We start from the raw sequence: 205751 nt of genomic DNA on the forward strand, positions 1-205751 counted from the left end.
GCCAAAGTTTCCCTTGTCATCAGTGTTTTGGAACCACTAACAGAGGGAATCAAGGTCCAACATTTTCACGGGGCTTTAAAGAACCCATTCCATCTTATTTGGGACTTTGAAAATAACTGTCAAACAGTGACACAAGTTCTACTTCCTCCCAGAAAAAAAAAATGTTTTTACAGTTAACAGCTTGGACAGCTTGTGTCCAGTAGAAGGAAATTAAATGTTCTCAATAAGCTTCATATCTTATTTTTCAAGGAAAGTAGAAACCTATCTTCCTATCTAGCTTGAATTTTATCTTCATGTCAAATCCACTAAATGTTTTCAGATCTATAAGTCTTTCAGATCTTTTGTGATGGGAAGACCATTCAAAAGTAGCTGTACTTCATACTCACTTTTTCCCTGCATATGAATAAATAAAGATTGTGTTAACGTCAGAACACATGAATTCAGATATAAAATGGAAAAGATGCAAATCAAGCTCTATGAGGCATTTCAGCACAGACTTCTGCTGAGTAAACTGTTTTCTTGAATTTGATTACAGGATTCTACTGGGATTAATATTAAACTGAGGCACATTGGGAACTGATGTCAGATTCATGGTAACACTTTGTACATCTTTAAAATTGCACTTCATTCAAAAGATCTCAAAATGCCTTGTAAATACCCATAGTTAAATCCTAACCATCTGAAAAAAAAAAAAAAAAAAAAAAGGAATTTTCTCTTTTTTCCCCTAAGGAATAATATTGTTATAAAAGCATATGTAATATAACACAAATAATTTTTAAACTAAAGGCTTGTAAGTTGTGTTGATTTGCTTTTCAATGTCATGTTTCCTCATCATACAGCATTATGTGGGGAAAAAAGACACAATAGTCTCACCCTATAAAAAGGAGGGAGGGAGGGAGGGAGGGAGGGAGGGAGGGAGGAAGGAAGGAAGGAAGGAAGGAAGGAAGGAAGGAAGGAAGGAAGGAAAAATTAAGTTTGTAAGAGACAGGGCCTTGCTTTACCCCAGAGTAAAATGGGAGTAATACTATTGAGAGCAATACAATTATACCTGTACTCACCTGGAAGGAGATGTGAATGAGGTTCATAAGCTTTGTTTACTTCATCAGAATATGTAGGTTTCACCTAAAGTAGAATCTCTATGCTGTCCATATACAGGGGGAAGATTTAAAAATATATATATTATATATATGTAATTGCATTTACACAGGTTTTTGTTTGTTTGTTTTTCCTTTTCTAATTTTTACACCAACTGTTTCTTAGACAAGGCCAAACAAGACTGCTCCATGAAAGGGTCCCACTTGTTTCCCACAGAAAACTATTACTGACAAAAGACATCCATAGTACCAAAAAGACTTGCTTGTGATTTTGGCAAATGATAGAGGGCACCCACAGTGTCAGGTTTGGATCCAGGAACACTAAATGTGAGGTTTCCCACTGAATTCAAGTGGTCCTGTGAAAACTTCTTCATTACTATTCTAACAAAAATATCAATGACGGGGAGAGTCTGATTCTGCTTCTATTGGGACTTGTATTCCCAGGTTCCGTCATGAGACCAAAGTTACTGTTTGGAGGATTTAATCATTCTTTTTCACACAGATGATAGAACTGCAGATGATAAAAGTATATTTCCTTGCCATATTTAAGGAGCTACAGTTTAACATCCAGAGAACTGACATTTTCTTCATAGTACTTAGGACAGGATTCGTGATGCAAAGGAAGTCCCTTGCCAGTGAAACAATCAGATACAAAGCAGTCACACTCATGGTGTGTCAGGCATTGGCTGTGTGCATAGAAAGTCACAAACCATATGTCTTCTGTCTACAAGCAGCCTGAACAGGTGAGACAAAGCAAAGGGAAGTCTCCAGCATGATAGACACTTCTCTTGTTGTTTTCTATTGCTCATAGCAATAGCTAAACAAAAAGCTATACATGCCACTTTGAAAGAGAAGGGTTCCCTGTGACAGGCACATGAATCGCCAAGCTTTACTTCCTCTCCTGCTTCTTCCTTTCCTCTTCCCCTTCCCTGTTAAGCGGGAGAATAAGACATCTGAAAGATCTGCACTGCAGGATGCTCCAGCTACACTGTCACCAGGAATTCCTGCTGTGGAAGTGCTGCACCAGGATCTGATTTCACCCACAGATCTCTTCTTTGCTAGCTGCTGGGGAGGGACTGCAGTATCAAGCAGTCCATTTGTGGACCCATCTCTGCCTGTCCATGTGTGAGAACGAGCACAGCAGTGGATTCCTGGAGAGCCACAGGCAGGGGTTATCTCTCCTCCCCAACTGAAGGATGAGATTTCAAGGGGTAAAAGTGTCAACTGACTAAAGCTCCTCCTTGGAAGAGTCTGAAGTAACATTGCCCAGAGCCTCAAAAGTGCCATTACTTCCAGCCTGCTCAGAGTCTAAATAATATTTGAGTATTTCAGAATTAGATTAGACCAAGATGATGTTAAGCATTCTCCTGGGAGAAGGCCTGGTATTTCACTAGGGATTTATTGCCTTGGTTTTGTTTAGATCATGACTTTTGTAGTACCTTCTTTTAGGCAGAGAAAGCACATCAATGATTTGGTCTGAAATAAAAGAATTATTTAGTATGAACTCTTCAACAGGATCCATTTCTTCAGTATATAGTTTTCTTGGACTAATGCTGGGTGACTTGAACTGCCCTTCACATAGCTTTGACAGAAGACAGAGTACTCATTCCATCCACAATATGGCAATGTAACAAAACAAACAACAACAAAAGAAAAATTAAAGGTATTCCATAATCGAAGGTGTAATTCAGAAGGCTGAAAGTTAGCTTTGATTTGCATAGCCAAAGGAGGGCACAAAATGAAATTATTACTGTAGTGTGAGAACTACTCCTTCAACACACAGTAGTCCTAGATTATCCTCTATTCATTCCAAATACCCTTTGCCTCCTTAGCACTGATGCCTTGAGCATCAGGGTAATCTTTTGCAGTGATTCTCAAACTGGGAGGATGAGAGGGGAAGGAGAGAACACACCATACCTAGGGATGCAGGATTTGAAAAGGCTGAGGATAATTCCTTGCCCACTCAGCTTCTGGAACACTGCAGAAGCTGATGGGGCCATCAGACATGTGGCCCCATTTATCCGATCCACTTTCCACCTCGAAGAATTGAGCTCACTACAGGGTGTGGTTCCAGCTCCTTGCTTGTCCATTCCACAAAGCAGAAATATCTGGATTTGACTCTGCCAGATGCTCTGTAAAGACCTAGTTCCTAGTTCCCTCCTGCATATATGACCCCCACTGCCAAGGAGGCCCCTGTAAGGAACAAGGAAGAAGGCAGGACTATGGACATTCGCTGTATGGCCCACATCACTCACCTCACCCTGTGTGTCTGGGGACATGCTGTGTTTAAGCAAGAGGAGACTAAAGAGGAGACTTTCAGATCAGACCAAGTGTGTGCAAAGTATGCAATGACCATATGAAAAAAAAAAAAAAAAAAGAACCACACATCTGCTAGAATTGCCTCTTTTTCAGATGCTCTTTTTATGTACCATATGGGAGTAAATGGTTATATGTTGCTTGGTTTCTGCACCTTATAATGCTTGCAGCAATGAGAGGAACAAAGAGAAATCTAATGAATATTCTGGGACACGACTCCAAATATTTACATCTCAAATACTAGATAATATAGCTAGCAAGGACAAAACAATGAATGGGCATATACTTTGCCTGTTTGGGTGAAAGGTACTAATGTAAAAAATTCTCTGAAGCCTTTGTAGAATTGGAACAATGTGAGCTTTGGAGTCTGACACTGCCACCTTCTTCTCAGAGCAAGAATTTGGGGATAAGGACTGCTGATCTCTTCCATCTCAAATTGAGAGAAATGATTTCTGTGGATGATGGGGAAATCAAGTTATACTATCTTAACAGGACATTCCAAAGCTTCGTATGCATAAAATCTGGAGAATCTTTTATTCAATACAGCTCAGACCAGCAAGTGCTTATGTGCAACACTGACAGGCTTTGTTGCAGAAAGGGAGGTGACTTGGAGTCTTCAGCAAAGATCTTCCATTGCTGTGCCCTGAAGCAGAAGGCTCTTTGGGAGTTTTCTCCTCTCCCCCTCCCACTCTCCTGCTCTGCTTCCTCTCAGATGCTTGATGTGTAGCCAAGATGATAGTTCTGGCGTAATGACCATGTAGGGCACGTGGATCACCAACACCCACAGTGAGCCACCACAGCTGCTGCCAAAGATCAGCAAGTCTGAGATTCTAGTGAGGGCCACCAGGTGTGTCCTTCCATATCTCCCAGAAAAAGTGAGTGCCCAGTCCAACCACTGAGGCTAAGTACTAGGCTCCGGTTTGTTCTGATAGAGGTGACCACTGGATAGGAGTCTATCAAGAATGCATTTACTTACACTGGGGATTTCTGAAGGCTTTGAAACCTGGTAATTGGGAGTAAATGTGTACAGAGACAGTCCAAGAGGGTGAAAAATGGGCCATAGAGACCAAACAATCTTAGTGAACAGGAACCAGGGAGAAGCCGGTTCTGAAAGGGGTTTTCAGGTCAGTACGTTTTGGCTGATTAAAACAAAACCACACCCAAGAGCAAGTGGATCACCAACACCCGCAAACAGATACCAGTGCTGCTGTCTCTAGCTGTGGAGAGAGCCTGATCATGACAGGAGATAGTGGAGGCAGACCAGTGATGCTGTGACACGTTGGGCAGGACGTGGTCATTGCTACTGTTCGTACACAAAGGTTTTTAATCTATACAAAACTCTGGAGACGGGCAGGGCTTTTTCTGTTTAGTTCATGGGTGACAAAGGAAGAGCTCTAAGAGCTCTATGATCAGGAAGGAAAGAAGCCTTGTGAAATATATTCGTCCTTTATCCTGTATCTCCAGTGGAATCAACAGAATTATATGAGGGATGAATTTGACCAACTGAGAATAATGAAGTGACAGCAAATTATTTTTTCAGCTGTTGCTAAACTTATTAGAAATATTAGAGTTCTTTGCACAAGTGCCAGTACCTTGCCAGCCTTAGTTCAGGGGAATGCTTACGAGGTATAGACAGTGACTGATAGTCTTTGTTGATCTTTCATTAGACGCTCAGCAAATCCTGTGACAAGATGTCAATGATCTTTGTAGCCCTAACTGATTCATCTCTTGTCAGCCAGAGAGCATGTCACAGATACTTCTTCATCCTTTACCCAACCACTCTATATAATGAAATTTATTTAAAAAAAAAAAAAAGTGTTAAACTTCAAATTTGTCATCATCAGTTGAGGTATATCAAAGAGGCAGTATTTACTGAAGTATTTAATTTCCCCACACACATCCTGCCCTCTCCAGCTCTTCATTTCCCAGGCTTTATCTTCTGGGTGATCATTCAAACAGTATTCTTGCACTGCCGTGTTTGCAGCCCTCAGACATCACAACACGAGCTCAATCTTACAGAGCTGTACTGCTTGCCACCACATCAGGACCAGCTCTTCACCATGTGGCTATCAATTTCTTAACTTTTGCAAGGGCTTGAGGAAATCCTGTATTCATTTCCCCTTTAGTGATGGGTGAAACAATGAGCTGTCATTTATGTTGGTTACAAGGGCTGTAAACTTAGATTTAGTGAAACCATTGGAAAGACAAACTTCTCACATTTCTGTTCACCTTTTATAAATTATTTTTCTTGCCTGTCCCCTCTTCACAGATGCACATACACACACACACATTTTCTTTTACAGAATTGAGTTTAAACTGGATCTAACTTTAACACCAGCCAGGAACATGATACATAGAGATGAGCAAATCACCAAGTGACTTCCTCAGAAAAGGCTACTGGAGGAGTTAAAACGGATCTAACTGAACACAAGAGCACATTCGATGCTGGTGCAGGGAAAGAAAAATCTACTGACTCAGCATGGTTCATATTCTCACTTTCACTGTCTTCACATTAGAGTGATTATTAAAACTTACTTGCAATTGACTTTGAAGTATGGAGACTGCTACCAATCAGTTAGGTAGCAAAGCAGCTACGCTGAAATGGCAGTAAAATGGATTCTGTCTTGAGGCTGATGTCTATTCCAAAGAACATGTTATGAAAGAAGAAGCAAGTTAAACAATTCATTCCTAACCCTCATTTTTTTTTTCCCAGTCAAATAAAATTCTGGATTCTGGCATTCTCCTAAACCTCATTAAAGGTTTCCCTAAGCGTTGTACCAACATCCATTAAAGTGTCTTAAAAAGCATATGAAGGAGAATCTGTAGAAAGTAAAGGAGGAAAGGATGGGTGGACGATGAAATTAAGATCCTGTTTTATGGGGATAGAAAAGAGTGAAGAGGAAAATGAGAGTTCTGCAGGGATGGCAATAACAAATGTCATTTCTTCAGAAATCCTGACACTGCCACAAACACAGGACCTGCCTATACTGTTCAAACACCAAGGTTTCTTTTTTCACACAAAAATGACAAATTTGCCTCTCCCTGAGTAAAGTAAAAGTATCTGAGGTACTTAAAATTCACACCCCCCAGTCTAAGAAAAATGGGGTTTTTGAAGTATTGTCCTATGAATTAGAGACAGAGACTAGAAGATAACTCTCCTCAGTCCTACGAGCTATGCCAGTGGCTACTGGATGATTTCTTGCTCTTTTTTATTAGCCCAGCTATGAAACTAATATAATAATATTGGTTATCTTAGAGGGGCAGACAAAATTGTCTTCAGGTTTTGGTCAATAGTGCAGATGCTGTACTTTGCGTTAATTATTTTTTAATAAATGTTTGTACATTATGTCTAAATTATGAATTTAAAATAATTAGTTCCTGAATATTTTTGAAAATAATTATTTCTCCAGAATCATCTATCATAAGTAGAAGTTATCTGCCCTGAAGCAGTAGCCAGTAAATAAGCTACGTGCTGACCCCCAGGCGGCCCTGCCTCTGAAGCTGTTGGTGGTTTGGGCTGTTGTGCATTCAGCTGCAGGCCAATGTGGTATTCAGGCTGTGACTGAGCTGGATTAAGAAGTTTCCACCCCTCCTATCATCACTACATATAACTTTCTTGGAAATTACCAGTTCCTCAGGCAACAAGACTGTGTTGGTAAACTGCATCTGCACTAGCCTTTTAGTTCAGATCAGGAGTTTGTTTTTGAAGTGAATTTCCTATTCACTGCACTTTGTTTCCCATCATGGTGTAGTCTCAAACCTGGTGAACTGAATTCCATTTGAATGAAAATAAGCCAGAAGATGCTCTTCAAGAGTACACCTAATGTATTCCAGCTATTGGAAAGCATTTGGTTAACAGAACCAGAATAGAGCAAGTTCAAAATAAGCTCCCTCTAAAACACATTTCATGTGAATGTTCAATATTCAGCAGCAGCTGTTTTGTTTTCCAGATCTGCTCCTATTATACCACACTACTTGTTAATGTTGACACAATGACCTGTCAAAATGATCCCTGCTTGCTTGTGGGTCTATTGAACCTGTTCAAGCATTTTTAGCTGGCAGAACTAAGCTAGGGAGCAAGGAGACATGTAGATTTACTGGCACCTCTGTGGGGACAGTAACCTCCAAGGTAGCCAGTCTCAAATGGAGACAGAATAGCACCTTCAGTCTCAGGCCAGCTGAGGCATAGCTGGGCACCAGGCTAGCCCATGGCGCACTGATCGCCAAACTGAAGGTGGCACCTAAATTCTCCTTCCCTCTACAGAATGGCACAGGCTCACCTATGGACTCAGGCTTCGCTAACTGAAGTCAAACTCCTGGAACATCAGTGTGCACTTTCCCAGAGGTCTTACCCTTCAGTTAGCCCTAGCTCCCTCTCATTTGACCTTTTTCTCTTGCCTGCTATTGTGATTTGAAAGCCTTCTCTCCCTCATTCACAGAGTAGCTGCTTGTAATCCAACTTCCCTCTGCTTCTCCAGGGCTCCACATTAACGCAGTGCTCCAGGCATTCCAGCTCACACAGCACAGGAGCAGAGCAGGAAGGAACTCTCAGTCTCTCCACTAACATTAAGTCAATTCTCCCCACTGTACTGGAACTTTGTCAAGTGAATCGATGCACTGGAACATAGGTCTTAGCCATAATGAGGAGAAAGAAAACTGGCCCATGTTTCCAGGTAGTGGCGTATAATGTGGACGATGATCTCAGCACTGTTTCAGGCAAACCACCCCTTACTAGTTCTTTCCATCCAAGTCTTGGCTCCATTCATTTTGCCTGAGATTTAGATCTATTTTTGGAAGCCATAAAAATATACAGGGAGTTGCCAGCCATTTTTATTCTAGTGCAGGAACATTATATACCGAAGACAGTAGTCTTGGCTCCTGCTTGAATTACATTTTTTTTTTCAGGTGAGCACCAAACCCTGACACATAACAATGTTGTTTAGTTAAGTGTAGGTAAGCTGTTTCTATGCTAGGACATGGAGTAGACTCAAAACCAACACCAAACGAACAAAAAACAACCACAAAATCCAGAGCACTATTTTGTAGGAGATGCCAAGGTCTGAAGTATAATCTGGGAATGTTCATGTTACCTCTCCCACCCAGCTGATTCACTCACAAGTGAAGGGAACTCCCTCCCACCCTGTTAACGCTAAGAGGTGTGATCTACAGTCAGGGTTGCATGGCTGTGAGAAGCATGCAGCCCGGGGCAACACTAACTCCCCCCCACATTCTGCAGCCAGTTCTTCCCTTTCCCGCAGTTGGACACAATGACGCACCACATAGCACACACACGGACATGACAGATGGCATAATTTATTTTTCCTAGGTTTTTACTAAATACTCCCTTGCCATTGCATCTCTGATCCTAAAATGCAGAGAATTAAGGCATTTGGGATATTTGTTCCAGAAGAGTGAATAGGTAATAAAAAAGAGGAATGGATAGGATGGGTAGATAGAAAGATAGGTGAATAGCAGATGGATAGGTAGGTAGATGCATAAATACATACGTATGTACATGAACTGTTCTTAGCTATTCTCTGTTCCAGAAGTAGCTGCCATTCAGTAACAGACATAAGGAGAATAGTCCTGATTTGACTGTTCTCTTTCACGGTAATTCTTCTCTCTTCATAAGGAGCACAGACTTATCTTTTTAAAATGCAGCCATAACATTTTTTCTTTGTGTTGCAATTTTTGTCTCTCATTCAACCCACTTCTGATTTGGAGGTTTCTGTTTGTTTCCTTGCTTGCTTGATTTTAAGAAAATAAAATCCCCTGAGTTAAAATGACAAGGAAAAAAGCCCCCAGAGTCAAAACTAGTCTCCCAAGCCCAAACACATATTTTGAGATGATCCCCAAGCCCAAGGTAGTCTTTTCCCACCCCCACCAGAAACCTTCACCCTCAGCAGTCCTGGAGGTAGGGAGGAATAGCTGGTGTTTGTACAGTGCTTTGAAAACACATAAATCCTCTGGATAATTCTCTTTTAGAAACCACACAGCCATCAGGATACCAAAGTTCCTCCCAGTGAAAGGCTAGTGCACAGCTAATCATTAAGCAAAATGGATGGCTCCTCAAGAGCACATGAAGTATCAGAAGTCCCTCACTGCTGCCAAGGAGCTAGATGGTCTGTTAGAGGTCTGAGTCACAACGTATCAAATTCGTGTTTGTGCATAGGTCTTCTGACTTTCTGTGATGATCTCAGAGAGAAGCAGCAGGGGCTGGGTCAGGCTACCTCTTCCTGAATCACAGCACAAGGCTCCACTAACAGGTCAGCAAACTCTCCCTGGGCTCAAAGTGCAGCATCCTTTCAGAGGGATGGCAGGGAAAACAGAGCATGCAGCTGCTTCCTACAGCACCAGTTACTGGCCATATCATTGCAGGGTGCTAAAATCTCTGTCTGTCTGCAGGGAGAAGCAACCTGCCTCACACAGAGCTCTGAAGAAGACCACTCGAGAACACTTGCTGTCCTCTGCTGTAAGCTGCCAGGCGCCATGTGGGAGATGGGCACCTAACCAGAATCAGTCAGTAGGCACCTGGTTTACTGGAAGGAGCTTAATGTGATGCTTGCTTATATTCCCTCGTTTCTCATCATGTCACTCATTGCAGGCCGTCCAAAATCAGGAAACTGACCTACGTGTTTGGAAGAACATTGACAACTAGAGGAATTTGAGATTCTTTGTTTCCTAGCTGCACCCAAATCACTGTTTTCATGTCTAATGAAAAAGTTTTCATGATTTTTATTACAGAAGAATCAGGAAAGGAAAGGAAAGGAAAGGAAAGGAAAGGAAAGGAAAGGAAAGGAAAGGAAAGGAAAGGAAAGGAAAGGAAAGGAAAGGAAAGGAAAGGAAAGGAAAGGAAAGGAAAGGAAAGGAAAGGAAAGGAAAGGAAAGGAAAGGAAAGGAAAGGAAAGGAAAGGAAAGGAAAGGAAAGGAAAGGAAAGGAAAGGAAGAAAGGAAAGGAAAGGAGAAGGAAAGGAAAGGAAAGAAAGAGGAAAGGAAAGGAAAGGAAGGAAAGGAAAGGAAAGGAAGGAAGGAAAGGAAAGGAAAGGAAAGGAAAGAGGAAAGGAGAAGGAAAGGAAAGGAAAGGAAAAGGAAAGGAAGGAAAGGAAAGGAAAGGAAGGAAAGGAAAGGAAAGGAAAGGAGAGGAGGGGAAAGGAAAGGAGGGGAAAGGAAAAGGAGGGGAAAGGAAAGGAGGGGAAAGGAAAAGGAGGGGAAAGGAAGGAGGGGAAAAGGAAAGGAGGGGAAAGGAAAGGAGGGGGGAAAGGAAAGGAGGGGAAAGGAAAGGGGGAAAGGAAAGGGGGAAAGGAAAGGAGGGGAAAGGAAAGGAGGGGAAAGGAAAGGAGGGGAAAGGAAAGGAGGGAAAGGAAAGGAGGGGAAAGGAAAGGAGGGGAAAGGAAAGGAGGGGAAAGGAAAGGAGGGGAAAGGAAAGGAGGGAAAGGAAAGGGGGGAAAGGAAAGGAGGGAAAGGAAAGGAGGGGAAAGGAAAGGAGGGGAAAGGAAGGAGGGGAGGGGAAAGGAAAGGAGGGAAAGGAAAGGAGGGGAAAGGAAAGGAGGGGAAAGGAAAGGAGGGGAAAGGAAAGGAGGGGAAGGAAAGGAGAGGAAAGGAAAGGAGGGGAAAGGAAAGGAGGGGAAAGGAAAGGAGGGGAAAGGAAAGGAGGGGAAAGGAAAGGAGGGGAAAGGAAAGGAGGGGAAAGGAAAGGAGGGGAAAGGAAAGGAGGGGAAAGGAAAGGAGGGGAAAGGAAAGGAGGGGAAAGGAAAGGAGGGGAAAGGAAAGGAGGGGAAAGGAAAGGAGGGGAAAGGAAAGGAGGGGAAAGGAAAGGAGGGGAAAGGAAAGGAGGGGAAAGGAAAGGAGGGGAAAGGAAAGGAGGGGAAAGGAAAGGAGGGGAAAGGAAAGGAGGGGAAAGGAAAGGAGGGGAAAGGAAAGGAGGGGAAAGGAAAGGAGGGGAAAGGAAAGGAGGGAAAGGAAAGGAGGGGAAAGGAAAGGAGGGGAAAGGAAAGGAGGGGAAAGGAAAGGAGGGGAAAGGAAAGGAGGGGAAAGGAAAGGAGGGGAAAGGAAAGGAGGGGAAAGGAAAGGAGGGGAAAGGAAAGGAGGGGAAAGGAAAGGAGGGGAAAGGAAAGGAGGGGAAAGGAAAGGAGGGGAAAGGAAAGGAGGGGAAAGGAAAGGAGGGAAAGGAAAGGAGGGGAAAGGAAAGGAGGGGAAAGGAAAGGAGGGGAAAGGAAAGGAGGGGAAAGGAAAGGAGGGGAAAGGAAAGGAGGGGAAAGGAAAGGAGGGGAAAGGAAAGGAGGGGAAAGGAAAGGAGGGGAAAGGAAAGGAGGGGAAAGGAAAGGAGGGGAAAGGAAAGGAGGGGAAAGGAAAGGAGGGGAAAGGAAAGGAGGGGGAAAGGAAAGGAGGGGAAAGGAAAGGAGGGGAAAGGAAAGGAGGGGAAAGGAAAGGAGGGGAAAGGAAAGGAGGGGAAAGGAAAGGAGGGGAAAGGAAAGGAGGGGAAAGGAAAGGAGGGGAAAGGAAAGGAGGGAAAGGAAAGGAGGGGAAAGGAAAGGAGGGGAAAGGAAAAGGAAAGGAAAGGAAAGGAAGGAAAGGAAAGGAAAGGAAAGGAAAGGAAAGGAAAGGAAAGGAAAGGAAAGGAAAGGAAAGGAAAGGAAAGGAAAGGAAAGGAAAGGAAAGGAAAGGAAAGGAAAGGAAAGGAAAGGAAAGGAAAGGAAAGGAAAGGAAAGGAAAGGAAAGGAAAGGAAAGGAAAGGAAAGGAAAGGAAAGGAAAGGAAAGGAAAGGAAAGAAGAATATGATATCCACAAGTAACCAGTTCCAGGAGCTCAGGTTCATAAAAAATGCTGAGGATATTAAAAACTCAAGATTAAATCCTGAAAACTGGCAATATTTCTTCACTTTAACCTAATGAATACCAAATTCTTTACTGGTACAGTCCCAGAGTTAAAATAACAGAAATTTTGGCTCCATATCCCTGAAAGTGTTTAAACTACCATTAAACTCTAAAAGAAGCTTTAGTTCTAAACTTTATGCTATATTGGATATTCTCACTGAAGCACTGGTCCTCACTACTGACGGTATTCAGTACTTTAAAACTACAAGCCAGTCTCTAGTAAACAATTAAGTATTTCATAAATCATGAGGTTTGGCTTTTTAAATAATTTTGTCATTTACTAGTTATTTTTTCTCCCTTGTATGTGATATATATCAACATTATAAAGAAAAAACATATTTTTTCAGAAGCGAAGCTGAAGTTCTAATCTGGTCATAGGAGTCCAACGGGTAGATTTCTATTTCAAGTAAAGATTTTTATTTCAGATAAAAGCAGCAGAAAAAATGAGCAATTTGTCTCCAGCTCTCCAAGTTACTAATCAGAAGTTTTTTATTGTGTTCACTAGGAGTTGAGGAATGATGTAGCAGTAGCTTGTTGGGTTGATACTCCGCCACCGTGACATTTATTTAAAATGGTGGACTTAGCAGTGCTAGGTTAAAGGCTGGACCAGATGATCTTAGAGGTCTTTTCTAACCTAAATGATTCTATGATCCTATAAGTCCACCTTCTGCTAAAGCTGATACCCGAAGAGCTAATAAACTTTCATAGGCCTTGTTTGCCTTTGGCAGCAATGAAACCCTAATGCAGCTGTAATTATAGGGTTTCCCTCAGTTCTCACCCATGCTGCCTGTTTCCTCAGGGGATTCACACCAGCAAGGTTAAAACTGTACAGCTGAAATATATGAGAACCATTTCTTTTCTCTTTTTGTTTATGAAAAATCAACAATAAGGAGAGCAGAAACCACGGTCCGTTAGCTCTTTCTTTGCTTACTGGCATTCACCCACATGGTTGTGTTTGCCTCAGATTATTCTGCAATGGGAGCTGCTGACAATACAGGTGGAAGCACAATGGGCTACCCCACAACACTCCTGAGGTGAAAAGAAAAACAGAGGGTTGCCTGTGGTCCCAGTGAAGGTTTATAAAGTTACCTGCTTTGATCACTGATGCATGGAAGATCTGTTTATTATGGAAGTAAATAATTTTCTTTCACCTCCATACCTGCAGGAAGTAGCTTTCTTGTTTGCACTTGCAGTCATGTGAAGAGAAAGTAGGATTGTGAGAGGCCTCAAAATACCATCCAGCAGTACCTGATCCTTGTTTTGTGGACCACTGGTGGGCTGCAGAACATCAGACATGCACACGTTGCTTCACACAAAAGCAGACAAATTAGAAGTAATAAAGGAATGTTCACAGTTGAGCCAAACTGGTACTTTGCTTTTGAATGAAAATAATAATAATAATAATAATTTAAAAATAAATAAATAATGGCAGCACAGCAAGAAAGGATATAGGATTCTTTTACCCTTTGATGAAAACAATTGAGACAAACTGATCAAATCCAGTTCTGTGCACTATGGCGGGATTAACTACCTACCCAAATCGTTGAGAAATGTAGTACTGACCCAAGGCTTCACAGAAGTGTTGCCAAAACAGATTATTCCAGCCTTAAGGAGTAGTTTTGCCTACATCCTGTGAAAGGCAACATGATATAGAGAGGGGCTGTGGGGAGGAAGAGAGAAGGTTAAAGATGGTGAGGAGGTCATAGATGTAATTACTGGAGACTGAGGAGGCTGAGCTTCAAAAGCCTTTCAGGGGAACTTGAGGTGGAAGACTGAAAAGTGTGAGTTATCAGATGGCCTCATAGGGATCGTTCCTTTCTTCATTCCTAGGACTGCCGCCTCTTTTCTTTCCTTCATTCCTTTTTCCTGCACTTGTCACCCTTTATGGAGCCTTATAGACCCCTCATACTGTGCCCCTAAAAGCTGTTGTCCTATAGGCAACAGAAGCAGTTCTGCATAGGATCTGCATCTTTCAGAAATCTGAGGATTCAGGAAGGTTATAAAGGAATTTAGGTTTGAATATTTTCAGTTCAAGGAAAGAAAAAAGAAGTATAGTGAGAAAGTCCATTCCACACTTAAGGGCAGGCTGGTCAATGAGGAGGTGCTAGAGGGCTACAGGTTTGGCCATAGGCACAGTTTCTCTTTCTCTTTCTCTGTCTGAATGTCAGCATATTTCCACATGCATTGTTTTGTGAAGAAAGATGATGTAGTGAGAGGAGAGGGCATTCCCTGCACTTCCCTGAAGGTAAAGCCTCTGCACATTGTGTGAACACAACTGATTTGCTCCAGATAGTTTTTCAGTTCTATATTGAAACTGGGGCATGCCCCATTCCCAGACTTGGCATGCAGATCCTGGCACTGCCACCAAAGGGAGGGGAGGACTGTGTTAAAAACTGAACTCACTTTGCCAAAGAGCTCCTAAGGCTTCCACTGAGCACTGCAGGGCCTTGCTATTTCATTGCCCGCAACGTGGTCAGCACTGTCAGAAAGATTGAAGTAGGATAGTTGAGCTTGCCTTACAGGTAGGAATATGTAGTAGGTAGCTTTCTGAGAGTCCATTCACGTTTTTTATTTTTCCTGTTACTTGATGCATTTGTAGTAGTTGAATGCCTTTCAGAAGTATAAGAAGTATAGGACTAGGATAGCACAGGGTAGAACAGAATAGCTTGGAACAGCACAGAAATAAGCCTGCTCTTATCAGTGGTCATCACGTCCTCATGCATTCATATTTGCAATGTCAACATAGCAATGATTTCAGGCAATGTCATTTCAGTAGGGATTTGATTTCAGCAACACAAACATACTATTAGAGCCATTCCCACAACAACCAACACAGGATCTGAGGGTACCAGCATAGCTTGCCTAGGTAATTTGAGCTTTCTTGGAACAAAAATATAAACCCTGCATTGCCCCACTACAACATGCAAAAACAGCAAAATGCATCACTGCATCACTCTGTGTTTCATTAACCTACTCCTGAACTGATGCCTTCCCTCTGAAGACAACAGATTGCTTTGAAAGAGTGCTTCATTAATTAGGATTACTGCAATTCTTCCTGCCTTGCTTCAGTTTCCCAATTAATGCTTAATTACTGGGATGCTAACAGTCCTAATTAGCAATTGCAATACACTCTGAGGGCCAAGAGTGGGAAAAAAAAAAAAAAAAATGATGGCTTTATTCAGCTTCCCAGGATTAATTTGTTATTGTGAGTATTCTGGGGGATTGACAGGGAGCAACAACTGCATTTCCTTATACAGACCTAGTTTATATCTTATTAGTCAAACCACTGGTCCCTGGGGAATCCTCTGAGCATGTGGGAATCTTATGTGGGAGAGCATTAAAAGCACTGTTAGAAATACTGCTAAGGACTTATAGTAATCACAAAAGGTTTAACACTCAGATTTCTGCCCAAGATCCTGGATGCAGGGTGTTGATCCACTCCCTTTGTCCCAGCACTGCTGCTTGTGGTAAATAAACAGGGAATATAAAGCCTAGTTTCTCTGGACAAATAAAAATCAACAAGAAGAAAACAGGTACTGATTACAAGTGACTGGCTGACAAACACTAAGTAGCTGACAAACACTTTGTATTTCAGAACAAAGATGGCAAAGGTGTATGCTACTTTAACTGCACATTTCTGCACAGGTGATGCTCAGTCCATATGTCTGATGGCTGGTGTCAATATTGTGCAACAGACAAGGAGATTTCAAAATGATGATATGCTCATCATGTGTGAAATTAATCCCATCTGGAGACTTTTGAGCCTGAGTTTTGGGACCTTTTATTTTTGGACAGAAGAGGCTGTTCCTTAGATATATAGAAAACATGCCAAAAAACAGTGCCTTCCTACTTTTCTGGAGTGCTGAACAGCTGATGTCTCAAGACATTCCTTGGTCTTGGAAAACCCGACCCATTTCTCCCCTAGATATAAACATAGATACTGACTTACACAAAGGTTCTTGGCTTCTGACACCCACTTCAAACAGAATAAAATTAAGAAGCTGCTTTGGCCACCACACATGACCACAGAAAACTCTTTCTTTCCCATTTTTTCCCTCCTTTCCGTGAAGACGCACATAATTTTGTATTTGTATAATCTTATATTTGTATAACTTGCACTGCTACAGCTTGATAGGCATAGGCCAGAAGGCAAATACTTTGGGATATCATCAGAGGAGGAGGTGGTCCATGCTGAAGAAGCCCCACTGTACAATAAGCTACCAGAAAATGAGAAGAAATATGCCCTGTTCGCTGATGGGTCCTGTCATATTGTGGGAAAGCATCGGAGATGGAAAGCTGCTGTATGGAGTCCTACACGACGAGTTGCAGAAGCTGCTGAGGGAGAAGGCGAATCGAGTCAGTTTGCAGAAGTGAAAGCCATTCAGCTGGCTTTAGATATTGCTGAATTAGAAAAGTGGCCAGTTCTCTATCTCTATACTGATTCATGGATGGTAGCAAATGCCCTGTGCGGGTGGTTACAGCAATGGAAGCAGAACAACTGGGAGCGCAGGGGCAAACCCATCTGGGCTGCGGCATTGTGGCAAGATATTGCTGCCCGGGTAGAGAACCTGGTTGTAAAGGTACGCCATGTAGATGCTCATGTGCCCAAGAATCAGGCTACTGAAGAACATCAAAACAAGCAGCAGGTGGATCAGGCTACTAAGATTGACGTGGCTCAGGTGGACCTGGACTGGCAACTTAAAGGTGAATTATTTATAGCCCGATGGGCCCATGACACCTCAGGCTATCAAGGTAGAGATGCAACATACAGATGGGCTCGTGATCGAGGGGTGGACCTGACCATGGACACTATAGCACAGGTTATTCATGATTGTGAAACATGTGCTGCAATCAAGCAAGCCAAACGGTCAAAGCCTCTTTGGTATGGAGGACGATGGCTGAAATATAAATATGGAGAGGCCTGGCAGATTGATTACATCACACTCCCTCAAACCCGCAACGGCAAGCGCCACGTACTTACAATGGTGGAAGCAACCACCGGATGGCTGGAAACATATCCTGTGCCCCATGCCACCGCCCGGAACACTATCCTGGGCCTTGAAAAGCAAGTCCTATGGCAACATGGCACCCCAGAAAGAATTGAGTCAGACAATGGGACTCATTTCCGAAACAACCTTATAGACACCTGGGCCAAAGAACATGGTATTGAGTGGGTGTATCACATCCCCTATCATGCACCAGCCTCCGGGAAAGTTGAACGATACAATGGACTGTTAAAGACTACACTGAAAGCAATGGGTGCTGGGACATTCAAAAATTGGGATACACATTTTGCAAAGGCCACCTGGTTAGTCAATACTAGGGGATCTGCCAACCGAGCTGGACCTGCCCAATCAAACCTATTACATACTGTAGAAGGGGATAACGTTCCTGTAGTGCACGTAAGAAACATGCTGGGTAAAACAGTCTGGGCTACTCCTGCCTCAGGAAAAGGCAAACCCATTCGTGGAATTGCTTTTGCTCAGGGACCTGGATGCACTTGGTGGGTACGGCAAGAGAATGGGGAGGTCTGGTGTGTACCTCAAGGGGATTTAATACTGGGTGAGAATAGCCCATGAGTTGAATTGTAGTATGTTAATTATTATATAATACTGTATGTCATCACTACCATGATTGCTATATACCATAAATGAAAATGGTGACTAATTAGAATGTATTGGAAAGAGTGTAACCTGAGCATGACATAAATGGTATGGAATAAGGGGTGGATATATGTCCTGGTTTCAGTTAGGACAGAGTTAATTTTCCTCCTAGTAGCTGGTAGGGTGCTATGTTTTGGATTAGGATGAGAAGAGCGCTGATAACATGCTGATGTTTTAATTGTTGCAGAGCAGTGCTTACACCAAGCCAAGTACTTTTCGGCTTCTCGCTCTGTCCTGCCAGCGAGCAGGCTAGGGGTGCAGCAGGAGCTGGGAGGGGACAGACCCAGGACAGCTGACCCAAACTGGCCAAAGGGGTATTCCATACCATCTGACGTCATGCTAAACAATATATAGGGGTGGCTAGCTGGGGTGGGGAGGCCGGCTGCTTGGGGATAGGCTGGGCATCGGTCAGCGGGTGGTGAGCAATTGCATTGTGCATCACTTGTTTTGTACACATTATTATTATTATTATTATTATTATTATTATTTTCCTGTCTTAATAAACTGTCTTTATCTCAACTCACAGGCTTCGCTTTCCCGTTTCTCTCCCCCATCCCAGAGAGGGAGGGGGGAGGGTGAGCGAACGGCTGTGTGGTGTTTAGCTGCCAGCCGGGTTAAACCACAACAGCCTCAGGCAGCGTTCAGAGTTTTCTGTGCCACATGATACAATATATATCCTGGCTTGTCAACTTGAAAATGTTACAGATAACCCCTTCCAGCCCCCAAGACCCAAACCTGCATGGTCTAAAGTAATTTATTAGTCCTACAACCATACCCTGCCATACTTGTTCACTCTCTTCCCCAGGCCTCTGCAAGCCTGCAGCAGATCAAAACACAAATACACCCGTAAACTACAAAGACTGAAAAGCCAACACCTTCCCTGGTTTTGTCTCAGATTACTTCATGAGATCCATTTCTTGGACATAGACATTAATTTTATACCTACCCACTTGTCAAGTGAATCTTGTCCATAGACTTCGGGACACCTAAAAGACCATCTGTGATAACTGAATCTATGTTCAAATTACCTGAATCTTCTTCCAAGCCCCATGAAAAGGGCCTTAATCAGGCACATCAATCTTCTGTTATCTCTCTGCTTGAATTTTGCTACTCACTTGTGTTCACATACCTAGACTCAGAGTGTCCTTGGGATTCAGGGAGTCACAGTTACTTAACATGCTTATTCAGAGAAAGACACTGATCTGTACAGCCACACCATCCAAACAGAGTCCAATGGCTCTCTTCTTAGGTAACAAGTGACTTTCTTTTCCCTTGTCTGTGATACCATTCAATGACATTCACCATTTTGGATGCTAAGAACAAAATACAGAGAAGGTGTCCTGCTTCCTGCTAAGAAATGTGAAAGCCAGAGACACAAAAATCCAGCTTAGTGGACTCTTTTAGTGAATATACAATGCAGAGGTATAAAATCTTAAAATAGGCTCCTTTGGCAATATTTTCTTCTTCTTCTAAGTTAGCAGGTAGATGATGAAACTGCTTGAGAATGTTTTGCAGTTCCCTATTGTGACCTTTAATAATGTCAAACCAGCATTTACAACATTGTCTGGAGAAGTTCAACCCAAGAAATCTTGGCTAGCTTCTTCAACACAGCCTAAACCCTCTGGTTTGTGTGACATTCATTCAAGTGGATTTTTAGTCATCTTTTTCAGAGTCTTATTTCCTTTCTTCATTGATAGCTATGGGGTTGTCCCTGGATGGTGGTATACTTGAGGTGGTGGTATTGATCCCAAATCCACCCTAATGTGAAGAATTCATATGTCTTTTTCATGTCTCAGTGACTACATCATCAACACTGGGGCAATGGTTTTCACCGTGAGTCTTAGGGTTTCAGGAAAAAATGTACATTGAATGTTGAACAATGCCCAGACAAGCTGTGGGTGCCCCATCCCTGAAGGTGTTCAAGGCCAGGCTGGATGGGGCCTTGAGCAACCTGGTCTAGTGGGAAGTGTCCCTGCCCATGGCAGTGGGTTGGAACTAGATGATCTTTAAGGTCCCTTCCAACCCAAATCATACTATGATTCTATTCTCTAGTACTTTCTGGTTTGCCAAACCATACATGTAAAGTGTGTCAGTTTCTCTCTGTTGCATTTTCTTGCAGTTTCTACTTTACAGTATTTAGAGGAAGTAGACTAACAAAATATATAAGGCATATATTTCTTTTTAGAGGACTTCCTTGAACACAGGCTATGTTTCTGTGAACACTAATACCAGATCCACACAGTTATGGATCACTGACAGTAAACCTTTCATCTGGAGCAGGCAAAGATATGTCTGTCTGATTAGCCAGGTCATTTTGAGCTTTGCTGACTTCATGCTTTTATGCTAGCACTCTTCAGCAGAGATTATCTGGCGTAAATCTACAGGTGGACAGGTGATGTTTGATCCATTTCCCTGGGACAATCAAATTCAGCAATGTTTTGTTGTTGTTGTTTTAAATAAATTTGAACCAGAGGAAAGACCTTCCTCTTGTCTATCTCTTTGTATCACCAGGCTGAGATGTTTCCAGTCAGATATTACAGCCTTAAAACTGGATTTCCTGCACTGATGAATGACTGCTCTTCCAGATTCTCTTCCACTTTGTTTTTGCCTGGCTTTCCACAATACAGGGAGTCAAACTTTCCAGGATGATTCACCGTGGATATGAGCAGACATTATCCTGTACAAATCATTGGGAATCAAGCATATGTTGCTGTTCTCCCACCCTGGTCCTCATAGTACAAACTACTATCACTCCTACTTTGTCATTGCTACTAATCTGCTCTCTACACTACTTTTTATTTGTCAGAAAGGATCAAGTATTTTCATAAAGTCACCATGATATTATAGCACAGTACTCTGCCATTTTTATCTTTGTCATACCCAGGAAACATGGCATTGTGCCATAAAGCTGAAACAGGAAGTATTTATCATCAAAGGCTAGCTGTGTCAAAAACCTTGTGACACTAACTTGCCCTGCAGGGAATGTAAGTAGCCTGCAGTGAACACACGCAAAGTGAAGACCAATGTTGTGTAAAGCAAGTCATTCATGTGCTGTGGGAATAAAATGAGAGAGAACCAGCCTGAATCTTTTCCTGCATGAAAAGAGATCGATATCCTAGAAACACACAACATGACATCTTAGATGAACATTCACACCACACCAAACTCAGCAGCTACCCACATACTGCAATCATCTGTCTATCATCAGGTACGCATCCCTGCTTCTTGTTCCTCTGCCATATAGCAGGTTGCATGTTTTCATATGACTCAGCAAAAATCCCCGAGCCAGAACTACTGCACGCTAGATCTGGTAAATTCAATGCTTAGAAGAAGCATCCTCTCCTCCCCTGCACTGCCAAGCCAACATGACAACCTCAGCTCTCAGATAAGATACAGAATAATAGAAGTAAATTCCGGGCTTCAGTGCTCCACAGCTATCACAGTGGTATCAGAACAATTTGCTCTCCTGCTGCCATGCTTCTGGGTTCCTAGCTCTTGGTTTCAGTGGACATGGGGTCCTGTCATAGCTGTGCATAAACTTAAGTTCACTTAAGTTCCCAGTGCTGCACCCTGCGGCATTGGCAATGAATAGTAAACTACCTAATGAGTGATAGTCATCTTGTATATATAGCTTTGAAGGGAGCTCAGCATGGTAAAGAATTGAATGGCTTGGTTCTCCTATCCAAAAACAGCGCATGTGGGACAACCCACTTTTTTATTACAGTAGGTCCAAGCTAGAGTAATAACAGCAGAATATATACATGATTTTTATATTTATCCAGTAAACTGCAAGATCATTCTGTTTCTTTTTAATGTCAGTCCCAAGCATGCTTTATTTACTAGACTTGTTTTTATCATTCTTCTCTTGGCTGACTTTCTCCAGATTTTTAAAATCTACTTCATGGTAAAACAAATATAATTTGCTGATCATATCTGGCAGTATGGAATTAGTATAAAACCACAATAAGAGAAAACATTCTATTCTGTAAGGTAGTGTTTCATTTAATCTCAGTGCCTCCATTTGTTTACATATAAAGTGAAAATAGTCATTTCTCCTGTTTCAAGAACAAATGTTACACTATAATTATTGATGTTTGCAAAGCACTTGGCAGATATGCAAGGGAGGGTATGAGTCTAAATGATTACAGTTATAGTACTGTGATTCTGAATTTTATTACCCTGCTTATGAAAATACAAATTTTGCAGATATCTCACTGTAGTCTTCCTGAAAGGCTGGCCACAGAGATTGTGGCTGAAAGATGTGGTATGGAATCAGCCAAATTATTATCCCTCTCAGAAAAGCTGTGAGAACCCATCACTGTGAATCTGATCTGTTCTTCCTTACAGTGGTGCAGACTGAGAACAGCGATTCAGGATTAACTGTAACTGAGACAAAAATCTGCCCCTTTGAGTCAAATTCCAGGATAGTTCATGTATCCGGGCTCAGAATAGCTTGGCTCTTCATTTTTCAGACAAATGCCTCCTGATGTAATGCACAGGAAAGGAGGAAGAACATTTCACTGGCAATCTCTGCTATATTCAGGGTTAGCTTCATCTTTCAAAGTGATCAAATTAATTCTGTATTGGTCTGTTTCATATAATCCACAGCTTTTGACCTAACTATCCTCTTTGTAGAGTGGAAATAGAGGTTGGTAGTATAAAAAGTGGATGTCCAGAACAATGAGCTGGCATGACTGTGGTGAGGGTGTCTGTGGAGGGGGGGTTTACCTCTGCTTGTCCTCAGCAGAAAGCATTTATTATATTTCAGCTCTGCTTCTCAAGCAGAGCCAGTTCCAGGCATCAATATGTCATGAGGCATAAACAGTTCCCCTGTAGGAAAAGTAAAAGCAGTTTTTCCTGTTTGTGAAATCCCCACATTGCCAAGAACAAGAAAGCTTTCGAAACTCTATCTTTGCTGCTCACAGAGCTTCACTGCCTTATAGGGTCTGAATTCCCTGGATTCACGCTGGGGGCGGGCTGGGAATGCTGGCTTTTCCTCCTTCTGGGTGATTCTGGGAGGCCCACAAATGATGTCATGGTACATTTTAGGCTACAATAACAGGAAATCATCAAGTGTTTATACTGGCAGACTGGGCTGTGATGTGATTTTCCTCCTGTTCCCCCCTCCTCGCATTGCCCCCACCATTGACTTCCTTGGTATATCTGTTTCCTCTGATTAAAATACTACAAGGTGACAACACTGAAGAGGAACAGGAAAGTGGGGGAGGGAAATGGGGGAGGGAGGTGGGAAGGCATATATTGAAAGGATGGTTCCCCCAGTATCACTTACACACGGAGCATTCCCCCCCCCCCCCCCCCCCCCGCACACACTGTGTTAGTACAGCAGTCCCTCCACAAGTCAGAAACAGCCCGCTGAGGCACTAGAGGATACACCTATTCCAAGCTGCAGACACAAAACTCTCCCTTCCCTAGCACAGATGAGTCACTGAAGAGATCTCCTTGGCAAAATTTTGGTTCTGCTTTTCTCTGTGGCTAGGGAAACTGTGCCACACAGACACAACTGAAAGTATATAGCACAGGCTGATGGACTCCAAGGAGGAGGAGGCTATACTTTCAGGGCGTGAGTCAGAGGAAGGATGCAAATGACCAGAGGCCATACCAGAGCATGAGGCCCACATCAGTTTTTGGTCCAAGGTGCTTGAAGGTGATGGTTTCAGGCTGGATTTCAGGCACTGCTTGGGCCAGGGGTGCACAGCAAAAATGTTACATGTCCTTTTCTTCCCAGCTTGCTAAGACGGAGAGAAGAATTAGGAAGATAAAAGGAAATTCCAAAAGACTAGGGATCCCTGTAAGGAAAAAGAGGATCACTTCTAGCACTGGCTTTGGGGCAGTTCAATTTTCCCCAAAGGATATGACATGAATATATCCTTCCAAATCATTTTTACTGCAGTGGACTAGCAGAGCTCATACAAACAGCTCTGAGCTGGTGGAGTAGGTAAGGGTGGCTGCCTCTAGAGCATATATCAGGATGGCTGGAGCTGAAGGAGGATCTATGAAGAGACAGGTCATTTACAGCAATGTGAAAGAAAGTCTGAGGTGAGAAAGATGGAAAATATAAAGAAGTTTCCTGTAAAGGAAGGTGTGTACAAGAAGCATATCTCAAGATAAGACTGTATGCAAACTTACCCTGCTGCAAGGAAATACTATAGACACACAGGAGCCTTGCTTGAGCTCTCCTGTCCCTTGGTTTTCCATGACACGGGAATTTCATAGCTCACAATCATATGAAGATCCTAGTGTGAGTCTTACATCTAGCCACCCTTGTGGCTAAAGGTCTTTTCTGACACCTTCAGCAACTGTCATAGATTTGCACAGGGTTTGCTTTCTGTTCTAAAATCCTCATTTTCTGTGTATTTTTTTTTATTATTATTATTATTTTGGTGTGTGTTTTCCATGAGCTTGCATGACTACAGCCAAGGAAGCAGAAAAGGCATTCCCTGAAACCATGTGAGTGTCCTCTCCATGAAACCCTCTGCTAGAGCCTAACTATGTACTTCCTAGAAACAGGCCCAAGTAAGTTGGGGGACATGAAAGTGGGACTTTTGCTTCCTTTGCAAGTAGAAAATTGCCTCCTGATTAAGGAGTGCATGACATCCATCTCTTAGCTTCTGTCCTGTGGTAGGGTTTGCTATCTTAACTCTGGTATGAATTATACTCATCCCAGACAGTATTTTTTTGAGCTTGCTTGATCATGAAGTGGCACATCTGTTTATCCTTGCTGAGACTCTAAGTGGTTAACCAGGCCACAGGCACAGCTGATAAAAATTAAGACAGAAAATGAACAGCCTATCTGAGGCCACACTTGTCCCAGCTGATGGAGGTCATGAAATCTTTGTTGATGCAATTGTGTTCTTCCCTTTTCTTCTGCATTTCCCACTCCTTTCTTGTCTCATTCTGCAAGGTCTAGACATGAATAGGGCAGAAAGGGAGAGGGTATCAAATTAAACAATTTCATTTCTATTGTTTCTTTCTCTCCATTCATGCAACATCAGCAACACTGGAAGCTTTAAATCAGGCCAAGAAGTCTCCCAGATGGAAAAGCAAAAAGGCTGAGACAGTCACTTGGCAAAACTAGCCTAGGCTGCAGGGTCTGTCTTAGAGAACCATGGCTCTGTTTAGAGCACTAAGAAAGCGTAGATCTTCAGTTCACAAAACTCAAGAGCAGAAAGACAGTAATATCTTTCAGAAAAAAAAAAAAATATATATATATATATATGTAGTCCTTGTCACTGACACTGCATGTATGCTGCAAGTGTAAGTGTGGTTGACAGCAGTTAGTGGAAGGAACAGGCACCATGAAGATGTGACTTCACTGTTTTAAGTTATTCAGATACTTAACTGCAGTCAGTGGTGGGATGATACAGCCAGCAGTAAAGCCCCTGGTGCTGTATCCTCATTAATGTTATTACCTGAGGCAGCTAATTGGAGCTGTGAGGGAAAGACCATCCCAGCAATGCTCACACATTCGTTATCCTCCAGCATGGTCCTATCCTGATCCGTAATAAATACGAAGTTTTTGCCCCAAGCAGACAGCTGGGATCTCAAGCCCACTTAAACATTTACTTCAGTCCCAAAAATGCTTAAAATTAAGCATGACTTCAAATGCTTTGTTGGTGAGGGATCAAGTCTTTCCTCTTTAGCTATCCCAAAGACAAATTGCAGTGGTTTACCACTGGCAAGTTGTATGGACTAATTAGCTTAACTTTAGGAAATGCTTTAAAGATGACACCAAGCTGAGTGTTGCAGTTAATACCAAAGAAGGAAGAGATGCCATTCAAAGGGACCTGGACAGGCTGGAGAAATGGGCCCATGTGAACCGCATGAGGTTCAACAAGTCCAAGTGCAAGGTGCTGCACCTGAGCCAGGGCAATCCCAGACAGGAGTACAGACTCGGAGAAGAACTCATTGAGAGCAGCCCTGCAGAGAACGGCTTGGGGGTTCTGGTGGACAAAAAGCTTGACGTGAGCCAGCAGAGTGCGCTTGCAGCCCAGAAGGCCAACTGCATCCTGGGCTGCATCACCAGAGGAGTGGCCAGCGGGAGAGGTAGGGGATTGTCCCCTTCTACTCTGCCCTTGTGGGGCCCACCTGGAGTGCTGCGTCCAGGTCTGGGGCCCCCAGCACAAGAAAGATGTGGAGCTGTTAGAGTGGGTCCAGAGGAGGGCTACAAAGATGATGGGGAGCTGGAGCACCTCTCCTATGAAGAAAGGCTGAGAAAGCTGGGCATGTTCAGCCTGGAGAAGAGAAGGCTCCGGGGTGAACTCATTGCGGCCTTTCAATACTTAAAGGGGTCTTATAAAAAGGATGGAGAGCAACTCTTTACTTGCGTAGATAATGATAGGACATGGCGGAATAGTCTTAAACTAAAAGACCATTTAAAATCTTAAATTTGCACAATAAACTTTCACCAGTGATGCTGCTGGCAATATTCAGGGTAGCTGAGAACATGACTTGTTTCTCTGAAAGTGTTCTGAGCTGTCTGAGGCCCCTTTCATCCATTTCATAGGTACAGTAAGTCTGATGGCTTATCCCTCTTGTGAACTGCATCCTACTCTATAATAGCCTTTTAATGGCCTTTGCAGAGGAAGAGAGAGAAGGAGATGGGGTTTCGGCCTTCCTGTCATGAAGCACTTGACTCAGAAATGTCTTGCAAGGGACTTGTGACTACTTTGTAAGCCTTGGGGCAGTTTGGGTCCAATAACTACATCATGTTCTAAGCACAGAGTTGCTACATCCCCAGAACGTTCAGCAGCTTGGAGTATTTGGGGATGCTATGAAGTTAACATGGCTAAAACCACCAGAAATTCTGCCCATGAGGTGCAGACAATATTCAAAAACAGCTTATGGGATTAGGAGACTAAGAAAAGAGGGACAGGAACATCAAGCTTTTAACTGCTTTCTGGCTGTCAGAGTCCGGGATGAAGGTAGGAGTTAGTATCATATGATAGTGTTGAATGGCCACTGTGTAGCAAGAGGTCCTCTGAAGTTTGGATCCCATTCATCTCACAACCTCTGCAACTGTCTCAGAAGACATAAGATCAAATTGCATCAGCTAACTTGCTGCCACTCTGTGGTGAAAGGGGTGGGGAGGTGTAGCATGAAACCATCTGGAAACTGATGTAAGAAAAGGGTGTGGGACATAGCGTGCTTGCCTGCCTTGGTCAGGCTACCAGCTGCAGCTTCAGCAGAGCCTCACTTTGTTGTTACCTCTCAAAGTCTGACTTGAGCAAGAAAACTGGTAACCAGGATGGCTCATTTAGCCTTGGTGCAGAAGGCTTTATTCTTCTTTTCTCTGTTGCTCCTGATGAGTGGACAACACTAAGCTCGAAGTGCTTGGCTGGGACATGAAGCAGCCACAAAACACAAACTGTTATAAAGCCAGTTTAAAAACCTCACGGTTTTATAAAACCTCATTACACTTTTCTTATTTGGAATATCACGTCTTTATTAATATATTATTGTATTTGTATGTCAACAACACGTGAGCATTTCCTCTTGTTTTGCCTTTATTGCAATCAAGTGGCTTTACCTAATCAAAACGAGACAAATAGGTATTATCAAACTGAAATGTTTTATGATTTATATATTAGTAATATATAGAAAGCTGCTTTTTCAAATTATCTTCTGCTGATTGGACAAACCTCAAAAGAGACAACTCCAGCTTGTAGCCAAGATGATGATTTCTGTCTTTGTCACTTTGTAAATTGGCTGGATGATTATTTTCTGAAATTAACTACATAATTCATTGCACTGTTCTCTAAGTTAATCATGTTTTTAAGTCATTGTTTTTCTTATATACATAGCGCTTCAACTCTCAGCAAATGAGACACTTTCCTCAAGGACACCATAATACCTACATTACTAAGATCATGAACAAGGCACTGAAATCTAACTAAAACTTGGCAACTCTTAATAAATGACAATTTTCTGTATGCTGCTCTTTAACTGAAGAACAAATATTGATCAAGCAACTCTGCTTGCCACCAACACCATGCAGTTTTTTTGAGCTAGTCTTAAAGTACATATTCTTCCTCAGTTAAACCAGTGCTAAATTCTTAGCAGGGATAGATCCAGGGGAACTACAGTGATCTCTGTGTAGCTATCACATTGACTTTGACTTAACATTGCTGCTGTAAATTCCTGGTTTTATGACAAATAGGAGTAGACACTAACTGATGTGACAGGAAAGTACATTAGAACCTAAGCGGAGTTGTGTTACAGAGTGGTGAAATGCTCCATTCCGATGTTCCCATTGTGTTTCCTGTGCAGAAATGGGTCTGCAGTACATGTTTTGAGAGCACCCTCTCCTGGGGGCAGCGGTGAAAGCTGCTCTTCTCAATTGCAGAAAATCTCTCGTAAAGCATCTATTAAAAGATGGATGTACACCAGAGGAGCAGGACAAATGGAGATCAGCACTGCACAATAAATAAATAAATAAATAAAAAATAATCGCAGCACTCTGAACCACCTCCTAAATTTGCACCCAGTACTGTGTAATTGTCCCAGTGGATTTGACTTGGATTCTTAAAATGGGGTCATTGCCTATGTTTATACCATGGATCATTTCCTAGACTGCAGAGAGCTCAAGAACAGGCTTGGCAAACCTTTGCTAAACTTTCGCTATTAATGTGAATTTCTAAGAAGACAATATATGTCCATAGAAAACAGAACACCACTTTGATCCAATTAAGAACAATTCCTATGCAGCCGCATGTATGGCTTTGCCCTGTTGGCCCTCTCTAGTGGGTGCACAGCAGAGGTGGGTGGAGAACACCTAGACCTTCCTTCCATTTCCAGGGTGTTTTCAGCTTCTCACGTGTTTCATGTTTAAATGTTTGCAGTGTTTTTTCCTTTTCTTTACAAGAAAACTAACTCATTTTAATTGGATTGGAACAGGGGGAAGTCACCTAGCGTTTCAATTAAAAAAAAAAAATATCTTTAAAGTGTTATCCTGAACAGAAAAATCATACTGTCAGAAAAAAACTTAATATTGCAATTAAAATACAGTCTAAATGAAATTTACATACAAAACTTGTTGTACATAGCAGTTTTTACTTACCAAACAAAATAATCTTAACACTTCATCCTACTGTATAAACAATGAGATGTGGGTTCTTTTCCATACCTCAACAATATTTGTTATTTCAAAATAAAACACAGGTAACACTATTCAGTTAAAAGATAAATATTAATAATTTATAGCTATGCCTTTATAAGGTAAATGACATTAAAACTGTACTGAGTAATGCGGATTATGTTCTTCTTCTTGAACAGGAAAAAATAATTTTTATATAGCCACAGATATTTTGGTTAATAGCTCAGAGATTTTGTCACATAAAAATCAAGTACTGAAATGAGTTGATCCACTGGAAATGGCCAATGAAATTTTGATCTCACTAAGGCCAAGAAAATGTTGCTATTGAGTTCAGCTGAGCCAAAAAGTTCTGCTGTTGGAGGGCTCCCTTGCTGCTACCCGAATGCCACAGCATTTCCTGTGAGCATGCAAAGCACATTATCGAACAGTGCTGGCTCTCAGGACCACAGACAGTCAGTTCAGCCTACTCCCTTTTTTACAATGGTGTGTGAGCACAGGCAAATCAGATGTACTGGCTTCTTTACTAAAAGGTAAAATGAGGAAACAGAGCACTTAAAAAAAAAAATCCCCCTACCTCCTCCTCACTGTTAGAGCAGGACCCTTTACAGATCTTTTCAGCATGCAAAATGAGATTATGGCCTGTCAGGCAATGGAGAATATAGGTAGCATCAAGGGTTACGTGCCAGCTGAGAGACTATGCTGTGGCCCCACGTCATGGGACTGGGCTGTGTGATGCACATTCAAGCTGTAATGCAGCATCACAGCTTCTCTCCTCACAGCTAGATGAGAGAGTGCAACTGTGGCATATAAAAGAGCATGTGATGCAGTACTGTATGGGAAAGACACATGGGATTCAACAGGTCTGACCACCTGTGCATCATGTACTACAAAGTGAGGCCTCACCATTGGTTTGAAATATGCTAAGGCAGCAACTAAGTGCACTAAGAACTATATGCTCTCCCTTCCTACCAAAGGGAATAAGCCATGCTGAATCTTTATTGCTCCACAGCAAAGGGGAACAGAGGTTCTGATGTCAATGGTGTTGATGCTTCTTGATCCTTTTCAGGTTCCATTTGAAGATAGCAATGTCGTAATAGTTTTTAAACTTCACCAGGAAAATGGGGATTGAATGATGATAGTTAACATGACAAATACTGCAGCTAAGGCTGCTGTCACTTGGCCAGCTGTGGTGAGAGGGATGACATCTCCATAGTCCACTGTAGTGAGTGTGATCAGTGCCCACCAGAAGCAAAGAAGAATGTTAGTGAAGTGTAGCTTCTTTTTGTAGGAAGGATGACTACCCAGCAACTCCCCATAGAAAAAGAGAGAGACAAAGAAGAGTGTCTGAAAGGTCAAAATCATCAGCAGGATTCAAAACTCTCTGAGAATAGACTTGAGGGTGTAGCACTGAACTCTGAAGATCAGTGTTGTTTCTATCAGGTTTGGTATCTTCAGGAGTTTGAAGAAATGGACAATGCAAGTAAAGCCCAATCAAAACACCAGGCTTGTCATTCTCTGAATTTGCCCATCCACAAAGAGTTCAATATAAACGGGGAAGAGGGAGAGGAAGTCAACCACATTCAAGAGATTTTGGAAGAACTTCTTGTCTGGACAGAAACAAAATTGCACAGAGAACTCAAAAGTAAACCAGAGGACACAGAAAAGCTCCAGATGAACCAAGTAGGCAGCCTGGTGGTAATAGGGTTCATAGTAGTTGTGGGAGACCTCAGCACTGCTAACAAAGGTGAAGTTAGCAGTAAAGAACTCAAATTGTGCCTTGGTCTCCTCACAGAATATGAGAATTCCAAAGATGAACAGCAGAGAAACAAAAGCCAGGCACTGCAGAGGGAGGAAAGGGCATACGTGCAATTAGTCCAACAAACAGGTATCGCATAACTTCACAGCCCCACCACAACCCTATGATCCTCTCTACAGGCACAGTACAATTCCAGACAATCTTTTTCAAATCACCTGCTCAGCACTGTTTTGCACACATGACATGTATTTTCTCCTTTCAAATTTGAAAAACCACAGAGAGGATTGGGTTCAAAGAAAAAATATACTTAACTCCTGTATCTGAATTTGTAAGGAAGGAAAAATATCTGACATGCTGGACTAATGCAGACAGACTTACTCTAAGAGCCTCTCCAGGACAAAATATTGGCTCAGGATATGCTAGCAGTGCAGAAAAGCATCTTCTGTTGTCTCAGACTTGCATTTGTTGCTCGGCATACCTGAGGTTTGAAAGAGGCACAGGGCATGCATTCTTTTACAGAGAACAGGGACAAGAGGTGAGAAAAATGAGTTGTCTGCTAATGAGAAGAGAGAGGTTTGTTGGTTTGTTTTAATCCGGTACTCCAAATATGGTTATCAAAGCCCCAAACTCATTAGTATTTTTCATGGACCCATTCCAGTAATCCCAAAGGGCACAGGCTGTGTGCATCTCCACATATAAAATTACTTTAGCACTGAAAGAGGAAAAGTTTTTTTCAAAGACAGACCAAATCTTTGGCTGCCACCTGCTTCTCCAGCTCTCTCTTCTTTCTGTCTGGACTATAGGGCACTGGTTATCAGTCTGTTCATTTTTACCCCAAATGTCCAACTCCTCTAAGTGCACTTCTTTGTTATTCAGCTTCAGCCAGCAGCAGGATGCTAATTGTGCCTCCTTTATCTCCCCAAAAGCCAGCTCTTCTTCTAAGACTGACCTACAGGTATCTATGGGGCAGTGGAAATGTTTGGTCCTACAATAATTCAATATGAGCCTGAAGATCTCAGCACTCCTATCAAAAAAGAACACTTTAATGGTGGGATCATAGTCATAAATGCCTGGGGCATGGTACTCCATGAGGCTGCACAGCTTAGTCCCTGGAAAGATGCGAAGGGTGCTGCTCTATGTCTCATATATGACTCCCCCAATATTCAGGATGATTTTTTCCTTGGAGTCATCTTTCTGTGAGGGAGCCATATGTTGCCTCAAGCTTTTGTTTATCTTCAGTGAAAAAGAGAACACAAATTAAAAGTAAAGTAGTAAAGTTCTGGGGCAGGAAGGTTTTCCAGGGTACCTCATTCCAGTGCTTTTAAAGCACATTTTGTACAGGAAACCTGTATCTCCTATGAGGAGGAAAACCTCTGCCATTCCCCATCATATTCAGTGCCTGTTCCTACACTCTGCTCCATGGTTGTTTTGTCTAAGCACTTTTCAGGAAATGCAAGAAAGAAAGTGACAAACATATGGCTTGTACTGCTCCCCCTCTCAGCCTCTCCCTAGGGGGAGAGAGAGCACAGAGTCCAGAGCTATGTCACCTCTCCCTCTGCAGGAAGCTGCTCCCTACCTGGAGCATTTATGCAGGACTCCTAGACAAGATAAAAATGATAAAAATGTAGAATAACATGCTTTCTCCTCCTTCAGGGCTGTCTCACATGTCTGAAGAGCATCAGAACCTACTGCCAAGCCTCTGGCATCAGAAAGCATGTTCAGTTGCTTATTTCCTGTAATACATCCCTTGACAAGCATCACACATGTGAGGCTTGACCCAGCATCCCCTGCATTCAGTGTAGAACTTCTGCTGACTTCACTGAATGCAGGATTAAGCATAAGGACTACAAGGGTGCAGACATTGCTTTGTACTTGCTGCACAGGTATCCACACATAATGATTCTAAGCAGGTTAGAGTAATTACTCATTCAGAAAATCTGAGCTACATTGGCCTCCGTTGCGTAGCTGTGTAAAGAACACAGTGTTATTTGAGATCCCTGCTAAACTTGTCTTTATCTGTTTAGAATTTCAGATACCTCTCACTTAGCATACTAATCCCCGAGTAAGAAATGAGCCAAGAAGTAGCATTTCATATTCTTACCTTTGCAACTCTGCAAACAGAGGAAAGGAGAAGAGACTGGGAAGGACAGAGACAAATTCAGTGCAAACATAATGTTCGGTGGCTAGTGTCCAAAGCTCAAGTCTCAGATGCCAGAAAACAAAACCAGCCAATAGCACAGAAGAGGTGCAGAGGCCCCAATCTCTCGTTCTCTGACCTACCAGCAGTCACTCTCCATGCTCTAGGGAATAACACACAAAAAAGAAGGCAACAGCTGCCAGTACAGATGCACTCCTGACTGCTCTGCCACCCACTGCTCTCCTAACAACCTCAAAGGGCCAGGGTGTTTGGTGAATACGTGGAGCTCAAATGTCTTACAACCAATTAGAGATTAAATTGTCAAGCCATAGAAAGGCAGATAGAGCATCGTTCTTTCTTAGCTGTGCCTTATTCAATTTAAAAAATAACATAAAAAACAACAGAAGCAAACAACCAACAACAACAACAAAGACTCAACTCACATCTTCTTGACACACTCCCTCCTTTTCAATTGGTTTAAAGGGCTTTTACTTCATTTCTGGGTACCCCAAAGCTTAAACTTTTGCACCCCCTCATTTTAAGTGCATTTATTGGTCATTGATTACTCCGGGAAGAAGTCTGGCACACAGTTGTTGATCCCAGTCAAAAAAAAAAAAAAAGAAAATGAAAGAAAGCATGTTGCACTGCACATTAAATTTCCTTTCTGTTGATATTCCAAGACTGTTTCTAGGTATCACCTCTGCTTATTTCAATCCCTCTGGAAAGAAATCAGGAAAAGGAATTTCCCTCTTCCCAGCCAGAGCAAGATTATTCAGAAAGGCTCTGGAGGCTTCTTTTTCAGTTATACAAGAGAAAAGCAGTTTCAGGTCCTTTTAGAGAAAGTATTATCACAGTTTACCTCCTGGATTTTCTTTATTTTAATCCACTACCTACATTACCCTGATACATTGAAATCTCTTTCCAAAGAGGTTTTCTGTCTAGGCCTTTTTAGCTAAACAGCAGTCTGGTTCTTTGTTCCTCACCGGCACTTCACCTGTAGGTACAAGTAACCACATTTGCCCTAACCATTCAGATTCCCAAAGTACTACAGGGACACCACAGACAATCTTGTCCTCTTCTCTCAGCTGATACCACATTAAGGATGCAGAAACTGGTATAGCAAATTGCTGCCAACCTTGGGTGGGTCATTCAGGACAACAAGCCATCTTTGCCCACCACCTCCCAGTTTTGCACAGAGCAACCTCATGGCCAGACATCACAAACAAAGCAATAGCACAAGCATAATTCCCCTTTGATCCAGACTCTGAAAGCACATGAAGCATGTGAAATCTGTGCTAGTTCAGCCCTTGCTTCCATTTCCCTCTATTACAGACATCAAATTCTTCACATCTTTCTTGCTCTCCAGAGAGAGTAAGAATGAAAAATACTCCTTTAAATTTAATCTCTGATACGTCTCTGAGGATACGGAAGCAGGAACAGGTAGTCTGATCAAGTCTGATGCATCCTATCTGTTCCACATCATTGCAGTATTTGGCTTTTACAGACTTTGCATTGCAGTTGACTTCTGAAACCCTGAAAGAATTTGGAAAGCAAAATGACACGATGTTCCTGTACTCTGAATAAGACCCCTTGATTGCAGTAAACAGCTTGTGATTTCAGAACATTTTTAAAGCAGATGAAAAGTGCTATTCCATTTCCAGAGAACAGGGCCCTGCTCCAATTTTTGTCCCTGTCTCATACCTTCTGAGAATTCACTTTCAGTGCATGAGACACCGCAGGAGTTTGGCAACAAATGTCAAATCTGTTCCCTCAGCCTTGCAGTTCTTCTGAGTAATGAAACTTTTGTTTCGTTTTGACCTACCAAAGAACACAGCAGACTTTTGGGGGTGTGGGCATGAGGCTGAACTGATATATTATTCAAAGATGGCATTTTAACAGAACTCATTCAGCTTTGCTGGACACTGAACTGCTTCAAATGCTGATGACTAAATCCATATACTAATGAGTTCTGAGCAACCTTCTGATTTTCCAGTCCCAGAATTTCTGTAGCATTTCTGTCCCATAATCTTCTGTATTTAACAAATATTTTGTAATGGGCAGAATTTCTAGATTTTTTTTTCTATTGACTCACGTTGAGAAGCACATGTTCTGAACTATGCAATCAGGTATACTCATGTTAGTCCAAAGTAGTGTAGGCTTCATTAACTGCACTTGTGCTAGAATATAAAAGGAATTTTAGCTTTCCAGTATAAGCAGAGAATGCTCATAAAAACCTGTTGAGGATGATTAACAGTTCTGCAAACAAAATCTTGCTTCTGAATATTGAATAAAAAGCTTAAGCTACCCTAAAATCCAGACAGTCTTGGGGAAAGACAGAACCAATCTACAGAAGGGCCTGTAGCTACTCAGAACAATCCTCAGTACTGTTGAAAACAAGGGTCTGAAAGACATCTCATCTGGAAGAAAAGTCCTTTTGAGTATTTGGAACAAGCATATCCACCCAGTTTCTTTGGCCTCAGACATTCATTAAGCAAAACCGTTGATGGAAATTGTCTGTTCTCTTTCTCTTTCAACTTACTAACAGGTATTTAAACTCAAGAGGGTCACTGTTATTCAATATTTTCCTAGATATGGACTCCGTACACTAAAGAACAATGGAGCAAGTAATCCTGGAAATCACTTCCATGCACATGAAGGACGACAAAGTCATCTGATGTTTTTGCTTCTCCTTCTGATTGACAAAAACCAGACAGACTTCACACCTCCTCAGCCTTCAAGCTAGGTAGCTGATTCCTGCAGAGAAAGACAGACTGTTCTTCTGATTTGTGGGATATTTTCTTGTAAAGAAATAAGATATCCAAAAGTCTGACCTGTATGGTTAAGCAGCTTCAACAAGTTTTGGCATTACCTGCTGGTATTCTATAGGTTATATAGGAAATGGGTGAATAGGCTAAAATCAGGATAACATATTACACTTACCTTTTCTGAACGTCAGGCTAGGTAAAAGCGTCCTTTTGTACATTGCTGTATGTTCTTCCTCAATAAGATAATATGCAAGAAGCTGAGGCACTAACTACAACATCAATTTGCTCAGGATCATAAGGCCAGATACCTCCTGTTACATCCAGCAACAAAGTCTGTCTACCCTTTCATCAGATCACAAAAGGTAAATATTTACATTCAGATAGAATGTTGTATTGTCACCCTTCACAAACATTTTTTTTACCTCCATATAGGCAGAAAATAGTTCTTTCAATTTTCTGCACAACTTGGTTTTATGTCAATGGGTAACATAAATATACAATAAAGCAAGTATTTTCTTAGTATTTTTCAATTTCTATGCTGGTAAAAATTACAGATTCAGCTATTCCCCAACTTAATCTCTCAAGTATGTTTAGAGAAGAGAAACAACGCAGCAGACAACGAAAAATTACCTACAAACTGTTTTTCAAAGAAAATGGAACACTACAGAATTTCATATGGGTGCAGCCATAAAATCAAAGCTTTTACTAAAGAAGGGGGAGGTGAGTGGTCGTCCCCTTATTTTGGAAAATCCATGCATTTGTAACCCATCCATACAATGATGATTTCGACCTCCTGATGTACTCAGCTTAAGAAAGGGAAGTAAATCCGACTGGAAAAAAAACAGGTGGATACATTAATCTAGGTTACATTACATAAATCATGACCTTTGATCAAACCCCAGAACACATCTAAAACTTGTATTTATAACACACACAATACAATTCATTATGGACCAATGCAGGAAAGCAGCTGTACTGCAATTAGAATTTTACTGTATCAGCACATGCCTTTGTGTATTACTGTGTCTAAGGAGTTCCCTATCTGCTTGTTTGGATGCAGGTCCCTATTCCCCAGGCATGCAAAATGATTTTCCAAAGTGCCAATTTTTGCAAGTTACAGCTGCATGAAGAGGGCAAGGTGGCGCTCTCAGGAAGGTACTATCTGAAAGAAAATATTAACAGAAATACTTTTTCTGTGATCTCATTTACAAAACTTATTTACCACAGTAGTAGAAGGATTGGATTTTGGTCGATTTCTGCTGTGGCTCAACTTTATTTTTATCCACTGCTTTTGCTTAGGGTCTTTATTCTCCTTAGTAACAGAAAATCAATCAATCAAACAAACAAAAAAGTTCCATTTTTTATTATGATTATTAATTTTAAAAATGTTAAATTTAAATGTCATCTAATGTGATTTGACTCAGATCACACACCAAGCTCCTGGTATGGCTGAAAACCCCCACATCTTGTGTATAATACTCTGTATTTTCCAGCAGGTCTTCCTAAGTAACCAGAACCCAAGGCTTAGCTTTGCTGCTGGCAATGTCACTGCGAGCAGCTCCCATGGGCTTCCAGCTCCAGCACGTTTTTCCCATCCCACCTTGCAGTTCTGTCTTCCCCTGGCCTCTAACATAAGCATATTCCTGGGCTCGCACAAACTGCCTGACGAGAATCATAGAATCACAGAATCACAGAATAACCTGAGTCGGAAGGGACCCACAAGGATCATCGAGCCCCACTCCCGGCACCACACAAGTCGGCCCAAAATTTCAGACCATGTGACTAAGCGCACAGTCCAAACGCTTCTTAAACTGCGACAGGCTTGGTGCAGTGACTGCTTCCCTGGGGAGCCTGTTCCGGTGGGCGACCACCCTCTCGGTGAAGAGCCTCTTCCTGATGTGTAGCCTAAACCTCCCCTGCCTCAGCTTGACACCATTCCCGCGGGTCCTATCACTGGTGACTAAGGAGAACAGATCGGCGTCACTGGTGACTAGAGAGGATAGATCGGCGAGAGAACAGGCGATTAAAACAAACAAACAAACAAAAAACAAACAAAAAACCACACCACAATCCCCGCAACCCAGCGCCCTCCCGCCGCCCCTGGGCAGCCGGAAGCGGCGCGCCCCGCCCCGGGCCGGGGCGGCGGAAGCCGGGCGGGGGGCGCGGGGCGGGCGGCGGCATGGCGGGCGGGCGGCAGTGGCTGTCCGGGACCCGCAGGTGGCTGAAGCCGCTGCGGACGGTGGTGGCGTGGAGGGGCAGGGCGGAGTGGGACCAGGTGATGGTGGGGCTGTACTGCGGGGACGGCCGGCTGCAGCAGGAGGCGTTGGATCGGGTCTCGGCCTGGAAGAGCCGGTACGGGCCGCGCGCCGGCGTGGAGCGGGAGCGGGGAGCGGCCCTGCGGGGCCGTCGCTGCCTCCCGGGCCGCCCCCTGCGGTCCCTGAAGCGGCCGTGCCGGCTGCGCGCCCCGGGCTGCTCCGGCACGGCCTGTCGGGGCCGCAGGGCCGGCCGCAGCGGCGTGCGCAGCCGCGGGCGCCTCGTCCTGCGGGGCCCCGTCTCTGGGCAGTCGCCTTCGGACACGCGGATGGCGCCGGTAATAGCGCGGCGCCTCGGGCGCGGGGGGAGGAAGAAGCCCTGCGTGTCCGCAGCTTCCCGGACTCGTTCCGCTCAGGACAGTGCGGCGCTCTGAGCGCGTCCGGGGTCCCCACGTCGCTTTACTTTGTGTTGCCTCTGCTGCACCGTAAAGGAATCCGGTCCAGTTATAGCGACTCGTGCTGTATGAGTGACATGAGTGCTGACGTTTGGCATGTCAGTAGGTACTCATTTAACCTGCCTAGGAGCAGCCGTGTAATCACTGTTCCAATTAAAAGTCTTCTGGAAGAAGCCTTACTGTCTGCATACCTGTTCTCAGGCTGCTTAGTACCACAAAGCACAAAAAGTATTGTGAAGGCTACCCTTTTTGTAGGGGGAGTGTATTCTTGTGAGGCTGCTCATCATTTCTTTAATTTCTAGGTATGGCCCCAAAATGCCTCTTGCAGTGGATTGTACTGCCGAACTGATTCGTTGCAAGGTTCTGGATTCATCTGGCAGACTGAGGTCACACGAGCTCATCCTGTCCTATGGTCTGGCCCTTGTAAGGTAGGACTCTGAAGGCCTCTGTCCTGCAAGGAAAAGAGAGATCTGGACAGAGAGCATTATTCAGCTGTCTTATTTCACTTTAGGTCTCTGAGACCCCAGTGTTGTATGGTTTGTGGGGGATTTGTCTCTGGGGTTCCAAGTTTCTTTGCAGCTTTTGATAAAGTTATTTATCTTTTCTGTAACCTGCATGCAGATTTGTCAACTTGATCACAGAAAGGAAACAGAAAATGGTCAGCATTCCGCTGAGACAATTAGCCATAGAGGTAAATATTTAATAAAAGTTAACCAATAACTTATATATATACAGAGAGCACGTACATTGACTATTAATAACATTAGGAGGAGTTGTCAGGGTCATTCTTTCGTAAGCAAAATAATGGATACGGATGCCTGTACTCTCCAACTGCAAAGCTTTGAAGACGCTTGATGTTCTTTAAAGTCAAATTAGGAGTAACAACGGCTGATGATGTTCACTAAAACATTTTGAATCCTGTGTGATTGAATCTTTAGATGCAAATAGTCCCACTTGACATATATGCCACCTGTTTTTATTACTGAGAGATGGAAAAAGAGCTAAGTCTATAGTTTATAAATTCAATTCTTTGAGAACCAAGATAATGCATTAATAGCACTTAGTTATATTTGCAGGTATTTTCATCTTGTCATTCTCAGTTGTTTAAGGTGAGCTTCTGTTTGGAGGATGGAACATTCAAGGTGTAGTAGTAACTTGAGTCCTTTTATTGCCAGCTGCACTGAGCATCGTTTCTGGGTTTGAACAGCAAATTTTGACAGGGATGAGCAGATAGTATTTGAGACTCCTAGATATGCAGCCTTGTCCAATGACTCTATATGGGGATGGAGAATTGTTTTCTGTTTGTTTTTTAAGAAAACTGCTGCTACTCACTTTTTAACACTGATCAAACTTGCAAATAGAGACCTTTAATAATTAAAGTCAGTTATCCGTGGGAAAAATGCAAATACAACTTACAGTATATATGATTTGAGTATTTTGTATGATATGATCATATCTTCATTACAAACTGTCATCCAGAATGTTTCATCAGTTTAAATACAGTTTAACTGGTTGATACATCATTAAGTTACACATAGTGCCTCTGACTGAAAAGACAGCTGTTGTTGCAAGAAAAGTTGAAAAACTTAAACTGCAAAATCCGGCGTTTGTATGGATGCTAGGCCCCAGGAGGACCGGGGTCAGAGAGGAGGGGTCTCAGCCCACCCTTGAAAGGGGAAGCTAGAGTAGTTGTTCCCACTCGGGAAGAGGTTGTCTGCAGCCTTGCAGAGCTGCGTACGGTTGGACCCGATGCCGTGGGAGTTTTGTGGTGATGCCTGTAGCTGCTATTGCAGGTGGATATCCCCATCTGGGTCGTGGATCTCCGCCATGAGCTGACCCACGGGAAGCTGCCCCGCCTGGCTCTGTGCCGCAAGGGTGAGTGCCACTGTCGGATGGTGTGGGAGGGCCTTGCCTGCAGTGCACTCGGGCAGCGGTGTCCCCTTAGGCCGCATCACAACAGGTACAGAGCCCTGAGGGGAGCAGCCCTCCCTGCTGGGGCCCTGCTGAGCGGGCTGGGGGCTCATCCTCATGGGGAGAGTTGTGGTGTGAAATGCCTGTGACAGTGTGCCGCAGCCTTGTGGGGATAGCTGAAGCGTGCCCGTTGAGGAGCATGCAGAAAAGGAGGGGAAACCAAGGCTGTGGAGGGGATGTTGCTCTTCACTCTCCCCTGCCTTGTGTTGTTGGGAGAGGTGGGGCAGAATCCCAGTTTTTGGGAAGGGGAAAGTGCAACTGGATGTAGCCAACGTTAGGCTTTCAAAAAGGACTGGAGGTTCTCTAACTGTGGGAAGGAATGACCTTCCATTTATTTGATGGGGCAGGTGTTCAGACACTTTCTCCTTCCCCTGAAAAAAAAATACTGGAAACAGTAGTTCAGCCCTATTGTTTCTTTACAGCACATAAAGTTCATGTCAGGGAAGGAGGTGAATGCTTTTCCTGATGGTTTAGATGTACCCAAGACTGTTAAAAAAATCAGTTTAGGGGGAGATGCAGTAGGTCACACAACCCTGAATAAATGACCAGCTCATAGCCTATGAAGGAATTCCTGGGAATTTGGGGTTAAACACTGAGGAGCCAGAGACATAACCTTCGGCAGGGTCCTAAATTGAACTTGGTAGCAAAATAGTGATGGGATAAAAGGGTTTCTCTTTCCATTCTATCTAAGGTATGCCTACTGTAGTCTGCACCAAAAAAAAAATATTTTTGCTTTAGACATTGTGTTGATAATAGGGCTATAAAATAATTGACTTGTTTTCTCATCAGAATGCCACTGCTGGGACTTAGTTTCCGCTTAAATGTGGTGTAGCTTGAGTAAGGAGTGTCCAATCTGTTTTGTTGCCAAAAAGGCAGTGGGTAGGTGTTACCAGGGCTGCAATACTGTATTGTGTGGGTTTTTGTTTTGTTTTGTTTTTCTAAACTCACTCACCTTTTCATTAATAGAATTGTATGTGATTTCAGGGTTTGTTAATGGTGTTTCTTTTCACAATGCAAGTTAGCAATATGCCACCTGCATTTTTTGTTAAATAGGAAAGTAAACCTCACTGAGAAGAGAGTGTTTTATGTTCTCCGTTAGGTTGTGATGTTGTGCTGGACTGGCTACGAAAGACATATTGGAGCCGTCAGTTGGGCAATAATTTGTGTGAAGAAAGTGAGGAGGAGGAGGAGGAGGAGGAAGAGGAGCAGGAAGCGATGGAAGCAAACACAGAATTGGACAATGACACATGGGAGGTTCAAACCCCACAGCATGAGGCCTGTCAGAAGCACAAGGAATTCCATGGTAGGTGTCCCTGGAACAATAGCAGATAAAAAGAATTAGATCTGTCCCGTCCTAGCAAAACAGTATTATCTTTGATCCCTGACAATGGATAAAGGTATACCTTCAGTTCACATTTTGGGATTGCTTTTTGGATCTTGATGGATTCTGTGGTAACTGACTTTTCTGACCTAAGTTCACTGAATTAGTCACATAAAATCTTTTACTTGTATTGAATATGCAGTATCGTAATCAGTAACAGCAGTGACACGGGGATGGTTTAAGACCAAGCATTGTGAAAGTTAATTCTAGTGTTCTGACGGCCATAACTTTGGGTTTGAGATGGCTACTGAAAAAGTAGACTATGTTCCTTTTACAGCCCTCAAAACATTGTCAGTTCATAACTTGAGCAGGAGCAGAATAAAGGCAGTTCAGCTAGTTTCTATGTACTTAGCATGTAGACAGGAAATCACTAGCTGCCAGTAGTATGTTAAAAAAAACAACACATACACACAAAAAACACAGGTGACTCAACCAGAACATAAGCTGGTAAGACATAAAGTGCAAAAACAATGGCAGAAGTTTGGTAAACTGTTCCAGTGGTTGCTTTTTCATCACCAGAAGTCTCTGAACCCTATAATCAGAAGCTTTACTCAATAGATTTGATTGACTTACTGGAGGAAGCCTTCTAGTCTGTTTCAAGTGAGATTTTAGAGTAGCTTCTCTCAGGCTGAGAAAGTTGGGGTTGTTCAGCCTGGAGAAGAGAAATCTCGAGGGAGACCTTATAGTGGCCAATTTATGGTTTTTTTTTGAGCTGTCTGCATTTATCCAACTTGTGTTTGTCCACTGCTAGTGATAAAATACTGAACCCCTAGTTCAACACCACTTGATAAGATTTACATTGCCAGAAAAGTCTGGAAGTTGCAGGAGTCTTCAGAGTATTGCCTAAGACAGAACTGCAGCTCACAGCTGTAGAACTGCAGAACTAAACAGCTTGCCTATATACAAGAAAACATTGTATAGTTGATCCATTCCCTGTTTAAACTATATATTTATGCTTATTTCTAGAAAAAGTCAGAGATGTGCTGATATCCTACAAAGATGAGCAATTTCGGGTAAGTATAGTCTGACCTGCTTTTCCCTTTGCTCAGATAGAATTCTGTTTTACAGGTGCTATTTCATAGAATCATAGAATATCCTGAGTTGAAAGGGACCCCATTAAGATCACTGAGTCCAACTTCTGGATTATGTCCAAATTATGTCCAATGTTCATCACTTAAAATTGCGTTTAGAAGAATTTACAATGTTGGTAGGTAGGTTGTTGACAGAATACAAACATCAGCAAAAAAAAAAAAGTGTTAATTCCTCTAAAGGATAAATGTAAGGCCTGAAGTCACTGGAGAAATAACTTTAGCTTTCAATTCATTTCTCACCTACTCTTTGAATACTTGAGTGTAGGATGCCGATGGGATCCTAGTGGTAGCATTATTCAGCTACCCCACCACCACCACCACCACCAGTTGTTTTGTCTTTAAAGCTTTTCAAATATTCCATCTTCACACTGTCAAGTCAGAATGGAGAGAGTTATATTTGCTTGCAGTTTGAGTGTGCTTTAAAGCAACTGTTCATAGCCAAACACCTGTTAGATGTACAATTCTTTTCCTTGCCTTCTGAAAAAATGTGGGGAGCTATGAGGGAATTCTTTTAAATCTGTATAGCTCTTTGGTTTGGAGAGCTTGTCTTTTCATTCATGCTTTCTTATTGCAAAGAGATTTAATAAAGTATAATTATAATATAACATAGTTCAACAGCAAAATGACTAGGCATGTATTGGGCCTCTCCTGTCATCTTAGAGGAAAAAGTGAGAATTTCATTACTGTTCCTGAGTAGAAAAACTAATTACTATTTCCATAAATTCAAGGGTGTTTTTTATTTTGGAGTTGTATTTTTTGGTCATTTTCCCAGGATTACTTTGTTTTGAGGGTAATGCAAAGTAGGGGAGTAGGAAGAAAGATTGTGTAGAAGGAGAAAACCTGGGCTTTGCGTTATTCTTAAAACTGCAAATGATAAAAGTTCCTGCATTCTTCCCATACTAGCTTTTTTTTCTTCATTCTTTCCGCAGTTCTGGGTAGGTTAAGACATTTATAGGAAAAACACAATTGTAATCAGAATTAAATCTGTTTTCATCCCCTGGCAATCATAGGAGCATTTAATGACTAAGGCTTAATGAAGTAATTCTGTCTGCAGTCTAGGGGTTTATATATGCCAGTCTCTCTATCCCATTAACAGCTGTTAATGAAAGCACAATACCCTAAGACAAACTCAGTTTGAACCAAGTAATCTTGATTTCTAGGCCCCTGCTTTATTCTCTAATCCATATTCATTTATTAGATTCAGCCAGATAGCCTTCCTTTTATACTGCTACTGCATTATATTCAAGGATGTAATATGTTGCTTATTTTTAGAGACTCCTTGGTGCTACCACCTTTTTAGTGCAGTTTTTTTTCTGAGTATGACATGACTTATATTAATTTTTAATATACCCCTAGGAAAGGGAACTTTGTGAGTCTTTTTCAAGTGCTCTTTATGAAGTACATATCACATGGGCATCTGGTTTTCATAGCAGTGCCTTTCTGTTGACCATTGGAGTATATTTTCTGTTAACACTTGGATTTTTCCTTCACTCAGGTTATGCAGACAGTCCAGTCTGTTTCGAAGTCTCGAGAATTGTGGTCTAATTCTTCTTCAGAGGTGGACTGGATTTTGGCTCAGATCAAAGACTTGATGCAAGAGAACAGGTACATCTCTGATAAGGAACTGAGGTGAAAGGTACAGTGCAGAGCTGAGCCTGTACACCTGTTGCACTACCTTTTCACTGTGTGTTGTTTAGCTGATCCTGGAAAAGGCAATTGGTTGATTTCCTCAACATCTTTGAGCACTGAGTTGTTAATCTCTGTTAATGAATAATGTTTCTCATGCCAGATGGTCTCCCAAGTGTTGGGTGCTGTCTCTGTTTTTACTGTGCTGGCCCTCAGGCATGTCAACATCTTCAGTGTCTTCAAAAGCTCTCCCAAGAACCTTGGATAGACTTTGATTTCACAGTAATCTTTAGAGTTTTTCAAAATTGTAGGGCAATAGTTGGCCTCTTCTGTATTTTATATCCTTCTACTGCTAGAGGGCCTATTGGACCCAGCGTGCTGACACTTTATTATTGCTGTATAAATTTGCATGAAGACCCTGTCCCACTCCGACAAATGTAATCAGTGTAACTCTAGAGGGGAGAGACAATCAAATTATAAACTTGAGCCATATCTTGTGATGTTTTGAATATATATATATATATATATATATATATATGTCATGCAAGCTGCCGATTAGCTTAAGAGGTTATCAGATCTTGTGCCAAAACAAAACACTGAGAAAGAGACTTGCACCTTGCCCATCAGTGGCGGAGCATGGACAAATGAGCAAGAAGGCATGAAGTTTCTGTATCAAGAAGCATAACTTATTAAACATGGGAGTTCTATAACACTTAAACTGTTGCTAGAAGGTTGGAAGGTATTGGTGGAAGCAAGCAATTGCACCTATTTCTGATTCTGATACCCTTTCTCTAAGCATCCTCTCTGTTGGCCACTCTCAGGACACTGATGGACTAAAGTCTGGCCCAGTGGAGCTGCTTTTATATATAAAAAGATATTTGAACCTGGCATCAGTTACATGATAGAGAGGAAAAAGATTGCCACAGTACAAAACAAGAATTGTGAAAGGTCTGAGTGAGAACAAGAGACTTCAATCTTACATGAAATGGGTTTGGTGGGGTATGTTCAAGCAAGGGGTGTAATGTCTTGGTAACAGTTAAAAGATCTTAGAAAGACCCTTTTCATATAATGAAACTGAAGTAGTAAAGATCTTAAGGTAGTCATGTAGTTGGGGTCTTTCCACTGTTGCCTTGCTGGCATGTTCTCCTATTAGTTTATGTCTGCAAGACTTAATTGTCATGACAGTACTGTCCTATAAGTATGTGATCAAGACAAGTAGTTAATTTGGTAAATGCCATGCTTTTGATTCACTTGCTGTGCACTGATTCTCAAAAACATGCTTTTGGTATCCTGTGAAAGCGCGTTGAATCACATCCTAGCAGTTCTGGTCATTAACTTTGTATGAACCACTTGTTGCACCAGCTCTTGCTATTTGTCCCATGCAGCTGCACAAGCTGTATTCAGCCCTGATTGTGTGGATTTCCAAAAGAATCAAGAATGTGCTTCAACTATCAAATTAAATCTTCCCCCAGAATACTCAGAATCTAGATGCTTTTGATTCCATTTGTGGCCTTTGAGGCACATGTGCTTCCAAGTAGTCCTAATTTAGCTGTGAAATACCACGTGCTAGGAGATGAGAGGAGTTGTGGTAGCTTCGTTTTTGAAACCCTTGGAACTGATGTGATATGTGAGGCTACAAGCACTTGGAATACCCAGCCAGTTTCCAGGGCTCTCCAATACTTGTTCTTTACTACCTGCACAGCCAAACCGTGCTAACATTTTTCCCTTTAAGTAATTTCAAGTTTCTGTGTCAAGTACCTCACACGCTACATCTTGCTGTGAAATTCACAGGTGATTCTCAGAACTCTTTAGGCTGAATTCACCATCTCGTCTGTTCTTAAACTGTTAGAATGGACAGCTAGCGAATGGGATGGGATTCTGAGGCAGGGCTATTGATTAAAACTTCACTAGTGGCTGGGCACTATCAGGAGGGTGAGGATGTGGGGAAGCTGCTTTTGAGTTTGTTCAGTGAAAGGATAATGGCATATGTGAGTATTATGACATGAGATCCTAATATGGAGATACATTTACCCCAAATGTGTAGTAAAAAGAGGAATTTCCCTTTGGAAAGACTGAGTATTTCTCTTTGGAAATACTAACTTTAATAAAAAACACCACCAATGACAACAAGCTAATATCAATAGCCAATTTTCTTCTTTGCAGTAGACTGAGTATCTCTAGAGCGTTTTCTAACTCTTAAGATACTGGTAGCAGTCTGACTGGAGGTGGTGCTTGTGTACAGCATCAACAGTTACCACAGCTTGTGGTAAGTAGCTTATCTGCTGATAAGGTTGGTTGTACTTTCCCCTCACTTCTGAAGGGTGCTCTCAAGCAAATAGCAAATACTCTGAGAGCAGTATGGCAGGAGGATCCCATGTTAGCCTGCTTGTACAAGAGTTTGTTTTCCTGCCATTAGCGTGGCACCTCTGAAACAATTTAACAGGCTTGAATTCAAGTGCTGCTTTAAGCTGTTTGAATCTACTTCGGTGGACTTCTGTTCTATTTAGGGTGATGTAACCAGAATATATACATAGCAGCCTTTTTTGCATGATTGTACAAAATACTCTGGTCTGGCAGATGTAGAGGAGACTTGAAAAGTAATCATCCCAACCCCAGCTGCACCTCTAGCTTGGATGGAATATGTGCGTTGTCATGTGCTGATGAGCAGCTTCTGTTTATATGCTCCAAAAGTGCATGCACATAGATCTGTTCTTCTGGAAAGCTGTTACTCTGGCTGACTAGTTAAGATCCTTCAGTGTTGCTGTTGTGATGGGTAGGCCTGTGTCTTTCCATGTTGGTAGGTCAAACGGAAGGGTTAGATTTTTCATCTTTAAAAAAGACCTACTTGTGGAAATATTTGGGATAGCTGTAAATTATAAACAAAACATTTAATTACTATACAAGGTGTTGTGAATTTCACTGCTTTGCATTAATTTCTTTAGAAGTTAAAGTGACAGTAGGATTGAATTGTTTTTACATCCTTCTTGCTTCAGGTGCATGTGATAGCATGGATTACAGGGCAGCAGTAAATTGTTGTGCTTAGGAGAAGATGCGTCCAAAATTAAAGCAGTTAGAAAGTTTGTCGTCTGCTTGTGAAAGTCTTAGAATTAAGTTGTTGAGGCATAGCTATTTTCCACTGACTGTTCTTGTACCAAAGACTTACTTTATCCATTCTCAGTCTCTGTTTTTGCTTCAGGTAGGCCTGGTGCTGCCATGCTTCACCTTATTTAAGCCTTTTTTATGCGTACTTCTCCCATTTTAATTTTACAAGATGAAAATTATTTGCATGAATTTATTATTTTTTTCCCCACAACGGGGATGTGCACCTGTTATATAGCAAAGGCTGAATCTTGTGATGCAGTGAGATCACTACGTCAATTATGCTTTTAAAAATACCTGTAAATGGGCTGTGCGTCAAAGCCGAGCTTGCATGGGAGAGTGGAGGGTGAATCCTGCTAACTGCTTGTCTCTTGCCATCTTGGCAGCCTGCTGTTGGAACTATGATGACTTATTCAGGAAGTTTTGGAGTTTCTTCCATGCAGCCGGGTCCTTGTCTCAAAAACACAGCTTGCAGCGTTCTCCTGTCTGGATGCTTAAGGGAGAATCTTTATATGATATGACTGTTTGTTTTGCAACATGCATGTGCTTTAATAAAGAAGCCAGTGCCAGGCCGTATGCTGGTTCACATTAGAAAGTTGCTTGAATTATATGCTTTCACTTGAGAGGGAAATTGGTTTTTCGATTAATCTGTATTTTCTAATGAAGATCTCACCTGTTGGAAGAGTTGCACTGTGCTGGGTGTTTCAGAGTAGTAACATTTCAAAGGCCACATTGCATCTGAAAAACATTTATATGCTACACTAGCTTACATAAAGAAGATGTCATTACCAACAAGTGCTAAATCCCAGTAAGAACAAGTTGAGCTTGTTGAACATGACATACAATCAACCAAATCGCAAGTACGTTCCTCGTATGGAGGGCGAGACAGAGGCTGATTGGAAGCCTCAGAATGGTAGAGCAAACTCTAGGATTTGTCACTCACTCCCCTACTTCATCCCTGAGCACCTACTTCATCTCATGCTATTTTATTCTAGCATCCAGCTGCAACTTTTAAACACAAGCTGTTATAGTTAATGGAAGGCTGTGCCTATATCCATTGTTTTAACCACCTACACATTTTCTTTAAGAGCCTGGAATGATTAAAAGTAGTTCCCAGAAAGGATTCATACATGTGCCTTCTGCTTGTTAATCATAGCATGTTAACTGTATTGAAAATGAGACCCTATCACACTGGTTTCCATCGACCTTCATATTGCAACATAAATAGAATATTATGTCATGGGGTTTCTCTTAAGTGCAGATTCATCTTACTCTAGAGGAAATTCTCCATTAAATGTTCATATGGGAATGGTCACAGATTCACTTAGTCCTTCTGAAGCTGAATAAAAGCTCTGCTTCTGTAGAGCCCTTTGCTACCAGCCTGTTCTTCATTTTTTGCCACATGACACTTTTGTTTGAGAAGATGAATAGCGTTACGCTACCAAAGCAACGAGTGGGCAAGTCCTTATAATCAAGTCGCTTTTTACTTAATAAAAAAGAAACTCCACAAGCTCTCAGCATGTGTTTCTGTGTATATTTTTATATAAATGAGCACAGTGGTTTTTAGAAGTTATTTATGAATACTGTTGTGGTAATTGCATCTGCTTTGCTTCAACTCTGCACTGAAATGCTGCAGCTGTCTTATTTATTCTGTCACACAGAATCTGTCATGTGTAACGAATGCAGCTGGGTTTGTGGTTCCTCAGTGGCCTCTGTGAAGATTTCTGAAGAGTTTTCTGGAGAACTGACTGATGGTGATTTCCTTCTCAGCTGAAGATGGAGTTGTTCCAGCAGTCTCTTGTATTTCTGAAGATGTTTAAATTAAAGACCCTGAGAGCTTTTTGCTTTCATTTAAGAGAGATTTTTTTTTCTTTTGATCTTTCACTCATGGGAAATAGACTAGCTGGGGAGGGAGGAAAGCTGATGTGGAATGTATTGACGATTTTGTGACTTCATTAGGTTTGGAGACTTGGATTATGGACTCGGGGATAACAGAGTTTATGAGTTCTCTTGAATATGTCAAGCGACCTACGAAAGTAGTTTTCTAATTTAGAATACCTGTGCATTTGTGGATAAAACCTTTTGTTTCCACTATCAACATATCCTGTAATTTGTACTGTTCAGAGGGCAGAAGATTCCTTTAACACTAAAGCACCATGAGCTAACTGCAAAGAATCCTCTGCTGTCTGCTTCAGAGAACTTACCCAGTGGACCTTTCTTAGTCGCGTTCTTCTACTTAGATGGCTCTCTACTGAAGCTACTGTCTGCATGGATATAGCCTTAAATAGTTGGTGATGAGCCGTCATTGCATGTAGGAATAATGATAATTATCCTGGAACAGTTTCTAGAAAAGAGAAGGATTAATTCTTGATTTTGTTCTCAGAAACAAATTACATTCTGCTGCCTGCCTTCTGATCTCCCAGCACATTATCTACTAGTGACAAAGTGGCATGGTGTGTGTGTGTTTTCTTCTGCACTCAGAGCTCTTCAGCTTCTGTTTGTACCTATAAAAACATACATCGGATCTAAGTCATACCTGCATGTTTAGATTTGGAAATCATCGCTTTTGGAGGAGACAAATCTTCTCACCCATTCTATACCAAAATATGCCATGTTTGATACGGGTACTGCCATTCCAAATCCAATGATGCTAATGGCTTCAGCAGTTGTTTCTGTGGAATTAGTTCAGTGCCTGAAAATGGCTGTGTTGATTTTTATTCTGAGAAGTGTTTACTTTAGCACTGTATCTTTGCTTGGATAGAAAAGCTCATGGATAGAAGATGGAAACATGAATGGAATAACTGAAGCATATGGTTGTATATGGAGGCAGTGGGAATTTTGCTTTTGTCCATTTTGTTGTGTTTTACTTTCAAGCATCAGTTCAGCTTACCTGGGTGGGTGTCCTCAGTTTCCCTCTTGTATTAAGCCAGCCTAGTAGCAGATGGGTCCTTTAGCTGGAGAATTCAATGTTGTCAGACTAACTGTAGTTCAAAGAATAGCTGTAACGGCAGGAGACATTCAAAAAAGAGCTGTAGTTGCCATAGGTAAGAATAATTGTGACCCTACTGCAGTGAATCTGCTGAACAACTGTGTGAATAGGGTGTTAAGAAGTGCCCTGCCAGCAAGCCAGCAGGGTTGGGTTTTCCACTTAAATTTAATCTAGCTCTTTGGTCCTTGGTCCTCGGATCTTGGCTGATCTGCTGGCAGGCAACTTGAATCATGCTTAAAATCATAGGTATTTCAGTATGATAAATGGTTCATGACAAACATTCCTGTACTATTTTTAAAATACCAATGGCAGATATTTCCCTCTGCACATCAAGCAGAAGTGTTTTCTTCAGGGTTCTGGTTCTGCTCCACTTGGTGTAGTTGCATATTCACTCCAAGTCTAATTGGGATGTATGCAGCCCAAAACTGGTGTAAGGTTTTAGTGCCTTGCAACAAGCTACATCACCTCCACACAGCTTTAGTTGGCTCACAAACATGTTTCAGAACTAGTGTAAGTGGTGTTTTGATATGTATGGGACTAAGTGGTATTAATAAGATTCTGTGATTGCTCTAGGGAGACAGTGGCTGAAGTTCTTCTCAGTGATGGTTTTCTCATCCCAACAGTCGATTGTCTGAAGATGTTAAATATCAAGTATGAAGGTTAGTGTTTTGGGTACCACATAGCTTACATAAAAAGTGCGTAGCCAATGTTATGTCCAGTTTAGTTCTTTTTTCCTCATTATATTGCAATCTCTAATTCTCTGCATAATTTCTTTTATTTGTCTGGGTCCTTAAACATTCTGCTGCTCCGTAGACCCCGTTATGGACATACTTAGTTATTGCTTTTGTATAAATCTCTTACCATGGAAGGACAGCTCTTCCGCACTGAATGCTACTTGGCCAAAATGTCTTTCAAAGCTTGCATCTCTGCCCGTATCCGTAATTGTTACTGAGGTAATAAACTCTCTCTAGTTTCTTTTCCACAATGAAGATATCAAACAAATATAAGTGGTGGCTTTCTGAGCCTTAGTCACTAGTTGCATCTTAATTCCATGCTGCTGATCACTTGTGCATGGATTTTCTGCAAGAGAATTAGTTAGGTAGAGACAATGAAAAGTAACTGTTAGTTTATCTACCTGAGAGCATTTAGGAAAAATAGCTAAACAACTTTCCAAGAGTGATCCTCAAATTTCTGTGGATATATTACAGTTGTAAAGTTTTAGAAGCTTTTTAATTCTATGTTGCTTTGCTCAATGTGCTTTCTCTTTGCAAGAGAAAAGTACAGAATAGCTCTTCGTTATGTGTGAAATAAACTAAAACTGCATGGAATTAGTAAAGCAGAGTGAGGTTTTCCTGTGGTTTACTATGTGATTAGATGTAGGCATTGTATTTTTTGCTTTCGTTGGACTATTGTATTTATTGTTGATTTGCTGCTTATCTTAATTTCCTAACATAAGAAAATAATAACTCCACATTCAAGGGTGATCACAGAAAAAAACAGAACCAGTGATCACAGTACAAACTACTGAGAACAAGCAGCACACCAGTGGTTCACAAAAATTACGTAACAGTGATTTTTGACTTCTCTTTTTCCTAATTATTGCAGCAAATAAAGAGGTATGGCAATTCAGAATTCCTCAGACGTTTTACTGCTTCTGGCAGCCCTTGCTGACAGGCCTCCTTTCCCGAAGTTTTACACAGACCCTAATAGACAAAATGTTTATGAAGTTAAAGGAATGTTCTGACTCTTCAGAACTCCGTCCTCAGTTCCTGATCAACTGGATTTCTGAGATGCTGACTAGCATTGCCAGAGTTAACAGTGGTGAGTGTGTAATTACTGTGTGGAAAAAAAAAAAGTAGGAGTCTTTTCTGTACCGTTGCAGGAATGGGGGGCATGGTGGGTACTTTAGATTTTAAGTGCAATAACATGATTAGTACATTTTGTCGTGTTAACTTAGAGCTTTCATCGTTGCGTTTCTTACACTTTTTAGCCTGCAGCTTATGTACGTTATGCATTTCTTAGCAACATTTTGAAATTACTATTTCTTTGGCAACTTGCTGTGGCTTCCTCAAAATACAAAAAGCTAATCTCTCCCATGAAAGATCAGTCCAGTACTTTCAGGAAATAACAGTAACAAAAAACAAATAAACATGTTATGTGCAAATTGTTATGAGTTCCTTGTTCCCAGTTCTTTCCTCACTTAACATAAGCCTAGCTTTACAATATATTTATGTAGTCTTTCTGTCCTCCTTCAGTCCCATCCCTGGATTTGTCACACCTTCTAAACTTACACAAAAGTAAAATCAATCTTTTGTTTTCTGTGCCTAACTGCTTAGAACTGTTTAAATTGGTAAACTGTATGTTTAACTCCAGAGAGTGGCACAGAAGAGCTTTGATTATTTGAAGTGTGTCATAGGAATTCTGTTAACAGGACTTTTATACTGTGATGTAGTATATACCTGAAGGGGATTTCCAGATGGCTAATTTTGCTACCTTCTCTGCTGGTCTGGCTAGATTTTGCCATTATCTGTGGTAATTGGAGGTCCATGTTAGATGCTTTCAGTCAACACTGAGCATGTCTGTTACGTACCAAGATCCCTGAACATTAGCAGTCCCCAGCTGTTAATTCTACTTACTGCAGAGCTATCTGGGACGATCTCAGATCCCAGAAACAGTATACTGCATTTACTAGAGACAATACTGTACAAACACAGCCCTGTGGCTTTCCTGTATGGGATGCACAGAACAAGCTTGGGAGACTCTGCATCTCACTGTTGTCATATCTTGTGAAGCTAATTTAGTTGTTAGTGCATTGGCAAGTCCCTTTTAATGAGCTCAACGTATTTAGTCAGTATATCTGGTCTTGGACTTGGTTTGGAATGCCAGCTTGTATAAGGATAAGAGCTCCAGTAAAATGCAAAGGGATGAAGTGTGTATTTTTATGAGTTTTTAGCACCTTGTTTTTGTTATCTTCTTTGAAGGGAAGAAAAGACGCCGCGGTAACAAACGGGTGTATGTGAAGGAGCTGTTCCTTCAAAAAGTTCCTTTGCAGTGGATAAGACTAACTGAAAATTGCTTGGAAGCTCCCTGCTGGGCAACCCCACACCTTCTTCAGCTGTAAGTTTGATCCTGTGATCTAGAAAAAGGACAGTAAACAATGTTCTCTAACAGCTTTGGCAGCTTCCCTGTGATATGCTGAGTTATGGCTATGTTCCTTTCCCTTCCTTTGCATCTAGTAGAAATTATGGCAGGTGTGTACTTGTATGTACTTGGAATACTGCATCCAGGTTTGGGGCCCCCAGCACAAGAAGGATGTGGATCTGTTAGAACGGGTCCAGAGGAGGACCACAAAGATGATCAAGGGGCTGGAGCACCTCTCCTACGAAGAAAGGCCGAGAGAGCTGGGGATGTTCAGCCTGAAGAAGAGAAGGCTCTGGGGTGACCTCACTGCAGCTTTTAAATACTTAAAGGGGGCTTATAAAAAAGATGGAGAGTGACTCTCAATCAGATAATGACAGGGCAAGCTTGGGGGGGGGGGTGTATTTAGATTAGATGTTAGGAAGAAATTATTCATTCAAAGGGTGGTGAGGCACTGGAACAGGTTGCCCAGAGCTTGTGGATGCCCTATCCCTGGAATTGTTCAAGACCAGGTTAGATGAGGCCCTGGCCAACCTGATCTAGTGGGTGGCAGCCCTGCCCATGGCAGGGGGGTTGGACCTAGGTGATCTTTAAGGTCTCTTCCAACCTGAGCCATTCTGTGACTCTATGTGTGTATAAAACCCTGCTTGTTGCTGCTCATCTCCCTATTGATTCTACAAGGAGAAGGAGGAGAACTTAAAAGAATTGTGCCTTTGGAATGAAATTGGAAATTATCTGTGGATTTATTAAGAAAGCAACTTAGAAGAAAAGTGATTTAGTAGCAGAGATGTAATTGCTCATGCAGGTGGTATGGGTTTAGCACAGGTGGCACCTTTTTCAAATAAAAACAGCAAAGCACAAATTCAGTTAGAAGTATCCCATGTCCTTAATTTTAATCACAAAGAAGGAGTATTCCAGCAGCCACTATTTAGGAATAATCAAACTTGCCTTTTAGTGGAGATACATGAGGAAGCTCACACTTAAAAGGCTGCTCAGCTTGATAAACCTTCATTTAGAATTTCTTTTTGCTTTTAAAACTTTTACATTGCCCTTTTCCTTTCTAGGATCCTCACAAGCATGAGACCTCGTTTGCCACGTTCTTCACGGAAGAACCTTCTCTATCTCACATCCATTTACACAGAAGGAGGTGGTCCATTGTCCAGCCCAGGCCTCTTGTCAAACTACAGTGAACAGCCAATTTACACTATAGAGAGCTTACAGTGGAGGGCGAGGCAAGAAAATCAGGTTAAAAATGAAGGGCAGGCTGCAGAGAATCAAGAAGATGTGCTGGAGAAAGATGATGGTTTAGAGGAAGTAGAGGAGGAGGAGGAAGAGATGGTAACTGAAACAAATCATTTGGAAGGACTTGCTCATTCTGATAACGTGGTGGCTATTGCTGAGAAAAAGGCAGCACTGCAAGGGTCAGCATGGCAGATCACTGGAGGTAAAAAGAGTTTTTGTAAGATTTAATGTTTACAATTGGTTAAGATGGTCTAAGTGAAATGCAAAGGCGTGCCAGCCCTCTGGGCCGGACCAGAACTGAAGTGTGCTTCAAAATAATTTAAATGCCAAAATTGACTGACAATGCCAGTCTTCTGTTTATGTGCAAGTGTCATCTCTCCCTAAAAGCTCTTAAAATACTGTGTTTTTTTTCCGAGAGCACCTTGTTACTTCTTCATTAACTTTTTTATCAGGCTTCTCCAAACTCAGTGTTTAAAACTTCATTGTATCCAGTTGATGGGACAGTGTATATGCCAGCTGTGAATGGTAAAGAAAACAAAGATACTTCTTAACCTTTGTTTGTCAGAATTAGAGATATTTGAAAGCACCAGTCAGGTTCTCAGAAGTTCCAAGCTCCAGGTAAATTGCAATCATGACATGGTAGCAAGCAAGAGTTGGAAGCAAGGCAAGAACTTTTTAGAGTGAATAACGATTTATCCAGTGTTCTCTTAGCTTCTAAACGGTAGCTATGCTTTCATTGGGATGGAGAATTCAACAGCTAAGAAAATTTTTGGATGAGTGTTTCTGGATGGACTTAAAAGACAGGAAAAGGAGGTGGTGTAGAGGAGTTAGAGGCAAAGTGGTGTTTAAAGAAAGAAGAAAAATGCCACTGGAAGACAATGAACTCTTGTACCCCACTCACAGGGAAGATTTCCCAAGTTAAAAAAAAAAAAAAAAAAAGACAAGGGTAGGATGTGCCTAAACAGTTCAGCTTAGTTATGCTGATGTGAACAGCTTGTTAGAGATGGATGTTTTGAGAACAGAAGCAAAATTGACCTCTACATCAGTGACTTTGGTTCTGAGCAAGCAGATCTTTTGCCAAAGGAACACACATTGTGTCTTGAACCACAAGGTTTTCATGAAGATTGCATTTATGTAGTTGGTTGTGGGTAAATTTAATTTCTGTTTGAATAACATCGAGGATGTGTAGTTACCGCCCTTAAACAAATTGAAAACTAAAACCACTGTAATGACATGTGATACATCAGCTATTTACTAGGTTGCTCTCCGAAGAGAAGGCTCAGCATGTTCATTGTATATAATTTGCCTTACAGTTGAGTTGGATGTTATCAAATACTATTTCTGCACTTTTTAAATTGTGAAATTATAACATTTAGAAACCACCATTATATGTCAGGAGGTTTAGTTCTATTAAATGCCCAGGAAAGACATAAAAGAAAAAAATGAATAAATCTGCTGGTACTTTAAGGCAAAGTCTGGGTTTCTGGACAGATGTCAGTTAACCAAAACAAATCATTTTCAGTCAGAGAGAAGGGTTCAAGTTTTATATTATTACCAGGGGTCTCAAATAGTCTGTGTAATTACCGCTGGCTCTCTGGAATGTCTTATCTTTTGAAGTCTTCTGTCAGCTGGTCTTCATTGTGCAGCTAGTAAGCATTCCAGAGATAAGCGTTCTGGTATAAAGAAAGCAAGTAGGTGTAAGAAATCTTTTTGTCAAAACAGTGATACATAATTTGTATCTTTAATTTAGTTAGATGTGAAATCAGAATGAAATTTAAAAGGGAATTTCCCTGTTGGGAACTGCCTATGAAAGTTTGGCATCATGATGTAAAGTATAAGGGAATGGAGTCACTGATGTTACCAGTTGTGATGGATGATTTCCCATTGTACAGTTTCTGGACCTCATTGGAAACCAAATTTAAAAAATGTGAAGTCATGGAGAGGAAACAGCAGTAGGTGTCTGTAAAAAACAAACAGCAGAATTTCCAAGACATTGTCATATTGTTTTCCTTTGCCATCTCATCACAGCCTACCTGCCTGCCCAGAATTGCTTTATTAGTTAATTCGGCTTCCCTAGCTTTCTACCCTTCTGCTTTTGTGGCTTCAGGTCCTCTTTAGTCAATACTGCTGCTGTGTAGCTGCTAATCTCAGTGAGTCCTAAAGAAGCTGATGTTCAGTTTCACTGGAGGAATGATGCAAAGGTGCTGTTTTGTATCTTCATGTGTGTGAAAATTGCCTTTTCCATTTACAGGAGTATGCAGAGTGAATATTTTTGTAAACCTTTTCAAAGTGAATTTTAAATTAGCGTATAGTAATCAATATGTCAGTTTCAAACAAAAGTATACTTTAATGACAGAGGTAAGTATAAAGGGTTGCTCTAGAATAGTGGGAGGTTTCTTTCAATGGACATTGCCTCACAGTGGTTTGGATAAGCTGTACTGTGTAGATAGCCTGATCATGCCTGACTCCAGATGTGTTCCTATTGTCTCACAAGGTATAAAGACTTTCTTTGAAAGAGCTAATAAGGTTAGAAAGAGAATTAATTAAAACTATAGCTCAATCTTATTTTTGCTGAGTACCTGAGATTGCTCGTGTGTGCTGAGTTGCATGAGATAGTATTTTTGGATCTGGGGGGAGTCTTTGCTTTTTGAAAGTCTCTGGTGAGCTCAGACTTCTTGTTTATGTACTGTGTTTTTACCCAGATGAAATACAATGGAAAGACTTTCCTCTTGGGAAACTCCCAGGTCAGACAGATGACCCTGATGGTCTCATGTTGGATAATTATTCCATGATGTCTCTGCTTGATCAGCCAGTGAGAGATGAGTGGAAGTCTCCCAATACAAAGTGAGTAGTGTTATGGGCAAGACTTTGTCCCTGAACTATGAAATTTATTTATTTCTCTGTGCCTTGTGCTATGATGTGAAAAATTCAGGACTAGTTTTCAAACTGTTACTTCTGTGATACTTTGACCAAAATATCTACCAATATTTGTAATATCTACTAACTGCTCTTCTCTCATGCATTTTTCAAGTAATGTGTGTGTTTGGAAGAACCTTTGTAGTGCTGATGTAATAACATAATAGTCTACTCTTCAAACTGTTCCAACTTTCACTGTTGTCTGATACTGTTAGTAAGGTACAGTATGCTGATCCTCAAGAGTTACTAACCTGCACGTACAGAGTTTTTAAAACAAGCTACTAAGAGCTGGTGCAGAGTCTGCCTGGTGATACACTGGGATGAATAGGTTTAATGGGAAGAACTGTGGCCTTGCAATTAAAGCATTCATGTCTAGAAGCCAGGAGATGCAGCTAAGAGTGTTAGCTCCCCAGCATTCTTACAGCCTGACCTTGGAGAAGTCATGTAGCCTTCCCCAGTGTCAGTCTTCCCAGACTAGCTAATCTTGTACAGGAAGGGGGAGTCATTTTAAAATGTACAGTGGTCTGATGAAGCACTTCGAGGTGCAGTAGTGGGAAAGCTTGTCTGTGAGGAGAGAAGGTTCAACAAGTCTTAAGTGCAAGCTGCTGCATCTGGGTCGGAGCAATCCCAAACAGGAGTACAGACTGGGAGAACTCATTGAGAGCAGCCCTGCTGAGAAGGAGTTGGGGGTTCTGGTGGACAAACAGCTTGACGTGAGCCAGGAGAGCGCGCTTGCAGCCCAGAAAGCCAACTGCATCCTGGGCTGCATCAAGAGAGGTCTGACCAGCAGGTCAAGGGAGGAGAGTGTCCCACTCTGCTGTGAGGCCCCACTTGGAATACCATGTCCAGGTCTGGGGCCCCCAGCACAAGAAGGATGTGGATCTGTTAGAACGGGTCCAGAGGAGGACCACAAAGATGATCAAGGGGCTGGAGCACCTCTCCTACGAAGAAAGGCCGAGAGAGCTGGGGATGTTCAGCCTGAAGAAGAGAAGGCTCCGGGGTGACCTCACTGCAGCTTTTAAATACTTAAAGGGGGCTTATAAAAAAGATGGAGAGTGACTCTCAATCAGATGACAGGGCAAGCTTGGGGGGGGGGGGGGTGTTTAGATTAGATGTTAGGAAGAAATTATTCATTCAAAGGGTGGTGAAGGCACTGGAACAGGTTGCTCAGAGAGGTTGTGGATGCCCCATCCCTTGGACAACCTGATCTAGTGGGTGGCATCCCTGCCCATGGCATGGATGGGTTGGAATTACGTGATCTTTACAGTCTTTTCCAACCCAAGCCATTCTATGATTCTGTGAAGGTACCCTCAGGAAGTGGTTGACAGCAGATTACTTTTGTAACACCCGAGGAAAGAATCGGCTGTACGTTCTTTGGGTAGTGAATGTGCTTAGAGTTTGGCATCAGTGAATGCAAACCTGTCCCTCTTACGTGCTTGAAGTGAATACTGTAGTCCACTGTCCTGACTAAAGTTTATGTCACTGCAGTCCCAGTTATTCATTGTGGTTAACCCAACGTGAAACAAACTCTCTTCTCCTCACCCTCCTCCACTGAAGAAACTTTTTTGCTTGTTTGTGCTGTGTTAGCCTGACACTGGGCTTGTATTGTTGATCGACACAGTGAGACTGAAGTAGCTACTGTGACAACTCACCAGTGTGGTAGGAAGTTACTTCATGAAGGTGTAACAGTCATCCTTCTGACCTGAGGGAATATACACGGCACAGGCCTCTGTGTTCATCTCCTTCATTTTTTACTCTCTTCAAATCTGAGAGCTGTTCATTACAATTACTGCTGTTATCTTTCTCTTCTGGGAATGTACTTTTGTTCTGCAGTCCTGGGGCCTCTTGCACTAACTGAAAGTGAAATACAAGTGACATCAGTGGCAATCAAAAGGTGATTTCCATCTTATCTTTTGAGGAAGCCAGCTTATGTTATCTTCTTTCCTGCTCCTGCTCTTTCTACAAGAAACCATTGCTAGGATTATGAGATACTGCTGCTTAGCAGTTTGGAGGTTATTAACACAGCCTCAGCAGGCTTCAAAACTCTGTTTCTGTTAATGGGGACTCAGATCCTCAACCACAGTATGTTGCCATTGCCCACTGACCTTTTCAGAGCTCCAGCCAGTAATTTAAGTTGCAGATCTGACCTCACTGAAGAAAGCCAGGTTGCCATGGAAATAATGGTAGCATTCTATAAGGCTTTCATTAGATCATCTCTGTTACTAAGTGACACATGTCCAGTTAAACAGTTCCATTGAAGATGTTTTCACAGGGTCATTATTTCACTCTTAGAAATCAAAGGATCTTGAATGTTGTTAGCTTTCAAATAAATTTCATCACATACCCTGTAGGGGATTGGCTGTACATGTATTTTAATTTTAAACCAAGGAATGCTTCAGAATATAAATGGATAGCAGTTATTTTCATAAGCACTTGATAGCTTAACTTCTTAATCAGTGATTCTTTCCCTGTAGTAGATGGGCCCAGTCTACCAGCTTCCAAAACAAATGAGAATAACAATCACAGTTACACAGTTTTCCCACTGCAAGGTTTTGCAGTGGGAAAAGCTACTGAATGTATTCATGTTTTCACATATTCTGAGTTGTCTTCAGATTAGTTTCCAGTTCTGAAGAGCAAGGTTTCCATTCTGTCTCCATTCTCTTCATCATCTTCCCCAGAACTAGTCTACTGTTTTGTCAGCTAAGGCCTGAAGTGTAGGGGTAGGCTGCTGAGAGGGTATTGTTTGTATTTGATGGATCCAATCAAAATGTAAAATTAAAATCTTGTAGATTGCTACATAATAAAAAAAGATATAATCCTTTTCCAGTGCTCCTCTTTCTGACAGTCCAAATAGTTCATGAACTACTTGGTTCTAACACCTCTACAAAAGACAGCACTGAATCTGTCTTTCTGCATATCAAGAGGTTAAATGAGCCATCCTTTTTGAGTCCTTTCATCCTTGAGTGTTCATCACTGACCCATACTTTGAGCACTGGATGAATTTCCTGTCAGGCTTTAAAGAGAGTAGGTAACCATTTATCTCCTGATAGTTTATCATCCCCCAAAGAAGAGTAAATCTATAGTAGTTGCAAAAAGAAAAAAAATAAACAAAACAAACTTTTGATTCAGCAGAACCCTTTGATGTCAGTCAGCCATGAGTCATGTTGCTTGCAACGTGTTCCATATTGGGAATAAGACAAATTCCTGGAACTTGCAGATCTGCTTCTAGTCTGCAGAGCCCTGGCACTCTCACTGTAGGCAGAAATGACAAAGTACTTGATCTCAGAGACTTTAAACATAAAGCCATTTGGCTTAATGTTTAGGTAGTTGAGATCACTGATTAGAATACAGAGCTGCAGCAGAATTCGATTGACTGCAGTAATTGGCACCATTCGGCATCCAGCCAGCAGGTTCTGACAGGAGATGGGGTTTCTGTATTTGTTCCTCATTGGCTCAGTTGATTTTGCTATGCGCAATAGATGGAATCATCATTACGGAGGCTGTAATGAAGTGCATATGGAGTAGTATGATTCACTATTCTTGTTTGTAAGCTGCTACTTGAATCCAGCTGTAGCATGTTCCCTTTCTGACTTGGGTGTTGTAGGAGTCAAGTGTTTGTAATCCCACTATATTTCTTGGAGTGGTCCCTAGAGTAATAGAAATAAAAAAAACACCTAATGATTCCAGGTGCTGCTCTACAAGCAAAGGAATTCTTGCAGATGTAATCTTTGTATCATACCACTGGTTTAGACGTAGATGCTAGAACTTAGCCATGCTGCTGTCTGAAAATCCACAGCACGTATTAGTCAGTTCATTTGTTAATAAAAATTCACTGAAATTACAAATACGTGGGTTTTTTTTCCATCCTGCATTGGACGTGAAGTAAATCCTTGCTAGAGTCAGTTCCTAACAACTGGAAAGCAGAATGATGAAGCAAGAACCATGAACCTAAGTGCACCTGGTCATGCTGAAGTTTCAGTATTAGGTTCCTTTCTCCTTCTAGTTAGTCTTTGATGCTTGCAGCTACTTTTGTGATGCTCAGTTGTTGTAGTGAATCATATGAAGCAGTTCAAGCGTTGATAGTTTTACAGTTCTGGCAAGCAGTATTTCAGTGTTATGATTAAATGGTGACTAGGTAAAGTTTTCAGTCTGTCCTTGACATAGGCTGATGAAACATCACAAGTGACTTTAGAATAAATGTAATGTAATTATCTGGATTTGGAGGGCATATAATGGTAGTAGGAAAAAGAAGTTAGAGGGTAAAGCTTGTTAGGATTTTTGCAAATCCATTAAATGTGCAAAATTGGAAAGATGTTACTGATTTTTTAAAACTTGCTTTCCTTGATATGCTTGAAGAGCAAAGCATTGCAGAGTCATTAACATGGAAGCTGGAAATGCAGTGCTGGGGGTTAAAATGTTTGTAAAGATGCTTTGAGATCCTTGCCTGAGCTGTCTGCAAAGATACATATTTAAAGAATCTAAAAAACAACAACAACAACAACAAAAAAAACCAAACACAACACACACCCACATGTCAGCAAACGTATCTCAACACTTCGCCTCAGCAAGTTTCTGATTCACAAACTACTGGGAGGTAGGAGAATAATAGGGGGAAGACTGTTCTTCTGTGCTCATATGCTTACTTATGCATTTGCTTTTGAACACAGTTGGAGACTGGCAATTCAGACCTTTAATCTCAACTAGTCCAAACACTTGTGTGTGCTAGAACTGAAGTGCAGTTAAATCTGTGAACCTGACAGCTTGAGGCGCTCTCTGGAATATCTCATAGGGATGCATTCAATCTCCCTTCGTTGTGAATGTTAGTAGTCTGGGAAATATGCATGGCTGTTATTTAAAAAGGCCTCTTCCTCATAATCAACTTGTCAGGGATGTTCTCTTGGCTTCATAGTGTAAAAAGCATTGGAAGATCAGATTTGTACTTGATGATAAATAGCCTGCAACATGCAGGCTTAAAAAAATGCATAGCTATAGAGTTGCTCTAGTTTTAAGGATGAGAAAAATACTCATACTGCTAATCAGATGCTGAAATGGATTTTCATACTTAAATATAAAGAAAATGGTTAATTTGTAAGCTGTTCTTTGAAATGTACTATTCAGTGATTTTTCACAGTAGATGAAACACCACTTACCCATATTTCAGGTAATATTCTCTAGGTTTTACTTCCCAGGACTTACGATTCCATTGCTTGCAACAAATTAGAAGGGGTCCTTCCTTCCTGGGTGATAAAAGGAAGCGGCGAGTCACACAGAACAGCCACGGTTACAGGGAAATGCTCAGTCTACCTGTCTGTACACAGAAGAGCAAATTATGTTGCAGTAGGATAGAAAAAACGTCAGCCAGCTGAAAATTTTCAAAGGTTCCTGACCTCAAGGCTTAGCTGAAGTATATAGATTTCAACTTGACTTTGGACCCTTCCTCGACTTGGAGAATGCTCTGCCTGTAACCAGAACAGAAATGCTTGTCAGGGCACACAGCTCTTCTGTTCCTGGAATAGACAAACCTAAATTGTGTTATAAATTCTTGCTCACATATGCCAAAACATTCCTCTTGGGATCTGCAAATGGACAACTGGAAGGACCTGTTTTTTTGTTTATTCATTTTTTCATTTTCTTGGTGTTTATTTCGTGGGTAATGCTTAATTGGTGAATATATGAAAAAAAAACAGGTGGTGACATTAAGGGATTTGTGACAGAGTGGTTGGTGTAGTTTGATTGTTCATAGTTTTATGGTTAGGAGATCACTGCCGTTTCATTTTATAGTGCAAAGTAGTAGGTTGCCCCAGAGAGAATGAGACCTGCCTGTCCTGCAAACAAGGGTGGAGCTACTGTGGTGTTGCTTTGCAAATAGGCTTTTGCTGATGTCATGGAACTAGCCCTTAGTGAAACCAATTACACAACTGTCTTATAAACCTTGCTTAAAAAAAAAAAAAGCCTGAACCACAAGTAAATATCTTGCATTTAAGGGTGAGGATGTCATTCAGTTTTTACCTTCAGTATTCTGTTCTCTGCGCATTCCATGGTAATAAAACAGGAAGAGGGGAAGTGATATACAGGATGCAGCAGACTTCATGAAGAAATCACAGCAGAGGTGATTTCTGCTGCACTGCAGTACCCTGTGATTATGTTACAGAAGTAGAATGATGTACTACATCTGGCTGGGATGGAGTTAACTTTCCCTGCAGCAGCACATAAAGTGCTGTGCTCTGCGCTTGTAGCTAGAACAGCATTGTTTTGTCTGTTGCTGAGCAGTGCTGGCTAGAAAAGCCTGGGGCAAATTTGGATTATAGAAAGAGTCCTCTAAGAGGAGGAGAGAGCATACACAGGTGACATTTCTTGTCCTTGAGAAAAAGGGCATGCTAGGCATAGTTGCCATCAAATTTTTTGAGCAGGGTCGCTCTGAATTGTAAGGGTAGTTAAAGCTGAAGTAATTTGCCTAGAGAGGTTGGAGACATTCAAAACTCACTTGGATGCGATCCCGCACAACCTGTTCTAGAGGACCCAACCAGAGGGATTGGCGTAGACAATCCTGAGAGATTCCTTCCAACCTCTGTGATTCTCTGAAAAGATCTATTGTCTTTTCTCTTCCTGCTTTATCAATTAAAAAAAAAAGGTAATCGTAATAAACTGCTGAAGTAGATTCAGTAATAAACTAAGAACTGAGAAAAATCCTCTGCATTTAACCATTTTTGTCCAAAAAGAAAACTAGTTTGAGGTATTTGTAAGAACAGTAACACGATCTTGTGAAATTTGGTTAGTACTGCTTTTCAGTAGTATATTTGAGGACATATACAATAACCACAAAGAACCTGGGATTGGGAAAAAGCAATTTTGTAATACATATATTTTATTGTTTTTACCAAGTTTATGCTGTCTTCTGGAGCACCTAGTTCTGGCTACTTGGAGAGCAAACATGGGAATGTTTAAGTTGTGGGTTTCATTTCTTTGTGCAACTTCTTTTAACCTGACTGTATTTGGAGCTTTATAGCCTGCAAAAGAAACAGATATGTCTTTTATTTATTTTTAAAGGATGGGCGTTTCTTTATTAACTTCAGAATTGAAGATCTCTTGATCTGTGAAGCTAAGATTCACTGGAAAAAATAAATCTTTAAATATTTTTTTATTTTCATTAAGTGATAGAGTTAACATGATTAGCAAGTATTATGATGTCCTTTCTTCTATGTGGTTGAGATTTCTTTCTATACCTGCCAGTAAACCATTTCAGCAAGTGTATCGAAAGCATCAAATGCTCTGACAAAAAAGAAGTCTGTCTCTGATGTTGGCTTATCAAATTCTGCAACTGTCTAGATCAAACTGATAGATTAATTAATGTTTCCTTCCCTTATCAGTCGCACTAGATCTCTTTGGGGGATGATGCCTGGACTGCCTTTTGAAGTATGATTTAGTCATGGTGAGAATCCAGTGTATATTGATTGCAAACCAAAGTGTTACAAGTTAGGTATGTACATCTCAGTGCTACGTTATACAGACTCAGATAAGCCAGCAGGCGTTACTTTCCCCTGTGCCATCGATAATTGCTTTCCTTGTCACCTAAGATGCTGAGAGGAGCAATTGCAAAAGCTTTTTCTATACTCAGACAAGAAGGTGGTTTTCTTTTCCTCCTCGTATGCAGCTTCTGTTTGGCTGCTTTTTGAACTAGTGGTGAGTGTATACTGTCATGCAGCTTATATGATTAGAAAATACCCATGTAGAAAACGAAAATGCACATATCAGATCAAAAATAGCAAGTGTTTCTCCATCCGTCTGTGTAGGTGAAAAGGAGCATAGAGTTTCTGGTACTCAGATCACAACCTGGCAGGAAAGGAAAAAGCTCAGAAAGATGAGGAAAAACTGATGTAATTCTGTAGCTGGGCCTGGAACTAATCTTAAGTTTTACCAGGAGTGCTATAACATTAACTTGCTCGTTCCTCTTATTTCTCTTCCACTGTAGCTTCTCCTTTTGCCAAAATCATCTGGAAGGTTTTCTTGACTTTGCCCAGAGGCAGAGGGGGAGCAGAGTTTCTTCATTACTTCTCATGTATTCTTCTATTCGGAAACTTCACTGCCTTGCAGCTACATGAGTTTTCAGCTTCCCCTTCAAATGGGTGGTATATATGGCACATTTGCAGAAGGGGTGTTTTCTATTTACTAATTCTTGGTAGTGTTCTCCAACTTCCCTGTCTGCAGAGAGCTGTTCTGACAAGCTTAGTGTTGTCATCATACCCACAGTATGGTATGAGAGACTGTGAAAATGTGATGGTGTACTTTGGAAATATCTATAAGATGCTTGGATAAAAGCGTCTGCAACATAGGCAATGGGACACAGTCTTTGTAAAAGCTAGGGCCATCTTTAACTTTCTCTTTGGCTCCCCAGACTTATGGCAAATCAAAGTAATGAACTGCATTAAGGGTTTCCTGAAGAATTTGGAAAAAGGACTTTGGACAAGTCACGTAGTAGAAGCACAACCTTTTGCTGCAGCCCTAATTCACCAGGTCAGCAGATGAGAACGGAGCAGTACATTTAAGGCAGCAAATTATGTCAGTGTCTGTCCCCAGAGTCTCTGTCCTGGGAATGACGAGTGAAGTCATGAGTAATGAGCAGTGTGCATCACAAAGGAGGAAGAATTATCTCGTTAGCAGGCTGAATTCTGGGTAGTTTCCAACAGCCAGAGAAAGAACATCAGGTCATTACTGCTGGGTGTGATATCTATGATGTTTCTGTGTTGACTTTTTTACAAGGTCCCTGGCAGTGTTTCGTCTGCGCAGGGAGTGTCTAGGAGGTGTTTCGACACTAAAGGAAAAATTGTGTCCCCCTGAGGAGCTCTGAGCAGCAGCCTCTGCTATATTCCAGTTATTCCAGTACCGATCATTTGAAAAGGCATTGAGTTTTTCAGTATATAGCTTTTAAGCTGCTGTATAAATAAAACTTTCCAAACATCTCAATCTTGTTTACAGAAATGGTTCTGGTTTAACATGAGACGTAAGTTCCTGTGATGCTTAGATGCTTTGGAAAATCTTGTAGAAAATCTTTCCTCCCTGGTCCCAAAAGATAGTGTTCTTTTGTGGGTTTTCTGGTGTGTGCTTTGCTCTTATCAAAGTTTGTCCTTAGGGTTTGCTGCAGCAACCTCAGAAGCTTTGAATAGCTGCTGTCATCCTCAGGCAGATGTTTTGTTTTTGTGGTAAGCATATGTGCCTTTTGTTTACTCCCAGTGTCAGTTTTATGTGACAGCAGGGACAAAGCAGCAGTTGGCAATGACAGAGAGTTTCCTGAGAGTAGAGTTGCAGACCTGCAATTGCTTTAGGGATTGTATCGAGATTTTCACTGACATTTCAGAAATGGCATTCATCATTCAATGGTCATGGATAATGGCTGGATTTTTTGTCCTAAGAATGAGATGCATAAGCAGGTGGGTGAGAGAGGGAAATAATGTGCTGAAGGGTAAAGACCTTAAAGTGGACAGGTAATATATTCATATCCTGGGGGATGCTAGGTTGTAGCTGGGACTGCATGAACTCTCCTTGAGCATACATGAAAAACATGCAGATGCCGACCAGGTTTTCCCTTTTTCTTCTTCACAGTGTCAGATAGCAGGTTTCAACTGGCTCATTTATAAACATCTTATTTTTAAAATACAGCTTTTAACTTCCTATTCTCATAAAATTGAATAAAAATGTTAAACCCTAGTCTGACCTACCTAACAACACAGTAGTTTTTTAAGTTTCTTCACATAGTAAAGCTTTGGGTAGGGAATGGTTTACCTGTGTTCTTCAACTTCTCTTTGAACCTTGAGCTTAAGGGTGCCTTATGTCTGAGAACACTGGAAAAAAAAAAAAGTATTTGTTCCTTTGTGTGTTGTGGTCGTGAGTCATGGGGGACTCAGCCCTAACCAGGTAACTTCTGCAAGGAAAAGGTATTTTACGCCTGTTTGAGAATCAGCCAACTTCTGCAGTTAGAAATGACTTAGCATGCGGTCAGTGACACCAAACAATAACTTCCTTTAAACTTTTTGTAAATGCTCTAGATTCTGTGACTTCTGGGTCAAGCCATAGGAAGGGCTAGTTTCTGTGTGCAGACTTACAAGCTTTGTAACATTTATAACAGATTGTTTTTATGTTGGCTTCTTGCTGCGTTAAAGTTTCACGTGATTACCTTGTATTGCTAGCTGCAAAGGACAGATGAGACAAGAACTGTTGTGTGGTTGTTTCTGGAGTCATGTCTCCCTTGCCATTGTTAGCAGCTGGTAATCTTTCCATTGGTTTGTGTTTTGGTACCTTTGGTCCTCAGACTGTTCTCTCTCATGAACAAACGGGTTAAAAATTAAGGGCATTCCATCAGTTAAATGATCAGAGCTAGAAATGAGAAATAACATTTTGGTTTGGAGGTAAAACTTCTTAAAAGTTTAACATGCTAAGAAATTTACTTTTGTGATGTGAGTTTCTAAATCAGCTCAGTGCTTATGTGGTTTATTTCTCTTCCTCTCGCAGCTCTGCAGAATTGAATATTCCTGTGACAGGAGGATTGCTATGGACCCAGAATGACTTCCATAAAATAAAAAGTGGCCTTCAGCTTTTCTAAGACAGCAAAGTGCTCTGCAGCTTTCAGCATTGCACAAGATAAGTGACACAGAGGAACTAGTAATGGTGGTATGGAAATAGCCACTCCAGGATTATTTTTTTTTTTCATGAGGACTTAGTACTTTTTACCATGTAAAATCAGTATTTTATCAAAGTGTTGTAAGTTCCATGTATAGTAGCTATTGTCTGCTTAACCACTGTCATGAACTTCTAGCTCTAGTTGATGTTTATGAAATACAGTTAGTATACTTTGGAATCCCTCAGTATTGCTTAAATTTTTTTTTGTGGTTAATAAATGTCACCAACTGAAGGCAAACCTTTCTTTTTCTCCTTTTTTTCTTCCTCCTTTTCTGTCTGTCCTTATTGGCCAGACTATTAAACCCTTTCACTTTCAGTGACACTAATATTGTCATGTATGAGTTAGAATTATTTCGCCAGGATAAGACTGTGTTGCACTTTTAATCTAGCAAGGATTTCACATGAAGCTCCAGGAATCAGGTGAGTTACAGCATGGCTGAATGCACTTCAGTGCATAAACATCTTCAGCTTTTTTCTTCTCATAAGTTGTTTCAAGTGGTACTCTTGAGGTCATGATTTTGCTGAGGTTGATAAATAATACTGTGGCCCTTGCTGGAAGCTAGCATGATTACTGTAGAAATGGATTTGATTGTCATGCTAGAAAGTTGGTGAGAGCAAGGACAGCTATTTTTCTAAATTAAGCTTTCTTTACTTGTATTAAAGGTTCTTGGAACTTAGAAGCTTCTGCAATTACCTGTCAACATATTAAGAGTTAAAGCATTTTTATTTCAAGACTTCTCGGTAATAATCTGTTGGATTATATCTGCTAAAGGGTAAAAAGAGCCTTTCTCTGAGTCAGTCTAGTAATTGGCAGTATTTAAAAAAATAAACAGAAGTAGGAAAATGTCAGTGCAATGTCGTGAAATGGCATCGTTTTAGTTCCTTGGCATTACTGTTCTCATTATATGCTAATAATCCATTTAAAGAGACACAAAAAGGGACATACAACTTTAGCAGTATATTGGACAAGATAGAACTACAAGTTTAGAACAGCAAATACGTGGATGCCTTGGGCTGGCTATCAAGTAAAGGCTTACCTAAGTGTCCATAATGTATTTTTTCTTTTCTAATTTTTTGTCATCCTGTCCTACTCCAGTTAGTCTTTTACCAGACAGCCAACAATTATTTAGAATGGCAGATGTGTTCTACATTTCCTTCTCTAAAAACAAGCAGTAGGACGGGTTTTACACAAAGCAAAAGAAAGCAAACTTCTTTTTCTGTTATGGGGGATTTCTCCTGTAAGCCCTTCCTCTTTTTAGTATTTTAAGTTACTTCTTTTACTCACTAGTTCCTCAAGCTTATTTAGGAAATATTCAGTGAAAAGGATTTGTGCTTTTATTACTGTACAAAGTAGAGTATTAAATTTCTTAAAGTACTGTGTTTGGTACTTCTGAGACCTGTCAGTGCAAGCGTAACAGTTCAAAAAGGAAAGTACAGTGCTGGCAAATACTGTGCTGCACGTGACCTTTTTCCCCTTTGGTAAAGGTTTACTCAGTAAAGTCACGTCCTATTATAGTTTCTTCGTCAGCTGTAGTTACTGCCTTTTCTATCTGCCATCACCCCCACATAATGAATTACAGAATAAAGGTCCTGGGTTTGATCTAATTGCAGAGTCAAACAAAATAGCTAAATCCAGTGCCGTGAATATCCGTAGAAAAGAACAAAACTGCCAGCTGCTTTTTTTTTTTTTTTAAAAATAATATATATATATATGTATATCAAGACTTAAGGAGAAGCTGTAGTAATGGCATGAATTTTAAACAGTGTTACTGATGGGAAAGGTGGGGGAGCAGGCATAAAACAATGGAAAAAAATGAAGTTGTGAATGGCTGGAGAAAAGAAACGTAACTGTTTCAACTTCTATAAAGAAACAATAGTGTAAAACATAAATAATTAAATGACAAAATTAGTATTAATAGCATATAATAAAAAGCACAGATAATCTTTAACATTTAAAGCTGACTGGTTCAAATGACATAAAAAGCAAGTAAGTTAACAGTTAGTGTATTTGGTACTTCTGAAGTCAATGCAAACAACAGTATGAAAAGGGAAGTATGATGCTGGCAAATACTGTGCCATATGTCACTTTTTCCCCCCTTTGATAAAGGTTCTAAGTAAAATTTCTTTTTCAGCCTGCTGATTATTTTCTTTACTAGAAACGTGTTCTGAATGGGGACAAGAAAGGCGGTGTTGATGTATTCCTGAAGTACTTTATTTTTCCCTTTGCATTGGGCAGGACTGCTTGAGACTGCCTGCTCCCTGTAAATTAATCTTTCCAGACAGGTTTTTATTGTCTGGTGAAAAACAAAAACAAAACAAACAAAAAAACCTAACACCAACCAAACAAACAAACGAAAAACCTCCAAAGGGAAGCTACAGAAGGGACTGGAGATAAAGTTCCAGCTCCTATGGAAGACTACTAGGATAAACCAGGGAAATAGGAATTGCTGAAGGAGGAAGTTAGGGCCTTGGGACTACCACATTCACAGCTTGTGATCCCTCTTGTCCCTTGCCACCTTTTGAATTTGTTTTCAATGTAAGTAATTGGATGGAATAGTGGAAACATTAGGATAATTTATTCCTGGCTCTTCAAGTCTTTAATATTTTGTTTTGTGAATCCTAAAGGCAGCCACTCTCCAATTGACTTCACTGGTACAAAGGGTTACAGCTAGCTGGCCATTGTGGGAACAAACATGGTGAGATGTTCAAGCAAACCCAGATACAGATAAAGATCATTTTACATCATTTTCCTTCTACTTCCTTTAATTTTTTCACCAAACAATTTAAAGCATTTTTGAGTGAAAGCAGTTGCACATTGTATCACCTGTCACACAGTAAGGGAAAGTATTAGGTGTTTAAATGGCCAAAGAAAATTTGTTTAATACAGAAATTGACAAGAGAGTGGAATCTAAGTATTATGGAGAGGACTCTCCTCTGCTTTTTAAAGTAAAACAGAGACCCTTATTCTTGTCCTTTTCCTACACAGATTTAAATGTAGACAGAAAAGCTAAGCATTATGTATGATTTCAGAATCTGGGTATTTTTCCTGTAAATCATCTGAAAAAAAGAGAAACTGTGACAGTTGTTTTGGGCAAAACAGTTCTTCAGGGCTCTCTCCTAAAAAGGGTTGAAAATAAAAAGCTAGAAACAAATAAACCAGTGGCTCTCAGTTTTATTAAATAAGCAGGTTTATATATATATATAAAGTATAACATATTTCATATATATTAAATAGTTGTGCAAACCTTTTACACAGAGCAGGGAGTTACAGGTAACAGCCTATATTTCTTTTGGATTCCTCTCAATAATTTCAGTATGTTTACATAAATACCAAAGACCAAAATCATAGATATTGTATAAGGGCTCTTCAAAGACTAAGCAAACACTGGCACGAGAGTAAGTAATTTAAGTAACAGTGCACTTGTATTTTTCTAGTTGAAATATTGCAAGAAATACAATTAATAGGGCTCTGTCAAACAGACTGCTGTGGGGTACATAAGAAGGGTATTAAAGCTGAACACTTACCGTAGTAATAATAATGAGATTTGACTATTCAAGTCTCACAATCTGACTAATATGAGTCCAATAGTAGTAGTGTTTTGGGTAAAACCTTTGGCAAGTCAAGAAATAGTAGTATTTCTGTGGAGCAAAGTGTCACAGAAATTATGTCTGTCCCTTCTTCTTTTTTTTTAGAACGGAATTTTTTAAAATTACTGTAGTCAAAATATATCCCCTGAAATGTTCCCGATTCTAGTTTGGTATAAGTCACATGTATACATGTATGCCACCAACCAAGTATTTTTTTTAAACAGACTTACTTCAATGGATTCATTGTTTGCATTTTCTGGCTTTATCATTAAGAATTCCAAAATGCCGTAATTCAGAGTCTGAGGCAAATTGGCGTTAAAACTATGTATGGAGGACTTGTCTAAATAGATGCTTTTGTGTTTTGTTACTTTTTTATGGAGAATTTTTCTGCTTGTTCTAAGCAACCATATGCCCACTATTTTTAAGTGTTCAAAATTTAAAACATTTTTACAAAAAGCTGAACATAAACAGACTCATGCTAGTGAATGAAATACATGCAGCTGCAGCTAGAGCATTGCACACTTACTACAGTGTTTTAGAAATACCACATACTGGTTTAACACCCATTTTTCACTCATTTTGTCATTGAGACTTACATTATATTTGGGTCATCCAAAACAACCCAAAGAGATTTATAAAATTTTACAACAATTAAACCATAATGTTTAATTCTACAGATGAATAAAGCCCACTACTGTAGCTCAATAAGACGACAACAGGACTAATGTTAGTCAAATATACTGTATGTACAACTGAATATATCACTAACATGTAATTCTTACAAAAACACATAAAATAACTTAGGCTGACATCTCATAAAGCATTTGGTTTTTGAATCATGAATTTAACATTGTGAACTTAAGTGATAAATTATGTGAAAGTAATATAGCTAAAGATTAAAGATCAGTAATTCAGAACTCCTGAAGTACACCCTGGCCCTGCTAAAGTCTACTGCTTAACTCTTGCCGATTGCAACAGGCCAGGATTTCACCTTTCTACTTTTTTTTTTTCCCAGTTTCTCACCTAGAATTTTGTTAATTCTATGGATTTTATTAAAACACAGTTTCTAGAACTGTTCTCTTACAGTTTTAAAAACATTTAAATACCATGCTCTCAAAAAGAGCATTTATACAAAGTCTTATATTTACAATATAGACAGTTATGGTCATGTATTAATAAGATCAACTCTTCCGTGTAAGAAGAAATCTAAGCTTATGCACTGAAGGTTAATTAATGTGTCAGTGTTATGAATTGGCTTGTAAACATATCTGAGAACAGATGTGGATGGCAAAATTATCACTTAAACTAGTTGATTAGGAAAGACTACATCACATATAAAAGTTTCATTACCTCTGAGGAGGACTAAACAAGCACAAGATTTGCAAATTATTTCCACAAGGCTACGCTGCCCAGTCTATAACTCTATGCAGGATGGATGCAAATACCTTCTTAGAAAAAGACAATTTTGCCTTCGAAGTGCCTTTGGGAAATGATATGCTGGGTTTGCAGTAGCATAGCATTCCTGTTGTTCAGGATAATTCCTTTTTATCAGTAAGACCAAAGTTAGTGAAAATTAAAATAACTAGACAAGTCCTACAAAAATGAGTTTCTCCATAAACCACCCACAATTTCATACAGTAACTTCTGCTCAGGCTTCCACATCTGAAAGCATCAAAAACACCTACCAAACCCTCTTAAGATAGCTTATCTTTATAATTGGAGAAAAAGGGAACAAACATTCTTCTACATACAAGTATTTAATTCCATGCAAGATGGAAAACATGAGTGCACAATAAACTTCATTTTAAACCTAAATAATTTATAAATGAATCTGTTAAGAATAAAGCAGTGTCTACAGCAATTATATTGTTACATTTTAAACACATGCAGATGAGCTAACAGCAAGATTTTTACATAAAGTTTAGTGCAAGAATGTATCTGCTTAATAGACTAAAGATAACCATGTAATGCTTTGAGGTGTACACACAGTTTCTGTGCACATAATAAACTGGTTCTGAAAAGTTGTCCTTGTTTGTCTATAAACTACAAGTGCCCATTTTAAATAAAAAAGATTCATAATTACTCATGGGCTACTTCCCTGTGACACACAGTGTCACAAACATTGTGGTGAATATGTAATACTGAAGTTAGTCTAGAGGTTTATGGGTTGTGGGTTTTTTTTGGTGTGTTTTTTTTTTTTTAAACAGTTTTTATACAATCAAGAAAAAGAGATACAATTTGTATCAACAAACAAAAGGTCATTTCTGGTTATTTGAGGCACTGCTCTCAGCTGCTTATACCATGCAAGAGAAGAGAATAAGAATTAATTGCAAATTAAAAATGGAAAATGCTGGTTCCTAAGAGAAACATATTTGAATATTGGTCAAGAATTTTCTGTTTTCTCCAACTATTATAAGTGTCCGAAGTCTTATTTTTCCCATTAACCAACTAATTAAAACTTACTTATTTTTAAACATCAACTGTAAATACAAAAATCACCTTCAAGTTAATTCAATTTAAATACATAATGACATAGTCATTATGTATGTTACCTGTTCCAATGGAAGAATATTTATCATGTGTGAAATGGTACGGTTATCAATTATCTGTATGTTAATTGTCATTGCACCTGTTAATTGTTTTCTTTGCTGTTGGTTTGATTGTTTTTTTTGACCTGACAGGAACACATTTTGCACATGATAAATAGCCTGCAAGATATCGTGAATCAAACCAACTATTATTACAGTAACACAAATGGAAGAAATAATGTTTTGTTCCTCAGACAAACAGAGAACTAGAAAGCAGCATGCAAGCCATTATCAAAACACCAGAAACAACCCTGACTGCAGCCTCACGTTCCGTGTGTTTCACAGTAAGAAACATTTAGGCAGTGTCACACCTTCTCATGAAGAAACAAAAGGCCATAAAACCAGGCCTTCTCAACTTTCATGAAAAAAACTACAGTAGAAGTCAACAAGTCCTAGCTCGAGACATATCGAGTTAGTAATGGTTCAAAATGTTGAAATATACAATGGATTCAAAAAAGGGCGTTCAGTCAGTGCAGCTTAAAAAACAATAAACGCCTCTTTTGGAGACATTTAGCTACAAAGGTTCCCACCCTGAGCAAAATACCAGTTGCGCAAACAATGCCACACAAAATTATCTTACCTGTTGAAACAGGACTCTAGAAACCATCATGAGGCAAATGCACACCTTTGCGTGGAGCTGAAGAGCAAAACGAGGCCAACCTTGCTACAAGCCCAAACTGTAGCATCTCTTTTCAAGAAACAGCCTCTCACACTCCCTTCTCAAGATCTTGCATGTTAGTTTCACCCAAATACCATCCTTGCCTCCAGAAGGGCTTAGTTACTGATGAGCTTCCACATTAACATTCAGTTCCCGTTGCTTGAGTCTGAGTAATCCAATTTACATAAAACTGACAATTTTCTTTTGTCTTCTCTAATCATCTGGAACAGCAGCTGTTCACTGCACAGTTGACAGGCAATTCTGAAGAGGGAAGCTACAGTTAAACATCTTTCAGTTTACTGAATGGTGCTCACGCCTTCATACTCCTGAATGTTTTGGTCCTAATTTAATAAAGTATTTGGCTTCTGTTGGGTTGAACTGACATACTGGACAATAAACTCTTGGGGAACAGTTTTGAAATTTAAGTACCAACAATACTGACATTCAAAAGCTGAAAGAGATTCAACCAGTTTATCCTTCTACAAATTGAGTAATTTTTGTCAAGTTTATTTTTTCGCTATTTGATGTACCAATAGGCAGTGTCAAATGGCAAAGCTGAAACCCTAAAAGTCATCTGGGACTGTATAGAGCATGCTTTGAAAGGCCAGTTAGGTATTTATAATCAAATTGAAAGTGTACACTAATACATGCAATATAATTGCTAACAATAATTTTGTATTAAAAGCTTTGAGACACTGAACTTGACATTGTAGTTCTTAATGAGCTATCCATGCAGCAAGGTATGCATTTCCTGTAAAATACTATTAAAAAAATCCCTATATTTAAAATCTTAAAATTTACAATATAATCAACTCTTATATAGTGCCTCTATCTATCTCTCTCTCTCTCTATATATATATGATTGCTACTGTGTACAGGACTTTATACTAACTTATTACAAAATATTTACAGTAGACTGGCCCACTCCCTTCTTCATTTTAATTCCAGTTCCTATGCGCTGTATAGTTTCATTTATCCAAAAGAGGCTATAGTAATTTAACGCCCTGTTCTTAATTTGGCAACAATCATAGCTGCCAGCTGTTGTGCATCTGTCATGTGGGGATTCTTTTCCATCACAGAAAGGACAATACTTGGTGGAAAGATATTGCAGAGGTTCTTGTATGTTTGATACTGATGTTCTGGAATGATATGTGGTTCCCGTGGCTCACCACATACCCCAATCCATGGATTCCGCCAGAGTTGCTCCATCTTCTCAGGCATGCTTCTTACCATTACAGGTTCATAACATGGCTGCATGAGGTTGTTACTCAATGGATACGAGTGGTAAGTGTAAGAGTCTGATGCACATGGTAACGGATCCCAACTAGCATGCTGTTCCCGACAGAGAGGTGGTCTTCTCTGCCGTGCAGGATTACTTTCATAAAGCCGTGAGTCAGAAATACTGTCCATTCTTGTCATGACCAAGGCACGGCTTGGTTGTGCAGTTGATGGATGAATATTTTGAGGCACAGGGTATTCTCCTGGACAACTGGACCGTGCTCCAACAACTGGATGCTGGGCATGCAGGCCTAAGTGGGAAACTGACTGTTTGCGAAGGGATTGCTTAGGCTCTTCAGTTCCGTAACTCTGAACTCTATTTAAGGCTTCATGGTAACCATGGGAAAAAGGCTGAAGACGATTTTGCGATGGCAGTCTGTGGATCTTCACATTGTCTTCTGGACTGGCATCTGCTACACCCAGATACAAGTCATTGTAAGAGGAATACGAATCATTACTTGTATGGCTTAAGCAATTGTCAGGACAGGGGCTTGAGTTTCTAGAATACATCCCCTGGTCCGTATCAGCCCCGTAATAATCTGTGTTATGCATACTACTTACGCTCAAGTTGGAGAAATCACTGAGTAAGGAATAATAGCCATGGTCCCCTAACGATTCGTATTTGGGATACTGGTCAGTATAACTAACTGAGGTGCCATGGCTATTGGTGACTAGTATAGGAGGATACTGCACACTGGACATGTGTTCCAGTGAGGATTTCTGATGCGTGAACTGTGAGGAACCTGGCACCGGACTGCTTGCAGAACGAGTATTTAATGCACCAGCTGCATGGCTTTTTGGTGGAGGGAGCGTTGGTACACTTAATGCAGAAACCAGAGACGGGACAGAGCTGGCCTCGGACTTGCGGGCTACTGTTAACTTTTCCTCAGGCTCCACAGCTACTGATCTAATGCTTGGATCTGACTGGCGTTTTGGGGCAATGCGTTTCACTTCAGAACTGATCTCTCCTTTGGAGCTGGATGGCCCTGTGCCACATTTGGCCAAGGCTCCCTCACTCATAGTTTTCACAGCAGATAATTTGGCACTTATCCGAAGCTCATCCGCTACTGACCTTTGAGGCTGGTTTGCCCGTTCTGGGTGGTAATATTTACATTTGTGCCCATAGGTGCACTTTTTACCTGTAAGAAAAGTATTTGCAAGATAAATAAACCAAAGGTTAATTGATACTACTATCTTTTATCTTTCTCTTTCACTGTTTCTTAATTGTAATGTTTCTTTACTATAACTGTAAGGAATAATTATATAAACAAGCAGTCAAACTCTGTTATTACCTATATCCACATCAGTTTTCTTCCTACTGCTCATGATTTCAATACTGACACCATAATCAATTCTATACAAAACAAATCATCTCTCTCTAACACAGTCTGTATGGTTATGAATCTCCTTCCTTGAATAAAAAACAGAAAAAAAAATAGCAAAAAGCTGTGATATACACAAGGTATATCTGGTTAGCCTTAACTTTCTGCTATATTGTTTTTATTAATATTGGCATGACGGGTATAAAAATAAATACAGTGCTTGGATGGCAACAAGAAAAATTAGTTGTTTTTTTTTTTAAAGTAACGAGATGATGTTAATTAATTGCTTGCCTCACCTACCTTCAAATACAGCATATCAATCTGACTTAGGCACTTACCATAAGGACACGGTTGTTTTTTATGTTCAGGAATAACTGGCCTTTTCCTTAAGAAATTTTCAAGGCTTGGACCATGGCGTCCTAAAGGATCATCAGGAGGCATAAATCTAATGCAAAATAAGTGAAATGTGAAATTCAGCTTTTAACGAGGATTCTGAATTGGCAAATCTGCCTAACTTATGAAGAAAAAAACATACTTGTCATTCACAAAAGAATACATTAGCAGTCGCTCCTCTATGAACTTCTTCCATTCTGGTTTTTCGTTTTGAAGATCCCTATAGTTGTCATTTGATACAATGATGCCATCTGAGTCAAAAGCAAGTTTTACTATGAATCGGTCGTCATAGCAAACTACTCTTCTTCCTTGAACTCTTCGAGATGGGGTGAAAACAAGAATTTTTTCTTTCTCCAATTTACGTAAGATTTCTTGATCTGTAAAATAAGTTTAGTCGAGAAGCTTCTTTAAAAGTCCTTTTTTTTAAAAAAAAGAAATGCAGCTTTTGAAATATGAAATTTCTCTTCCTCTTTTCTGAAGTGGTATTTTGTAACTATGTGCATAATATGGTCCTCATTATCATTAAAAAAAAAAGGAGAATGCCACTTTATTTCTGAGCTTTCAAAGCAATAGGTAAATATTTAACATTTAAGCTTCGTAACTGCTCTGCTCCTCTGTAAACAACTATGTTCAGAAAGGGTGAGAAAACGTACATCTCAAGAACTCAGTTGTTACTGTCTTAAAATAACTTTCTTGTTAGCCTAGAGCAAAATATAAGTACTGTCTGTAGGTCAAAGCACATTCTGCTTCTTCAGTGTTCAAGATAACACTATTAAATTAGTCCCTGGCCTTATACAGCTTGTTTTTATGCTAGCCCAGCAACTAAGAATCATTTCCTGTATACTAAACAATGTTTGCTAGTGGAAAAATTAGGAATACTTCACTCAACAGCATTGACATGATCCATAAATACCTACCATTTTTTGCAGATGCAAATACCTAATATGTGTTCTTCACCAGTGAAATTGTCATATTTTCAAACAAACAATTGAGTTGGTGGGGCTCAACCCAGTTGAGTGTTGTCCACAACCCAGTATGTAGTACCCATTAGAAAGATGATGCAGTTCTGTTTTACTACAACACATTTATTTATTTAAACCAAGGGGTCAAAGAAAATCTTGATCCATTACCTGTAATTGGTGCATCAGGTCGAGACTGTTCTTTTCTCCATGCAGGTACAAACACAGTGATATCTTTATGTCCTTTTTCCAGAAACCAATCAACAGCTAGTTGAATTCCCCGACAGGAAAATCCTTCTTTATTTCCATGGCTGAAAAAAATGCAGAAGTCTTAGAAACAGCAAAGACAAAAGTTACATTTGACTTTGGGTTTTGTTGTTCTTTTCCTTTCAAAGCTGCTGTGGTCTAGGGATATAAAGGAAGCAGAGTTTGTAAAGACAAGTAAATCTTTTTATTAAACCAGCTTATATAGCTGGAAACGACAGTTGTCCAGAGCTATTTAATCATTAGATTACAACACTGATACTTAGGCATTAGAAATGGTGAAATTTGACTGCTTTTTCTGCTGGTGAAATTTCTGCTTTTTCATTTTATTAGATGATCAGATGAAAAATTATTACCTCCCCCAACAAATTAAGCTTACCTTAAGTAGCACCATAAAAAGATAGTTATAATAAAAAAGAAATAAACTAATGATGCTGGCTGTCATGGGTAATATAGTTGCTTTTAAACATCTAGATTAAAAAAAGAAAAAAGTTTACAAAAGTTTAATAAACATCCTGCTTTTTTCATTACTTTATATATTGGTTTATTTCTCTCTCTTAGACAGAAATATTTACGTTGTTGGAGCTCCTTCCTCTCTTCCCACCAAAATAAACAATTTGTTTTCTGAAACAAACTGGAGTCTCTGAAACTGCACGTAAATGAGAAAAGGGGAGGGGTTAAAGTAGCTTTACATCACTTCATTCTGCAAAGTATATTTAGAGGTTTGATAGAATCTAGTTAAAATTTTATGTACGAATCTCATTCAGTCTACCTTACAGGTGCTCCTGTCTTGATTTGCTAAACATAAAACCTGATTCTTCAGTTCACTGTAAATCCTCTCAGGAAATAGTTCACGAACACCTGAATAATACATGAGTACATATATTAAGAATAACATCCTTAGTATTTGGCCCCCCAGGAGGGCCAACCACATCCTGGGGTGCATCAAGTAGAGCACTGCTAGCCAGTCGAAGGAAGCGATTGTCCCGCCCTACTCTGTGCTGGTGCAGTGTCACCTCAAGTACCGTGTGCAGGTTTGGGCACCACAATATAAAGGACACAAAACTAATAGAGATTGTCCAAAGGATGGCAACAAAGGTAGGGAAGGCTCTAGAGAGCAAGACGCATGAGGAGCAGTTGAGGAGGTCCTTTGGTTTGTTCAGCCCAGAGCAGAGCAGGCTGAGGGGAGGCCTCATGGCGGCCTGCAGCTCCCTCATGAGGGGAGAGGGGAGCGGAGGGGAAGGCGCTGAGCTCTGCTCCCTGGGGACAGCGACAGGACCCAAGGGAACGTCATGGAGCTGAGACGGGAACAGGGGAGGGTCAGGCTGGATGTTAGGAACAGGTTCTGCAGCAAGGGTGGTCGGGCACTGGAACGGGCTCCCCAGGGCAGTGGTCACAGCACCAAGCCTGACAGAGTTCAAAAAGCACTTGGACAACACTCTCAGACACATGGTCTGATTTTTGGGTGGTCCTTTTGGGGACCCAGGGTTTGGATTCGATGGTCCTTGTGAGTTCCTTCTAACTCAGGATATTTTATGATTCTACTTATTCTACACAGGTAAGAAAGACATACAGATTGCATTATGTCTGGATTTCATATTTACAATCAAGCCTGTTTTCTTTGCCCAAAAAGTGTAGTGCAGATATTGTCACTACATCATAAAATTGATGGATAAAAAACACTTGAGGAAAAAAAAAATAAATATAAAAACTGAGTTTTACCAAAAAAAAAAAAACCAACACCCCACAATCTTTTTTGTTATACTTTAGTTTGGTTAGCAAAATCAACTACTTCCAAATTTGCATTTGAAAAGGATAGACTAGTAAGCCAATGCTATGCTCCTGGCTATACTTCTCAAAAGGTATTCTTTCAATATTTTTCTTCCCCAACACAGCTGCAGTTTTTCATCCACTATGATTGCAGAGAAGCTGCCCAGTTTGGCACCATTCATTATTTTCACAGAGGCTTCCGTATTAATTTGTAAAGAAAATTACTTAATTTCTTCCTATCTTTCCATTCATTGCAAAAGGTGCTAACTTGATCACATCAGTGATGCTGTATTGAGGAGCATACTCACCCCTAAAAAGTGGCTGCATGGCCTGGTCCAGGAGGCTTCCAGAACACTGGAAGGGCCATGTGCAGTGATGACACCCCTCACCAGAAATAACCAGAGGCCTAGCTAGCAGTGCAAAATACAGGAGACGACTCCTCTACAGCAGCCCCACAGCATGTGGGTAGTCCAAGCAGTTGGCTGTAATTAAGGAGGCTCTGTGGCTCTATACAATGCCACGAATGCCTCCCACTACTTAAAGCAGTTGGCACTGGCTGTACACGAAGTGACATCCAGTTGCTGTACGACCCTGTTCTAAGCTGTCAGTTCTGTGTAGCATCCCCAAAACTGGGCAAGCAAATTTCTATACTGAAAATGGAAATGGTTCTTTCTAGACACCTTTCAGATAAAACATATAATTTACCTCCAAGGCAAGGCTGCCATTTACATCACCAATGACTGCAATATTTTTCAACATAAGAAATATATTACCTTTTTCAGGTATTCTCAGCCTGTACAGCAATGTTGCATAATTAAGAGATTTGCATCTTATTGAAATTGTCTTTAGTATTATTCTATAGATTATCATTCAAATTTTACTTCAATAATCTCATTATTATTATTGGAAAAAAATCACAGATTACCAGAGTGTAGCAAGATGTGTGCTCTTCTTGAGCTCAAAATGTCATACAAAGCAACACTGAAATAGACTAAAGGCAGACAGGTGTCTAATACCAATGGTATAACTAAGGCCTATGGTTCACCAGCATTTTCCAAATCCTTGCAACTTAAATTAATAATTTGTACAAAAGCAACAATGTTACTAAAACAATTTTCTTTAGATTTTGTACATTTCAGATTTTACAAAATTTAATATTCTTGTAAATTTTCAGGTGCATATGCATTTTGTTTCAGAAACAGAGTATCAGTTCTAAGCTATGCAATCAGAGTATGCGCACACACTTTTCTCCAGCTGCTGTCACACAACATTCAGAAGTAATTCAAGCAGTACAGAGCCTGAAAATAAAACAAATCGGAAAAAAATAATAATAAATAATAAATTTTAAAAAGTTAAGAAAACCAATATTGGTGATGTTGCTTTACAGAGACATCTTTTGGATGGTGTTCTAGTTTAATACTGATAGGCAGCTAAGTACCACATAGCTGCTCTCTCACTCCCCCTCCTTAGCAGGACAGAGAAAATGAGATGGAGGAAATAAAAACCTTGCAGGTTTGATAGGAGACGTTTAATGAAAGAAAAGCAAAGGACGCATAGAAGCAAAACAAAGAAAAAAAAAATATTTTCTACTTCGCATCAGCAAGTGATGTTCAGCCACTTCTTAGGAAGCAGGGCCTCAATACATGCCACAGTTGCTCAGGAAGACAAACGCATATGTAATGAGAGACACAGAATCACAGAGCAGCTTGGGCTGGAAGGGACCTTAAAGATCATACAGTACCACCCCCCTATCACGGGCAGGGACACCTCCCACTACACCAGGTTTCCCAAAGCCCCATCCAGCCTGGCCTTGAGCACTTCCAGGGATGGGGCATCCACAGCTTCTCTGGGCAGCCTGTGCCAGTGCTTCAGCACCCTCCAAGTAAAGAATTTCTGCCTTGTATTTCATCTACACTCTTTCAGTTTAAAACTCCTACACCATTAAAACTCAATACACCTATAAAAATTTGAATTTTCTTAATACATAGAAAACGAATCTTAACACAAATTCTTTTAGAGCAAAAAGCTGATACTATAGGACATCTTCATAAAAAAGAACCTCAAAAGTCTTAATACCACTGATCACCAGACAGTTTAAACAACTCCCTTATAGAAAATCATACTTTCCTCAATGAAAAGCAAAAGCATTGTCTAGCTAACCTTGTGTTCTACAGACATGTTCCTAAGTGGCATGGGACAGAACTCTCCTGAGCTAGTGTTTACCCAAACAGCCATGTGCATGTGTGCACACGTGTCTGAATTTACAAGCACCATAGCTGTGTGAGTCAGCATGTTCAGCTCATGCACAGCCCTGTACTGACACTGCTAAATTGCTCTGAATTCCGAGCAAGCTTGATCAGCAATAGTTCAACTTCCCTGAAGTCCACTGCATATCATCAGCATATACTGCATGTCATTTTTGAAAGAACAGGGTCTTCCTCTCCTATTCGGTTACCTCTGGGTAATAAAGAGGAATAATTTTCAACATCGTTCAAGGACTTAAAAAGGAATTAAACCCATCAACTCAAAAGCACAGCACAGTTAAATTGCTAGAACAACAGATTTGAGGGGAGAAGTTGGTTTAAAGAGGGGGTAGGGGGAACAGGGATTGCATATAAAGGAGTGACATCATATTTAAAAGCCTGGAGTAAAGACTCCATAAGGAAGATTCGCTATCAGTGTAAATATACAATACAACTTAAAATGACTTTACAATCAATAACAATTCCGCTCAAAAATATTTTTGTGATTTATTCTTTTCAAATGTTGTGACAGGTAGACCCACCTCATAGCCACATTGCTTCCATCAATGACGATTGGCCTCAAGTTATCACTGTTATCCACAACTTCATCTTCAAGTGACAATTCAGGGCTTGCTATTTCCTTTGGACAAGGGCCTCTTGGCACCAGAGTGCTAGTGGTACTGCTGGCACTGTTCTGTCCCTCTGATTCATTTTTGTTGCCAAGTCTCACAAGTTCGGCCAGAACATCATTGATGAGCGCATCTGCTCCCAATTTATTCAGTACAGCCTGGATTTGATCTCCTGCATACCCAAGTTTTAAAGCAAAATCCATTTTAGCTTGGTATTCCTTGTCCAAACTTGTTTTGCATTCATCTAGCTTCAGGTCTTGTGTGATACTGCTCTGTGAAAAACTTGGGCGATCCAAACAAGGGGAGCGACAGAGTGGCCGATGTGGTTTAGTGGAAACCTCCTTTTCTCTCCACTGAATATTGCTACAGCTTCTTCTGAAGTATGGTTGCTCAGGTTCACTTTCTGAACTCGTCCATTCCTCGGATTCAGCACTGCATTCCCCAGCATCTTGTTCCACGTTTCTGTCTTCTCTGGAGTGCCTCTTCTCCATTTTCAGCTTCCCTACCATAGACCAGGCCGTCATCACGTTCAGCTTCCAGCCAGAGAGCTCAGAACTTCTCTTTCATTTCCAGAGCAACCTGGAATTCATACTCGATTGCGTCCGTGTTGGCTAGATAAAAGTTTACACAAGTCTGGAGCTATGTCTTGCTTACTATGTTCTGGCATAAACAACGCCAACATGAAGTTCCTTTAAAAAATAAAAAGATAAAAATTAGCTTTTGTCGAATTCTGCAAAATAGTTTACTATGATAACTTCGTTTACAAGTCAATAGAGGTCCTTAGTCATTCAGATTTCCACATAAACATTGATCATAATAAAGCATATAATTCTGTTGTCTCTTTACACATGAAAAATTTACTTTCCGCAGTATTAATTACAGCTGTAATTACTGGAGTATCTTATTAATACTTACAGAGAAAAAGAATGAAAAGGGTGACCCATGACTTTCACTACAAAGCTGTCTTTACAGCCTTCTACTGCAGAAACAGTCTGTACACTTCAGCACCCACTGTGTGGAGTTCCAGTACGTGTAAGTTCTACCACAAGCCACTTCAGTCTCTTTCCGTAAGGTTTTACAATCAGAGGTGACAAGCCAAACTTTCTTAAGTTTAGTGTAAACTGGCTGCTAGACATGCAAAGGTAAATACAAACATGCAAAAAGGTTCTACGCAACAATCATCTTGCGTTTTTTGTTTACTGTACCTACTACACTGAAAATTCCAAAATCAAGGATGGATACTACAGTTTGTCAGAAAGTCAGGATACACGCTTATAATTCTTGTCTTATACCAGAAGAGAAAATGTTCAAGGAATCCTGTTGAGAGGTCTGCCAAAGCAGAAGATCAAAGTGACTTATGAAGGGCTGAACTGACGTCATGGAGACTTTGACAAATATTTTTTAAAAAGAATAGCAGAACATGTTTTAGAGAAAATGGTCATCTCAGACCTATAGATAAATACAGGTAACTGGAGAAAACTAATGGAGAAACATGGAGTAATAAAAGGAATTTGTAAATTAGCACTAAAGGCATAAAAGGGATTTCAGCTTCGACCAGCAAAATTGACAAGCTGACGAAAGTAATTAACAAGACGCCTTCTTTCAGACAGTTGCAAGCCCCACTTCCCTTTGTAAAACAGCAGACTGAGAAAACAGAATTCAGTATGAGTAATGAAAAATAATGATTTAATGGTCATGATGAAGCCATTTATTTTAAATCCAGTTCCTCATTTTAAAAAATTTTGCTTCTGTTAAAGTAATCTCCTTAGGTAGCTACAGACAAAAATATGAAAGAGTGAAAGAGAAAATGAAAAGGTACCCAAGTCTCAAAAGAGCATAACTGTTTTAAAGCTACATCTACAGTAGAGACTTCTGTCAGCAACTATGTAGTCTGAAGAAGCATGAGGAACACGATCCTGCATTTAAACACCAGTCACAAATGAAGCCATAGTACTGACCTCAGTTTTCAAATATAATCCTGCCTGTTACATTTGTGTTCTGAAGAATTCTGTAAATGTAAGCTGTGGACACATTAAAAGCTCTTTCCCAGGATTGCTATGATAATGGTTGTGACACAAAATAAGCATGACTTTGGCACTGGAACATAGATTAGCCAAAGATGTCCTCCTCTAATAATGCCCCTCACTGATGTGACTAAGAATAAATTTACATCTCTGTCATGCACTTTTTTCATTTCCTCTCACATCTCTTCCACTCCTTCAGGATTCAGGCAAGCGTTAAAAGACAACGAAGCTTTCCTCCAAAAAGTACTCAAACAAGCATGTGAATCATTTACATACAAGACGTTACCAAATACACTTGTATTCAAAAGCTTTTTTAAAATCTCATTCCTATCTTTCCAAGAGACCAAAGTGGCTCTTACTTAGTTACTGCAGTCTACCAAAACAGAAAGCAACAGGAAAAATACTCTGCTAATGTACGTCAAATGAGTTACTGTGCTGTACAGCATTGCTAAACCTAGGGTATGAAAACAACTACTGGAGTCTCCATTGGAAGGGAAAAGGTGCATCTAGCATGGCTAAAATAAAACCTCTGACACTATTCATTTTATTATTTATTTGATTTTCTTCCTAAAAACAGAATCTTAAATTGTTCCACAGAGCAAAAATCATTAGACATTTAAATCAAGAGACTAATAACGGAAATACTGACATGCGTTAATATTTTAATTTGCTGAGATAGATATATATCTATATAAAAAAAAAACTTGCACACAAGGTATTTTTAAATGAAAAAATGGTTTCTACTTTTTGCTGAAAAACGAGGACAGTTTACAAAGCATTATAAGACACAGAGAAAATGAAAGAACCAGCAGTGTGCACATAAGTCAAAGATTATTCATCCTTAGTTTCATATCCTTTCACTTTTAGGTAATAAGATGCTGAAAGTCATAGCCCCCTAATATACCACTTGTCTCAAAAGGCTTTCCTCTTTGGCTATTTCTCTACACTAAATGGTGTTTTTCTGTTGCTTATGAGAAAATTTCAGAGAAAAACAATTTTAGAAGAGTGATACAATTGATGATTAAACCCACTAAAATGTCAAAGCATTTCCAAGACAGATCCTTATTGGCTTTAAATTGTTTCAAGGTGAAACAAAGAGTATTTGTCTATGGAATGTTTACGCGGTAATTTTTAATTACCGTAAACAGGCCAAACAGTAAAAATCTACAAGACTGCACTCTAATTTACGCCCTTCAGTTATACATTTCACTTAGTTGTGGTAAATTTACGCGCTGGTAGAGATGGGAGATACTTACCCAGAATACAATGAGCTTCAACCAACATTTCCAGTGACACCACCTAAAGTCTCAAAACACTTATCTACCTACAGACATTCTAGTTGTGATTTTAGACATGAAAGGTAGGAGGTATTAAAGAAAATCTGTGTTTACTAATGAGCAATTATAGGCAAGTATCTTAGATTAAAATTTTATGATTGTGTGCTTTGTTTGCTTTGAGGAAAAAGTCTTTCATATTCTATTCAATTCACTTGTGACCTTGTAAAGTGGTTAAGAGGGAATTACTCCAACCATCAACCGTGAAATGAAAATAAAGGTTAAGAAGAAAAAAAAATAGCATCTTCTAAAAATATAGTCCTAGTTCTCATATCATGCAGAGATCAGTCAGAACGAAGATTTCCTTGGATGAACATGAACAGTAAGACTTTCAGCTATAACTGGGTGGTTCTTAGGTAACCAACGAAAATAGGTGGCAAAGGTGGCTAGCTTGACTGATGACCATTATCAGTCTCAAAATTACTCCAAACAGTGACAAATGTAATGACTCTCACTCATTCATGCCCTTTTTGTGATGCACATACACATACAATAATCCACTTAAACTAATTTTTACAGGACCAAATTTACGTTTTCTTACAATTGGTTAGATAACTCTTTAAGCTGCAAGCGAAATGTTCCCACCCAACTGGAAGTGAAATCAACTGAATCCACTTAAAAAGAGAGAGTGATTTTTTTACAGTCAAAAAATAATCTGCTTAGGACTGTCACTATCGCTTATCACTATTTATTCCGCATTTAGATTTTTCAACTTTTTTTTTTTAAGGCAACTGTAAATGATTTGCTTTTTTTTTTTCCTCTTTCTTAGCTGGAAAACAGTATCTCTTATCTGCACATATCACCATTTTGTTGCATTGTCCCACTTAGATATACATATCTTTAATTTTCTGTTATTTAACACCATATAAGCACCTTATCAAAAATTTTATTTTTACTTCCCTAAAAGTAAGCTCCTATTTTAACAAGAAGTCAACAGTTAGATCATAGTTAGACCTAAGTAATCCTGAATTCAAAAATGATTTAAAATATAAACACGCAGGAAAAAAAAAAGTATGTAGGCATCGTAGCCTCAGGAAAAGCAAAAAGGTTTTCTCGTTTTCTTTAAACAACCAGCAGGCAAAGCTGTTTTCTCAACATGCAATTTTTGTCAAATAGTTTAGATAACCTGTTCTAGCATCAACTGCCATGTTACCAGAAAATGAGGGAAGCCGTCTCCAGAGCCCATGTTTACGAACCTATGCACTTTTGTACAGAGAGCTCCTACGAAACCAGTCAGCTGGTACAGCAGTCTCTCTACCCTTATCCAGTCACTTTGTCTGTGCAACTTAACTGTTTCCCTGCATCCACAGACTTGCACGTGGTAGAATTTGTTCCCAAATACATTACATCAAGATTCTCACACAATGAGGCACCTCATCGTCAGGTCAGGGGTACCAAAACTAAAAATAAATAAATAAACGAGTTACTGCACAGGACCAAGCCCTCACACTTTCCCACTGACCACCGGGAGAGGGCACCTGGGAAGGAAGAAGCATTGTGTTGCTCCCAAGCCAGCAAACGTAGCAGCAAGAGGAACTGAACAAAGAGAAAGCAGCATCAGCATTAACTACCACTACTTTAGCACAGCCTTCTTCCTCACACCATCCAGATTAGAAGTCAGGCGTGTAAACCATCACTCAGCTACACAGAAGGCACCATGGTGTCTCCCTCATTTCTTCGCAGTCCTGAACAGTCTAACGTACACCCTGTCATGGCCCCTGGAACTCTCTATAGCCCACGGTTATTGGTATAGATTTACTGTGTTTTCACTAACTATGATCCAGACCACCCTCCCCAAACAAGCCCATTCTCAAGCTGAGACAAGGCACACAAAGTGACGATTACTTGTCCTCAAGTTGCAGAAGTTTTTTGTTTGGTTGGTTGTTGTTTTTGTTTTTTAAATAAATCTGTCATCTTATTCTGGAGCCCAGGATCACTTCAGTACAGACAGTATCTCTGCAGATGATGTTGGCTTTGCAGTAAATTAGTATTTTGATCCAACAAGCACATCAGTCACTGTCATTGTCAATGTCAATGATCGAGGTTTAATCAGTACCACTATTCTGAAAAGCCTCGGATGCCCTATTCTTGGAAAACTGAGGTCTCAGCACTGTACCACCATATGTCTGAAACCATATTTGGTCCCAGTTTAGTTCTGACATCCAGTTAAGTACCTCTATTCACCATCATTACCTCTCCACCTACAGCATGGCAAGCATTGAGTATATTATCCCTTCTTATTGGACCACATGCTTCTCCTTTAAATACAGGAGTCATCTATTATGTTGGCCCATCAGGGAAATGATTTTCTCTTTTCTCAGTACCTTCAAAACACTTAAGCGCAGGGTGTCTTGAATTCACCACTTATGTCCACTGTACAACTGCTTCCTTTGCAACAGCCAAACTAAAGAAATTTCTGATTAAAAACAGTAAGTAGGAACTTAAAAAACTGCTTTAAAAGAAGCTTGATGCTGAGAGGAAATAGAATCATAGGATCACTGAGGTTGGAAAGTACTCCTAAGAGCATCAGGTCCACCCATCACCTAACACTACAAGTCCACCGCTAAGCCTTGTAGCTAGCCGCCACATCCACGTGTCTCTTAAATACCTCCAGGGATGGCAACTCCACCACTTCCCTGGGCAGGCTGTTCCAATGCCCAGCCACCCTTCCCGTGCAGAAATTCTACCTGACATCTAAACTAATCCTCCTGTAGTGCAAATTGAAGCTGTTGCCTTGTGTCCTAATAAATAAATAAAGTGGTAACATTTTCAATCCCACTACCTCAAGTCCAAGAACCCAGAGAAGAGTTGTGGCCACCGCTGTTTATACCTTCTCACAGGAAAGGTGAAATGCTGTTAAGCAAACAGAAGATTAACATTTTATCTTGACATTAAGTCAAGTCTAAGTCCTCCACTTTTTTTTTACTGCTCTTACAATTTGTTTTGGATATTTTCATAATTAGCTTGTCTTGCCTCCCCCTCACTACCTCTTCAACTGAGATCCTTGTTTCACCATGTTTGCATTTATTGCCATTGAAGCCTAACTTAATAATTTTAAGGCATTTTTATAGTTGCTAATGTTGTTTCTTGCTTCTCATGCTGCTTACAGGCTCCTAAATATCACTTGTCAAATACACACTATATACTGTACCAAGTAACCATGGTTTCTGTTCAGAAAACACTGAGCAGCTCCACAGCCCCAGCTACAACCAATAGCAAGGCTGATCATGTAATCCCAGTAGGCGAAGAGAGCAGGGCGCAGATCTGCACAGGCAGGAACACGCAGCACTCTCACAAACAGCACCAAGGGCTTCACATCTTGTTGCCCTCCCCGTCTGATGCCAATTAAGGTTCATTAAAGGGAAATGCATACAAACATACAGTGCGGATCCCTTCAGTAGCTGGGTTTATCCAAGAGTTGGCCCTGAATCGCCAACATCCTAAATTAGGCTGCAGTCCCACTCATTTCTGGTACAGACCCACAAAATCACACAAAAAAATGGTTGAGGTTGGAAGAGACCTCTGGATGTTATCTTATCCCAATTCTTCTGCTAGATGAAGTTGCCCAAGAACTTGCTCCAAGGATGGCGATACTCGCTCATAGATGCGTATACCATTTTTCCTTCTCCCTACCCCTAGCACTATGGATGTTCCAGCAGCCGGGTCTTGTAAACATAGTCACACGCACCGAAAGGTCAGCACCCAGGCCTTACATTCTCTCCAACAGCTGGCCTGGACCTCTTGGTCCTTTTGGCTGCCAATTCTTCCTGTTGTCTCACCCCAAAGATACATGCATACAACTTGCTCTCAAGCCACTTAACCTACTTGTTAACTAGGGTGGCCTGATATTTGCTAGCGATCATCCATCAACAGGCATATACTCCACTTGATTGCACCATGGACACAATGGACACACAGGTCCCTACAGAGACGCCCTGCCCTCTCACCCCTCCCCACACCAGTTAGAAATGTAGTTTAACGAGAAGACAGGACAGAGCGTGCCGACCAGTTCCAGGACACAGACAGACAAGCATACTGATCAACAAACCCTTTACAGGCAACCTGTCCCTTTTAACCCCTTTCTATTCTCCCATGGTTACTCCTTCGCAAATTGTCTTGAAATCTCCGTTTCCCCCCTTCTCCACGCCACCCATGAAACACCTTTGGTTTCTCCCATAGACTGCCCAAGTCTTGTGCAATCACAAAATGTTCTTTCCTTGCACCCTGTAGTGTGTCCAATACCCCAAAGACAGTAAGCCCCCAGTCTGTGAGATGCTCCAGAGAACCTCTGGAGCATGGGGCCGACAGCTCTCCTGTGACAGCCAGGAGACAGCAGGGCTGGGGCTCCATTTCTCTGCATGTGTTACTGGGATTCCCCTGCCTGCCACTGTGACCTTATGCTCCTTGTGGTTGTGTAGACAAGCTTTTTATCACAAATGGTAAGTTTATTAAAAAAAAAAAAAAGCAAGAATAATTTATTATTACGTCTATATAGATACCTACATTTTTTGCTACTTAAGATTTCTAAGTATTATGAAGTATTTTTTAGAATGTTTTCCATAGAGCTGAATGAATTGTGACTGAGATGATAATCACATGATACTCTAGCAAAATAAACAAAAGATTAGAAAAGTTCAAATAGCAAAAGGTAGATCTACTACTAAACCCAACTCCTAATATACACAATACCATTTACATTGGAATGTTTAAATATTAAGTCAAATATTATTTGAATATTATACATTTCACTAAAATTAAATGTTGCATCCAAAAATAATAATTGTGCCTTAAAATTCTTTTTAAAAATGACTTAATACAGTACCAAAAAATATATAAAATAAATAAACAATTCAAAGAATGTAACATTTTAATATACCTTTGTTACTGAATTATGAACCTGTCTTTGTTAATAGTAACGGTACAAAGCACACATCTGTTGTGGTGCTCTTAAACCTTCCAACTTCCATTTTTTGTAAAAGCAATGGCTAAGCCAATATACATTCAGCTTCTTTTTTAATAATGGCATCGGGTCTCACATGATAATTGTTTGCATCATCCAAGCCACCAGTTAATTTTTCTAGAATAAAAGAAATTGAGTAAGGACAATATCTGAGGTTTAAAATGTATGTCTACTGTATGTCTGTATGTAATATACATAATCTGTATACAGTCTAAAATAAAGTATTTTTAAAATATATGTATTTAAATACATATAAAAGATCATTTGCTAGTTCACATTTTCCACATCCATAAAAAAAACAACTCCTGGCTATTAATCTTCCTGCTTCTTGCTTTAAATGACCAAGTTCAGCAATTTTTGATACATGTGGCACTGAATGTAGTTGTTTTTACATCTCTGAGAGAGCTTCCAGTCAGCAGCAATGTATGTATGCAACCAACTTACTGGCATTTAGACTAAAAACTGAATGCTGTAATAATATATATAATTTCTTTTTTTTCCTACACTGCACTTTTCAGTAATTCAAACACGTAATCTTATAGTGGAATACTGACAATATTATTTTATTTCTGATTCATTTTTTCTATCGGGGATAGTACAGATGTATCTGGGGACCTCAATCAGTTCCTATTCTATTCTAACCATGTAGTCCCTGCTCAGATAAAATATAATCTAGAATTATGATGACAAATTACGAATGAATTAAACAAGCGATAATTTGAACAGAAGAAAAACTACAAGGACCATTTTGGTATTGTTGTGGGTCGCTGTTTTTCCAGGCAGCTTTAGAAGTAGTACTGTGTGCACTTCTGGGCACCACAGTACAAAAAGGAAATGAAACTGTTGGAGAGTGTCCAGAGAAGGGCTACAAAGATGGTGAAGGGCCTAGAGGGGAAGACGTACGAGGAGTGGCTGAGGTCACTGGGCCTGTTCAGCCTGAAAAAGAGTAGGCTGAGGGGAGACCTCATCGCCGTCCACAACTTCCTCACGAGGGGGAGTGGAGGGGCAGGTGCCGATCTGTTCTCTTTAGTCACCAGTGATAGGACCCGAGGGAATGGTGTCAAGCTGCAACAGCGGAGGTTCAGACTGGATATCAGGAAGAGGTTCTCCAGTGAGAGGGTTGTCGCGTGCTGGAACAGGCTCCCCAAGGACATAGTCACGACACCAAGCCTGTCGGAGTTTAAGAAGTGTTTGGACTGTGTGCTTAGTCACATGGTCTCAATTTTTGGGCAGACCTGTGTGGTGCCAGGAGTTGGAATCGATGATCCTTGTGGGTCCCTTCCAACTTGGGATATTCTGTGATTCTGTGACTTTGCACGGACACCAAAGGAGTCTAAAGGAAGGTTCTAAAGGGGCAAGTGAAAAGAAAGCATGTTTCTAACACACTTGTTTGCAGATACACACACGCACATTAAAACAAGCAGCTTAGGGCAAAATGTCAATATGAATTCAGAGCCTGGATAAACAATTCGGTGGATTAACAGAAATGGAGGACTCAATCTCAGCCATCTCCCTGACCGTAACACTGGGAAATCTTAGAAGTGGTCTGGCTGCGTGGGTCTAAGATAGACTAAGAAGTCTAAGAGGACTCCTAGATTTCAAGCCCACATATCTAGGAGAAATGAAAGCATTATTTCAGCCAATTTCAATTTAAGTTAGCGGCTGAACATTTATGAAGATTATCAAATTCTCCTCAAGCCACAAGTTTGAGAAAAAGGAGAGATCTATAGAAGAGAAATCTATAAATCAAAGAAACAGTTCAAACCATTTGAATTAACTCCCCAGTAACAGGGTACAGAATAAAAACTGAAAGCAAACTGTGGTGAGACTCTGTGGGACCCTCTACAAAACTAAGAAGGATGGGAGGAGGAGGAAGAAAGTGAAGAGATAAAGTGGTATCATCTCAGTGCTGTACATAAAGCCTGCAAACACGATACATCTCTATCAGGACAGTATCAGACTGTGAACAGTAAAAGAGCGAATTGTCAATTACAATTAATCTAGCGTAAACAATTCATGCATCAAGTAGAATAAAATGGCAGCTTTCAGGCAAAGTCTTTGGCCAAGCATATTTAAGCTGTGCTCTGTTTCTGGTAGCAATAGGTGCTTTGCTGAGAGTTCTCTGCTATCTTACTGCCTTTATGCTCACTTTGTCCTTACCCGCATAGAAAAAAAGTTACTGGAAAAAAACAGTCTTCTGCCTGTGAAGCTCACCTTGCAGTTAATTTTCTACTTTTTTGTTTTGTTATGGCTTATACTGTAAACTTACCACTGTTAGAGTAAACTGCAAAGTTAGCACAGATGTATTAAGGAGTTATCACACGAGGTAAAATTAAAAATAAATATTCTACTTACAAGTTAAGACAGAACAAATATTACCCAAATAATTTCAACAGCACTTGATTTTGCTGATAATTACTAAATTGAGAAAAGCCTGTGTGCCTCAAAATTTTCTCAAAGATAGAATAAAAGCTCATATGGATCATAAACAAGAACATTAAACAAACTGAAATTTGAGTGGTTATTTAGTACAAGTTACATTCTCTCCAAGACAGCAAAATAAGAACAAACATTTAAGGAGAGAAACAAAAGATACTACAAATTTCTCATCAGAACAGATTTTAACTATATATTAGAAAAGTATATACTGCAGCTTTAAAAATCTGAGTCTCTTGATGGTCATTGCTAAGCAACCAAGTTTTCTTACCTAAACACTTCTTTCAGCACAGTCACGACCAACTAGTAGAAGTGGTAATGTGATTCAGAGGACCGGTCAGGCAAAAGCATCTCCATATTTTGTTCACAAAGCACCAAAATGTAAGTATCCATTTAATTTTGATGGTAATAAAACATAAGGAAAACGTCTGCTAGGTAATGAAGTACTGAAATGTTTATGAAAAACATTTGAGAATTACTTAACAATTACTATTCAAATGACAATGACTATGAAAGATCTTGTGCTAGAAGTAGCTCTACTCAAAGCCTGCTGATTTCAGCAGAACCAAAAGAAACAGAGAATACGGGGTGAAATAATGAACTGATTTTTTTTTTCCATCCCTTAGGAAACTGTATCTTTCTATCACCTCTGTGCTCTGAACCACAACCTTCAAAAACAAAGGGACAATTACATGATGCACACATCTACTATGAGGAACAACTTTTAAATGAAAAAAAAAATCTATTTCATTAACTCATTTAATCAACTTTAAAGCAGGTTTGCCTACTTTCTGTCATTGCAGATACTAAAAAGCAGGGTTACAAAAACACAACCTGAGTATTTTCTCAAATTCTCTCACATGGGAAAAAAAGTACAGATTACAATGATTCTGTAATGTTTATTTTAAGAAGGGAGAGCAATGTGTGTTTTTTTCTTGTATATTTTGAAATATATGCCGTTAATAAATTATTTTTTATAGTACTTTGTGAAGAAAAAAAGAAGTAACCAAATAGTAACCATGTAAAATAGTAACATCTAGGGAAGTTCTATATGCACAGCGAGGAATAAATATTGCAAATTTCTCCTTTTATATTTCTTAAACTGTCAAATAAACATCTTCACAAGAAAAAAATATAAATCATTAAAAATGAAGCTATTCCCTCCATTGCTTCATGATGAATTCTAATGTCTTAGTTTCTCACTTCATTCTTCATCTCATTCTGCTATTGTTAGCGTGCTACTCTGTGCAGATTCGTCACTGTAACACAGGCCTACAGGGAAAAGGCATCCTTCTGGAAGTCAGCCATTCTAAACAACGGCCAAGTCTTCAATTACTGTGATTATTTCCAGATTATCAGAAAGTGACTGAACTACACAAAGACATAAATCCAAACTGAACATAACAACATGGACTTCAAAAGACAGTATAAACCTAGCACGATCGCAGGTTATTTATTCTACAGTGAATGACTGAAAACCCTCCTACAGTCTTCACAACTAAACGACAGGTAAGGGCAGGCATACTATCCATTTACTGCAACTACACCTTGTGATTACAGTATAGATGTCGCATAAGCCTGCTAACACAAAAACTTCCTGGTTACACACATACCAACTCCGGTAAAGTAAGAGACTAAAACCATGGAAACAATACGAGTAGAGGTAAAAAGAAAGAGAAGTGTTTAATTACGATTCAGTGTTCAGAGACACTAAATCCAACACGCTCTTCAATGCTGCAGCATGCTACAGCACGGACTAGCGGTTAGTAGAAAGAAACGCTGCCAGAGCACACTTTGGTCATTTTCTTTAACACTTGACTAATTGCCGTTCTGAAGACACTACAATCTGGGTCTGAAACACAAAACAAACAAAACAAATATAAACACTGGAACCAAAACACTGGCACAGGTTGCCCAGAGAGGCTGTGAATGCCCCATTCCTGGAGGTGTCCAAGGACAGGTTAGATGAGGTCCTGGGCAGCCTCATCTAGTGGGTGGCAGCCCTGCCCATGGCAGGGCGGTTGGAGCTAGATGATGTTTAATGGCCCTTCCAACCCGAGCCATTCTAGGATTCTATGAAATGCATTAAACAACAGTCTTCAAGAGTATGACAGAACAATACTTATACAGTAGTGATTGTCAGAGGACATCTGAACTTGGAATTAGCTCTGTATTTTGAAAAATGCATTTCTACAATGCTCATGAAATAGTGACAAAACTCAACATTGGTGTTTTCGCAACAGTGAAGAAACAACCTCCTTGTAATCTTATTTCAGCAGTGTAAAAATATTACTCATTACTTTTTGTTGCTTTTAATATTTTTGGAGGTAGTAGATTATTGTATCTACTGATACAGACTTCACTGTCAGCTTTAAGCCACAAATAAAAATAAGAGCTTTTTCTCATTCTGGGTATATACTTTTACTCATCTGCTGAGAAAGATTCACAACTGAACAAGATCTTAGAATATTCTAAAATTAAAGTTTTGGTATTTCAGAATGTATTTAAAAAATGTAAAGAGTTGCACTGTGTGTACTGTGTGCACTTTTGGGTGCCACAACATAAGGGCATAAAACTATCAGAGAGCATCCAAAAGAGCGCTACAAAGACGGTGAAGGAAGCGTCTAGAGGGAAGATGTATGAGGGGCGGCTGAGGTCCCTGGGTTTGTTCAGCCCAGAGCAGAGCAGGCTGAGGGGAGGCCTCCTGGTGGCCTGAAGCTCTCTCATGGGGGGAGCCAGGGGCAGGCTCTGAGCTCTGCTCTCTGGGGACAGCGACAGGACCCGAGGGAACAGCATGGAGCTGGGACAGGGGAGGGTCAGGCTGGGGGCTAGGGAAAGGTTCTGCACCCAGAGGTAGTCAGGCACTGGAACGGTCTCCCAAGGGACATGGTCACAACACCGAGTTTGGACAATGCTCACAGACATAGGGTCTGATTTTTGGGTGGTCCTGTGTGGAGCCAGGAGTTGGGACTCTAATCTTGTGAGTCCCTTCCAACTCGGGATATTCTGTGATTCTATATTATGTGGAATTATTTTGTCCCTGCTAAAATGAAAAAGGTGGGATGATCTGTAGTGTTTTGTTTGTGTGTTTATACACCTTGACCTTACTAGATTTCCATACTCATCCTTATTTTAAACAGAGATGATAAGGATATATGACAGTTTACACATGCATGCATACCGTAATGTATATGCTGTAATTCAGCAGGAATTAATCATTTTCACCCATTCATTTTTTGAATATTAGTAGTGAATTATTTTCAGCCTGAAACAAACATGGTAGGTTTAACATAGTTAATTTTCATCCACTGTGCCAAGTGTTGCAAGACTGTAGAAAAACAGGACAAAATAGATTTTGTACAAAAACTACAAAATTATGTTGGCCATTTTGAAATTAAAGTGACTACAAAATGCGATGCTTTTGCAAAAATGGAGTCTTTGTTAATTTATAGTACAGTTTGAAGTGTAGCTCTAGGTAACGTCAACAAGATCACATGAATAAGCACTCTGAATGTATCTAGCAGGATTCTGCTTTTTTATTCTTTTTAAAAAACTGTGTTTTACACATTTTTATTGAGACTGTCTTTAGAGGTTCAGGTGTGCAGACAGGACCATCCATTTCACCATGGCTGAATGCAAGAGACTGGTGTTTTGAGCAAGGCATTGGAGTGACAATTTCATTCAGCACTGGCCAGACACTCAGATGAACATCCGAGAGCCACTATTTACTTCCGAATCTGTGAAAGATAATGAGCACAACCCTGAGTCCTTATTGGTCTTTTTATTTTGTCCAAAATTAGATGAAATGCCACTATTCTAGTGACCAAGCCTAAAAACAAAGAATTTTCCACACCTATTACTGAGTTTCAGCGGGTTCAAAGATTCAGATCTTTTTTAGCTGACCTTGATGAAAATTTCCTTGTCCAGCTTTGAGGAAATGGTAACGAGTTACAATTCTGCTCAACCACTCCATAGCAAGCAAGACACTAAACAGAACAGCACAATGCTCCTCCTCTGCATCAGAAATACGATCTCATAGAAGATGCTCAGAAATTCATTTTTCTGCCTTTGATTACGTATCTGCCTAGCAAGTTTTTCTGAAAATTTTAAAGTATATGAATGAACATCTGTGGCTCTTTTCCATAGCTAAGCTTTCATAAAAGATTCAGAAATTAACCTAGAGGCAATGCCAGTAAAAGGAAAACATTACCCAGTTAACAGACAACAGGGAAATGAGTAAAACCATTTTGATTAGCTAGAATTTTGAGAACCAATGGCCACTTCTGAAAATCCAGACTAAAACCTCTTTAACAGGTCATGGCAGATTTGGAACACTAAATAAAACAAGGTATTCTTTGCAGCACAGATATGCAATGAATCCCAAGGCCCCAAAGATGTTATTTTGCTTCGGTGAAGATTACAGGATTTAATTCAAAACACAGGACAGAAACAACGCAGTAGAAAAGAAAACCTGTGTTAGAAGTTTATCCCTCTTCACATCATTCTTAGCATATTGTCTAGTTTTGTTAAACTGAAAAACTGTAATATCACTATAAACTGTCTCATCTCAATGTCTGAGATATTTCAAATTTATTTCAGTAAGTACTTCAAATAATCACTGATCCCAGTATTAGAGTATACATAAAAGCAAGCTGCGTGTAGCACATCGCATAAAAAGAGGATTTGAAATTGCTTAAGAAGAAGGAATACACCACAAATCAAGTGTGAACTAAGAGACACAAAGTCAGCGTAGAATTTAAGCATCATACCTCAGACTTCATTCATTTTGTGACACTCCTAAATATGAATTCAAAGGGGTAGGATGGACATAGTTGGAATTATAAATACAGGAAGTGGCTTTTTTTAATCTGTTTCTTAAGATACATGATTTGTGCACGGAGTCAACCAACTTTTTGACCTAGGTAGTGCTGAGCACAAGACAAATATCAAGTACAGGCCTGACTTCTGGAGGGAAGGAAAGGGAGCATTTCTTTTGCACCAGGTATTGCACTTGACTTCTTAAGACAAAGAAAAAAAGACAGAAAAAAAAATACCACACCCTAGACAGTAAGCATGCATTCAAAAAAAGGGTGTCAGAACGATACGTGGTACCTCTTTCCACCAATCTTCTCTTTCCAATAATCTTAAGTAATTATGGCTAGCATATTTGCTACTGAAAAAGTCTGTTGTCCCTACCAAGGCAACATTTACGCTTCAGTTGACATCCTCACGTAAAATATGAGAGCAGAATTATAACCCCTTGAAAGAGTAGTTGTTAGCAGTTCCTTATGAACTGAAATCATGGACTGAAATCTAAAACCAAAGCAATACTATGCTCATTTTCCTAATCCACATTCAGATAGGAGGCTGCTACCCTGCAGATCCATATGACTCATTAATGCTCTAGGAAGGAAAAGAAAACATAAAATTGTAAGTGCAGCGAAGTCAAAGACACATCAAACATGTGATGCATTCTATCATTTTAACTTATACTGACTGTAATTTTGTAATTGAATATTTAGAACTCTACTTTGGTAGACTAAACCAAATCCTCCTTTAACCAAAAATCTCATTTAGTAACAAAGTAATCTTTGAGAAACCTGCAAAACAAAGTGTATTCGGTTTCTAAAGGCCTCAATATACTAAGTGGACCCCTACCTGCTATGCCATCCCACAGGAAGCAGGACGAACTCAGCAGCTAGCATATATGCTTCCTGATACACAACCAGCCTCTTCAGAAGCTACTAAAAAAAAACATCAGAATCAGACAGAGACACCTCATTGAGTTAGCATCAAACAGTACCTTTATGGAAAGCAGTAAGAAGGGTTTAAAAGTGTCTTGTGGCTAGAGATTTTCAGACTTGCTATGCTGCTTTTGCAAAAACAGGGTCAGTCACTAATTAGGTCTGCTTTAAGCAGAGTGTTGGACTAGATTACCTCCAGAAGTCCATTCCAACCTAAATTATTCTTTTATTCTAAGACTTATTCATTCCTAATATGACAACGCTGTTCATTTCCAAGGCAAAGAAGCCTGAAAATCATTTTCAAGAAGACTACAGGAAAAGCCTACTGTTTTGCTTTCAAAAATGAAAACAGCAGATCCCTATGCTCTGGCAACTGTATCTTACTCTTTAAAGAGAGATGATCTACATGTGGACTAGGCCTGAGAGAGAGGAAGATTCCCCCCCAGTCAGGACAACCTACAAATCAGAAAAAAAAAAAAAAAAAAAAGACTTGGCAAAGAGTCTAAAATTACTATTTGAACTTAAGAAAAAAGAAAGAAAAGAGGGAAGAGAGAGGGGTGATCTCATGGTTTTTAGTTTAAAATTCTGACCTACTTTTGACTTTGTATGATTTGGCTGAGGTGTCTGTGGGCTCATTAAAGGAGCAAATATATCAAATTTCTTGTGGATGCCCTTACTAAAAATAATTTTAGTTTGATTCTTTGGCTTTAGCCTAAGGTTTAATATTCTGACTGTATTATAGCATTGCTCCCTAGAAAAATGAACAAGTAGACTCGACTAATCAGAACTGATATTAATCTTGATGAGGGGACTCTCTCCAGATGAACTGAATGTGGAAAATGAGCTCTTATATTTCAGCTAGGTAACCAACAAGTACCTTGGCATAAGCTAGGATTTGTAAAAGGCTTAAGTATAGTGTACTGTTATAGCCTAATGAAATTCCAGAGGAAGCCCACAACAAACGATGTAAAGTCTAGATTTTATTTTGACGTGGTGATTCACCCCGGTTTGCTAGCAAGCAAAGTCAAAAATAACTCAAGTAAGAATATGAAATACAACAGCTTCCTTTAAAACTGAAAGATACTTAGCTAAAGTACTATTTAAATATAGAAACAATATATATATTTGAGTTGAGACGGACAGCTAATGAAGAGTTTCTCTTATTATGGCCAATTTCATGAACAAATTGCTCACCTCAGAGCAATAAAGTTACATCTTAGGGGATCCTATACTGATTAGCTCTGCACTTCCACACGTGTTTCCTAAATCTGAAACATATCAAACAATACTGCATGTAATGGAATCAGTAAGCCTAGATTTCCAAAGCTGGCCATGGTATTCTTACTTCCAGATTAATTTTCTATGTTACCATAAAATACATGACATCAAAGATAGCTTATAAAAAGAAAAAAAAAAAAGAAAAAAGTAGGCAAAAATAAGAAAAAAACAGTAACAGATGGAAAGATTTTTTAAAAAAATCCAGTATTATTACTCAAACATGCTTCTCATTTATAATGCCTTGAAAAAACAGTCTTTTAAGTTAACCCTACAAAAAATATGTGTATATCCACACATACGCACACCTGTCCAGCCATGTACACATGGTTCCTCAAAGCCCTTTATGTCTAACAGATTCCATAATCAAAATAGGTGAGTAAGAAGAGCTCCAGTGCTTCTGCCCTTGATGTAAATAGTAACAGAGAGCAAGTGACAAAAGCAATTTGTTTTATTTCTATTATTTGCGGATCTATAATAGAACTATAAATGTTTAACAAAATGACATCTCAGTTGCATACTGTAAAGCGGTTAGGAAAGCCAGAAACAGTAGATGACTACAATGGAATAATTTGCATTGGAAAAGGCATCCCAAAAGATCAAAGAACTGAAAGCTAGAACTTACTCACCGCAGTTGACGGTAAGAATTGACTTTCCTACTAGTTCATCCGCACATAAAGTGTCACTGATATCCATTCACCCTCTTAACATCTTTTGTTTCCATTCTTTTTGATTAGTGACTTTGGGTGCTGTTAGATTTTTTAAATACATCTTTAAGGGATTATTCACATGAAATGTAATAGCTTTACAGAAGCTTTAAAGAGGACTTCTGTTAAAACTCAGTAACCATTAGAACATTTTAGAAGACAGGTCCAGAAAATATCAGCAGCTACAGGACCGATATATGGGTAATGTGACAGTGAAGAAAAAAATAACATGTTCCAACCGCAGTTGAATTGTTCTAAATGTGAAAATGACCTTGACATCCCCACTAACCCACTTTTCCAGCTAGACACGAAGATCATTTTGTAAGCAATGTTAGCTACACTTGTAAAATGTACCTTTCAGTTCTACATACCATAGTCCATTTACAGAATCTGGCAAGTAAAATACACATTTCTTTAACAAAGGGTGCTTCCTGTACAAAAGCGACTACTTCACAGACAACCATTTAAATGAACAAACGCACTGAACATATGAAATCAGACGGATCCGGACTGCTGCACACTCCCAGACACACCGAACTACTGATATGCTCAGCAGAAGTTCATAAACAAGCAATACTTTCATTTTCCTTCTATTCCTCCTTCCAATTTATGACAGTACCCGCCTATCACTACAATACAAGGCTTAAAAAAAAAAAAAAAAGACAGTATATCACATGGAGGTCATTAAGTGACCAGAATATGCACATTTGTCAACTTAAGAAGACACAGTATAGCTTTTGCATTCCATCTGACTGCTTTGTTACTTGGGAAGGAAATATACAGGTCTTGTGAAATACAGTCTCAAAACAGAAAAGCAGAGAGCTATGAAAACCAACATTTTTACATGAGCACGTTAGAAAGCTGCCTTAAACCTCACCTATCCTGCCGTAAGTCACCATCTCTCACTGACACTTGCGCTACAAAGAGAAACGGAAGGCTGTGAGCAGCGACCACCAGGCACCCTCTACAAAAGTAATTTCCTCATTGGATCACCTTGCTTTTATAACGCACGTTTCTCGCTCCCCGCCTCATGCCCGGGCGCAGAGCACATCCCCGAGCAGCGCACTGCCGCAGCCTTGCACTTGGCATCGCTAAACGGCACCGGGCGCGTTTCCCGGTCCCGCAGCCCCCGCCCAGGCCCCTTCCGCCGCCAGGCCACGGCGGGCTCCCGGGTCCCGGCCGCACTCCCGCGGCGTGCGGGGGCCGGCGGAGCACCAGCGCCCGCTCCAGGCCCCGCGCGCCCCGCCCGGGCACGCACCCGGCTCGGGCCGCGAGTGCGGACAGAGGAGGAGGAGGAAGGAGGAGGAGGAGGCCGCGCTCGGCCGCGGCCCGGCCCGGAGAGCGCCCGTCGGGCGGCAGGGGGCGTCCCGCCGGCCTCGCGGGTCACGCAGAGCGGAGCATCCCTCCCCCCCCCGCCGCCGCCGGGGAGCCGTGCCCGGCGCCTGCTGCCGCCCCGCGCCCACCCCCGCCCGCAGCCGGGGCCTCACCCGCTGTTGTCGCTGCAGACACCGCCCGCGGCTCCCTGCGGCGGCTGGCGGCGGAGAGTCGAGGGGCGGCGGGGCTCGGCGCGGCCGCGGCACGGGCCCCACTCCGGCCGCTCCCGCCGCATGGAGGGGGGAGGGCAGGCTGGAGCGAGGGGAGAGGAGGGGGGGGAGCGGGCAGCGAGGCCCGGGCGGGACGGGGCGGGAGCGGGCTCAGCGGCGGCGGGAGCGCGGGGGCCGCTGCCTCCGCCTCATCCCTGCCCGCGCCTCCGCCGGGCCAACGCCGCTGCCCGGGCGCCGTCGCCTAGCAACCGCGCCCAGCCCCCGCCGCTGCGGGCGCCCGGCTCCTCGCGGCGCCGCGCGCGCTCCCGGTGGCAGCGCACGCGCCGTCGACACGCGGCCGCGCGCACCGGCCTTCCGCTCCCGCCCGGCGCCAGGGTGCTGCCGGCGCATGCCCGGGCCCGGGCCCCGCCCGCGGCGCAGGAGCAGAGCCGGGACGCGCGGGGAGCGAACGCCTCGAGGGCTGACAAAGACGGGGTGCTCTTAGGAGCCGAGGGCTGCGGTGTGGCTGCCGCCTGCCAGCGGTACTGATGAACGCCTCCGGCTTCCCCGGAACCCCAGCAGCCTTCCCTAAAAGTATTCCCCCACTAGCTGTAGGGAGGATTCCTTCAAATGTGACTCGAGTATGTTTTGAAGGCTCAGAAACCAGGTGGGATACAGAAGGAATTTCTATTTTAAAAGTTCGGGAATTTGAGGTGAATTCCGTACCTCAGGGTGCGCCATTTTGACTCTTCTGTTTACTGAGGCTTGGCAGCGCCGCTCCCCGTGGTGCCCGCGGTAACGCCCCCAGCCCCGCGGCACGGCGGCCCGCGGTCGGGCCTGCTCTGTGTGTTAGCGGGGGGGCTTCTCCAGTCTTCCAGCCTGGTGTACCAGGCTTTCTGCAAGCGTAACTGCAATTTCTGTGCATGCTATTTCTTTCACAAAACGTGTTGCACACGTTTCTTTAATGTCCGTCCGCACAAGTTTTCACCTGCCTTCACATCTCCAAGTTTCCCCTGGCAGCTGGACGACCTTATAAACTACTAAATGTCTGAGTTCTATCTTTTGAAAAAAAAATGCTACAGCTTGGCTGCTTTAACTCACTGATATTTGACTAGAAAGATATTTCAGATGCTCAGATGAAGATAAAAGCTGACAAAATGTACAATATTACTGTATATGTCACTTGTTACGTAACTAAATCTGTCACAGTGGCTCATTTTATAGAACTTCAGATAAAAGTTTATCAGGGCATTCTTTATAACGTGAAAACTTCTGTAATAATGAGCAATGTACACAGAATTTAATGGTATTTTTTAAATAGTTAAAAATAGTTTAAAAAGAAAATATATATATACATACGTTAATGTGTTAAATCCAGCACATGCTGAGAAAAGAAAAAAAGAAAAAAAATATATCTTTATGTCCAGCCGTGTAGAATTGATTGTTCTAGGGGGGATGATTGCCTGGGGGGGGGAAAGTCATTCTTGCAGTTGGAACTGTTCTGTATCAGACTTCTTGTCACAGTGGTATCAGTGTATGGAATGAATTTATACTAAATGGAAGTGTCTAATTTTTTTAAATGCAACAAAATTCAAACTGGTGCTCAGTGTGTAGGGTAGTACTTTGGCACTGAGTTCAGTCTGCATAATACTAAAACGTGTTTTGAAATGTATCTGCCTATTAGCTCTTGGTTTAAAAAGGATCAAATAGGAACAAGGATGAATTTTTCAGGAACAGATGACTGGGAGGTTTTTTTCAATGGCAGTTTGCTTTAGTCCCACATCACCCATTGAAAAAATCTTACCTGTGTGCTGGGAGAAAACTTATCGTTATTTATATCCCACACATCAAAGTTTATAAATAGCAAGAGAATACACATGAAACATCAGTGCAGTGATTTCCGATCATTTAAAGAACTGTCAGACCTATTTTGTATACAACAAAAAGTGAAACACAGAGAGATTAAGACACTTGTCCAGACCTGTGAAAAAAAAGCTGAATGACACCAGTTTGAATGTGCTTGGACTGCCAGTATTAGCATCAGAGCTGAAAGAGTAATCCAGACGGACAAACCCTGGCCTTCTGCTCTGTCCATAAAACAGCATGCTTCATGACGTACTGATGCTTTACTTTGCAATCTGGAAAAAGATTTTTCATCTCTATCTCTAGAAACAGTAGGGATCTCAGAGTGCACAATCAGGATACTGACTAGTCTCTCCAGGGTACAATACGCCTTTTGCTCACCTTGTTACCTCTGACAGCAGTGGTGAAAGTACATACTCTCCTCTTCCTCTTTAGTCACTTTGCTGAAAGTTTACACTGAAAAAAAAACGTTCAGAAATTTGGCAGCAATAGCAGAAGCCTCATATAAAGGACTGTATTCTTCATCAACGAAAAAAAAAATGCCACCGCATTTTGAAAAACAGAGTGAGTTGAGAGGATAGAAAATGTCAAGCAGATTCACTGTACTTGAAAGGCAGCATAGGGAAGAGGGCACAGGATGACAGCTGTGCTGATTCCACAATCGAGGGAAGAGCAGGATATCTTACTGCAGCAGGCACTGATTTCATGTGGATGCTGAACTCAAGCTAAATGCATGCTCCAAAAGACTACTTACTATCTATCTAGAGCCTGACTTAAGACCTAGTGAAAGCAATGGGAATTTACCTACTGATATGAAATGGTTCTCCTCAGGCCTTCATTTATTTTGAATACTTCTAAGGATTGTTTCTTCGCTTTGTTATTCTGCAGAGCTAATGGTTTTTAGTTTTGCACAAATGGTAAAGTTAACAAATTCCTACCATCATGTGTATAGCACACCTACATTTTTAATTTCTTAAAATGAGACCTAACATACCTCACGCCCACACGGCTGACTTTTGTGTATTGAGTACAAGTGGTATTTCTTTGACCTTGCTTTTATATAAACGGATTTGTGTAAATAAAGTAAGAATAAATACATTCAAAATAAGCTATATAAAAAAGTTAAAGTCTCACTCTTCTGGGAAAATGAAGGGAAGAGAAAGACTTGCATAAAGCATGTGCTAGTCCCAGGAGATTGTCTTATAAATACTCCAATAATGTTTTAATGGGTAGAGTATTAAAACAAGAATAGCGCAGACAGATAAGTGATCTGAATTTTAACACTGGAGGGGTGGATTAAAGATTCTGTCCTGGAGGTAAGGAAGAAAGGGGATAGGAATTGTTCCTCGGGTATTGTTTATCTAACATTAAAAGTATCCCTACATTATTAAAAGTATTCTTAAATCCACATAAATTCTTAAATCCACACTGTAAGTATCAACCTTTGTGAGCACTTTGAAGTAAGTTAGAGCTGCTATTTTTTCATTACCTATTCCAGAACTATGCCTGCAAGAATACATTTACAAAAATTGGACTTGTATAATGCAAATAAATCCTCAAAATCATTAATTGGAAGATTCATAAGAGAATCTGAAATATGTTTTTTATAATGTTTGAAAATTTCAATTTATTTCTTAATTTATTGTCTAGTGGAATTGATAGAAAAAGAATGTAGATGTTTTGTACAAGTCATCCTGAGTTTTTAACTCTCTTTAACTATTGATTATTAATTATTATTAATGATAAACAGATCAGTAATCTTTTGTCTGAGAAGACTGACTTGTGCTCAGGCACAAGGTGAACCCCAACCACTGCTTATCGTGATGGCCAGTGCTCTCCTCTTTTGTTCATTGTTCTCTTTGTCTATCGTACCCACATGTTCTCTCTTGCCTTATATTTAGAGAAAGTATTTGGGACAGGAACCATCAGCTTTTGTCCTTGGATTTGTACATTGCTAATTATAAAGGTATCCTGCCCCATATCTGAAGATTGTAGATGCTAACATGCTGAAAATTCATGAAAGGAAAGTCCTCACTGTTTAGAGATACCAACCATCTGCAACTTGTAAGACCTCACACCTGATAGCTCTGCTCTTGTAAAAACCATGTCTTGAAAATCAAGTACCAATTTACCAGTAAGTTGTAAAAATGTAATCAAACTAGCCACAATTGATCCTTGAGAGAATGTGGCTTGCTTCACATCCTGAAACAACCCAGGTGCTTCACTGGATGCTGAAAAACAACCCATCAAGGGATTTATCCTTATCCTTATTGTGGGTAAGATAATAAGAGAGTCCTGTCTTTTGACAGGACATACAAAAATCAGTTCAGCTATTTTCCCTAATTATGTTTTTTTAGGGATCTCACTTTGGGGCTGTTTGCTCCAGCGCTTATGAACAACTTCCTCGCCTCAGACTGAGGACAAACCTCAGTCATACCAGCTCAGCTCTGAAGTTTGTTCTCTGGATTTTTATTTCTTCCAACTCCATCACTATCATCCAAGTCTCCCCACACTTCGTTTTATAACTTCCTTGCAAAAAAGGAACACGGGTAGAAAATTGGTAAAAGTGAATCCCAGCACCTTAAGGCCATTGTGCTACACACATACTCCATATAAAATTCTGGGAACTGCGGCACATAAAGAGATTCTAAGATCAATTTTTAGCTCAGAACCAGCTATTTTACTTGGATTGTCTGAGTTCAGTTAGCAGCTATTGCAATAACGCATGACATTCTGAGCTTTGTGTTGTTTTTATGACTTCATGCAAATTGATATTACTTCACAGGTGAGCATAAAAACGGGGTCCCTGCTCCAACGCAGGCCAAGGACAGCAGTGTAAATAGAAGCAGCAGCAAAATCACTCAGAGAAAACATACTGTCACAGAGGACAAGAGAATATTAAAGACCAAGTTGCACAACACAGGTAAACCAAAGAGAAAAAAATATTCTGCTCACCTGTGCTTAATGAAAACCAATAATTTTTGCTATTTTTAAATACATGGAGATCTGAAACCGGAGTCTTTGGTCATTCCAAATCCCCATTTACTTCACTAGAAACTAAAGCATTTAAAAAGATGACTAGATATATTAATATTAGGAAAAAATAAGCAGGAAGCTGCAGTGCACTGGTTCTGATATCATCCATGAGTTCTGAAGTTTTTATGACTGACTTGATTTGCCGGATTGCCCATTCCCACTGATCAGTGAAAGCAGAAAAAAAAAAAAAAAAAGAAAAAAAAAAGGCCAAACTGCATCTCCAGTGAAGAGAGTTTCAGCTTCTCACACTGCCTGAAACAGGGTCTGATCTGCATCACATAACATTGATTATTCAATGTAATTTGCATAAGAAGAAAAAAATCCCACTGACAAACATTTGCTGCCTCAGTTACAAAAGGTTTGCTTAAACTTCTTTGTTAAGCAGGGCAGGGCAGGGCAGGAGAGGTATATACTAGCATAAATTCTTTGGAGACTGGCTGGGTAGCAGAATTCAGGAATTTAAGCCTATTCTTCCTTCCTGGCAAGAACTCAGAAGAAGGTAGAGGGAATGTTAGCCTGTCACATTCCCTTCTACAAGCCTAAATCTCTTTTGTAATACAGAACATTTTGCAGTTTTCTTGTTTGCTTTCATTTTCATGGTGGGTTTCTCATCAGGTTCTCTGTATTTGTTTCAGACAATGCACGGTAGCTAGAGCTATTTCTTTTGACCTTCCAAAGTGTTGAGATATAACTGTTATCTTCATAACTTAAAAAACAATGCTTAATACACTACAGAAGAAGAAATATAATTGCCTGTCTGAGGAATGACAGTGACTCTATTCACCAACATGTGAAGAAGCGAAGTGCTCTGATATTCATGGCTAGAATGTCCTTAGTATGGCAAATGGTCACTTTTCTCAATTTAGCTGTTTTATTTGCATTGTTATTCTTTTCAAAACTAAGACGGCTATGTATAGTGGCAGAAATAAAAAAGAAAATCCTAAAGAACAAAATGTATCTCTTCTGAACTCCATATATGCACTCCTCATCACTCAGAGTACCTACAAGAAAACAGCACAGTAGTAGTAACGGCTACAGCATGTTTTTATGTTTTACATCAAAATCACAAACACATCCAATGATCTTAGTGCTTATTCCATAATTCAAATGATTTAATGAAATGCTAATTATTGCATAGACCTCAGGAGGTCACCTTTTGCTCTCTTTGCATTCCTAACAACCTTTGACATCAGGTGTGACAAATTGATTCAAAATGTAGTTGCAGGAAAAAGGGCAGGAAAGCTTTACTCTGCCTTGTGGGTGTTGTAGTTTTTCTGCTGACTACCTGCCTAGTCAGAAGTAGGAAGCTGGACTCTAAGTCCCATAGTTCCCACTAGAGCCTACTGCACAGGCTCAGAGACCGTATGCTCGGAGGGGGTGACTACATTGTGTCTATTGTATGATTGTTGGTTTTTTGTTGTTGTTTTTGTTTTTGTTTTCCCTGGCATTTCGTACATTTCACAGGAGGTTTAAATCGGGAGGTTTAAATCAGCATGGCAGATGAGCAAGAAATTATGTGCAAACTCGAGAGCATCAAGGAGATCAGGTACGTTTGCTTTGTGCCGCATCAGTTACATGAAACAGCTTTCTCGGGGGAGTGGAGGAGTTGCATCGATCTGAAAGTAGCTATTGTGCTCCTGAGGGAAAGCAAACCACCCCTGGGCTTTATGATAAGAGCTGAAATTACATTTTTCTAAATAGGGAAGGAGCATCTGCAACCGGGAAGTAGCAGCAGAAGGTGCAGCAAAGGGCTGTGATGGTCATACATTTCCAGAGAATTAACTCAGTGACACCATAACACGAGAGGGAAGAGTGTGGGGGTGGTGTTGGGCTGCAGGTGTTTTCTTTTAAGCTCTTTGAAGTATTATTTCTCATTCCTGAGTCGCTCGGTCATAAATCTATCATTTTGCCTTGCCCACTCCCATCATTCCCTGGCAGGAGCCTTAACAAGCTAGGAAAGGAAGGGCAGAAAGCAAGCGGAGCATGACAGCAAAAGCCAAGGATGGATGTGCCCCTGAGAGTGGCATGTTTAAGTGTCTGAGCAGGACATGGATGTCTGGGCACAGCCAGGCAGAGACCAATGGGAGGATGTGTGGCTGCTCAACTGCCAGGGTGGCCGATCTCCCTGGGCAGTCAGTGCTGGCAGTCAGCTTTAGCTGGGATTGCGGCCTGCGAGGGAGTGTGGAATTTGTGCGTGTGCTAGGAGAGGGGAGCAGCTGAGCCTGTGAAGCAGCCAGTGTTTACCCGGTTTCTTTCTACTCTCCCTTCCCTGGGCAGAGACATGGCCCTCTACCCAGAGGCAGAGAGATGGCTAAGGTGGGCAGGGAGAGCAAGGAGTCTTCCTACCTGCTGTTTTTGGCCACCACCCTGAAGTGGTGAGCAGGGCCACATGTACTGGGGTGACAGAGTGCCGTGGTGGTGATGGATGGGGACACAAGAGCATGGGCTTTTTCTGCCATCATCTTGAGAATCTACCACAAGGCAGGCAGCTGTCTCTCTGCTGTTCTGTGCAACACAACACATGAAGAATTTGCATATAGTGTTCTTTGTATGGTGAATTGCAGAATGCCTTGAAAGAGGGGGAGTCATAAACAATGAACGGCACCGTATGTGCCCATGTTGGGGGTATGTGTTTTTCTGAGCTTTAGGTAGGACATTTTCACTCTTTGACATAGGACAGTGATATTCAGGATAGGGCCTGAGCTGTCTATATTTAGCAGGAATTCATGCATCCAAAAGCCAGAATGCATTACAAAGAAAGTGATTTGGTATGTAGCCAGGAGCTGAAAGCTGAGGTGGTGGTGGGTAACCCCAGAGTGGAAGGAAGTGTTCTGGGGCATGGCAGCTGAATACAGGCTATCAGTGGGGATATTTGCAGGAGAGGCAGGGGACAAAGGTTCTGCTGCCTGGCCCTGCATGCACATGGCTGCAGAGACATCTTTCTGGCTGTTAACAGCACCTATAGCAAGCACACTTCACCTGTGGAAAGAGGTGAATTAGGCAGCAATGTATGGGCCTTGGCCTTCTTCACTCGATATCATGAAGATGAACAAAGATCAGGCAAAAAATTTTATCTAACATCCCAAAACTACATGTAGAAAGAGATGGAATAACACATGCTTTTCAGAATAAGAACAACACTTTTCTACGGAACTATTATTGGACGGGCTCCTTTAAAACACAGATCTAAATATGGCCTATTACAGTTTGAGGTCCAAATATTCTAACACTGACTTTAAATATCTCATTAAATTATCTTTCCAGAGAAAGTGGTATCCTGTATTTGGAAATTTATGGTGTATTCAATTTTATGACAATATATTCAAATGGGACATTTAAACTGTAATTAAGACATTTTTTATATTAGTTTATGGTATAAGGTACTGTAAAGGTGACATTATTACCTTTATTGTGCAATGAGGTATCAAGAAATTTGCTTGAATATATTTTAACTTAAAAAATCAAAAACAAATCCTGCTTGCAGCATTCATGTCAATTTTGAGTCTCCTTTCACAAAATGTGGTCAGATAAACTACCTATTTAAAATGTCTTTTCATTCTATGAAAAAAAAATCAATCAAAATTGCTATAAGAAACCCTTATCTTTACAGAGCAAACACACCTTTGATGGATTTGGCAGGCTTTATTTTAATCTGCATTCCATGTACTATTCTATAGGCAAAGGAAAAAAAAAAAAAAAAGCCCTCACAATTAAAATCAAAGAAATTGCCAATTTCTGTAGCTGCACTCTATCATTTATTAAAGGCAGCTCAGCTGGGTTTTTGATGGAATTCTGGAATATGATTCTCAAAACTTGTATACATAGATAAAAAAATACATAATCTGTAGTCAATGGAATTGCTGTTGTCAGTAAATGTATATATGTGCCACCAATCCAAATGTATCTGCGCATGCTTATTGATATGCATTGAGTAGTTTCACAGAACTAACCCTAGTTGTAAAATTAAGCAAATACATAAAGACTGGACCTCAGTGTTCTAACTGGGAGGAGATCAAAGAGAATGAGAGCGAACTTACCCATGACAGATGCTAGTTTCACTGCTTAATGCCCTACTGTGGCATTAAGTAGTCACTTAGCGACTACCATTACCATTGCAGTCTAAGAACTTAAATAGAAGGGCAAAGAACACGAGGGCAGAATTCATTAGGCAGTGTAGAAATCACAACTGCAGTTTTTGTTTCAAAACATCACAGCATGTTGCCTGATGCTAACAGAGAGTTCTAATTTGTATGCGCTTTTTCTTTCCTATACCAAAAGCTAATCATTTGGTCTGAAACAATCCCTTGCAATGCATTCGTTGAGGCAATTTGGCAGAGCACAGAGGCCAGTGACTAGTAACAGTGAGGAAAGTGATCTTTTTCCATTGTCTCGGGTGAATGCATTCCATAAATACAAGGGAGGAAACAGGGATAAAACTGGGGACAAGTACTCCCAGTTTCAGTAATCAAAGCTGCTATTGCTAAGTATATGGAAACAATGAGGCTTGATGAAAACAGGAGTAGATGGTTGGAGGATACTTTTTAGTGGGATATTGCCACATTTGAAATAGAAGACAGAGATGATCTCTTTTACTGGTTTAAGTCCAATATTCATGTTCAGACTAGTAAATACTGTTCAGACTAGTGAGTACTGAGACTGATGGACAACCTCATTGCAGCCTACAGCTTCTTCTCAAGGGGAGCAGAGGGGCAGGCGCTGATCTCTTCTCTCTGGTGACAGTGACAGGACCCGAGGGAAGGGCATGGAGCTGGGATAGGGCCAGTTCTGGTTGGGCATTAGGAAAGCCTGCCAGAGTTCAAGAAGCGTTTGGACAACACTCTCAAACATACGGTCTGATTTTTGGCTGGTCCTGTGTGGAGCCAGGAGTTGGGCTCAATGATCCTTGTGGGTTCCTTCCATCTGGGGATATTCTGTGATTCTAGGACATTCCAGCCATCTGATAACTTTTGTGGTCCTCCTCTGGTCCTGCTCTAACAGGTCCACATCTTTCTCGTGCTGGGGGCCCCAGAGCTGGATGCTGTACTGCAGGTGGGGTCTCGCGGGGTCAGAATAGAGGGGGAGAACCAACTCCCTCTTAGTTCTGAATACATATCGGAGAAGTTATTTATGATACTGTTTTTATTTCTTGTAGCTTTATAAGCTCCTGAAGTGAGAGAGAGAACGACTTCGGCTATAATTCTTGAAATAGATAACAAGAGTTAGTTGTCTCAGGGACTGACCCAGCTTTCTGCCATTCTCTTCAGCAAATGGTGGAAGACTGTTGTGCCAGTTCCCCTATGCCAGTGATGTCTGAGACAGCCAGTAAAAGGATTAACGAAACTTGGGGCATAAGCAGTTACTGCACTCATTGAGACTGATTTGGAAAACAGGAACAAAGGATTCAAAGGCATATGTGAGTCTTCCCAAGAGGGGGGGTGACAGGAGAGATCCAGTCAAACAGAAGCAAGAATAGAATCTATACAGACACTTGCCATATACTTTAAAGAAGAGTCCTCAGGCTAGCTCTAAAATTTCTTTGGGAATCTTGGTTGGAGCAAGAGAAAACAGTAACTCTGTTAAAGCCAAGTATAACAAGGAAGGCCAGAGGTGGTACTGTACAATTACCTGAAATGTGACATTGCAGGTTCTTGTTATAAACATTTAAGTGTTGTTGACACCTGGGTTATGGCGTATCATATTCTAACCTAAAGTACAGGAAAAATAACTAAGACTTCTTGGTTAACTAAATCACAGAATCACAGAAACAAGACCAGGAACAAGAGCAGTTTGTTTGCTCTGTTCAATGACTAGTACAACTACTGAATCACAAGAGCAGTAGACTGTTCTGCTGCTTAAAGCTGTCTGATGACTGAAACTCACACCCCTTAATTGTTAGCTTTGAAGAGAGAGAAATGGACTGGGTTTCTAAACACTTTTGCAATGGAATGACAGATTGGCACTTTTTTTTTTTAATTAGAATGCAGGACATTGGTAGAAACACTTACAAATATGTGAAAGGTACGAGATTTTAGCAAAGAACCAAGAACTTGTCATGGTGTACCTACAAACGGGATGGTGGTGGTGAATGTCATCTTGAGTTTTTACTACTCTGACATGTCATTGCTCTGGAATTTTCTTTAATCTGAACTTGAAGTTAGCATTGTAGCAGTTCAAATTACTGTCCGCATAGTGGTAGTCAATGTATAGGATATTATAGTAACTTCCATTTCATTTTATGTATCACCGAATCCTGTTTAAAACCTTTCATATTTTCTGGATTTCTCTGCTTTGGAACTAGGTTTTAATCTCAGTAAATTGATACAGTAGAACTCTTAGTACAAATTCTCTAAATCTGCAGTAACTGTTACATTTTTACAATGTACTCTTCGTTTCATAATTCTGTATATGAAAGTTTGATATAATCTCATACATTAGAAATGCTCAGCAAAAGAGCTGGGATTAGAATTCAGTTCTGTCATTGCACCTTATGTTTTTTCAGGCATACTTAGTTTCACCCTTGCCTATTACTGCTACCTGCTTCTTCCATCTATTCATCTATAAAGTGACACCTTGACAAATATTTTGCAGTGACTTACTGTTGTCCCTCTATATTTGTAATTATCACTGGGATCCAGGAATAAGACTTTGCAGATGGAAAAAATAAAGGCGCGACTGAAAGCAGAATTTGAAGCTTTGGAGTCTGAGGAGAGGCACCTGAAAGAATACAAACAGGAAATGGACCTGCTGCTGCAAGAGAAGATGGCCCATGTAGAGGAGCTGCGTCTGATCCATGCTGATATTAATGTGGTATGCAACAGTCCAGCTGCAGGCAGTCTAAGACAGTTGTATATGAATCAAGCCACAGGTTGTGGAATTGCACACATCAATGAACTATGATTGGTTGAATAATCTGGACTTTACAACACCATCCTAGGATCCTATAAAAAGTGCCAATTAAATTTATTTCATGCTAATTGTTTTTTTCCTGTCTGTGAAAGGTGGGATATTTTGTAATGTGAGCTTAGAAAGCATTTGGACCAAGGGGTTAGGTTGCCAAGCCCATTCTAGCTACAACCTCACCATTAGTCATAGTAACATCATTCTGACAGTCCCATAGAAAACCATTCTTCCTGTTAGTCTCTTCTCATCCAGCAGCTGAAGGCAGCTAGCTGGGACTTTTGATTGCTTTTTGTTTTGGTTTGGTTTTTATGTTTTGTGTTTTTTCTGAAGAAAAGGGATTTGGGGAAAACACGATATTTGTGAAGTTCTTAGCAAGAGTTTACCTTCATCACTGAGTAGAACCACCAAACATTACCAGAGTACAGTAAGAAGCACCAGCCAGAAGGAAATTAATACAATTATAATTAATTAATTATAGGGGAATCTATTTCAGATGGAGAACACTATCAAGCAATCTGAGAATGATCTCAACAAGCTCTTGGAATCTACTCGTCGCCTGCACGAGGAGTACAAACCCCTGAAGGAGCATGTAGATGCTCTGCGGATGACTCTGGGCTTGCAGAGGCTGCCAGATCTGTGTGAGGAGGAAGAGAAACTGTCCCTTGAGTAAGTCTCCAAAGCAAACATTATCTGGGTTTATATTTATAAATCTAACTAATAGTCTAGCTCTTGATTTTATTCTTTGGTTTTGTCATTCTACTTTGTTTGGTAGGTGGAAGAAATAACTTAAGAGGTATGCATGAAAAGAAAAAGTTATCAAAAAAGAGATGTGGGAGTACATGTATCTGATAACATTATTTGAATTTGTTGGAAGTTAGATTATTCCAAGCTGCAAACTCTACATATGATATGTAAAAATTCAAGAGTTTGTTTCTCTAGATTTTATATCGTATATTGTTTTTTTCTAACAAGGTATTTTCTTCATGTTGTTTTTTTGCTTGTTTAGCAGAGATAGAAGACAATACAAGAAAGGCATACAAAGCAATTATTCTTCAATTGGTTTGTGGTACTGCTAGTCATATTTTTTCTTTTTTGCTGCATGCACATGGCAGTGCCATTTAGACATCTACCTGTGACCATAAAAACTAAAAGTTTACCCTAGATGTGGAATAGATTTGGATAATGACCTCAGTTTCATTTTTCAAGGCATAACCTAGAAGGCGGCAGAATTAGCTACTATTCAAAGAACAGTATCGTTTGTTTAACAGATCAGTTTTAAATGCAATTGATGTTTTAAGAAAACTACATTTCTTAATGCCCTGCACATTTGGCATCGCTTTAACTGACACAGTTTTCAAGATTTCTCAGAATTTCTTCGGAAATGCAGTTTTCCGCTCAAAGCAGCGTGACACTACAAAGAAATGTATAAATCTATTGCATTAAAAATATTAACAGGATAAAATATAGAAATAGAGAGTTTGGCAGTGGTACATCTAAAGCTGTTAAAGATTAAGTATGTACACTGTATATTTTCTAGCCTATTAGTTTTATATTTAGTTGTAAATCAAGATGCCTTAGAAGCTAACAGTCATTTCCATTCTTCTGAAATCTGTCTGATGTGCTTAAATGTAGAGGAAAATACCAGCAACTCCATTTAAGAATTAGTCCAAAAGGTGTCTAAATGTAGGCAATTTGACTCTAATGGGGAAATGTAATAGAGAAATGTGGTCCATTATATTTTAACACAAATTATCCCTTAAAAATAATGAAATAGTCCAGAAGGTGTTTATTTTTTTATTTTTATTTAAATTTTTTTTTTTGGTCTAGCTACTTTGAAAAGCAGAAAGCAGAATGGCAGACAGAACCACAGGAGCCTCCCATTCCAGAGTCTCTGGCTGCAGCTGCAGCAGCTGCCCAACAGCTGCAAGTGGCTAGGAAACAAGATACCAGACAGACAGCAACTTTCAGACAACAGCCACCTCCAATGAAGGTCAGGAGATGGAATGTGCTGTTTTTTCTCTTGTGTCATTGAAATATACAATGTTTATAAAATTGATCAGTATTTACAAAAAGTAAAAATGATGCATCCTGATTCTGATTTTTTTTCTGCAGGAGTTCATATCAAAAGCAATCCCAGCAGACTTAAACTAGTAGCACCAGTCATCAAGGGTTGACAAGGCTTTATTTTGACTCCTTTATGACCTAAGAATCTCCATAGAGATGCAGGCAATTCTCACTCATTTTGTGTTTCATGTGAGAGAAACGCATGGAAGAAAGATGCTGGGTAAAAGAAAGACCAATAGCTGGGAGGTAATCCACAATGGGTACATATTAGAAGCAATGCACATATTTTATGAGGAAATATAACTATTCATGGTAGAAATTACCAGAGAAGGTGATTGATTCTGTATTTCTTGGTATCTTCAAATCAAGATTAATGTGTGGATTAGTTCAACCTAACTGTAAGCACTTAAGTGAGGTGTACTACTTTGAACAGTTATACTCAGCTCTTTCTGTAGTTAGTAGAAACAGAAAAGTAATTGCATACTATCCATCGCACCCTAGTTTCAGAGATTTATGGAGTAGGAAGGCAAACTGAGGTAAGTACATTTCATAGTTATGTACTTACTATCTAGAGTTAGGTCAGCAAAAATCCTTTCTGAGAGCAATACACTTCAGTCAAATGGAAGTTCGAGGGCTGAGTATGGAACAAAAGGGTAGAGTGCTGTATCTTGTGTTAAATATGTAGAATTAATCTAATCACCCTCTCTGCCTTGAATGCTGTGAAATTGCAGTCAGACTTCACTATAACTTCTCTGACTCAGTGAGCTATTACCCTTGTAGACATCTTTAAAGCACATGGAAAGCTTAAAATGAAATGGAATTTAATTCTGAGATTATTGATACAGGCCTGAATCATGTGTTTGCTGAACTGTAGTTTAAATACAATGAGATTCGTTACTTTTTCCTTTGGCCTGAAGTTACTGTACAGTCTAGAGACCTGGATATAAAATTTAGCATTGGTTTGCCCTTAAAGGCAAGAAGTCTTGCCTTGATTATTTTTTCAGTATTGATACTCAATAACCCATGTATCAATGCCACTTAAATGTTTATAACAAAAGGCTGCAATGTCGCGTTTCAGGCATGTTTATCGTGTCACCAACAAATTCATCGGAATGCACCCATATGTCCACTCTGCAAAGCAAAGAGCCGATCTCGGAATCCCAAAAAGCCCAAGAGGAAACAGGATGAATGAAACCCAGAAGACTGACGAGCAAAATGTGACCTCTTCCACTACCCTTCCAGTAGAACTGTAAATTTGGCCAGACTTTACTGAAGTGCAGACTCAAGTATGACCAACCCATTGTTTTCTATCCAATGCAATGTAAGCACAATGTTCCTGTCCTGTCTTAATTTCCTTCTGGTCCTTAGGATTTAGTTTTAAGAGAATAAGTACTAATGGTGCTACAATTTAACATTTTAGTCATTCCATCTTTTGGACTCATAAGCAACACAGAATTCTTATGCAGGTATCCTAAATGCCAGACTACACCTACTGGCCAAATGTGATTACTACAAATGCTTTTATGTATTTTTAAAAACAGATGTTACTAACAGATTATTCTTATTTTCCTATTTTCTGATAACAGGATACCATTTGAAATGCAGAAAAATCTGTTTGTTTGTTTGTTTCACTAAAGAACAATTTGTTTTCCATGCTGGTACGATTGTGTAGGCTTGGGTATCAAGTAGCACTTTTTTTTTTTTTTTTAATGTGGGACATGTTCAGGAAAAAAAAGAAATGGTTTATACAAGAAATCAGTGTATTAAGGACACAAGTGAATTTTGATTTATTGGAGTTTGATTGTATCATTCCATCAAATTTGGCTTAAAATTTGGAGGAGGGATCCAGTTATAGTCTGTGTGTGAAGTACTAAAAATGGCATAATTTGTGTCATCTTTAACATCTTAATGTGATATTATTTTCAGCAGTCAGAAGACTAATTGATTTAAATATAAGGTTTAAATTAATACATTAGTAGTCCTCCTAGGCTCTAGGGCAAACAAGCTTACTGTAGTTCTCTAGGAAACATGCATCAAATACCCCAAACCTCTATGTCCACAGACTACAACAGTAGCCATTCTGCACGTCTCCCACGTTTTCTGCAGAAATCTTTGGCAGACGTATCATCTGTTGGATCACAGGGAAGTTTAATAACATGCGCTGGGAACAGTGTCAACTAAAAAATGATGTATTTCACTAGAACTGCCTGTTTTTTTTTGCTTCCTTTTTTTGGGGGGGGGGTTGTTTTTCTCCCTGACCAAAACTTCCTATTGTTGTATCTTTTAATAAGCCGTTATGAAGTTAGTTTTTCATCCTGTTTTTTTTTTTTCTTACTCTGCATGTGTGACAAAAGAACCCCAATTAGAGGATCCTGCAGACCCCTCTCTTTATCTCTGTCTTCCCTATTTCATCTCATGCAGCTGCAGTTTTCTCCAACAGGGAGGGTGGCAGTGACCCAACTACAGAACAGGGCCTTCAGACTTACTCATTTCTAATTCCAGTTTTGTCACCAACTTTGTTGACTAAACTGATCTTAAGTATTATATATTCTTTTCACTAAGTTCAGGAGACAGGGACTGCCTGTTTGCATTCAGCCTCTCTTTTTAGCCCATGTTTTCTTCTACTATTATGCTAGATTGGATATATTGAGAATTTTGCTTGTTAAAAACGAAGGACAAGGAAGCCCCAAGTCTCTGGTCAGAACTTTGTGAAATGCTGTGGACTCTACAAATACACATAAAACACTTCTACTGTCCAAATCACACACATTGCCATTAATTTCCAAACTCATCCATAAAGTACATGAATATTTTATTGAATATAGCCTTATAATTTATGCCAAGTTCAGTCAGTATTCTCCCATTTTAACGTTTGATAGCCAAATAAACATCTGTCAACAGTAGAGGCAGAATATGGACTATGTGCCCCTGACAACATGTAAAAAGCAGATTCTGTGAGCTGCATTACTGGGATTCGGTCTCTGAGCGATGATGGAGGAGAGCATGACCCTGTCCTCCCTTCACCAGATGGCAGTAGTGCCCTAACTATCCTTCTGCATGTTTCCAACACAAATACTGGGTTCTGTTTTTAAATGTCAGAGAGGCCATATGCTGTGTATCCTACTCAGAGCAATTCCTACTGAGCTTAAAGGAAAACATACACAGAGTTAAAGAACAGCATATGGACTCTTTCCTCCAAACTGCATGCATGAAAACAGCATACTTTTATGGTAGATGTTGCTAAGTTTCAGAAGTAGTGACAATGGAGAGTGGGTGAATGGCTCGCAATGAAGTAGTGCATGAAGAGGCACAGATATGTAGAACTGACTTACAGTCCTGAAAGTCCCAAAATAGGTGGGGTTAGTCCAAGCTGTTCTTACTTTGCTGTTACTTTGCCAGGTTCTTTGTTTCTTTGGAGATCTCTAGAGCTCTAAACTGAAGCATGCTTAATGATTCATAACATCATTCTAAAACACCATTTCTTAACTTTGTATAACAGTTCTGTATTTTTACTTTTTTTTTTTTAAACTAGTCCTTAGTGCCCTCATGTTTAACAAGTTTTTTGTTAATATTTTTAAAGAGAAAAAGATGTGTGTATGACATACTGTGTTTGTATCAATCACATATTAGTGTTTAGAAATCTGTTTTCACATCCTTTATGAAGTTCAGTCATATGAATAGTTTGTGTTGCTGAGAATGAGTCAAACTACTTCAAGGAGACAAATCCATATTATTTAATAAGGGATACTGGGGGCATGGGGGGGGAGGAAGCAGTATCTTTCTTAGGGAACTATTAATATTTTCTCTCACAGATTAATTAAGAAAGTTAACTGAAGAGCTCTTCTTGTGACAGCCTTGGCCCTTTTTCTCCCTGCTACCTTTCTCAAGAGACTTGAGAGATAATTACGAAATACTGATTCCTTGTTCAGTTAGTCAGAGGAGGAAGCTGTCTGAAGAACAGTTTTTACTATAAAACTATGGCACTTCTGCACTGTGAAGCAACAATGGCCTCTTACGTTGTACCTAAAGTTCTTCCAGGATATTTCTTCACGTGGCTTAAATTCATTCTTATTTAGCTTAGATTCTCTTGATAGCCACAAAGAAACCCCTGTTGTGGATGCTGAGAGGCTATTTAAGCCTTGAATAGTTTACAGGACTTTTCCATTACTAACCTCTGGTTTGACCCTGGCTTTGTCATTCCCTTTTCAATGAGTAATCAAACGATAACAGAATCACTGGATTCTTTTGTTGTAGATGGTTTCCAGGGCTGTTTCCTACTTCCTCACTTGTTTCAAATGGTATAGTCCTGTTCTTTTGCAACCAAGTGGCACAGAATTCACAAGCCACCGCCCCGCCATAAGATCACACTAAAAGGATGAGAGCATTGTACTGTGTTTAATGACTTCAGAAATATTCACACCCAGGTCAGGGTTGAGTAGTTGTTCAAACTTTAGTGCCAAGGACACCATTATCTGTGGTGAAAAGCCAAATTCTAATAATTGCGCTTACTGAATTTTAACTTTAAATTTCTAAATGGCACACTTGCGGCTGACTGAACCTGCCAATGGCTTCAAGTTACAGAATCTGCTTGTGAAAGAATAGCCATTGAGGTGCTGTTCTAAATACCTGACTAACCAAGAAGTCAAGACTTTATTAGCACTTTAAATAAATAAATGAAAGTGCTTTCTCTTATTTTACAGTTTTCTAAGTCCTCCGACATGGGTTTTCCATTTTAGCATTTAGATATTTTAGCAATACCTGGAGTTTCACTGGCTTCTGTGTTCTAAATATTTTATTCTTCTGACCAGGAGTAACCTGTTAAAGTTGTCTGTACAGTCCTTTTTAATAAATGTTTGTTACATGTCATGCTTTCTTCATGCAGAGTATTTTCACAACTGTTATTTGCTTTTGCTACTGAGAAGCAGCCATATCCTGAAAGGTAAATCTCAGATCTCTAATTTTACAGTATGCAATTAGCCCCAATTCTGTTATGCCTTCATAGAAACTTTATGGTCGTAAATATGGGGAAAGAAATACCTGTGAGCTTAGAAAGTAGAAAGGAAAAGGAAATAGCAAGACAGACTTAAACCTAGCCAAACTTCTCAGTAACATTTCTTGAACACAAACCACTGTGTGCTTAGACTCCAAGATCTCTGCATCTGCATAACAGTCACAGAAACGACATCCGATTTCATGTTTGTTTGTTCTTTCTTCTCGGTCTCACCCACATGACCTTGGCTTGGCATGGCAAATGGAAGTGCTAAACCTTGATCGGGAAGGTGAGTGGAGAAAAGTTGAAAAACAGGGATGGTTTTTGGTTTGGTAGTCTATTGGTCCACCTCTGTGTGACTCTTCTTTTCAGGTGATGAAGAAGAAACTAGCAACATCCTAGTAGGTTTCTGTGGTCCGTGTTGAGGATGGATTCTGACCCCTGAGAATTAAGTCAAGGGGCAAATACTGTGTGTGTTGGGGAGTGGTTGGCAGAGGGAGGCGTGGAGTTGCCTAGCAGTTGTCTATCTGACTTCAGTAGCAGAGCAGGTCAGTTGACTACCGTTTTGCTTCTGAGGAGGGTGTTGCATTGGAAGCATCTTGGCTGGCGTGCCGTTCCTTAGGAGGAACTGTTCCAAGGAAACAAAGGAGAAAAAGAAAGAGGGGGAGGAGGGGGGAGGAGGAGGGGTGGTATTTAATCCCCACCAGAAGAATCCTTATTAGTTTGTGAATTTGATTGTTTTTCTTAATTATTATAGGGGGTGGAGAGAGAGAGAGAGAGAGAGAGAGACGACGCATTTTAAGCTTATATAAGTAATGGGTTAGTGATAGGACGGGGGGGGAAATCAGCATTCCCAATTAATCCAGAACACCTCTTGAGTTCTGTCTCACAACAATTGTTGGATTTGCACCCAGATGCCTAGAAACACTGAAGAGGCCTTGTCCCCGATTGCTATTCCGTTACCAGCAGTAACTGTGTCTGGATTCTCTAGATTTCTAAAAATGACACATCATACTCAGTCCTGGGCAGGAACAGATTTTGAAGCTGAGCTCCCTACCATAATCCTGGCTACAACATAGCGTGTTATCAAAGGTGCCTTTTAAACGACATTGATAGAAGCTCACGGGACAATAGTACCTACCCCTGGGTGTGGAAATGTTATCTATGAAGTAGGGAATTATCTGTACTGTACCGAGTATGGTAGCTACGGGAATGCTAATATACATAACGCGCACCAGATACAACGGGAGAATCCCGTAACCGAACGGCCTGTCCGAAATGGCAAGGGTTGTTACTGGCTATGTGGCAATCAAGCCAGGAAGGTTTTCCCCCTAGGATGGAAGGGAGCTTGCATCCTGGGGGGCAATAATTCCAAATGTAACTATTATTGAAGACCCACAAAGCCAAAGCCCCCCCAAGACTCTATGCAGAATTAAGAGGACTCCAGATGATCCTCTAGTAAAAAGAAACGGGGCATTTCACAGTTTTGCAAGGTGGTTTTTACCTTGGTTAGGGGTGAGTGAATTAGAAAAAGCTATTGTAAATATCTCAGTTCTAACTGAAGAACTAGAAAATAACACTCTGGGTGCGGTCCAGGCACTACGAAAGGAGGTAACAAGTTTGTCAAAAATAGTACTCCAGAATCGAATGGTACTAGATTTATTACTAGCCTCACAAGGAGGAGCATGCAATTAATGCATATAATTAATGCTAGTTGCTGTATACGTGTAGATCAAACGGGACAAATTTGACTGATCTCAAAAATGTTTGGGGAAAAAAAAACGAGATCCTACATAGAGCGGCTGAAGATGACGCTTCCTGGGGATTTAGAAACAGTTGGGAGAAACTTAACTTCGTGGTTACCTGAATAGAATTGGCTCAAACAATTATTTGTTGTTATAATAGTAACGGCATTGTGTATCTGTCATGGCCGTGACATCCAAAGAAAAATATTGCGCCCTAATGTTGGAAGAAGGTGGGGGATGCGAAGAGGTGCAAAAACAACAGTAGGAGTAAGAAAAGAAGGGGGGGGAGTTGTGAGAAACAGAGTTGTGTTTTTGCAATAGAAGGTGTTTTTTTTGCAGTGGAAAATTCCACTAACCTTGTATATTCAAAAGTGATTGTGCCGGCACGACAGTAGCATAGCAGCGGGGACTATGTTAAGAAGATAAAGGGAAGGTCCTGCTGTCCCAAAATAAGGGGGATAGCTAAGAAAAACAGGACGAGCAGTGCAAAATCAGTAAAAACAAAAATTACGGGCCCTCTAGTCACGAGAGAAGAAGGAGAGAAGAGAAAAAAAAAGGAAGAGGGGAAATTAATGGTTGATCAACTAAAATTGTACATCTAGGGTACAGTAGTGAGCGTCAAGTAGCTTGTGAACCTGTAGAACTCAGCCAGGGAGGAAACAGGAGGAATCAAGCGTCGGGTAATAGGGAATAATGCAAGGTTACGACATACTTGCAGGACGCCCGCCATTGCAATGAGAGAAGACCAAGCATACCTGACCTTATTAAAACAAACAAACAAAAAAGGCACCACAGGGGCAACCTCTGCCCTAAGTTGTGTAAAAGCATAAAGCTGTGAGGTTTTTTTTGGCCTTTTTTTTTTTTTTTAGCTTGCACATCAGCGCTGCTCCAGGAAGCCCTGCCTGCCGCTCTGCTTCCGCGCATGCGCGGAGCCGGCCGGCTCGCCTAAGGAGTGGGAGCCGGGCTGCACGGCAGGACCCCTGCCCGCGGCAAAATGGCGGCGCCCTTCTCCGGAACGGGAGCCGTGCCGGGACGGCTCTGTACAGGGCTGGGAACCGCGGGCGGAAGTAGCGTCAGGACCAACCTTCACTGAGGGCGGAAACACGCCGTGATTGGCTGGGAACATGAGGGCGGAAGTGCCGTCAGGGCGTGCCTTAACTGAGGGCGGAAACACTCCATGATTGGCTGGGAACCGAGGGCGGAAGTGGCATGCAGGGCTTGCTGGCACTACGGGCATAAGCGGCCGGGCTGTGCTTGGCTCGGCTAGTTATGGAACGGGACGGGCTTGGGCCGGACCGGGCCGGGCCGCTGAGGCGCGGTGCCGCAACGAGGTTGGTGGTCGGTGCCGCCCCGGGGCCGGCCGGGCCGGGCCGAGCCGGGAGGGGGCGAGGCGGCGGGCGGTTGGGGCGCCACGCGGTCAGCGGCTTCTGCGGAAACGGCCCTTGTGCGGGGCGGGGGCGGCGCCGCGCCGGAGCGGAGCGGAGCGGACCGGGCGTGCGGCGGGGTCTGCACTGCGCGGGGCTTCGGAGGGCTGGGGGAGAGGGGGGCGAAGCGGCGCGGGGGGGGGGGGGGGGGGGGGGGGCGGTTGCGTGCGCTTGGCCGACTCCCCTCTGCGTCGGATGGACTGCTCCGTCCCGCGGCATGCTGGGAGCTGTAGTTCTGTGGTGCGCGGCCGGTCTTTCCCCGAGCCGGGGCCGGGGCCGGGCCGTGCGCGCCGGGAGGCGCAGGTTGCCGCTGGCTGCGAGCGCGGCTGCCGGCGGTGAGGCGAGCGAGAGCCTTCGGGGGCGCTTCCCCGGAGCGTCGGGCCGGGAGGGGTGGGGGCTGCGGCGGCCGGGCGCGGGTCCTCGCTGCGCTCGATCGTCGGGCTGCGCCTCGGAGGTTTTCCTCCCCCCGCGTGCTGACGGCCGGCTCTCTCCTTTCCCTGCGGCTCACCAGGGCAGAAGCAGCTCCCCGCCGCTGGGACCCCCGTGGGGTTTGTCGCCGAGCGAAGGTGGCGCGGCAGCTGAAGGGAGGAAAGCTGCAGCTGGCGTGCTGCAGTCGCAGGTTTCCCAGGAGAAAGAGCAGCCCGTCTGTCCCAGCTGTCCGGGTAAGTCGCAGCGACCTCCGGGTGAAACCGAGGCGTGCTCGTAAACTTCCTGCAGCCCAGGCTCAAAGGCTTAATCGAATTTGCAGAAGCGCGAACTGCTCGGTGCGGGGAAGCACAAAGGAAAGCCACGTAGTGCCTGCCAAGCTGTAGTAGCTTCTTAGACCTAGAACGAATTGGCCTGTCGAGTTCTGTCTCTTTGTTGCTCAGTCTATGGTACGAGAGGCTAACCTTTGTCCCGCCTCAGCTTTCAGAGTTGTCCTAGAAATAAACCGGTGCTTGCAGGGCTTTCCAGAACGCTGGTTGTGGTCGGTCAAGACAGACGTGAGAGGCAATTTCTGCCTGTCTGTCTGTCTATTGGTTATGTCCCGAGAGTTTTGCTTTAACTGTGTGCAACAAAAGAGGCCTTGGGCCCGTACTGAGCAGCGAGAGAAAGCAAAACTCCAGGTAAGCTCTGGCCATGGCAAAGTTGCTTGGGAATTGAGCGGCTGGGGGTCTTTCCAGCGGAACTCGGTACGCAGACGGAAGCGTGACCTTTGAGGTCCCTGTCTGTCTTGCGTTGAAGCTGTGGTATTTGACCCATGACTGTATGGAGTTGCTAAATCCTAGAGGGGATGATAGAGACGTCCCTGGTTCAGCCTTTTTTGCCACAGTCATTGCAGAAATGTTGGAAAAGTGAGTATCATCCCTCTCTTTAAATTCACCTTTTAAAGCATTCTTTCTGCAGACTCCTGTCTGTGGTTTAGGTACTTGATTTGTGTGAAACAGAGCCAGACTTTCCTATTAACTAGCGCCCTGATTGAAATTGCCTGTCGTCGGAGGACAGGAACTATAAATGGTGCTTGGCAATTTAAAATCTCTTGGCTTCTACGGAGGCTAACTTGCCAAAGTGAGTAGGAAGTAGCCTAAAGTTCGGTAAAGACGCTGAATAGAAAAGGTCCTCTTCTTGATGGGGAAAGAGCTTCGCAGAACACGAGCTCTGTTTCCCGTAGGGCTCCCTACTTACCCACCCGTTCAGCGATTATTGCAGGCTTTGACTGGTCCCCTCAGGTCCGATATCGCACAAGCGTTGTGCCGCAGACGGTACCTTAGCTTACTTTCCATCTCGTGCTGCGTTACTTATACCCGCAGAAGACTTACTTCAGCGTCAAATAAACCCTGTGCGAAGCGTCCCCGACTCATGCCAGTGGGACCATCCCATTGTGGCTGGTAAAATCCAGGAACAGGACGGTGCTTGGAAGAACGTAACCTATGGAGGAGCAGGCAACAGTCTCCTGTTAGGCAACAGGTTTTCGAGACTGGTTTTGCCACCCCTCCGCGCATTTTGAAGGAGGCAGTCCCTAAGCTGATGCAATCCAACTGCATCTAAGCTGTAGGTTGTTACTTCCATAAGTTATAAAGGAACTTAACGTGTTTTTTGTTTTGTTTTGTTTTATTTTTTTTAAATCGAGGCTTGTGTGCGTGCGTTTGGCTTGTCCCGATGGCTGGTGTAGATAATCGCTCACGTGCCCCAAGGCTCCCTGTGCTGATGTTGGATCTGCCCCTCGGTAAAGGACGGCATCCCGTACGTTCAGCTTTTCTTCCTTACCGTCTCGTATGTATGTATGTATTTACTTTTCTGAAAGAAAGGGTGGATATTTCATGGGTCTCTCTGTGAGCGTATCGAACCAGGCAGCAGTAAATATGTGTAAGCGAGTAGGCTGCAGCATGTGCTGGGCAGTATCGGAGTGCTACTCTGCTAGCAGTGGAGAGCCAGGTGAAGGTGTAGAGGGTAAGGGCTTGTTCTGCCTCAGGTTGAACGGAAAGTTTCTGAAGTTGAGCATCCCGGGGGATGTTTGTAGGACTGTTGTTAGACAATAAAAGTTCAGATGGCTGTCGACAAAGGGGATTTTGTTGGCTCTTTTAGATAGCTATACCTACCGAAGATTGAATCGGTTACAAAAGGTTGTAGTAACCTCGCAGTCTCTACGTTCTGTAGCGTCTGTAGCAAAATAAACTGGCAGATGAATAAATGAGCAGGTACAAATACACGTGACTCTACAGCTGAGATAAAATAACATGCAGTTTCTTGTGTTTTGTCTTTCAAAGCACATTGTTGCTGAGCGCCTGAGCTTTTTGCTCGCGTTACCGAGGCAAGGAATGGCTGCGCTTCTTCCCCCCTCATCCCTCTCTTTTTTTTTTTCTCCTCTCCCTTGATGACAGGGACTCGAAATGTTTTCCTCGGATGTCCACGTGAAAATTAAATAAAAAAAAAAAAGGCGACGGTGGTGAACACTGACAGAATTGGGTGACTTTTTCAAGGTAGAGGGCAAAGAACGTGGAAATTTCTAGTACGTTAGCGTTACTCTGTTAACAGAACCAACGTACATGCCACTTGCTGTTCCTAGTTTTTTGGTTTGGTTTTCCTTTCAGTAGTCTCCCCAAAGGCTCCACAAAGGACACCTTGTGTATCTTTTCTGTTCTTCCAGGATTCATTCGTCAGGAAAGACGACCGTGAAATCTGAGGGCTGTGGACGAGGGCTGTGGAACCATCTGGTAGATGGTTGTTGCAGTTGCCTTTGGTCACGTCATTCGTCCTTTTAGCTTGCCCTTTACTTTACCTTGAGTGGAATTTTTCTTGCCACGCTATGTTTGCAGTGGTAACATTGCTGCCGAGGTGTTTTTTGACTAAAAATGATCTTAACTGTAGTAGTGAATTCACAGCGTGTGGCTTTGTGTACTGACTCCCATGATCACAACTTTTTTTTTTCTTTCCTTTGTCATAGATAGGAGAAAAGCTCTTTCCAGAGAGATGGAGAAGGAATTGATTATACCTCTGTCTCATCCTGTGAGACTGGAAGACGGTGAGTGACTAACTGTAAGCTGCAATTCTCAGGAGTCGCATGGCTAAGAGTCTCAGGTTCCTTCTCTGCCTGACCCCCAGGGCCTTAGGCACGGGAAATCTTAGGCTTAATGTTTTTCCCTATGAAATACTGTCACGCTAAGGGGCGTAGCTGACTAACTGTTACAGGTCTGGTCGGATTCAGGTTACTGAACTATCACGGTCACGGATTCACCAGTAACGTAGCACGCCCTCGCTCTAGTCGCGTTCAATGAGAACTGTCACGGCTAGGAACAATGCAATGAACAGCAATTTATTACAGCAACAAGGACACAGGTTCTTTGGATCGCCGGCGATAAATTCACTGTCCGCGAAAGCAAGCGAGCACGCATGAAATACACAGGTACTCGTCCTGGCTGTTAATGCATTAAAAGGCACAAAGGCTCTAGAGATTTCTAAGTTTCCAAGGAGACACCTGGTACAACCAAGCGTTCAAATATTACCCCACAGCGTCCCAGTGTGGGGGGAAGAGAGGCTCAGCCCGTCGACTGATCCTGGAAGTCAGAAAGGTATCCTTGGTGATGGTATCTTCCCTAACACCCCCTTTCACTTAAGACAGTTTACATCTATTTTCTCTCCTTTAGGTGGGGCTTGAGTGACTCTAGTCAGGCATACCTTGGTTATGTTTGGTGTAAAGTTTTCTTGCTTTCGTTTAAAGGTAGAGGGGTCTGAGAAACTCAGAGCATGCCCTCAGTGAGGGGTGGTCGCACCTTGGAGACACGGAGCTTTTGGGATGGAGGTGTGTTTTGGTATTATGATGATACTAGAATGAGCAAAAGTTCCCTAGAGTGCAGTGTTTTGTTAAAAACATGACAGGTCGTTGGCTCAGGGTAGCAAACGTGCAGCTTATCGGTCTCAGTGTGCACAAGAGCATCTGGTCGCAGAGCCTATCCGTGGTGTTTCCACTCCGCTTTACGCTCCGTCCCCTTCCTTAGAGTCAGCACACCAAGTTCCCCTAGTGCGATAGCACGTAAAGTTGGAGGCCTAGGGAACGCTTAGGTAGCGCAGCTGCCCTCCACCCTGAAAGCTTCTTCGATGCTGTATGCTTTCTTTAAAAGTTGAATATGAGTTTAATTTGCCTTGTTACTTAAGGCAATTACTCCGCAACTGCCCAAAGCAGCGACAGTGAGAAGCCCACTTCCAGCATCCGCTCCCCACGCAGGGACGGATGGACGGACAGACGGACGCCGCTCTTTGCCTTGCCCGCCAGGGGAAGGGGAGAACGACCGGGCAGGGAGCCCCACCGCAGCCCCCCTCCTGGGAGTCCTGCACAGCAGTTCAATAAAGTTTGCTTTCCGGCCCGTGCCCCCTTTGGTGGTTGCCATCGGGGGAAGTGGCTGTCGCCGTCTGTGTGTGGGTGCAGGTTCTGTAGCGGGGTGGGTGTGGAGGGGGGGGGTGGCCCCGTGTCCACCGGCCGCGGGATGCTGACGACCCCTCGGAGTGTGGGGCCAGCCCTGCCGGGTGGGGGGGCAGCTCGCTGCTGTCTTTGCTCCCCGTGCTGGGGGGACTGCTCTGGGTGGCGGGGGCTGCTTGCAGAGGCGCAAGTGGGGAGGGGGCTGGGGGTTCCCGGCAGGACCCCCAGGGCAGGGGATGGCGTTGTGGAGGCCGGGTCCCGGGGGATTGGCGGCTGGGGCAAGGAAAGCCCAGGCGGGGGTGGCATGGGGTGGCAGGCACAGGTCCGCGGGTGCTGGGCTGCAGGTGGGGAAGCCTGGGGCTGGCTCTGTGGTGTTTGCAGTGTCAAGCCGCCAGGAGCACCATTCCCCCAGCAAGCCGGGAGTTGTGGTCATTGGGCTCTGAGCATCCCGTTGCCCATGTTGGGTTCGTTGTTATTATCTCCTTGCCTTTTTTGTCCCGATAAAAAATGTACTGTTTCAGCTTGCCGCCGCTCAGCTTCCCAGCCGTGAGCGGCACGTTGCTCAAGGCAGACACTTCCTCCCTGAGGCGGCGCGGGGTGCAAATTTCTGCTGTTTTCGTTTGTGCTTTCTCTGAGAAAATAGTGTGGGAAGCCGTCCCTGCTGCCCTCAGGACGCATCCTGCCGGCGAGAAGCGGGTACTGCAGGCGGCGAGGGGCCACGCATCCGCGGTGGCGCCTTTGAATGCCCCCTTCCGCCACCTGCTGGTGAAAATCCGGTACTGCAGGCGCCTTGGGTCAGCGCATACGCTGTGGCGCCCCCTGGGGCCTTCTGCGCCACCTGGTGGCGAAAAGTGGGTACTGCAGGCGCCGCGGGGCCGCGCATACGCGGTGGCGCTCTCTGCGCCACCAGGTGGCGAAAAGTGGGTACTGCAGGCTCTGCGGGGCCGCGCATGCGCGGTGGCGCCCTCTGCGCCACCAGGTGGCGAAAAGTGGGTACTGCAGGCGCCCCGGGGCCGCGCATACGCTGTGGCGCCCTCTGCGCCACCAGGTGGCGAAAAGTGGGTGCTGCAGGCGCCTCGGGGCCGCGCATACTCTGTGGCGCCCTCTGCCGCCGCCTGGTGGCCAAAAATGGGTACTGCGGGGCCGCGCATGCGCGGTGGCGCCCCCCGGCGCCCTCTGCCGCCGCCTGGTGGCCAAAAGTGGGCACTGCAGGCGCCGCGGGGCCGCGCATGCGCGGTGGCGCCCCCCGGCGCCCTCTGCCGCCGCCTGGTGGCCAAAAGTGGGCACTGCAGGCGCCCCGGGGCCGCGCATGCGCGGTGGCGCCCCCCGGCGCCCTCTGCCGCCGCCTGGTGGCCAAAAGTGGGCACTGCAGGCGCCGCGGGGCCGCGCATGCGCGGTGGCGCCCCCCGGCGCCCTCTGCCGCCGCCTGGTGGCCAAAAGTGGGTACTGCAGGCGCCCCGGGGCCGCGCATGCGCGGTGGCGCCCCCCGGCGCCCTCTGCCGCCGCCTGGTGGCCAAAAGTGGGCACTGCAGGCGCCCCGGGGCCGCGCATGCGCGGTGGCGCCCCCCGGCGCCCTCTGCCGCCGCCTCGTGGCCAAAAGTGGGTACTGCAGGCGCCGCGGGGCCGCGCATGCGCGGTGGCGCCCCCCGGCGCCCTCTGCCGCCGCCTGGTGGCCAAAAGTGGGTACTGCAGGCGCCCCGGGGCCGCGCATGCGCGGTGGCGCCCCCCGGCGCCCTCTGCCGCCGCCTCGTGGCCAAAAGTGGGTACTGCAGGCGCCGCGGGGCCGCGCATGCGCGGTGGCGCCCCCCGGCGCCCTCTGCCGCCGCCTGGTGGCCAATAGTGGGTACTGCAGGCGCCCCGGGGCCGCGCATGCGCGGTGGCGCCCCCCGGCGCCCTCTGCCGCCGCCTCGTGGCCAAAAGTGGGCACTGCAGGCGCCCCGGGGCCGCGCATGCGCGGTGGCGCCCCCCGGCGCCCTCTGCCGCCGCCTGGTGGCCAAAAGTGGGCACTGCAGGCGCCCCGGGGCCGCGCATGCGCGGTGGCGCCCCCCGGCGCCCTCTGCCGCCGCCTGGTGGCCAACAGTGGGCACTGCAGGCGCCGCGGGGCCGCGCATGCGCGGTGGCGCCCCCCGGAGCCCTCTGCCGCCGCCTGGTGGCCAAAAGTGGGCACTGCAGGCGCCGCGGGGCCGCGCATGCGCGGTGGCGCCCCCCGGCGCCCTCTGCCGCCGCCTCGTGGCCAAAAGTGGGTACTGCAGGCGCCCCGGGGCCGCGCATGCGCGGTGGCGCCCCCCGGCGCCCTCTGCCGCCGCCTGGTGGCCAAAAGTGGGTACTGCAGGCGCCCCGGGGCCGCGCATGCGCGGTGGCGCCCCCCGGCGCCCTCTGCCGCCGCCTGGTGGCCAAAAGTGGGTACTGCAGGCGCCGCGGGGCCGCGCATGCGCGGTGGCGCCCCCCGGCGCCCTCTGCCGCCGCCTGGTGGCCAAAAGTGGGTACTGCAGGCGCCGCGGGGCCGCGCATGCGCGGTGGCGCCCCCCGGCGCCCTCTGCCGCCGCCTGGTGGCCAAAAGTGGGTACTGCAGGCGCCCCGGGGCCGCGCATGCGCGGTGGCGCCCCCCGGCGCCCTCTGCCGCCGCCTGGTGGCCAAAAGTGGGTACTGCAGGCGCCCCGGGGCCGCGCATGCGCGGTGGCGCCCCCCGGCGCCCTCTGCCGCCGCCTGGTGGCCAAAAGTGGGTACTGCAGGCGCCCCGGGGCCGCGCGTGCGCGGTGGCGCCCCCCGGCGCCCTCTGCCGCCGCCTGGTGGCCAAAACTGGGTACTGCAGGCGCCGCGGGGCCGCGCGTGCGCGGTGGCGCCCCCGGCGCCCTCTGCCGCCGCCTGGTGGCCAAAACTGGGTACTGCAGGGGTCCCGGGGCCGCGCGTGCGCGGTGGCGCCCCCCGGCGCCCTCTGCCGCCGCCTGGTGGCCAAAACTGGGTACTGCAGGCGCCCCGGGGCCGCGCGTGCGCGGTGGCGCCCCCCGGCGCCCTCTGCCGCCGCCTGGTGGCCAAAAGTGGGTACTGCAGGCGCCCCGGGGCCGCGCGTGCGCGGTGGCGCCCCCCGGCGCCCTCTGCCGCCGCCTGGTGGCCAAAAGTGGGTACTGCAGGCGCCCCGGGGCCGCGCGTGCGCGGTGGCGCCCCCCGGCGCCCTCTGCCGCCGCCTGGTGGCCAAAAGTGGGTACTGCAGGCGCCCCGGGGCCGCGCGTGCGCGGTGGCGCCCCCCGGCGCCCTCTGCCGCCGCCTGGTGGCCAAAAGTGGGTACTGCAGGCGCCCCGGGGCCGCGCGTGCGCGGTGGCGCCCCCCGGCGCCCTCTGCCGCCGCCTGGTGGCCAAAAGTGGGTACTGCAGGCGCCCCGGGGCCGCGCGTGCGCGGTGGCGCCCCCCGGCGCCCTCTGCCTCCGCCTGGTGGCCAAAAGTGGGTACTGCAGGCGCCCCGGGGCCGCGCGTGCGCGGTGGCGCCCCCCGGCGCCCTCTGCCGCCGCCTGGTGGCCAAAAGTGGGTACTGCAGGCGCCCCGGGGCCGCGCGTGCGCGGTGGCGCCCCCCGGCGCCCTCTGCCGCCGCCTGGTGGCCAAAAGTGGGTACTGCAGGCGCCGCGGGGCCGCGCATGCGCGGTGGCGCCCCCCGGCGCCCTCTGCCGCCGCCTGGTGGCCAAAAGTGGGTACTGCAGGCGCCCCGGGGCCGCGCATGCGCGGTGGCGCCCCCCGGCGCCCTCTGCCGCCGCCTGGTGGCCAAAAGTGGGTACTGCAGGCGCCCCGGGGCCGCGCATGCGCGGTGGCGCCCCCCGGCGCCCTCTGCCGCCGCCTGGTGGCCAAAAGTGGGTACTGCAGGCGCCGCGGGGCCGCGCATGCGCGGTGGCGCCCCCCGGCGCCCTCTGCCGCCGCCTGGTGGCCAAAAGTGGGTACTGCAGGCGCCCCGGGGCCGCGCATGCGCGGTGGCGCCCCCCGGCGCCCTCTGCCGCCGCCTGGTGGCCAAAAGTGGGTACTGCAGGCGCCCCGGGGCCGCGCATGCGCGGTGGCGCCCCCCGGCGCCCTCTGCCGCCGCCTGGTGGCCAAAAGTGGGTACTGCAGGCGCCCCGGGGCCGCGCATGCGCGGTGGCGCCCCCCGGCGCCCTCTGCCGCCGCCTGGTGGCCAAAAGTGGGTACTGCAGGCGCCCCGGGGCCGCGCATGCGCGGTGGCGCCCCCCGGCGCCCTCTGCCGCCGCCTGGTGGCCAAAAGTGGGTACTGCAGGCGCCCCGGGGCCGCGCATGCGCGGTGGCGCCCCCCGGCGCCCTCTGCCGCCGCCTGGTGGCCAAAAGTGGGTACTGCAGGCGCCGCGGGGCCGCGCATGCGCGGTGGCGCCCCCCGGCGCCCTCTGCCGCCGCCTGGTGGCCAAAAGTGGGTACTGCAGGCGCCCCGGGGCCGCGCATGCGCGGTGGCGCCCCCCGGCGCCCTCTGCCGCCGCCTGGTGGCCAAAAGTGGGTACTGCAGGCGCCGCGGGGCCGCGCATGCGCGGTGGCGCCCCCCGGCGCCCTCTGCCGCCGCCTGGTGGCCAAAAGTGGGTACTGCAGGCGCCGCGGGGCCGCGCATGCGCGGTGGCGCCCCCCGGCGCCCTCTGCCGCCGCCTGGTGGCCAAAAGTGGGTACTGCAGGCGCCGCGGGGCCGCGCATGCGCGGTGGCGCCCCCCGGCGCCCTCTGCCGCCGCCTGGTGGCCAAAAGTGGGTACTGCAGGCGCCGCGGGGCCGCGCATGCGCGGTGGCGCCCCCCGGCGCCCTCTGCCGCCGCCTGGTGGCCAAAAGTGGGTACTGCAGGCGCCGCGGGGCCGCGCATGCGCGGTGGCGCCCCCCGGCGCCCTCTGCCGCCGCCTGGTGGCCAAAAGTGGGCACTGCAGGCGCCGCGGGGCCGCGCGTGCGCGGTGGCGCCCCCCGGCGCCCTCTGCCGCCGCCTGGTGGCCAAAAGTGGGTACTGCAGGCGCCGCGGGGCCGCGCGTGCGCGGTGGCGCCCCCCGGCGCCCTCTGCCGCCGCCTGGTGGCCAAAAGTGGGTACTGCAGGCGCCGCGGGGCCGCGCGTGCGCGGTGGCGCCCCCCGGCGCCCTCTGCCTCCGCCTGGTGGCCAAAAGTGGGTACTGCAGGCGCCGCGGGGCCGCGCGTGCGCGGTGGCGCCCCCCGGCGCCCTCTGCCGCCGCCTGGTGGCCAAAAGTGGGTACTGCAGGCGCCGCGGGGCCGCGCGTGCGCGGTGGCGCCCCCCGGCGCCCTCTGCCTCCGCCTGGTGGCCAAAAGTGGGTACTGCAGGCGCCCCGGGGCCGCGCATGCGCGGTGGCGCCCCCCGGCGCCCTCTGCCGCCGCCTGGTGGCCAAAAGTGGGTACTGCAGGCGCCCCGGGGCCGCGCGTGCGCGGTGGCGCCCCCCGGCGCCCTCTGCCGCCGCCTGGTGGCCAAAAGTGGGTACTGCAGGCGCCGCGGGGCCGCGCATGCGCGGTGGCGCCCCCCGGCGCCCTCTGCCGCCGCCTGGTGGCCAAAAGTGGGTACTGCAGGCGCCGCGGGGCCGCGCATGCGCGGTGGCGCCCCCCGGCGCCCTCTGCCGCCGCCTGGTGGCCAAAAGTGGGTACTGCAGGCGCCGCGGGGCCGCGCATGCGCGGTGGCGCCCCCCGGCGCCCTCTGCCGCCGCCTGGTGGCCAAAAGTGGGTACTGCAGGCGCCGCGGGGCCGCCAGTGATGTTACTACATCATTTACTACATTTTTTCCTTCGAGTGATGTTACTACATTGATTTTGGTTTTGGGGTGTAATATGTTATGCTGTTAAATTTTTCTTCCTGTGCAGAAGAAAAGTTGAGCTAATTCCAGTTAGCTTCAGTAACTTGCTTTCTCATATTGTCATTTCAATATTCAAAGCTGAAGCAAAAGCATTGGTATTGTTGCTTCTAGAGAGACGCCAGTTCTCCGGTCTGTACTCTGCATGCTGTTCAGATAAGCTAGAAAAAAATAAAGTAAAAGAAAAACAGCTGCTGCTTCTCCTGCTCTCTTTCTGCTTTCTACTTTCTTGTGCTTTGCCCCTCCCCTTTCCCAGGTGATTGGCTTTGGGTTCCAGGCAGGGCCTAATGGTAATTGAGTCACAGGCATCCCATCAGAGAGCTCATTCTGCCTGGGCTGCAGTTTGGGGTAAGTGCTTTGTTTTTGCTTCAGTCAGTTGCAGGGGTCTTTAGGTGGGTCAGAGTCTACGGACTGATGCGTTTCCAAGTAGAGATAGGTACATCCTTCTTTGTGAGGTAACAACTAGTAGGATCCTTGCTGATCCTGGCTGGAATAATAATAATGCACAACACAGAAATTATATGAGAAAGGACTGGCCTATAGCAAATCAAAGTGCTCCCAAGGGGTTTTTGTTCTAGTAGTAGGGTACATATATCTTACTCTTTGTATTGGTAATTATTTGGAAACCTAAGGGTTAAAAATAATGACCGGGAAAAATCAACTATTAATTTTGTTTCTAGTGACTGTAGGCCTCAGAGAAGGGCTTGGTCAATTGGCAACTTGGAAAAGGCATGACCAGATAATAGTAAGATGGGATACCCCGTCAAAATAGGGGTGAATGTGACAGAGGGTTATGTACCACAATCTGTCATGTTTGATGCTTGTGAGGTGTTAGCTTGTGGAGATTTAAATGCCCAATGACAACTGAGCAGAGAGAACAAGTAAACTGGGAGAGACCCAACAGCCAGATTGAGAACAGCTGTATGGAAACGATCCTCTATTGCCATCAGAGAAAGGGAGAAACTCAAGGAGAAAACAGGAGAGAAAACAGGAGGCTCTCTTTGAAATGTGGCAGTTCAAACATTTGAGATTGAAACAGGGTATGGGGATGTGAATGCCTGGATAGAATGGGTCAAATATGCTGTCCAGAGTCTCAACCGTAGCACTTGCTATGCTTGTGCCTCGGGACGACCGACTGCCCGGATAGTGCCCTTCCCATTGGGGTGGACCAGGGATTCCCAGGGGATGCGATGTATGATTGCATTGTATCAAGAAAAGACTGCCTGGGGAAATGAGGCCTGTAAGTCTCTCTCTTTGCTGTTCCCTTCCTTGCGTGATAGCAATATCAGGGTTCCCCCTGCATTCTCTACAGCTAAAGGTGACCATGCAGCTTGCCTCTCAGGGCAGGGTGTGAGCGCTACCCGGCATCTGGGAGAATTTGCCTTGTGCACGAGGACCTTGAATGCTACCAAGGACCTGATGGGAAACTGCTCAAGACTTGAGATCCCCAGGGCAGATCTGTGGTGGTACTGCGGAGGGAAGATCTTACGGTCCACCCTACCATCTAATTCGGGAGGCATTTTTGCACTTGTTCAATTAGCTATACCCTTCACCCTGGCATTTGAAAGAGAAACATCACAAATACCCAGAAGAAGTAAAAGAGGCTTAGGAATATCATTTGATGATAGAGGGTACATAGATTCTCTTGGGGTGCCTAGAGGAGTTCCCGATGAACAGAAAGCCAGGAATCAAATTGCTGCAGGGTTTGAGTCGCTGTTCTGGTGGGTAACAATCAATAAGAGTATTTATTATAGTCAGCAGATATTCATAAATCATACAAGGGATGCGATAAGAGAAATCGCTGAACAACTAGATGCCACCAGCAAAATGGCTTGGGAAAACAAAATAGATTAGATATGTTGATCGCGGAGAAAGGAGGTGTGTGTGCGTGTGTGTGTGTGTGATACTGAGCAACCATTGTTGCACTTTTATACCCAATAATACTGCCCCAGATGGCACAGTAACTAGAGCGTTGCAAGGGCTTACCACCCTTGCCAGTGAATTGGCAGAATGATTAGGAACAGGCACTTCCATCACAGGATGTTCGGAATCTTGGTTTGGTAAATGGAAACGGGTCCTAGCGTCCGTATCTGCATCCTTGATCGTAGTAGCAGGAGTTTTGACAACCCTTGGTTTTTGCATTATCCCCTGTGTAAAAGGACTAGTACAGCGGTTCACTGAAACTGCACTATCGAAAGAAATGACCGTGGAGCCACCACCTTACTCCCGTAAGGTGATGATATTAGAGGGGATGGAAAGCAAAGAAGGTGAAGAAGAGGAAGAGATCTACCAAATTACACCGCAGAGAAAAGTTTTGCAAAAATCAACAATTTATAAAGAAGAAAAGGGGGGAATTGTGGGAATAAAAATGTTGTTTTTGCAGAGTTACGTTGTTTAGAGGGAAGGAATGCGGTGTTGAGATAGGCTCGCAGCGATAAGAAAGCTTAACGGACAACCTTGTAAAATGCAGACAACCGGACTCCTCAGAGCAGCTAGGTGAAAATCACGGTGTCAAGTCAGATCAGTGAAGAAACATTACCACTTCAAACAGTAAAAAAGTCAAAAGAAATTTGAAATTGAACAGGCCGGCAACTGAAGGCCACGTAGTGTCTGTGAAGCGTCGGATAGGTTGTGAACCCGGAATACCCAGTCAATGGGGAAACAGGGGAGGGTCCCGGTCGTCGAGAAAGAAAGTACATAAACCGTACTGTGTGACTAGTAGGTGCGCTCCTGCTTGTGGGACGCGTGCCATTGCGATCGCAAATAAATTACTACTTCACTGAGATCCTCGCCTGAGCCTAAGCTACTGGCTACGGAGTGCTTCTCACACTCCCTGCGCGTAATCCTGGCTACAATATACCGCGTTATCGAAGGTGCCTTTTAAACAACATTGATAGAAACTCAGGGGGCGATAGTACTGACCCTGGGTGTGGAACTATCCACGCAGGGAATAATCCACACTGCACCAAATATGGTAGCCACAGGAACGCCAATATACATAGCGCACGCCAGATGCAACGTGAGAATCCTGCAACTGGATGGCCTGTCGCAAATGGCGAAAGGTGGTACTGGCTACGTGGCAATAAAGCCAGGAAGGTGTTGCCCCTGGGATGGAAGGGAGCTTGCACCCTGGAGGCAATAATTCCAAACGTAACTATTATTGAAGACCCACAAAGCCAAAGGCCCCTTGAGACCACACGCAGGATTAAGCGGACTCCAGACAATTCTCTAGTAAAATTCTCTAGTATTTCACAGCTTTGCAAGGTAGTTTTTACCTTGGTTAGGGGTGGGTGAATTAGAAAAAGCTATTGTAAATATCTCCGCTATAACTGAAGAACTAGAAAATAAGTTTGATAAGTTTGCAAAAATAGGACTGTAGAATCAAATAGTATTAGATTCATTAATAACCTCATAAGGAGGAGCGTGCACTGTAATTAATGCTAGTTGCTGTATAGATGTAGATCAAATGGGACGAATTTGACTGATATTTGGGGGGAAAAAAAAGTATACTGGGGGGGCGTGGGGGGGAAAGATCCTACATAGAGTAGCTCAAGATGACAGTTCCTGGGCATTTAGAAACATTTGGGAGAAACTAACTTCGTGGTTACCTGAACAGAATTGGCTCAAACAACTATTTGTTGGTATTGTAAAAATAATGGCATTGTACGCCTACCATCCCCCGTGACATCCGAAGAAGACTATTGCGCCTTAACGTTGGAGAAACTCAAGAGCGCGGTACGTGAAGAGGTGCAAAAACAACAGTAGGAGTAAGGAAAGGAGAGGAGGGAACTGTGAGAAACTAAGTTGTGTTTTTGCAGTAGAGAACTAATTTTCTGTGTTCCGAGGTAGTTGTGCAGTCATAATGAGGAGAAACGCTACGTGGGTAAGCGGACAGTAGGCGGCCTCACTGTTCCGAAATAAGGCAGAAGCTTGAGGAAAAACAGGTTGAGCAGGCTGGGAACGGTAAAACAAAGATCACAGGTTCCTGAAACAGAAGAAAGGGAAAAAAAAAAAAAAAGGAAATAAGAAGGGAGCAATTAAAGGGTTGAAAAAGAAGTAAAATTGTACATACATGGTATAGAGGAGCGTCGAGCAGCTTGTGAATCTGCAGTACTCGGCCAATGAGGACACAGGGGAGGGGATCAGGCGTCGGGGAATAGGGAATAAAAGTTGATGCTGTGCTTACTGCAATGCGCTCCTGATCGGCAGGACGCCCGCCACTGCAACCGCGAATAAAATAGCCTCAGAGAAGATCGTGTGTCAAGAAAATTATTTGAGACGTTTCTCGCAGATATACTTGACGAGGGAGGACCAAGAACACCCCGCCCTTCTTTAAAAAAAAAAATAAAATAAAAAAATAAAAAAAGGCATCACAGGGGCAGCCTGAGGGTCGCCTTCCCACAGGGAAGCGGCGCCGTGATTGGCTGGACCGTGAGGGCGGAAGTGGCGTCACGGCTAGCCTTAACTCAGGGCGGAAGCGCTCCGTGATTGGCTCGGAGGAACCCAGGGCGGAGGTGCCGTGCAGGGCTTGCCGGCACTATGGGCGGAAGCTGTCGGGCCGGGCCGCGCTGGGCTCAGCTCGGGCCGGGCCGCCGAGGCGCGGTGCCGCAACGAGGTTGGTGGTCGGTGCCGCCCCGGGCCGGGCCGGGAGGGGACGAGGCGGCGGGCGGTTGGGGCGCCACGCGGTCGGCGGCTTCTGCGGAAACGGCCCTTGTGCGGGGCGGGGGCGGCGCCGCGCCGGAGCGGAGCGGACCGGGCGTGCGGAGGGATCTGCACTGCGCGGGGCTGCGGAGGGCTGGGGGGGAGGGGGGCGAAGCGGCGCGGGGGGGACGGTTGCGTGCGCTTGGCCGACTCCCCTCTGCGTCGGATGGACTGCTCCGTCCCGCGGCATGCTGGGAGCTGTAGTTCTGTGGCGCGCGGCCGGTCTTTCCCCGAGCCGGGGCCGGGGCCGGGGCCGGGGCCGGGCCGTGCGCGCCGGGAGGCGCAGGTTGCCGCTGGCTGCGAGCGCGGCTGCCGGCGGTGAGGCGAGCGAGAGCCTTCGGGGGCGCTTCCCCGGAGCGTCGGGCCGGGAGGGGTGGGGGCTGCGGCGGCCGGGCGCGGGTCCTCGCTGCGCTCGATCGTCGGGCTGCGCCTCGGAGGTTTTCCTCCCCCCGCGCGCTGACGGCCGGCTCTCTCCTTTCCCTGCGGCTCACCAGGGCAGAAGCAGCTCCCCGCCGCTGGGACCCCTGCGGGGTTTGTCGCCGAGCGAAGGTGGCGCAGCAGCTGAAGGGAGGAAAGCTGCAGCTGGCGTGCTGCAGTCGCAGGTGTCCCAGGAGAAAGAGCAGCCCGTCTGTCCCAGCTGTCCGGGTAAGTCGCAGCGACCTCCGGGTGAAATCCAGGCGTGAAGGGGATTTTGGTGGCTCTCTTACACAGCTAGTCCTACCAAAGATCGCATCGGTTACGAAAAGTAGTAGTAACCTTGTAGTTTGCGTGTTCTGTAACATCTGTAGCACAATAAACTGGCAGGTGAAGAAATGAGCGGGTACAAATACACGTGACTCCATCGCTGAGATTAAATAACGTGCAGGTTCTTCTGCGTTTTGTCTTTCAAAGCGCGTTGTTTGACTCGGTGATCCTTAACGATGATCCTCGGTGGTCCCTTCCAACTCAGGATATTCTATGATTCTGTTGTTGCCGAGCGCCTGAGCTTTTTGCTCACATTACTGAGGAAAGGAATGGCTGTGCTTCTTCCCCACCCCCCTCTCTTTTCCTTTTTTTTCCTCTCCTCTTTTCCCTCGATGACGGGGACTCGAAATGTTTTTCTCAGATGTCCATGCGAAAATTTAAAAAAAAAAAAGAAGCTGATGGTGAACACTGACAGAATTGGGTGACACTTTCAAGGTAGAGGGCAAAGAACGTGGAAATTTCTAGTACGTTAGTGTTACTCTGTTAGCAAAACCGACGTACACGCCGCTTGCTGTTCCTAGTTTTTTGGTTTGGCCTGGTTTTCCTTTCAGAAGTCTCCCCGAAGGCCTTTGTGGACAAAACTTGTCCCGCTTCAGCTTTAAGAATTATCCTAGAAATAATGAACAAGTGCTTGCAGGGCTTTCCGGAACGCTAGTTGTGGTCAGTCAAGAACGAATTGGGAGGCAATTCCTTTCGTGGAATTGCAGAGTGATCGAGAGATCAAGGCCAGCGTTGTGAAGAAATAGTGCCAGGTTATAGTCACAGGTGACTGCCTTCTGAAGGGAACAGAGGCTCCCATCTGCAGACCAGACCATCTTTACCGAGAGCTTTTCTACCAGCCTGGGGCTTGGATCAGGGACATTGCTAGCGAGCTTACGAGCTTAGTTCAAACTTCAGATTATTCCCTACTCCTGCTCTTTCACGTGGGTACCAACAAAGTTGCAGCAAGAAGTCTGTGTTCAATCAAAATAAATTTCAGGGCCCTGGGAAGATAGCTAAAGGATTCAGAAGCACAGGTTATCGTCTAGCATTTTGGGATATATTAAACACAGCGTAGCCAGCTGGTCAAAAGAGGTGATTCTCCCACTGTATTTAGCGTTGGCGAAGCCTCTCCTTCAATATTGTGTGCGATTCTGGGCTCTACAATATAAAAAGAACGTTAAGATCCCTGAAAGCGTACAGAGGAGGGCAACAAAGCCGGTAAAAGGATTGGAAGGCACGCCCTGTGTGGACGCTACGGTACTTCTGCTAGCTCCTCGGAATTGTATATAGTCACGAGTAACACTCCTGATTCTAAATACATAGTCTTTCCCTGCATATAAGCCGAACGCTATTCTACAATCGTTTGCTCCTTCTGGCAGTGGATTCTGTCTTTCAGTGATTTATGGGTACTTTACATGTCCTGGATATTGCTTTCCAGATACCTGGAGCTTGCTAGCTTTTCTGTCTCCCAGACGTGTGGCTGGTAGCGGTCTAGTCTTGTGAGCTGTGCTGCCGTGAAGTCTGTCACCTGTTGATGCTGAAGGTACTTTTCTAGAAAGAGGAAGGTGGTAGGTACAGTTTCACACCAGGACATCAACAAAATCACGTACTCTTTTTATCAACTCCAGACGTGTTTCCTTCGGTGGCTTCTGGACTTTGGTCCATATTGTAGGCCCCGAGAAGGAAGGAGGTTGGCTTTTCATAACCACAGTTTCTTCCAGCTGTTTCAGATGGATTTCATGGTTGATTCTAGTTGAAATGACTGCCTCAGGAAAAAAAAATAACAAAAATGATAGTCCAAACAACTTAAAAAAAAAATAAAAATAAAAAACAAACGAAAACACCGCTCCCATTTCCTCACAGCTTCTTCATTTGCTGTGGTATCTTCTTTATGGAAAGAAGTGTCCTTTCCTTCCCAAGCTGTAAAGGAAGAGTTCAGGTACTCTTCACTTGTGCGCTTTAATCTGTGACGTGTTTGTTCGCATAGAACTTCTGGGAAGTTTGGCGGTAGAGTTTAGGGTTTACATGTTAGGTAAACAGAAGTATCGCTCAACTCAGAACATAGTTAAATAAAAGTACAATATTTATTTAAAATGAATAAGTGTGCGTCTATAGTCTTGTGTCCTTTCTTTGCAGAACTCAATAGTTAGCCTTTATACATATTTCTAAGTTGCCCGGTTTATCAGTGTACAACACAGCATTCGGGAATATCATCTGAGATTTTAGGTGAAGAGGACTGTCCTTTGTTCAGTTGTGCACTCTTGTGTGTCAGCCCTGATTCTGAACCGTATAAAAGCTGGAAACTTCTTTCCGGTTTTCTCTCTAACCTCACTGAAGTGTGGGTACTTCCCAGCCTACGTGATACTATTCAGCATGTGGATATTCTGTTTCCTCACACTAGCTACAATTCCGGTGAAGTTACACACCTTGAGCCTGCATGTTAGTGTTTCATCCTTTCAGTTCCACAAAAGGAGGGTTCAGTGGAAGTTTTGAATCCTGTAGAGTGGAATACAGGTTTTTAGCCTCAAAGGCTTTAGTTCTTTTTCCCTGGTGAGCTTTGGAACAGAAGATATGTAACATTAACAGTTTTTTATTATTCATTTCAGGACACTTTGACAGCCCTCCAGGATCCGATGATGCAAAGCTCACTGACATATCCTACCCAGGAGACCAACAATCTGTGACATTTGGAACCAAATCCCAGGTGGGAAACGTAAGCGATCAAAGTGGAGCAAGAATTCGTGTTGAGCATGGGGATTCAAATAACAAGTGCATTTTCGGGAACTGGCTCTATCCTTCATCGCAGGTGAAAGCAGCTCTGCGGGCCCTCCAAGGAGGCACCTCTGCAGTGATTGCAAGTGGAACCCACCCAAAGATCTCGGGTCATGTCATCACAGATGTTGTGGAAGGGATGAAAGTTGGAACTTTTTTTTCAGAGGTAAAACCTGCAGGTGAGTACGGAAGTAACATGTACATTGGGAGCTGTAGAGATTTCCTGGAAGTTTAGGGTCGAAATTTGGCTAGGCCTGCCTGTTCAACAAATGGGAAACTACGCTCTGCTTGACAAACGGCTTTTGAAAGGTAATTTTTAACGTTGGAATAGAACATCTTGAATCCTCTGCTCGGGTTCCTTCCAGCTGATGACTTGCTGCATCAGACTTGCATTCAAAGAACTAGGTAGAATTTGTATTGCTTTTAGTCTTAGAGGTTATCATCTATTATTGAAGATTTCAGGGTGAAAGCGTGCATATAGAATGTACGGCTGAACTAAGATAGTGTGTAGTTTGGGTTTTTGTCGTAAGTTCTTTTAATGACTCGGTCTTTTGTTACCGTATGTAGGAATGTTTTCCTGCCTCTGTGTTGCTGTGACAATGTAACAAGGGCCGCAGAAAGTCAGACCAAAGATCAGTGATCTTAGCAGAATGGAACGAGTATAGAGCGATACTTGTGACTTGCACTTTAAGACAAGCCAATGCCTTTGAGTATAAAAACGCTTAATGTGTTTCTTGTAAAAATCGGCCATATCCTTTGAACCCATGTAAACACTTAGCATCCGTGGGTCACAGCAGTCACGAGCCTTAACTAGGTATTGTGCGTAAACTCTGGAGCTAGCACTATGTGGAGAACTGCTTCCTTTATTTTGTGTGTGTTTGTGGGCAGGAGGAGCGTTGAAGTTTGCTTCCTGCTAGCTTTTGATGCCCCCGCCTTCTGTATGGAAAGAGAACATGGGTGATCGATCTCTGTTCAACTTCTATGATATGAGACATCGTCTTTTCCCTCATCGTCTCTTTGTCACATGAAAAAGGTTTTTTCTTAGTCCTTTTCTACAGAAACTGTTCCAAAAGTTTGGCGATCCCTGTTTCTCTTGGCTGAAACTGTTTTTATTCTACTGTGACCTTTTTAAGATAGGCAAAAATAAAATTCTGTGTAGCATCCAAGATGCAAATGAACCCTCAGTTTATGAGATAGCAAGGCTAACTTTGAGTTTTGATTAGACTGGTGATGTTTCTTGTTGCCTTTCCTAGGCCTTTTCCAAAAGCTTAAACGTGTAAGTTGCTCTTCGACGCTGATAAGCATTGAGGTGATGTTTTCATAGGATTATGTGCAGTACCAAGGCCTGATTTCCCCTTTTGCCTCTGCATTTCTTCACGTTTATCTGCTTTGAATTGTACTTGCTATTTGGTTGCATAGCGGCTGCAAAGGAATCACAGGCTGGTTGAGGTCGGAAGGACCTCCAGAGGTCACCTAGTCCAACACCCCTGCTCAAGCAGAGCCACCCAGATCTGGTTTTCCAGGACCACGTCCAAACAGGTTTTGAAACCTCACAAAGACTGTGACTCCACGACCTCCCTGGGCAGCCTACGCTAGTGCTCAGTCACCCTCACAGCGAAAAAGTATTTACTGATGTTCAGGAAACCACAGGAGGGGAACATCCTATGTTTCGGCCTGTGTCTGTTGCCTCCTTTTTTGTTCCTTGGGTACCAGTTAGAAAAGTCTGGCTTTGTCTTCCTTCCACCCTCCCTTCGTGTATTTACAGACATCGATGAGATCCCCTCCAAGCCTCCTCTTCTCCAGGCCGAACGGTCCCAGCTCTCCCAGCCTGTCCTCATAGGAAAGGTGCTTCAGTCCCTTACCATCCTCGTGGCCCTCCGTTGGACTCTTTGCAGTGTGTCCAGGTCTCTCTTGTACTGGGAGGCCCAGGCCCAGCACTCCAGGTGCGGCCTCACCGTTCCTGAGCAGAGGGGGAGGATCGCCTTTCTTGACCTGCTGGCAATACTTTGCCTAATGCCACCCAGGATACCCTCAGCTGCTTTTGCAGCAAAGGCACATTGCTGTTTCGTGTTCAAGTTGGTGTCCACCAGGAAACTTAGCTCCTTTTCCGAGAAGTTCCTTTCTGGGAAAAAGTGCGATATCAGCGCTTTTCACTTTGTCCTACTGCAATAAATTTGTATCAGCTATAAAGCTTTTCATCTTGTAACCCCACGTCTCAGACAATTACAAATATGGTGAACAGCAAAAGTAAAGGTGAAATCTTACTGCGACCCTTCCTCTACCATGGAACGTGGTTACTCCCATTCTTTCTTTTGTCTTCTGTCTTCCAAAACACACTTTAAATACTCAGGTAACTTTTTAAAATGAACTCTTATCTCCTCGCGTGTGTCACTCTTTTTCAAAGAACACGAAAATACGCTCTACTTTATAAAGTATGACCTCGCTTTAAAAAGCTGTTTTAACACTCCTTAATTAAGTCTTCTTAATCAAGTGTCCGCTAGTTCTTTTCTTAACTCCTGTTATTTTCCTTAACGTGGGAATTCCTGCTCTGGCAATTTCTGTAGGACACTTCTGAAATAGAAGTCCGGGCCTATTAGTCACATTTCAAGTCATCTGTCCTACAGACAATTTCAAGAGAGTTAAAAATGAAAACGTAGCTTATCCGTGAGCTACTTGAGAACTCCTTAGTGAAATGCTGCGTGAGCCTTTTGACTTGTTACTTCTGCTTCTGTTTCAAAACTTGTTCTGTATCGTTTCAGTTTGAGACAGGTTCTTTGATATCCATGCCACGAAGAAAACCTTTCTTCTGTAAGAACCCTTCAGTGTGCACAGGGAGAGGCGTGGAGAGAGCAGCTATTCTGCAAGCTGTTACGCAGGCCGCTTTTGGCTTCCAGTGCTGTTTGTACATTCCCGTGTTGTTTTGCAATCTTTTCTCTTTTCGTTAGTTGTCTAACTAAACTTTTTCAAAGGATGCCTCCCTGTTTTCAGTTTTCTCCTACGCCCTGAGATTTAGCCGTCCTTCTATTCTTTTGCTCAGCTTTGTTTGTCCCCTATGACCTGGATGATCTTGCTGAATCTCCGTGATGCCTTGAAAAGGGCTGTGCTCGGGGACCGTGGCAGCATTTTGGTACCTGATACAGATTTTCCTGTTCTGGCATACAGTGAATTTCTTTGATATGTCTATTAGGACCGTACATGTTTTCCTGCTTTGAGTAAGGAGTTGGAAGATGAAAGGTTAGCGTTCCTTTCCTCCCACATGGGCTGTAACCTTTGTCTGCATGTCTTGTGGTTGTGTTTTGTTTGTTTGTTTGTTTGTTTGTTTTGGCAGGCCCTCCAGCAGAGCAGCAGGGTGAAAGGTCTCGAGCTGGTGGCAGGACCCTGGCAGCTCTGCAGCCTGAGCAGGTGAGAGAACAGTATGTGCTCACTCTATAAGGTTGGGAACACGTGGCAAGTCTTAAAATACAGGTTTATAACACAAATGGGTCCTGGAAAAAATCAGCTGGCTCCAAGCATTCAGGGAGTCAAGACAGTGAGAAGATGTGTCAGCAGAAATGAGCTGAAGTGAGCCAGATGTCAAACACCATGGAATTCATATAAGGATGCAGTTCAGAAGCTTTTCTCTTTTGGAGAGCGGAGATTATTTATCGTCTTGCTGACTTATTACCTGATCACAGAGAAGAAATTCTCTTGGCAAACGAGAAGGACTTAGAAGAAGCTGAAAATAAAGGTAATATTATGGGTCCTTTCATGGTACTCCTGTTGTCATGAGCTTTTCTGGGCCTCAAAGGAAATGAGCAGAACTAGAATATTCTGTCACCTGCAATTGGATATTATGGCTGTCACAGGTTAGTGAGCCCAGGACTTTGAGAGCTTGTCAGTGGAAACAGCTGCAGCTTCCATAATTACATGAGAGATGTCTTCATCAGAGAAGACAGAGAGGCCTTTGAAAACAGCAACCCACGGCATTGTTTAAAAAAAAATAAAAATCTAAATAAATAAATAAATAGCGTTTTCTTTTGCCAAAGGAGGCTCGCTTTAGAAATTGAATATAGAAAGTATCTGCCCTGTTATCGTCATGTATGAAATAGCATGAGTATCTCCTGGGCTGGTTAACGTAATGTTTGGCCCCTGTGGGGAAGGTTGTTACTTAAAAATGATGCTTTCCAGAACGAACCATATTACCTTCTGACCGAGGAAAGTACAGTTCAGGCAGCATAGACTAAATCCGTTCTTTTGTGTTCGAGTGGTGCATCGAGAAGCTGGTCTTGGGTTAGAAAATGTGTGAAACTGGCACGTCACAAACTGTAATGCAGAGAGATCTTTGATAACAAAAGCGTATTTCTGTTGGTGAGTTACTGGAAGGCTGCAAGAAGTCTTGCCTCAAAAGACTCTTCTGAAATGAATTCTGTTGCCATCCCAATTTTTTTTTTCTACGGGCACATTCTTGGGACTTGCTTCTGCAATGTCGAGAGTTATGCAGGGTTGGTTTTTGATACCCAGCGTAGAGAAGGAGTTAGCTTACATTCAGGTGCTGCGGTTTCTGCACGTGTCTTATAACGTAGGTTCCCTGCTTAACTTGCAATTTATGAGGTTCCTACCAATGAGCACTTTCCTGTCCATGCCGAACGCAGCTGAGTTGCAGGCTACCATTAAACATCAAATGTTTAATATAGATTGTTAATAACAAATCGCAACTGTTAAGAATATATGCTAAAAAAAATAAGCACAGAAAGTAGAAGCTCTAGGCTGTGAGTGGTCTGTCCCATACTGATACTGCATGTTTGCACTGAGGCAGAATGATTGCTTTTACTCACTTGTGGAGCGATGAGTCTAGGCTCTCACTGCTAGTATTTTTAGCAAGACGGATTGAGCATTTCTCTAACATATGAGCAAGTGTTTGAGGAGCAAGTGATGGGTATGGGCACTTAGAAAGAGGCTGCCAAAGGGCAGCTTCCTATTTTATAACTGAATTTTGTGAGTGTTGGTCCTCGTTTCATACTGAAGGGGAGTATGCTCTAGTGAAGGGAGTATGTTCACGTGAAAGGAAAAGGCACTAGTCTCCCTCGTCTGCCATTATTACTTCCTTGCTGCTAGCTTCCTTGCTGCTAGCTTTCTTCATAGAAAGCCAGTATGTTTCCTCGTCACATTCTAGTCTGCCTTCCTAGACTTCAGCCTTTGCCTCCTGGGTCTCTTGCCTTGCATAGACAATCTCTCCCCTTCTCCTCTTCTTCATCTCATTTGTAAACCTTTTATCAGGCTGATTCTTACTGGCTTCCCACCCCCACCCCCTGACCTTTTTCTATTTTTTCCTTTTTTCTATTTTTTTTTTTTACAGACTTAGGATGGCTTGTCTTGTTAGTTACTTTTCTTCCTGCCAGCCCCCAGCCTCAAGTTCTCCGATGCGACTTCAGAGGATCATCTTTGATACCTCCGCATCTGAATAATACGGTTTCTGTCCCATGCTGTAGCTGACGGCAGGACGGACTCTGAGTGCAGAGGAGAGGTTGCTTCCTCCCTAGTTTCCTATTGCGTCTCATAGTGGTTTGGGTAAGCAATTTCAGAGGAAATTTGACTTCTCCGTGGAGCAGCGTGTGCCTGACAGCTAGCTGGAGACAGCACACACAGCATTGAGTCAGTGCTCCGAGTGCAGTCCTGAGTCGCAGTAAAGGTAAAACAATTGCAGACTGACAGTTTAGCTTCTAAGGAGCATATACAAATAGCACGTTTGCCTCTGATGCTTAAAAGGCAAGGTTCCGAGATCATATTTCACGGACTGCTTCCTATAGATTTCAAGAAATGCAATCGTTCTGAAGCACAGCCGCGCTTTAACAGAACAAACTGCCTTGAGACCCATTACGTGGGAGGGAAGCGGGGGCGTAAGTGACGTCAGGGCGTGCCCTCACCGAGGGCCAAAACGGCTCCGTGATTGGCTGGACCGTGAGGGCGGATGCGGTGTCCGAGCGAGCTGTCATTGAGGGCAGGAGCATTCCATGATTGGCTGGGAACCCAGGACGGAAGTGGCGTCACGGCTAGCCTTCACTCAGGGCGGAAACGCTCCGTGATTGGCTCGGAGGAACCCAGGGCGGAGGTGCCGTGCAGGGTTTGCCGGCACTGTGGGCGGCAGCGGCCGGGTCGGGGCGCCGAGGCGCGGTGCCGCAACGAAGTTGGTGGTCGGTGCCGCCCCGGGCACGGAGTAGCGTGCACCCCGGGCACACGGCGCTTGCCAGCTTTACGGGAGCAGGTTATGTAGCGGGGCTACATAACACAGAACAGCTTCAGCTGTCGGGGGAGGGGAAGGCGACGGGGTCTGGCCGCGATGCCGGGGCAGCGTGCTGCCCAGTGCTGAATAAACATACCTACTTTACGATCTTATTGATTGTGGACTCCGTTTGCCACAAGTCAGTTTGGCGAGCCAGCCAGGAGACGCTCTGCTCGGCTGCGGGATCGACTGCGGAGCGGATGCCCCTAGGTGCACCCCGAGTATTTTCCTCGGAGGAGCCTCCGCTCTCAGCCGCTCACCGCGGGAGCAGGCCAAGACCTCCTGACGCCGCGGACAAACGGTGCGTCTTACAGTACGGGAAGGGCCTGTAAGTCGTACGTGTGGCCGGGGCGGCCGGTAAATCGCGCAGAGACGTCTGGCGTGCAGCATAGTCCCCGTATGGGAGGAGGGTACCCTACAGGCTGACCGACCGAGCGGCCGCTGGCGATCTTGGGAGTAGATCGAGCAAATCCGAGGTTACCGCTGCATCCCAGTTTTGGGAGCCGGGACGGACCCGCTAATGACTGTATAAGAAGCAGGAGAAGGGTAAGCGGGCCTCTCAAAATTGTGACAAGGTTACCTGGGTAACATTTGCAGCTGCTGGAGGGATATTAATTGGAGCGGCAACAATTGTATGTCTTATTTGTAGGTGTCTGGGTGTGTCGTGTTGAAAGCATTTGTGTAAGCGTATGCGTTTGAGACAAAGTATTGTCGTGAAGCGAGTTACAAACAAGTCTGGTTGTTGTTTTAAGTGATATATTCCTGTGGGATGAACGAGAAGTGCGGGGGGGCCTCTTTGCGTGACTGCGCCGCGTGAGTGAGACGCAGCATCGCCGCGAGGCGAGCGCGGAGTTCCAATCCGCGGTTCCGTATTCTCCGCGAGGGGAACGGCCGGAGACGAACGAAGCGCACGACAGACCGAAAGGAAGCGCTGCTTTATCCCAGCGTTGACTGGTGGTGCCCAATGTACGGGCCCGCTGGTGTAGCTTGTAATCCTCTTAAATGTTTCGAGTGTGACAAGGAGAAAGGCGGGAGCATTATCTAAGGAACAGTTGAGAAGTTTGGGTATGTTCGCTGTGGTGTTTGGTCGGTTTCCCAAGTACTGGGGGGGGAGCGGGGCTGACTGATTATCAAAGCGGTAGAACGGAGAGTCACTTCTTTGGCGGTTCGGGCTTGAGCCCTGGGAATTTGGTAAGAAGGGGGAGAGCGAATTTATTTAGGCCTCAGTACCTTTTTAAACCCCCATACTGATGGATACGTAGGAGTGATTCCTTGTTTTGCGTGGGCTTACTAACAAAGTGCATGAGAAAAATTGGCATTCAGCTTGAAATTTGGTCCTGTTGAAATGTAAACTTTGTGGAAACGGTGGTATTGTTTGTCTAGAAGACGGAGGGCCGAGTGCTTCAGGTGTTTTCCCGAAGTCCTGTGGATTTACGATTGGAACGGGGCGCTTTAATAATCTGAAATAGTAAAGTTTGTATGTGGAAAGGAGAGTTTAATCCCAGAGAACCGGGACATCTGGGAAGAAGATTAGGAAAAGATAGTAAAAACCTGTCACAGGGCCCCAGTAAAAAAATAAAAATAAAAATAAAAAAAAACCCTAAAAACTAAAAACCTGTCACTGGACCCCCAATCACTGGAGCCCCAGGTGTGGCTAATGAGGGTGGTGAGCCCAGCAGCCCCTCCTCATAGAAGGGCTGCACCTGGGTGCGGATGGCAACTGCAGGGCTGGTGGAGGAGGAAGACGATGAGGAGGCTGCAGTTGCAGTTTGTCTGCCTTGCGGCCCCTTTGCTGCCTGGGGGCAGCCAAGCTGGGTCCAGAAGGGTCTTAGAGAAACCTTAGAGCGTGGTGAGGTTACTGAGCGTTGCTGGGGCTACGGCAAGGAAGAAGGTGAGTGCAAGCAGGAGTCCCCAGGATCGTGGAAGTCCTGGGCAGCAGGGCTGCCTGTGTGCTGAGGCTGGGAGCGGGAGGACTCGCCGAAAGTTGGGGTGGGTGTGTGCGCGCACGTGCAGGCACGGTGATCCCTGTATGCAAGGAAAGCCCCGCGTGTCTGTGCACGTGCTGTCATTCTTCGTTAATCTGAGCGACTCGTACTGTAATGCCGTTGACATATAGCGACTGCAGATGACATACAGTGTTACACGGCAACTAACATTGTACAACTCAAAGGACTGCCTATGCTCACCCCAGACACCCTTGAGGGTTTTCAGACTGCCCCATACTTCTGCATCACCCGCCAAGTGCACCCAGGTCCTTGAGCAAAAGCAATCCCACGGATGGCTTTGCCTTTGCCTGAGGCAGGAATAAGTCAGACTGTCTTCCCCAGTATGTTTTGTTTTTTGTTTGTTTGTTTGGTTGCTTTTTTTAAATGCGCTGCAAGGACTTTATCCCTTTCTATGTGTGTAGGAGTTTTGATTGGGCAGGGCTAGCTCGATTGGCAGACTAACCAGGTGGCTGTTGCTGCATGTGCATCTGTGGTGGTTTTACCTTGCTAGGCAGCTGAACTCCACCACAATTGCTCTTTCACTCCCCCTCCTCAGAAGAGGAGGGGAAGAAGAAACAGAAAGAAACAACTCATGGGTTGAGATAAGGATAATTTAATTAAAAGGAAAAATAATTATTAAGGGAAAATTGTTATTAAATAATTTAACTAAAGGGAAAGGGGGGAAAAAAAAAACACACAAAGGCTGTGTGGAAGTGCAGAGGAAAGAAATCACTCTCCACTTCCCACCAATGGGCGATGCTTGACCACGGCCTTGAAGCAGGGCCTCAACGCACGTACCCATTGTTCGGGAGGACAGATGTTTTCACAGCGAGAGCCCACCCCTCCCCTCTTCTTCCTTTTTCCGCCTTCTATTGCTGAGTGTGGCATCATATGGTACGGAACATCCCTTTGGCTGCTTTACGTCAGCTGCCCTGCTGAGGTTCCTTCCTCCCCTCTTGCCCACCCCCAGCCTGCTGGTGCTGGCTCGGGGGGGGGGGTTGAGGGAGTCCTGATGCTGTGCCAGCATTGCTCAGCAGTAGACACGACACCGCTGTGACACCGGTGCTGTTCTAGCTACACGTGCAGAGCACGGCACTGTGTGGGCTGCCCCAGGGAAAGTTAACTCCATCCCAGCCAGACCCAGTACAGCATCCCAATGTTTGAATGTCTCAGCACCCATTGCTTTCAGCATATTCTTTATCAGTCTGCTGTATTGCGTTTTTTTGTTTCTTTGTTTGTTTTCCTGGATGCTGGTGCGGGAGAAGGGACGTGGTATACCCATTCAATGCCATGCTGTTTGGCCCAGATGTTTACGAGGTCATTGTGGAAACGAGTGCCACTGTCTGATTCAATTATTTCTGGCGTGCCGTGTTGCCATGAGACCGTGAGAAAAAGTTGCATTTTTGCAGTAGAATGCGTTTTTGCGGTGGAACATTCCACTAACCTTGCACATCCAAAAGTGATTGTGCAGGCATGACAGCAGCACAGCAGTGGAGAGGACGTTAAACAGATAAGGGGAAGGTCCCACTGTCCCCAGATAAGGAGGATAGGTAAGAAAAACAGGACGAGCAGTGCAAAATCAGTAAAAGCAAGAGATCGTGGGCCCTGTGGTCACAAGACAAGATGGGGGGTAGAAATTAACAGTTGGTCAAGTAAAATTGGATATACATGGTATAGCAACAAGTGTTGAGTAGCTTGTGAACCTGTAGCACTCAGCCAGTGAGGAAACGGGAGGAATCGAGCGTTGGGTAAGAGGGAATATAAGGTTACGATAGACTTTTGCTGGTTGCTCCCGCTCGCAGGACCCCCGCCGCAGCAATTGTGAATAAAACAGCTTCACAGAAGACCCTGTCTGAGCAAGTTACTGAGATTTTTCTCGCAAGACTTGCTTTTCAAAGCCCAGGATGGTGTTCCGGGTGGAAAGCTATGTTTCCGGCCCTGCGGTGGCTGCTTCCAGCACCCCGAGCACACGGCGCTTGCCAGCTTTACGGGAGCAGGTTATGTAGCGGGGCGGCCCTTCGGCTGTCGGGGGAGGGGAAGGCGACGGGGGCTGGCCGCGATGCCGGGGCAGCGGGAGCCTCTCCGGCTGCCGAGCTTCAACCTGCCGCACAGCTCAGCGCCGCGCAGCCGTTTCCTCGCTGCCTCAGTCCCCCCCCTCCGGGAAAGGCGAGAGAATAGGGGGTGGGGTGGGGTGGGTAAAGCGTGCGGGTTGAGATAAAGACAGTTTAATAGGACAGCAAATTAAGAGAAAGTAACGACACCAACGTGTACGCACACGCAAAGCTACCGCCGCACGCTGCAATTGCTCACCGCACGCGTGTCCGGTTGCCCGGCCGGTTCCTGAGCAGCAGCCGCCCCCCGGCCGTCCTTCCCGGTTCCGGACACCCCTTCGCGGCCAGCTCGGGTCGCCGTCCCGGTCGCGCCTCCTCCCGGCTCCCGGAGCAGACAAAGCGTCTCCCCTCCGGCTCGAGCGCGCTCAGCGCTCGCAGCCCCTCCTCGTGCGGCGGCTCCGCTCCCCCGGTCGCCGCGCCGGGCCGAGCCCCGCGGCCCCGTGCCTCGCTCCGGAGGCGTCCGCAGGCGCTGAACGGAGGGTCGGAGGACCCCCGCCGGCGGCAGCCTTCTGCCGGGCCTTCCTTGCCGGCGAGAGCCCCCCGGCCTGGCCCGGCCCAGCCGGCCGCGCGCAGGTCCCGCGGCGCTGCTCGGTGCCGCCGGGGCGGGCGGCCCGGGGCCCCGGCCAATGAGGCGGCAGGCGGCGGCGCGGCTCCGGGGAGATGGGCGGGGCATGCAAATCACGCCGGAGGGGAGGGGAGGGAGGGCGGGCGAAGGGGCGGGGCGACCGCTCGGAGGAGGCCGAGCTGCGCCAATCAGCGCGGAGCGGAGGTCGGGCGCAGGGGCTCGGTGGGCGGGGCACGCGGGCGGCGAGCCGCGGGGAGGGAGAGGCGGTGCCGGGGGCGGGGCATGCAAATTTAGCGCGGGGCCGAGCGAATCGGGCGCGCGGGGGCCCGAAGGGGCCGCTGGGAGGCCCGGGCGACGCGGCGGCGGGGCGCTCGGTGGTCACGGCTGCGACCGGAGCGCCCGAGAGTGGGCGAGGGCGGCGGGTTGAGCCCCGGGAGGGCGGGGACGAGCGGTGGAGCAGCGGCCGTGAGGTAGGGGTGGTGGGCGCGGGAGGGGGTGTGTGTGTGGGAGGTGGGGCGGTTGTTTGCTGCAGTTTAATGCCCAGCACTAGTGGTTTGGAGGGTGGCGCTGTAAGTGGAGGGTTGCAGGGGCTTCCCGCCTCTGCCAGTGAATTGGCAGAGTAATTAGAAACCGGCTGTTGCTTCGTGGGATGTTCAGAATTTTGGTCTGGTAAATGGAAAAGGATCCTGGCGTGCGTATCTGCATCCTTGATCGTAGCAGCAGGAGTTTTGACGACCCTTGGTTGTTGCATTATCCCCTGTGTAAAAGGACTAGTACAGCGGTTCACTGAAACTGCGCTATTGAAACAAATGACCGTGGAGCCACCACCTTACTCCCGTAAGGTGATGATATTAGAGGGGATGGAAAGCAAAGAAGGTGAAGAAGAGGAAGAGATCTACCAAATTACACCGCAGAGAAAAGTTTTGCAAAAATCAACAATTTATAAAGAAGAAAAGGGGGGAATTGTGGGAATAAAAATGTTGTTTTTGCAGAGTTACGTTGTTTAGAGGGAAGTAATGCGGTGTTGAGGCTCGCAGTGATAAGAAAGCTTAACGGACAACCTTGTAAAATGCAGACAACCGGACTCCTCAGAGCAGCTAGATGAAAATCACGGTGTCAAGTCAGATCAGTGAAGAAACATTACCACTTCAAACAGTAAAAAAGTCAAAAGAGATTTGAAATTGAACAGGCCGGCAACTGAAGGCCACGTAGTGTCTGTGAAGCGTCGGATAGGTTGTGAACCCGGAATACCCAGTCAATGGGGAAACAGGGGAGGGTCCCGGTCGTCAAGAAAGAAAGTACATAAACCGTACTGTGTGACTAGTAGGCGCGCTCCTGCTTGTGGGACGCGTGCCATTGCGATCGCGAATAAATTACTGCTTCACTGAGACCCTCGCCTGAGCCTAAGCTACTGGCTACGGAGTGTTTCTCACACTCCCTGCGCGTAATCCTGGCTACAATATACCGCGTTATCGAAGGTGCCTTTTAAACAACATTGATAGAAACTCAGGGGGCGATAGTACTGACCCTGGGTGTGGAACTATCCACGCAGGGAATAATCCACACTGCACCAAATATGGTAGCCACAGGAACGCCAATATACATAGCGCACGCCAGATGCAACGTGAGAATCCTGCAACTAGATGGCCTGTCCCAAATGGCGAGAGGTGGTACTGGCTACGTGGCAATAAAGCCAGGAAGGTGTTGCCCCTGGGATGGAAGGGAGCTTGCACCCTGGAGGCAATAATTCCAAACGTAACTATTATTGAAGACCCACAAAGCCAAAGGCCCCTTGAGACCACACGCAGGATTAAGCGGACTCCAGACAATTCTCTAGTAAAATTCTCTAGTATTTCACAGCTTTGCAAGGTGGTTTTTACCTTGGTTAGGGGTGGGTGAATTAGAAAAAGCTATTGTAAATATCTCCGCTATAACTGAAGAACTAGAAAATAAGTTTGATAAGTTTGCAAAAATAGGACTGTAGAATCAAATAGTATTCGATTCATTAATAACCTCATAAGGAGGAGCGTGCACTGTAATTAATGCTAGTTGCTGTATAGATGTAGATCAAATGGGACGGATTTGACTGATATTTGGGGGGAAAAAAGTATACTGGGGGGGCGTGGGGAGGAAAGATCCTACATAGAGTAGCTCAAGATGACAGTTCCTGGGCATTTAGAAACATTTGGGAGAAACTAACTTCGTGGTTACCTGAACAGAATTGGCTCAAACCACTATTTGTTGGTATTGTAAAAATAATGGCTTTGTACGCCTACCATCCCCCGTGACATCCGAAGAAGACTATTGCGCCTTAACGTTGGAGAAACTCAAGAGCGCGGTACGTGAAGAGGTGCAAAAACAACAGTAGGAGTAAGGAAAGGAGAGGAGGGAACTGTGAGAAACTAAGTTGTGTTTTTGCAGTAGAGAACTAATTTTCTGTATTCCGAGGTAGTTGTGCAGTCATAATGAGGAGAAACGCCACGTGGGTAAGCGGACAGTAGGCGGCCTCACTGTTCCGAAATAAGGCAGAAGCTTGAGGAAAAACAGGTTGAGCAGCGTGGGCACGGTAAAACAAAGATCACAGGTTCCTGAAACATAAGAAAGGGGAAAAAAAAAAGGAAAAGAAGGGAGAAATTAAAGGGTTGAAAAAGAAGTAAGATTGTACATACATGGGACAGAGGAGCGTCGAGTAGCTTGTGAACCTGCAGTACTCGGCCAGTGAGGACACAGGGGAGGGGATCGGGCGTCGGGGAACAGGGACTAAAAGTTGATGCTGTGCTTACTGCAATGCGCTCCTGATCGGCAGGACGCCCGCCACTGCAACCGCGAATAAAATAGCCTCAGAGAAGTTCGTGTGTCAAGAAAATTATTTGAGACGTTTCTCGCAGATATACTTGACGAGGGAGGACCAAGAACACCCGCGCCTTCTTTAAATAAAAATAAATAAATAAATAAATAAAAAGCAGCACAGGAGCAGCCTGAGGGTCGCCTTCCCACAGGGAAGCGGCGCCGTGATTGGCTGGACCGTGAGGGCGGAAGTGGCGTCACGGCTAGCCTTAACTCAGGGCGGAAGCGCTCCGTGATTGGCTCGGAGGAACCCAGGGCGGAGGTGCCGTGCAGGGCTTGCCGGAGCTATGGGCGGAAGCTGTCGGGCCGGGCCGCGCTGGGCTCAGCTCGGGCCGGGCCGCCGAGGCGCGGTGCCGCAACGAGGTTGGTGGTCGGTGCCGCCCCGGGCCGGGCCGGGCCGGGAGGGGACGAGGCGGCGGGCGGTTGGGGCGCCACGCGGTCGGCAGCTTCTGCGGAAACGGCCCTTGTGCGGGGCGGGGGCGGCGCCGCGCCGGAGCGGAGCGGAGCGGACCGGGCGTGCGGCGGCGTCTGCACTGCGCGGGGCTTCGGAGGGCTGGGGGGGAAGGGGGCGAAGCGGCGGGGGGGGGGGGCGGTTGCGTGCGCTTGGCCGACTCCCCTCTGCGTCGGATGGACTGCTCCGTCCCGCGGCATGCTGGGAGCTGTAGTTCTGTGGCGCGCGGCCGGTCTTTCCCCGAGCCGGGGCCGGGGCCGGGGCCGGGCCGTGCGCGCCGGGAGGCGCAGGTTGCCGCTGGCTGCGAGCGCGGCTGCCGGCGGTGAGGCGAGCGAGAGCCTTCGGGGGCGCTTCCCCGGAGCGTCGGGCCGGGAGGGGTGGGGGCTGCGGCGGCCGGGCGCGGGTCCTCGCTGCGCTCGATCGTCGGGCTGCGCCTCGGAGGTTTTCCTCCCCCCGCGTGCTGACGGCCGGCTCTCTCCTTTCCCTGCGGCTCACCAGGGCAGAAGCAGCTCCCCGCCGCTGGGACCCCTGCGGGGTTTGTCGCCGAGCGAAGGTGGCGCAGCAGCTGAAGGGAGGAAAGCTGCAGCTGGCGTGCTGCAGTCGCAGGTTTCCCAGGAGAAAGAGAAGCCCGTCTGTCCCAGCTGTCCGGGTAAGTCGCAGCGACCTCCGGGTGAAATCCAGGTGTGCTTTAGTAATTTTCCTGCACCTCAGGCTCAAAGGCCTGATTGAATTTGCATAACTGTGAACGGATGAACAGATTGGAGGATTTTTTTTTTTTGGAAGGAGGCAGTCCCTAAACCGATGCAGTCTAACTGCATCTAAGATGTAGGTTGTTACTTCCATAAGCTATAAAGGAACTTTACATGTTTTTTAAATGGAGTCTCATGTGCGTGCGTTTGGCTTGTCCTGATGGCTGGTGTAGGTGATTGCTCACATGACCAAAAACTCCTTGTGCTGATGTTGGATCTGCCCGTTGGTAAAGGACCGCATGTTCAGCTTTTTTTCCTTACCGCGTCGTAGTTATTTTATTATTATTTTTTTTCTGAAAGAAAGGGCGGATTTTTCATTGGTTTCTCTGTGAGCATATCGAACCAGATTGCAGTAAATACACGTAAGCGAGTAGGCTGCAGCACGTACTGGTCAGTATCAGAGTACTACTCTGCTAGCAGAGGAGAGCCAGATGAAGATGTTCAGGGTAAGGGCTTGTTCTGCCTCAAGTTGAATGGAAAGATGCTGAAGTTGAGCATCCCGGGGAATGTTTGTAGGACTATTTTTAGACGACGAAAGTTCAAATGGCTGTCGATGAAGGGGATTTCGTTGGCTCTTTTAGACAGCTATTCCTACCGAAGATCCCATCGGTTACAAAAGGTGGTAACCTTGCAGTTTCTACGGTCTGTAGCAAAATAAACTGGCAGATGAATAAATGAGCAGGCACAAATACATGTGACTCTATAGCCATGTTGTGGTTTAACGTAGCTGGCAGCTAAGCACCACATAGCCGTTGGCTTGTCCTCCCCTCTCCCTCTCTGGGATGGGGGAGAGAAATGGGAAAGTGAAGCCTGTGGGTTGAGATAAAGACAGCTTATAAAAACAGGAAAATAATAATAATAATGATAATAGTACTACTAATAATAATGTGCACAAACAAGTGATGCGCAATGCAATTGCTCACCACCTGCTGACCGATGCCCAGCCTATCCGCAAGCAGCTGGTCCCCCCAGTCCTGCTAGCCACCCCTATATATTGTTTAGCATGACGCCAGATGGTATGGAATACCCCTTTGGCCAGTTTGGGTCAGCTGCCCTGGGTCTATCCCCTCCCAGCTCCTGCTGCACCCCCAGCCTGCCCACTGGCAGGACAGAAAGAGAAGCTGGAAAGTCCTTGGCCTGGTGTAAACACTGCTCTGCAACAATTAAAACATCAGCATGTTATCAACACTTTTCTCAGCCTAATCCAAAACATAGCACCCTACCAGCTACTAGGAGGAAAATTAACTCTATATTAGCTGAAACCAGGACAAGCTGAGGTTAAATAACCTGCAGTTTCTTCTGTTTTATCTTTCAAAGAATGTTCTTGCTGAGCGCCTGAGCTTTTTGCTCACCTTACCGAGGAAAGGAATGGCTGTGCTTCTTCCCCCCTCATCCCTATTTTTTTTCCTCTTCTCCCTCGATGACAGGGACTTGAAATGTTTTTCTCAGATGTCCATGTGAAAGTTTTAAAGAATGCTAATGGTGAACACTGACAGAATTGGGTGACTTTTTAAAGGTGGAGGGTAAAGAAGGTGGAAATTCCTAGTACGTTAATGTTACTTTGTTAACAAAACTGATGTAATAGCCACTTGCTGTTTCTGTTTTTTTGGTTTGGCTTGGTTTTCCTTTCAGTAGTCTCCCGAAAGGCTTTTGTTGACAAAACTTTGGTCTGCTTCAGCTTTAAGAATTACCCTAGAAATAATGAACAAGTGCTTGCAGGGCTTTCCAGAATGCTAATTGTAGTCAGTCAAGAATGACTTGGGAGGCAATTCCTTTCACGTAATCGTAGAGTGGTTTGGGTTGGAAGGGACGCTTAAAGATAATCTAGTCCATCCCCCCTGCCTCGATCAGTGGCGTCTTGCACTAGGTCAGGTTGCTCAAAGCCCCATCCAGCCCAGCTTTGAGTACCTCCAGTAATGAGGCCTCTACAACTTCTCTGGGCAGCCTGTTTCAGTGTCTTACTACCCTCATTGAGAAGAACTTCTTCCTTTTGTTCAATCTAAATCTATCTTCCTTCAGTTTAAAACTTGTCTTGCCTTGTCGCTACAGGCCCTGGTAACAAGTCCTTGCCTGTCTCTTTTGTAAGTCCACTATACGTGTTTAAAGGTAGTAATGAGGTCTCCCCAGAGCCTTCTCTTCTCCGGGCTGAAGTGTGACACAGCCCTTCTCCTGGTGCTGGCTTGCAGGTCAGTGCCAAGCTACCGGAAGGAGGTTTTTATGTACTTTGCTACTTCCTTCAAAGGGAAGTTGAAGTACAGACAAGCTGACTGAGAACACTCCAAAGTGGTAGACGCGAGACGTTTTGTAGGACGCCAGCTCTTTTCCTCTGTGAGCGGAAGGAAAGCTTGTTCGGACACAGGTATCTATCACAGAGTGATGCAGCTCTCGTTACCACTTCTGCTGACTCCTGAAGTGTTCCTATGCGCTGGTCTGATATCCCTGCCCATCTGTGGCAGAAGAGTTTGTCCCTCAGATTGCAGAAGCAGCATTGTGGAATTTAGGTTTTGGAATGTATTGAGATTGTACTCCTGAAATCTGATCTATTTCAAGATACTACCTATCCTTTCAAACCTTGCTTCTCTGAAATCCAAGTCGTTGTCATTACCCCAGAAATACCGAAGGGAGAAATGCTCCATTGAGCAAATTATCAGAAAGACAGAATCAATTTAGGCAAGCCTCTCTCCCGTGGAATTTGTGGATTCCTTAAACTGGCCTGGCAGGAGTATTTGAAGTAAATACTATCCAAGAAAAAATTATTCTCACGTGTCCCCTCAAGACTAGGAGATGGTTACCCAGCAAAATGCTTGCTCGAGGCACGGGCTCAACAGCTGATTAAGTAATTGGAGTGTGTGGGATAAAATACTGCAGACAGCACAGTCCACGCATTTGGTTGTTTAATGCCACTGAGATATGCTTTTATAGCAGAAATGTGTCAGAATTAACAGTAATACAAGGAAACGATGCAAACCTGGAGGTAGGCAGTGAGCTTTGTGAGCAGGGAGTGCTGGTGTGGCCCTGTTCCTCTGACTACACCTGTGCGAATCAAGTAGGGGAAGTGAGTGTGGATGTGGTATTTCAGCCCTTTCAGGGAGCTGAACGTCACCTGAAAAGATGACGACATCCCTGCCCTGAAGGACCTGCCCACCACAGTCTGTAGCATTGTGTGCATTTGTAGATTGCTGGGCCTGAGAGTAGGGGACTATGGGATGTTGGGGCTGGGATTTGATTTGGGGATTCCCCCCAGCCCCACAAGCTTAGCTTTTAAGTTAAAGCTTGGAAATAGAAGAGGGAGTGAGGGAAGAAAAAAGCAAAGCCTTACGGAGCCTCAGCTCCATTGAGGAACGAATAACAGTCTGTCTGCTTCTGGAAGAACTTCCCACTGCTGAGGATAGATGGGGTGGACCCCAAAAACTAGATGGGATTCTGTGTGAGCTGGTAATACTGCCAGCAGGACTCCATAGCTGACGAGAGACATTATTTGTTTTGATGTCCGTCACAATGAAAAATGCTTGTTTCATCCAACCTGGGGAAGTAGTATCAAACTCACAGACAGAAACAATATTAGTAAGACTCTATTATACAGTCATTGTGAAAGTTTAGCATAGCGAAGAAACTGTGTGTATAAGGTGAAAAATGGAGTCATACCTCTGAGAAGTCCCAGTTTGTGGTCTTTAATCTTTTTTCTTGTTTTTTTTTTTTGGGGGGGGGGAGGGGAAGGAAGGGGGGTAATGAGGGAGAGAGACGAACATTACCCAAAAAGGTGACAAAATCCGTGCCTAAAAAGCTCACCTGCTACAGCTTTTATAAATGATCTTTGCACTGCAAGTTTCAGTTTTCATGAAGCCAAATTGACATAAATCTGAAAATTTCCATGGGTTTAAAAGAACGCTTACTGAAATATTCTTGTCATTCACAGTAATAATGGAGTGAGTGAACTTGTTCCGCATAGTGACCTTACTTTATTGTTTTTGTATTCCAGCAAACCTGTGCAATCCCAGGAGTGTAAGTACAGTCTTGTGTAGCATTGTCATTCTGCCCCACCACTCTGATATCTAACAAGGTAATACTTTCTGGATGTTGTCTACAAATTCTTTCCTTTCTTATGTAAGAGGTAGATGCATGTATTGCCTAGTTTGTCATAGATTGTTGCTGAAGTACTGTTTTATTTGTATTTGTGAAGACAGCAGAATCAAAGATAGCAGCTCGGCGACTTCCACCGAGATGGTCATTAATATAAAACAGTGAAGTTTCTAGCATATATTAAAAAGCCTGGAGGAGTTAGCATAGCTTGCAGGAAATTGTGCTGGAAAGAGATGATATTTGACAGCAAACATGAAAATGTTGTCTTTTTACCAAGAATGATGAGAACTGCTGCGTCCGCCCTGTGTTTGGATGGGTAAGTGGGGTGAGTGAGTTAAGAGGAGCTGAGCGTGGAGTTTGTGGCGGAATTGAGAAACGAATGAGATAATTTAACCTCTTTTCCGTGCATGTCTTTTTTTTTTAAATCCCATACTTTTGTTATTATCAAGAATTTTTAATGTAACTCTCTATTTTAACTGGTTTGGTTTTGTGGATAGCAGCTAACTATAGAAAGAACTAAGATCCTGAAGTGTCCTTGGAGCCGCTAACTCTACTTCTTTATCTCTTCCCTAAGAAGACGTCCTGGATTTAAAGACGGTGTGTATTAAATGAAGTATGAGAAGAAACAGCTTCTTCGGACACTGGCGCTCCTCTTCTTCAGCTCGTGCAGAAGGCTGACAGCCTGTCTCACTCTTGTCAGTGCTATCCCACCAGCTCCTGTAGGAGCTCAGCACCGCGTTTGGCCTGTTGCGATCTTCCCGCTCCCCTCATTTCTGTGCTGCAACGCCACCATGCACGAGAAGTCAGGTAGGATCTGAAGACCTTTGAAATTGCTAAAGAATCAAACCTCAGCTGTCAGTTTTAGCCCATTGTATTCCAGACGTTTGCTTTGCTGGATGATAGTTTCGTTTTTGATTTTGTAATACGTTCTTTGTAGAGGTTATTTTAAGCAGACAAGTAGGTAGCCTCCTTCTTTTGGTGGATTTGTGCAGGTTTTAGCTGAGCTTTGCACATCTGAGCGATTGCCCAGTGGCTGTTCTGGTCTTGACGCGTCCCTAAAACCTTTGTCCGCCTCACCCCTCCTCTTTGTGTATTAAGATGCATGTTTGCGTAAAAATTATGTACACCGTGCATAAGCCCCCCAGTGGTTATGGGGCATTTTCAGCATTTCACAGATAAGACTCTGTGTTTACTTAATCACTTAGGCATAGTCCTGGCTTTCAGCGTAGGCATAGCTAATGATTGTTATTCAAGTGGTTATGAAGTTCCCAACGTTTGTTTGTTTATATATATATATGTAGAGAGAGAGAGAGAGAGATACATACACATATGTATATGTATGTATATACATAAATGAAACTGAGTCTGTGGAGTCAAAGACTTGTCTGCTTGCTGTATATACTCACGTATCAGCAGACTCATACACAAGCTGATCCAAACTGGGTGCCAAGCTGTGCCTTTTTTGTCGCATGGAATATGCAATCTGTGCACCTCAGGTGTACCTTGTCTATTAACTATCTCTTACATTGTGCCACCCCATTAATATCAGTGGATGTACCCAGCACCACCTTGGGGCTACATAGAATGTGGAAATTTCTAGTATGTTAATGTTACTCTGTTAACAAAACTGACGTACTAGCTGCATGCTGTTTCTATTTTTTTGTTTTTCTTTTCAGTAGCCTCCCCAAAAGTTTTTGTGGACATGTTGTGTATCTTTTCTTGTTCTTCCAGGATTCACTTGGCAGGGAAGACAACCATGGAATCCAAGGGCTGTGGACAACCATCTACCAGATGGTTGTTGAAGATGCCTTCGGTCACGTCATTTGTCCTTTTAGCTCGCCCTTTCCTTTATCTTGAGTTGAATTTTTGTGCAGCGCTATGTTTGCAGTGGTAACACTGCTGCTGAGGTGTTTTCGATTAAAAACGATCTTAACTGTAATAGTGAATTCACTGAGTGTGGCTTTGTATAACGACTTCCACGACCATAACATTTTTCTCCTTTGTCACAGATAGGAGGAAAACTCTTTAGAGAGAGATGGAGAAGGAATTAATTATACCTCTGCCTCATCCCATGAGACCAGAAGACGTGTAGTAACTGTAAGCTGCGATTCTCAGGAGACATACTAAGCATCTCTGGTTCCTTCTCGGCCTGCCCCCCTAAGGCCTTAGGGATGAGAAATCTTAGGCTTAATGTTTTTCTCTATGAAATACTGTCGTGTTAAGGGGCGTAGCTGACTAACTGTTACGGGTCTGGTTGGATTCGGGGTACTGAACTACCAGGGTCACGGATTCACCAATAACGTAGGACACCCTCGCTCTAGTTGTGTTCAATGAGAACTGTCACAGCTAGGAACAATGCAACGAAGGGCAGTTTATTACAGCAACAGGGACACAGGTTCTTTGGAATTGCCGGCGATAAATTCACTGTCCGCAAAAGCAAGCGAGCACGCATGAAATACACGGGTACTCGTCCTGGCTATTAACGCATTAAAAGGCACAAAGGCTCTAGAGATTTCTGAGTTTCTACGGAGACGCCTGGTACAACCAAGCATTCAGATCTTACCCCATGACATCCCAGTGCGGGGGGAAGAGAGGCTCAGCCCGTCGACTGATCCCGGAAGTCAGAAAGGTATCCTTCGTGATAGTATCTTCCCTAACATCCCCTTTCACTTAAGCCAATTTACATTATCCACCAATCTGTTCTCTTTAGAGACCAGTGATAGGACCCGTGGGAATGGTGTCAACCTGCAGCAGGAGAGGTTCAGGCTAGACATCAGGAAGAGGTTCTTCACTGAGAGGGTTGTTGAGCACTGGAACAGTCTCCCCAGGGCGGTAGTCGCTTCACCAAGTCTGCCGGAGTTTAAGAAGCATTTGGACTGTGCACTTAGTCATATGGTCTGAATTTTTGGGTTGACCTGTGTGATGCCGGGAGTTGGGCTCGATGATCCTTGTGGATCCCTTCCAATTCGGGATATTCTATGACTCTGTGATTATTTTCTGTCCCTTTTAGGTGGAGCTTGAGTGACTCTAGTCAGGCATATCTTGGTTATGATTTGTAAAGTTTTCTTGCTTTCGTTTAAAGCTATAGGGGTCTGAGAAATTCAGAGCGTGTGCTCAGTGAGGGGCGGTCGCAGCTTGGAGGCATGGAGCTTTTGGGATGGAGGTGTGTTTTGGTATTATAGTGATGATATAATGAGCAAAAGTTCACTAGAGTACAACGTTCTGTCAAAACCATGACAGGTGGTTGGCTCAGGGTGTGAGAAACAAAGTTGTGTTTTTGCAGTAGAGAATTACTTTTCTGTATTCCAAGGTAATCGTGTAGTCATAATAAGGAGAAATGCTAAGTAGATAAGTGAAGGGAATGAGGACACAGACTCCAAGATAGTCGAGAAATGGAGACCCTTTATTGTTCCAATGCCAGATATTATATAGCTTTCTGAACCAGCTACATGCACTGCACGCAGCTAGCGTGCGTAGTTACAGACTTCTGATTAGTGCATTCCTTTTGATCATGCATAGCCCTCTATAGGCCCGTCCGAGCCTAGCAACTTCTTACTGGTTCCCACTTTCTCTTATTCTAGCCTGGTTACCACTCTCTGCCTGTGAGTAACCTTCTTCTTAACCCTTAGTGCACCGCTGTATCAATCAGCTCCAGTTTATCACCGAATGGGTCACCTGTAGATAAGTGGACAGTAGAAGGCCTCACTGTTCCAAAATAAGGTAGAAGCTTGAGAAAAACAAGATGAGCAGTGTGAGAACAGTAAAACAAAGATCACAAAGTTCTCAAAACATAAGAAAGGAGAAATTAAAGGGTTGAAAAAACACAAAAATTGTACATACGTGGTATAGAGGAGCGTCGAGTAGCTTGTGAACCTGTAGTACTTAGCCAATGAGGAAACAGGGGAGGTGATCAGGCGTCGGGTAATAGGGAATAAAAGGTTATGATTTGTTTACTAAAATGCGTTCCTGATTGACAGGATGCCCGCCATTGCAATCACGAATAAAATAGCTTCACAGAAGATCCTGTCTGAAGAAAATTATTTGAGATTTTTCTCACAAGGATGGTAAACATGCAGCTTATCAGTCTTGGTGCGCATAAGAGCATCAGGTCCCCGTCTCATCACAGAGCCTATCCGTGGTGTCTCCACTCTGCTCTATGCTCTGTACTGTTCCTTAGAGTCAGCACACCAAGTTCCCCTAGTGCAATAGCATGTAAAGTTGGAGGCCTAGGGAACACTTAGGTAGCGCAGCTACCCTCCACCCTGAAAGCTTTTTCAATGCTGCACATTTTCTTTAAAATGTGAATATTAGTTTAATTTGCCTAGTTACTTAAGGCAATTACTCCACAAGTACCAGAAGCGATATTGAGAAGCCTACTTCCAGCATCTCTGTTGGTAATAATAGCTTCATACTTGTGTGCTTATCCTCATGCCTTTTCCTTTCAAATACTGGAAAGGCAGAGACTGTTCAACAGAGTCATCTCTGATCCAAAAACCAAAACTCTGATTTCATCCCAAACTAATGCTGTCTGATGTCAGTAAAACTGCTATTACTCTCGGTCATCCTGGCTGTCGCAATTGTGCCTCTGTTGGACTCTCTGTCCAACCCCGTTGATCACCCCTGTCCCGCTCCCTGCCCCCCCGGTGGTTCTTCTGTCCCTCTGCCCTGCTGTCTGTCTGTCCACCCAGTTCCTCTCTTGCTGCTTGTATCCCACTTGTGCCCTTTTCCTTTTTCTTCCTCCTTCTGTGCCTGACAGCCCATTTCTGCAGGAGGCAGCTGTTCCCCAGGGCATGGATGCTGAGACGGACGGATGGACCTGCTGGATGCCTGAGCCCCGCAGCCCCCCAGGGGAAGGGGAGAATGTCTGGGCAGGGAGTTCTGCCGCAGTCTCCCTCCCAGGAGTCCTGTGTAAGAGTTTAATAAAGTTTGCTTTCTGGCTTGTGCTGCCCTCTGTGTTTGTGGACACTGTAAGTGGCTGTGGCCGTGCTGCTAGGTGCAGGTTCCTGGGTGTGGAGGGGGCAGGGGCTGGGGTGTTGGCCCCGTGTTTATTGTCCATGGGGGAGCCAATGGACACAGACAAGCGACCTGGGTGTGGGGGCCACCCTGCTGGGGAGGCTGCAGGCGGGGGGGGGGCAAGGGCAGCAATGGTGGGGGTAGGCCTGTGCTGTGTTTGCTCCCTGGGCCAGGTGTGCTGGGACTGGTCTGCGCAGAGGGAGTGATTGGCGAGCATGACCTAGGCTGTGGCTGCTGCGGAGCAGCAGGTGAGGGAGGGCCTGGGTGTCCGTGGCAGAGGGGAGGGAATGGTGTTGGGGCGGCTGGGTCCTGCAGGATCCGTGGCTGGGGTAGTAGGCGGCGGATCAGAAAGCACGGGTTTGACTCTGGGGCGGGGCGTCAGCTGGGTCAGGTGGCTGGGAGCGTCTTGCCCCACAGCATGCCGGGAGTTGTGGTCTTTGGCCTCCGGGCTTTTGATCGGCCACATTGGTTTCCAGAGCATGCTGCGAACTGTAGTTTCACGTTGCCGCTCAGCACGGGGCCTTTTAGGATGGGCAGTTACTTCCTCCGTGCCAGTGGAGCGGGGTGCTTTTTCTTGCCGTTCTTGTGTGGTGTTCCACGCGGCTCCCGCCGCTTCCCTTAACGAGCAGACGGCCTGGGAAGCCGTGCCTGCCGTTCTGTTTCCGCCCATGCATGGAGCGGGGTGGCGCGGCGGCGCCTGGTGTCACCTGGTGGCCGAACAGCGAGCGGTGCTGTAGGCGAAGAGGCGCTGCGGTGACGCGTGGCTCTCTGCTCCCACCTGCTGGCGAAAGGGAGGTACTGCAGACGGAGGAGATGCGCATGTGCTGTAGCAACTGCCAGGCTTCGTGCCCCGCAGCATGCCGGGAGTTGTGGTCTTTGGGTTTTGAGCTTCCTGCCGGCCATGTTGGTTTCCGTGGCATGCCGGGAAATGTAGTTTTTCACATTGCCGCTCAGCTTCCTAGTGGGTAAGGGCACGTTGCTCAGGGTAGTTACTTCCTCCCTGAGACGACATGTAAAAGTAATTCTTGAAAAAGTAATTCATGAAAAGTAATTCTTTTCCCATGTTTTGTTCATGATGTTTGTAGTGTGCCTTTTTACGTGTGTGTTTGGCCTGGAGCTGTCCTGCCTGGCAATTAGTGATGGTAGCTAACATGGTGGTCCAACAGTGCAATAATACATTGTCCTGACTCTTTTGGGAAAGACATCTGGTCTGTCTCTGGGCGAATACTCAAGCTCTGGGTGAGTACTTAAGGGCAGCTGGCACAGTCTTTTTTTCTTTTTTTCCAGCAGTAGGTAAACCTTAGGAGGAGCCGGTCAAAGGAAACAGCACTTTCTGGAACTGTCAAGTTCTTGTTCGGCAACTTGGTGATTGGTTTGATCTGCCTTTTCAGATGTAAAGGCAAGCGGACTGCTGTTTTGAAATGATAAAATTAAAAACATGAAGTTTGTCAAATGTGGCAGTGCCTGTTTGCAGTCTGTTTATTGCTTTTGCTAGTGGTAGGTAACACTTCTGAGGAATCGGTCGAATGAAAGAGCACCTTCTGGAACTGTGAAGCTCTGCGTTGGCAACTCGGTGACTGGCTTGACCTACTGTCCATTTCCAGAGGGAAGCGGAAAGCTGTTTTGAAGGGAAGCTGTTCTGAAATTAAAAAAGAAAAAAAATAATGGCGCTGCTCTATGGCACCTGGAGGACCACCGCTCTGTGTGACAGTTAAAAGAATGTGATTTGGAGATGGAGAGCAGCAGAGGTAAAGCAGCTGGGAAGAGAGGTATAAGTATTGCAGAGGTATTGCAGTAGGTAGGTAGGCTGTGGTTATGAGGTGCCTCAGGGTGTGCTTTGTCTTGTTTCTGCAGTTCCCTCGTGCAGCCGTGGAGAGGTGAATTCCCCATGTTGTGGAGTGGTGCAAAAAGGTGAGAGGGTTGTCAGCCCGGTCAGTTTCCTTCACCAAAGCTAAGGTAAGTCTTTCAGGAGAAACAGGCTGATTGCCTGTGCTGCACTCTGCACGCTGTTGACCTAAGCCAGACCAAAAACAGGGCTGCTGTTCCTCCTGCTCTCTTTATCTCTTCTCATGCACGGCCCCTCCCATTTTCCACATGATTAGGGCAGGCATTCTGCCTGGGCTGCTCCTTGGCGGTAGGGGCTTTGTTTTTCCTTCAGTCAGTTGCAGGGTTCTTTAGGTGGGTCAGAGCCTATGGACTGATGCATTTCAAATTGAGACCGGTAAGCCCATCTTTTTGAGGTAACTAGTAGGGTCTGTTAGAGCAAAGCCGCCAAGTGCCCCCCCACCTTGCAGGTGGCTGCCAAATGCCCCCCCCCCCCGGCCTTGCAGGTGGCCACGTTTGAGCTTGGATCTACTTTCCAGGTACAGAGGCAAGTGGACTGCTCTTTTGAAATGATAAAATTAAATATAGGGTCACCTGTGGTGTTGAAGGGTGGGTGGTAATGCTGGCAGCTGAATGTTTATCTTTTGACCGTGTTTTCCTTTGTTCAAGCTGAAATGCAGTGCGCAATACAGGACGTTGCGACCTGAGCTACCTCAGGCAAGGTGAGCAATGAACAGAGGTAGCAGTTATTTTTGGGGTGCGGTTGTCACTGCAGTTAAGTTATTACAAAAAGTAGAATAAAAATCCATTTTGCCTTTTAGAGGTGCTCTAGGTGGCTTGAGAGCAGATGGAAACATCTGCCTCGGGGGTTAGGTGAGTGGGTGAAGTAAAAGAGCGGTTGAGAGTAACTGTCCTAGGGGTGCTGTGGCTTTTGCTGCTGTGGTTGCTTTCTCTTCTGCTTATCAGGTGCCCCAGGCAAGGTGGGCTGTGATAGTCTTTAGAATAGGAGCAAAGCAGGTCACTGGAATGCTGTTTGGTTCCTGAGAAAGGTGTTTCAGAGGAAAAAGGTGGTCTGGCGTGGCAGATCCCGATGGTGGTCTGCTTCAGTAGGTGAAGCGGTGCCTGAAGCCCCATCCCGTGTAGCCTGAAATGGTGTGTCTGTGTTTGGGTTGGGGTTGCACCTTGGTGAGTGTAGGGATAGGATTTAAGCTGGTGCAGCAGAGGGCCAGGCTCCATTGTCCTGTAGTGTGTTTTGACCTATCAGCATAGCCTTTTGGTTTTCAGATAGCCTACTCAAGTACGTGATTTATGCTGCGAGTGATGTTATTACATGGAATTGATCTTTTTTTCTGGTGTGTAATCTGTTATGCTCCTAGATTTTTCTTCCTGTATAAAAACAACGGTTTGAGCTGCTTGCAGTTGAAAAAAACTTCAGTTACTTGCTTGGTCATATTGTCCTTTCAATATTCAAAGCTGCAGCAAAAGCATGGGTATTGTTGCTTCTAGAAACACCCCAGTTCTCTTGTCTGCAGTCTGCATGCTATTGAGCTAGGCCAGAAAAAACAAACAAACAAACAAAAACATAGCTGCTGCTCCTGCTCTCTTTCTACTTTCTTGTGCTTTGCCCCTCCCCTTTCCCAGGTGATTGGGTTTGGGTGCTGGGCGGGGCCAAATGGTATATGAGCCCCAGGTATGCCATTAGAGAGTTCATTGTGCCTGGGCTCCTCTTTGGGGTAAGTGCTTTGTTTTTCCTTCAGTCAGTTGCAGGGTTCTTTGGGCAGGTTGGAGTCTATGGATTTCTAGATTTTAAGTGCTTGGAAATCACTTACTAGAGGGATATTTAGCAGAGGTTGCTGGCTCACTTGTTTTTGGGATGGTGGGATCCACTTGTGTTTTTGGGTTATATTTGAATCTCTAGACGTATGAAGGCACTTGTGTAACTCTCCAGAGGACTAAAAAGAGCTTGATTACACACTACAAGAGGCTTGACCACGTAGGCGCAGTATTACCAAGAGACTGAGCAGGGTCGTATCAGAGTTACCTTTTTCATCTGTAAAGGGTAAGTCTGTGAATACCCCTGCTGGGGCTGCTGTGTGTACATGGCTTTTTGGCATTTGTGGAGCTCAGTAGTTTTTTTTGTGTGTGTATGTTCTTTTTTTTTTTTCTTTTGAGAGCCAAATAGTGTGTGTGCTGAGCGTGGTTGGCAGGAGGAGGTGGGGAATTGTCTGGCAGGGGAGCTGTTCAGGACTGGTAGGTTTGGTTTCTAGGAGTGTGTGGCATCCTTCCTGTGCGATGCCGCTGATTGTTGGGCAGGAATGTTCCAGCTCGTGTGTCTTAAACAATGTAGCTTGTGCAGGGTGTGTTGTGTGGCCTGGGCAGAGTTTGCCGCGGCGCTGTGAGCGAAGAATCTCAGTTCGAGCTGGTGAGCAGCTGAAGTAAAGGAGCTGGGAAGAGAGAGGTATTGCAGCAGGTACGCTGTGGCTGTGAGGTGCCTCAGGGTGTGCTTTTCTCTTGTCTCTGCAGGGGCTTCATGAAGTCTTGGACGGGAAAATGCCCGTGTCACAGAACAATGAGGGAAGGTGAGAGTTCTATCAGCCTGGTGATCCCTGATCTGAAGCGAAGGGAAGACATTCAGGTGTTTCCCTCTGAGGGTCTGAGGTGAGGCTGTTTGGGACAGAGGAGCAGCGTGGCAGGTGGTCGCTTGCAAGCACAGCGGTCATTTTGTCCTTCTGTGTTCCCAGGTGGCATGGGTGATGGTGGCCGTTCCTTTCGAGCTTGGATCTAACTTGCAGGTACAGAGGCAAGTGGACTGCTGTTTTGAAACGAAAACATTAAATATGGGGTGACTTCTGTTGTTGAGGGATGGGTGCTAATGCTGTCAGCTGAATGTTCATGGTCTGACTGTGTTTTCCTTTGTTCAGGCTGAAACGCAGTGTGCAGTACAGGACGTCACGACCCGAGCTACCTCTGGAGTGACGCTGGTGAGTGATGAACAGAGGTAGCTGTTATTTTTGGGTTGTGGTTGTCACTGCAGTTTTTTTAACTATATCAAATAGAGTAAAATTCCAGTTTCTCTTTTGGAGGTGCTCTAGGTGGCTTCAGAGAACGGGTGGAAGCATCTGCCATGTGGGGTAGGTAAGCAGCTGAGGTAAAGGAGGGGATGAGAGTAACTGTCCTGAGGGTGCAGTGGCTTTTGCTGCTGTGGTTGCTTTCTCTTCTGCTTATCAGGTGCCACAGGCAAGGTGGGCTGTGATAGTCTTTGGAATAGGAGCAAAGCAGGTCACTGGAATGCTGTTTGGTTCCTGAGACAGGAGTTGTAGAGGAGAAAAGCTTTCAATAATCAAAGCTGAAGCAAAAAAAAAATAAACCACAGCTGCTGCTTCTCCTCTTTCTCCTTTCTTGTGTTTTGCCCCTCCCCTTTCCCAGGTGATTGGCTTTGGGTTCCAGGGAGGGCCTAGTGGTCATTGAGTCACAGGCATCCCATCAGAGAGCTCATTCTGCCTGGGCTGCCCTTTAGAGTAGATGCTTTGTTTTTCCTTCAGTGAGTTGGAGGTTTCTTTAGGTGGTTAAGAGTCTATGGACTGATGCGTTTCCAAGTAGAGACCGGTACGCCCATCTTTGTGAGGTAACAACTAGTAGGATCTGTTAGAGTAAACCAATCTAGTAATAGGTGCCTGTATTGCATGCAGCTCTTCTTCAGGTGAGTAATTGTTATAGCATGTTTACGGATAGGATGGCAGTGTTACTTTGTGTGTTTACTTTGTGGTTCTGGGTCCCTTATGATTTTTGCCGAATTGCGGGGCTTACTTGTGAGTCTTTGCCTGTATGTCAAATATTATACGTCAAATATTATCAAAGTTACAACCTTGGTGGCAAAGTGATGGAGCAGGGTTTAGGAGATAAGTATCATCGAAGCTCCCTGTGTAAGCATGTGTCTGAAAAGAGCAGCAGTAGGCCTGTAAGGGGTAGTCTTTTTCAGGGTTAGGGACAGTTTGTTATAGTTTTGGAGCTTTTGCCTGTGGTTTGTGTGGCTGTAGAGTCTTTAGACGTTGCAGCCTTCTAGATTTTCAGTGCTTGGAATTCAGGTAATAGAGGCGTGCTTAGGAGGTGTTGTCGGCTAACTCGTTTTTAAGAAATGGTGGGGTACGGTTCCTCGACCGCATAAGCACGGTAGTATTACCAAGAGACTGAGCAGGGTCCCCTTTTTCATCTGTAAAGGGTAAGTCTGTGATTGCTGCCATCTGGGCACATTTTCGTGCCCATCACTGCAGTTAGTTTACTACATCAATTAGAGTAAAATTCCAGTTTCTCTTTTGGAGGTGCTCTAGGTGGCTTCAGAGAATGGGTGGAAGCATCTGCCATGTGGGGTAGGTAAGCAGCTGAGGTAAAGGAGGGGATGAGAGTAACTGTCCTGAGGGTGCTGTGGCTTGTGCTGCTGTGGTTTCTTTCTCTTCTGCTTATCAGGTGCCAGAGGCAAGGCGGACTGTGGTAGTCTTTGGAAAAGGAGCAAAGCAGGTCACTGGAATGCTGTTTGGTTCCTGAGAAAGGTGTTTCAGAGGAAAAAGGTGGTCTGGCGTGGCAGCTCCTGATGGTGGTCTGCTTCAGTAGGTGAAGCGGTGCCTGAAGCCCCATGCCGTGGAGCCTGAGCACGCCTCGCTGAGGATGAAGCCTGCTTTCCAGCAGTTTCCAAAACTGTGTTGAGGCTGAAATGGTGTGTCTGTGTTTGGGTTGGGGTTGCACCTTGGTGAGTGTAGGGATAGGATTTAAGCTGGTGCAGCAGAGGGCCAGGCTCCATTGTCCTGTAGTGTGTTTTGACCCATCAGCATAGCCTTTTGGTTTTCAGATAGCCTACTCAAGTACGTGATTTATGCTGCGAGTGATGTTATTACATGGAATTGATTTTTTTTTGGCATGTAATCTGTTATGCTCCCAGATTTTTCTTTGTATATAAATAAAGGTTTGAACTAATTCCAGCAGAAAAAATTTCAGTTACTTGCTTGGTCATATTGTCCTTTCAATAGTCAAAGCTGCAGCAAAAGCATGGGTATTGTTGCTTCTAGAATCACCCCAGTTCTCTTGTCTGCAGTCTGCATGCTATTGAGCTAAACCAGATTAAAGAAAAAAAAAAGAAAAACAAAAAACAAACAAACAAAATACAAAACTAAAAAAAACACCAAAAAAACCCCCACAGCTGCTGTGCTGCTTGTGCTCTTTCTACTTTCTTGTGCTTTGCCCCTCCCCTTTCCCAGGTGATTGGGTTTGGGTGCTGGGCGGGGCCAAATGGTATATGAGCCCCGGGTATGCCATTAGGGAGTTCATTGTGCCTGGGCTGCTCTTTGGGGTAAGTGCTTTGTTTTTCCTTCAGTCAGTTGCAGGGTTCTTTGGGCAGGTTGGAGTCCATGGATTTCTAGATTTTAAGTGCTTGGAAATCACTAGAGGGATATTTAGCAGAGGTTGCTGGCTCACTTGTTTTTGGGATGGTGGGATCCACTTGTGTTTTTGGGTTATATTTGAATCTCTAGACGTATGAAGGCACTTGTGTAACTCTCCAGAGGACTAAAAAGAGCTTGATTAAACACTGCAAGAGGCTTGACCACATAGGCGCAGTATTACCAAGAGACTGAGCAGGGTCGTATCAGAGTTACCTTTTTCATCTGTAAAGGGTAAGTCTGTGAATACCCCTGCAGGGGCTGCTGTGTGTGCATGGCTTTTTGGCATTTGTGGAGCTCAGTAGTTTTTTTTGTGTGTGTATGTTATTACTTTTTTTTTTTTTAAGGCCAAATAGTGTGTGTGCTGAGCATGGTTGGCAGGAGGAGGTGGGGAATTGTCTGGCAGGGGAGCTGTTCAGGACTGGTAGGTTTGGTTTCTAGGAGCGTGCGGCATCCTTCCTGTGCGATGCCACTGGTTGTTGGGCAGGAATGTTCCAGCTCGTGTGTCTTAAACAACGTAGCTTGTGCAGTGTGTGTTGCGTGGCCCGGGCAGAGTTTGCCGCGGCGCTGTGAGCGAAGAATCTCAGTTCGAGCTGGTGAGCAGCTGAAGTAAAGGAGCTGGGAAGAGAGAGGTATTGCAGCAGGTACGCTGTGGCTGTGAGGTGCCTCAGGGTGTGCTTTTCTCTCGTCTCTGCAGGGGCTTCGTGCAGTCTTGGATAGGGAAATCCCTGTGTCACGGAGCAGTGAGGGAAGGTGAGAGTTCTATCAGCCTGGTGATCCCTGATCTGAAGCAAAGGGAAGACATTCAGGTGTTTCCCTCTGAGGGTCTGAGGTGAGGCTGTTTGGGACAGAGGAGCAGTGTGGCAGGTGGAGGCTTGCAAGCACAGTGGTCATTTTGTCCTTCTGTGTTCCCAGGTGGCATGGGTGATGGTGGCCGTTCCTTTCGAGCTTGGATCTAACTTGCAGGTACAGAGGCAAGTGGACTGCTGTTTTGAAACGAAAACATTAAATATGGGGTCACTTCTGTTGTTGAGGGATGGGTGCTAATGCTGTCAGCTGAATGTTTGTCTTCTGATTGTGTTTTCCTTTGTTCAGGCTGAAACGCAGTGTGCAGTACAGGACGTCACGACCCGAGCTACCTCTGGAGTGACGCTGGTGAGTGATGAACAGAGGTAGGTGTTATTTTTGCGGTGTGGTTGTCGCTGCACTTACTTTACTACATCAAATAGAGTAAATTCCAGTTTTCTCTTTTAGAGGTGCTCTAGGTAGCTTCAGAGAAGGGGTGGAAGCATCTGCCGTGTGGGGTAGGTAAGCGGCTGAGGTAAAGGAGGGGATGAGAGTAACTGTCCTGAGGGTGCAGTGGCTTTTATTGCTGTGGTTGCTTTCTCTTCTGCTTATCAGGTGCCCCAGGGAAGGTAGTAAACCTTCCCGTTAGTAAATGGGAAAACTTTTGAGATAGTGGAATCTGGACCTTTGAGTCCTAGCTGGTACACCCAAACTTGCGAGCTATATGCCATATTGCGGGCCCTAAAATTGCTGAAAAATAAAAGCGGTACAATATATACAGATTCAAAATATGCTTATGGGGTAGTACATACATTTGTGTAAAATATGGGAAGAAAGGGGGCTCATCAATTCACAAGGAAAGGGTTTAATACATCAGGAATTGATTACCCAGGTTTTACAAGCTATCAGAGAGCCCAAAGAAATTGCCGTAGTACATATAAAAGGGCATCAAAAAGGCCTCACCCCTCAGGTTAGGGGTAATAATCTAGCAGATCAGGAGGCAAAAAGGGCAGCATTAATGAGTAGAAGAATTATAAGAACGAAGGAAGATTGCCCAGACTGTGGGAAATAATACTTATACTTAATAGTTAATATATAATAATTAATATAATAATTAATAACATAATATATAATAGTGCTTAATATAATACTTAATACTGTGGGAAAGACTTAAAGGAATTTCCATGTTATGATTGCTGGAGTGAATGGGGAGTTGATGGGATTGAATGCAATTGTTCTGAGGAAGAAAGCCCGCCTTATAAAAACTGCTACAAGTGCAGGCCGACTAACTCCCTGTGGTCGAATGGACCCATTCCCCTCCCTTTACTCTGTTTCACTATTACAGAAGAAGACAAGATGACACAAATGGGGGTTCCAAAAAAAAAAAAACAAACGATAAAGGGAAATGGGTACTGCCTGATGGACGGGAAGTGTTACCAAAATCAGTAGCTATGAGGGTGCTACGGAGATTTCATGAACAGACGCACTGGGGTACTCAGGTGTTGGTGGATCAATTTGCCACATATTATATGTGTATAGGGATTTATAATATAGCAAAGAGGATCGTAAATGATTGCGTAACTTGTTGGAGGGTAAATGCTCAACACATGAGAAAAAGGGTCCCGGGAGGAGGACGAGAATTGGCACATCGACCTTTTGCAAAGATTCAATTAGATTTTACTGAACTTCCGAAAACGGGGCGATATAGATACTTATTAGTTATTGTAGGCCACCTCACAAACTTTGTTGAAGCATTCCCTACGGCAAGGGCCACAGCTCAAACCATGGTAAAGATATTATTAGAAAGCATCATACCCAGATACGGGGTAATAGAAGCAATTGACTCTGATCGAGGCCCACACTTTGTGTCAAAGGTATCCCGAGACACGATGAAGGCTCTGGGAATTAAATGGGAATATCACACTCCCTGGCATCCTCAGAGTTCGGGAAAGGTAGAACGAATGAATGGTGAAATTAAAAAGCAACTAGTAAAGCTTATGATAGAGACTAAGACCTCCTGGGTGAAATGTTTACCGCTTGCACTATTGAATATCCGGACATAGCCCCGAGCCGATGTCGGAATCTCACCTTTTGAAAGGCTGTATGGTATGCCTTATGATTTAGAGATGCCATCTGATCCCCAGGTACAGGATATCCAATTAAAACCTTATTTAATACAGCTTATGAACCGACAGAGGGAGTTGCAAGCGAAAGGCTTGGTGGCTAGATATAGCAATCCATAGGATACCACCTGGAGATAGGGTTCTAATTAAGACATGGAAAGAAATGTCTTTAACACCACGGTGGGGAGGCCCCTATGTTGTTTTACTTATCACAGAGACGGCTATCCGGACGGCTGAGAAGGGGTGAACGCATGCCAGTGGCGTGAAAGGACCGATCCAGAAAAGCGAATGGGAAGCGGTCGCAGGCCCTGATGACTTAAAGCTCACGTTGAAACGAACTCGATAAGTATGGTCTAACTGTCTATGTATCGTAAAAAGGAGGAGAGGGGACCCTGTTTGATCAGAAAAAGGTCGCGGTTACCTGAAAAACTCCCCTGAAGAACACTGCTGCTGCCGAGAAGAACCTGCACCTTGTAGTTCGCTGCAACCGAACCGACAGGCGAGGCAGAGAGTGAAACGGTGGGGAATTACGTGGCCAGGTAAAGAACTCTGGAAAATGGGCCCTAGCCATTTTTTTTTTTTTGCGATACATAGTAATGGGTACGATTGTTTACACTGTTCCTGGGTCTGCGCACCCTCACAAACCTTTTAAATGGAGCCTGATTAGATGGGAAGATCACCATGTTGTTCAGCAGATAACTACTGCTGGGGGACTGATAGGGGAGGCATCATCTATATAAAGAAGGAAGAGACGAAGAGTCCCCAACGGGTGGGACGAAATCAGAAACTGTCGGGGAGTGTTTTGAGGATTCAGCCTACACAAGCTTTTAGAATGCTAACTCCTTGTTGTGGTTTAACCCGGCTGGCAGCTAAACACCACACAGCCGTTCGCTCACCCTCCCCCCTCCCTCTCTGGGATGGGGGAGAGAAACGGGAAAGTGAAGCCTGTGAGTTGAGATAAAGACAGTTTATTAAGACAGGAATATAATAATAACAATAGTAATAATAGTGATAATGATAATAGTATTAATAATAATAATGTGTAAGAAACAAGTGATGCACAATGCAATTGCTCACCACCCGCTGACCGATGCCCAGCCTATCCCCGAGCAGCCGGCCCCCCACCCCGGCCAGCCACCCCTATATATTGTTTAGCATGACGTCAGATGGTATGGAATACCCCTTTGGCCAGTTTGGGTCAGCTGTCCAGGGTCTGTCCCCTCCCAGCTCCTGCTGCACCCCTAGCCTGCTCGCTGGCAGGACAGAGCGAGAAGCCGAAAAGTCCTTGGCCTGGTGTAAACACTGCTCTGCAACAATTAAAACATCAGCATGTTATCAGCGCTCTTCTCATCCTAATCCAAAACATAGCACCCTACCAGCTACTAGGAGGAAAAATTAACTCTGTCCTAACTGGAACCAGGACACTCCTAATAGCCCTAAACCACTGGAGGTTGCTAATAAATCAGTAAACCCGGAGTACGGGATTAGAAATGAAGGGGTGACCGGGAATAACATATGGAGAATCGTGAATGCTAGTTATCAGTTGTTGAATCAAACAAATCCAGACGTGCCTAGACCTTGCTGGTTATGTCTTGATATAAGGCCCCCATATTACGACGCCATTGGGGATCTGGGAGAGACCACCCGTTCAAACAAAACCGATCCCCCTCAATGCAATTGGGGAAGGGATGTAGCAATAACGTTAACGGAAGTAACTGGGAATGGCAGATGCGTAGGCACGGTCCCTGGTGAGAAGTTCCATCTATGCAATATTACAGAAAATGTTACACAATTAGACAAAGAAAAATGGTTAATACCAGCAGATAACACCAGATGGGTATGTTCGTCTCTGGGGGTGACTCCATGTTATCTTTGAAATTGTTCAACTCGTCTCATGATTTCTGTGTACAGGTAGTAATTATCCCAAGGATTCTTTACCATTCTGAGGAGTATATGTACATCCAACATGCTATGGCAAAAAACCACTTAAGGAAGAGAGAGCCTATTACGGCTCTTACTTTAGCCACTCTGATGATTCTGGGGGCTGCAGGAGCCGGAACTGGAATTACCTCTCTGGTAAAACAAAGCCAAGAATTTACCTCGTTACGCATTGCTGTAGATGAGGATTTGGCCCGTATCGAGCAATCTATATAAGCTTTAGAGAAATCTGTGCGATCCTTATCTGAAGTAGTACTACAAAATCGTAGGGGATTAGATCTGATTTTTCTACAATAAGGAGCATTGTGTGCAGCCCTACGAGAGGAGTGTTGTGTATATGCTGATCATACTGGAGTGGTGAGGGATACAATGACTAAATTGAGAGAAGGGCTAGAAAAACGAAAAAGGGAGAATGAAGCCCACCGAAACTGGTACGAATCCTGGTTTAATTACTCACCTTGGCTCACTACACTGCTATCAGCTATAGCAGGACCTTTGTTGCTGCTCATATTTACACTAACTTTTGGACCACGTATATTCAATCAAATAATCACAATTGTAAAAAACCGATTAGAGGCAGCTCAACTTATGCTTGTGTGTGCGAAATATGAATCTCTTGAACAGGAGGAGGATGACGCAGCAACTTTAATATTGAGCAAACAAGTGCTTCAAAAATTCATCAATGAACAAAATATGTTAGAAAAAGAAAAAGGAGGGATTGTGATAAATTAGCAGGTGTTTGTTCATTGTCTTTAAAAAGAATTCAGAGAATCTGCTGAGAAGACAAGGTTTTGCAATTTACGACCTTGTTGAGGGGGAAGACTAAGCAAGTAGATAGTGGGGAGGGGGTGTTGGATAAACGTCCTTGGTAAAACAAAGACTCTGTGAAATACTGTTTGCTGCTTTACTACCCTTGAACACGAGCACAACGCATGGTCATTGAAAGAAACAGAACGAACTGCACAGCTTCAGAAGATTCAACAAGTCCTGACAAGCCGAACTTGGATGCTGACAAGCCGAACTTGGATGCTATAAAACGGCGACACTGAAAAGGGAAAGTTGCGTGCTGTGATGGAGCGGAGACTCCCCAGCCGCCCAGCGCTGTTTTGCTTGTACCTGCTTACTTAATAAATAAATTATCATCGATAGACCAGAAAATTGCGTGGTCTCGCTTATAACATTAAACAATGTAGCTTGTGCCGTGTGTGTTGTGTGGCCCGGGCAGAGTTTGCCGCGGCGCTGTGAGCGAAGAATCTCAGTTCGAGCTGGTGAGCAGCTGAAGTAAAGAAGCTGGGAAGAGAGAGGTATTGCAGCAGGTACGCTGTGGCTGTGAGGTGCCTCAGGGTGTGCTTTTCTCTCGTCTCTGCAGGGGCTTCATGCAGTCTTGGACAGGGAAATGCCCGTGTCACAGAACAATGAGGGAAGGTGAGAGTTTTATCAGCCTGGTGATCCCTGATCTGAAGCAAAGGGAAGACATTCAGGTGTTTCCCTCTGAGGGTCTGAGGTGAGGCTGTTTGGGACAGAGGAGCAGAGTGGCAGGTGGTGGCTTGCAAGCACAGCGGTCATTTTGTCCTTCTGTGTTCCCAGGTGGCATGGGTGATGGTGGCCGTTCCTTTCGAGCTTGGATCTAACTTGCAGGTACAGAGGCAAGTGGACTGCTGTTTTGAAATGAAAACATTAAATATGGGGTGACTTCTGTTGTTGAGGGATGGGTGCTAATGCTGTCAGCTGAATGTTTATCTTCTGACTGTGTTTTCCTTTGTTCAGGCTGAAACGCAGTGTGCAGTACAGGACGTCACGACCCGAGCTACCTCTGGAGTGACTCTGGTGAGTGATGAACAGAGGTAGGTGTTATTTTTGGGGTGCGGTTGTCACTGCACTTATTTTACTACATCAAATAGAGTACATTCCAGTTTTCTCTTTTAGAGGTGCTGTAGGTAGCTTCAGAGAACGGGTGGAAGCATCTGCCGTGTGGGGTAGGTAAGCGGCTGAGGTAAAGGAGGGGATGAGAGTAACTGTCCTGAGGGTGCAGTGGCTTTTATTGCTGTGGTTGCTTTCTCTTCTGCTTATCAGGTGCCACAGGCAAGGTGGGCTGTGATAGTCTTTAGAATAGGAGCGAAGCAGGTCACTGGAATGCTGTTTGGTTCCTGAGAAAGGTGTTTCAGAGGAAAAAGGTCGTCTGGCGTGGCAGCTCCTGATGGTGGTCTTCTTCTGTAGGTGAAGCGGTGCCTGAAGCCCCATCCCGTGTAGCCTGAGCACGCCTCGCTGAGGTTGAAGCCTGCTTTCCAGCAGTTTCCAAAACTGTGTTGAGGCTGAAATGGTGTGTCTGTGTTTGGGCTGGGGTTGCACCTTGGTGAGTGTAGGGATGAGTTTTAAGTTGGTGCAGCAGAGGGCCAGGCTCCATTGTCCTGTAGTGTGTTTTGACCCATCAGCATAGCCTTTTGGTTTTCAGATAGCCTACTCAAGTACGTGATTTTTCCTGCGAGTGATGTTATTACATGGAATTGATTTTTTTTTTTTGCATGTAATCTGTTATGCTCCCAGATTTTTCTTTCGATATAAATAAAGGTTTGAGCTAATTCTAGGTGAAAAAATTTCAGTTACTTGCTTGGTCATATTGTCCTTTCAATATTCAAAGCTGCAGCAAAAGCATGGGGATTGTTGCTTCTAGAATCACCCCAGTTCTCTTGTCTGCAGTCTGCATGCTATTGAGCTAAACCAGATTAAAGAAAAAAAAAAGAAAAACAAAAAACAAACCAAATACAAAACTAAAAAAAACACCAAAAAAAACCCCACAGCTGCTGTGCTGCTTGTGCTCTTTTTACTTTCTTGTGCTTTACCACCTCCCCTTTCCCAGGTGATTGGGTTTGGGTGCTGGGCGGGGCCAAATGGTATATGAGCCCCAGGTATGCCATTAGAGAGTTCATTGTGCCTGGGCTCCTCTTTGGGGTAAGTGCTTTGTTTTTCCTTCAGTCAGTTGCAGGGTTCTTTGGGCAGGTTGGAGTCTATGGATTTCTAGATTTTAAGTGCTTGGAAATCACTTACTAGAGGGATATTTAGCAGAGGTTGCTGGCTCACTTGTTTTTGGGATGGTGGGATCCACTTGTGTTTTTGGGTTATATTTGAATCTCTAGACGTATGAAGGCACTTGTGTAACTCTCCAGAGGACTAAAAAGAGCTTGATTACACACTACAAGAGGCTTGACCACGTAGGCGCAGTATTACCAAGAGACTGAGCAGGGTTGTATCAGATTTACCTTTTTCATCTGTAAAGGGTAGGTCTGTGATCGGCGCCGCCCGGGCACACTTTGGCGCGGCGCCGCCCGGGCACACTTTGGCGCGGCGCCGCCCGGGCACACTTTGGCGCGGCGCCGCCCGGGCACACTTTGGCGCGGCGCCGCCCGGGCACACTTTGGCGCGGCGCCGCCCGGGCACACTTTGGCGCGGCGCCGCCCGGGCACACTTTGGCGCGGCGCCGCCCGGGCACACTTTGGCGCGGCGCCGCCCGGGCACACTTTGGCGCGGCGCCGCCCGGGCACACTTTGGCGCGGCGCCGCCCGGGCACACTTTGGCGCGGCGCCGCCCGGGCACACTTTGGCGCGGCGCCGCCCGGGCACACTTTGGCGCGGCGCCGCCCGGGCACACTTTGGCGCGGCGCCGCCCGGGCACACTTTGGCGCGGCGCCGCCCGGGCACACTTTGGCGCGGCGCCGCCCGGGCACACTTTGGCGCGGCGCCGCCCGGGCACACTTTGGCGCGGCGCCGCCCGGGCACACTTTGGCGCGGCGCCGCCCGGGCACACTTTGGCGCGGCGCCGCCCGGGCACACTTTGGCGCGGCGCCGCCCGGGCACACTTTGGCGCGGCGCCGCCCGGGCACACTTTGGCGCGGCGCCGCCCGGGCACACTTTGGCGCGGCGCCGCCCGGGCACACTTTGGCGCGGCGCCGCCCGGGCACACTTTGGCGCGGCGCCGCCCGGGCACACTTTGGCGCGGCGCCGCCCGGGCACACTTTGGCGCGGCGCCGCCCGGGCACACTTTGGCGCGGCGCCGCCCGGGCACACTTTGGCGCGGCGCCGCCCGGGCACACTTTGGCGCGGCGCCGCCCGGGCACACTTTGGCGCGGCGCCGCCCGGGCACACTTTGGCGCGGCGCCGCCCGGGCACACTTTGGCGCGGCGCCGCCCGGGCACATTTATCTTAGATCGAGCTAACAGGCAGCTGAAGTAAAGCAACTGGGAAGAGAGAGGTATTGCAGCAGGTACGCTGTGGCTGTGAGGTGCCTCAGGGTGTGCTTTTCTCTCGTCTCTGCAGGTGCTTGGTGCAGTCTTGGACAGGGAAATCCCCGTGTCACGGAGCAGTGAGGGAAGGCGAGCGTGTTGTCAGCCTGGTCGTCCCTTAACCGAAGTGAAGGGACGTGGGGGGTTTATGTGGCAAGGTTTTGGTAGCAGGGAGCTCTAGGGGTGGCTTCTGTGCGAAGAATCTAGAAGCTGCCCCATGTTAGGTAAGGGCCCCGCTGCTGAGCGGAGCCAATAAGTGATGTTGTTTGCGCGTCTGTGAGAGCATATTTAAGACAGGAAAAAAAAAAAAAAAACCACGCTGGTCCATGCAGCAGCTGGGAGAGCAAGAGGAGTGAGGAACAGCCTTGCAGGCGCCAAGGTCAGTGAAGAAGGAGGGGGAGAGGTACTCCAGGTGCCGGAGCAGAAGTCCCCTGCGGCCTGTGGCGAGGACCATGGTGAAGCAGGCTGTCCCCCTGCAGCCCACGGAGTACCACGGTGGAGCAGGGTTCCATGCTGCAGCTGGTGGAGGAGGCCACGGTGGAGCAGGTGGACCTGCACTGATGGAGGCTGCGGCCTGTGGAAGACCCTTGCCGGAGCAGATTCCGGGCCGGACCTGTAGACCGTGGAGAGGGGACCACGCAGGAGCAGGTGAGCTAGCAGGAGCTGCTGCCGCCCGTGGGGGACCCAGGTTGGAGCAGTTTGCTCCTGAGGGATGGACCCCGTGGTATGGACCTACATCTGGAACAGTTCTGGAAGAGCTGCTGCCTGTGGGAAGGCCATGCCAGATCAGTTGACCAAGGACTGCATCCTGTGGGAGGAACCCCACAGCACAGGGGATGAGGGCGTCCGAGAAGGAGTGGCGGCAAAGAAGCGCTATAGACTGACCATAAACACCGATCACCTATACCGCTGGGGGGGAGAAGGTGGAAGAGGGTGGTTGGGGGGGAAGGTGCTTTTGGTTGCTTTCGTTTGTTTCTCGCTTCTCTACATTGTGTAGTAATAAGCAATAAATCTTTCTATCTTTCTATGCTGAGTGTGTTTTGCCTATCACGATATTTACTGTGTAATCTCCTCGTCCTTATCTCAACCCTTGAGCCCTTTTTCCTTGTATTTTCTCCTTGTCCTTCTCTGAGGAGGGAGAGTGAGAGAGCGGTTTTGGTGGAGCTCGGTCGCCTACCCCTGTAAAACCACCACAGGGGAAGACGTTCAGGTGTTTCCCTCTGAGGGTCTGAGGTGAGGCTGGCTGGGACAGAGGAGCAGTGTGGCAGGTGGAGGCTTGCAAGCACAGTGGTCATTTTGTCCTTCTGTGTTCCCAGGTGGCATGGGTGATGGTGGCTGTTCCTTTCGAGCTTGGATCTAACTTGCAGGTACAGAGGCAAGTGGACTGCTGTTTTGAAACGAAAACATTAAATATGGGGTGACTTCTGTTGTTGAGGGATGGGTGCTAATGCTGTCAGCTGAATGTTTATCGTCTGACTGTGTTTTCCTTTGTTCAGGCTGAAACGCAGTGTGCAGTACAGGACGTCACGACCCGAGCTACCTCTGGAGTGACTCTGGTGAGTGATGAACAGAGGTAGCTGTTATTTTTGGGGTGCGGTTGTCGCTGCAGTTTTTTTAACTATATCAAATAGAGTAAAATTCCAGTTTCTCTTTTAGAGGTGCTCTAGGTGGCTTCAGAGAACGGGTGGAAGCATCTGCCATGTGGGGTAGGTAAGCAGCTGAGGTAAAGGAGGGGATGAGAGTAACTGTCCTAAGGGTGCAGTGGCTTTTGCTGCTGTGGTTGCTTTCTCTTCTGCTTATCAGGTGCCACAGGCAAGGTGGGCTGTGATAGTCTTTGGAAAAGGAGCAAAGCAGGTCACTGGAATGCTGTTTGGTTCCTGAGACAGGAGTTGTAGAGGAGAAAAGCTTTCAATATTTAAAGCTGAAGCAAAAATAAATAAACCACAGCTGCTGCTTCTCTTTCTACTTGTGCTTTGCCCCTCCCCTTTCCCAGGTGATTGGCTTTGGGTTCCAGGGAGGGCCTAGTGGTCATTGAGTCACAGGCATCCCTTCAGAGAGCTCATTATGCCTGGGCTGCACTTTGGGGTAAGTGCTTTGTTTTTCCTTCAGTGAGTTGGAGGTTTCTTTAGGTGGTTAAGAGTCTATGGACTGATGCGTTTCCAAGTAGAGACCGGTACGCCCATCTTTGTGAGGTAACAACTGGTAGGATCTGTTAGAGTAAACCAATCCAGTAATAGGTGCCTGTATTGCATGCAGCTCTTCTTCAGGTGAGTAATTGTTATAGCATGTTTACGGATAGGATGGCAGTGCTACTTTGTGTGTTTGCTTTTGGTTCTGGGTCCCTTATGATTTTTGCTGAATTAAGGCAAATATTATCAAAGTTATAACCTTGGTGGCAAAGTGATGGAGCAGGGTTTAGGAGATAAGTATCATCGAAGCTCCCTGTGTAAGCATGCATCTGAAAAGAGTAGCAGTAGGCCTGTAAGGGGTAGTCTTTTTCAGGGTTAGGGACAGTTTGTTATATTTTTGGAGCTTTTGCCTGTGGTTTGTGTGGCTGTAGAGTCTTTAGACGTTGCAGCCTTCTAGTTTTTAAGTGCTTGGAATTCACGTAATAGAGGTGTGCTTAGGAGGTGTTGCTGGCTAACTTGTTTTTGGGAAATGGTGGGGTACGGTTCCTTTTTTTTTGAGTTATCTTTTAATCTCTAGGTATATCAAGTCATTTGCATAACTGTCCAGAGGCTTCACAAGGAGCTTCAGTACGCATCCGAAGGGGCTTGACCGCATAAGTGCAGTATTACGGAGAGACTGAGCAGGGTCACCGTTCTCATCTGTAAAGGAGAAGTCTGTGATTACCCCTGTTGGGGCTGCTGTGCATTCATGGCCTTTTGGCATTTGTGGACCTGAGGGTGTGTTTTTTTTTTTCGGCTCTCGTCTCTGTGTTTGAGTCCTCTGCAAGGAGCTGTACTGTTTGTGTGTCCATCACGGATATGACCTTCTCTTTTTGTTTCTTGTATCCCAGGGCATGGGCCCGGACACTTGAATGAGGCACGAGGGTGAGTGGACGGCAGTGTGGGCCCTGAGTTGGTCAGTGGATTGTGTTAGTCTGCTTTGCCTGTTATGCAGGCTTTGGAAGCACCTTGAAAGAGCAGAGTACATCTCCTGCCACGTTCCTGAGGCGCGCCAGGCGTCAGCGGTTCCAGTTCCTGAAATGCTGGAGATGCTCGGAGCACAAGAGGAGCTGGGAGCGTGATGCATCTCCTTGGGATGTTAGGTGAGCAAAGCGGTGGTACTGGGTTGGGGAACGTGGGTCTGGGGCTTCTTGGCTGTTGGGGTAGGGGAAGAAAGAAGAGGAGTGGGTATAGACTGTTTTGTGGATTGTCATTTTTGCTTGTTCTTTCTCCTTGGTCTAAGCTACGTGACCTTGGCTCAGCACAGTAAATGGAAGCGCTAAGCCTGGATCGGGAAGGTGAGTGGAGAAAAGTTGGGAAAAGGGCATTGGTTTTGGTTTGGTAGTCTATTGGTCCCACCTCTGGGTGACTCCTCTTTTCCGGGGACGAAGAAGATAGTGGGAACATCCTAGTTGGCCTCTGTGGTCCACCTTGAGGATGGATTGTGACCCCTGAGAATTAAGTCCAGGGGCAAATACTGTGTGTTTGGGGGTGGTTGGCAGGGGAAGGCGGGCAGTTGTCTGGAGTTGGTCTATCTGACTTCAGTAGCAGAGCAGGTCAGTGGACTACTGTTTTGTTTTTGAGGTGGGTGTTTCACTGGAAGAAGTTTGGCTGGTGTGCCAGTGCCCGATGGCACTTTATTTCTGCAGGTGAAGAGGAGCCTCGTGCCGGAAGCAATGTCCTGGCTAGCCTTCGTGTTCCTTGATGAGGATGGAACCTGCCTCCTGTCATTCCAAGCTAAGTTGGGGTGCAAGTGCTATGTTTGCTTTCGGGTTTTGAATGCACACATAGGGCGAGGGTCTGTGCTTTTAAGTCATTGCTGTGGATGGGGCCTTTTAGGATTGATCACGGTCAGACAGTGTGTGGGGGCATGGGATTCTGTCAGGTAGGGCTTGAGCACGTGCCAGGCAGGGCAGTTCCAGCTTGGTGTCTGTGTTCTGTGTTGTCTGGGCTGTGCTGTTGCTCCTGGTGCTTGGCAGGCCCTGGGGAAGCCTTCCTGAGGGTGTTGAACACTTGACCTCACTGGAATAATGCTGATGCTCAATCGGAAGCTGAGCATTTCTTGTCTTGCAGTGGGAGCTTAAAGAGATCATTTCTTCTGTGCGTGTAATTTTTTTGTATCAAATGTTTCTTGATGCGATCATCATATGTTACGCGCTCCTCAGGTCTTGATATCCTCATTGCCTTTTTCCACTGGACGGATTAGATGGGCAACTTGTTAGCCACACCAAAGGTCCTAAATGCTTGTTTCATCATTGTAGGGCTGATCTGAGCACTTCTTGTCTTGCAGTCACAGCCTGAAGCGCAGATGTGTTTCAGGTCTTGTGCATCATATTCGGTTTCAGATGGCATCTGTTTCCATACTCACTCTTGCAGAAGTCATCTGGGTCGCATCAGGAGCTCTGTCTTGGGAATTCATTTCCTAAGAGATTTCTTCTGGGGTTTGCACTCCCCATCCTTCTGGTCTCTTGCTTTGAAGGCAGGCTTTTTATGCCTTCGTCATCCCAGTTCTGGCAGTTGCTTCCAGTCGCGTGTAGTGACATTTGAGTCTCTCCTTGGGTCTGCTGCAGAGCACCTGTTCTGACTTGCTGTCGCTGTAGGGCTTCCCTCTGGGAGTCCTCTTTTTTTTTGCGCCTTGTGTTCTGTGTTTTGTTCGTAATGTTTGTAGCGTGCCTGTGTGTGTGTGTTTGGCCTGGAGCTGTCCTGCCTGGCAGTTAGTGATGGTAACTAACGTGGCGGTCCATCGGTGTACTAATACATTGTCCGGACTGTTTTGGCAAAGACATCCGGTCTGCCTCTGGGCACGTACTGAAGGGCAGGTGGCACAGAGTCATCTCCGTGGTGTTTGGCAAATGTGGAGGGGGAGACCTGAGCTTCTTGCGAGCAGCTGTTTGCATAGTGCTTGAATAGTGCTAGAGGAGAGGTCTGTCATTGAATCTAGAAAGGTCGCAGATGTGGAGTGTTTTTATTTTTCTCCAGTCCTAGATAAACCTTAGGAGGAACCGGTCAAAGGAAAGAGCTCCTTCTGGAGCTGTCAAGCTCTCGTTCGGCTGCTCGGTGACTGTCTTGATCTACTTCTGGGGTGCCGAGGCAAGTTGTCTGCTGTTTTGAAATGATAAAATTAGCCATGGGGTCCCTTGTGTTGTTGAGGGATGGGTGCTAATGCTGGCAGCTGAATGATTACCTTCTATGTTTTCGTTTGTTAAAGCTGAAACACAGCATACAACCTGGGACTTCGTACCCAGAGCTGCCTCTGGCAAGGTGAGCGATGAACAAACGGTGCAGTTATAATTGGGTTGCGGTTCTCACTGTCACTCTAAGTGACCCCTCTTTTCTGTTTTAGAGGTGTTGTAGCTGGCTTAAGAGGGTAGATGGAAGCATCTGCCTCGGGGTAGGTAAGCGGGTAGAGGTAAGGCAGCAGATGAGAGTAACTGTCCTAGCTGTGCTGCGGCTTAGGATGCTGCCTTAGCCTATGCTTTTCTTCCTCTTTCACAGGTGTCTCGCACAGGCTCAAAGGAGCAAACTGCATTCTGAAGAGCTGCTTAAGTAGGGGGGCTGGTCATGAGCTGGGTTGGAGCGGAATGGCCAAGTAGCACGAGGTGACTATGAAAGGTCTCTGTCTTGCTTTGCAGGTGCCATGGCAGGCTCTCCACAGAAGTGGCTGAGGATTTGAGATGAGGCCGGAGAGTGACAAGGAGCAGCACGTGCAGGGATGGTTTCCAAGCGCTGCGGTTGCTTTCTCCTCTGTTGGTCAGGTGCCACAGGCAAGGTGGGCTGTGACATCAGTCTTTAGAATTGGAGCAAAGCAGGTCACTTGAATGCCGCAGGGCATCTGAGAAGGGTGTTTTAACAGAAAAAGTTTGTCTGGCGTGGCAGTGTCTGATGGCAGTGTGTTTCCACAGGTGAAGAGGTGCCTGGAGCCCCATCTCATCTAGCCTGCACGTGCCTTGAGGATAAAGCCTGCTTTCCAGCAGTGTGGAAAGCACCACCAGTCTGTGGTGCCGGCCCGGCCGAGTTGGAGCATGTGAACAGCTGAAGAAAAAGAGCTAGTGAAAGAGAGGTATTGCAGCAGGTAGGCTGTGCCTGTGAGGTGCCTGAGGATCTGCCTTTTCTTTTTTTTCTTTTGTGGGTGCTTCCTGTAGCCTTGGAGAGGTGAATCCCCACATTGTGGAGTGCTGAGGAAAGGCGAGAGGGTCGTCAGCCCAGTCAGTGTCCCTAAGCAAGGTCCCCCTAAGGCAAGTCCTTGAAGTGTTTCCCCTGGTTTAGCAGGTGCTGCAGCAGGCCTTCCTCAGAATCTGCTGAGGGTCTGAGGTGAGGCTGGGTGGGATAGAGGAGCAGTGTGGTGGGTGATTACTTGAGAACACAATGATCATTTTATCCCTTTGTTTTCCCAGGTGGTGTGGGTGATACTGGCTGTACTGTTGGAGCTTGGACTCAGAGAGGAACGGGTGAGCACAACCGTATATTGCTTCAGTGGTAGTCAGTATTGCGGAGGAGGTGGGCATCAGGGCCGGTGTGCTAGTGAATGCTGGTACGCTGTTTTTGCAGATGATGATAAGCCTGGCCATGGACTAAGATGTCTCTCAGTGTCTGTGCATTTCTTGAGGTGGAGGGAATTTACCATCCAGCAATCTGAGAGCTAAGTTGAGGGGCACCTGGTATTTGCATATGTGGTGTGGCTGATGGGAGCTGGGAGCCGGAGCAGCATGGAGCCAGCCGGCTGAATATACTTGGTGCCACTGTGAAGGTGGTTCAGGCTGGGTCACCTTCAGGCTGCTTGAGGCTGGGTCATCAGGCTAATAGAAGGAGCAGGGGATATTTTGTAGTGTGAGTGTATGTGCCAGGCAGGACAGTTCCCATCTGTTTATTTCTCTTGTAGTGCTGCTTCTGCAGGGTGTGTTCTGTGTCATGCACTCCTCGGGTCTTTGTATCAAATGTTTCTTGATGTGATCATCATGTTATGTGCTCCTCAGGTCTTGATATCCTCATTGCTTTTTGCACTGGACAGACTAGAAAGGCAACTTGTTAGATGTACCAAAGGTCCTAAATGCTTGTTTTGTCATCATGGGTCTGATCCGAGCACTTCTTGTATTGCAGTCGCAGCTTAAAGCGCAGATGTGTTTCAGGTCTTGTGCATCATATTCGGTTTCAGATGGCATCTGTTTCCATCCTCGCTCTTGCAGAAGTCATCTGGGTCGCATCAGGAGCTCTTGCTTGGGAATTCATTTCCTAAGAGATTTCTTCTGGGGTTTGCACTCCCCATCCTTCTGGTCTCTTGTCTTAAAGGCAGGCTTTTTATGCCTCCATCATCCCTGTTCTGGCAGTTGCTTCCAGTCGCATGTCGTGACATTTGAGTCTCTCCTTGGGTCTGCTGCAGAGCACCTGTTCTGACTTGCTGTAGGGCTTCCCTCTGGGAGTCCTCTTTTTTTTTTGCGCCTTGTGTTCTGTGTTTTGTTCGTAATGTTTGTAGCGTGCCTGTGTGTGTGTGTTTGGCCTGGAGCTGTCCTGCCTGGCAGTTAGTGATGGTAGCTAACGTGGCGGTGTACTAATACATTGTCCGGACTGTTTTGGCAAAGACATCCGGTCTGCCTCTGGGCACGTACTGAAGGGCAGGTGGCACAGAGTCATCTCCGTGGTGTTTGGCAAATGTGGAGGGGGAGACCTGAGCTGCTTGCGAGCAGCTGTTTGCATAGTGCTTGAATAGTGCTAGAGGAGAGGTCTGTCATTGAATCTTGAAAGCTCGCAGATGTGGGGTTTTGATTTTTTGTATGTATTTCGTTCCCCTCCCCAGTAGAGGGGTAAACCTTAGGAGGAACTGGTCACAGGAAAGAGCTCCTTTTGGAACTGTCAAGGACTCGGTACCCGGTGACTGGCTTGATCTACTTTCCAGGTGCTGAGGCAAGGGGGCTGCTGTTTTGACATGATAAAATTAGCCATGGGGTCCCTTGTGTTGTTGAGGGATGGGTGCTAATGCTGGCATCTGAATGATTATCTTCTGACTGTTTTCATTTGTTAAAGCTGAAACACAGCGTACAACCTGGGACTTCACGACCAGAGCTGGTTTTGGCAAGGTGAGCGATGAACAGATGTAGCAGTTATTTTAGGGGTGCGGTTGTCACTGCAGTTACTTAACTACACAAAATACAGTTAAAGTCCTGTTTATATTCCAGAGGTGTTGTAGCTGGCTTAAGAGAGCAGATGGAAGCATCTGCCTCGAGGGCAGGTGAGGGGGCAGAGTAAGGGAGCAGGTGAGAGTATCTGTCCTAGCTGTGCTGCGGCTTTGGATGCTGCCGCGGCCTATGCTTTTCTTTTTCTTTCGTAGGTGCCTCGCACAGACTCAGAGGGGCCATGATGCACTCTGAAGAGCAGCACGAGAAGGGCAGGCTGGTCGTGAGTGGGGTTGGAGCAGAATGGCCAAGTTGCGCAAGGTGACTGTGAAGGGTATCCATCTTGCTTTGCAGGTGTCATGGCAGGCTCTACACAGAAGTGGCTGAGGATTTGAGAAGAGGTTACAGAGCATCAAGGAGCGGCACGTGCAGTGACGGTTTCCAAACGGTATGGTTGCTTTCTCTTCTGTTGATCAGGTGCCACAGGCAAGGTGGGCTGTGACACTAGTCTTTAGAATCGGAGCAAAGCAGGTCACTTGAATGCCGCGGGGCATCTGAGAAGGGTGTTTCTAACAGAAAAAGCATGTCTGGCATGGCAGTGCCTGATGGCAGTGTGTTTCCACAGGTGAAGAGGTGCCTGAAGCCCCATCCTGTCTAGCCTGCGCACACCTCGCTGAGAATGAAAGCCGCTTTCCAGTAATTCAGAAAGCCAAGTTACGTCTCGGCCTCGAGCATCTGGGGCGTCTGCCTGTGCTTTTGGGCCTGTCTGTAGCGTTTGGCACCTGCCTTAGTACTTTCTTGGCGTATGTTTAGGCTTTTGGGGCCTGTGTCTTGGGGGGGGGGTGTGGAGCTGCTTGTACACCTTTGGGGCTTGCATCTGGGGGGGGGGTTGGGAGTTGCTTGAACACCTTTGGGGACTGTGTCTGGGGGGGGGTCAGGGCCTGCATCTGGGGGGGTTGGAAGGTGCCCCTACAATGTAGGGATCTGTATCTGTGGGGGTTGGGAGCTGCTTGTACACAGTATGGGCTTGCGTTTGGGGGTGGGTGTTGGGAGCTGCTTGTACCCTGCAGGGATCTGCATCTGGAGGGGGTTGGGAGCTGCTTGTACACCTTTGGGACTTGCATCTGGGGGGGGGGGGTTGGGAGCTGCTTGTTCACTGCAGGGTCCTGCCTTGGGCAGGGTTTGTAGCTGCTTGTACAGCTTTGGGGTCTGCAGCTGGGGGGGCTGGTTGAGAGGTGCTTGTCCACTGTAGGTGCCCATGTTTGGTGAGTTGGGAGCTGCTTGTACACTTTTGGGGCCTGCAGCTGGGAGGGGTTGTGAGATGCTTGTACATGCTAGGGGCTTCCCTGTATGGGGCTTTGGGGCCTGCCTCTGGGCAGGGGGTGGTTGTGAGCTGCTTGCACAACCTTGGGGCCTGCCTCTGCGGGGGCTTGGTGCCTGTGTCTGGGGAGTGGGGGGGTTCAGAGCTGGTTGTACAGTATAGGAGCCTGCATGGGGGGGGGGGGTTGAGAGCTGCTCGTACACTGGACGCCTGGGTTGGGGGGGAAGGTTTGGAGCTGCTTGTGCACCATTGGGGCTTGCATCTGGGGGGGGTTGGGAGCTGCTTGTACACCTTTGGGACTTGCATCTGGGGGGGGTTGGGAGCTGCTTGTACATCTTTCGGGCTTGCATCTGGAGGGGGTTGGGAGCTGCTTGTACACTGTTAGGGCCTGCCTTGGGGGGGGCGTTGGGGCATGTGCCTTGGGGGTGGGGTTGGGAGCTGCTTCTACGCTGTAGGGGTCTGGGTCTTGGGGGGTTGGGGCTGTTTTTACACCTTTGGGGCGTGCCTCTGGGGAGGGTGGGGAGTTGCTTGTACACGCTAGGGGCTTCCCTCTATGGGACTTTGGGGCCTGCCTCTTGGGGGGGGGGGTTGGGAGCTGCTTGCACACCCTTGGGGCCTGCCTCTGCGGGGGCTTGGTGCCTGCGTCTGGTGAGTGGGGGGGGGGGGGTTCAGAGCTGGTTGTAGTGTAGGAGCCTGCGTTGGGGGGGGGGGGGTGGGAGCTGCTCGTACACTGGACGCCTGGGTTGGGGGGGAGGTTTGGAGCTGCTTGTGCACCTTTGGGGCTTGCATCTGGGGGGGGTCGGGTGCTGGTTGTACACCTTTGGGGCCTGCCTCTGGGGGGGTGGTTGTGAGCTGCTTGTACACCTTCGGGGCCTGCGTCTGGGGGGGGTGTGAGCTGCTTGTACACTGTTAGGGCCTGCCTTGGGGGGGGCGTTGGGGTATGTGCCTTGGGGGATGGGGTTGGGAGCTGCTTCTATGCTGTAGGGGTCTGGGTCTTGGGGGGTTGGGGCTGTTTGTACACCTTTGGGGTGTGCCTCTGGGGAGGGTGGGGAGTTGCTTGTACACCTTTGGGGCCTGTCTCTGGGGGGGGTTGGGGCCTGTGCCGGGGGCATTGGGAGCTGCTTGTACACTCTAGGGTCCTCTGGCGGGCTTTGGAGCCTCCCTTTGAGGGGGGCAGTTGAGAGCTGGCTGTACACCTTTGGGGCCTGAGTCTGGGGCGTGGGGGCTGGGCCTGGGGCCTGGGGCCTGCACTGGGGTGGGGTGGGGTCCAGTTCATGGGGGGGGTGGGTTGGGAGCTGCTTGTGGACAGTTGGGGTCTGCATCTGGGTGTGGTTGGGGCCTGTGTCTGGGGGTGGGTCGTGGCCCGCTTGTAGACTTCTGCAGCCTGCGTCTGGTGTTTGGGGGCTTTTCTGTAGCGTTTGGGGCTTGCATTTTGGCTTTGGGATGTGTCTTGAGCTTCTGGGGCCTAGCTGTAGTGCTTGGGGCCTGTGTCTGGGGCTTTTCTGTAGCATTTTGGTCGCGTGTTTGTGATTTGGGGTCTGTGTCCAGGGTTTTGCCTTTTTTGTAGTTTTCAGCTTTGTGTCAGTTTCTTTGTGGGTTGCCTGGGGTTAGGGGCAGTTTGGGGTTTGGATCAGTGTTATTAGCGTCGGGGGGTTGATATGAAGGGTTAGGGTTGTGGTTAGAGTTGTTAGGGTTAAAGGGAATAAGGATTTTAGGGTAAGGGGATCAAGGTTGTGGGAATAGAAATGTTTTTGCACAGAGTTACATCGTTTAGAGGGAAGGAAGGTGGTATTGAGATATGCTTGCAGTGATAAGAAAGCTTAACAGACGACCTTGTGAAATGCAGACAACCAGAATCCTTAGAGCAATTGGGTGGAAATCACGGTGTAAGAAACATTACCACCTCAAAGAGGAAAACAGTCAAGGAAGAAAGAAAATTGACTTGTAACAGGCCAGCAGCTGTGTATTTTCAGTGAAGCACCGGATAGATTGTGAACCTGGATTACCCAGTCAATGGGGAAACTGAAGCGAAGAATCTCAGAGCTGGTGAGGAGCTGAAGTAAAGGAGCTGGGAAGAGAGAGGTATTGCAGCAGGTACGCTGTGGCTGTGAGGTGCCTCAGGGTGTGCTTTTCTCTTGTCTCTGCAGGAGCTTCGTGCAGTCTTGGACAGTGTCACGGAGCAGTGAGGGAAGGTGAGAGTTTTATCAGCCTGGTGATCCCTTATCTAAAGCGAAGACATTCAGGTGTTTCCCTCTGAGGGTCTGAGGTGAGGCTGTTTGGGACAGAGGAGCAGTGTGGCAGGTGGTGGCTTGCAAGCACAGTGGTCATTTTGTCCTTCTGTGTTCCCAGGTGGCATGGGTGATGGTGGCCGTTCCTTTGGAGCTTGGATCTAACTTGCAGGTACAGAGGCAAGTGGACTGCTGTTTTGAAACAAAAACATTAAATATGGGGTGACTTCTGTTGTTGAGGGATGGGTGCTAATGCTGTCAGCTGAACGTTTGTCTTCTGACTGTGTTTTCCTTTGTTCAGGCTGCAGTGTGCAGTACAGGACGTCACGACCCGAGCTGCCTCTGGAGTGACTCTGGTGAGTGATGAACAGAGGTAGCTGTTAGTTTTGGGGTGCGGCTGTCACTGCAGCTTTTTTAACTACATCAAATAGAGTAAAATTCCAGTTTCTCTTTTAGAGGTGCTCTAGGTGGCTTCAGAGAAGGGGTGGAAGCATCTGCCATGTGGGGTAGGTAAGCGGCTGAGGTAAAGGAGGGGATGAGAGTAACTGTCCTGAGGGTGCTGTGGCTTTTGCTGCTGTGGTTGCTTTCTCTTCTGTTTATCAGGTGCCACAGGCAAGGTGGGCTGTGATAGGCTTTAGAATAGGAGCAATGCAGGTCACTGCAATGCTGTTTGGTTCCTGAGGCAGGTGTTGTAGAGGAGAAAAGCTTTCAATATTCAAAGCTGAAGCCAAAACATGGGGATTGTTGCTTCTAGAAACAACGCAGTTCTCTTGTCTGCACCCTGCATGCTGTTGATCTAAGCCATATAAATAGATACATAAACCACAGGTGTTGCTTCTCCTCTTTCTACTTTGTGCTTTGCCCCTCCCCTTTCCCAGGTGATTGGCTTTGGGTCCCAGGCAGGGCCTAGTGGTAATTGAGTCGCAGGCATCCCATCAGAGAGCTCATTCTGCCTGGGCTGCACTTTGGGGTAAGTGCTTTGTTTTTCCTTCAGTCAGTTGCAGGGGTCTTTAGGTGGGTCAGAGTCTACAGACTGATGCGTTTCGACGTAGAGACCGGTACGCCCATCTTTGTGGGGTAACAACTAGTAGGACCTGTTAGAGTAAACCAATCTAGTAATAGGTGCCTGTATTGCATGCAGCTCTTCTTCAGGTGAATAATTGTTATAGCATGTTTATGGATAGGATGTCAATGTTACTTTGTGTGTTTGCTTTGTGGTTCTGGGTCCCTTATGATTTCTGCAGAATTAAGGCAAATATTATCAAAGTTACAACCTTGGTGGCAAAGTGATGGAGCGGGGTTTAGGAGATAAGTATCATCGAAGCTCCCTGTGTAAGCATGCATCTGAAAAGAGCAGCAGTAGGCGTGTAAGGGGTAGTCTTCTTCAGGCTTAGGGACAGTTTGTTATAGTTTTGGAGCTTTTGCCTGTGGTTTGAGTGGCTGTAGGGTCTTTAGACGTTGCAGCCTTCTAGATTTTAAGTGCTTGGAATTCACGTAATAGAGGTGTGCTTAGGAGTTGTTGCCGGCTAACTCGTTTTTGGGAAATGGTGGGGTACGGTTCCTTTTTTTTGAGTTATCTTTTAATCTCTAGGTATATCCAGCCATTTGCATAACTGTCCAGAGGCTTCACAAGGAGCTTCAGTATGCATCAGAAGGGGCTTGACCGCATAAGTGCAGTATTACGGAGAGACTGAGCAGGGTCACCGTTCTCATCTGTAAAGGGTAAGTCTGTCAAGTCTGTGATTACCCCTGTTGGGGCTGCTGTGCATTCATGGCCTTTTGGTATTTGTGGACCTGAGGGTGTGGTTTTTTTTTTCTGGCTCTCGTCTCTGTGTTTGAGTCCTCTGCAAGGAGCTGTACTGTTTGCGTGTCCATCACGGATATGACCTCCTCTCTTTGTTTCTTGTAGCCCAGGGCATGGGCACAGAGACTTGAATGAGGCACGAGGGTGATGCATCTCCTTGGGATGTTAGGTGAGCGAAGCGGTGGTACTGGGTTGGGGAACGTGGGTCTGGGGCTTCTTGGCTGTTGGGGTAGGGGAGGAAAGAAGAGGAGTGGGTATAGACTCTTTTGTGGATTTTCACGTTTGTTTGTTCTTTCTCCTTGGTCTAAGCCACGTGACCTTGGCTCAGCACAGTAAATGGAAGCGCTAAGCCTGGATCGGGAAGGTGAGTGGAGAAAAGTTGGGAAAAGGGCATTGGTTTTGGTTTGGTAGTCTATTGGTCCCACCTCTGGGTGAGTCCTCTTTTCCGGGGACGAAGAAGATAGCGGGAACATCCTAGTTGGCCTCTGTGGTCCACCTTGAGGATGGATTGTGACCCCTGAGAATTAAGTCCAGGGGCAAATACTGTGTGTTTGGGGGTGGTTGGCAGGGGAAGGCGGGCAGTTGTCTGGAGTTGGTCTATCTGACTTCAGTAGCAGAGCAGGTCAGTGGACTACTGTTTTGTTTTTGAGGTGGGTGTTTCACTGGAAGAAGTTTGGCTGGTGTGCCAGTGCCTGATGGCGCTTTATTTCTGCAGGTGAAGAGGAGCCTCGTGCCGGAAGCAGTGTCCTGGCTAGCCTTCGTGTTCCTTGATGAGGATGGAACCTGCCTCCCGTCATTCCCAAGCTAAGTTGTGGAGCAAGTGCTACGTTTGCTTTTGGGTTTTGAATGCACACATAGGGCGAGGGTCTGTGCTTTTAAGTCATTGCTGTGGATGGGGCCTTCTAGGATTGATCACGGTCAGACAGAGTGTGTGGGGGCATGAGATTCTATCAGGTACAGCTTGAGCACGTGCCAGGCAGGGCAGTTCTAGCTTGGTGTCTGTGTTCTGTGTTGTCTGTGCTCCTGGTGCTTGGCAGGCCCTGGGGAAGCCTTCCTGAGGGTGTGGAACACTTAACCTCACTGGAATAATGCTGATGCTCAATTGGCAGCTGAGCATTTCTTGTCTTGCAGTGGGAGCCTAAAGAGATCATTTCTTCTGTGCGTGTAATTTTTTTGTATCAAATGTTTCTTGATGCGATCATCATATGTTACGCGCTCCTCAGGTCTTGATATCCTCATTGCCTTTTTCCACTGGACGGATTAGATGGGCAACTTGTTAGCCACACCAAAGGTCCTAAATGCTTGTTTCATCATCATAGGGCTGATCTGAACACTTCTTGACTTGCAGTCGCAGCTTAAAGCGCAGATGTGTTTCAGGTCTTGTGCATCATATTCGGTTTCAGATGGCATCTGTTTCCATCCTCGCTGTTGCGGAAGTCATGTGGGCTTCATCAGGAGCTCTGTCTTGGGAGTTCATTTCCGAAGCATTTTTCTTCTGGGGTTTGCACTCCCCATCCTTCTGGTCTCTTGTCTTGAAGGCAGGCTTTTTATGCCTCCATCATCCCAGTTCTGGCAGTTGCTTCCAGTCGCGTGTAGTGACATTTGAGTCTCTCCTTGGGTCTGCTGCAGAGCACCTGTTCTGACTTGCTGTTGCTGTAGGGCTTCCCTCTGGGAGTCCTTTTTTTTTTGCGCCTTGTGTTCTGTGTTTTGTTCGTAATGTTTGTAGCGTGCCTGTGTGTGTGTTTGGCCTGGAGCTGTCCTGCCTGGCAGTTAGTGATGGTAGCTAACGTGGCGGTGTACTAATACATTGTCCGGACTGTTTTGGCAAAGACATCTGGTCTGCCTCTGGGCACGTACTGAAGGGCAGGTGGCACAGAGTCATCTCCGTGGTGTTTGGCAAATGTGGAGGGGGAGACCTGAGCTGCTTGCGAGCAGCTGTTTGCATAGTGCTTGAATAGTGCTAGAGGAGAGGTCTGTCATTGAATCTTGAAAGCTCGCAGATGTGGGGTTTTGATTTTTTGTATGTATTTCGTTCCCTTCCCCAGTAGGAGGGGTAAACCTCAGGAGGAACTGGTCACAGGAAAGAGCTCCTTTTGGAACTGTCAAGGACTCGGTAGGCAACCCGGTGACTGGCTTGATCTACTTTCAGGTGCTGAGGCAAGGGGGCTGCTGTTTTGACATGATAAAATTAGCCATGGGGTCCCTTGTGTTGTTGAGGGATGGGTGCTAATGCTGGCATCTGAATGATTATCTTCTGACTGTTTTCATTTGTTAAAGCTGAAACACAGCGTACAGCCTGGGACTTCACGACCAGAGCTGGTTTTGGCAAGGTGAGCGATGAACAGATGCAGCAGTTATTTTAGGGGTGCGGTTGTCACTGCAGTTACCTAACTACACAAAATACAGTTAAAGTCCTGTTTATATTCCAGAGGTGTTGTAGCTGGCTTAAGAGAGCAGATGGAAGCATCTGCCTCGAGGGCAGGTGAGGGGGCAGAGTAAGGGAGCAGGTGAGAGTACCTGTCCTAGCTGTGCTGCGGCTTTGGATGCTGCCGCGGCCTATGCTTTTCTTTTTCTTTCGTAGGTGCCTCGCACAGACTCAGAGGGGCCATGATGCACTCTGAAGAGCAGCACGAGAAGGGCAGGCTGGTCGTGAGTGGGGTTGGAGCAGAATGGCCAAGTTGCGCAAGGTGACTGTGAAGGGTATCCATCTTGCTTTGCAGGTGTCATGGCAGGCTCTACACAGAAGTGGCTGAGGATTTGAGAAGAGGTTACAGAGCATCAAGGAGCGGCACGTGCAGTGACGGTTTCCAAACGGTATGGTTGCTTTCTCTTCTGTTGATCAGGTGCCACAGGCAAGGTGGGCTGTGACACTAGTCTTTAGAATCGGAGCAAAGCAGGTCACTTGAATGCCGCGGGGCATCTGAGAAGGGTGTTTTAACAGAAAAAGCTTGTCTGGCATGGCAGTGCCTGATGGCAGTGTGTTTCCACAGGTGAAGAGGTGCCTGAAGCCCCATCCTGTCTAGCCTGCGCACACCTCGCTGAGAATGAAAGCCGCTTTCCAGTAATTCAGAAAGCCAAGTTACGTCTCGGCCTCGAGCATCTGGGGCGTCTGCCTGTGCTTTTGGGCCTGTCTGTAGCGTTTGGCACCTGCCTTAGTACTTTCTTGGCATATATTTAGGCTTTTGGGGCCTGTGTCTTGGGGGTTTGTGGAGCTGCTTGTACACCGTTGGGGACTGTGTTTTGGGGGGGGGGTCAGGGCCTGCATCTGGGGGGGTTGGAAGCTGCTCCTACAGTGTAGGGATCTGTATCTGGGGGGGTTGGGAGCTGCTTGTACACTGCAGGGATCTACATCTGGAGGGGGTTGGGAGCTGCTTGTCCACCTTTGGGACTTGCATCTGGGAGGTGGTTGGGAGCTGCTTGTACACCTTTTGGACTTGCATCTGGAGTGGGTTGGGAGCTGCTTGTATGCCTTTGGGACTTGTATCTGGGGGGGGGTTGGGAGCTGCTTGTACACTGCAGGGTCCTGCCTTGGGCATGGTTTGTAGCTGCTTGTACAGCTTTGGGGTCTGCAGCTGGGGGGTGGTTGAGAGGTGCTTGTCCACTGTAGGTGCCCACGTTTGGGGAGTTGGGAGCTGCTTGTACACTTCTGGGGCCTGCAGCTGGCAGGGGTTGTGAGATGCTTGTACATGCTAGGGGCTTCCCTGTATGGGGCTTTGGGGCTTGCCTCGGGGGGGGGGGTGGTTGTGAGCTGCTTGCATACCCTTGGGGCCTGCCTCTGTGGGGGCTTGGTGCCTGCGTCTGGGGAGCGGGGGGGTTCAGAGCTGGTTGTACAGTATAGGAGCCTGCGTTGGGGGGGGGTTGGGAGCTGCTCGTACACTGGACGCCTGGGTTGGGGGGGGGGAGGTTTGGAGCTGCCTTGTGCACCTTTGGGGCTTGCATCTGGGGGTGGTCAGGTGCTGGTTGTATACCTTTTGGGGCCTGCCTCTGGGGAGGGAGGGTGGGGAGGGAGTTGCTTGTACACCTTTGGGGCCTGTGTCTGGGGGGGGTTTGGCGCCTGCGTCTTGGGGGGGGGAGTTTGGAGCTGGTTGTACACCTTTCGGGATTGCATCTGGAGGGGGTTGGGGCCTGCCTCTGGGGGGGGGGGTGGTTGTGAGCTGCTTGTACACCTTTGGGGCCTGCGCCTGGTTGGGGGGTGGGAGCTGCTTGTACACTGTTAGGGCCTGCCTTGGGGGGGGGGGTTGGGGCATGTGCCTTGGGGGATGGGGTTGGGAGTTGCTTCTACGCTGTAGGGGTCCGGGTCTTGGGGGGTTGGGGCTGTTTGTATACCTTTGGGGCGTGCCTCTGGGGAGGGCGGGGAGTTGCTTGTACACCTTTGGGGCCTGTCTCTGGGGGGGGTTGGGGCCTCTGCCGGGGGGGGGTTGGGAGCTGCTTGTACACTCTAGGGTCCTCTGGCGGGCTTTGGAGCCTCCCTTTGAGGGGGGCAGTTGGGAGCTTGTTGTACACCTTTGGGGCCTGAGTCTGGGGCGTGGGGGCTGGGGCTGGGGCCTGGGGCCTGCATCTGGGTGAGGTGGGGTCCAGTTCATGGGGGGGGCGGGTTGGGAGCTGCTTGTGGACAGTTGGGGTCTGCATCTGGGTGTGGTTGGGGCCTGCGTCTGGGGGTGGGTTGTGGCCCGCTTGTAGGCTTCTGCAGCCTGCGTCTGGTGTTTGGGGGCTTTTCTGTAGCATTTTGGTCGCGTGTTTGTGATTTGGGGTCTGTATCTAGGGTTTTGCCTTTTTTGTAGTTTTCAGCTTTGTGTCAGTTTCTTTGTCGGTTGCCTGGGGTTAGGGGCAGTTTGGGGTTTGGATCATTAGTCAGTGTCATTAGCGTCGGGGGGTTGATATGAAGGGTTAGGGTTGTGGTTAGAGTTGTTAGGGTTAAAGGGAATAAGGATTTCTAGGGTAAGGGGATCAAGGTTGTGGGAATAAAAATGTTTTTGCACAGAGTTACATCGTTTAGAGGGAAGGAAGGTGGTATTGAGATATGCTTGCAGTGATAAGAAAGCTTAACAGACAACCTTGTGAAATGCAGACAACCAGAATCCTTAGAGCAATTGGGTGGAAATCACGGTGTAAGAAACATTACCACCTCAAAGAGGAAAACAGTCAAGGAAGAAAGAAAATTGACTTGTAACAGGCCAGCAGCTGTGTATTTTCTGTGAAGCACCGGATAGATTGTGAACATGGATTACCCAGTCAATGGGGAAACTGGGGAGGGTCCTGGTCACCGAGAGGAAAAAAAAAATTATATAAACTGTGTTATGGAACTAGTAGGTGGCTTGTGGGACGCCTGCCATTGCAATTGTGAATAAAAATGCTACTTCACTGAGATCCTTGCCTGAGCCTATGTTATTGGTTACAGAGTGTTTCTAACAAGATGTTAGGGTTTTAAGGTTTCAGGGCTAAGGCACTAGGGTTGGGTTTCAGGGTTAGGGTTTCCAGGGTTTAGGGTTAGGATTTTAAGGTTGTTAGGGCTGGAGTTATAAGGGTTAGGGTTTGGGGGTTAGTGTGTTAAGGTTTTAAAGTACTTTGTGGTTTTAGTGTTGATAGGGTTTTTAGGGTTAGGGTCTTAGGGTTTTAGTTATGGTCAGGTATTTAGGGTTAGGGTTTTAAGGTCTTAATTTTTTTCTTTTAAGGTTAGGGTCTCCAGGGTTAGGGCTTTGAGAATCTTTACTTTTTGGGTTAGGGTTTAGAGGGTCTTAATTTTTAGGGTTAGGGCTTTTAGGCGTAGGTCTAGTGTGGTAAATTTTATCGGGTTAGGGCTGTAAGGGTTTTTAGGGTTAGGGTTTCTAGGGTTTGTTGGGGTAGGGGTTAAGGTTAGATCCGTGGTTGCCGTAGGGTTAGGGGTCAAGGTTCTTAGGGGTTAGGCCTAATATTAGGGAGGAAGGCCAAAATAAGAGGGGGGGAGCTCCCCCCAAAATTGAAGGGTTGAAGCCCCAAGTTAGGGGAAGGAACGTCAAAATTGTGGGGTCCCTCAAAATTGGGCGGAAGAACTTTTAATATTAGGGGAGAACCCAAAAGAGGAGGGTGGGGGACTCTAAAATTGGTTGTGTCCCCCCCAAATTGGTTGTGTCCCCCCCAATTAGGGGAGGAACCCCCAAAATTGGGTGGGCGAACCCCCAAATTGGGGGGAAGAAGACTTAAATGGAAGTGTGAAATTCCGGAATTGAATGTGGACCCCCTAGAGCAGTCTTCAGGGGTTTAGTGTGGTAAATTTTATCGGGTTAGGGCTGTAAGGGTTTTTAGGGTTAGGGTTTCTAGGGTTTGTTGGGGTAGGGGTTAGGGTTAGATCCGTGGTTGCCGTAGGGTTAGGGGTCAAGGTTCTTAGGGGTTAGGCCTAATATTAGGGAGGAAGGCCAAAATAAGAGGGGGGGAGCTCCCCCCAAAATTGAAGGGTTGAAGCCCCAAGTTAGGGGAAGGAACGTCAAAATTGTGGGGTCCCCCAAAATTGGGCGGAAGAACTTTTAATATTAGGGGAGAACCCA

The 205751-nt window shown here is 44.9% G+C and overlaps 4 protein-coding genes and 3 long non-coding RNA genes across 53 annotated transcripts; 3 read left to right on the forward strand and 4 right to left on the reverse strand.

Moving 5' to 3' along the window:
• The first annotated feature begins 37864 nt into the window (after positions 1-37864).
• LAS1L (LAS1 like ribosome biogenesis factor) lies at positions 37865-68786 on the forward strand. Its single transcript, XM_067005039.1, has 13 exons — positions 37865-38069; positions 38727-38852; positions 39046-39115; positions 40218-40299; positions 41495-41698; positions 42743-42789; positions 44363-44472; positions 51155-51240; positions 52187-52402; positions 53563-53698; positions 54784-55163; positions 57664-57805; positions 68381-68786. The coding sequence occupies exons 1-13, from the start codon at positions 37897-37899 to the stop codon at positions 68469-68471; spliced, it is 1863 nt and encodes a 620-aa protein (XP_066861140.1). The 5' UTR covers positions 37865-37896; the 3' UTR covers positions 68472-68786.
• On the reverse strand, positions 47613-64739 carry LOC125184122 (uncharacterized). 4 transcript variants are annotated; one of them, XR_010834801.1, is made up of 6 exons: positions 64362-64739; positions 63265-63336; positions 63028-63185; positions 59530-59731; positions 56517-56634; positions 47613-51661 (listed from the first exon to the last, which is right to left on the reverse strand). It is a non-coding gene; the product is annotated as an uncharacterized lncRNA (long non-coding RNA). The 4 variants fall into 4 exon arrangements; XR_010834800.1 differs by having other exon boundaries at positions 63265-64738; XR_010834802.1 differs by lacking the exons at positions 63028-63185; positions 63265-63336; positions 64362-64739 and adding an exon at positions 59983-60980.
• Positions 68787-71703: 2917 nt separating the features above from the next.
• ZC3H12B (zinc finger CCCH-type containing 12B) lies at positions 71704-104548 on the reverse strand. 8 transcript variants are annotated; one of them, XM_048074967.2, is made up of 7 exons: positions 104208-104548; positions 100653-100738; positions 84154-84929; positions 79506-79645; positions 78518-78752; positions 78321-78427; positions 75874-77799 (listed from the first exon to the last, which is right to left on the reverse strand). In XM_048074967.2, the coding sequence occupies exons 3-7, from the start codon at positions 84762-84764 to the stop codon at positions 76379-76381; spliced, it is 2514 nt and encodes an 837-aa protein (XP_047930924.1). In that variant the 5' UTR covers positions 84765-84929; positions 100653-100738; positions 104208-104548; the 3' UTR covers positions 75874-76378. The 8 variants fall into 8 exon arrangements, with proteins under 8 accessions (XP_047930909.1, XP_047930924.1, XP_047930919.1 ...); XM_048074962.2 differs by lacking the exon at positions 100653-100738 and adding an exon at positions 103598-103637; XM_048074963.2 differs by lacking the exon at positions 104208-104548 and adding an exon at positions 103714-103920 and having other exon boundaries at positions 100653-100735.
• Positions 104549-104640: 92 nt separating this feature from the next.
• ZC4H2 (zinc finger C4H2-type containing) lies at positions 104641-204597 on the forward strand. Of its 37 annotated transcripts, XM_067005046.1 has the most exons (40): positions 110621-110688; positions 115778-115949; positions 116536-116708; positions 117870-118032; positions 119185-126172; positions 126777-126927; positions 164113-164193; positions 164788-165020; positions 166223-166842; positions 168970-169121; positions 170514-170974; positions 171081-171447; positions 171720-171772; positions 182696-183153; positions 185637-186250; positions 186736-188508; positions 188622-188873; positions 189014-189068; positions 189420-189517; positions 190750-191031; positions 191114-191539; positions 191673-191794; positions 191913-192005; positions 192165-192218; positions 192319-193660; positions 193789-194018; positions 194093-194149; positions 194232-194325; positions 194503-194590; positions 197045-197244; positions 197346-197464; positions 197548-197598; positions 197728-197782; positions 197883-197932; positions 198305-198396; positions 199018-199148; positions 199336-199399; positions 199540-199594; positions 199946-202044; positions 202221-204597. In XM_067005046.1, the coding sequence occupies exons 1-5, from the start codon at positions 110636-110638 to the stop codon at positions 119296-119298; spliced, it is 675 nt and encodes a 224-aa protein (XP_066861147.1). In that variant the 5' UTR covers positions 110621-110635; the 3' UTR covers positions 119299-126172; positions 126777-126927; positions 164113-164193; positions 164788-165020; positions 166223-166842; positions 168970-169121; positions 170514-170974; positions 171081-171447; positions 171720-171772; positions 182696-183153; positions 185637-186250; positions 186736-188508; positions 188622-188873; positions 189014-189068; positions 189420-189517; positions 190750-191031; positions 191114-191539; positions 191673-191794; positions 191913-192005; positions 192165-192218; positions 192319-193660; positions 193789-194018; positions 194093-194149; positions 194232-194325; positions 194503-194590; positions 197045-197244; positions 197346-197464; positions 197548-197598; positions 197728-197782; positions 197883-197932; positions 198305-198396; positions 199018-199148; positions 199336-199399; positions 199540-199594; positions 199946-202044; positions 202221-204597. The 37 variants fall into 37 exon arrangements, 26 of the variants coding, with proteins under 26 accessions (XP_066861164.1, XP_066861165.1, XP_066861166.1 ...); XM_067005064.1 differs by lacking the exons at positions 166223-166842; positions 168970-169121; positions 170514-170974; ... (27 more) ...; positions 199946-202044; positions 202221-204597 and adding exons at positions 104685-104910; positions 108892-109029; positions 165945-166152 and having other exon boundaries at positions 110607-110688; XM_067005065.1 differs by lacking the exons at positions 166223-166842; positions 168970-169121; positions 170514-170974; ... (27 more) ...; positions 199946-202044; positions 202221-204597 and adding exons at positions 104685-104910; positions 165945-166152 and having other exon boundaries at positions 110607-110688.
• Positions 138665-156295, reverse strand: LOC136791864 (uncharacterized). Its single transcript, XR_010834805.1, has 2 exons — positions 155721-156295; positions 138665-140952 (listed from the first exon to the last, which is right to left on the reverse strand). It is a non-coding gene; the product is annotated as an uncharacterized lncRNA (long non-coding RNA).
• On the forward strand, positions 141141-149175 carry LOC136791854 (uncharacterized). Its single transcript, XM_067004971.1, has 7 exons — positions 141141-141145; positions 141438-141582; positions 142163-142313; positions 145001-145107; positions 145201-145345; positions 148495-148568; positions 148666-149175. The coding sequence occupies exons 1-7, from the start codon at positions 141141-141143 to the stop codon at positions 148729-148731; spliced, it is 693 nt and encodes a 230-aa protein (XP_066861072.1). The 3' UTR covers positions 148732-149175.
• LOC136791863 (uncharacterized) lies at positions 158480-159020 on the reverse strand. The gene is made up of 2 exons (XR_010834804.1): positions 158756-159020; positions 158480-158674 (listed from the first exon to the last, which is right to left on the reverse strand). It is a non-coding gene; the product is annotated as an uncharacterized lncRNA (long non-coding RNA).
• Positions 204598-205751: the final 1154 nt, after the last annotated feature.

This window comes from Anser cygnoides, chromosome 13 (genome assembly GCF_040182565.1).
Source record: "Anser cygnoides isolate HZ-2024a breed goose chromosome 13, Taihu_goose_T2T_genome, whole genome shotgun sequence".
Taxonomy (NCBI): domain Eukaryota; kingdom Metazoa; phylum Chordata; class Aves; order Anseriformes; family Anatidae; genus Anser; species Anser cygnoides.

Coding starts and splice junctions, on each gene's coding strand:
- ZC3H12B (XM_048074952.2), bottom strand. CDS start 84,764: ATGACGGCCTGGTCTATGGTAGGGAAGCTGAAAATGGAGAAGAGGCAC. Junction 78,753..79,505: donor ACCTGATGCACCAATTACAG/GTAATGGATCAA, acceptor CTTATTTTACAG/ATCAAGAAATCTTACGTAAA. Junction 78,428..78,517: donor TATTCTTTTGTGAATGACAA/GTATGTTTTTTT, acceptor ATTTTGCATTAG/ATTTATGCCTCCTGATGATC.
- LOC136791854 (XM_067004971.1), top strand. Junction 141,583..142,162: donor AGGCGCGGTGCCGCAACGAG/GTTGGTGGTCGG, acceptor GCGGCTCACCAG/GGCAGAAGCAGCTCCCCGCC. Junction 142,314..145,000: donor CGTCTGTCCCAGCTGTCCGG/GTAAGTCGCAGC, acceptor TATTCATTTCAG/GACACTTTGACAGCCCTCCA.
- ZC4H2 (XM_067005063.1), top strand. CDS start 104,792: ATGAACGCCTCCGGCTTCCCCGGAACCCCAGCAGCCTTCCCTAAAAGT. Junction 104,911..115,777: donor TTTGAAGGCTCAGAAACCAG/GTGGGATACAGA, acceptor ACTGGGATCCAG/GAATAAGACTTTGCAGATGG. Junction 118,033..119,184: donor AACAGCCACCTCCAATGAAG/GTCAGGAGATGG, acceptor GTCGCGTTTCAG/GCATGTTTATCGTGTCACCA.
- LAS1L (XM_067005039.1), top strand. CDS start 37,897: ATGGCGGGCGGGCGGCAGTGGCTGTCCGGGACCCGCAGGTGGCTGAAG. Junction 38,853..39,045: donor TATGGTCTGGCCCTTGTAAG/GTAGGACTCTGA, acceptor ACCTGCATGCAG/ATTTGTCAACTTGATCACAG. Junction 52,403..53,562: donor CATTGCCAGAGTTAACAGTG/GTGAGTGTGTAA, acceptor TCTTCTTTGAAG/GGAAGAAAAGACGCCGCGGT.